Source organism: Nomascus leucogenys, chromosome 3 (assembly GCF_006542625.1).
Source record: "Nomascus leucogenys isolate Asia chromosome 3, Asia_NLE_v1, whole genome shotgun sequence".
Classification (NCBI taxonomy): domain Eukaryota; kingdom Metazoa; phylum Chordata; class Mammalia; order Primates; family Hylobatidae; genus Nomascus; species Nomascus leucogenys.
Genome location: NC_044383.1, coordinates 95,368,899 through 95,641,804, shown reverse-complemented (window position 1 = coordinate 95,641,804; position 272,906 = coordinate 95,368,899). Strand labels below are relative to the sequence as shown.

Below are 272,906 nucleotides of genomic sequence, written 5' to 3'. Positions count from 1 at the left end.
AATTCTCCCATTTCACTTCTTCCCATCTCCACTACCCACTACCCTAGTCCAAGCTATTATATTTCATGAGGACTAGTCTAGGAGCTTCTAAACTGGCCTAGCCTCTTAAATGGTCTATCCATGACTCCTCTGGCCTGGGCTTTCCCTCCTCTCCATTTTACTCACTGCTGGCTGGGGAACTTTTACAAATGCAATTCTGATTGTGTCATTCCCCCTTCCCCCTTTTCTATCCCTAAGAGGCTTCCCATGGGCCACAGAATAAAACAAAACTCCCTAACAGGGCCATACAATCTGGCCCATGCCTATCTCTCTAGTCCAGTGTTTTTCAGCTGAGAGTGATTTTGCCCCCCAGAGGACATTTGGCCATGTCTGGAGATACTTCTGGTTGTCATGACTTAGTGGGAGGTACTGCTGGCATCTGGATAGAGGCCAGAGATGCTGCTAAATATCCTATAATGGACAGGAGAGCCTCTCACAACAAAGAATTATCAGGCCCCCAAAATCAATAGTGCCAAGGCTGAGAAACTCAGAGCTAAGTTCCATTGTGCATCACCTTCCACCTCATGTCTGTGCCCCAACCACTCCTATCTTTTGGTTTCTTATGGGTGCCTTGATCCCTCTGGCTACAGGTCCTTTGCACAGGCTGTCCGCATTCTGTGGAAAGGTCTCCCTCTCCTTTTCACCTAATTAAAGACTTTTCATTTTCCAACCTCAGCTCAATCATCACTTCCTTAGAAACCCTCCTGCCCCAGCCTCCCTATAGTACCAAGGAGCTCTCAGTTTCTCTTTTGAGGAACTTGATGTCCCTGTTTTACATTCATTTGTATAATTTTTGACCAATATTTGTCTCACTCACTGGATTACAAAGTACTGTAAGGGTAAGGAACATGGCTATTTTTGTTCATCATTTTATTCTCATTGCCTAGCACAGGGCCTAACACACAGTAGGTGCTTAGAAAATATCTGCTAAATAAAAGAATGTATGAATGCTTTTTATATTTGTGCATATAGGTTTCTTTGAGTCTATGATTTGTAATCTCTACTTTTAACATATGCCTATGCTTTTAACATATGCCCGTCAAAAATCCTGTGTTTTTCCTTCATAGATTCTGATCTCATGTCACCACAGCCTAATACATACATTCTATATGGGGGGATAATGCTCAGGTGGAAAGTGGTTCTTGGAGGACAAAAAAAATCTTATTCTTTTTATATATAAAGCACAGATACACACATTGCACATAAGCAAATCTATGGTATATCTCTGGTGTTAACATTTCTTTGTAGGGGGAGAGTAGGGGAAAAAAAAATTTGAAAAAGGATATTTGTTGGGGAAGCCATAATGGAAAAGAGGTTAAAAAACACTGGCCTAGATATCTATCATCTCTCTCTCTCTCTCTGTCTACTATCTATAGATCTATCTATCTATTCTTATTATTGTAAAATACACATAACATAAAATTTACCATCTTATTTTTTCATGTACAATTTAGTGACATTAAGTACATTCATATTGTTGTGCAACTATCACCACCCATCTCTAGAATTATTTTCATCTTGCAAAACTGAAAATCTGTACCCACCCAACAAGAATTCCCCATTTTCCCATCCTCTGAGACCCTGGCAACCACCATTCTACTTTCTGTCTCTATGAATTTGACTACTCTAGGTGTCTCATGTAATGTCCTTTTGTGACTGGCCTATTTTGCTTAGCATAATCCCATTGAGATTCATACACGTTATAGCATGTGTCAGAATTTCCTTCTGGTTTCAGGCTGAATTATATCCCATAATAACTATGGAACTATCACATTTTGTTTCATCTGTTGATAGACACTTGAGTTGCTTCCACCTGTTGGCTATTATGGATAATGCTGCTATAAACATAGGTGTACAAATATCTTTTTGAACCCCTGCTTTCAGTTCTTTTGAGCATATACCCAGAAGTAAAATTTCTGGATAATATAGTAATTCTATTTTAAATGTTTGAGGAATCTGCATACTGTTTTTCATAGTAGTTACACCATTTAACATTTCTACCAACAGTGCACAAGGGTTCCAGTTTTTCCACATCCTCACCAACATTTGTTATTTTCTGGGTTTCTTTTTTGAGACGGAGTCTTGCTCTGTCACCAGGCTGGAGTGCAGTGGCGTGATCTCGGCTCACTGCAACCTCTAACTCCCTGGTTCAAGCGATTCTCCTGCCTCAGCCTCGAGAGTAGCTGGGACCACAGGCACATGCCACCATGCCCAGCTAATTTTTGTATTTTTTGTAGAGACAAGGTTTCACCATGTTGGCCAGGCTGGTCTCGAACTCCTGACCTCAGGCGATCTGCCCGCCTCGGCCTTCCAAAGTGCTGGGATTACAGGCGTGAGCCACAGCGTCCATCCTATTTTCTATTTTTAAATATATATATAGTATATTTTTATATTTTAAGAAAAACAATCTGATTTTCTTAGTTGTTACTCATGAGTCATTTAAGCTATGGAACCACTGGCTCCCAATCTTTCTACATCTATTAACTCTTATAAAAACTTTGCTAAGTGTATATACCCAAAGGACTATAAATCATGCTGGTATAAAGACACATGCACACGTATGTTTATTGTGGCACTATTCACAATAGCAAAGAGTTGGAACCAACCCAAATGTCCAACAACGATAGACTGGATTAAGAAAATGTGGCACATATACACCATGGAATACTATGCAGCCATAAAAATGATGAGTTCATATCCTTTGTAGGGACGTGGATGAAACTGGAAAACATCATTCTCAGTAAACTATTGCAAGGACAAAAAACCAAACACCGCATGTTCTCACTCATAGGTGGGAACTGAACAATGAGAACTCATGGACACAGGAAGGGGAACATCACACTCCGGGGACTGTTGTGGGGTGGGGGGATGGGGGAGGGACAGCATTAGGAGATATATTTAATGTTAAATGACGAGTTAATGGGTGCAGCAAAACAACATGGCACATGGATACATATGTAACAAACCTGCACATTGTGCACATGTACCCTAAAACCTAAAGTATAAAAAAAAAAAAACTTTGCTGAGTAATCAGTTGTATAGAATCCATTTATCTATAAATTTTAAGCAATCATATCCTGGCTCTCTGAAGACCTATCAATTGTTTTGTTTATGTGGCATTGCCTACAGTACTACAGGAACACTCCTGGAATCTTAACAAACAGGACAGATTATCATCTGCTTAGATGGTTAATTGCCAATATCAGAAATGTGGATGGGGTCGCTCTTCGGGTCCCTTCACTTCTATGACTGTGTAATTAGTTTTTATGGGCTGTTTCTTAACCATTCAAGCAGAAACATAGAAACCTTCTAATAAGTAAATGTGAGCATTTCTAAATAATAGTTATAGTTCATAATATTTCATCAAAAGGATACTTCATAGTTCATCATTCCTCTAGCAGTGTTTTTCGTTTTGCTTTGCTTTTTGCTATGCTTTAAGCATACTTTTTTTTTTGTTTTTGAGGTGGAGTCTCACTCTGTCACCAGGCTGGAGTGCTGTGGTGCAATATCGGCTCACCACAACCTCTACCTCCCAGGTTCAAGCAATTCTCCTGCCTCGGCCTCCCAAGTAGCTGGGATTACAGGCACGCACCACCACCATGCCCAGCTAATTTTTGTATTTTCAGTAGAGACGGGATTTCACCATGTTGGCCAGGATGGTCTCTATCTCCTGACCTCATGATCCACCCGCCTCAGCCTCCCAAAGTGCTGGGATTACAGGCATGAGCCACCGCACCTGGCACAACTTTTTAATAATTAGTAGCTTCCTTTGACTAGAATTCCAAAAATGAAATTATCTTTTTTTTTTTTTTTAATGGAGTCTCACTCTGTTACCCAGGCTGGAGTGCAGAGGTGCAACCTTGGCTCACTGTAACCTCCACCTCCTGGGTTCAAGCTGTTCTGCCTCAGCCTTCTGAATAACTAGGATTACAGGCATGCACTACCATGCCTGGCTAATTTTTTGTAGTTTTGGTAGAGACGGGGTTTCACCATGTTGGTCAGGCTGGTTTTGAACTCCTGACCTCAAGTGATCCACCTGCCTCAGCCTCCCAAAGTGCTGGGATTACAGGCGTGAGCCACTGCGTCCAACCTGAAATTATGATTTCTTACAAAATGATTGGTACCAGTGGAAAATAGAAAAGATGCTGAGAAAATTACATGTTCCATAAAAAAATTAAACAGCTAAGATACATAAATTACCATGTTGGCTTCTATTAGCATTTAGCTCCTGTCTCTTGCTGTGTAAAATGAGCTTGCCTTTGAGGAAAAAAGAAACAACTTAACATGTTATGCTTTATTCACGTTATTGGAAAAGACCTTTCCCAAAGTTCTTGTACAGAAGAATTTTATAAGACTTTCAGGCAATGGCAATTGGATAAAGTTCTGAAGCTGATGAAAAGCAATAGTATTGTCAAGATGCCAACTCTAATGCCATCATCTATATTAGTGGTCGTTTTTCCAGTCTTCGCATCCACATCCCATTGTCCAAACCCTTTATATAGGCATACATATTCCTTCTCCTTCTGCCATAATTTGCTCTCTTCCTCCCCTAGTCCTATGTCTCTGAAATACATGCTTATCCCACAGGAGATACACTTTAAAGACCAGATGACCAAATTGCCTCATGCAGGGTTATGGCTCAGTTACTTTAATGTTTCTTTATTTCTTGTTTATTTTCATTTTTTCCACAGTCATGTGGAAGACCCTCCCTCTAATGGTTTTGTGGCCTAGAGAGTTGATCCTTCAATATTATGTTTGGAGGAGTGGCAGAAGGAAGAGGGCAATAATTATCTGTTTGGGTAAAAAATAATAAGACCTTTGCAATGATTCATATGTTTAAGTTTGAAAATTAACTGATGCCAAGATAACTATTTGCTGAATATAGTAACTACAGGAAAATTGGTGGCCCATCATTCATTCCTTTCACCCTAGTGGCTTCTGCCATCACTTGTTAATGTGAATTTTAGGCCTTTTGGCAATATAGACAATATTTCTCTGACTAGTTTACCTTTTTCTAAATCATCTTGCATTAATTTTGGATAATAATAGTTCCGCCTAAGAATCCCATCAAAATTTGTTGGGTGAATGACTCAGTCTATTGGCTATAATCTTTTAAAAAGAAAATCAAATATATTTTCTACTCTACCTTTCTTTCTAGTCTGTAGAGTATATTATTATTATTATAGCTAATTGTTGTGCATTTGAACAACATGATAACTTTGCAAAGCACTTTCATGTACATGGTCTTTTTGTAAGTGTGCTACCATTCTGATTATAGGCAGAACTTTTCTTTTATCAAATAAACATTTGATGTCTGCAATGTGAAAGATATATATCCAGCTGTCTACTACCACCTTTTGCCACCTGAACATCTTTTGTTAAGCATCTCAAACTTTCCATGTCCTGTACTGAGATCTGGATCTTCCCAACAAATCTGCTTCAACCAAATCTCAGTTGATGGCAACTCTAAACTTCCAAATGATTAGGCCAAAGTTTTGGAATCAAACTTGACTTCTCTATCTGAAAATACATCCAGATTTGTTCTGGAAGTCTATGGAAGCTTTGGTGCCAAATCATTGAACGTTCTATATATGTTACTTATTTATTTAATGTCTGTATTTCTTCATGAAATAAGTCCCAAGATGGCAGAATTTGTGCCCATTTTGTTCACTCCTGAATCCCCAGTGCCTGGAACAGTGCCTAGTATATTTATTGGTCAGAATATTTGTGGAATGAGTGAATGAATGGATGAGTGACAGGCTCACAACCTGTGGGAACAAACATGCCAACAGTCAAGCACAGCAATGTGCTCAGTGCTACAATGGAAGTAGACAAAGTCATGGCGAGAAGCACTTAGCTCTGCATTGAGATGTCAAGGAAGGCCCAGAGAGGTGATATTTGAGCAGACTCTGGATAAGAGTACACATTTACCAAGGAAAGAGGAGGTGAGGGACAGAGGAGCCCAGAGGTATAGATAGCTCTGCCCATTCAGGGGAAGTCTAGGCCCAGCTCCCTAAGGACTGACATATAGGGACAATGGAGATAAATGAGGTCTGAGAGGTCAGCAGCAGCCAGATTGTGCCCAACATTGTCAGCTTCACCAAGGAGCCTGGACTTTGTCTTGTGACAAACAGGAAACTCACGAAGGACTACAAGCAAGGGAATAAATGTGATTACATATTGGCAAAGATCCTCTGGAAATTTACAAGCCAATGAAAAGAGCCATTCTCCCATTTAAAAGAGTTCTCCGGGCTGGGCGCAGTGGCTCATGCCTGCAATCGCAGCACTTTGGGAGGCCGAGGCGGGCGGATCACTTGAGATCAGGAATTCGAGACCTGGCCAACATGGTAAAACTCCATCTCTACTAAAAGTACAAAAATTAGCTGGGCATGATGGTATAGTCTCGGCTACTTGGCAGACTGAGGCACGAGAATCGCTTGAACCCAGGAAGTGGAGGTTGCAGTGAGCTGAGATCATGCCACTGCACTCCAGCCTGGGTGACAGAGCGAGACTCTGTCTCAAGAAAAAAAAAAATTCTCTGTTCCCCCACCAACCTTGGAATTAGTCCCCCACCCTAAGGAGAGCCTAACCCTTCATGATCGGGCCCACTTTTCTGCTGCCTCATCTCCCACCACTTCCTCACAACAACCTCTGCTACCAGCGCGTCAAGTCCCGGCAGATCCTGAACATGCCACAGGGTATCAGGCCTCCATGCCTGAGAAGACACAATCAAGGTCAACAGCCAGGCAAAGGCTGCTGGCTCTCATTCTGGGGCTCTTTCTACTCTGCCACATGCCTTTAAGTAGGCTCATAGAGTGGCAAAGTGTCCAAGACAGATGGCAGGTGCCTTGTTTTTCTGGCATTGTTGTTGAGTGAACATTCGTTAATACTAGCCCAAGACTTTCAGCATGGGATCAAACTTACTGGGCCCAGGAAAAGGGGTCTCCATTTTAGGAGCTTTCCTGAGGTCTGGTAAGCCCAGTGGTTTGCTCCCAGCAGCCTCAGCCCTGGGCTTGGTGAGTTCAACCCAACAGATTAACATCTGTGCCTCCCATCCCCTCTGTGGGAAAGAATCACACCGTCCAGAGCTGGATATCCTGGTGTAAATACTGACAAGGCCACACCCATGGGGTGTAGCTAAACCAAGTAGTCCTATTAAAGACAGACAGAAGGCCACTTCCTTGAGTGTCTCATACTGAAGTAATAGCAGCTGGGAGCTATTAAGAACAAAAATAGGCACTGTTTTTCTTATCATTTATGAGAGCATAGAAAAGAAATATTGCATTAAGGCCGGGCGCGTCAGCTCACACCTGTAATCCCAGCACTTTGGAAGGCCAAGGCGGGTGGATCACCTGAGGTCAGGAGTTTGAGACCAGCCTGGCCAACATGGGGAAACCCTGTCTCTACTAAAAATACAAAAATTAGCTGGGTGTGGGGGTGGGCACCCATAATCCCAGCTACTAGGGAGGCTGAGGCAGGAGAATTCGCTCGAACACAGGAGACAGAGGTTGCAGTGAGCTGAGATTGCGCCACTGCACTCCAGCCTGGGCAACAAGAGCAAAACTCCATCTCAAAAAATACATATAAATAAAATGCATTACCCCGAGAAGTTCCTCCTACAATGAGTACGGCAGGACAGTATTTGCCTATCCTCTCCTCCTTTATTTCTATCTCCTACCCAAACCCAGAACAGAGAGACTGAGAGAGGGCTCTTTAGTAAGAACATTTTCAAAAATATCCATTAGCATAATAACATACCACGGCTGTGGTTGGATCAATACTAGTAAGAGAAAGATGTGCTTGTTTTGTAGCATGTTTGTATTAAAAGTGTCTTAACTCACCTCTCTAGTTCAACGGAGCGCCAAACTAATTGGGCTTGGTGAGCTGGAACCCAAGGAGGAGGGCATAGGGGTAAAGGAAGATCTGAGAGGAAGTCTGTGTGTCGTGAGGGAGTAGGAGTTGGTGGGTGCTTGTTAGGGTAGGAGACCCAAAAGAGAAGGGTGTCCTGAAGATTGAGTGAAGGTAGGACTCTAAGTGACTGGGTTGGGAAAATTAAAAAAAAAAATCCCAATATCTGAAGCTGAACTGTTCAGTACTTGTGGCCTCTAGCCACATGTGGCTGTTAAGCCCTTGAAATGTGGCTTGTCTGAGTTAAAATGTGCTATCTGTATACAAAATATACACCAGATTTTAAAGACTTAGTACAAAAAATGTATAATCACTCAATGATTTATTAATATTGATTATATGTAGAAATGATAATATAGACATTGGGCTAAACAGATTATATTATTTAAAACTTCATGTTTCTTTGTACTTTTTAAAATGTAGCTACTAGAACATTTTAAATAATGCATGTGGCTTACATTATATTTCTGCTGGCCAGTGCTGCTCTAGACTGTGTGCATATGAACAACAGTTAAGAGTAAGATTTTACACTTACAGACACAACAGGCATAAGTCAGAGGTCACACTAGCTTAGAAAATGACTTGTTTTGTAGCTAAATAGATTTTATTTTTCACCTTTGTCAATCTAGCATTTTTAAGAAGATAAAATTCATATTAAACTCTATCTTCAGGAATAAACTCTCTAGAGATTGAGATTAAAATATTACAAGAGTGTCTACAATAGTCCAATAAAATGTAAGCATTCTCAACTTTATTCCCAAAGAAAGGAAGTTAATATGAATTTTGTCTTATTGGCCTTTTGTTAGGCAGGATTGAAATTTTATAGACTTTGTAGAAAAATATGTTCTAGAAACACCAAAAGCACTAAGGGGCAAGCAGGTGTCTGTAGGGATAAAATATTTCTTTATTGTTCAGCTCTTTCCAATGTTTTTCTACCTCTGTTTTTTTTTTTTTTTTCCTTTGAAGCTTGGAAAACAGAAAAGAGGCAAAAAAAGGTACACATAGCAATGTCAAGGGGAGTCTTCTAAGAGTTTCTCTGTAAGGATGTAAAGTTCTCAGGCCAGGGTAACAGAAGGGCTTCTCATGCTTTATTTCTTCCTTCCCAGTGTGGCCTCCAGGGCTGCTTTAGGGCACTCTCTGCCTGTGACTTGCTCTTAAGCAGATCTTGTGTTTTATTATGATTAAAAGGCCTCTTCCCTAAGAAACCCCCATCTGTTACTTCATCATGTTAACTGATTCCAGGTCTTATCTAGAGGGTGGCTTTGGGAGGCAGGATAATCAAGGAAGAAAAAACCTCAGCGCAACACCTCACCTAGTGCTCAGCAGGCGTTTCATGGACATAGTGGTGAGCGCCCAGGCCCTGCAAGGTGCCCAGACCTCCTTTTGCCATATTTACCCAGGAACTATCTTCCATGGTGGGGACCAGTTTCCCTGAAACCAAAGTAAGGCCCGAAGTATTGATTGTCAGGGTTCGCTCAACAGATCTGAAATAATTCAGAATTCCTAAGCAGATGTGCTGAAATAAAGGAAGAACAGAATCAGGTCCCTGCCCTTCACCTAGTCCACTCTATAGAATACAACTTGATGGCAGGTCAACCCTACTGTGGAGAAAGGAACACACCAGCCTGGAAAGGGGCTGATTCCATGTTAAAAAAAAAAAAAATGGAACAAAGTGCAAAAGCATAAAATGGCATTTGCCATTGGAATAGCAGAAAAGCCTCTTTTCTAGACAACCAGACATTTCTGATGCCTGCCATCCACATACCTGCAGTTCTCTAATTCGAAGGTGGCGCAGATACAGAAAGGACAAGTAGACCCCTCTCATCAGAACAGGATTCCTATCACTGGGCTCAGTGCCGTCATCCAAGCCCAGCACTTGTAGGGTCATTGCATAGTTGTACCTTTAGCAGGCAGGAGAGATTCATAAATCAATTTCACCTCAAACTGATTCCAAAATTTCACATGCACAAAACTAAAGTCATTTTATTTAATTTAAAGGTGTTTCATGATAGCTTCCCTTTATAAATTTACTGAGGGGAAATAATTACTCTATATGTATACACGTAAAGACAAGTTTCTCTTAGCAATTACTCTCATTAAAAGCACAGTCGTAGGGTGAAGCATCAGTTTAGTTGTCTGACCTGTTTTAAAAGTCTTGCTTTCTTTCTGACTTCAAATATTTTTGAGTTAACATGTAAACTACATATTAATCAGTCACTCAGTTTTCCCCACAGTGTTTTAATCCACTGTTTTGAGTCATTAATAATATGATTTAATTTACCCCATCTCTTGTATCTGCTTGAGAGGCCCATCAGCATGTTGGCTGAGACTTATTTGTGATAGATCATTTTCATTTTGTTTCATGGAGAGGTCATCATCCTTCATATTTTTATTCTATGAAAAAATTAGCATTAATCAAATTACATAAAAATTTGCAATATTAATAACAAAATCACAGTCAGGTCATTGCAAAAGTAAACCTCATAATCCAAAGCATATTTAGATAAGTAAGAAAAAGAGGGGTTTGATCTACTTCAAGCTGACATATTCAACCTGACATCTAAATTTCTACAATAAATTAGGGAGGTCATTTTTTTTTTCCTTTTTCTTTTTTTTTTATTATTATACTTTAGGTTTTAGGATACATGTGCACAATGTGCAGGTTTGTTACATATGTATCCATGTGCCGTGTTGGTTTGCGGCACCCATTAACTCGTCATTTAGCATTACGTATATCTCCTAATGCTGTCCCTCCCCACTCCCCCCACCCCACAACAGTCCCCGGAGTGTGATGTTCCCCTTCCTGTGTCCATGAGTTCTCATTGTTCAATTCCCACCTATGAGTGAGAACATGCTGTGTTTGGTTTTTGTCCTTGCGATAGTTTACTGAGAATCATGGTTTCCAGTTTCATCCATGTCCCTACAAAGGACATGAACTCACCATTTTTTATGGCTGCATAGTATTCCATGGTGTATATGTGCCACATTTTCTTAATCCAGTCTATCGTTGTTGGACATTTGGGTTGGTTCCAACTCTTTGCTATTGTGAATAGTGCCGCAATAAACATACGTGTGCATATGTCTTTATACTAGCATGATTTATAGTCCTTTGGGTATATACCCAGTAATGGGATGGCTGGGTCAAATGGTATTTCTAGTTCTAGATCCCCAAGGAACCGCCACATTGACTTCCACAATGGTTGAACTAGTTTACAGTCCCACCAACAGTGTAAAAGTGTTCCTAGTTCTCCACATCCTCTCCAGCACCTGTTGTTTCCTGACTTTTTAATGATGGCCATTCTAACTGGTGTGAGATGGTATCTCACTGTGGTTTTGATTTGCATTTCTCTGATGGCCAGTGATGATGAGCATTTCTTCATGTGTTTTTTGGCTGCATAAATGTCTTCTTTTGAGAAGTGTCTGTTCATGTCCTTTGCCCACTTTTTGATGGGGTTGTTTGTTTTTTTCTTGTAAATTTGTTTGAGTTCATTGTAGATTCTGGATATTAGCCCTTTGTCAGATAAGTAGGTTGCAAAAATTTTCTCCCGTTCTGTAGGTTGTCTGTTCACTCTGATGGTAGTTTCTTTTGCTGTGCAGAAGCTCTTTAGTTTAATTAGATCCTATTTGTCAATTTTGGCTTTTGTTGCCATTGCTTTTGGTGTTTTAGACATGAAGTCCTTGCCCACGCCTATGTCCTGAATGGTATTGCCTAGGTTTTCTTGTAGGATTTTAATGTTTTAGGTCTAACATTAAGTCTTTAATCCATCTTGAATTAATTTTGTATAAGGTGTAAGGAAGGGATCCAGTTTCAGCTTTCTACATATGGCTAGCCAGTTTTCCCAGCACCATTTATTAAATAGGGAATCCTTTCCCCATTGCTTGTTTTTGTCAGGTTTGTCAAAGATCAGATAGTTGTAGATATGCGGCATCATTTCTGAGGGTTCTGTTCTGTTCCATTGATCTATGTCTCTGTTGTGGTACCAGTACCATGCTGTTTTGGTTACTGTAGCCTTGTAGTATAGTTTGAAGTCAGGTAGCGTGATGCCTCCAGCTTTGTTCTTTTGGCTTAGGATTGACTTGGCGATGCGGGCTCTTTTTTGGTTCCATATGAACTTTAAAGTAGTTTTTTCCAATTCTGTGAAGAAAGTCATTGGTAGCTTGATGGGGATGGCATTGAATCTAAAATTACCTTGGGCAGTATGGCCATTTTCATGATATTGATTCTTCCAACCCATGAGCATGGAATGTTCTTCCATTTGTTTGTATCCTCTTTTATTTCATTGAGCAGTGGTTTGTAGTTCTCCTTGAAGAGTCCTTCACATCCCTTGTAAGTGGATTCCTAGGTATTTTATTCTCTTTGAAGCAATTGTGAATGGGATTCACTCATGATTTGGCTCTCTGTTTGTCTGTGATTGGTGTACAAGAATGCTTGTGATTTTTGTACATTGATTTTGTATCCTGAGACTTGCTGAAGTTGCTAATCAGCTTAAGGAGATTTTGGGCTGAGAAATGGGGTTTTCTAGATATACAATCATGTCATCCGCAAACGGGAAATTTGACTTCCTCTTTTCTAATTGAATACCCTTTATTTCCTTCTCCTGCCTGATTGCCTGGCCAGAACTTCCAGCACTATGTTGAATAGGAGCGTGAGAGAGGGCATCCCTGTCTTGTGCCAGTTTTCAAAGGGAATGCTTCCAGTTTTTGCCCATTCAGTATGATATTGGCTGTGGGTTTCTCATAGATAGCTCTTATTATTTCGAGATAGTCCCATCAATACCTAATTTATTGAGAGTTTTTAGCATGAAGGCGTTGTTGAATTTTGTCAAAGGCTTTTTCTGCATCTATTGAGATAATCATGTGGTTTTTGTCTTTGGTTCTGTTTATATGCTGGATTACATTTATTGATTTGCATATGTTGAACCAGCCTTGCATCCCAGGGATGAAGCCCACTTGATCATGGTGTATAAGCTTTTTGATGTGCTGCTGGATTCGGTTTGCCAGTATTTTATTAAGGACTTTTGCATCAATGTTCATCAAGGATATTGGTCTGAAATTCTCTTTTTTGGTTATGTCTCTGCCAGGCTTTGGTATCAGGATGATGCTGGCTTCATAAAATGTGTTAGGGAGGATTCCCTCTTTTTCTATCGATTGGAATAGTTTCAGAAGGAATGGTACCAGTTCCTCCTTGTACCTCTGGTAGAATTCGGCTGTGAATCCATCAGGTCCTGGACTCTTTTTGGTTGGTAAGCTATTGATTATTGCCACAATTTCAGAGCCTGTTATTGGTCTATTCAGAGATTCAACTTCTTCCTGGTTTAGTCTTGGGAGGGTGTATTTGTCAAGGAATTTATCCATTTCTTCTAGATTTTCTAGTTTATTTGCATAGAGGTGTTTGTAGTATTCTCTGATGGTAGATTGTATTTCTGTGGGATCGGTGGTGATATCCCCTTTTTCATTTTTTATTGCATCTATTTGATTCTTCTCTCTTTTCTTCTTTATTAGTCTTGCTAGGGTCTATCAATTTTGTTGATCTTTTCAAAAAACCAGCTCCTGGATTCATTAATTTTTTGAAGGGTTTTTTGTGTCTCTATTTCCTTCAGTTCTGCTCTGATTTTAGTTATTTCTAGCCTTCTGCTAGCTTTTGAATGTGTTTGCTCTTGCTTTTCTAGTTCTTTTAATTGTGATGTTAGGGTGTCAATTTTGGATCTTTCCTGCTTTCTCTTGTGGGCATTTAGTGCTATAAATTTCCCTCTACACACTGCTTTGAATGTGTCCCAGAGATTCTGGTATGTTGTGTCTTTGTTCTCATTGGTTTCAAAGAACATCTTTATTTCTCCTTCTTTCATTATGTACCCATAGTCATTCAGGAGCAGGTTGTTCAGTTTCCATATAGTTGAGCAGTTTTGAGTGAGTTTCTTAATCCTGAGTTCTAGTTTGATTGCACTGTGGTCTGAGAGACAGTTTGTTATAATTTCTGTTCTTTTACATTTGCTGAGGACAGCTTTACTTCCAACTATGTGGTCAATTTTGGAATAGGTGTGGTGTGGTGCTGAAAAAAATGTACATTCTGTTGATTTGGGGTGGAGAGTTCTGTAGATGTCTATTAGGTCCACTTTGTGCAGAGCTGAGTTCAATTCCTGGATATCCTTGTTAACTTTCTGTCTGTTGATCTGTCTAATGTTGACAGTGGGGTGTTAAAATCTCCCATTATTATGTGTGGGAGTTTAAGTCCCTTTGTAGGTCACTCAGGACTTGCTTTATGAATCTGGGTGCTCCTGTGTTGGGTGCATATATAGTTAGGATAGTTAGCTCTTCTTGTTGAATTGATCCCTTTACCATTATGTAATGGCCTTCTTTGTCTCTTTTGATCTTTGTTGGTTTAAAGTCTATTTTATCAGAGACTAGGATGGCAACCCCTGCCTTTTTTTGTTTCCCATTTGCTTGATAGATCTTCCTCCATCCCCTTAGTTTGAGTCTATGTGTGTCTCTGCACGTGAGATGGGTTTCCTGAATACAGCACACTGATGGGTCTTGACTCCTTATTCAGTTTGCCAGTCTGTGTCTTTTAATTGGAGCATTTAGCCCATTTACATTTAAAGTTAATATTGTTATGTGTGAATCTGATCCTGTCATTATGATGTTAGTTGGTTATTTTGCTCGTTAGTTGATGCAGTTTCTTCCTAGCCTCGATGGTCTTTATAATTTAGCATGTTTTTGCAGGGGCTGGTACCGGTTGTTCCTTTCCATGTTTAGTGCTTCCTTCAGGAGCTCTTTTAGGGCAGGCCTGGTGGTGACAAAATCACTCAGCGTTTGCTTGTCTGTGAAGTATTTTATTTCTCCTTCACTTATGAAGCTTAGTTTGGCTGGATATGAAATTCTAGGTGGAAAATTCTTTTCTTTAAGAATGTTGAATATCAGCCCCCACTCTCTTCTGGCTTGTAGAGTTTCTGCCGAGAGATCAGCTGTTAGTCCGATGGGCTTCCCTTTGTGGGTAACCCGACCTTTCTCTCTGGCTGCCCTTAACATTTTTTCCTTCATTTCAATTTTGGTGAATCTGACAATTATGTGTCTTGGAGTTGCTCTTCTCCAGGAGTATCTTTGTGGTGTTCTCTGTATTTCCTGAATCTGAATGTTGGCCTGCCTTGCTAGATTGGGGAAGTTCTCCTGGATAATATCTTGCAGAGTGTTTTCCAACTTGGTTCCATTCTCCCTGTCATTTTCAGGTACACCAATCAGACGTAGCTTTGGTCTTTTCACATAGTCCCAAATTTCTTGGAGGCTTTGTTCATTTCTTTTTATTCTTTTTTCTCTAAACTTCCCTTCTCACTTCATTTCATTCATTTCATCTTCCATCAGCGAAACCCTTTCTTCCAGTTGATCGCATCTGCTACTGAGGCTTCTGCAATCTTCACATAGTTCTCGATACTTGGCTTGGCCTTGCAGTTTGATCTCAGACTGCTGTGCTAGCAATCAGCGAGACTCCGTGGGCATAGGACCCTCCGAGCCAGGTGCGGGACACAATCTCCTAGTGTGCCATTTTCCAGGCCCGTTGGAAAAGCGCAGTATTAGTGTGGGACTGACCCGATATTCCAGGTGTCATCTGTTACCCCTTTCTTTGACTAGAAAAGGGAACTCTCTGACCCCTTGTGCTTCCGGAGTGAGGCAATGCCTCGCCCTGCTTCGGCTTGTGCACAGTGCGCTTCACCGACTGTCCTGCACCCACTGTTTGGCACTCCCTAGTGAGATGAAACCGGTACCTCAAACAGAAATGCAGAAATCACCCGTCTTCTGTGTCACTCAGGCTGGGAGCTGTAGACTGGAGCTGTTCCTATTCGGCCATCTTGGCTCCACCCCATTGTTTTTACTAAAGTAATCTTTGTTTCACGAAAGTAGTCACAGCTTTTAAATAATAGCCATCTACCTCCCTGTCTTTTATGTAATTCAATTTATAAAAAGTTGATACAAGAATATATATGTTTGGGACCTTTGAACCTCTCTAATCTAGTCTTGTTCTGTACTGAGACAGCTCAATGGATAAAGCCTCTTTCTATGTATTAGCTATATGGTTGAATCATTTACAGTCATGAGCCTGTTTCCACATTTGTACAATGGCATGATAATGGAAAATGATAAGGTATTGTGAGAGTTAAATGATAGAATGCATATAAAACCTCCAGCTTAGTGCCTGGCACCTAATCGGTGCTCAAGATGCCAGTTCTCTCCTGTTACGAACTTTAGTAGTCCTGTAGGATCTCTCACAGCATTCAAGGTTTACATATATTTCCACAGTCATCTTCCCTGATGCTGAGAGGGATGGGGTCATGCACCCCAGCCCCAGATAACACTGTGAGGAAGGTAATGCGGGGTCTGAGGTCCTGCCCCTCACCCTCTGGGCAGCCTCATCTTAGCTGCCCTCTTTGCCTGTCTCTGGGCATACACCCCAATCTCATAAGGTGTGCACTTTCACAGTGGCACCAATCCCCACAAAAGTACTGAGTGGCAATGGCTGAGCTTGGAAACCCCCTCTCTGGGTTATATTCTAATAGTTGGTTCTTGGAATTCCAACAGACCCTTATTGCAGAAACTACTAGTTGTTCCCCAATAGCCATTTTCCTCTTTTCCTACAGTTATTGAATATTTATCTTGCCACTTGACCACCCAGATAAACATTTCCAAGCCTCTCTTGCAGTTAGGTGTAGCTACATGACAATGGACTGGGAGTAAAGTGCCATGTTGCAGCTTCCAAGAATTTCTAGTAGAGGCAGCTTCTTCATCCCTTCTCTATCCTGCTACTTAGAGCATGAATGTGACAGCTGGAGCTCTGTCTCAGGCTGGGTGTTGATCTCAAATGTAGAGCCATATTTGTTAGAACTCCAAGATAGACAGGGCTGCGAGCCCTGAGGGCTCCATGGTGCAAAGCTACCACACCAGCTCTGTACATCCTACCCTGAAACGTTCATATGAGGGACAGAGAGCACAATTTCCACCTCCTTTAATCCTCTGTCATATCATTTTACCATCACCAACAGCCAAACCTAATTTTAACTAATACAGTCCCCAAGACTCTAAAGATAGACTAGCAGGCTTTTGACAGGAAGTGAGGAAGGAAAATGTTGACAGGAATATTAGGAAAAGTGGGTGAGAGAGAAAGTTGTCCAATTGAGTAGTGTTAAGTGATTGCCCATTCTGCCTGTAGGTAGACTTGGCTTCCAGCTCAGTGTACACATCAGTGTATTTCCGTGTAAACATCCCACAACCCTAGGACTGGAAAAGACCCTGTGAGGTGACATGGTGCATTCTTGTTCATTAAAACAGAAAGATCATCATTCCAAAGTAAAGAACATCTCTGTTACGTTTTTTAAAATCTACAGGAAAGCATATACTCTGAGAGTAGCTGAATTTTGACAATTCCTATGAATCTGGGGTAACAGGTGTTCAGTGGAGCCTTTTGCCTCCCGGCCTGTAGTGCTCTCGGGTTGCCATTCAGCACTGCTTGATGTGGTCCCAGAAGGAAGGCGCTGAGCCACATCCTTTCTCTGATGGGATTGTGACGCTTTCAGCTGCTTCTAAAATTACCCAGAATTGCATAGGACAGGACAGAAAGTGACATCAAGTTACAGTGGAAGACATTTGAAGGACTGACTGAACAAACCACAAAAGTACGCTGGACCTGCAGGTGGCCTGGGAAAAAGGAAGGGAGCACAGATCAGCTGGAGCAGGAAAAGGAGAGCACCCAGCATCCTCCAGGAAAAAGGACCAACAACATCCCACAAAAGGAAACTGCTTAAGAAATACCAAGTCCAGAAGCGTAGACCCCTAAGCGTACTGGAGACGGTGCAGGTAAGCAGCAGAGCAACCCCATCTGTGTTCATTCTCCCGGCCTGGATGTGGAAATCTGCTGACCTTTACTGCCTGTGGCTCTTTGTCAGCATGACCGAGTTCATGTGTTTAGACAGTTCTGAGATTTCTGCTGATTGCAAATCTCATTTTCTTCCGGGAAGTTGGCAGGGGAAATGGAGTGGGAGGTAGGTAGGAAAAGTAAGACTGTTATGTATTCCCCACACCCAGAACATCTCTGCTGCTTACATGGGTTTATCTACTGAAACAAAGACTGGAAGGATATATACCAAATATTAATAATACTGTTGTTATTCTGGGTGGTACAATAAGGGGTGATTTTAGTTTTCTTTCTTGTATTTTTCTGTATTTCCCAAGTTTTCTGTGTTAAACACATGCCACTATTGTCATCAGAAAATTTTTTAAGTAAATGTTTTATTGAATTTGATGAGAAGAACCAGGAAAAGGGTGTTTTGTGTTTCGCTGAATGTGTTGCACATCGGAGCTACTGTCTACACCACCATTTCTGTGCAAGCACACCTTCTTCTCACTACATCACATTACCTCTGGAAATGCAGGGGAGCACCTTCCCTCCTTGGTGTGGTCAGTGGGAAGAGGCAAAGGAAGGGCTCTACCACTTTCCCCCGACCCTGCAACCTGGATGTGGTGTTTTCTGCTGCTTTACTACTCCATGAGGTTAAAAAAACAGTGACCAATTTAAACCTTATCTTTGAAAATACGATGGTCAATAGTAGTGTGTAATGTCTATACATAGCCATTTTAATAAACATGCTTTTTTTGTGAACATGAGTAAATTGATCTAACAATTACAGGTTCCAGAGGATCTACACAGGCCTGGCTGGGGTGTAATCTGTAGTATACAATAAAATACAACTCAGCCATTGAAAAGAACAGCAGATCTCCAAGACATATTGTTGGGTTGCAGAAAGATATTCATATAGTATGATATATCATTTATATAAAAACCTCAAATGCAAACTTATCCTATATATATTTTATGGGGACATACATATGCATGTAAATGCATTGAAAGGCTCAAAGCAATAACAGTGTTTGCCTCTAAGGAGGTGGAATGGGGAGTAGGATGGGCAGCAGGGAGTAGTTAAAGGGGAATTCAACTTTTTAGTAATGTTCCAACTTTTTACAAGGAGAAGACTTTATTTATTACTTCCATGATTTAAACTTAATTTTTAAAAACTCCTTAAAGAAAAAAATGGTAACTTCAGTGGAGAAACCTGGCAATCACCACTAGCTTAACCAAGTGAGCTAGATTAACATCAGCCCTGATGTCATGTTGATATCATGTTCCCTGAATAGGATGTGGTGAGGACACTTAGCCTCTGTGATATTCTTCTTCCTCTAAACCCATAACCCCAGTGTAACCATGAGAAAATATCAGGCAAACTCAAATTAGGCAAAGGTCTACAGATTGCAGGGCTGGTACTCCTAAAGACTGTCCATGTCATGATAAACAAAGAAAGACTGAGGAACTGTCACAGAGCAGGGGAGGTGGGGGAGGTACGATGATTAAATGTAACATGGTATCCTGGATAGGATCCTGCAGCAGAAAGAGAATATTAATGGAAAAACTGGTGAAATCCAGATGAAGCCTAGTTTAGTTAACAGTAATGTACCAATGTTGGTTCCTTGGGTTGACAAACGTATCACTACAATGTAAGATGCCAATAATGTAAGAAACTGAGTAGGGGTATATGGGAACTCTTTGTACTGTCTTTGCAGCTTTTCTGTAAATCTCAAACTATTTCAAAATAAATTAAAAAAAAAAACTCCCTAAAGGAAAGTGGGGCCAGGCACAGTGGCTCATGCCTGTAACCCCAGCACTTTGGGAGGCTGAGGCAGGTGGATTGCTTCGAGACCAGCCTGGGCAACGTGGTGAAACCCTGTCTCTACAGAAAGAAAAAAAAAATAGTTGGTAGTGATGGTGTGCGCCCACCCACTCGTAGTCCCAGCTGCTCTGGGAATTGAGTCAGGAGGATCACTTGAACCCAGGAGGCAAAGGCTGCAATGAGCTGAAATCCCACCACTGCACTTCAGCCTGGGCAACAGAGTAAGACCCTGTCAAAAACAAAAAAACAAAACAAAACAAAAAAGGAAAGGTTACTGGTGAATGGCATTCAGTGAGAACTGATCAGAAACTGTTCTGAAGATGTGCTACAATTAGTGATTATATTCATTCTCTCAGAGATGCCAAAATGGACAGACAGTTGTCCTATGAAGTTTGTTTTTCTTTATGCAGAAGGCCCTTTAAGAAACTCATCTGTCATGAGGTATTGGTTGCCACTTGCCAAATTCAGAATCAAGATGCTGACCAGCATACAAATGCTAAAATCGACATTTGACTGCTACATGTTTGCAAAACAGTAACATAGCTTTAAGATTCATACTCACATTCCTGTAACTCCTCCTAGCTGCCACATTTTTACTTAATCCTAATCTGATTTGATAAGCATTTAACATCCAGAATGGCTACGTGCTACCAGTAGGGCACTGATACAGTATAAAGTGGCTCTTGACCAAAGCAGAAATACTCCAGGAGGTTACAAAATGCCACCCATGGGAAAATGTGAAGAAAACTAGAAAATATTGGTTGTTGCCTTGGAATTTCTATTCTTAAACCCAGTACTATTTTCTGTTCTTTGCTTTGGAACAGAAAATAGCACTGGTTTTAAGAAAGGGTAAAAAGGAAAGGGAAGGGAGGGGAGGGGAGGGAAAGGAAGGGAGGGGAGGGGAAGGAAAGGAAGGGGAGGGGAGAAGAAGGGGAGGGGAAGGGGAGGGGAGGGGAGGAGAGAGAAGGGAGAGAAGGGGAGAGGAGAGGGAAAGGAAGGGAATTCTTCTCCAGGCTCTTTGCATGGCTGCCTCCTTCTCATTCATTAAATTCAACTCAATCCTTCCACCCCAAGATTTGGCTGACCTCTGTCAGAGGGTGCTCCTCTCCACTTATTGTTCTCTGCCCCCTGTTTTCTTCATGGCACTCACAAGTTAGAGATGTAGGTTTACTTCTTTGTTCACTTGTTTATTGTATGTTGCTCTCAGGGCAGGGACTGGGTCTGTTTCGTCCCCTAACCCAAGTACAGTTCCTGACACAAAGGCAATATCCATGTAATAATCATGGAATGAATGAATGAGAAAATGGAAAACTTCATGATCCTAATTTGTAGAGTGATTTGTGTGTGTGTTGTATGTCTCCCCTCATGCCCCATCTCTGGAATCTGAAGATCTACAGGTATTATTAGTCTCTCTATGGTCTATTTACCATAAGTCAACTTGAAAATGCAGTAATGATATTTTTCTCCCTTTGGGGAATTCCAAGATTCCAAGAACAACATTTATATGTCAGTAAATAGCTCGAGGAAGTGGTTTTCTTTTCTTTTCTTTTCTTTTTAGTATTTGGGCAATTGCATTCAAAACAGACTTTGGTGAAAGCACCGACTGCATCCTATCAGTACCTGAATTTCCATCCCCTCCGCAAGTGGAAGAAAGCAGTGAGAGCAAAAAGTGTTAGTTGTCCCCTCCATTGCATGGCTGGGAGGAGAAGCAGGAGCTTTCCCTGCTTCCATTTCCACCAGTTTCTTACACTGTTGCCCTAGCTTGGTGATTTTTACTACTCAACACTTACCTGAGCCACCATCTCCTGCTCTCACTGTTTACCTTCTGCTTTTCACTGGCACAGTGGTCCTACAGAGGTAACCCCTTTTGTCCCCTAAGTGCCTGTAGGCAGTGCTACAACTCAGCTTCCCAGTGGTCAGGCCACACCCTAGACCTTACTGTTTCTCTACAATTTCAAACATGAAGCTCTTTATCTCTGATTCCCTCCTCCTTTGATTCTGACCTCTCCTCACTCTTTTTTTTTTTTTTTTTTTTTTTTTTTTAAGACGGAGTCTCACTCTGTCACCTAGGCTGGAGTGCAATGGCACGATCTTGGCTCACTGCAGCCTCCGCCTCCCAGGTTCAAGCAATTCTCCTGCCTCAGCTTCCTGAGTAGCTGGGACTACAGGCTCATGCCACCATGCCTGGCTAATTTTTTGTGTTTTTAGTAGAGACAGGGTTTCACCATGTTAGCCAGGATGGTCTCGATCTCCTGACCTTGTGATCCACCCACTTCGGCCTCCCAAAGTGCTGGGATTACAGGCATGAGCCACCGCGCCTGGCCCTCTCCTCATTCTTATTTATCTCCTCTCACCCCTTTATGGACCTCCAGAATTTAATTCCCTTTATTCTCTCACTCAAGGAGGAAAACAGACTTGTGCTGATGGCCCTCAGATGTTAATACCATAACTCCCCAGGTAAAGGATGATTATTACATCTGCATCAAGAGGTAAACTGTCCAAGGCTGGGCATGATGGCTCACGCCTGTAATCCGAGCACTTTGGGAGGCTGAGGTAGGTGGATCACTTGAGGTCAGGAGTTCAAGACCAGCCTGGCCAGCATGGAGAAACCCCATCTCTACTGAAAATATGAAAATTAGCCAGAGGTGGCCGGGCGCGGTGGCTCACGCCTGTAATCCCAGCACTTTGGGAGGCTGAGGTGGGCAGATCACAAGGTCAGGAGATCAAGACCATCCTGGCTAATGCGTTGAAACCCCATCTCTACTAAAAATACAAAAAATTAGCCAGGCGTGGTGGCGGGCGCCTGTAGTCCCAGCTACTCAGGAGGCTGAGGCAGGAAAATGGTATGAACCTGGGAGGTGGAGCTTGCAGTGAGTGAGATCGTGCCACTGCACTCCAGTCTGGGCAACATAGCGAGACTCCGTCTCAAAAAAAAAAAAGAAAATTAGCCAGAGGTTGTGGTGCATGCCTGTGGTCCCATTGAACCTGGGAGGCAGAGGTTGCAGTGAGCTGAGATCGCACCACCACACTCCAGTCTGGGTGACAGAGTGAGACTCTGTCTCAAAAATAAATAAATAAATAAATAAGTATAAAATAAAAGTAAGTAAACTATTCAGGATCTTAGAAGCAAAGACACAGTTCCGAGACACTGGGACAGACTCTGCCTTCTCACTCCTTTCTCCTCTACCCTATATCCTCTATGTTTGGTTCAGGAACAGAAGAGTCAAATGTGTTTTTAATGCCTCCTTGTTCATGTAAGATCTTCCTGAATGGTGATACAAACTTCAGTTGTAAAATGGCAATGGGATAGGAAAAATGTGGCTATTTTTTCAACTCTGGCAGGATGCTAGCCAAGGAGTCTGTCACTGGTAGTTGCATACCCTGTCGAGAAATTCAGGGGCCTGGGAGATCCATGCTATGATATGTTGCCTCTGCTCTTGATCTGTGTGGCCAACTCATTTCTCATTACATCTCTAGATCCTTGCTCAAACAAATTGAACAGTTATAAAAGGAGTGTGCGTGTGTGTGTGCTTCCAACTAATCCATAACTCACTGGATACCTTGAGGTCTCACTTTCCCCCATATCCAGCCTGGGATAATGCACCATGACAGTACTTCTTTCTCCAGCATTTACTCAACTTCCTCTCAACTTTGATTTTATACAATTTTCAGGCACTCTACAATCATGTTTAGGGGTGAAAGGAATAGAATTTATACAAAAGGGGCTCACTACAAATTCATAGCATTGTGTTTTACCAGGGGCCTCTTGACTATGCAGTCATTCGTGTATTTTCCTCTTACTGAGGGTCCTGTGGCCTTTCTCATAGCCATGCACCTCCTCACATGTAGCTCTTGCCATCCACTTCACTAATGCAGATGACCTCTGCCTCCTCCCTCTCTCTGAGACAGCCAGGGCCAGTCAGGAGCACCCACATCTTACCTTTTTGCACCTGAAAATTCTATATATCCCATTCATTCAAGGGAAGTGATGTCATTCTTGATTTCTCAAAATTACTCCTCCATCTGGTTTCTTCATCCCATCCCCTCCTTTTCCCCAGGGTCATCTGTTTCTCACATTTCCCTTTTCATATCTTCTGTCTCCTCTTCTCTACTGCTTCCTCCCCTTAGACTATAAACATATTTAGGTCTTCCCAACTTAAATAGACAAATTAAACGAAACTCTTCTTTTAGAGTGGCAAATAATAGCAGATGAAAGCTTCAAAAATGTTATGGTATCATTGTAAAGACAAGTATACACTAGCTTTGTGAATAAACTTCTTTTCACTTCCAAACCTCATGCCTATCCTGTGCGGCAGCTACCTAACTGGCTTCCTTGTCTCCAAACTCTCCCTCTTTCAGTCCAACTAACATTTTGCTGTCACATTACTTTTCCTTAAATATATGCCTTTGTATGAAATATTTTCCTTATAGGAAAAAGCACAGATTCTTTTGTCTGGAATGCATGAGCATTCATAACCAGCACCTCCCCTGACAAACAAACAAACAAACATCCTTTCTTTTCACTATATTTCCACATGAATCTTCCACTCAACTAAGCTGGCTCTGACTATATCACATCCAGTATCTCCTCAGCATGCTCTTCATGCTGTACCTCCTAGAATGCACTCCCTACTTTCCTCCCCACCACTTCCCTAAGTCCTATGCTTCCTTCAAACCCAGCCCAATTTCCTCTCCTTCAAGAGGCTTTCCCCAATAGAATCTACCCTTTGGGGACCACTTTCTAAATACGATATTTAATAACTGTCCAACTCATTGGTTGCTTAGCCCTTGGATGTACAGCCTTGCACTGGTATTTACTGGTTTAAGTATCTGTCCTTGTAGAAACAACATCTTATGTTATACTTCTTTATATCTTCCTTTTAATGAGCACTTAATCTTTCTTATAATGAAAATAAACCTGGCTAGATGATAGAGATTTTGGTGAGGAGGGCGCCAGAAAAACTACCAAAGTAAATGTCTAAGGGCTACACACAGGTAGCAAGTTGCATAAAAGGGCATATTGGTTATTTCTTCCTGTAGTACCTGACAGAGGTTGATGTTGCTGTAAATATTCTCCCAGACTTGGTCATAGTTGCACTGATGCAAACCTTGGGAAGCCACAAAAGATGGATGATGTGGAGCCAGCATGACTGTCTTTGCAGCGTGATCTTGGAGCACTTACATTACTCGCTCAGGGTTGGAAATCTCAGGGAGAATAGCGAAGAGAAGGAATGGTTATGAGAAGCATATTCCCTTTTTCTCAGCAAGACTTTGGTCACATACACGTGAACAAGGAAGAAAGTTTAGGTAGGACTTTATTCGATTAAAAAATAAAATTAAAGTCCAGCATCATGATTCCCCAAATATGTTTGTCCATTTAGCACTGTAAGTATTCAAATATACATAGTAGCTCATTTAAAAATTCTGTGACAATCCCCTAAAGACAATAGCAGGTGGTACTCCCACAACTGTTGTGGCATCAGTGAAAAGATAAACACCCATCAGCTTTGGGTGCAAACTCTGTCAACTGTTAGGAAGCTTCTGGGCAATGGAGGAGGGTGCAGAAGTGTAGCACAAGAAGAGCACAAGCTTTATAAGGACACGGACCTGGGCTTGTATCTCTGCAGGAATCCTGGCTTTTCCATGCAGAGCAGGGCAAGTCAGCCTAACAAAAATACTAATGATGTCTCTACCCAGAGTGCTGCAATAATGCCTACCATGCAGAAGGAGCTGAATAAATGTCCTTCTTCTCATCTGGAGGTAAAGAATTTAATAATAATACCAGAACTGAAATGCTACTTAAGTGATACATATATACTATATCACTTTAATATCACAAAGAACCTCAAAGATCATTTATTTCAATCTCTATTAAAATTCCAAAGACATTTCTTGTAGATATAGAAAAATCCATCCTACAATTTATATGAAATCTCAAGGGACCCCAAATAGCTAAATAATTTTCCAAAAGAACAAAGCTGAAGAACTTACACTCCCTGAATTCAAAAAATATTAAAAAGATATAGTAATCAAAACAGTACGGTACTGGCATAAAGAGAGACAGGTAGATCAATGGAATAGAGTAGAAAGCCTAGAAATAAACTCTCACATATATGGTTAAGGGTGCCAAGACCACTCAACGGGGAAAGGACAATGTCTTCAATATATGGTGTTGGGAAAACTGAATATCCACATGCAAAATAATAAAGTTTTATCCTTATACCACATACAAAAATTATTCAAAATGAATTAAAGATCTAAATGTAGACCTACAATTATGAAACTCTTAGAAGGAAACATAGGGGAAATCCTTCATGATATTAAATTTGGCAACCATTTCTTGAATATAACACCAAAAGTCCAAGCAACAAAAGCAAAAACAGACAAATAGGATGACACCAAACTTAACAACTTTGGTGCAGCAAAGGATGCAAATCAATTGAAATGAAGAGTCAACCTATATAATGGGAGAAAAGATTTGCAAATTATATATCCAATAAGTGGCTAATAGCCAGAATACATAAAGAACTCCAGGCTGGGTGCAGTGGTTCACGCCTGTAATCCCAGCACTTTGGGAGGCCAAGGCAGGTGGACTGCTTGAGCCCAGGAGTTCAAGACCAGCCTGGGAAACATGGTAAAACCCCATCTCTACAAAAATATACCAAAAAATTAGCCTGGTATAGTGGTGTGCACCTGTAATCCCAGCTACTTGAGAGGCTAACGTGGGAGGATCTCTTGAGCCCGGGAGGAGGAGGTTGCAGTGAGCCAAGGTCACACCACTGCACTTCAGCCTGGGTGACAGAGTGAGACCCTGTCTCAAAAAGAACTACAACTCAACAAGAAAAAATCAAATAAACTGATTTAAAAATAGGCAGTCAATTACAAAAAAAAAAGAAAGACGAAAGAAAAAATAAGCAAAGGATTTGAATAGATATTTATCTAAAGATGATATACAAATGGCTAAGAAGCATATAAAAGATGCTCAACATCACTAATCATCAGAGAAACTCAAATCAAAACCACAGTAAGATTTCACCTCACATCCATTAGAATGGCTGCTATTAAAAATCATAAAATAACCAGTGTTGGTGAAGATGTGGCAAAATTGGAACCTTTGTACACTGTTGGTGGTATTGTAAAACGGTGCAAATGCTGTGGAAAACAGTATGGTGCTTCCTAAAAAAATAAAATAAAATAAAATTACCATGTGATCTAGCAATTGTACTTCTGGATATATATCCAAAAGAATTGAAAGCAAGATCTTGAAGAGGTATTTGCACATCCATATTTATAGCAACATTATTGACAATATCCAAAAGGTGGAAGCAACCCAAATCCTCATATCAGATGAATATTTTTTTTAATGTGGTATATACTTATAAGGGAATGTTATTCAGCCTTAAAAAAAAGGAAGGAAATTCTGACACACACTGCAACATGGATGAACCTTGAGGACATTATGCTAAGTAAAATAAACCACAAAGACAAATATTGCCTGATTCCACTTATATGAGGTAACTAAAGTAGCCAAACATATAGAAAAAGAAAGTAGAATGGTGGTTGCCAGGAGCTGGGAGGAAGGGAAAATGAGAGTTGTTGTTTGATGGGTATAGAGTTTAAGTTTGCAAGATAAAAACATCCTGGAGATACATTGTGAAACATTATGAATGTATTCTGTGCCACAATTATCATGTTCTTTTGGAGGTGTCACGTTTCCTTGCTTTTTTGCTTCTTGTTTTTTTTTTTTTTTTTTTTTTTTTTTTGAGATGGAGTTTCAGTCTTGTTGCCCAGGCTGGAGGGCAATGGTGCTATCTCAGCTCACCACAACCTCTGCTTCCTGGGTTCAAGCGATTCTCCTGCCTTAGTCTCCCGAGTAGGTGGGATTAGAGGCATGCACCACCATGCCCAGCTAATTTTGTATTTTTAGTAGAGACGGGGTTTCTCCATGTTGGTCAGGCTGGCCTCGAACTCCCAACCTCAGGTGATCCACCTATCTTGGCCTCCCAAAGTGTTGGGATTACAGGCATGAGCCACCATGCCGGGACGCTTCTTGTATTCTTACATTGATATCTGTGTATCTGGTGGAATGGGTGCCTCTTCCAATTTTATGGGGTAGCTTTTATAGGGATACATTTTCTGTATCCCTGAATGGTATACAGTAAATATTCATTTAATGTCATCAATAAGTTCTTGGAAACCACAACTTTAAGCAAAACAATGTAGAGCAGGTCCTCAAATAACATCATTTTATTCAATATCGTTTTATTGTAATGTTGATGAGAAAAAATGCTGATTTTTCTTATACGTTGTTTTGTTTAAAGTTGCAGTTTCCAAGAATCTATCATTGGTGTTCAGTGAGGACGTACTGTACTTAAAGATGGTTGATGGTAAATTTTATGTTACTTTTTTTTTTTTAACCAAAATAAAAGTATCATTTAGGTGCAGGCTCCCCAGGGACCAATGACTGGCCCACCTGGTGCCTACAGCTGCCAGCAAACCCATCTCCTCCAGTGGCAGAGCCACCATGTACTACACCAGTATCCCAGGAACCAACATCCAGCCTGACTGGTGCCTGCAACACCAACCCTGCAACCAGCAGAGATGCCATGCCCACTGTGTGCCCTCCAGAACCTAAGAATTGGCCCACTTGGTGGCCCTTACCCCAAGGCCACACCACTGCCTTCGCAAATACCCAGAGCCTAGGCCGGTAAGGTACTTGCAGACATTGAATACAGCCAAAGAAATCACACAGAGACTACACTACTGTACACATCCAGAACCAAAACTAAAGCATCCTTACCTAACCAACACTATAGGACACATCTACAGGGAAAATGTATCCCTATAAAACTACCCCATAAAATTGGAAGAGGCATCCATTCCACCAGATATGCAGATATCAATGTAATAATATAAGAAGCAAAAAAGCAAGGAAACATGACCCCTCCAAAGGAACATGGTAAGTATCTAGCAACAGACCCCAAAGAAAAGGCAATCTATAAAATGCCTGGATAGGAATTCAAAATAATTATTTTAAGAAAACTCAGTGAGATACAAGAGAAAACAGATAGACAACTCAATGAAATCAGAAAAATAATTCATGATCTAAATGAAAAATCTGGCCAGGCATGATGGCTTATACCTGTAATCCCAGCACTTTGGGAGGCCGAGGTGGGAGTATTGCTTTAGTCCAGGTATTCAAGACCAGCCTGGGCAACACAGCGAGATCTTGTCTCTACTAAACATTTTTAAAATTAGCCAGGTGTGGTAGTACATGCCTGTAGTCCCAGATACCTGGGAGGCTGAGGTGGGAGGATCATTTGAGCCCAGAAGTTCAAGGCTGTAGTGAGAGTTCTAATTGTGCCACTAAGCTCCAGCCTAAGTGACAAAGCAAGACTCTGTCTCAAAAACAAACAAAAAATAAATAAATAAGATACTCAATACTGATTGATATAAAAAAGACCCAAACAGAGATCTTAGAGTTAAAGAATTCAGTGAATAACATAAGAAATACAATTGAGAAATTCAACAATAGACTAGATCAAGCAGAAGAAAAAATTTTCTGAACTTGAAGGTCTTTTGAAATAATCCAGCCAGACAAAAAAGAAAAAAATGAAGAAAGCTTAAACGATTTATGTAACACCATTAAGTAAACAAATATTCGTTTTATGGGACTTCCAGAAGGAGAAGAACTGGAACAAGGCATAGAAAACCTACATAATAAAATAATCACTGAAATCTTCCCAAGTCTTAGGAGAGATATAGATATCCATATCTAGTAAGCTCAAAAGTTCCCAAATTCAACCCAGAAAGCCCTCTCTGAGGTACATTATAGTTAAACTGTCAAAAGTCAAAGACAAAGGAGAAAATTCTAAAAACAGCAAGAGAAAAGTGTCAAGTTACATATCATGGAATCTCCGTCAGACTAACAGAGATTTCTCAGCAAAACCTTATGGACCAGAAGAGAATAGGGTGATATATTTAAAGTGCTGAAAGAAAAGAAAAACTGCCAGTCAAGAGTACTATTCCTAGCAAAGTTAACCTTCAGAAATGAAGGCAAAATAAAGTTTTTCCCAGACAAGGAGAAAATGGGGAATTTATCACCACTAGACTGGCTTCACAAGAAATATAGAAGTCCTGCGTCTGGAAGTGAAAGGACAATAACTACCCTCATGAAAACAGACAAAAGTATAAAAGTTACTGATAGAGCAGATACACATAAGAAAGAGAAAGTAATCAAATCTTTTTGCTACAGAAAACCACCAAACTGAAAATATAAACAATAAGAAAGGAGAAAGGAACAAAGACTATATGAAACAACCGGAAAACAACTAACAGAATGACAGGAGTAAGCCTTCACCTATCAACAATAACCTTGAATGTAAATAGTTTAAATTCCCCAATTAAAAGACATAGACTGTCTGAATTGATTTTTATAAATGATCCAACTATATGCTGCCTACAAGAAACTCACTTCATCTGTAAAGACACATAAACTAAAAAAAAAAAAGGGATGGAAAAAAATATTTCATGCAAATGGAAGCCAAATGTGAGCAGGTGTAGCTATACTTATATTAGATAAAATAGATTTTAAGTCAAAAATGGTAAAAAGAGATAAAGGTCATTATATAATGACAAAGGGATCAATTCAGCAAGAGTATATAGTAATTATAAATATACATACACCCAACACCAGAGCACCCAGATATTTAACCAAATATTATTAGATCTAAAGGAAGAGATAGACTCCAATACTATAATAGTTGATGCCTTCAATACCCCACACTCAGCACTGGAGAGATCATCTAGATGGAAATTCAACAAAGAAATATCAATCTTAAATTGCACTATAAACAAATGGACCTAATAGACATTTACAGAACATTTTAACCAACAGTTAAAGAATACACATTCTTCTCATCTGCACCTGGAACATTCTTTAGGATAGACAATATGTTAGGCCACAAAAAAAGACTCAAAAAATTTTTAAAAATCAAAATTATATTAAGTATCTTTTCAGACCTCAGTGGAATAAAACTAGAAATCAATAACAAGGGAAACTTTGGGAATGGCACAAACTCATGGAAATTAAACAACATGCTCCTGAATGACCAACAGATCAATAAAGAAATTAAAAAGCAAATTTTAAAAATTTATTGAAACTAATGAAAATAGAAACACAACATGCTGGCCAGGTGTGGTGGCTCACACCTGTAATCTCAGCATTTTGGGAGGCCAAGGCAGACAGATCACCTGAGGTCAGGGGTTCAAGATCAGCCTGGTCAAAATGCTAAAACCTCATCTCTACTAAAAATACAAATACAGCCAGGCTTGGGGGCAGGAATCTGTAACCCTAGCTACTCAGGAGGCTGAGGCAGGAGAATTGCTTGAACCCAGGAGGTGGAGGTTGCAGTGAGCCAGGATCATGCCACTGCACTCTAGCCTGGGTGACAGAGTGAGACTCTATCTCAAAATAAAAATAAAAAACAGAAAAGAAAGATAACATACCAAAATCTATTGGATACAGCAAAAGCAGTATAAGAAGGAAGTTTATAGCAACAAACACCTACACCAAAAAGTAGTAAATTTTGAAAATAACAACCTACTGATGCACCTCAAGGAACTAAAGAAACAAGAACAAACCAAATGCAATATAAGTAGAAGGGAATACATAATAAAAATCAGGGCAGAAATAAATTAATTAAAAACTAAAAACAATACAAAAGATCAACAAAACAAAAAGCTGACTTTTTAAAAAGATAAACAAAATTGAAAAACCATTAGCTAGACTACATAACAAAAAAAAGATCTGAATAAATCAAATTAAAAATGAAAGAGGAGACATTAAAACTGATACCACAGAAATACAATGATTAGGCCGGGCACGGTGGCTCACATCTGTAATCCCAGCACTTTGGGAGGCTGAGGCAGGTGGATCACCTGAGATCGGGAATTCGAGGCCAGCCTGACTAAAATGGAGAAACTCAGTCTCTACTAAAAATACAAAATTAGCCGGGCACGGTGGCGGGTGCCCGTAATCCCAGCTACTCGGGAGGCTGAGGCAGGAGAACTGCTTGAACCCGGGAGGCAGAGGTTGTGGAGAACCAAGATTGCACCATTGCGCTCCAACCTGGGCAACAAGAGCGAAACTCCATCTCAAAAAAAAAAAAAAAAAAAAATACAAGGACCATTAAAGACTATTATAAACAACTATGGGCCAACAAATTGGAAAACCTAGAGGAAATGGGTAAACTTCTGGACACATGCAACCTATCAAGATTGAACCAGGAAGAAGTAGAAAACCTGAACAGACCAATAACAAGGAGCACAACTGCATCAGTAATAAAAGGTCTCTCAACAAAGAAAAGCCAAGAACTGGATGACTTCATTGCCGAATTCTACCAAACTTTTAAAGAATTAACGTGAATTCTTCTTATACTATTCTAAAAACATGAAAAGGAGGGAATTCTTCCAAATTCATTCTACAAGGCCAATATTACCCTAATACAAAACCCAGACAAGGATAGAACAACAAAAAAAGAAAACTACAGGCTAATATTCCTGATGAACATAGATGCAAAAATCTTCAACAAAACAGTAGTAAACCAAATCCAACAGCACACTAAAAAGATTAATACATCATGATCAAGTGAGATTTATCCCAGGGATCCAAGGATGAGTCAATATACACAACTCAATAAACTTGATACATCACACAAAGAGAACGAAGAACAAAAATACGTGATCATTTCAATAGGCACAGAATAAGCATTTGATAAAATTCCACATCCCTTCATGATAAAAACTCTCAACAAATCAGGCATAGAAGAAATTTACCTCAGCACTATAAAGTCTACATATGACAAAGCTACAACTAACACTATGAGGAAAAATTGAAAGCTTTTCCTCTAATAGTTGGAACAATACAAAGGTGCCTACTTTCCCCACTAAAATTTGACACTGTACTTCTAGGCCTAGCCAGAGCAACTAGGCAAAATTAAAAACAAAGGGCATTCAAATTGGAAAAAAAGAAGTCAAATTGTCTTTTTGAAGACAACGTGATCTTATATGTGGAAAAACCTAAAGACTTTGCCAAAAACTCTTAGAACTGACAGACAAATTCAGTAAAATTTCAGGATACAAAATCAACATACAAAAATTATTGGCATTTCTATACACCAATAACAAACTAGCTGAAAAAAGAACTAAGAAAGCAATTACATTTTCAATAGCTATAAAAAATATTATGTAGGAATAAAATTAACCAAGCAGGTGAAAGATCTCTACAATAAAAACTATGAGGTACCAATGAAAGAAATGGAAGAAAACACAAAAAATGGAAAGAAATACCATATTCATAGATTGAAAAGATTAATATTGTTAAAAATGACCATACCCAAATTGATCCACAGATTCAAAGCAATCCCTATCAAAACACCACTGACATTCTTCACAGAAATAGAAAAAATAATCCTAAAATGTGTACAGAACCACAAAAGACCCAAACAACCAAAGTAATCCTGATCAAAAAGGACAAAGCTGGTGGCATCACATTATCTGACTTCAAAATATACTATAAATACACTGTAACTAAAGCAGCATGGTACTGGCATAAAAACAGGTATATGGATCAATGAAACAGAATAGAGAACCCAGAAATAAATCCTCATATTTATAGTCAAGTGATTTTTAACAAAGGCACCAAAAACATACACTGGGGAAAGGATAGTCTCTTCAGTAAATGGTGCTGGATAAACTGGATATCTGGATATGCAGAAAAATTAAACAAGACCCTTCTCTCTCCATATACAAAAATCAACTCAAAATGGATTAAAGATTTAAATATAAGACTCTGAACTTTAAAAGTATTAGAAGAAACTATAAGGAGAAACACTTCAGGACATTGGTCTGGGAAAAGATTTTATGGGTATAATCTCCAAAGACAACAAAAGCAAAAATAGACAAGTGGGATTATATCAAACTAAACACACACACACACACACACACAAATAATCTGATTTAGAAATGGGAAAATGATCCTGAATGGATATTTCTCAAAAGAAAGTATTCAAATGACCAACAAGTATATGAAAAAATGCCCAACATCACTAATCATCAAATGCAAATCAAAAACCAAAATGTGATATAATCTCATTCCAGTTAGAATGGCTATTAACAAAAAGACAAAAAAAAATCAAATTCCGGCAAAGATGCAGAGAAAAGACAACTCTTATACACTGTTGGACTTATAAATTACCATAGCCATTACTGAAAAAAGTATGGAGGTCCCTCTAAAATCTATAACTAGAACTACCACATGATCCAGCAATCTCACTATGGTGTCTAAATTTTTAAAAAAGGAAATCAGTATATTGAACAGGTATCTGTACTCCCATGTTTATTGTAGCCCTATTCACAATAACCAAGATAAAAGTATCCGTCAACAGATGAATGGATAAAGAAAATGTGTTATATATACCCAATGGAATACTATTTGGCCATAAAAAGAATGAGATCCTGTCATTTGCAACAACACTGATGAGCTTGGAGGACTTTATGTTAAGTGAAATAAGGCAGGCACTGAAAGGTAAATACATGTTCTTACTCATGTTCTCCACATGTTCTTACTCATTTTCACAAGCTAAAAAAGTTGTTCTCATAGAAGTAGAAAGTAGAATAGCAATTATTAAGGCTGAGAGGGTGAAGGTGGGATAGGGAGAGATTGTTTAAAGGATACAAAATTATCAGTAGATAAGGAAAATAAGTTCTTGCATTCCATAGCATTGTAAGGTGACTGTAGTTAACAATCATTTATTGTATATTTTCAAATAATTAGAAAAGGGGATTTTGAATATTCCCAGGGCAAATAAATAATAGATGTTTGAGAAGATGGATATGCTAGTTACCTTGATTTGATAATTATACATTGTATGTATCAGAATATCACTCTGTACCCTATAATTATGTACAATTTTTGTCAAATAAAATATTTAAAAAAATAATTTAGTTGAGTATTTTGTTTCACAGATGAAGCTAAGGCTCAAGGAGGTTACATGACTAGACAAATAGCACAAAGAGTTGGTGTTAAAGCTGGACTAAAATCCAGTTTTTTGGGTTTTGTTTTTGGTTTTTGTTGTTGTTTTGTTGTTGTTGTTGTTGTTTGAGACAGAGTCTCACGTTCTCACCCAGGGTGGAGTGCAGTGATGCAATCATGGCTCACTGCAACCTTCACCTCCTGGGCTCAAGCAATCCTCCCACCTCAGCCTCCCAAGTAGCTGGGACTACAGGTGTGTTTCACCACACCTGGCTAATTTTTAAAGAAAAGAATTTGTAGAGACAGGGTCTCTTTTTGTTGCCTACGCTGGTCTTGAACTCCTGGGCTCAAACAATCCTCCTGCCTTGGCCTCCCAAAGTGCTGGGATTACAAACATGAGTCACTGTGCCTGGCCCTAAACTCCAGCTTTTTAACAATTTTTTATTCTCTACTGAAAGCTAACAGGATTTTAAAAGTGTGGCAATTAGATTAGAAAGTTTAAAATAAGGCCGGGCATGGTGGCTCACGCCTGTAATCCTACCATTTTGGGAGGCTGAGGTGGGCAGATCACTCGAGGTTGAGAGTTCGAGACCAGCCTGGCCAACATGGTGAAACCCTGTATCTACTAAAAATACAAAAATTAGCTGGGCATGGTAGTGCATGCCTATAATCCCAGCTGCTAGGGAGGCTGAGGCAGGAGAATCACTTGAGCCCAGGAGGCAGAGGTTGCAGTGAGCCGAGATCACGCCACTGCACTCCAGCCTGGGTGACAGAGCAAGACTCTTGTCTCAAAAAAAAAAAAAAAAAGTTTCAAATAAAGTCGTCATAGTGAATCCGTGCCAACATTTTTAAAAAGGGAAAGAAAATTGCATATTTTGAGAATGATTTTAGCAAACATCTACAAGGAAACATGGTTATTTTCTCACCTTCAAAAACTTTGCTTGGAGTTGCAATAATGCATCTGTTCTTCTCCGTTCTTTTAATTTAGTCAAAAGCTTCTTTTGCCACGGATCACATTTTGGCTTGATCTAGTGGACAAACATGTTCTCATAAAGTTACAACGTAACAGAATGATTCTCAATGAAAGTTGCAAGCAAAGACCTTCTGAAATGGTATCTGGCTTTGGTGCTAGGTTGGCTAGGACAAGTGAGCTTTTGGAAAGGGTCTTCATGAGTTCACAGATCCATTGAAGGAGGCAGCAGCACCAGTTCCTGTTGGTGCCTGGCCTATAAGATGCAGTAGATCTATCTGGGGTGACACCATACCATCCACAAGCAGCAGGGACCCTAAATCTATCAGAGTTGGTCATTGCACTTTATTTACAGGGCAAAAGAAAGTTCACCCACAGACTCCTTGTGACTCCACATTTAAAACATCTTTCATATTAATAAACTGTATTTCAAAAATAACTTATGTTGCTGTAAATACCATTAACACTCAAATTTATATCTCAGCCCTAAACTCCAGCCTATTATATCCAACTACTCCTTTGATATCTATTCCTGGATATCAAGTGTAACAATCTAAAACAGAAAGTCCGACTTCCCTTACATGGACTACCTTGTTCCTCAAGCACTAGATGGAACTAGGAGCAATCTTTGATTTCTCTCAGTCCATCTTGATTCACTCCTATGGTCTGAATGTGTTCCTCTAAAATTTAAATGTTGAAACCTAACCCCCAAGGTGATGGCATTTGTAATAGAATTTGGGGATGTGATTAGATCATGATGGTAGAGCCCTCATGAACAGTATTCATGCCCTTATAAAAGAGGCCTGAGGGAGCTTGGCTTTTTTCTTCCACCATGTGATGACACAGGGAGAAGTCAGAAGCCTGTAGCCTGGAAGAGGACCTTCCAGAACTTGACCATGCTGGCCCCCTGATCTTGGACTTCCCAGCCTCTAGAACTGTGAGAAATGTATTTCTGTTCTTTATAAGCTACCCAGTTTATGGTATTTTGTTAAAGCAGCCTGAATAGACTAATACAGTCATACAAAATTTATTTGATTTTATTTTAATTTTTAGATGGAGTCTCACTCTGTTGCTAGGCTGGATTGCAGTGGTGCAATCTCAGCTCACTGCAACCTCCACCTTCCAGGTTCAAGCGATTCTCCTGCCTCAGCCTCCCAAGTAGCTGGGACTACAGGCACGCGCCACTACACCCAGCTAATTTTTGTATTTTTTTTTTTAGTAGAGAGGTGGTTTCACCATGTTGGCCAGGATGGTCTCAATGTCTTGACCTCATTATCCACCCACCTTGGCCTCCCAAAGTGCTGGGATTACAGGTGTGAGCCACCACACTTGGCCAAGATTTTTCTTTTCTTCATGATACAATCAATCCTTGTTGTTTGTGGATTCCATGTCTGTGATTTTGCCTACTGTCTAACATTTTTTGTGACTCAAAACTCAATACTAGTAGAGCTTTCACAGTCGCTCATAGGCATGTGCAGGGTGGTAAAAATTTGAATCACTCAATGGGCGTATTCTCAACTCAGTTTGAACAAGGCAACACTCTGCCTTCTTGTTTCTGCTTGCATATTACAAACAAGGATCCTTTTGTGGTCCATTTAGTGCCACATTCTTCACATTTTTGTGCTTTTTGGTGGTCATTTTACTGTTGAAAATGGTCCCCATGGGTAGTGCCAAAGTAATGTCTAATGTTCCTAAGCATTAGAAGGCTGTGTGATGTGCCTTTTGGAAAAAATATATGTGTTAGATAGGCTTCATTCAGGCATGAATTATAGTGCTGTTAGTCATTAGTTCAATGTTAATGAATCAAGAATATATTTTAAATAAGATGTCTTTAAACAGAAACACACGTAAAACAGTTATGTATTGATGAGTGTTCCGACGAGAGGTTCACAGGAACTAACTCTATTTCCCCTAGGGGTGACGATTCAATATTTGCTAACTCAGTGTTCATGGTGACTTTCCAGAACACAACTACCTTGAATAACAAGAATTGACCATAGTTAGCACTACCTAAAATCATCTTATTTAGTCCGCTTATTTGCATATTATTTGTGAACTGTGTATCTCCAGCATGAAGGGCCATACCTGATATACAATATGTACCAAATAAATAGTTTTTAACTCAACAGTTGGATTTACACAAGTCAATCACACCCTTGGATAGTAAGCTTAGCTCTTGCCAAGTATCTGAGATCATTAGTAATAAGCAGGGAGTTTGGGCCCATTAGAGTGGGGTACAGGCATCTGGAGAACCTTCAGAGAAGGCAGATCAGCATAGCAAACTTCCACATAGAGCCAAGGCAGGCAAAGAGCTGGGAGAGTGTGGCACACAAGGCCAGGTTCTCTGAGTTGCCTCCCTTGAGGACAGGGAAGCATCTCCCCTAGTCAAAGAGGACAGTTTGCTGAGGGCACTAAGGAGAGGGGGACAACAGGGATCACATAAACCTGGTGTCGCCAGGTTGCCTAGCCTGCTTAGATGACACTGTGACACTGCTAACATCACTGATAGATGACTATCACCACGAATCTCTTTACCTTTATGAAGGAAATCCAGTTGGCTCTCTTTTTCAGGGTCATTCTGGGTCCTGCCAAACCCAAATTATCTGCTTTAGCTATTCCAGCTTCACAGTCTGGAAACATTTGCAATCTTTGTTGCCCCATGAAGACGCTTTGAAATTTTTGGGAAACCTAAACAGGATGAAGTGAGAAGTGGAACCCAGAAAAAAAGTCTCAGGGAGTGGGCAATTTCAAAACAGCTACTGATTGTCTTTGAAATAGCCTTGGAATCAAACTAATTTATAAAACACAACTCTGTGATAGTGACAAGACCTTAAATGGGCATACCTGTGTGGGGCATGTTCTCAGTCAGCTCATTACCATAATTGTGTGTATTACCTGTTCTGAATGTCTGCTCCAGAGATTGGAAATATATTAATGTATTTATATATATATAAATTTTGAACTGGAACCTAAATATAAGTAAGAAGTAAATTGTCCACCTTTCGAAATGCATTCACTTTTTCCGACCACCCAATCAACTATTATAGACTATCTAAGGATTAAATAAATCCTGCTCTCAGAGGCCTGACAATGCTAGAACCTGTTAAACTCTTTAAGGCATCTCAACCTATTCCCTTCATAGCTTACTTTCAGACTGAGACTACAACTGCTTTCTACGACATCGATTCCTACTGTCAAAATGCTGAACATTCCTTCTTCCCCCTCCAGTGTGGGCCCCTGTGGTGGCACCTTCATCACTGTACTTGCCACGTTGTGTCAGGATTTCCTCACTACATGGTGAGCCCCATTCAGGGCATAGACTATGAATGTCAAGAATTCATCACATGGTGATGGCCACACAACAATGTGAATGTACTTAGTGCCACTGAACTGAACACTTACAATGGCTAAAATGGTAAATTTTGTTATGTTATTTTACCACTCATGTGTGCACATGTATACACACAGTAAGAAACTACCACAGTGCTGACACATACTAGGGCCTCAACAAAGGTTTCTGGAATGAGTGAGCAAATTTGTGAGTCACAGAGCTGAAGATTCTTCTAGTAATAATGCTACTACCTCTGAGGTTGTGCTATGCAATGCTGTTGCCCCTAGCAACATGTGGCTGTTTAACATTATGAATTAATTAGAATTAAATAAAATTTGAAATCTAGTTCTTCAGTTGCGCTAACCACATTCCAAGTGCTCAGATAACTATTAGTGTATGTGACTAGTGGTTAACACGGGACAGTGTAAAAGCAGAACACATCCATTGCTTCCGGAAGTTCAGTGAGACAGTGCTGGTCTATGACTGGGTTGGCAAACTTCTTAAAGGGCCAGATAGTAGGTGTTTTAGCCTTCATTGACCACAAGGTCTCTGTCACAACTACTCAAGTCTGCTGTTGTAGTGTGAAAGCAGCCATAGAAAATACATACATGAATAGGCATGGCTGTTGCTAGGGTCTGAATGTTTGTGTCCCCACAAGATTCATGTGTTGAAATCCTAACCCCAAAGTGATGGTATTAGGAGATGGGAATTTGGGGAGGTGATTGGGTCATGAAGGTGAAGTCTTCACAAATAGGATTAGTGCCCTTACAAAAGAAGCCTGACAGACTCTTGCCCTTCTACCATGTGCAGACACAGCGAGAAGGCACCACCTATGAGCCAGAAAGTGGGCCCTCACCAGAAATCAGACTACCTTGATCTTAAACTTTCCAGCCTCCAGAATTGTAAGAAATAAATTTTTGTTGTTTAGAAGCCACTCCGTTTATGGTATTTTGTTATAGCAGCCTGAATGAACCTAAGACTGCTATATTCCAAAACAACTTTATTTTAAGAAAACAGGTGGGGCTGTAGTTTGCTGACCCTGCTCTCAGGCATTAGAGTATCAGAATAAACAGCACCTAAACATAGGAACTCTTCCTAGGCAAAAAAGTTGATGTAATGTGACTGGTTATCTTGGAACGCAATTAGTATTTCACATAACACTATCATAAGAAAATTAAAAGTGGAAATTATCATCATAAAAAGGAGACAAGCTGTTCTTTGGGAACAACATGGCTTTTTTGGAGTGCTCTGCCAGACTTGTGTTCATTTGTTTATCATTAATAATAGTCTCCTGGGCCGGGCGTGGTGGCTCATGCCTGTAATCCTAGCACTTTGGGAGGCCGAGGTGGGCGGATCACGAGGTCAGGAGATCGAGACCATCCTGGCTAACACGGTGAAACCCCATCTCTACTAAAAATAAAAAAAAATTAGCTGGGCATGGTGGCGGACGCCTGTAGTCCCAGCTACTTGGGAGGCTGAGGCAGGAGAGTGGCGTGAACCCAGGAGGTGGAGCTTGCAGTGAGCCCAGATCGTGCCACTGCACTCCAGCCTGGGCAACAAAGTGAGACTCCGTCTCAAAAAAATAAAAATAATAATAATAATAATAGTCTCCTGGGCTATAATTAACTTATATTTATTTTGGTTCTTCTTAAACACCATCATATTCTGATTCTGTGTTTTGCCTATCATAATCCTTGATGATAATAAGGGGAGGACACTCCCACAGAAACACTCTGCTGGAGACAGTGCTGCTGGTGGCATGAAAAGAAAGGCAAAAGCTAAACATCATCACCTTCAAGGAAACAAGAAGACATGTGATACCACTGGTTCCAGTGAGCTTAAAGAGGCTGTGTTACATACTAACAAAAATCATCCTGGGCCGGGTGCGGTGGCTCACGCCTGTAATCCCAGCTCTTTGGGAGGCCGAGGCGGGTGGATCGCTTGAGGTCAGGAGTTCAAGATCAGCCTGGCCAATGTAGTGAAACCCTGTCTCTACTAAAAATACAAAAATTAGCTGGGCATGGTGGCGCATGCCTGTAATCCCAGCTACTCGGGAGGCTGAGGCAGGAGAATTGCTTGAACCTGGGAGGTGGAGGTTGCAGTGAGTTGAGATTGCGCCACCGTACTCCAGCCTGGGTGATAGACCGAGACTCTGTCTAAAAACAAAACAAAACAAAACAAAACAACCTCCCCCGCCCCTGCCCCACACACACTCACAAAATCCTGGTAAAATCGTGCTAGAACAAATGGAAATGCAAGTGAAATTTCAAACTCAAGCAAATGGTAATAGCACAGACGGTAGTTTACTTCTTACATAAAGAGCATTCAAAACTATTCAGATCTTATTTTTACCTGTTTGGATCCATCAATCTCATATTTACCTAGCAAATATATATGCTTGCAAATAATATACAGCTAGAGCATTATTGTCGAAACTTTTGTTATTATAAATCTGAAGCTTGGCCAGGTGCAGTGGCTCATGCCAGTAATCCCAGCACTTTGGGAGCCCAATGCAGGCAGATCACCTGAGGCCAGGAGTTCAAGACCAGCCTGGCCAATATGGCAACCCCATCTCTACCAAAAATACAAACACTAGCCGTGTGTGGCTGAGGCAGGAGAATCTCTTGGACCCAGGAGGCAGAGATGGAGATTGCATTGAGCTGAGATTGCACCACTGCACTCCAGCCTGGGTGACAGAGCAAGACTCCATCTCAAATATTTTTAAAAATCTGAAGCTATCTACCTATAGTCCTATTTTTCTCTTTCAAACAAGTTGGGTTTTTTTGTTTGTTTGTTTGTTTGTTTGTTTTTGTGAGACAGGTTTTCACTATGCTGCCCATCCTGGGCTCAAGTGATCCCCTGCTTCAGCCTCCCAAAGTGCTGGGATTACAGGCATGAACCACCATGCCCGGCCCCCTTTGAAACAAGTTTTAACATGGCTTTTGATAATATGAGTTGTTTTCATTTCAGGAAGTACAACACTGTGTTATAGCAGAGAAGACTGCATGACTTTAAACATCACTACACAATGTACCCTCTATTAAATATAAAGCATTTTGTCAATAAGGAAAGCTATTGCAATATATTTTGAGAATTGGAGGGCTTTAGATAATTGACAACTCTGCCATGCAAATTTGCCAAATCTTTACATCATCTACTATAGACTGTACACTACTTTTGCTTTAAGTTCTGCAGAAAAACAAGTCCTGAAATCCTTCTGGGTTCACTATTTGAGTCCCATTACTCTTACAGAGGAAGCTTTTCCTAACTGCTAATCAAAATTTCACCTATTACTACTTTATATGATCACTCTTGAAACAATTGTTGGTAGTAAAAGGTGCAACTTTGTGGCAAATACCAGTGCTTTCTTTCATGAACACCTATATTTGTATTAAGAAAGAATGTATCAAATACCAAGGAAAAAAGTTCCATTTCCTTAGCAGAGTCCCATAGCTCTTCTACGTCATATGGGATATTGAAATGGGAGAGCAGGAGCTTCAGCTGAGGTTTCAGTTCTCCTGTTTCTGTTGCATGTTGGGGGAGGACAAAAGCAGCTTCTGTTCTCATTGGCCCTGAGGAAAACCAAAATCAAGAGCATTAAGACCCATGAATACTGTCAGGGAGAGAAAATGGAGAGTCCTTTGAGACAGGTAGAAGTAGGAGCTCCTCTACTGATGGGATGCCCATTCTGCTCCTTTCCCAACATTTTCTGCCACAATTTATAGTCTGCACCCTACTTGGCCAGGTGGATCTGACAAATCCTTGGAGCTGGGCTTTTGTAGGAGGCAGCAAGGACTCCTTGCCATCTCACAGCCTACAGGAGAAACCCAACAGACCTTTTGGGGAATGACTTGGAGCAGAATTGCCTATAGTCCTTTGTGGTAAATGAAGAACATTATTTAAAAATTTATCCAACAAATTAGAAGAAGGTGAGAGCCTTCAGCTGCTTTCACATGGTTAACTCCCCCTCATCTTTAAGGACCCAGTTTGGACTCCCCTCCTTCAAGAAGCCTTCCCAGATGCCCCACAACCCAGGTTGGCTGCCTCTCCCAGGCATTCCCAGGACACTCTGTGCATCCAAGCAACAATGTCACTCAGAGTAGAAATCTTATCAGGTTTCTTAGCCATCTGTAACACAAGGTAAGGGCAGGAAAACTGCATTAATTTTATTCAGATGAAGAAATTATTTTAGATTTGTGTAATATGAAAGCTGGAAGGAGCCTTAGAGATCACTGATTCTGAAAGGTTTATTATGGGGATGACCAAATTGAGGCCCAAGGAGATGAAATGCAGGCCCACAGTGAGGCCAGGACAGGAACAAGCCTAGAGCCCAGTACTGCTTACTTCAAGTCCATTTTTTTCTCTCACTCTTAACTTGCTAATTATAAAAACGGAGATTAAAACATGTCTTTAAAACTGTTTGTTATTTTTTCGCATCTGAAAATATTAAATTAAGACTTGTTTATTAAGAAGATAAAAACTTTTGGTATATAGAACAATTTTTAGCAAGATCATGGGACAACCAGCATAAGTCTAAAATTACAATCTTCTTTGCTCCACATTACCAGAGGGGAAAGAAGACTAATTTCTTACCAGAAATGCTGGTATCCACAGGGTCAGGAGATGCAGAACCCTGAATGTCAGGGTCAATGCCATTGACACAGACATTTCCATTTTTCTGACCAACTTCAGCGACTTGCTTGAAAGCTACATTTAGCACTTTGGAGATGGGCAAATACTGGAGGGCCTATAGAAGGGCAAGACCAAGAGGCCAAACATCAATACAATTCTCACAGAAGCTTCCAGACTCAGGTTCAGGAGCAGCCCTTTGCTTTGGGAGAGAAGAACAGAAGTAGAGGTGGAGCCTTAGTAAACTGCCCAGTGATAAGGGGCTACATTTGGAGCTCGGAGACCTAGTACTGTTACTGACTCTGAGTAGCCTTAACCTCCAAACAGGTCTACTTTGATCAAGGACCCAAAATGGACAAGGCATTGTGTGGGGTGCTAGGGAGACAAAGAGGAATAAGACAGGATACAACCTCAAAGAGCTCACGGTTTACTAAAGACCCAGACTTACAAGCAGATCGTTATAACACTATGTGACTGGTGAGAAACGTATCAGAGGCAGAGCCCATAGTGGCTGGCTGGGTGCAGGGAAAGGACAAAGCCAGTTTCCAATTTGGGCAATTCTGTGTATGATGGTGTCTCTGAGCTAAGGCAGAGAGAAGCAGGAAAAGATGTGGGTAGAAAAACAATAATCTTTCCAAAATGGAAATGTGATCATGTTACTCCTTTCTGATGCCTCTAGCCTGACTTAGAGCCTCTCTGTGACTCTCTTTACCCTATGCTTACACTTATCCTGTTCTTTTTTACCCCATTGTATTTCAGTTGAATATTTACTTACCCATCTTCCTACCAGCCGAGGACCCAGTTACTTTTCAGCAAAGGCCGTATCTTTGCTGCATGCCTAGGACAAGTACCTGGCACATATTAGACCCTCATTAAACATCACCTAATATTTAAAAAGTGGATCTAAATCAGAGAGCATAAATCCTGAACAAGATGATGAAGACAAGAACTTACAGAGTGAATATTAAATAGTACAATAGAGACGTCTTTGAGAAAGCTAAGTTAATTATTTCAGTAGAATAAAGTTTCAAAAGAGAAAGATGTCTAAGCTTTCAAAGAAGAAATCCAGTGACCCATTATGTTTCTGTCATTTGTAGGGCAGATGGAGTCCTGAAACAGTGACAATCTAAAACTAAGTGACAGATGTGAGAAAACAATGTACTGATCATCCCTAGAAGGGTGCCACATCATCACATCACTGTGTTTCAAATACCTGCAGGTACTGGTGAACAGTCCCGAGAGAGTGCAGGTGGCACACTAACCACTTTGTGTAAATAGTCAGATCTTCCTGTGTCACTAAGGTAGGAGGATTGTTTTTTCCCATGAGGAAGTTTTCTCGAGCAACGGACAATCTTTCAGCTCTCTGAAGGGAGTCATTGTACTCCTGCATAATGTAGCCAACTTGTTTCTGTTTAAGAGAGATACAAAGATAGAACTCGGTTATTTGCAAGCCTTATGCTCAGGATCATTTGCTTCCAAGCATAGGGTAATGTTGTTTTGGGTCTAAATAAAGGGGTTCTTTGAATCCCAAAGTTCTACCATATTCTGAATTTGACTTAGAAGGGCAGTGGTCATATTCTTAGGACTTTGAAGGAGACAGACTACAAGCAGAGTCAGTGCATAGGGATACTTATAACTGGAGTCGCTTCTGAACTTTTTACCTAAAGCTGAGGAAGCTAAGTCTGTGAAGAAAAATGCATTTCCTCTCATACAAAACTTCCTTCAAATTTTATTATTAAGAATAGATTACCGGGCGGTGCTACGCTTGTAACCCACTTGGGGGGGGGGGGATAGAGGGGATCGAGAGGTGAACCGTCTAGTAAATACAAAATGCGGGGGGGGGGCGTGTAGGATGGAGGGGAGGGGAGGGGGGGGGGGAGCTTGCAGTGGCTGAGATTGCCCATCATGGCGACAGAGCAGATCATTAAAAAAAAAAAAAAAAAAAAAAAAAAAAAGAATAGATTACCTTTACCATTAACTTCTGCCATAGGTAGAACAGGCGAGAAGGCACATCCATTAGTTTCTTTTCTATCTTTAGCTGTGACTTTTAAAAATATAAAAAAAAAAGCCCAGAGGTTCTGTTCATAGACTTCCTACCTTGTAAAGAGGATAAAGTTGCTACATGATCTTACTGTGTTGGCAAAACCTCTTCCACCTAAGCATGTGTAAATATTTACTCTGGGCCAGCTGGTTAATTCTCTCTGTGTAATACTTTAACAACAAGAAAAATAAGCACTTAGAGAAGGAAGATTTAATAAAGTCTTAAGAACACTAACAAGAGGAAAATCAGTCTCTGGTTGTTTTGGAAAGATGCATTTTTCTTTCTTCCTTTCTTTCTTTCTTTTCTTTTCTTTCTTTCTTTCTTTCTTTCTTTCTTTCTTTCTTTCTTTCTTTCTTTCTTTCTTTCTCTCTTTTTGACGGAGTCTTGCTCTGTCGCCTAGGCTGGAGTGCAGTGGCATGATCTTGGCTCACTGCAACCTCCACCTCCCAGGTTCACCCCATTCTCCTACCTCAGCCTCCCAAGTAGCTGGGACTACAGGCGCCCGCCACCACGCCTGGCTAATTTTTTGTATTTTTAGTAGAAACGGGGTTTCACCCTGTTCACCAGGATGGTCTTGATCTCCTGACCTCATGATCCACCCTCCTCGGCCTCCCAAAGTGCTGGGATTACAGGCGTGAGCCACCGCACCCAGCCGGAAAGATGTATTTTTCTATATGAAGACCATAACATTAAGAAGTCTGGCTCGGCCGGACGCGGTAGCTCACGCCTGTAACCCCAGCACTTTGGGAGGCCAAGGAGGGTGGATCACCTGAGGTCAGGAGTTCAAGACCAGCCTGGCCAACATAGTGAAACCCCATCTCTCTACTAAAAATACAAAAAATTAGCTGGGCATGGTGGCGGGTGCCTATAATCTCAGCTACTTGAGAGGCTGATGCTGGAGAATTGCTTGAACCTGGGAGGCAGAGGTTGCAGTGAGCAGAGGTTGCAGTGAGCCAAGATCGCGCCATTGCACTCCAGCCTGGGCAACAAGAGTGAAACTCTGTCTCAAAAAGAAAAAAAAAAAAGAAGTCTGGCTCAAGATAGTGTTCAAATTGAAATAAAGTGAGTAGACATTTCTAAGTCTTTATGATCTGTTGCCAAGTCAATAGATTTAAGCTAATTTCTCAGTTACCAAACAATTTTAGCAGTGGCATGAAAGTCTGTCAAGTAATCTAAAGCTGAGCCTAAAATTTTTTATTAAAAACTAAACTTGAGTCAAAAATACAGAGTACATTACAGGTAAGATTATAGCTTTTAACCTTAGATCAGAAATTTTATTTATACTTAAAAATAGTTAATTCTTTAAAATATTTTCTTTCTGATAATAAAAATAACACTGGCTATGATGGAATAACCAGAACCAGACTTACCCTTCTATCATAAACAACTAGAAAATCGGACACAATATACAAGGCAACTGTTTTCTGACATTGGACAACGGGGAATGCAGGACTCTGGTCCCTGAGAGAAGGAAACAAATCATGTAGGCCCTGCAATCACCTTGGTTTCATACCAGAAGGCAGTTTCTGAGCCATGGAGCAACAAAGGGAATCCTAAGCAGAGTAGATGATCTCTCTGAGTTAAAGAGAAACTGAAATTTGGAAAATTGAGTCAGCTGAAGTTTGCAGGAGAGAAGGAAACCATGCAAAGAAGGGATTCTAGAAATCTGCCTCAAGATCCCTTTCAGTTTGTTGCTGAATACAAAGCCATGCATGTAAAAGGTAAAACTCCAGGAGGCTGTCCAAAGAATAACTGACTAGGGAATTGTAAACTGAACAGTTCCGAGTTCATATGAGGCTGAGAGATGTTCAAGTCCAACCAGCTAGAGTGAGGGCTTTTCACTAAATATCTGGGACATTTAGTAGAGACATCAAAAGCTTTAGTAAAAGGATAAACTATGCCTAGAGTAATGATTATTCTAAACCTGCTCTAACAATACTTAAGCCTTGAAAGGATTAAGCTGATCTGTAAGTAACTTAACTGCCTACCAGAATAAAGTCCAATAAGCTCTAAATAATACAAAAAATCTGGTACTTAATAATGAAAAATTGACAATTTTCAGCATTCAATAAAAAATTACTAGACATGCAAAGTAAAGAGGAAAGCATGATCCAAAAGCAAAAGAAAAATTAGGGATGAGAAACAGGCCCAGAAATGACAGAGGTGAAGAAAGTTACCAACAAGAACTTTTTTTTTTTTTTTTTGAGACGGAGTCTCACTCTGTCGCCCAGGCTGGAGTGCAGTGGTGCTATCTTGGCTCACTGCAAGATACACCTCCCAGGTTCACGCCATTCTCCTGCCTTAGCCTGCCGAGTAGCTGGGACTACAGTCCCCCACCACCACGCCCGGCTAATTTTTTGTATTTTTAGTAGAGACAGGGTTTCACCGTGTTCGCCAGGATGGTCTCAATCTCCTGACCTCGTGATCTGCCTGCCTCGGCCTCCCAAAGTGCTGGGATTACAGGCATGAGCCACCGTGCCCGGCCCCAACAAGAATTTTTAAAGAACTATTGTAAATATGCTCAGCATGCTCAAGGATTGAAATGAAAATGTGAACAAACGCTGATCAGGGTGGCTCATGCCTGTAATCCCAGCACTTTGGGAGGCTGAGGTGGGTGGATCAGTTGAGGCCAGGAATTTGAGACGAGCCTAGCCAACATAGCGAAACCCTGTCTCTACTAAAAATACAAAAATTAGCTAGGTGTGGTGGTGTGTGCCTGTAATCCCAGCTTGGGAGGCTGAGGCACAAGAATCAGTTGAACCCAAGAGGCAGAGGTTGCAGTGAGCTGAAATCAAGCCACTGCACTCTAGCCTGGGCAACAGAGTGAGATGAGACTCTGTCTCAAAAAAAATTTAAAAAGAATAAGAAAAGAAACGTGAACATAAGGAGGAAAGAAATGGAAAATATCAAAACAAATCAAATGGGAACTTCTAGAAATGAAAAATACAATACCTGAAATAAAATACTGACTGGATGGGATTAAAAGCAGATTAGATAGTGCATAAGAAAAGGCTGATAAATTTGAAGACATAGCAACAGGAACTATGTAAAATGAAGCACTGGGGGGAAAAAGACTGAAGAAAATTAGTAGTCTTAATGATCTATGAAACAATATGAAGTATTTAACAAATGTTTAACTGGATTCCCAGAAGGAGAAGTGCAAGTAGAAAATATATTTGAAAAAACAATGGTTGAAGTTTTTTAAAAACTGATGAAAAAAATAAACCCACAATCCAAGAAGCTCAACCAACCCCAAGCAAGAGAAACACAAAGAAAACTTCAACACGCAATATAATAAAATATCTAAAAACTGGGTGGAGCCAAGATGGCTGAATAGGAACAGCTCCAGTCTACAGCTCCCAGCCTGAGTGACACAGAAGACAGGTGATTTCTGCATTTCCATTTGAGGTACCGGGTTCATCTCACTAGGGAGTGCCAAACAGTGGGTGCAGGAGAGTTGGTGCAGCGCACTGTGTGCGAGCCGAAGCAGGGTGAGGCATTGCCTCACTCAGGAAGCACAAGGGGTCAGGGAGTTCCCTTTCCTAGTCAAAGAAAGGGGTAACAGACGACACCTGGAAAATTGGGTCAGTCCCACCCTAATACTGCGCTTTTCCAACGGGCTTGGAAAACGGCACACCAGGAGATTGTGTCCTGCACCTGGCTCGGAGGGTCCTATGCCCACGGAATCTCGCTGATTGCTAGCACAGCAGTCTGAGATCAAACTGCAAGGCGGCAGCGAGGCTGGGGGAGGGGCGCCCGCCATTGCCCAGGCTTGCTTAGGTAAACAAAGCAGCCAGGAAGCTCGAACTGGGTGGAGCCCACCACAGCTCAAGGAGGCCTGCCTGCCTCTGTAGGCTCCACCTCTGGGGGCAGGGCACAGACAAACAAAAATTCAGCAGGAACCTCTGCAGACTTAAATGTCCCTGTCTGATTGACAGCTTTGAAGAGAGTAGTGGTTCTCCCAGCACGCAGCTGGAGATCTGAGAATGGACAGACTGCCTCCTAAAGTGGGTCCCTCACCCCCGAGCAGCCTAACTGGGAGGCACCCCCCAGTAGGGACAGACTGACACCTCACTCGGCCAGGTACTCCTCTGAGACAAAACTTCCAGAGGAACTATCAGACAGCTGAATTTGTGGTCTCACGAAAATCCACTGTTCTGCAGCCACCGCTGGTGACACTCAGCCAAACAGGGTCTGGAGTGGACCTCTAGCAAAATCCAACAGACCTGCAGCTGAGGGTCCTGTCTGCTAGAAGGAAAACTAACAAACAGAAAGGACATCCACACCAAAAACCCATGTGTACATCACCATCATCAAAGACCAAAAGTAGATAAAACCAAAAAGGTGGGGAAAAAACAGAGCAGAAAAACTGGAAACTCTAAAAAGCAGAGCACCCCTCCTCCTCCAAAGGAACGCAGTTCCTCACCAGCAACGGAACAAAGCTGGATGGAAAATGACTTTGACGAGTTGAGAGAAGAAGGCTTCAGACGATCAAACTACTCTGAGCTATGGGAGGAAATTCAAAACAATAGCAATGAAGTTAAAAACTTTGAAAAAAACTTAGATGAATGGATAACTAGAATAACCAATGGAGAGAAGGGCTTAAACGAGCTGATGGAGCTGAAAGCCAAGTTTTGAGAACTACACAAAGATTGCAGAAGCCTCAGGAGCCAATGCGATCAACTGGAAGAAAGGGTATCGCTGATGGAAGATGCAATGAATGAAATGAAGCGAGAAGGGAAGTTTAGAGAAAAAAAAATAAAAAGAAACGAACAAAGCCTCCAAGAAATTTGGGACTATGTGAAAAGACCAAAGCTACGTCTGATTGGTGTACCTGAAAATGACGGGGAGAATGGAACCAAGTTGGAAAACACTCTGCAAGATATTATCCAGGAGAACTTCCCCAATCTAGCAAGGCAGGCCAACATTCAGATTCAGGAAATACAGAGAATGCCACAAAGATACTCCTTGAGAAGAGCAACTCCAAGACACATAATTGTCAGATTCACCAAAGTTGAAATGAAGGAAAAAATGTTAAGGGCGGCCAGAGAGAAAGATCGGGTTACCCACAAAGGGAAGCCCATCAGACTAACAGCTGATCTCTCGGCAGAAACTCTACAAGCCAGAAGAGAGTGGGGGCCGATATTCAACATTCTTAAAGAAAAGAATTTTCCACCTAGAATTTCATATCCAGCCAAACTAAGCTTCATAAGTGAAGGAGAAATAAAATACTTCACAGACAAGCAAACGCTGAGTGATTTTGTCACCACCAGGCCTGCCCTAAAAGAGCTCCTGAAGGAAGCACTAAACATGGAAAGGAACAACCGGTACCAGCCCCTGCAAAAACATGCCAAATTGTAACGACCATCGAGGCTAGGAAGAAACTGCATCAACTAACGAGCAAAATAACCAACTAACATCATAATGACAGGATCAGATTCACACATAACAATATTAACTTTAAATGTAAATGGGCTAAATGCTCCCATTAAAAGACACAGACTGGCAAACTGAATAAGGAGTCAGGACCCCTCAGTGTGCTGTATTCAGGAAACCCATCTCACATGCAGAACACACATAGACTCAAATAAAGGGATGGAGGAAGATCTATCAAGCAAATGGGAAACAAAAAAAGGCAGGGGTTGCAATCCTAGTCTCTGATAAAATAGACTTTAAACCAACAAAGATCAAAAGAGACAAAGAAGGCTATTACATAATGGTAAAGGGATCAATTCAACAAGAAGAGCTAACTATCCTAAATATATATGCACCCAACACAGGAGCACCCAGATTCATAAAGCAAGTCCTGAGTGACCTACAAAGGGACTTAAACTCCCACACGATAATAATGGGAGATCTTAACACCCCACTGTCAACATTAGACAGATCAACGAGACAGAAAGTTAACAAGGATATCCAGGAATTGAACTCAGCTCTGCACAAAGTGGACCTAATAGACATCTACAGAACTCTCCACCCCAAATCAACAGAATATACATTTTTTTCAGCACCACACCACACCTATTCCAAAATTGACCACATAGTTGGAAGTAAAGCTGTCCTCAGCAAATGTAAAAGAACAGAAATTATAACAAACTGTCTCTCAGACCACAGTGCAATCAAACTAAAACTCAGGATTAAGAAACTCACTCAAAACCACTCAACTACATGGAAACTGAACAACCTGCTCCTGAATGACTACTGGGTACATAATGAAATGAAGGCAGAAATAAAGATGTTCTTTGAAACCAATGAGAACAAAGACATAACATACCAGAATCTCTGGGACACATTCAAAGCAGTGTGTAGAGGGAAATTTATAGCACTAAATGCCCACAAGAGAAAGCAGGAAAGATCCAAAATTGACACCCTAACATCACAATTAAAAGAACTAGAAAAGCAAGAGCAAACACATTCAAAAGCTAGCAGAAGGCTAGAAATAACTAAAATCAGAGCAGAACTGAAGGAAATAGAGACACAAAAAACCCTTCAAAAAATTAATGAATCCAGGAGCTGGTTTTTTGAAAAGATCAACAAAATTGATAGACCGCTAGCAAGACTAATAAAGAAGAAAAGAGAAAAGAATCAAATAGATGCAATAAAAAATGAAAAAGGGGATATCACCACCGATCCCACAGAAATACAATCTACCATCAGAGAATACTACAAACACCTCTATGCAAATAAACTAGAAAATCTAGAAGAAATGGATAAATTCCTTGACAAATACACCCTCCCAAGACTAAACCAGGAAGAAGTTGAATCTCTGAATAGACCAATAACGGCTCTGAAATTGTGGCAATAATCAATAGCTTACCAACCAAAAAGAGTCCAGGACCTGATGGATTCACAGCCGAATTCCACCAGAGGTACAAGGAGGAACTGGTATCATTCCTTCTGAAACTATTCCAATCGATAGAAAAAGAGGGAATCCTCCCTAATGCATTTTATGAAGGCAGCATCGTCCTGATACCAAAGCCTGGCAGAGATATAACCAAAAAAGAGAATTTCAGACCAATATCCTTGATGAACATTGATGCAAAAATCCTCAATAAAATACTGGCAAACCGAATCCAGCAGCACATCAAAAAGCTTATCCACCATGATCAAGTGGGCTTCATCCCTGGGATGCAAGGCTGGTTCAACATATGCAAATCAATAAATGTAATCCAGCATATAAACAGAACCAAAGACAAAAACCACATGATTATCTCAATAGATGCAGAAAAAGCCTTTGACAAAATTCAACAACCCTTCATGCTAAAAACTCTCAATAAATTAGGTATTGATGGGACGTATCTCGAAATAATAAGAGCTATCTATGAGAAACCCACAGCCAATATCATACTGAATGGGCAAAAACTGGAAGCATTCCCTTTGAAAACTGGCACAAGACGGGGATGCCCTCTCTCACCACTCCTATTCGACATAGTGCTGGAAGTTCTGGCCAGGGCAATCAGGCAGGAGAAGGAAATAAAGGGTATTCAATTAGGAAAAGAGGAAGTCAAATTGTCCCTGTTTGCAGATGACATGATTGTATATCTAGAAAACCCCGTCGTCTCAGCCCAAAATCTCCTTAAGCTGATTAGCAACTTCAGCAAAGTCTCAGCATACAAAATCAATGTACAAAAATCACAAGCATTCTTGTACACCAATCACAGACAAACAGAGAGCCAAATCATGAGTGAACTCCCATTCACAATTGCTTCAAAGAGAATAAAATACCTAGGAATCCAACTTACAAGGGATGTGAAGGACCTCTTCAAGGAGAACTACAAACCACTGCTCAATGAAATAAAAGAGGATACAAACAAATGGAAGAAAATTCCATGCTCATGGGTAGGAAGAATCAATATCGTGAAAATGGCCATACTGCCCAAGGTAATTTATAGATTCAATGTCATCCCCATCAAGCTACCAATGACTTTCTTCATGGAATTGGAAAAAACTACTTTAAAGTTCATATGGAACCAAAAAAGAGCTCGCATCGCCAAGTCAATCCTAAGCCAAAAGAACAAAGCTGGAGGCATCACGCTACCTGACTTCAAACTATACTACAAGGCTACAGTAACCAAAACAGCATGGTACTGGTACCACAAAAGAGACATAGATCAATGGAACAGAACAGAGCCCTCAGAAATAATGCCGCATATCTACAACTATCTGATCTTTGACAAACCTGACAAAAACAAGCAATGGGGAAAGGATTCCCTATTTAATAAATGGTGCTGGGAAAACTGGCTAGCCATATGTAGAAAGCTGAAACTGGATCCCTTCCTTACACCTAAAGAGCTTCTGCACAGCAAAAGAAACTACCCATCAGAGTGAACAGGCAACCTACAGAATGGGAGAAAATTTTTGCAACCTACTCATCTGACAAAGGGCTAATATCCAGAATCTACAATGAACTCAAACAAATTTACAAGAAAAAAACAAACAACCCCATCAAAAAGTGGGCAAAGGACATGAACAGACACTTCTTAAAAGAAGACATTTATGCAGCCAAAAAAAAAAACACATGAAAAAATGCTCATCATCACTGGCCATCAGAGAAATGCAAATCAAAACCACAATGAGATACCATCTCACACCAGTTAGAATGGCCATCATTAAAAAGTCAGGAAACAACAGGTGCTGGAGAGGATGTGGAGAAATAGGAACACTTTTACACTGTTGGTGGGACTATCAACTAGTTCAACCATTGTGGAAGTCAGTGTGGCGGTTCCTTGGGGATCTAGAACTAGAAATACCATTTGACCCAGCCATCCCATTACTGGGTATATACCCAAAGGACTATAAATCATGCTGCTATAAAGACACATGCACACGTATGTTTGTCACAGCACTATTCACAATAGCAAAGACTTGGAACCAACCCAAATGTCCAACAACGATAGACTAGATTAAGAAAATATGGCACATATACACCATGGAATACTATGCAGCCATAAAAAATGATGAGTTCATGTCCTTTGTAGGGACATGGATGAAACTGGAAACCATGATTCTCAGTAAACTATCGCAAGGACAAAAAACCAAACACAGCATGTTCTCACTCATAGGTGGGAATTGAACAATGAGAACTCATGGACACAGGAAGGGGAACATCACACTCCGGGGACTGTTGTGGGTTGGGGGGAGGGGGGAGGGACAGCCTTAGGAGATATACCTAATGCTATATGACGAGTTAATGGGTGCAGCAAACCAACACGGCACATGTATACATATGTAACAAACCTGCACATTGTGAACATGTACCCTAAAACCTAAAGTATAATAATAAAATAAAATAAAATAAAAAATATCTAAAAACCATTAAGAAAAAATCTTAAAAGCAGCCAGAGATAAAAAGACACACTATGATCAGAAATGGAAACTATGTACATCCATAAAAAAGAATGAAATCATGTCATTTGCAGCAAAATGGATGCAGCTAGAGGCCATTAGCCTAAGTAAATTAATGCAGAAATAGAAACCCAAATATCGCATGTTCTCACTTATAAGCAGGAGATAAATTTTGGGTACACATGGACATAAAGATGGGAACAATAGAAACTGGGAACTACTAGAGAGGGGAGGGAGTGAAAGGGAGTAGGGGTTGAAAAACTACCTATTGCATACTATGCTCACTACCTGGGTGACGGGATCAATTGTACCTCAATCCTCAGGATTATTCAATATACCCAGGCAACAAACCTGCATATGTACCCCCTGAATCTAAAATAAAAGTTGAAATTATCTAAAAAAGAATAAAATATCAAAAAAAGAAAGTTACTTTGGAATTTGTTGATAATTTAGGTGTGAATGTATCTGTGAAATGCAAAGACTTTTGTTGGTCAATGCCAGTGGCCAAGATGAACCATGGAAACATTACGTATTAGTCAGTTCTCATAATGCTAATAAAGATATACCCAAGACTGGGTAATTTATAAAGAAAAAGAAGTTTAATGGACCCACAGTTCTACATGGCTGGGGAGGCCTCACAATCAAGAGAGAAGGCAAAAGAGGAGAAGGTCACATCTTACATGGTGGCAGGCAAGAGGACATGTGCAGGGGAATGCCCCTTTACAAAACCATCAGATCTCATGAGACTTATTCACTATCATGAGAACAGCATGGGAAAGACACACCCCCATGATTCAATTACCTCCCACTGTGTCCCTCCCATGACACATGGGAATTATGGGAGCTACAACTCAAGATGAGATGTGGCTGAGGATATGAGCCAAACCATATCACTCAGCCCCTGGCGCCTCCTAAATCTCATGTCCTCACAATTCAAAACCAATCATGCCTTCCCAACAGTCCCCCAAAGTCTTAACTCATTTCAGGATTAACTCAAAAGTCCACAGTCCAAAGTCTCATCTGAGACAAGGCAAGTGTCTTCTGCCTATGAGCCTGTAAAATCAAAAGCAAGTTAGTTACTACCCAGATGCAATGGAGGTACAGGCATTGGGTAAATATACCCATTCCAAATGGGAGGAATTGACCAAAACAAAGGAGTTACAGGCCCCACGCAAATCTGAAATCCAGCAGGGCAGTCAAATCTTAAAGCTCCAAAATGATCTCCTTTGACTCCATGACTCACATCCAGGTCACGCTGATGCCAGAAGTGCATTCCCATGGTCTTGAGCAGCTTTGTCCCTGTGGCTTTGCAAGGTACAGTCCCCACTCCTGACTGCTTTCATGGGGTGGCGTTGAGTGTCTGCAGCTTTTCCAGGTGCATGGTGAAAGCTGTCAGTGGATCTACCATTTTGGGGTCTGGAGGATGGTGGCCCTATTCTCACAGCTCCACTAGGCAGTGCCCCAGTGGGGACTCCGTATAGGGGCTCCCACCCCACATTTCCCTTCCACACTGCCCTAGCAGAGTTTCTTCATGAGGGCTCTGCCTTGCAGCAAACTTTTGCCTGGACATCCAGGCATTTCCACACATCATCTGAAATCTAGGTGGAGGTTCTCAAACCTCAATTCTTGACTTCTGTGCACCTGCAGGCTCAACACCATGTGGAAGCTGCTAAGGCTTGGGGCTTGCACCCTCTGAAGCAATGGCCCGAGCTCTACATTGACCCCTTTTAGCCATGGCTGGGACTCAGGACACCAAGTTCTGAGACTGCACAAAGCAGCAAGGCCCTGGGCCCAGCCCAGGAAACCATTTTTTCCTCCTAGGCCTCCAGGCCTGTGATGGGAGGGGCTGCCATGAAGACTTCTGACATGCCCAGAAGACATTTTCCCCATTGCCTTGCTGATTAACATTTGGTTCCTTGTTATTTATACACATTTCTGCAGCTAGCTTGAATTTCTCCTCAGAAAATGGGTTTTTCTTTTCTATCACATCATCAGGCTGCAAATTTTCTGAACTTTTATGCTCTGCTTCCCTTTTAAATGTAAGTTCCAATTCCAAACCATAACTTTGTGAATCCATAAAACTGAATGCTTTTGACAGCACCCGATTCACTTCTTGAATGCTTTGCTGCTTACGAATTTCTTCAGTCAGATGCCCTAAATCATCTCTCTCAAGTTCAAAGTTCCACAAATCTCTAGGGCAAGGGTAAAATGCTGCCAGTCTCTTTGCTAAAACATAGCAAAGGTCACCTTTGCTCCAGTTCCCAATATGTTCCTCATCTCTATCTGAGACCACCTCAGGCTGGGCTTTATTGTCCACATCACTATCAGCATTTTGGTCAAAGCCATTCAACAAGTCTCTGGGAAGTTTCAAACTTTCCCACATCTTCGTTTCTTCTTCTGAGCCCTCCAAAGTGTCCTAACCTCTGCCTGTTACCCAGTTCCAAAGTTGCTTCCACATTTTCAGGTATCTTTACAGCAGTACCCCATTCTAACAGTACAAATTTACTGTATTAGTCCATTCTCATGCTGCTAATAAAGTCATACATGAGACTGGGTAATTTATAAAGGAAAGAGGTTTAATTGACTCACAGTTCCACATGGCTGGGGAGGCCCCACAATCATGGCAGAGGACAAAGGAAGAGCAAAGGGACACCTTATGTGGTGGCAGGCAAGAGGACATGTGCAGGGGAACACTCCTTTATAAAACCATCAGATCTTGTGAGATTTATTATCATGAGAACAGCATGGGAAAGACCCATCGCCATGATTCCATTACCTCAGATCAAGTCCCTCTCATTACACATGGGAATTACGGGAGCTACAATTCAAGATGAGATTTGGGTGAGGACACAGCCAAACCATATCACATTAGTTCAAGTAAGCAAATGGTTGGAGGTTGACAGAAAAAAAATCACTTAAATTAGTGAAGTGCTTTTTCCTGTTATGATATGTATTTGAGTTTCCTTTTAGCTTATGAATAAACATATGTACTTACATATAGTAGTGATAAAAATTCAAACTATTCCACAGTTCTATTTTAAAATGGCATGTTTTATATTTTTTGTATAATTAATCTTAATTGCAAAAATGTGTATACTTAATCTCAATGAAAATAAAGCTGTCACCTAAGAAAAAGAGAGAAAGAAAGAAAGAGAAACTATGTAAGATAAAAGACAAAAGACAATGGAGCAATATCTTTAAAGCAATAAAAAATCACCAACCCAGAATTCTATGTTGAACAAAAATATCTTTCCAAAACGAAGGAGAAATACTTCTTTCAAAACAACAAAGACTATAAGAATTTGTCCCTTGCAGATCTGAACTACTAGAAATGCTAAAGAAAATTCTTCAGAGAGAAGACAAATTATATCCTATGGAAGTTTAGATAATACTAGAGTTTCTCAATCTCAGCAACTATTGACATTGGGGACTACATAATTCTTCATTGTGAGAGGCTGCCTTGTGCATTGCAGAATGTTTAGCAGCATCCTTGGCCTCGACTCACTTAATGCTAGTAGCAACCAATCATACCCCTCACCCAAATTATGACAACAAGAAATATCCCCAGACATTTCCAAATGTCCCTTGGGGCACAAAATATCTTCTATCTCTACCCTTCCTCTCTCTCCATTGAGAAACACTGATATACACAAAAGAATGAAGAATGCCAGAAATGATAGGGAAAAATAATCCTGAATGAAGACAATGACAACAATTTGACTTGCAAATAGTATCTCAACATCTTTTGTTTATTTGTGATTAATTTAATAGTTAATTCCTAACTAGTTGCTAAAGAACTAATTTGTATGCATAGGTAAGATATAACTTGTAACACAGGAAGAGAGAACAAGGAATTTTAAAATCAAAATAATATATACTTACTATAGAAAATTTAGCAAACATATAAAAGTATAAAGGGGAACTTCATTATCCTGCCATCCAAACATAACATTCATTAGCATTTGGTCTAAGTCCTTCAAGTGATTTTTTTCTATACATACTTGACCATTATTATGACACACATACACACGCATTAGTTTTTATTAACTAATATTTCATATATAATAATTCCTTATGCTGATGTTAAAAGAAAAACTTTAGACAAATTAAATTTAACAGAGTTTAATTAAGTAAAGAACAATTCATGAATTGGGCAGCCCTCTTAGCCCTGCAACCAGAGTAAGTTCAGAGAGACTCCAGCACTGCTGCACAGTGAAAGAAGATTTAGGGACAGAAAAAGGAAAGTGAAGTAACAGAAAACAGAAGTGAGGTACAGAAACAGTCAGATTGGTTACAGCTCAGTGTTTGCCTTATTTGAACACACTTTGAACAGTTGGCTGCCTGCAAGTGGCTGAAGTATGGCTTCTGTGATTGGCTGAGACTCAGTTACTTGTTACAAGAGTAAGTTATGGTCTATTTACAGTCCAGTTAGGTTACAGGTCACTATGTAGGGAGAAACCTTACCAAGGTTTCTGAACTTACAATGAGGCAGCTTTAAGCTAAACTTAACGATAAAAAATGTTTAATGGCAGAACAATATTCTACCACGTACCATACTGTTTTTCTTAACTCTTTCTCTTATTGGTGGATATTTAGGCAATTCTAATGTTTTACTTTTATTATAATGCTGCAATAATAATCTTTATGGAAAACTTTTTTCCCATGTCTTGAGTTATTTTCTTAATAGAAATTTCCAGGGCTGGGCGCAGTGGCTCACACCTGTAATCCCAGCACTTTGGGAGGCCAAGGCAGGCAGATCACTGAGGTTAGGGGTTCAAGACCAGCTTGAACAACATGGTGAAATAAAATAAAATAAAATATCTCAGAAATGTCTTCTTTAGCTTAGCCAATAGCTTTTTTTTTTTTTTCTTTTTTTTTTTTTAGACAGAATCTCACTCTGTCACCCAGGCTGGAGTGCAGTGGTTTGATCTGAGCTCACAGCAACCTCTGCCCCCCAGGTTCAAGCAATTCTCCTGCCTCAGCCTCCCGAGTAGCTGGGACTACAGGCATGCGCCACCATGCCCAGCTAATTTTTGTATTTTTAGTAGAGACGGGGTTTCACCATATTGGCCAGGCTGGTCTCGAACTCCTAATCTCAAGTGATCTGCCTGCCTCGACCTCCCAAAGGGCTGGGATCACAGGCATGAGCCACCATGCCTGGCCACAGCCAATAGCTTTTTAAGGGCTGGAACTGTCCTAGTCAATGTGGTATTGCCCTACATTATTGACACAGAAAGTAGCAGAAATTCAGTCAATTGTTCCATGCCTTTAAGCCGAATTTAAAACTATGAAATAGATCTCTAACAAAAAACAGCGTTTATACTAGCCAAGTTCTGCAAACTATACATGTCAAGAAAAACAAAAGCTACCCTAGTGAAAGGATATACCTGAAAGCCAGTTTGCCCATACATTTCTACTGAATTTCAAATGAATTTTTCAAATTGCAGTATCACTCTTACCTGCAATAGAAGCAAAGGTAAATTTTCAGGGGTGTACTCCCTTCCTAGGCAGCTCTCTAGCTCCCTCTGCATGATGTCTGCCTGAATAACAAGGGGCTTCGACTCGGCCACCTAAACCCAAATAACTAGTTTTAACATCCCAAATTAAAGAACTGTAAAATTTCAAATATCACAAAATCAGACATTTTCAAGGGAACAATGGTCTGCTCTGATTCAGTGGTAAGCTGAATAGTGGACTGTTCTCATAAATACTGTTAATAGCATCAGCTGTTTGTCTGCAAAAATAAACTGTTTCTGCTAAAAGTTACCAATCAGCAAAATCAAACTTATTGTTGTATTGAAATAGCCCACTCTCTTACTCACCTGTAAGGTTTTCTTCAGTGCCAGTTCCCTCTCTCTTCTAAAGTAATAAATATCATTTGGCATTTGAACAGAGCTGCAGAAAGATTTATGCAATATAAGTGGTAATTACAGAAGCTGTAATCGACCAGATTATAGATAGGCCATGATTAATCTGTAACTCTTCACAACAGCTCATTTCTGAATAAGTATATCATATTATACTGGATTATTGAGGGCACGCAAAGGCCACATCCTTTTGTTTTAGTTAGAATCTTTTTTTATTCTTCTTTTATTAGCATGTTTGCTAAACCTTTCCCTGGGCCAATTTTTCTCTCTCCTTCCCACACAAACAGAGTATTTCATTCTACCCTTGATTCACCTCACTATTTCCTACTGCAGAGTAAAGGGATGGGCACAATGGTGAGGATTTTTATTTCCCCACCTGAATTCCCTCCAGCAACCTTATCTCTGACAAATATTGTGCCTCTCAGATCCCATTTTCACCCTAGTTGGCACATAAAACCAGTATCGTGTAATTTAAAATAAAATGCTTTTATTTTTGTGTTCTTGATGAATTACCTGCTGGGGGGTGGGAATGACTCTTAAATATCAAACATGAAATACTTCAGGAATCATTTTAACCAAACAATGCTTCAGGAAAATTATTGATTCATAGGAAAAACATTTATAGCAAAAGTTCCTGTTTAAGTAGCCTTGTGGATTCCTGTTCACACCCACTTAAGAGGGAGCTGTTGTTTTTACCATGGACTCTGATACAAGGAGGCACAAGCTGTGGGGTCACCTGGTAAGGGGGTGGGATCCTGGGTCAGGAAGAGCAGAGTGCACCACATTTGGGATAAGATATATCCCAAGGTTTGGCAGCTTTGGAAACATCAGGAAACAGCAACCCTGATGCAGACATCACTTCCTCAAGACAGTATTTTGCAGACATTGGTAAGGGGCCACAGCAGGTAGTCTGGAACACAGGTGAGAGACCACCTAGAGATTATGCAGGAGGTGGAAGCAGTGACATTTTGGTTATTATTGTTCATATGGCCCTATGAGTTCCCAGATAAGTTTTAAGGGAATATAAAAATACACTGTTAGTTTGTACACTTGCCAGCAATTTCCCCCACTACAGGCAGTGGTTCTGTGAAAAGAACCCCAGGCTGACAGTCAAGAAATCCATCAGTCAAGTGAGCCTAAGCAACCCATTAAGACACATTGTGTCAAATTTCCACCCCTGAAGTTGGAGATAATGCCCCTCTTATCTCCTAATATCTTCACTTTAATGGAAAAAAAAGAAAAGAGGTGAGTTCTGAAAGGGATTTGAGAATAAAAACGGTAATAAACCTGAGGTATAATTTCTGTCATTCTGAATCCTGGCTGCAGCCTTGTGGCTGTGGGGAACGAGTAACCAGCCAGAAAAGAGATCAGCTATTACTGAGAGAAACACAAGAAACTTTCCCCTGCCCTCTTGTCTTCTTATCTTTGGCATACTGGGAGATGGGGAGGGTCATGGGCTTAGCTACCCAGCCCTCTCTGACTCAGATCTTGTCTTTCCTCTCAGTTAAGCTCAAAGTGCCTGTGAATGACCCTGAAGAGACTGGTGAACCTAAGTAGTGTGTACATCAACCTGCAAAAAGAGATTTACTCATATGTTCATCAAGCATTGTTCATTCAACATACATTCTTTCATTTACTCATTCAGCAAGAATTTATGAAACACTTAACCACTGCAAAGTCTTGGGTTTGTGGAGTAAAACAAGGGAAAGGATGCAAAAAAAAAAAAAGGAAAAAATGAGTAAGACACACAGTTCTTCTCCAAGCCTCAATAGATTTTTCAGTCTAGTGGAATGAGAATGTTAAAGTGATTATCAGGAGTGGATATTTTCATGTTCCTTGGACTCTAGAACCTAGCACAGCACCTGAAAAACAGAAGGTGCTCAAGAAGTATTTGTTAGACTAATAGATTCTTCCAGGTGCAGTGTTGGGTGATTTCGGGGAGTAGACAAATAAGGCTATCCAGGATTTCCCATCACTCAATTCTAAGAGACATCAGAAAGCCTTTCTTATCCCAGTGTACACTGGGGAGTCACTTGCCTGACATTCTGACATTTAAATCATAATAATATCAACACTCCATCTTTGCATTGTGTTTTCTAGTTTTAAAAATACTTTAACATGCATTATTTTATTATCCTCACAACCTTATGTAGGTAGGCAAGGTACTAACCTCATTTTTCAGATAAAGAAACCAAAGTTGAGAGAAATTATGACTTGCATGGTTCCATGATCTTTCCATCTCATCACACAACCTGATTTGCTTCAGACACTTAATGGTTTTAAATACTAATTTAAAAACATATGAAATGCTGGTTCTTCAGAATTTTCTTTGGAATGAAGTACTAATTCACCTGCTTACTGTATCTTCTGACCTCTCCAAATCTCTCACCATCCACATTGTGTTTTCTCAATGATTCAACCTAACAGGGTTCTTATACTGCTGCTCCTTTTGATCAATTGTGGCAGTATCAGAAACAGGGATATGAAGGTCCTGGGTCCATGAGACTTGCCATTAGGGGCTGATCTGTGTCTCTTGTTTCTCTACAATAACTTGATTGCTGTTGTTGGCAGCATTTACCTATAGAAGAGCTCCTAATGACACAGGCTGGCTGGCTTCCTGTTGTGATCTGCTCTAGAGGAGAACAGAAGCCCCTACTCAAGCTCTAGCTTACCTAACTCTCAGCAAATCAGTAACAAAAGACCCAAGAAGTTATTAACAGCAAGTTCCTACTTTGGGGGAATAGAGACTTCCACGAAGCCCCACAGGTGCAGTTAGAACTAAAATTCAACCTATAGTTACCCCTTCCTCATTTTTGTGCTAAGAATAATGCCTTGGGTGGAGATTTAAAATGCTAATGCTACATCTGATGTATGAAGAAGCATGTTGAGCCACTGTATGAGCACAAGAAACCGCACCCCCCGCATCCCTGCCATATATGCCCTGATGTAACCCGTCTCTATCAAAGGATGCTATAAAACTAACCCACACACTACCCTTGGAGAGCATCTCTTTCCTTTTCCTTTCTTGGTGCTGGCTCCCTTGTGCACAACCTGAATAAACTTACCTTTGCTGCTGCTCTGTTTTGTGATCTCTCGATTTCTATCCTGGGAGATAGCAAGAATCTAGAGTGCTGGTAACACTCACAGAACATTGTTTTGCATAATGTATTACCAAGTGCCTACCATTATTTCAGCTTTTACATTTCTCACCAACATCAAGGTCAAATTCAATTAAAATATTATTGGGTAAAATGAGATCTCCTTTCATTGAGTATGATTTGTATTATAGCTCCTGTAACTTTAAGACAATAGCATTAACTAACATGTAAAAACATTTTTACATTTTCTTTGGTAAGACTTTTGCTTGGATCTGTCTTAACAAATCTAGAATATAGAAAAATCTTAGAGGTAGCCATCAGGTTAGAAATGGGTACCTGAAACTGCTATTATATACTATTTATCTGAACTGGAGTTAATACCAATTGTCTATGTAAAAAGAAGAGAGGGTGGTGATGGAGATTATGGAGTGAGAGTGGGGAGTAAAGCCCCTGAAGATCACACCTTCTCACTGCCACTATTTACCTGTAAACTCAATTAGCTGTTCCCTGAAGAGCTCTCTGCTCTTCTATCTCAGACTTCAGTTCAGTCAGTTGCACAGCCAGTTTTTTCTTCAACAGCTGGACCCTTTCTGTGGAAGTGATCTTATAAATTTCATCCATGACTTGCATTTGCTGTTTTTCTGTGTCCCTGAAAAAGAAGATCACAAAGCTTGATGCCCTCAGTGACCATTATCCAGCATGTGGAACTTTATCTTTGTCCAAGAAATCATGTCAACTTTGTAGAAATGCATGCATTTTGCTATTAGACTGTTGTCATTTGTGATTTAATTAACATCTAGTAAACAGTAGAGAAAAAGTAGGTTAAAATCTCCATTGGCCATGCCTTTGATTAGCCTAGTTCACCTTCAAAAACATCTCTGCTTCAGCTTTGGCTGTTGGGGTTTAATAAGTGAAAATGCACCCCCCCACCACCCCTCACCTCTGCAGTCTTGATAAATGTTTGTGGGGGTTACACACTAACTTCTGTGAATGGCAGTTATTGCTGACTTCTAATAGAAAATTGTACTTATGCATTTGAATGTATTTTCTTAATTTTGACTGCCTGCATTCAGCACATTGGTTTTACCATTAAATAACAGCTGATAACCTCCCACCCCACCTCACCTGGTTCACAGTCTGTCAAATTCAACATAATTGTTTGTTAAGTACTTAGTGTCAACATTCTAATTAACAATGTAGATTAACTGCATGACTCAGAAGTCCTGGGACCCATAAGTTGCAGGAGATTCAACAGATGATGTATTTCCTTGTGTTACTGCTGCCCTCACCTGTCCTGAACAAGTAGGAGTTAAGTCTCTCTTAGGCCACATTAGAGAGATTTAAAATACTTAAACCTTCTTTTTTTCCTTTGATATTTCTAGACTCTCATCTTTCCTTTTGAGATATTTCATTTTCTCAACTTAATATGCTGTCATTTCAACAAATAATTAAGCTGTAGAGATGTTTTGTGTAGAGGCTTCCTTTGGGAGCTCATTTATTCTTTTTCTAAATATATTAAAAATGGAAATGAGCATCCATGTTCAGTCCAGGTTGTGAACCTGCCTAGTAATAAATCTGTCATGTTTGGCATGCCATTGGAGCTCAATAAAATGCACTGTTATTGTTCTTAGCAAAAGTAAAATGTTGTTATAGAAAATATTTGCCATTTGGCAGTGTCCTTTCAAGTTGGACAAACAGTTAAACAGCTGCCTTAACAGCTGCATTCCAATCGGCAGCCAAGAGTGGCAGCAACATAGACTGGCTGATTATTCTCCCAAAGGACAGACATTCTGCCTTCATTTCTTGATCAGTTTCAACACTTCACAGCTCAGAAATGAGAACATTTAATCCTGTACTGTTTAGCTTGCAACACAGTCAAGTACAGTATTCAGAAAATTAACATAAAGGGGTCAGTCTTTGACAACTGTCCATGAAATGAATTCAACCCAGAGAAATACATGCCTGCTGAGCAGTCATGTCTAGGTTTAAAGAGACAACTGTTTATTTGGAGGGGTATGGGAGGTGTGCTTCATTTACTGAGAACCTACCGTGTGTCAGGCAAGCACTGGGAACTCATTTAGTCTTAGAAAAGAGATTGCAAGGAAAGAGAATTTCTTCAATCATGTTTTTAAAAATAAGTACACTTAATTATTTGTAATTCATAATTACGTATAATACATAATTTTTATGCATTTAAAACGTGGTTAAAATTTAAGACAAAAATAATAAGATCAGCTTGAGCAAGGTTTGGGGGTGTTCAATGTGTGGTTACAGCAGGCTTGGATGGGGATAAAGCAGACACCTTTAGAAGAGAAATACTGAGTAACTATTTTAAAAGTTTCAAGGTGATGAGTAAAATAATAGAAATGCATCTAGATGAGTTCATATCCTTTGTAGGGACATGGATGAAGCTAGAAACCATCATTCTGAGCAAACTATCACAAGGACAGAAAACCAAACACTGCATGTTCTCACTCATAGGTGGGAATTGAACAATGAGAACACTTGGACACAGGGTGGGGAACATCTCACACACCGGGGCCTGTCGTGGGGTGGGGGGAGTGGAGAGGGATAGCATTAGGAGATATACCTAATGTAAATGATGAGTTAATGGGTGCAGCACACCAACATGGCACATGTATACATATGTAACAAACCTGCATGTTGTGCACATGTACCCTAGAACTTAAAGTATAATAAAAAAAGGAAAAAATAAAAATAAAATAAAAATATCTGTACCTATTAAAAAAAATGTATCCTAGAGCTTCCCAAAGAAGTGGGAGTAAGGGGTGAGATAGGACTTTTAAATCCAATAAACAGTGGTCCCCAACCTTTTTGGCAAAAGGGATTGGTTTCATGGAAGACAATTTTTCCATGGATGGGAAACAGTGGGTGGCTGGGCGGAGGGATGGTTTCAGGATGAAACTGTTCCACCTCAGATCATCAAGCATTACATTCTCACAAGGAGCATGCAACCTAGATCCCTCACATGAACAGTTCACAGTAGGGTTCATGCTCCTATGAGAATCTAAATGCTGCTACTGATCTGACCGGAGGAAGCTCAGGTGGTAATGCTTGCTTGCCTGTGCTCACCTCCTGCTGTGTGGCCCAGTTCCTAACAGGCCACTGATCAGTACTGGTCCATGGCCTGGGAGTTGGGGACCCCTGCAATAGAAGGTAAGAAAAGTGGTGGTGGGGGGAACAAAAAGAAGTATGGCAGAATTAAGTTCAAATGTAACAGTAATTATAATAAATGTAAATAGTTAAGCTCATCAAAATACATAAATCAGCACAGCTTCAAGTGTTTTAAAGGCTCCCAAAGCTTGATAATGTGATACGTACCAAAATAAAACAATTATTTTTATTCTAGCAAATGCCAGAATTTAAACTGATAAGCATACTGGTCCCATATCACTGTGGGCCAATCCAATTCTCTTTATTGATCTGCACAGATAGACACTCTGTAACCTTCTTGGGTAAACATTTTTGATGTGTAGTCATCTTGATCATCAAATGCTTTCAAACCATCTATGCTTTCAAATGAAATACATTACATGCCAGCTTCTGCATTAGTAGGGGTGTGGCTAAGCCATTGTAACAAAAAGACACCATCACCAGTGGCTAAAAGAACAAACTCATGCCTATAATCCCAGCACTTTGGGAGGCTGAGGTGGGTGGATGACTTGAGGCCAGGAGTTTGAGACCAGTCTGGCCAACATGGTGAAACCCCACCTCTACTAAAAATACAAAAACTAGCCAGGCATGGTGGCATACGCCTGTGATCCCAGCTACTCAGGAGGCTGAGGCAGAATGGCTTGAACCCGGGAGGCTGAGGTTGCAGTGAGCACCACTGTACTCCAGCTTGGGTGACAGAGTGAGGCTCTGTCTCCAATCAATCAATCAATCAATCAATCAATCAATCAAAGAAAAAAGATCTTTTAAGTCTCTCTAACCTAACGGTGCTAATGTAAATGGTCTGGGGTTGTAGAGCAGCCCCGCTACTAAACGGGCACTCAACAGCCCGGGTTCCTTCCAAGTCTGCTTCATCATCCCCTAGACATTGTTCAGATAAACACATTAGTGTTTTCCCTTCATTGTGTCTATAGAACATGGGGGACATGAGATAAATATATTTGATAGTCTGAGTTGAATAAACCTGCTTCTACTTCTAGTTTGCTGAGAGGCTTATTTTACTTTTTCTTGAAAGGGTGAATTATGTCAAATGCTTTTTCTGCATCTATTAATCATGTGATCTCCCTCATATATTTGTTAATGTGGTTAATTTCACAGATTTTCAAAAGTTAATCCAAAATTGTGTTTTTAGAATAAACTCCATTTGGTCATAATTTGTTATCTTTTTTATAGAAAAATGTATTCAATTTTCTACTATGTTTTTTAGAATGTTTGTATTTATGTTCATGAGAGACATTGGCTTGTCATTTTTCTTATAATGTTTTTGTGAAATTTTGGTATCAACATTATGCTGGCCTCATAAGACATGTTGTGAAGAACATTTATAATTGCTATATTTTTCCTTAAATGTTGGAATAAATCACCTCTGAAATATAGTAAACTGAAGTTTTCTATATGGGAGGACTTCAATTACAGATTCAATTTTTTAAACAGATATATAACTATTCAATTTTCTATTTATTTTTGTGTTCATTTTATTAAGACTTTTAAAAGAACATTTTGATATATAAGCACATTTCATCTAAGTAGATGAATTTTGGGGGGATGTGAGGTTTTTCATAGTATCATACTTTTTAACAGCTTTGTTGAGATATAATTAACACACCATCTGATTAACTCACATGAAATGCACAATCAATGCTTTTTATTTAGTATATTCACAGAGTTGTGCAATCACTACCACAATCAATTTTAGAACATTTCATTACCCTAAAAAGAAACCCTATTGCCATTACCAGCCACTCCTCATTTTTCTCTAAGCTACCTCTTCTCCCTAACAATAAGCAACCACTAATTGACTTTCTGTCTCTACAGATTTATATGATCATTTCATATAAACAGAACCATACAATATGTAGTCCATTGTGACTGGCTTCTTTCACTTAGCATGTTTTCAAGGCTCATCCTTAGCATGTATCAGCACTTCATTCATTTTTAATGGCTGAATAATATTCCATTGAACAACTATACTACATTTTATTTGTTCATCAACTGATGGACATCTGGGTTGTTTTAATTTGGGGGCAATTATAAATAACATTGCTATGAACATTCATATACAAGGTTTTGTGTACATCTGTTTTCATTTCCCTTGAGTATATGTGTAGGAGTGGAATTACAGGGTAAATATGTTTGACCTTTGAGAAACTGCCAGACTTTTCCAAAGTGGTTGTACCATTTTACATTCCAATCAGCCATGTATGAGAGTTCCAATTTCTCCACAGCCTTGCTAACACTTGTTACTATCTGTCTTTTTAATTTAAGCCATACTAGTTGGTATGAAGTGGTATCTTATTGTGGTTTTAATTTGCATTTCCCAGTGGCTAATGATGTCAATCATCTTTTCACATGCTTATTGGCCATTTGTATGTCTTCTTTGGAGAAATGTCCATTCAGATCCTTTGCCTATTTTTAATTGGATTATTTGTATTTTATTGATGAGTTGTAAGAGTTCTTATATATCCTAGATACATGTCTCTTATCAGATACACAATTTGCAAATATTTTCTTCCATTCTGTGGGTCATCCTTTCACTCTCTTGATGTTGTCCTTTTAAGCTTCTTATCTTTTTAATATTTATAAAATGTGTAGTGCTGCCTCCTTTTATATTCCTGATATTGGTAATTTCTGTACTTTTTTTTTTTTTTTTTTTAGATGAAGTCTTGCTCTGTTGCCCAGGGTGGAGTGCAGTGGCACAATCTCGGCTCACTGCAACCTCCGCCCCACAGGTTCAAGTGATTCTTTTGCCTCAGTCTCCTGAGTAGCTGGGATTACAGGCAGGTGCCACTTCGCCTGGCTAATTTTTGTATTTTTAGTAGAGACAGGGTTTCACCATGTTGGCCAAGCTGGTCTCGAACTCCTGACCTCAAGTGATCCACCTGCCTTGGCATCCCAAAGTGCTGGGATTACAAGCATGAGCCACCATGCCCAGTTTGTGCTTGTTCTTTTATCTTGATTAGTCTTATTAGAGATTTATCAATTTTATTAATATTTTCAAAGAACCAGTATTATTGAGTTTTCTCTAGGTTATTCATGTCTGCCTTTTCTTTTACTGATTTCTGCTCACCTAACTTAGTAGATCATTGCTTTTACTATCTTGAGTTTAATTTGCTTTTCTTTTTCCAGCTCTTGAGATGGATGTTTAGATAAATAATTTTTAACCTCTCATGTAATGTATTTAATATTATAAGTTTCCCTCTAAGCACTATTCTAGCTACATCGCAGAAGTTTTTAATGTTGTGTTTTCACTATATTTTAAATATTTTCTAATTTCTATTATGATTTCTTCTTTGACATAAGAGTTATTTAAAACTGGTTCTTTCTGTTATGGTTTCTAGTATGATTCCATTGTGGCCTGAGAACATCCTCCGTATGACTTCAATTTTTAAAAATATGTCGAGCTTGCTTTATAACCCAACATACGGTTATTTTGGTAAATGTTTCATATATACTTGAAAAAATGTGTATTGATGTTGGGAATAGTGTTTTATATATGTCAATTAGATCACATTGGCTAGTCATGTTCAAATCTTTTATATCCATTGATGTAATCACTGATTTTTTAAAGGATATATGAGCTAGGTATATTAAAATCTTATTACAGCGAATTTACCTATTTCTCCATTTTGTCCTCAACACTTTAGTTTTATATATATATATACATATATATTTTAAATTTTTTATTTTATTTTTTGAGAGCGAGTTTTGCTCTTGTTGCCCAGGCTGAAGTGCAGTGGCGCGATCTCGGCTCACTGCAACCTTTACCTCCTGGGTTCTAGTGATTCTCCTGCCTCAGCCTCCCGAATAGCTGGGATTACAGGCATGCGCCACCACACCTGGCTAATTTTTCTATTTTTAGTAGAGACGGGGTTTTTCCATGTTGCTCAGGCTGGTCTCAAACTCCTGACCTCAGGTGATCCACCTGCCTCAGCCTCCCAAAGTTCTGGGATTACAGGTGTGAGCCACCATGCCCCGCCCATCGTAAGGTTTCTATTTTTTGGCTAGTGTTTTTTTTTTTTTTTTTTTTTTAACTGAAGATTTAGTTCTACCCTTTTAGAGGTTTTAGTCTAGCTCTTTAACCTCCTGCAGCTTCAAAATCTGGCAAACGTCTAGAGAGGAAAGCTGGCCAAGTGTTTTGTGCTGGCTTCCTCTCTCCTGTGGGGTGTTGTCTCCTAAGCTAATCTCAGATTTTACCTGCCTTTCCAACTTCCTTTCTAGGTGTGCCTTCTGAGCCTTTTGATTGACAGCTTGACATTTATCTTTTTCCTCATCTCTGAAATTCTGTCCTTCAAAGGTTCGAACTTAGTTTCCCACCCCATGAAAGTTCAAATCTGGCAAAAATTTGAGGGAGAGAACTGTCATATATTTGACGCAGTTCCTCTTTCTAGCAGTGTTTATCTTTTAAGCATGGCAAGACTGCAGATTTTACTTTGCCTTTCTAGGCCAGCCCCCCACTCTCCTTCACACCTTGGCATTCAGCAAATCTCCAATGGGTATATTTCAGACATTAGATTCAAATCTGCCATTCCTGCAGCCATGGCCTTCAAAAGTCTCCCTGGTTTCTCTTTGTCGCATTTGGGTTCTTATGCCAAAACTGTCACTGTGACTAGAATTGGTAGATTGGCTAAGGAAGCAAATAGCCAGGGACTGTCAACTCACCTAGGAAGGCTCTTTCATTTCTGGAATTTTGGTTCTTCTAGTCTTTGTTGCTTCTGTAACCATCCAATGTCTTTCAACATATGACAGTAACTTAACTGTTTTAATGATGTGGCCTTTACTAAATCTTACCCAAAGTAGCCAGGCACAGTGGCTCACACCTGTAATCCCAGCACTTTGGCGTAATCTTGGCTCACTGCAACTTCTGCCTCCTGGGTTCAAGCGATTCTTCTGCCTCAGCCTCTTGAGTAGCTAGGATTACAGGCGCACATCACCATGTCCGGCTAATTTTTGTATTTTTAGTAGAGACAGGGTTTCACCATGTTGGTCAGGCTGGTCTCAAACTCCTGACCTCATGTTCCGCCAGCCTCAGCCTCCCAAAGTGCTGGGATTATCGGCATAAGCCACTGCGACCGGCCCCAAAGAAACTTTCTTAAACTTTGGCTCCCACCGCTCCATATTATTATCTCTTCTACCTCAAATAATAATAAACCACCTCATTATCTGTTCATGGAAGCGTTTTTTAAAAAAATTACCAAAGATCAAAAGAAGCATGTGTGAAAGCAAAATGTACACACTGCTCTGCTGTTATCAGAGCATTATCAACATGTACATTGTAGTCAGAAAATATCTTGCACTCTGAGAGAAATAAGCAAACAAAAACAGGGTCACTGTCATTCATTTTCCCAAAATAAAATAATCCTTAAGTTTTGTTTATAATTTACTAATTCCTTTAATAAAAGCAATTTTATTGCCAACTTTTGCAATGAGAATAGATGAAAATCTGTGATGACCTTTGTGGCTATGACAATCATGTGAGAAAATTGCTGTCTTTTCTACCGTGATTAGACAACTACAAACTTGGTAATACTGGTAATTTTGTGGGTTTTTTTTCCTTTTTTTTTTTTTTTTTGTATTTTTTTAATTTGATGAGCCAGTCCTTTTAAAACTTGGAGTTGCTTGCAAACTTTCCTTGAAAGTAAACTCTCCCCCCTAAATCCTTTGTCTATATTTGACAATTGTATAGATTCCTCTAAGATTTTGTGTATCCATCAACCAGGGTAAAGTCCACCACATTGTCCATGAAGAGAAACTCAAGGGCTGTTTGAGGTATACATTTTCCAGTCTTGAGGCAATAAAGTCTTAATCTAGTTGATTCAAGTTCTTTTTCTGGCTCTTCATATGTTTTTTGCTTCCTGGCCAAGTCTGCTTTTGACACTGGTTCTGATTTGTAAACAGCCACTTATTTCTCCTTTGGTGGCAGCAATGTTGAAAATACACATTTTAATGGTCGATCCGTTCTTTGTGAGGCAACAATGACAGGACATCTGATTGTACGTTGTTTTTGTCTTGAGGATTCTGTTATCTTCTGTCATCTAAGATACATCTTTTCTTTGCATCTGGGTCTTAAGACATGAGTTTGGTCAAATTGATAGGTTTCACTAGTAGGTTGGAAAGTTGCTCATATCACTCCCTACATCACTGATTTACTTTCTCTCTCATCTTCTGACCATTGACGAAACTTGTTTTTCATTTTTGTGTGCCACTATGAGTTCAAATCAATTAAGAAAAATATTTTTGTGGCCACAGGAATGTAGAGAAGCCCTTGGAGATCTGGAGCTGCTACCATCAACCAATGACTCATGCTTTTTGTACTTTTATTACATTTGATCTATCTGTGGCTAATGTTATAAACTAAGGCTGGTAGTTCTGTGTATTGCTATTATTTTTTGAGATAGGGTCTTACTCTGTCTCCCAGGTTGGAGTGCAGTGGCATGATCATGGTTCACACAGCCTCCATCTCTGGGGCTCAAGCAATCCTCCCATCTCAGCCTCCCAAGTAGCTGAAACTACAGGTGTGCATCACTATGCCTGGCTAATTTTAAAATTTTTTTTGTAGAGATGAGGTCTCACTATGTTGCCAAAGCTGGTCTCAAACTCCTGAGCTCAAGCCATCCTCCCACCTCAGCCTCCCAAAGGACTTGGATTACAGGCGTGAGCTACCACGCCCAGCCTGTGTATTAATTTTTAAAAAGCATCTTTTTTCTTCTCAAAAAGGAAGGCATAGTTCTTTGTAATAGTCCATTTGTAATTACACAGCTTTCCTTCTCTGAAGTCAACATCCTTTCTCCCTCAGAAATATGTTGGAGATTGAACAGTCAGAAAAAACCATCATTTGAACACACTATTTAGGGCTATCTAATTCCAACAGACAAATCTACCATGAAAAAGAACAAAATATACACAGTGAACAAACTTGGAAATTGTTTTCATGTCACATTAGAGCAAAGGGTAGAAACTTTACAGAAGGTTTTGCTTGGTTTGTGTGACCATTCTACAAATAAGCCTGGATCTGTGATGGGATAGGAATGATTGCTGCCGGCTTGTCTGGAACATTATGACCTCTGCAAGAAATCTGAAAAGTTCTCAGTGCATAATATACTCTCTCCCTTCTCAAAAGAAAAGAGTAAAGTATCCATCTTAGACACTGTAATTTATATCCATTAGGCCCTATCTCCTAACATTGTTTCATTGGAGGTTAAGTTTCCAACGCAAGGTTTTTTTGTTGTTGTTGTTGTTTTGAGACCAAGACTCACTCTATGGCCCAGGCTGGAGTGCAATGGCATGATCTCGGCTCACTGCACCCTGTCTCCTGGGTTCAAGCGATTCTCCTGCCTCAGCCTGACGAGTAGCTGGGACTACAGGTGCGTGCCACCACACCCAGCTAATTTTTTTTTTTTTTTTTTAGTAGAGTTGGGGGTTTCACCATGTTGGAGGCTGGTCTCGAACTCCTGACCTCAAGTGATCCACCTGCCTTTGCCTCCCAAAGTGCTAGAATTATAGGTGTGAGCCACTATGTTCAGCCCCAACACTTGGCTTTTGAGTGACATATTGAAATCATAGCATGTGGCTGATGTTCTATTTCTAATGGACATATAAGAAAAATTCTGCTGGGCACAGTGGCTCATGCCTGTAATCCCAGAGCTTTGGGAGGCTGAGGTGGAAGGATTGCTTGACCCCAGAGTTTGAGACCAGCCTGGGCAGCAAAGTGAGACCCCGTCTCCTCAAAAAAAAAAAATTTTTTTTTTTTTTAATTAGCCAGGTGTGGTGGCGTGCACCTGTAGTCCCAGCTACTTGGGAGGCGGAGGCAGGAGGACTGCTTAAGCCCAAGAGTTTGAGGTTGCAGTAAGCTTTGATTGCATTCACTCCACTCCAGCCTGAGTGACAGAACAAGACCCTGAAAAAAAAAAAAAAAAAAAGAAAGGTAGGGGGTGGGTCAGGGGGGAAGGAAAGGAAAGATTCCTTTCTTCTTTATCTCAAACTCTCAATAGGCTACCCTTGAATAAACTGGAAGGAAATAATATTCTTTAAATGGTCTCATGTTCCAACTGACCTTTTAGGATTCAGGAAAAAGAATAATAAAAATTATTAATACAACTTGTAAGTAATACAGTGTCAGGAAAATGCAAAAATAATACTGTAGAAAATGACATTTAAAAATACACAAACAATGGTATACATGGTTAAATATTACACAAAAGTATCCCTTTACTTTTCATAGACGTGGCTATTTGCATAGGTTCAAAAAAAACATGTTCTCCTTCCTACCAGGCAATAATTAACAAATCACTTTTGTAACCATGACCATGCCACACATCTCATTAAAGTAGATATGGCAAACCCATTATTAAGCAAAGCAGTCCAAGCAACTTGGCTGAGGTAAATTGACTAGTTCTTGGTTCCTGACTTCAGTATAGTATGTGGGCAGTATCTTACACATAAAGTAATGACAACCTCTTGGGCTTGAAAAAGCCTCCAGACAAAGTTAACTCCTATGTTGTAGTAACACATGGCCCTAGTTTTATTAACTAGACTTATAAGAAGGTCTTTGTATATTAAGCATAACCTTTTATCACACTCACATAGTAAAACTAGTCATCAAATTAATGATACTAAATCAGAAAATCACTAAGCAAATTTATGGCCAATTCCATGGTTTAGGAGGAAATTTGGAGGCAAGACTGACACCTTAACCAGAGGCCATGATAGGTAAGCAATACACATCACTTTTGGGTCAGAAAACAAAAAACAATACCGCAGTAAAGGATCAACATAGCAAGTCTTGATTGTGTAAACTTTTCACATTCCAAAGAAATGTTTGTCCTGTGCCCAGATTCAAGATAACCTCTAAGTCCTTGGACTATCCTGCCTGATGTGAATGTTTTAATTTACCTGGGGGCCTTAGGCCATACTAGGTAGTCTAAACTAACAACGTGATTGATGGTGAGGTCCTTAGGCCATGTAGTATCAGCTCCATCTTTGGAGGGGCTGAAAACTGAAGGTCAGCCACATAGGCTATAAGCCATGCTATGCCTACGTGAGCAACCTTCAAGAAAAAATCTGGACACCAAGGCTTGGTAGAGCTTCCCTGGTTAGCAATTCTCCAAGAATGCTGTCACACACATTGTTGCTGAGAGAATTATGGGCTGTCTACATGACTTCACAGGTGAAGGACAACTGGAAGCTTGTGCCTGGTGTCCCCCAGACTTTGCCCTATGTGCCTTTTTTCAGTTGCTGATTTTAATCTATATTATTTTGCTATAATATACCATAACCATAACTTAACAGCTTTTCTGAGTTCTGTGAGTCCCTCCAGTGAATCACTGATCCTGAAGGTGGTCTTGGGGACCACCCGAGATAAAACACTGAGGTAAGGTTAACAAAAAAAAACAGTCACCACCCTGTCTAGTTCTCATTTCCCATGTAAATGAAACCTTGAGCCTTTCCTGTAAGTTACTGTTTAATAACTATATCCCTGGTCTTGGCAATGCTGATATCTAAGGATACATGGTGACCTCTGATATGATGATTATTTGAGGAAACTGTTTTCCACCATGAAAAGAATAACTAAACTTGGTGACTTTGCTAATTTTGTAGGTTTTTTCATTTTTTAATTTGATAAGCCTGTCCTCCTAAAGCTTGTACTCCCTTGCAAGACTTCTTTGCATATAAACTCCTAAATGCTTTAGTCTTTGAGTGGTTTATGTTTTTTATTTCTGTAGATGGTAGTTTAAACTGATAGTATTTTAGTAGAATGGTTTAAGAGAATCAAACTCTAGGCAGGGCGCGGTGGTTCATACCTGTAATCCCAGCACTTTGGGAGGCTGAGGTGGGCAGATCACCTAAGGTCAGGAGTTCGAGACCAGCCTGGCTAACATGGTGAAACCCCGTTTCTATTAAAAATGCAAAAAAAAAAAAAAAAGCCAGGTGTGGTGATGCATGCTTGTAATCCCAGCTTCTTGGGAGGCTGAGGCAGAAGAATCGCTTGAACCTGGGAGGCGGAGGTTGCAGTGAGCTGAGATCACGCCGTTGCACTCCAGCTTGGGCAACAAGAGCGAAACTCCGTCTCAAAAAAAAAAAAAAAAAAAAAAAGAATCAAACTCTACTTTGTGGCATTATTTATGGGAATGCTCTGAGAATGAGAAATCACAGGCAAATATCCTACCCAAACACCAAAGGCACAGCCCTCTTTCGACTTGAGAGCCATTCTGTAAAAGAACAAAGAAAAAAGAACCCTGTTTGAAATTTTGGCTTAAGTGTCCACCATTTAAATCATACCTTGAGAGAATCAAAGAATGTCATACTGATATAAATTTTTCTAAGTTTATCAAAAGAGAAGTTATATACATAAAATAGAATAAGTTTTTTAAAAAATCAATTATTTTTGAGATTAAAGTAAAAGCAGATATCTTTAAAGTAACTTCTTTTTAACTCTGGTACTGACTTTCCCAGCTTTAAATTGGTAGCTTGGTTCATTTCAGGGAAAATGAAGGCAATAATGCTTTTTATGTGTTCAAGCATTTCGACAGTGCTATTCTCTCACATGTATTACATATTTTGGATAAGCTATCTCTGAAAATATTTTGTAAGATATTAAAGATACTTTTGCTAGAAATTGTAAGTTATAAAACCATAAATGTTCCACAGAATTCTCAAGAGCTTTTTAAAATTTAATTTTAAGTGGGTTTCCTGTGCACCAAAATGGTTTCTGTTTTAAATAACACATTTGTAAAGTTAAAAGGATCTACAGTGATGAAGAGTGAAATACTTTCCAATTCAGCAAGATTCTGGACAATGGCCCTGTAAACATCAATCTTGTATTTCAGGCATGAAATGATTCACATTCTGTACTAGGTTCAGTAACAGGTTTTTCCAAGAAATACCAAAGGTCAATGTACATTTAACTTTAAGGCAAACTAACAACAACAACAACAACAACAAAATGCCCCTCAAGGTTTTTTAGAACCTATCCTAAAATTTACTTAATTACATTAAGCCAAGTCAGGTTGAAAAGTACATTATTTTATGTTATTTTAGCTGACTGGAAGGTCTGGCTCACTTTACAATCCTCTGTTCTTAAAGACTAAGATTTCTTTCTTTAATTGTTTAGGTTAACTTTAGTAATTTGTAGTGGTGAAAAAACTTTTACAAGTGGGTAGAATCCCATTATAATGTGATTATATTTGGTGGCCTTATTATTGCTCATTACCCTATAACACTTCTTTCTACCTTCTGACCATAGTCCAGAGCAAAGTGGCTTTGCTGATATGGTTACAAGAAATCTATTAAATAGGATATTAAAAGCCAAAGAAATCCTCTCAGGAGTTAGTTTATTTAATGAAGCTATCTTTCAGGTAAGATATTTATCCACTTACTCATTTTAAAATATTCAATCAGGTTGATTGCTCAGTAAGATGACATGTTTTTAAAGAGTACTACATTGGTGGTATTATCAGGTTTTTAATTTTTATGGTGCCACTGACTGTTGATGCTCAGAAAAATAGGGTTTGTCAAATGACAGATCTTTGCTCTCTTCAGACTGGAGACATGCAGATAGTTTTTCTCCCACAAATCTCACATCCTTATTGGTTGTAAAACTATCTGAAGCACCTACAGAGCAAATTTCTTTCCTAATCATAAGACTCATGCTTGGTTAGATTTTACCCAGAGGTAGCATAATGAGGTCATTTTGTTAAGGGATTCATATTGAATATATTTATTTGCCCACATTAGAAAAGCAATATTTCTCTAATGTAAGTTGGCTAGTGTTTGAAAATTGTATTCTATAGACCAGGAAATGCAATAGTATTGATTAAAATGAGACTTCTTATCTGTAAAACACATGAAACAATATTTCTGGGATAAACAATAGATTGGAACATCCATAACAGGGGACTTGGGAGTATTCCTATTTTAAATTGGCTATTCCACTTTTCTCCACATCCTTCAAATTCATTCTCACCGAATACTTATTAAGAGCCAATTTTTTCTTCCCCAAAAAACACTTAGGGCTACATTAAAAATGACAACCTAGTACTCACAAAGTTTTACAAAACATTAGCTACCTTAATTATGTGTGATGCACTCTGATCTTTTTTTTTTTTTTTTTTTTTTTTGCTGATGGAGCCTCACTCTGTTGCTCAGGCTAGAGTGCAGTGCCACGATCTCAGCTTACTGCAACCTCCGCCTCCCTGATTCAAGCAATCCTCTGGCCTTAGCCTCCCGAGTACCCGGGATTACAGGCACATACCACCATGCCCAGCTAATTTTTGTATTTTTAGTAGAGATGGGAATTCACCATGTTGCCCAGGGTGGTCTTGAACTCCTGAGCTCAGGCAATCCACCTGCCTCAGCCTCCTAAAGTGTTAAGATTTTACAGGCTTGAGCCATTGCGCCTGGCCACATTCTGATATTTTCAATACTATTTTATATCATTTAAAAAATGCTGACCAGGCACGGTGGCTCACGCCTGTAATCTCAGCACTTTGGGAGACTGAGGCGGGCAGATTGTCTGAGTTCAGGAGTTCGTGACCAGCCTGGGCAACACAGTGAAACCCCATCTCTACTAAAATACAAAAAATTAGCAGGGCATGGTGGTGCACACCTGTAATCCCAGCTACTTGGGAGGCTGAGGCAGGAGAATTGCTTGAACCTGGGAGGCGGAGGTTGCAGTGAGACGAGATTGTACCATTGCACTCCAGCCTGGGCGAAGGAGCGAGACTCCAATCTCAAAAAAAAATAATAAAAAATGCTGGTAGTGACCCGCTAAATTGATTTGATAATCCACCGGTATGATATGACTGTATGTACTATGAAAAACACTGACTGGATCCAACCAATGAGGAGGCTGAAGTATGCAGAAATTGAGTGGCTTAAGTTCATAAGGGAAGTATTGACTTACAATTCTGTGCAAGTCAATACTTGGCCTCTAGAATATAACCTTTCTGTATAATTCTTATTGTTCTGTTTTAGTCTAAGTGATCATTGCTTGATTTTCCCCCACTTCTCCATTTACCTCATTGTTTCATACCCACTTTTTCCACTCATGACTTTGAATTTGATTATAGACTGGCTATGGCCGGCATTATGTTTGAAATTACTAAAGGAACTGGTATCTTCAATCAAGAAGCCTAATAAAGAGTGAAAATCCTAGACCAATACTGCTACCAGGCAAAAAATTTAAAAAGGTGAAGGTATATAAATCAAGATAGATAGAAAATGAAGAAATTACAAACAGGCCAACTTCTAAAGCACTTTATCAGTAGATGAGAACAAACATTTAGTAGGCAAATAAATATTTGAGCATCTGCTCTGTGGTGGTCATTATGCCTCTCATGTCACTTACTGTTTTCTTCCTTTTAAATATATATATGTCTTATCTCTCCCTCAAGACTATAGGCAACTTGAAAATGGAATTCCATAGTAGCTAATACAGTACTTTGAGATCAATAATTAGAGATCAATAAATACTCACTGATGAACAAGTCAAACATACCAATATCCAAATAAAGAACTCTTGGCTCTCAAACCTCTTCCTCTTAGGATAGTATCAAAGAAAGCACCATTCTGGTGCCCACTGTTGGTGGAACCACATCCTGCCCCTCCCCAAACAAACAATACTGGGCTATTCCTTTTTTTGTTTTTTTGCTTTGAGGCAGAGTCTTGCTCTGTCGCCCAGGCTGAAGTGCAGTGGCACAATCTCGGCTCACTGCAACCTCCGCCTCCCAGGTTCAAGCAATTATTCTGCCTCAGCCTCCTGAGTAGCTGGACTGCATGCTACCATGCCCGGCTAATTTTTTTGTATTTTTAATAGAGACAGGGTTTCACTACGTTGGCCAGGCTGGTGTTGAACTCCTGATCTCAGGTGATCCGCCTGCCTCGGCCTCTCACAGGGCTGGGATTATAGGCCTAAGACACAGTGCTCGGCCCCAAATGGGAAATGGATCAATCTATATCAATAAGAAGAACACTCCCAATAAACCTACCAGGAAAAAAAAAATCACCTAATTCTTTAAGTAAACAATCTACAGCAAAAGTAACAACAAACTCTGGCCCAGACATTATTTTAAGTGTTAAATTTATATTTTTCTATGTCTCTCCTTACAGGAAAAAAAAAAAAAAAAACGAATTGAAAGACAAAGTTACATGAAAACAAGTAGATGGAATATGAAGAAAAAGGCTGAGGCATTGAGAAGGTCTATTTAATTACCAAGAAGTAAATTTATTTTCAGATGAGTGACAGTCAATATTATTTTTATTTATCCTCATCTCACTTTAATTAAAAGATGCAATGGCACGCATAGAGTTTTTAAAAAATCTCACAGTTGCTATTATGCCTTAGTGAGGGTTGTCTTGTCATATGTCTGAGTGTCAGCTTATACTTATCTAAACATCACCTACAATTAAATGTTCTCAGTAGACAAAGCTTTAGTTACAGCTGAATAGAGTTACAGGAAACCCCATTAGGAGTTTCATTATTTACTCTACACCAATAATGGCAGCTGTTGCATTTCTGTCCACAATGCACACTCCTTCCATTGTGCATAACTAACTGGCCTCTTCCCCTCTTAGATTGATTTCTCACATTACAAGTAAAATTTCTATTTAATTTTTGATCTCTTATCATAGATTAAGAATACACATTTAGGCTGGGTGCGTTGGCTCACGCCTGTAATCCCAGCACTTTGGGAGGCTGAGGAGGGCGGATCACCTGAGATCAGGAGATCAAGACCAGCCTGGCTAACACGGTGAAACCCCGTCTCTATTAAAAATACAAAAATTAGCTGGGTGTAGTGGCAGGTGCCTGTAATTCCAGCTACTCGGGAGGCTGAGGCAGGAGAATAGCTTGAACCTGAGAGGTGGAGGTTGCAGTAAGCTGAGATCGTGCCACTGCACTCTAGCCTGGGTGACACAGTGAGACTCCATCCCCACCAAAAAAAAAAAAAGAATATACACTCATAGTTAAAATTACACTTTTAAAGTAAGAAAGCTCTCATATCTACCTGCAGGTATAGAAAAAAAGGAATAAAGTAAGAAAGCTACCAAAAAAGCTCAAAAATAATTTTCAAGTACATTATCTACATTATCCCAGCCAGTTAGCTTACTATGTACTAAGTATCTCCCACTTTAATCTTAACATTGTTGAAAACTGAACATTTCCCTCTGACCCCCGTCTTTGTCTACAACCTAATAAAAATGGCTGAGTTGCCAATGATCCACCCAAGTACAGTTAATTCAGGATTCCAACTCCCATTTCCAGTATCAGAATATAGTCACAATACCTGCTGCTTCAAACACTGGAACTTTCTGGCTTCAGTTTCATGAAAATTGAGACCTGCCTTGGCTAGAAAATTCCAATTCCATTATTTCAATTTGTAATTACATAAAAACCAAACAACTGTTTTTTACTTAAGTGAACAAAATCCGTGAAATCATACCAAGTTCCTGCTAGACACAGCCCAGCTGTGAGGTTGCTATAGAAACTCTTGTACACTGACCGTAGACTGACTGCTCCATCCAGCAAAGAAATCTTTTGCTCCACCCCGAGGAGTCAAAGGCTCTGGCAAGCAGGCAGTCTGTGAGTTCAGTAGCTGTGATGAAGCAACAAGACACCATTCTTCATTGTCTCTCAATAATAAATGTCACCTCAACAACCACACCATACTCCAAACCTATTTGCTGTGTGTGGTTATATATTTCAGCACAATGACAGGACTGTGTTCTTTACCCCTTCCCATTAGAAACCTGGGCTAGGAAAGATGCCAAAGCCATTTCCCTTCAGGCACACAGAAAGAGACAAAAACCAAAATAAGTGAGAATATTCCCACTTTTACCAATAATATATTTAGGTGTTTGCTTTTAGGCTTCAACCCACGCAAACATGTGTTCTACTTTTTTTTTTTTTGCCACTCAGATTCAAAAAATATTTATTGAGTGTTTATAAAGCGTCAACTCTTCTGTGGGTGCTTTCCCATGTTATTTCATTAACTCCTCACAACAAATTAGTATAGTCCTGTGAGGGAGATATTAGTATAATCCTCACTTTACAGATGAGAAACTGAGGCTCCAGAAAGTTATCTGACTTGTCCAAGCTATTAAATGGTGGAGTCCCAGAATTTGAAACCAAGTTTCCTAGCTCTGAAGTTGTGGTTTTTTCTACTACACTGGACTAATTTTTAAGAAAATTCTCAGTTGAAATATTCCATGTTCCTAAAACGGTTTTAATTTTTTTTTTTTTTTTTTTTTTTGAGACAGAGTCTTGCCCTGTCACCAGGCTGGAGTACAGTGGTGCGATCTCAGCTCACTGCAACCTCCACCTCCCAGGTTCAAGCGATTCCCCTGCCTCAGCCTCCCAAGTAGCTGGGATTACAGGCACACGCCACCACACCCGGCTAATTTTTGTATTTTAGTAGAGACGGGGTTTCACATGTTGGCCAGGATGGTCTCAATCTCCTGACCTCGTGATCTGCCTGCCTTGGCCTCCCAAAGTGCTGGGATTATAGGTATGAGCCACCGTGCCTGGCCGGTTTTTAAAATTTTAATGATAATTTTTAAAGCAATACATTTTCACAAGTAATGACTTTATTATTAACTAAATATATTCAGCCACCTTCCTAAATGTATAGAAAACAAAGGCACAGAACTATAGGTCTGCATTATGGTCCTGGTGGATAGCAGAAAGCTAAAAAGTTTAGCAAAAAGCTAAGCTTAAAATATAAAACTCATATCCTCAAGGAGGCAAGGCAAAGTAGAAAAACAGGTAAGGTGATGCAGCCGAGTTTAGATCAAACACCCTATGGAACATCTCCAGGGCTGAGGAGCTAAGGGTGTGAATGAGTGGGGGTGAAAGCTGGCAAAGGGCACATGCACTATTTACAACAGGAGGAAATTTTGATCTCTGCCATTAACTAATTTCAAGGACAATTTCAAGTATCAATGTGCCCATCTTCAGTCACTTCCCCACTTCCAGGTATGGAAGGTCTTCTAACATGGTATCTCTCCTCACCATTAGAATGAATTACAGTTCTCTTCCTCCCCAAAAGATCCATAATTACCAACTTTTTCCTACACAAGCTAATTGGGAATTTCCTAGGAAAACAGAAAAACTGTCTTTTAAAAATTGCTCTCCTTAGCTTCCCAAGATCCTGACCTAAAAATTCTTTCACATCTATAGCTTGAACATTCCATCAGCTGTGGGTTCAAAGAATTCAGTAAATATGTACCTCCAACTCTGTCCCTTAGGAATCACCATCTCTTAAACTGCTACCCTATATTTAAGCCCCTCCATTCTATTACACCTTTTCTGTCTGTCCTCTATTTCTAATTCAGTTCATGACTCTAGTTCCCCAGTTGTCTCAGAAGATTTGAGTGAGAAACCAAGAGTTCAGAAGAGTTGTACTAGTTCCCATAGGCTTCCAGAAAAATGATCAAGTGCAAATTTATTATAAAGCATGCGTACACAATGACATTTGACATTATTGATTTTAAAATATAAAAAATAAAAATATACCATACTACCCTGAATTTCTGCTGGATGAGGTAATTTAATGCCCAGCTTCCTCTTCTATACTTTCTTGTAAAAAAAAAAAATACCGCTTTTGTGGGTCCTAGAAATTCACAGTCTCAGTTTATACTGATGGACATTACATACAATGCAAAGAATAATAGTCAGCAAAAGTTATAAAAGTTATAAAGTAGTAAGATAAAATTGATCATTGATTTTTTAAAAAAACTAGTTTTGTAAAAGAGAATGGGAATAGCAGAGGAAAGCTTCTGCAACTGAATTACTGTCTCCTAAAAATTAAGTAGCTATAGGTTCCCATTGTCTCATAAAACTTGGATTAAAGGCTTCTTCATAAAACTGTGTAACTGTTAAGTTTTTCCTTTTCCAAAAGAGAAAAACATTTCACAGCTCTAAAACAAAATAGAAAAAAGGCACCAAGAAAGCTAAATGATCTTTCTGAACTCTGTTCATTTAACATTGGTTTTTAAGGTTCCAAACCTACTAAACGAAAAGTGGAATGAATGGTACTTGTAGCTCGGATTTAACTCAATTTTGAATATTGTCAATCTAGTACAATTTCTTAAATTTAGCTTAAGATATCTGCAAAGCAAACAATGTTTCCAAGACAAGATGAAGTTACGGGCTTCAATCAATAAGAAAAATAAAAAAGTAATTAATTTATTATTTGGAACCCAGTAGGTCATTAGGCATTAATTTTTAAATACTGCAACTTCATGTTTTATAGAAGCTAGAAACATGATTCAAAATGTCACAAAGTTATATTAAATTAAAACCACTTTAGACAATTCAAGGTCTCATTGACAAAGTTCATTAAGGTGACAGTTTTACTGTTTTATTACTGTTCCCACATGATATCATCTCTTCTCAATTTCATTTGAAGATTATGAATTCGTATTGGATGAGAGCTGCTGTTTTTCTGAAAAAGGTTAGTGTCAGTCAAACATTTTCTGGGGATATTTTTTATGTTCTTTGATCCTCTAGGGTAGCTGTCTTCTTGCTGAATACCTGAAGCTTCACTCATCTTTGAGTTTTGAACTTTTTGCAGCAGTTTACGGACCTGGAGAGAAAAAAAAAATCTAACATTTTAGTCAAAAATATACTAAAAATATATTCCAAAATAGGTTGAATTGATGGTTTAAAGTTAAAAAGTTAAAATTGAACATTAAAAAGTTCAATTCAGTAAGTTTTTAATTTATTGAACATCTATTACACGCCTAACACTTGTCAGGTAGAAATATAATGAAGAAAAAAGCTCTTACTTTCAAGGAGCTTACTGCTCCTATTAGTGAAAAAAAGCACATATGTGACAACCAGAGAATACTCTGAGCCAGGGTAACTTTGAATAAGACAAAAAGTGTATATGTAAGAAGGCCAAAGTCAGATAAGGTCAACATGGGCTGCAGAGATTGAGGGAAAGGTTGTATATAAGATTTTAAACTGGTAAAAACTAGAGAACAGAGAGGACAGAGAATAACCTTTCAGGTAACATTAACAGCAAAGCAAATAATCAGTTCTAGGAATGAGTATCAAGTTTTGAAAGTTATACACACACATGTGTGCATATGTATGTGTATATGTATATATATATATATGTGTGTGTATAAATATGTGTTTTTTTTTAATTGCCCTTCAGTAGTACTTTAAATTCAGGAATACTTTTGTGTACAAATACTTTTGTGTATTCCTGAATTTAAAGTACTACTGAATGGAAGTTTAAAAAAAAGTTAAGGGAATAACTTTATCACCTTGAGTAGTATATGGTAATAGTGGAGGCAGACAGAATTAAACAAAAATAATACATATCAACTAGCCAAAATCCATTTCTTCAAAGTCCAACCCATTACTTAAGCTATTTCACTTGAGCATAGGTCTAATTTGTAGAGCTGATCCAGACTTTGGGGGAGTACCTAGTTCTCTATTTGGCTAACAGTCAATTTTTATTACAGATATTACATTTATCATAATAAAATGCTTAAAATTTATACTGCTATAGCTATTATGGAATATAAATCATGTTTTTCAAAATATAGTATATATATACTACCTGAGTTTTAAAAATGATAATTCTTCTATTCCTTTCAAGTTTCTCCTATGCAATTTCAAGAAAGTGTACAAGTTGTAGAATTTTCACTCCAAAACAATCATACAGAAATTTTTACTTACTATAGCCTTAAAAGCCAGTAAAATAAAAATATTTGTTTTAAAAATTTCACTTTTTTCTTCCTTTCCTTCTTTCCCACAATAAGAATAAAAGTAATAATATTCTGCATCTTTTATTATTTTCCTATAAAAGGCGGGGAGGCTTATTTGTGACATTCATATATCACTAACTTATATGAATGATGATTTTGTCCATAGGCAGATGGCTACATGATGTGACTTGAGGGTTCCTGGGAAAGGCTCCCTCTGCTTTCTGCTCCAGCAGTGTAATAGTGCTGCAAGTTCAACCTACGGAGTCATTGTCTTGGAATTAAATATTACATTCCATGATTTTTCTGTTAAAATAAGAAAACTGTTAGCTATTCTTAGTTATTACATCTTAACATACAAGTATAGAGTTTTCCTCACCATCCCTGTCCTACTCACTACAGCTAGCTGAGTATAGGACCCCAGGGAATGGAACATAACACAGCTTGTTTTTGGGAAAGGGGAAATCATGCTTTAAGGACTGGGGCACTGCTTGGGAGCCAGGTTTATGTCTGGTAGTGAATGAGAGACCTGCTGACAAAAGGGGTATCACTAAGGCATTAGAAGAGAGAAGGAAAATGAAAAAGAATGCTAAAAGGGTAACTGGAGGGCTGCTAAGGCAAGTTTAGTCTGCCTCACAATTTCCCCACAGCAATTTCTGAATACATAACTGAACTTATTTGCTCACTTAAAAAATTTTAACTTGGAGAGTTATGTAGGAGGTCCATGTTATTCCAATGGGACAGATGGCTCTATTCTGTCATAGGCCTAAGGGACTACCATCCATTTTTGCACTAAATCCCATATACAGACCTCAAATTTGGAAAGTCATACAGAGATACAACACTGAATCCAGATATTTTATCTTTTTATTAAAATCTCTTACTAAAGCCTTCTTACACTGTCTTGATGCTTCTTCAGTTTGGAGATTTGTTCTCCTTTAATTTCCATTTTCTTGAGTAAACACTCTAGTTCACATTCTATGTCGTCACAGACTGAATGGCTTTCAGTTTTCTTCATTTGTTTCAGTAGTTCTTGGTGCTCCCTATGAAAGAATAGCAAATAGTAAGCACTATTATAGTTTATTGCATATATTTCTTTGCCATAATTAAGCAATTTTCTGTTCAATCATAAATTTTAGTCAGTTAAATATTAACCTTTAAAAACAGCCTCTTTCTTTAGGGTTAATTAAATCTATGGTAAATATAACCAGGCTCCTGTGATTTGAAATTAAATACCTTTAGAAATATCTTAAGACTGCTAAGCAACTTTTAAAAACATCCGAATTCCTGATGCTCATAGCTCAATGTAGCAAAATGTGTGATGTCTTTAACAGAGGTATTGAAGGGCTTTCTTCCTCATTATTGATATAGGATCTTTGGAAAAATTCCAGCTGTGGAAGTATCTGCCTGAAAAACTTCCGGATTTGGAGTTAGCCTACTGAAATGCTGTTAATAGAAAGAGTTATATATTCTACAGAGGTCTTAGATCAACTAGCTGGTCAGCCAAATCACGTGTTTCTGGAATTTCTGTTGAATATATATTTAAGCAGGTGGGCATAATATAATGTATCCCATATGGAAATCTTCTTTACTACAGATGGTTCAAAATTTGTAATGCAGACCAGCCAGAGTCTAAAACAAGGAATTACATTCCTACTTGTCTAATGAAATAATTCATTCAGCTAAAAGATTCTAAAACACAAAAGGAGAGCCTTTCTTATAAAAGCTTTTGTGAGTTTTAATCTAAGGTCATCAGATCCTGTATGTTAGAATGATAGTAATATCTATCAGTCCAGATTTTGGGAATACAGAAATACCTTAGAATGAAAAAGTAGTAGCTATAAAGAATTGAAATTTTAAATAGTAATAAATACAATGAAAAATAGTGGCAACAAACTGTCCAAATGGCTAAGTAACGTCTTTAAGAATTTATAAGTGGTATTGTTCTTAAGACTAAGAAGAAAAAGTGATATGGTACTTCTCCTGATAAAGAATAAAAATACTGGCCAGGCACGGTGGTTCATGCTTGTAATCCTAGCACTTTGGGAGGCCGAGGCAGGAAGATTGCCTGAAACCAGGAGTTCAAGACTAGCCTGGGCAACATAGCGAGACACTGTCTCTTAAAAAAAAAAAAAGAATATAAATACTTACATGCTCATTTGGTCCAGCTCATCTTGCATTGCCATCAAAAGTTCAGACAAATTGTCACAAATGGAAATGGACTTTTCTGAGTCAGGAGGAATAGCCTTACACCAGGAAGTTGTTCTAGAAGGCTTGGGGAGACATCTAGTCTCAGTCACGTTAAAAGGTTTCTGAAGGATATGTGGGTCACGATGTTGCCTCATCTGCAAAAAGTTTTGCATACTTGCATTCACAGAACAGCTTGCACTGGTAGACTTATGGGAAAAGAAACAACTGAGAATAATTTTAAATGACTAAAGATATTTAAATAGCACTTACAACAAAACAGGAGTTTTTTTGAACAACTATCTTCATTTTATCCCCTCTCACCTTTTCAGCCACAAAAGGCAGTGCTCCAAACTTTGAACAAATTTGCCAAGGTGGTCCTCTCTTTATACATTTAGTTTTCTAGAGATTGGCAAGAAAAAAACGTAAACAAGAAATTATTTTAAAAGTTAGTTACAATATGAAGAACTCTCAAAACTCAACAGAAAACAATGCAACTGGAAAATGGGCAAAAGACATGGACAGAAATTTCATTGACAAGGACATACGTATGACTAACATACGAAAAGATATTCAACATCATTAATTATGAAAATGCAAGTTAAAATTACAGTGAAATATCACTGCACATCTATCGGAATGGCCAAAATAAAAAACAGTGACAATACCAAATGTTGGCAAGCATGCGGAGAAAATAAAATCACTCACATATTGTTGGTGGGAATACAAAATGGTACAGCCATTTTGGAAGACAGTTTGGCAGTTTCTTATAAAGCTAAAAATGTACTTATCACATGACCCAACAATTGCTCTCTTAGGCATTTATCTTAGAAAAATGAAAACTTATGTTCACATAAAAACCTGTACACAAATGTTCATAGCAGCTTTATTTGTAATAGCTAAAAAACTGGGAACAATTGAAATATCTTTTTTTTTTTTTTTGAGACAGGGTCTCATTCTGTTACCCAGACTGGAGTGCAGTGGTATGATCTTGGCTCACCACAACCTCCGTCTCCCAGGCTCAAGCGATTCTCCTGCCTTAGTCTCCCAAGTAGCTGGGATTACAGGTGTGTGCCACTACTGCCCGGCTAATTTTTGTATTTTTAGTAGAGATGGGGTTTCACCATATTGGCCAGGCTGGTCTCGAACTCCTGACCTCGAATGATCCACTCGCCTTGGCCTCCCAAACTGTTGGGATTACAGGTGTGAGCCACCGCGCCCGGCTCCAGATATCCTTTAACAGATGAATGGTTAAACTGTGGTACATCCGTAATGCGGAATACCACACAGAAATAAAAAGGATGTATTGAGACATATGACAACTTGAATGGACCTCAAGGGAAAAAAGCCAACTGCAAAAAGTTACATACTGTATAATTCCATTTATATAACATTCTTGAAATAATAAAATACACAGATGGTGAACACATTAGAGGTTGCCAGTGTTCAGGGAAGGGGATGTGTAGCTATAGAGGGATTGCATGAAGGAGTTTTTTAGTGGTGGAAGAGTTCTGTATCTTGATTATTGTGATAGTGACATGAATTTACACATATGATTCTCTCATAAAATCTACACATCTGATTTTTATCTTGTAAAACTCTCCTACTGCTGTCAGTTACCATCTAAAATTACAACTCTAATCATGTCCCTACTCTTCTCAGAAACCTTCGATAGTTCCTGTTTATAGAATAAAAGTTCAAACTCTTAACATGGCATTCAAGGTCAGCCATTAGCTCACCCCAAGCTATATTTTCCATTTTAACGTTCATTATGATCCCATCTCACCCCCACTACTGGACTATTACTTATAGGTCCCTGGAAAAACCAACAACTCCCTCAGACTATAATACATTTTTCCTCATCTCAGTCTGTCAATATTTAATTTTTCAAGGCTTCCTTTAATATTGCTCTTGGATTACCTTTCACATACTCCTTTGTCTACACAGCACCACAACACTTTGTTTAAACTTCTATTAATCTTCTATTATACTGTTTTATACTTATATATTTATCTGTTTCTCACAAATTCCTGTCTTATCTTTTTATCACCTAGAGATACCAGCCTATGTAAGAGTTGAATGAACTATGTCCAGAACATGGAGAAACAGTGTGATGGGAAGCAGGTCTCTCATAGAGGCTTCTTGAAATCTGATCCTACTTTCAGCAACTTTAGCACTCCCTCCATCTTTAAAAAGAGACATCATTATTTGCATACCCTGTGAACTTGGGATTTGAACTAAGTACTTCCATAAAATGATTCTGCTGTTAATTACTCTCCTCTTCCAGGAGTTACCTTTTCTTTCTTTCTTTCCTTCATTTCTTTTATCTTCTCCCTGTACCTTCACTATTTTATAATAAATAGGTAAACTGAAAAAAGTTCCATTAACTCATCTGAGAAAGGATGCCATAAAACATACATATTGGGCAATATTGTTCCACTGGCAAATTACTTATAGTGATTTTTCTATTTGGCTTTGTAGCTGTGAATCTCATTGCACAAATAAGACACAAAACAAATATTTAGGAAAGGAAACAGCCAAAATAAGTCATATTGGGGAAATATTGTTATTGTAGTTTGAAAATTCTTTAAAATGAAAAAATTATGAAAAATACAGCCCAAGTATTGAACATTAATTTTTATTTACGTAATAAAACAGTAGCCAAAGTTAAGTATACTGTTCTCTCCATTATTTTATTCACAAGCTAAGTATATGGCAGTGGCCAGAATTCCCAAATAGCATCTCCTGTCCTCCACAGCAAATCACACAGAGAACACTCACTCCATTCATATCTGAATAAATAGTAATAATGGCCATCAAAACCATAATTCCAGAATCATAAGATTAAAAGGGATTAAAAACTTTTTTCATACCATTATATATAATTAAGAAGGGTTACTTGAATAGCATACATTCAAAACATCAATTCATCTAAAGAAAATATTGGTATATAAAGTACTAACTCTCCAATCCTTACTTTTGGGCAAATTCACAAGAAATAAGCATAGAAATTACATACAACAATAAATTCCATATATAAATGACTTTACAGACTTAACAGGTCTATAAAAAACCCGTTATTTTTTATTGTCTATATATTACATAAAACTGCTTTCAGGATCTATTATGTTGTCAGTATCTACTGTGTTGTTTAGTGCCTCTTTTACAAAGTATCACAAAATATGCTTCTCCAGAAGTTTAAAACTAGAAAAATGTTAATCTTTCTAGAAAAACTGGAGTGCTTCCTGTTATTTCACAAAGATAGTTATAGTGTCCATTATATGTTCCTTTTTGCTTTGGTTGTCAAGCAAACTCAGAGCTAAATTTTGTACATGACTGCTGCTACTTTTTTTAACCTGAATCTTATGAAATTTTCTGTCCTTATACCCCAAACCATCATCCATTACTTGGCACGCATTATTGCATGACTTTTATTTTATATCTTCAAATCCTTTTTGGAAAGGGGTAGATATAAGCATTAAGAGGGTATATAAATAAGTATTAGCAGTATTTTAGTTTGGGAAAAAATTTTATATGCACACCTTTGAAGATTTCTTCTTTTCCTTGGAGTGCTTTAGATTTGAAACTGAAGACATTATAATTTTACTGATTTCAAGTCCAGTTTGAAGCTGTAATATTTTAAAAAAAGGTTATAACATTGATTTGTAACATGGAAAAACATTGTAATGAGATATCAGGTCTAAGTTTATAAATATAAAAATGCTTTTTGAAGAAGAAAAGAAAAGAAAAGAAAATCCAAGACACTGTTTTTGTACGTATGAAGGTCACTAAGTCTATTGGTAATTACAATAATTTTCTGTTTATAAAAGAATAAGTTATTTAATATACATATAGAAATCAAACTGAAAACAATCTATCCTAGGAGTTCCTTCAACTGAGAATATATGTATTTGTCAGAATTTCAGAAGATTAAAAGACCTCTTGGTAATACATCAATGTATCATACTGGCTGACTGAGAATTTATTATAATGAAAAGACAATTTAGGAAGCAGAAATTAGAATCTAGAACATAGGCTTCAGTTAATAAAAATAAAAATACAATAAAACATATATGGTTTACTGTGATAGATTACATAGTGCTATATTTACCTCAGAAGCTTTGTCTTGAAATAGCTTACGTTGATGTTCTTCTTCCTTAAGTTTTTCTTCTAAATGTTTAATCTTGTCCTGCAAAAGAGTAAAAACTAAGATTGTTATATAAAACCTAGAGCCAAATATCCTTTGTTTCTTTTCCAAATAGAGTCCTAGAGGGTCTTGATTCTTAAGAGTTTGGCAAATTAAGGCAGAAAATAAGAAAAAGGAATGGCACAAGATGTTAAGATTTTTCTTGGCTTTCTTCCCACTTCTTTCTTTGCTTCTTTACCTTCTATTACATACAAGGAGAACAAAGGGAAAGCAAAGAATATACACACACATAGGCTTTACTAACTTCCAGCAACAAAATCATTATGATGAAACTTTTAAGGGTACTAAAGGTGTAGGTCAAACAATTATAGTCTTGGGTCTCAACGTTTCATTCAAAACATAAAAAAAAAATTTCTACTATTTGCATATATGTGATAAGAGTGTACTTTTGGGAGAACAGTGAAAAGACATAATAGAAATATACAATGTGGTCCTTGTTACTTAAGAGCTTATACAGATTGAGGATCCCTTATCTTAAGTGTTTGGAACCAGAGATATTTTTGATTTTGGAATATTTTTATTACCGTTTCGGTATCCCTAATCCAAAAAATCAAAATCCTATATGCTCCAGTGAACATTTCTTCTGAACATTATTATTAGTGCTCAAAAAGTTTTGGATTTTGGAGTATATCAGATTTTGGATTTTTGGATTAGGGATACCCAACCTATATTGTGTGAAAAGAAAAAAAGAGCAATATTCATAAAACAATAAAACAACAAAGCAAGGAAATAACTTGACAGGCACCATATATACATAGAACCTTATATATGTAAGTATTATATCTTACATCTGTGGTGTGGTTCAGAATAGGAGGACAGTACTATTTCAAAGGGAGAACTTCCTGAGTGTTGGAGAGTTCAAGGAGGACTTCCTAGGGGAAGTATGATAGTGAGAAAACCCTATAAAATGGAAAGGATTTGGAGGGAAAAAGGATGAAGAGGGGAACTGGTATAGGCTTAATTTAACTACAAGCGGTGAAAGACAATTTTTCAATACCCTTTAGGTAAAGTGTCTGACAAATGAAAATATCCTGCCATATTAGAAGTCAAAATTACAATTTCACATCAAAAGACAGCTCATTCATACTGTGACAGAACACATTAACTTTTCACTCTGTAGGTGAGAATTCATATCTGGATTATAAAAAGTTGTAAATGAAGTTTTATAAATCTAAGATTTACTCTACATTCACATAAAATACCAATTATGCTTAACACTAAAGATTTATTCCTGTTGTCATCACTTCAAAGAAAGCTTACCTCAGCAGTTTTCTGAGTTGTCGTAAGTCTAAAACACTCTTTTTCTAAGACATCAAGCTTTTCAAGTTTTGCATACAGCTTCATCTGATCTTGTTCTTTTTCCCTCTGAAGCTGGGCCTAGAAAGGATAAAAATAAACTAACAACCCTGAATTTGGCAAGTAATGCCAATGGAACAAGAATAATACAATTTCTGAGAATTCAAAACACAATATAAATATCTTAAGAAACATGTACATAAACACACACACTTTAGGTGCTTACAAGCAAAAAACAAGAAAATCAAATACTTTATGTTATTTATTTTTTTCAATCTTAAAGTCATAATTTTTTAAATTTAAATTTAAATTTTTTTTTTCTGAAAATCGAACACTTTTAAAGAGCAAATATAACACGCAAAAAAGGCCAGGTGTGGTGGCTCATACCTGTAATTCAAGCACTTTGGGAGGCTGAGGTGGGAGGATTGCTTGAACCCTGGAGTTTGAGGCCAGCCTGGGCAACATAATGGGACCCCTCCTCTACAAAAAACTTAAAAATTAGCTGGACATGGTGGTGCATGCACACCTGTAGTCTCAGCTGCTTGGGAGGCTGAGATGAGAAGATTGCTTGAGCCTGGAAAATCAAGGTTATGGTAAGCAGTGACTGTGCCACCATGCTCCAGTTTGGGCAACAGAGTGAGACCTTGTCTCAAAAAAAAAAAAAAAAAAAAGCGCAGATTAGATGTGTTATATTAGCATCAGTGAAACAAACTCGTTTATGCATCTTTGTATAGAATATAAATTAATTCTATTACGGAAAACTTTTCTTTTCTTTTTGAGACAGAGTCTTGCTGTTGCCCAGGCTGGAGTGCCGCAGCATGATCTTGGCTCACTGCAACCTCTGTCTCCCGGGTTCAAGCGATTCTCCCTCCTCAGCCTCCCAAGTAGCTGGGATTACAAGCGCCTGCCACCATGCCCTACACTAAGTTTTGTATTTTTAGTAGAGACATGGTTTCACTGTGTTGCTCAGGCTAGTCTTGAACTCCCGACCTCAAGTCATCTGCCCACCTTGGTCTCCCAAAGTGCTGGGATTACAGGCGTGAGCTACCAAGTCTGGCCTAAGAAAACCATTATTAACAAAACCTGTATTAAATAGTGTTATTTACAAGGTGACCAAACATACTCATTAACTTATCCTCTCTCTAACATAGAAAAGCAGCTATCAGAGGAATAAAACATAAAAAGAACACGGAGAAAAGGAAAGTTACACACACACACACACACACACACACACACACACGCACACACATCTATATGCTATTTTGTAATGGCATTTATAACCATACCAATGTAAAGTATTAATAATAGGGGCAACCGTGAGGGAGCAAGAACTCTTTCTATATTATCTGCTCAATTTTCTATAAACCTAAAATGGCTGTAAAAGATAAAGTCTAGGCTGGGCACGGTGGCTCACACCTGTAATCCCAGCTCTTTGGGAGGCCGAGGTGGGTGGATCACCTGAGGTCAGGAGTTTGAGACCAGCCTGCCCCAACATGGCGAAACCCTGTCTCTACTAAAAATACAAAAAGTTAGCTGGGTGTGGTGGTGGGTGCCTGTAATCCCAGCTACTTGGGAGGCTGAGGCAGGAGAATCGCTTGAACCAGGGAGGCGGAGGTTGCAGTGAGCCAAGATTGTGCCACTGCACTCCAGCCTGGGTGATAAGAGCGAAACTCTGACTCCAAAACAAAAAAAAAAAAGATAAAGTCTATTAATTAAAACAAAACCAAAAACAATACCAATAAACAGAGTCTTAGTAACCTGTGGTTTAATAACATTTAGTTGAAGTCCCAGAGAAGAAGAGAGAGAGGTGGGACAGAATAATTATTTGAAGGATAATGGTTGAAAATGTTCCAATTTAACGAAAAATACTGACAGATTCAAGAATCTCAAAAGGTTCAAGCATTAAAAAAAACACTTAGCAACATATTGTTGAAAACCAGTGATAAAGGGGAAAATCTTAATAGCAGCCTGAGAAATGACGACACATTCTGCATAGAGGAATAAAGAGAAGAACTCTGATTAGAAACTATGAGATCCAGAAGGCAACAGGAACAAAATCTTCAATGTGCTTAAAGAAAAAAAGATGTCACCTAGAATTCTATATCCAGCCAAAATATCTTTCACAAATGACAGTGAAATAGACTTTTCCAGATAAATAAATGCTAAGACAATACTTAGCATTCTGATATTTTCCTTCACACTGAAGAAAAATGATATCAAATGGAAAACAAAATCTACACAAAAATAAAAAGCACAGAAAATGGTAAAAAATATATATTTTTGTTTCCTAATTTTCCTGAAAGGATAACTGACCATTTGAAGCAAAAATAATAATGTATTGTGGGTTGTATGACAAATGCAGAAATAAAATGTATGAAAACTATAGCACAAAGGGGAATAAGACGAAGCATACTGAAAGAGGATCCTACATTATATGTGAAATATTTTAATACAGATTTATGGCAGACTGTGGTTAGTTAAGAATACATATTTTAGTTCATAGAGCAGCTATTAAAAAGGATCATAATTTGTTTCAATATCAACTAGAGAAAGACTTTCATCTTATTCTTCTTCAGAACACTTTGGCTGTTCTTGGACCTTTGCTTTTCCATATAAATTTTAGAATTAAATTCTCTAGTTCCTTAAAAATCTGTTATGTATTTGACCCATCAAAATCCAGTATTGATTGGTACTTTTACCCTTCTGCCAAGAAAATGCAAGGATATTAGAACACTAAACTACTTTACTTCTTCCTAATATATAAGCCATTGTTCTGATGAATTTTAATTCTTTATATTTAAACCATACAAAGCATTATTATTGTTGCCTTATATAATATTCATTTAGATTTATCCACATATTTACCATCTTCATTGCTCTTCATTCCTTTCTGCATCTCTGACCTTCTACCAAAGGTCACTTTCCTTCTGTCTGATGTCCTTTAGTGTTCTCTTTAGAGTGGACCTACTAGTAACAAATTATCTCAGTCTTTTTAGTCTTTATTTCTGAACGATACTTCCCCCAGGCATAGAATTCTAGACCAGTACTTATTTTCTTTTAACACCTTAACTCTATCAGTCCCTTGTCTTCTGGGTTCAGTACTTTCAGTTGAGAAGTCAGCTATCACTTTAATTGTTGTCTCTTTGAGTGTAATATTTTTTTTTCTGGATGCTTTTAAGATTTTACTTTTCTTTTTTTTTTTTTTTTTTTTTTGAGACAGAGTCTTGCTCTATCATCCAGGCTGGAGTGCAATGGCACAATCTCAGCTCACTGCAACCTCTGCCTCCCGGGTTCAAGCGATTCTCCTGCCTCAGCCTCCTGAGTAGATGAAATTACAGATGCCTGCCACCAAGCCCGGCTAATTTTTGTATTTTTAGTAGAGATGGGGTTTCACCATGTTGGCCAGGCTAGTAATTTTACTTTTTAATACATTTTATAACATTCTTAGCCATTATCTCTTCAAATATTGCTTTTCCCCTATTTTCCCTTTCCTTTCCTTTTGAAACTCCAATTACATGTAAGTTAGACCTCATTCTAACATTATGCCTCCTTTGCCTTTGAATTTTCCCATGAAATTAAAATATTCTTCAAAAACATACAAAATTATATTATCATTCCTTATAGAAAATATGCTCACCTGTTGTTCTAGGATCATGTTCTTTTCTCGCTCTACATTGAGAACCATTCTCTTTGTATATTCTAGTTGCTTCTCTAGAAGAGTACAACGAGACTGGGCTGAGCTTAACTGTATACTTATATCTATGAAAAAGACAAAATAATAACCAGTCAATTACCTGATTATCATATAGATCAGAGATTTGGTTATCACAAGAAATGTACTATGTGAATTCAATCAAGAGCTAAAAGTTCAAGGCCTCCTTTATCTCTGAGTATTGACTCTCCCAGAGTTATGAAAATATATTTGTAAATAGCTCATTAATTACACAGAACTGGTTTAATATTGTTTCCTCCTAAAAATCCAGAGGGCACACTTCTGAAAGAGGAGGATGTCAGTAACTTGTGGGATGATAAATATCCTGGTTGTTGATGGAAATAACATCATCTGGAAAAACAGAGGCTGAAAGTTTCTTACCTATCAATATATTTCTTCTCTTTCAGGAAACTCAGGTATATGCATCTACCACTCTCATTTTCCCCTGTTCTTGACTGCTGGCAGAACAGTTAATTCCACAGCAGAAAGCAACCGATTTCTAATCCTTTAACTCTTTACTTTCCTTAGCCCTTTCTTCTACTTTTGTCCAATTACCTCAGAAATATTTTTCTCCCCATTTCTTCATTCTACTTCTAAGTTGAAACACAAACTAGAGCCTTGTTTATGAGGATGAGTGTAGTGTAAAAAGGAAAAAGAAAGTCTTAAGTTTTGAAGTGAAATTACATAAAATACTTATGTTCTAAATTTCTAAAATTTTTCATAATTTCCACAGAACCCTCCCCCATTTGCCTATGTCTTCTAATTAACCTTGCTTTCCTCTCAAGTTAAATAAAATTCTTTTGTATTCATTTTTATTGGTTTTATATTGTTTAATTGCTAGTGTTGTTCTGTATTTCAAATTCTAAAGTTTAGTGTTAACTGCAAATACAAATAAATAAAATAAAAAATAAATATTCAATTATGGGTTAAATTGGACTTTGTTGGCTATTCTGAAAATATTCTAACTTTTAAACACAACTTGTCTAAAATCTTAATTTTTCCTTTAATTTCTAGAATTTATGAATTATGATAAGTTAGATATGATAGAGGTAAGTTCAAAACTGTATCTTTTTCTCACAAATATCAAAAGGTCTGAGAACAAAGTCCCAAAGTTTGAATATATATAAGAATAAAGATATCTGAGTACATCGGCTTAGACTAGGTTTATTATTTTTGAACTGTAAACTCTGGTAACCCCTGGTTTCTGAGAACTACTGCATTTCTTACCTTTTTTCTGCTTTATCAGCTCCTGGTGTGCCAGATTTCTCTCATTTGTTTCATTCTCTAAGGCCTTCTTATACTGTGCTGCTTCTCTGGAAAGAATGTTCAGGTTATCTTCAGCTTGTGTTCTCTCCAGCTCTAAACGATGAATTTTTTCCTGAAGAGTTTTTAAGGCTAAAATAAGAGCTGTTGAAAAAAAATTTTGTTGATATTTTAAGTGAAAGTTTCTGAACACTTACAATCAAAGTAACATAATAAAAATGAGCAGTATATTTTTCTTACTGAGCCAGAAAAATGTACAAGTAATGCATATTCTTCAAAAAATGAAAAATAATGACCAACACTTTAAAGAGGCACACATTTTCTCTCTATCTTGTAAAAACACTATATCTATTATTGTATTTAGTGATTTCTACGACTGAGAAAGGTAATAACCACAATTTTAATTTAATAAAATAAATATTTTCAAATGAAAGGACTTAAAGAAGACAATGTACAGTCTGGGGAGCATAAGAGTCTAAATATGAATAAGGAACATTAAAATATAATTTCTACCAATTAACATGGCAATTTAGGTTTAAAGTTACAGGTTTTTTTTCTCAGTTCTTGATGTATTCCATTTTAGTCAAATCACACATATTTATTGTTTCTTTGTCCATGATGCAGTATTAAGAACCAGGATAATTATAACCTAATGGTTTACCTGATGTCAGACCTGAAAGATAATAGTATTCTGTACTACTGTGACTTATATTCAACTACATTAATATCTTCATGATTCAGATAAGTTCAGAGTTTTAACTGTCATATAATTTATATCAAATTAAAAAGATGCTTGCTAGAGATTACCATTTGGTTTTTATAAATGAGATAAATAAATTATATTTATTCCTCTTTACATGGTATCTGTAGCTGGCACATTGATTTGCATTATTATTTCTTATAGTTTATTCCACCAAATTAGTTTATTTATTAACAGCAACCAATATTATAGAAGATTTAAAAAGTAAGTGATATCAGCATCTCAGAAAGGAATTTGCACAGCTTAAAATATGCCTGGAGTAATAAAATGTTTTCCTAATTCAATTGTAAGATTCTCCTACATTTCTATTTTAAACGTTAAAATACTAGTATTTTGTAGTTACTCTGATATACTGGCTTCCTAAAATATTTTCAAGAATAATTTTGGATATATGCAATTTCTGAATCTAATTCTTGAATAAGATGCAATTCCATTTAATTCACTAACATTCTAATCATCTAGTTTGGGATTCCAAATCTGACCTTTTGTTCTTCAAAGAGTATTTTCCTGTTTTCAAATGATGTTTTTATGATAACTCTGTGATATGTGTCCAGCTGGTGATATTAATCTTCATTTTATGGCTGAAGAAGCCAAAATAAAAAATGTCAAGTAATTTGTCTAAGTTCATAGAAACTTTTAGCAACAGAATCAAAGTTAGGAGTTTTGTTAAGATTAAATATGCAATCATATTGTATTCCACATAAATATGAAAAGTTTTTTATAGCATGTTTTTACCATTCTTCAAATTTTATATCAGCATTACCTTGGCTATTTGGGCTATGAAGTATCTTAGGAGAGGTAACTTCTAAGTTCGCAGGATGGCAATTCTGAGATGGTTCATTCTGGATCAATGAGGGAACAAATACTCTTTCTGGAGGTTTATGATAGCTTCCTACTATACTATGCATTAATTCAGAATCCATTATCTGTAGAGAATAAAGGAATGATATAGTATCATTCTTTCCTATTTTAAGGGTGAATGCATTATACAAAAATTCAGGTGAAACTTTAACAACATAATCATATACTGTGGAGTTGTATCTTTATGAACTTAATTATAAATTCAACTCTAATAAGCTTGGCAATAAAAGAAAGAAAAGTTACTATTTCTTGTGTAAGTAGTACTGATAATTCTGCCTGATTTTCAATAATCATATACCCTGCAGTAAGCATGACATGAGTGATTTGAATTTACTGGTTTCTCAGTTACTCATAAATCCCATATACCTATCATAGTCTGAGCACCTCTCTATAAGCAGTGTGACTCTAGGATTTAAAGAGAAAGTACATATTCTAAAAGACAACTGAGCTTTTAAACACAAGCCAACAATATACACTGATTCTCTAATACTGATTGTTGAATTCTAATGTATGGCTGCCTAAGGGATTTTCAAGGGTAATTTTGGATATATGAAATATTGGAATCTAACCTTTGAATAAGACACATCTCTGCTTAATGTATTAGCATTTTAATCATCTAGATTAGAAAGTTTCCAAATCTGAAGAATCTAGACTACTTAGTTTTGTTAGTCTGGTTTTTATTTTGTTGTCATTTTTGTTTTGGTAAGAGAGCCCTTTTAACCATTTTAGCAGGTAATTTTTGGTCTAAAATTTCCAAATAATTTTATTTTCCTTTCTGCAATTTAAATATTTCAGAAATGTATTCGTTTTAATAGATTCTAGTCAATGTTAATTAATTCATAATCACATAAGGTGATAACTGCTCACAAAAAAATAATTCACTGGAAGAATTTTAAGCAAGAAAGCTTGCTTCAAAATATAAATCTAAGAATTACACTATAACATTAGCCTATTTTGATTTTTGAGAGTTGTACATTTTCCATGATTTCACTACCTCCTCAATTCACAAGGCAAAGGCAGGCACTTCCCAGGATTATATTTTCTGGAAGGGCAGAAGGCACACTTCACTTCCTAGACTTTTCTACTTTAGCCATTGCCATGATTGGCAATCTCCTAGAACATTCTGATTGGTCTAAATTAGAGGCTATAAAGCCTAAGGTTTGCTAAGATACTTCATGCTTTTTGTTCTTGCAAGGTAACCATATTTTGCTACTGTTACTAGTACCAGCTATCTCAGACACTGTCTGCTCCCCATGGGATACCGCATCTATCTAAGTTGTTGTTCCCTCAAAAAACAAGAGATCAACATTAGTCACAGCTGGCTCACTATAAAGTGGAGGTAAGGCCCTAAAGTACGTAAATCCTGAAGATGGTAGGTAAGTTGTTAAAACTATCCCAAGAACACTGGAGCTACTCAAGATATCTGACTTAGTTTTCAGCTCCGGGTGGGTTTCTCCAATGACAGAAAGAATGAAATTTTGCTATTCGTCACTACACACTGAAGTCCTTGGGAGGTCTCTGCTTCCTCTGACCTAAGCATAATATTATTTCACAAACCAGATTTTGTACCAATTAAAAAACTGGTCCAAATTTGAGGTTTTTAATTTATATGAAATAATGACTAGTTAGAAGATTGCCAGTTAGTTAAAAAGTAGACTACAGTTTATTTAAATTAAATGTGTAGACACATATTAAAGTGGACAGAAGCAGAATAACCCACTGATAGGATAAAAACAAGATGAAGAAAAAGAAAGAAAACAGTAAAGAAACGAGAGGACAAGTTATGTTGTGACACAGAGCTCAGAGATTCTCATTGTAATGGGATCTCAGCTTAACCCTTATAATCTGGTCCTGTGTTGTAAACAAGTGCATAAGCCTACTAGAAGCTTATTTATATAAAGCACTGAAGCATCCTGGGAGAAAAACTCACTCTGAAGGAAGGTGAAATAACTACAAAAGGCTTGATCCAAAATAAAAGCCTTAAATGACTAAGGAGAGGAGGAGTGATTCTGAGTAGACTATGGTGGTGGTCATTCTAATTTATCTCTGACCTAGTGCCATGGACTCATGTGGGTTCTAAAAAGAGAGTGAGTTTAAATAAAAACTGAGAAATGTTTCACCAATATCTCTATAAAATATCAAGGCATTAGCTTCCCTGCTTTGTGTAAGATGTTATATGACAATGGAGGGGGAGCCAGATTGCTAACACAGTTTTGGCCCCTTTCTGGTGCATCAGTTAGTAGTATTCAGTGAGAGAGAGAGAGAGAGCAAGAGAGACAGTGAACAAGAGTGAGAAAGTGAGAGAGCAAGAGAGAAACAGAGAGAGAGCACAGATGGAAGGGACACATTCATGGGCGTATATGAGAAATATTTCTAGGGAAAAATTTCTGAAAATACAGAGAAGTACCTAAACCACAATCTCTAGGATTCTGGTATTTCTGATACCAGACTTAGCTAGCTGTCGGTAACTGAAAAGACCTCAGGAATTCTTATGGAACATTTTATAGGTGTCTTCAAGTAAGGGCAAAAGGCTATAAAATGTGAACCTCGTTTGTATCAAGCCTGGGAAACTCAGGTTGTATCTGGAACCATTCTTTTTTTTTTCTTAAAATTTTTATTTATTTTTTCTTTATTTATTCTAACAACAAATAAACAAAAAATGGAATACCTGTGCAGAACGTGGAGGTTTGTTACATAGGTATACATGTGCCATAGTAGTTTGCTGCACCTATTGACTCATCCTCTAAGTTCCCTCCCCTCACCACCCACAGGCCCTGGTGTATGTTGTTCCCCTCTCTGTGTCCAGGTGTTCTCAATGTTCAACTCCCACTTATGAGTGAGAACATGCACTGTTTGGTTTTCTGTTCCTGTGTTAGGTTGCTGAGGATGATGGCTTCCAGCTCCGTCCATGTCTCTGCAAAGGACATGATCTCATTCCTTTTATGGCTGCATAGTATTCCATGGAATATATGTACCACATTTTCTTTATCTAGTCTATCATTGATGGGCATTTGGGTTGGTTTTCCTGAAACCATTCTTGACAGCTTGTGAATAACCAGGGAAATTACTCACTGTTTTTATGGTTTATAAAATTGAGATACCCCAATTGGCTGCAACTAAGAACCCATTGCATAAAAAAAACTATCCCCCTAAAAAGAATGCTCTAGACACAAACACTTTACTGCAAAGCATTTTTACTTTTTATAGAGGAAAACACTTATTCCATAGGACTGCTAGGGAGACGACATGAGGGGGCAGTCAGAGATACTATAGAAGACTTTTGAAATAAAGGAATCTCTGTTTGCTATAACTGCTAATTCTTCCAAGTTTGGATTTTTCCTTAGAGAAACTGAAGAAGGATCAATAGCTCAGTTTCTCTGATCTGTTTTTTTCTTTATGTATGCATCTATGCTAACTTACCTTTAGAGCAAACACAGTAAAGGCTGGACTAACTCTTTTATTTTTTAATGTATGGTACTTTAGGAAGTACTATAACTTATTATATATTATTATTATCTTATTATAACTGAATAAGATAATTTGTGGCAGTGGAACTTACTTATAGATATCCTATAATAATTATATAATGTATTATTTATAATATAAAATCACCAAAATGTTAAGATGTGACAATAAAAACTGGTCAATAGAAACTAGTAAATACATGAATGTAACATAAATACTTCAATGGGATTCAACTATTCATTTGTTGATCATCCCATAAATGATGTTAGAAAAATTGGGGAAACATTTTGGGAGGTGGAGGTGGGCGGATCATGAGGTCACGAGGTTGAGACCAACCTGGCCAACAGTGAAACCCTGTCGCTACTAAAAATACAAAAAATTAGCCGGGCGTGGTGGTGGATGCCTGCAATCCTAGCTACTTGGGAGGCAGAGGCAGAAGAATCATTTGAGCCTGCGAGGCGGAGGCTGCAGTGAGCCGAGATTGCGCCACTGCACACTAGCACAGGCAACAGTGTGAGACTCTGTCTCAAAAAAAAAAAATTGGGAAAAAATCCATTTAAGGCTTCATCTCGCCCCATACATCAATACAAATTTCAGATAACTACAGAGTCAAATAAAGAAAACGCAGCTGGGCGCGGTGGCTCATGCCTGTAATCCCAGCACTTTGGGAGGCCGAGGCGGGTGGATCACGAGGTCAGGAGATCGAGACCATCTTGGCTAACATGGTGAAACCCCATCTCTACGAAAAACACAAAAAATTAGCCGGGTGTGGTGGCAGGCGCCTGTAGTCCCAGCTACTCAGGAGGCTGAGGCAGGAGAATGGCGTTAATCTGGGAGGCGGAGCTTGCAGTGAGCTGAGATTGCACCACTGCACTCCAGCCTGGGCAACAGAGCGAGAATCCATCTAAAAAAAAAACATAAATAAATAAAAAACTCTAAAAATTATTTTAAGAAATCAGTGAATATTAAATAACCTTAGAATAGGTAAGATATTCTATGTTTACAAGTAACAGAAAAATAAAGGAAAAGATACAAAAGCTCTGTTAAAATTAATACAACATATAAGGCCAGGCGCGGTGGCTCACCTCTGTAATCCTAGCACTTGGAGGGGCTGAGGCAGGCAGATCACGAGGTCAGGAGTTCAAGACCAGCCTGGCCAGCATGGTGAAACCCCATCTCTATTAAAAATACAAAAATTAGCCAGGCATGGTGGCACCCACCTGTAGTCCCAGCTACTCAGGTGGCTGAGGCAGGAGATCACTTGAACTCCGGAGGCAGACGTTGCAGGGAGCCGAGATCGTGCCACTGCACTCCAGCCTGGGTGACAGAGCGAGACTCTGTCTAAAAAAAAAAAAAAAAAAATTAATACAACATATAAAAATTATAAACAAAATTGAATGGCAAAAGACAAACAGAAGTAATTAAATGCAATGAAGAACAAAGGGTTAATGTTAATATGGAAAGGGCTTTTGTAAGTCAAAAGAAAACTACTAACGTCATAATAGAAAAATGACAAGTGGCAAGTGCCTGTAATCCCAGCTACTCAGGAGGCTGAGGGAGGAGAATCGCTTGAACCCGGAAGGCGGAGGTTGCAGTGAGCCAAGATCGAGTCACTGCACTCCAGCCTGAGTGACAGAGTGAGACTCCATCTCGATAAATAAATATATAAATAAATCTTAGTAATAATCAATGAAAAGCAGTTATATCCAGATTCAAAAGTAAAGCCTTTGCAGCTGGACCTCAATTCAAATGCTGGATCTGCCACTTACTACTATCTTTCTGACTTTCAGAAAATATTAAATGGAAAATTCCAGGCTGGGCACGGTGGTTCATGCCTATAATCCCAGCACTGTGGGAGGGTGAGGAAGGTGGATCATTTGAGGTCAAGAGTTTGAGACCAGCCTGGCCAACATTGTGAAACCCCTTCTCTCTTAAATATACAAACGTTAGCCAGGCAGGCCGGGCACGGTGGCTCACATCTGTAATCCCAGCACTTTGGGAGGCCAAGATGGGTGGATCATTTGAGGTCACAAGTTCAAGACCAGCCTGGCCAACATGGTGAAACCCCCTCTCTACTAAAAATACAAAAAAATTGGCTGAGCGTGGTGGCAGGTGCCTGTAGTCCCAGCTACTTGCGAGGCTTGAAAAGCGGAGGCAGGAGAATCACTTGAACCCAGGAGGCAGAGGTTGCAGTGAGCTGAGATCATGATGTCACTGCACTCCAGCCTGGGAGACAGAGTGAGACTCCATCTCAAAAAAAAAAAAAAAAAATTCAGCCAAGCGAGATGGCCGACACTATAATTCCACCTACTCTGGTGGCCGAGGCACAATTGCTTGACCCAGGAGGCGAAGGTTGTGGTGAGCTGAGATTGTACCACTGCATTCTAGCCTGAGTAATAGAGTAAGACTCTGTCTCAAAATTTTTTAAATAAACTGAAAATTCCAGAAATGATTCATAAGTTTTAAATTGTGTTCCGTTCTGAATACCAAGACGATGAAATCTCACACTGTCCAGCTCCGTCCTGCCCAGGATGTGAATCATCTCTTTGTCCGGCATTTCCACACTGTAGATGCTACCTACCTGTTAGTCGTTTGGTGGCCACCTTGGTTATCAGATCAACTGTCATAGTATCACAGTGCTTGTGTTCAAGTAACTCTTATTCTACTTAACATTGGCACCAAAGCACAAGAGTAGTGATGCTGGCAATTTAGATATGCCAGAGAGAAGCCATAAAGTGCTTTCTTTCAGTGAAAAGGTAAAAGTTCATGACTTCATAAGAAAAGAAGAAAAATCACATGCTGAGGGTCCTAAGATCTACAGTAAGAACGAATCTTCTATCCACGAAACTATGACGAAGGAAAAAAAATTGTTCATAGTATATATAGAGTTTGGTACTATCTGTGGTTTCAGGCAACTGAGGGTCTTAAACATACCCCCCATGGACAAGGGGGGACTATTGTATGCAGTTTCTGTAAGCAAAATATGTACTTGATAAAAGGTGGACATACTTATCTTAAAAGAAAACAAGGCAATACAATTTTTAACATTTCAAACAAGGCAAATTCCCTTAAGGAACAATAGTTAATGCTGGCAAGAAAGCACACATACACAGCTGACAGGAATATAAATTGATAACACTTTTCTGGAAAGCAATTGAACAGGATATGTCAAGGACCTCAAGAAGTTCATGTTGTTTGATCAGTAATTATTATAGGAATCTCTACTAAAAAAGAATCAAAGATGTGCACAAAAATTATTATAAATGTCATCACTTTAGCATTATTTATAATTTCAAAAATTTTGTCTTGATACCTCTCTCTCACAACTCATGTTGAATCTATCAGGATACATACTAGCTCTACCTTCAAAATATATCTAATATCTGACCAGTTGGCCTATGCTACCATCCTAGATTATAGTAAGAGATTCTCTCCTAGTTCCTCAGCAATCTATTCTTCACCCAGCAACCAGAATAAGCCTTTTAACATAATGTCACACCATGTCATTAATCTGCTCAAAACTCTCAAAATGGCTTCATGTCTTACTCAGAGAAAAAGCCCAAGTCCCTACAATGATTTACAAAGCCATATATGAATTGGGTACCCCACTCCCCAACTGTGACTCTCCTTCAGTCTCCCTTTTGTTCAGTCCTCTCCAGCCCCACATTGTCCTCCCCACTGTTTCTATAATAGTCAAACATGCTCCTGCCTCAGGACTTTTTACTTCTGGTTCCCATTGCCTGTAACACTTTTCCTTCAGATATCTGCATGGCTTATTCTCTCCCTTCAGGTCTCTGCTCAATTGTCACCTGCTCTGTATCTGCTGACCATTCTTTTTTTTTCTTTTTCTTTTTTTTATTATACTTTAGGTTTTAGGGTACATGTGCACAATGTGCAGGTTTGTTACATATGTATCCATGTGCCATGTTGATTTCTTGCACCCATTAACTCGTCATTTAGCATTAGGTATATCTCCTAATGCTGTCCCTCCACCCCTCCCCCAACCCCACAACAGTCCCCGGAGTGTGATGTTCCCCTTCCTGTGTCCATGAGTTCTCATTGTTGGATTCCCACCTATGAGTGAGAACATGCGGTGTTTGGTTTTTTGTCCTTGCGATAGTTTATTGAGAATGATGTTTTCCAGTTTCATCCATGTCCCTACAAAGGACATGAACTCATCATTTTTATGGCTGCATAGTATTCCATGGTGTATATGTGCCACATTTTCTTAATCTAGTCTATCGTTGTTGGACATTTGGGTTGGTTTCAACTCTTTGCTATTGGGAATAGTGCCGCAATAAACATACGTGTGCATGTGTCTTTATAGCAGCATGATTTATAGTCCTTTGGGTATATACCCAGTAATGGGATGGCTGGGTCAAATGGTATTTCTAGATCTAGATCCCTGAGGAATCGCCACACTGACTTCCACAATGGTTGAACTAGTTTACAGTCCCACCAACAGTGTAAAAGTGTTCCTATTTCTCCACATCCTCTCCAGCACCTGTTGTTTCCTGATTTTTTAATGATGGCCATTCTAACTGGTGTGAGATGGTATCTCACTGTGGTTTTGATTTGCATTTCTCTGATGGCCAGTGATGATGAGCATTTCTTCATGTGTTTTTTGGCTGCATACATGTCTTCTTTTGAGAAGTGTCTGTTCATGTCCTTTGCCCACTTTTTGATGGGGTTGTTTGTTTTTTTCTTGTAAATTTGTTTGAGTTCATTGTAGATTCTGGATATTAGCCCTTTGTCAGATGAGTAGGTTGCAAAAACTTTCTCCCATTCTGTAGGTTGCCTGTTCACTCTGATGGTAGTTTCTTTTGCTGTGCAGAAGCTCTTTAGTTTAATTAGATCCCATTTGTACATTTTGGCTTTTGTTGCCATTGCTTTTGGTGTTTTAGACATGAAGTCCTTGCCCACGCCTATGTCCTGAATGGTATTGCCTAGGTTTTCTTGTAGGATTTTAATGGTTTTAGGTCTAACATTTAAGTTTTTAATCCATCTTGAATTAATTTTTGTATAAGGTGTAAGGAAGGGATCCAGTTTCAGCTTTCTACATATGGCTAGCCAGTTTTCCCAGTACCATTTATTAAATAGAGAATCCTTTCCCCATTTCTTGTTTTTGTCAGGTTTGTCAAAGATCAGATAGTTGTAGATATGCGGCATCATTTCTGAGGGCTCTGTTCTGTTCCATTGATCTATGTCTCTGTTGTGGTACCAGTACCATGCTGTTTTGGTTACTGTAGCCTTGTAGTATAGTTTGAAGTCAGGTAGCGTGATGCCTCCAGCTTTGTTCTTTTGGCTTAGGATTGACTTGGTGATGCGGGCTCATTTTTGGAGATTTTAACACCCCACTGTCAACATTAGACAGATCAACGAGACAGAAAGTTAACAAGGATATCCAGGAATTAAACTCAGCTCTACACAAAGTGGACTTAATAGACATCTACAGAACTCTCCACCCCAAATCAACAGAATATACATTTTTTTCAGCACCACACCACACCTATTCCAAAATTGACCACACAGTTGGAAGTAAAGCTCTCCTCAACAAATGTAAAAGAACAGAAATTATAACAAACTGTCTCTCAGACCACAGTGCAATCAAACTAGAACTCAGGATTAAGAAACTCACTCAAAACCGCTCAACTACATGGAAACTGAACAACCTGCTCCTGAATGACTATTGGGTACATAATGAAATGAAGGCAGAAATAAAGATGTTCTTTGAAACCAGCGAGAACAAAGACACAACATACCAGAATCTCTGGGACACGTTCAAAGCAGTGTGTAGAGGGAAATTTATAGCACTAAATGCCCACGAGAGAAAGCAGGAAAGATCCAAAATTGACACCCTAACATCACAATTAAAAGAACTAGAAAAGCAAGAGCAAACACATTCAACAGCTAGCAGAAGGCTAGAAATAACTAAAATCAGAGCAGAACTGAAGGAAATAGAGACACAAAAAACCCTTCAAAAAATTAATGAATCCAGGAGCTGGTTTTTTGAAAAGATCAACAAAATTGATAGACCGCTAGCAAGACTAATAAAGAAGAAAAGAGAGAAGAATCAAATAGACGCAATAAAAAATGAAAAAGGGGATATCACCACCGATCCCACAGAAATACAATCTACCATCAGAGAATACTACAAACACCTCTATGCAAATAAACTAGAAAATCTAGAAGAAATGGATAAATTCCTCGACAAATACACCCTCCCAAGACTAAATCAGGAAGAAGTTGAATCTCTGAATAGACCAATAACAGGTTCTGAAATTGTGGCAATAATCAATAGCTTACCAACCAAAGAGTCCAGGACCTGATGGATTCACAGCCGAATTCTACCAGAGGTACAAGGAGGTACTGGTACCATTCCTTCTGAAACTATTCCAATCGATAGAAAAAGAGGGAATCCTCCCTAACACATTTTATGAAGCCAGCATCGTCCTGATACCAAAGCCTGGCAGAGACATAACCAAAAAAGAGAACTTCAGACCAATATCCTTGATGAACATTGATGCAAAAATCCTCAATAAAATACTGGCAAACCGAATCCAGCAGCACGTCAAAAAGCTTATCCACCATGATCAAGTGGGCTTCATCCCTGGGATACAAGGCTGGTTCAACATACGCAAATCAATAAATGTAATCCAGCATATAAACAGAACCAAAGACAAAAACCACATGATTATCTCAATAGATGCAGAAAAGGCCTTTGACAAAATTCAACAACCCTTCATGCTAAAAACTCTCAATAAATTAGGTATTGATGGGACGTATCTCAAAATAATAAGAGCTATCTATGACAAACCCACAGCCAATATCATACTGAATGGGCAAAAACTGGAAGCATTCCCTCTGAAAACTGGCACAAGACAGGGATGCCCTCTCTCACTGCTGACCATTCTTTATAAAACACTAATCCCATTTCCCTCCTCAGCACTTTCTATCCCATTTCTCTGCATTTTCTCCATTGAATGCAGAATTGTTTTGTTATTTGTCTTCTCACTGCCCTAACTAGAATGTAAGATCCATGAGGGCATGGGCTTTGAGTGATTTGTTCCCCACTCTATCCATAATGCCTAGAATTGTACCTGGCACAGAGAAGGTATTCAAAAATCCTTGTTGAATAAATAAATATCCCAAACTAGCAATAACTCATTACATGACAATCATATACTGTAAAATTATACAGCCATTAAAAGTATGTTTTGAGGCTGGGAGCGGTGGCTCACACCTGTAATCCCAGCACTTTGGGAGGCCAAAGTGGGCAGATCAGTAGGTCAGGAGTTTGAGACCAGCCTGACCACCATGGTCCAACTCCATCTCTACTAAAAATACAAAAATTAGCTGGGTGTGGTGGCACACACCTGTAGTCCCAGCTACTCAGGAGGCTGAGGCAGGAGAATAGCTTGAACTTGGGAGGCAGAGGTCACAGTGAGCCAAGATGGGGCCATGGACTCCAGCCTGGGTGACAGAGCGAGACTCCATCTGTTATAACTTATTAAATAAAACAAAATCAAAATGGAAAAAATGAAAATATGCATCTTAAATATTACTATTACAAACAAAAAAGGTTTAAACATATTGACTTTATTAAAAACAGAGTTTTTACTATACTTCTAGAATACAACTTACAAAAATAATGAAAGATATTACAATGTTTAAAGATACAAGTTTTAGGCCAGGCGCCATGCCCCACACCTATAATCCCTGCACTTTGGGAGGTGGAGGTGGGTGGATTGCTTGAGACCCCAGGAGTTCAAGACCAGCCTGGCCAACACGGAGAAACCCCATCTCTACTAAAAATACACTGTAGGGCACAGTGGTGCACATCTGTAATCCCAGCTACTCAGGAAGCTGAGGCAGGAGAATCACTTGAACCTGGGAGGTGGAGGCTGCAGTGAGCCGAGATTGTGCCACTGCACTCTAGCCTGGGTGACAGAGTGAAAGACTCTCTCTCAAGAAAATGAATGGAATAGAATGGAATAGAAAGAATAGAACAGAATAGAATAGAATAGAATAGATAAAATAAACTAAAACAAAACAAAATAAAATAAAATAAAATAAAATTAAAATAAAATAAAATAAAATTACAAGTTTCAGAGCAGACTTCTTTGGTTCAAACTGAAGCACTGCGGTGTGACCCTTATCAAATGTTTAACTTCTCTGTGCCTCAAATTCCTCATTTGCAAAATAAAGATAAAAATGGTATCTTTTTTTGTTTTGTTTTGTTTTTTATTTTTATTATACTTTAAGTTTTGGGGTACATGTGCACAACATGCAGGTTTGTTACATATGTATACATGTGCCATGTTGGTGTGCTACACCCATTAACTCGTCATTTACATTAGGTTTATCTCCTAATGCTATCCCTCCCCCATCCCTGCACCCTACAACAGGCCCCAGTGTGTCATGTTCCCCTTCCTGTGTCCAAGTGTTCTCATTTTTCAATTCCCACCTATGAGTGAGAACATGCAGTGTTTGGTTTTTTTGTCCTTGTGATAGTTTGCTGAGAATGATGGTTTCCAGCTTCATCCATGTCCCTACAAAGGACATGAACTCATCATTTTTTATGGCTGCATAGTATTCCATGGTGTATATGTGCCACATTTTCTTAATCCTGTCTATCACTGTTGGACATTTGGGTTGGTCCCAAGTCTTTGCTATTGTGAATAGTGCCGCAATAAACATACGTGTGCATGTGTCTTTATAGCAGAATGATTTATAATCCTTTGGGTATATACCCAGTAACCCAGGAATGGGATGGCTGGGTCAAATGATATTTCTAGCTCTAAAACCCTGAGGAATTGCCACACCGACTTCCACAATGGTTGGACTAGTTTACAGTCCCACCAACAGTGTAAAAGTGTTCCTATTTCTCCACATCCTCTCTAGCACCTGTTGTTTCCTGACTTTTTAATGATCGCCATTCTAACTGGTATGAGATGGTATCTCATTGTGGTTTTGATTTGCATTTCTGTGATGGCCAGTGATGATGAGCATTTTTTCATCTGTCTGTTGGCTGCATAAATGTCTTCTTTTGAGAAGTGTCTGTTCATATCTTTTGCCCACTTGTTGATGGGGTTGTTTGTTTTTTCCTTGTAAATTTGTTTGAGTTCTTTGTAGATTCTGGATATTAGCCCTTTTTCAGATGAGTAGGTTGCAAAAATTTTCTCCCATTCTGTAGATTGCCTGTTCACTCTGATGGTAGTTTCTTTTGCTGGGGAGAAGATCTTTAGTTTAATTAGATCCCATTTGTCAATTTTGGCTTTTGTTGCCATTGCTTTTGGTGTTTTTGACATGAAGTCCTTGCCCATGCCTATGTCCTGAATGGTATTGCCTAGGTTTTCTTCTAGGGTTTTTATGGTTTTAGGTCTAATATGTAAGTCTTTAATCCATCTTGAATTAATTTTTGTACAAGGTGTGAGGAAGGGATCCAGTTTCAGCTTTCTACATATGGCTAGCCAGTTTTCCCAGCACCATTTATTAAATAGGGAATCCTTTCCCCATTGCTTGTTTTTGTCAGGTTTGTCAAAGATCAGATGGTTGCAGATGTGTGGCATTATTTCTGAGGGCTCTGTTCTGTTCCATTGATCTATGTCTCTGTTGTGGTACCAGTACCATGCTGTTTTTGTTACTGTAGCCTTGTAGTACAGTTTGAAGTCAGGTAGCATGATGCCTCCAGCTTTATTCTTTTGGCTTAGGATTGACTTGGCAATGCGGGCTCTTTTTTGGTTCCATATGAACTTTAAAGTAGTTTTTTCCAATTCTGTGAAGAAAGTCATTGGTAGCTTGATGGGGATGGCATTGAATCTATAAATTACCTGGGGCAGTATGTCCATTTTCACGACATTGATTCTTCCTACCCATGAGCATGGAATGTTCTTCCATTTGTTTGTATCCTCTTTTATTTCATTGAGCAGTGGTTTGTAGTTCTCCTTGAAGAAGTCCTTCACATCCCTTGTAAGTTGGATTCCTAGGTATTTTATTCTCTTTGAAGCAATTGTGAATGGGAGTTCACTCATGATTTGGCTGTTTGTCTGTTATTGGTGTATAAGAATGCTTGCGATTTTTGCACCTTGATTTTGTATCCTGAGACTTTGCCGAAGTTGCTTATCAGCTTAAGGAGATTTTGGGCTGAGACGATGGGGTTTTCTAGATATACAATCATGTCATCTGCAAACAGGGACAATTTGACTTCCTCTTTTCCTAATTGAATACCCTTTATTCCTTCTCCTGCCTGATTGCCCTGGCCAGAACTTCCAACACTATGTTGAATAGGAGTGGTGATGGGGGCATCCCTGTCTTGTGCCAGTTTTCAAAGGGAATGCTTCCAGTTTTTGCCCATTCAGTATGATATTGGCTGTGGGTTTGTCATAAATAGCTCTTATTATTTTGAGATATGTCCCATCAATGCCTAATTTATTGAGAGTTTTTAGCATGAAGGGCTGTTGAATTTTGTCAAAGGCCTTTTCTGCATCTATTGAGATAATCACATGGTTTTTGTCTTTGGTTCTGTTTATATGCTGGATTACATTTATTGATTTGCGTATGTTGAACCAGCCTTGCATCCCAGGGATGAAGCCCACTTGATCATGGTGGATAAGCTTTTTGATGTGTTGCTGGATTTGGTTTGCCAGTATTATATTGAGGATTTCTGCATTGATGTTCATCAGGGATATTGGTCTAAAATTCTCTTTTTTTGTTGTGTCTCTGCCAGGCTTTGGTATCAGGATGATGCTGGCCTCATAAAATGAGTTAAGGGGGATTCCCTCTTTTTCTATTGATTGGAATAGTTTCAGAAGGAATGGTACCAGCTCCTCCTTGTATCTCTGGTAGAATTCGGCTGTGAATCCATCTGGTCCTGGACTTCTTTTGGTTGGTAAGCTATTAATTATTGCCTCAATTTCAGAGCCTGTTATTGGTCTATTCAGAGATTCAACTTCTTCCTGGTTTGGTCTTGGGAGGGTGTATGTGTCGAGGAATTTATCCATTTCTTCTAGATTTTCTAGTTTATTTGCATAGAGATGTTTATAGTATTCTCTGATGGTAGTTTGTATTTCTGTGGGATCGGTGGTGATAACCCCTTTTTCATTTTTTATTGCGTCTATTTGATTCTTCTCTCTTTTCTTCATTAGTCTTGCTAGCGGTCTATCAATTTTGTCGACCTTTTCAAAAAACCAGCTCCTGGATTCACTGATTTTTTGAAGGGTTTGTGTGTCTCTATCTCCTTCAGTTCTGCTCTGATCTTAAATAACTAAGATCAGAAAAATGGTATCTTAACACAGGGGTCCCCAACCCCTGGTCTGTGGAATATTATCCGTTCTTGGCCTGTTAGGAACCAGGGTGCCCAGCAGGAGGTGAGTGAAGGCGAGCAAGCATTACTTCCTGAGCTCCGCTTCCTGTCAGATCAGGGCTGCATTAGATTTTCATAGAAGCGCAAACCCTACTGTCAACTGCGCATATCAGGGATCTAGGCTGCACGCTCCTTATGAGAATTGAACTAATGTCTCATGATCTGGAATGATCTGGGGTGACACTGTTTCATCCCCAAACCAGCCCCTTACCCCTGCCGCATCTGTGGAAGAACTGTCTTCCATAAAACCGGTGCCTGCTGCCTTAACATATAAGATTGCTCTAAGGATTAAATGAGACAACATAAGTAGGGCACTCAGAAAGATGTCTGATACATAGTAAAAGTTGATACATGCTAGCAATTATTATATTTAAGGGATAAAGGGGAAGAACAATTCAAAGATAATTCTCAGACGATCTAACTTGGCTACTGGGTAGATATTAATTTAATTAATTTACCAGGGACTAGTACTCAAAATACCTGAAGAACTACAAATCAGAAAGAAAACACAAAACCCAACAGAAAAAATAAGCATAAGGGACACTTCAAAAAGAGGAAACGTAAGTGGCTTATAAATATAGGAAAAGATGCTCAACCTCAGTAGTAATCAGGGAAATGCAACTTAAAACCATAAACTAGCATTTCATATCCAACAGTTAGGCAAAATTTAAAATCGACAATATAAAATTTTAGAAATGATGTAGAACTATGAGAACACTAGTAAGTGTTGGCACATAAACTGGTACCAATTTTAAAACAATTTACTATTATGGAATAAAATTAAATATATATTTCTTTACATACACATATACACACAGATAGATATTACAATCTAGCGAATAAGTCTTAGAGAAACTTTTACATATAATCACCAGGAAATACATTATTAAGAATATTTGTAGCAGCACTATTTGTAACAGCAAAAACTAGAAACAGCCAAAATGGATAAACAGATAAACTGTGGTATATTTACACAATGTCCTAACAAAGACAATGAATAACCTGTGGTAAGGATTTCAATAAGGATGAATTTTAGAAAACTGTTGGGTGAAAAATGCAAGTTACTGAAGAAGAGTATCATACAATTTTTTGTTATTGTTGCTGCTGTTTGTGTTTTTCAGAGATAGGGTCTCATTATGTTGCCCAGGCTGGTCTTATTCATACATTTAGAGTTCTGATTTTAAACACATTTCTTAGATCTTTAACTGTAGGAATTCTTCAAAGTCAATGTTTAAAGCACTTTTCTTCAGAGAAAACTTCTATTTTTTCTGCTAGGATCCTGAGGCACCCCAAACCAAAAGCATCATTAAACTAAAACTTTAGATTAAGATTATTTTTGCAAGGCGAATTTCAACTTCAAACCCACAGGAGCATAGGATTGTGATGAGGATTTCTCAGGAAAGATTCTTTTTGTGTACTCTAATCAAAACCAAGAATGAGCTAGGCAGTGTCATTCTAAAGAGCAGGTTATTTTCCTTGAATTATCCACAGGGGATGATTCACACTTTGGGGATCTCAGCTTTATGTTGCAGTGTCCAAACTTGTAACTCACAATGCCTAGGCTCAGACTTCCTCTGTCCCATGCAAGCAGGACTACCTCTTTAAAGCCCAGGTTCTGGGCCATAAGGTATCAGAAGGCAAATTTAGAGGTAAAGAGGTTCTATGGCTCACTTATCTCCACAGAATTGGGCCTTCTCATTATTTACAGCCTTGTATTTTCACCTTACTTTGCTGTCAACTCAAGCATACTTAAAAAAAATTTTTTTAGTATTTTATCCAGCATTTAAAAATGTGTTCTTTTACCAGAAGTTTCTCTGAACATCTAGTCTGCCATATTGCTTGAAACAAAATACCGTAATAGCTTTAGACCTACTTTAGAGATACTAACTGCTTCAGACAAACCAGTTTTAGTTGCACACACAGAATGATACTTAGGCTTATATCTTTCCATTCCAGCTACAATTCTCAAAAGTATTCCAAACTGTAAAGTTTGTTCTTCTCCAATTACAGCGAAATGAATATTATCTGGTTAGTTATTAACTAGAGAGTTCACTAGCAGGATTCAGATAATAGAACAAACAGTAAACAATCTATAGGCTGAGAATAAGAAAAAGTATCAGAACCTAATTCACGTCTTAGGCACTATATATTCAACATTGAAAATACGCAATGACTTTATAGGAATACTACAGTAACCATCAAATTCCAGAAATTTAGAAGCAGTTTAAGTATTATTACACTTCAATGACATTCATGTATAATGTATTAACAGTAGCAGCAAATCTTACATTTAATATACTGATCTTTTGACATTCGAATTGATCTACTTAATGTAATTTATAATTAACTTAAAAAACATTCCTTCATAGATATGAAAAATCATCATTTTGTAACCATCACAATAAAGGCTGATTTAGGCAAGAAGCATCAATAGCTGCTAAATCCAGGGGATACAGTTTAATGAGGAGCAGGATATTTGCATGGTCCTAAAGTGTGTTTCCCATAGAGTGCTTATAAGATGCAAGGAAAAACTAGTAACTGTATAGTAGAAACACAAGCAACATTCTGATAGGATGATTAAAATTAACATCACCTGTGAGAGGTAGAAGGCCATCACGTGCCTTTGGATATGAAACCTGGAGAAGGACGCAACACCACTTACACAGTATTCTGGCCAGAAAGCATAACCTGAATCTCAACATGAGCAAACACCACATAAACAACAAATGAAAAGTGTTCTATTTTTCTTTAAAAAAAAAAAAAAAAACCAGCAGAGAGGGGATTGTTTTCTTAAAAAATGTCAATTTCATAAAAGACAATCACACTTCTGTATATGTATGCAGAAGAACTGAAAGCAGGGTCTCAAAGAGGTATTTGTATACCTATGTTCATAGCAGCACAATTCACCATAACCAAAAGGCAGAAGCAAACCAAATGCCCATTGATAGGTAAACAAAATGTGATATATACAAGCAATGGAATATTAATCAGCCTTAAAAAGGAAGGAAACTCTGACAGAGGCTTCAATTTTGATGAACTTTGAAGATATGATGCTAAGTGAAATAAACCAATCACAGAAAAGACAAACATACGATGTTTGTCATATATGTGTTTCCACTTATATGAAGTATCTAAAGTAGTCGAACTTACAGAAACAGATTCAGGTAGAATGGTGGTTGCTGGGGAGGAGTGAAATGAGTTACAGAGTTTCAGTTTTGCCAGATGAAAAAGTTTTAGAGATTGGTTGCATAACAATGCGTAGTAGGAGAGACAAATATGATAAAAACAATCTTTGATTCGATGGGCTTGGTTCCATAACAAAAGCATATGCAGAAAGCCATGGGAACCCAAAGGAGAGATTAACACTCTCTGATTGATGGAGAGATAACTAACTTCAGAATATAATCTGAATATAATCAGAAATAATCTGAAATTACGAACAGTTTTGAAAGAGAAGTTTAGGTTAATATGGCAGAGTGAACATATATACTTACTTTTGCTCCCACTTGGAAACTCACTAAAATAATATTAAAACAATTTTTAAAGAAATTTTAAATTTTAAATTAAAAAAAAATTTTAAAGAAAGATATAAACCTGCGAAGAGAAAGATAAGTAGAGGTGACAACAACAAAACTTTGGAAAATGGAAAACAGATGTATGAGTGGTAATAGGCTTAGCTAATGCAAAAAGGCAGACTCCTAACCCAAGTAAGAAATGTGACTTTTAAAATTTTACCCAGCAGGATCCTCGAATGGCTCAGGAATCAGCCACACCTCTGTAAGCAGTAGGTAAGATCGAGCTGGAAACTAGAGAACAGGTTGAAAGTTTAATGTAGAAGTAAATTATATGCCCAAATACCCTCTGCCTTTCCATGCAGCCAGAAGAGTACTCTACCTTTATCTGGGAAGATCAGAATTTTGTTTCTTTCTGAGGAAGAAATTACAGAATATCTCTGGATTGGGGGACACTCAGCACAATTGAGGGAGGGGCACCAGACTGGAAGCTAGATGACTGATCAGTTCCCAGAATGTCGGCAGTCTATATTATTATATCCAAGTGAAGAAGTGAGGATCTGTTTTCTAGGAAATATGAATAGCTTAAGTTAATATAGATACTAAAGGCGATAAAATGAATTGATTGGATAGATATGGAGTTTCCAATTAGTTTTTTTGGTTTTTGTTTTGAGACGGAGTCTCTCTGTCGCCCAGGCTGGAGTGCAGTGGTGCGATCTCAGCTCACTTCAACCTCTGCCTCCCAGGTTCAAGCGATTCTGCTGCCTCAGCCTCCCGAGTAACTGGGATTACAGGTGCCCGTCACCATGCCCAGCTAATTTTTTATATTTTTAGTAGAAACAGAGTTTCACCATGTTGGCCAGGCTGGTCTCGAACTCCTGACCTCAGGTGATCCACCTGCCTTGGCCTCCCAAAGTGCTGGGATTATAGGCATAAGCCACTGTGCCTGGCCTTCAGTTAGTTTTTCAGTGCTCCACTCTTACATATAAGCTATCTAACCAAGGCTTACCAGACATTAGGAAAGACAGAGACCAAAACAAACAAACAATAAGAGGTTTAGCAGGAACACGAAAACTGGAAATATGCCATTAGTGAAGATAGAATGTATAATCATTGAGGGCGATGATAGATCCTAGTGAATTTGTTTGGAGTACGGTGAATAAATGTTGGCAGTAAAAAACAGGCTAAAAATGCATAAGGGCCATGCCACAAAGGATTTTGTAGATCACATCAAGGAGTTTATAATTTATTTGATTAGACCATAGGGAGGTAATTAAGGACATAAAAGGGAATAACATGACCAGGTTTGCATTTTGACAAGTTCATTCAGATGGTCTTAAGGTGAACAGACAAAATGAGGAAGCAATTATAGGCAGATGGACAAATTAAGAGGTTACCAAAGTAATTCAAACAAGAAAAATATAGGTCTAAAACAGGACTGGAGTAGATGAGATAAATATGAAAGATGCTGAGAAGATATAATCAAAAGAACTTAGGAATCTGCTACAAATATGTAATAGGAGAGAGGAAAGACTCCAAAATACTCCTCAAAATTTTTGGTTGGGTAAATGGGTAGATAGTGATGAATTAATGGAAATATGGAATAATATAAAAGGGGCTACAAGTCTTAGGGAAATAATGAATTCTGTTTTAGACATGTCAAATTTGAGGTGCTTACAGACACAGAACTGCCCAGCAAGCAGACTGAAATATGAATCTGGAGGTTAGGTGAGCATTTAGGCTAGATCTAGAGATAGAGATTTGGTTATCAATTAGATCACCCAAGGACAGTATAAAGAACAGCAATTTTTAGTGTGTGCATTTTGTGCACGACAAAAGAGGCAGCTGAGACTCACTGCCTTTGTCCATTAGGGAACCATTGTGGGTCCTCCTCAGATGTGTCGAGACAAAATTTTATAAAAGGTTAAGAATCACAGATTTGGCCGGGCGCAGTGGCTCATGCCTGTAATCCTAGCACTTTGGGAGGCCGAGGCGGGCGGATCACGAGGTCAGCAGATCGAGACTATCCTGGCCAACATGGTGAAACCTCGTCTCTACTAAAAATTAAAAAAAAAAAAAAAAATTAGCCAGGCATGGTGGCAGGTGCCTGTAATCCCAGCTACTCGGGAGGCTGAGGCAGGAGAATCGTTTGAACCCGGGAGGCAGAGGTTGCAGCAAGCCGAGATGGCGCCACTGCACTCCAGCCTGGGTGACAGAGGAGACTCAGTCTCAAAAAAAACAAAACAGAACAAACAAACAAAAAAAGATTAAGAATCACAGATTTGGGAGACAAGTGAAGGAAAAAAAAACTCTCAAAGGAGATTTAAAAAAAAAGGAATGATAAGAGAAGTGGGGAAAAAGCAGGAGAAAGCGGTAACAAAGGAGTAAAAGTGAGAACAAATATTTACTATTTATGTCTAATACACTATGCCTCCCTGAAATATAAAGAACATAGGACATGGCTTCTGCTATCTGACTGAATTTGCAATTACACTGTTGAAAAAAGACTGACACAAGAAAATGAGATGGAGAAAAAAGAAAAGGGAAGGCGGTGAGTCAACACTATATCAAGTAAAATTGGTTCATTTCATAACTACTAATAAACTTTTACTGAGCAGCCTCCAAACTCATTAAATAGTCTGAATATAAAAAATACACTATTACATGAGTAGAATAGCCAGTTTTTGTTTTGTTTTGTTTGAGACGGAGTTTTGCTCTGTCGCCAGGCTGGAGTGCAGAGGCGCAATCTCGGCTCACTGCAACCTCCATCTCCTGGGTTCAAGTGATTCTCTTGCCCCAGCCTCCCAAGTAACTGAGACTACAGGCGTGCGCCACCGTGCCCAGCTAATTTTTGTATTTTTAATAGGGACGGGGTTTCACCATGTTGGCCAGGATGGTCTTGATCTCTTGACTTTGTGATCCGCCTGCCTTGGCCTCCCAAAGTGCTGGGATTACAGGCGTGAGGCACCGTGCCTGACCAACAGCCAGTTTTTTAAGAGTACAAAGTAATGCCAATCTTTTACAAATATTTTATAAATTATAATATGGCATCTAATTTCATGTGCACAGTTAATTCAATTCAATACATGCAATAAGAGCTATCTACTTTTCAAATTCAAGTGCTGAATTTAAAATAACCAGGCTTATGAACATTCTAATAATTAGATTTCTCCTTATTGAACGTGTATCCATTTAGTTTAGAACATATAATGTCTAAGGTCACTTAAATGATTAGACTCCCCATCATCTTTACCAAGATTTAGTTTATCTTGACTATTCAGTTCATGAGAAAATGTTCCTGATTTAATATAAATGAGGAACAATATAAAACTGCATAATTATAGCCTATTTTTTAAAAGGACAAAGATAGATACAAACAAAGATTAAAGTAATTAAATGTTAATAGATGGACAACAGATTTTCATGTTCTTACTTCTACCTTCTAAAACACTCTCCACAATGAAACATTTTACTTTTATAATGAGAAACAGAAATCTAATAAAATATTTTCTCAATTAGATTTCCAAAGAGGTAGAAAGCAGCTGGAGATTTAGAGTATCAATTATTCATAAGAATATCTGTTGGAAGCACTTACATATTTTCATTTGTAAGGGTCTCATGCCTCTTATCTCAACAGAAACTCAGAAAGGGCAATTATGTTTATTTTTTCTGTAAGTCTCCACAATCCAAATTCCTACACTCTGCAAAGGGGCATACATATCTCCAGGGCCTAATCCAAAAAATATTTGTAAAAATAAAGCCTCTGAAACTAATTTGTTAGGTCAACAACTTTTTCCTACCTCCCTATGCTAATGTTTGTTATGGTTGAACCCAGCAAATCAGTAAATACTGTCCTAACTTAAAAAAAAAAAACACACATATTGTGCTTTAATATGTACTTTTACATAGAGGTTTTAATTTAATATCATTTAAGTAAAGCATAATTCTTAGGATTTGAAAATATTACTGGTAATATTTCTTCAAAAAATTCTAAGCTAAAAAAATAAGTGATTTTGAAAGGGTTTCAACATTCTTATAATGTTTATTGTATTTATAAGGATAAAAGTATACTATACTTATTTTTGTTGAACTTTAACCATTTCTATCCACCCGTCTATCAATCAATCAATTAGTCAAGACAGGTTCTCACCATGTTGCCTAGACTAGCTTCAAACTCCTGGGCTTATGCGATCCTCCCACCTCAGCCTCCTCAGTAGCAGCAGGTGTGTGCCACCACACCCTTTTCTCTTTAGAATGGTTGATGGTAAACTTAGTAAAGACAGACAGAGTTCGGAAACTGAGTAAAAAAAATATATATATATAACATTTAAAAATTAATGGCACTCAGATTAGTTGCTACAAATCCACTTTCTAGGCCTTTACATTTTTTTTCCACAGGTTGAGCAGACTTAATAGTCAGAATTAATTGTGGGACTTCACTGATTAGTCAGGCTGCCCAAGGAGGAATGAGCTATTGGACAATGATAAATAACTAAAGCTTGCCTAGTTCAGTACCAAAATTTATGTCTACTAGTTTTAAAAGAAAGATTCCTAAAGTGTTTAAACTGCTTTCCTTCCTTTTAGACAGAGTATATTCAACACAATTTAACCTTTAGGATGACTTAAGGATAGCATCATAGCATTTTAATTATGCACAATGATACTTAGGGACCCAGTGTGATACTTGTATTGTTTACCCCTTCACTGGAAAGTTCCAGACCATCCTAGACTCTGTTGTCTGTCTTTTCATCTCTTGCTACCTCTTCCCTTGCTGTCTACCTACTTGTTTCTAGCAGAACACTCCTTTCTAATTGGTTTCCCAACTTATAGCAAATAAGAAACAACAAAGCAATCAAGTTTCATTCATTAAACATTCAGAGATGAAAAATACAATCCCAGGCAGTCCCTGAAACATCCACAACTTAATTATGCTACATAGGATGCTATGGGAATCCAGAGGAGAAGCATCTGACCCAGAGTCCGGGGATTTCAATGATGACTTCCTGGAGGTGCTAGTTCTTAAACTGAGACATGAAAGATGAATACTTGGTACTGAACTAGTATTCTGAACTAGGCAAGCTTTAGCATTTCACAAGCAAAAGAAAGTAAGAGAATGGGTAGAAGAAAAGATCAAGTTCACAGACAGAAGAAATAGCATGGTAATAATAAAAATAATGATATCTCACATTTATTAAAAACTTCTTCTGTGAATTAACTTACTAAATCCACATACCAATGCTATGAGGCACAATTATTCCTGTTTTACAGATGAGGAAACTGTGGCATAGAAAAAACTGTTTCATCCAAGGTCCACACCTAGTTAAGTGGCAAAGTCAAGATTTGGCAGTCTGACTCTAAAGCTCTCACTCTAAATCACCACACTATATTGCTTATCTATGTAAAATTATGAAAGCAAGAGAGAATCCAGTGTTTTGAGCAATCTACTATGAGTGATTTACTAAAGCTGGAAAGTTGTATAGTGCCTAATATTGCAAAAGACGAGGCAGAAACCAGATCTGAGGAGCCTCGTATGCCAGGTACAGGTGTTTAGATTTTATCCTGTAGGTAGTAAAAGCCATCCAGCAGAGGAGTAGCAAGATCACATTGCATTAACAAAGACTTTTATGAAGTAAGAACGACGGAAACAACCAAACGCTCAAAGTACAGGTAGGAGGCTATTCCAGAGCTCTATGTGAGAGATGATAAAGCAATAGAAGTGGTTCTTTTTTTTTTTGAGACAGAGTCTCGCCTGTCGCCTGGGCTGGGCTGGAGTGCAATGGCGTGATCTTGGTTCACTGCAACCTCCACCTTCTGGGTTCAAGCGATTCTTCTGCCTCAGCCTCCCGAGTAGCGGGGATTACAGGCGCATGCCACCATGCCTGGCTAATTTTTGTATTTTTTTAGTAAAGACGGGGTTTCGCCATGTTGGCCAGGCTAGTCTTGAACTCCAATCTGCCCGCCCTGGCCTCCCAAAGTACTGAGATTATAGGCATGAACCACCGTGCCTGGCCAGAAGTGGTTCTATTTAGGTATTTCCTGCTACTAATCCTATGGAAAGGAAGAGAAAAACTAGAGAAAATTAGGATGTCAAATTCATAGAACTTATGACCAGAACAAGGAAAACTCATGATAGGGAAAAATGAAATAAAGTTGTAACCAAGGTAGAAAACAGATTTTGAAAGCAGTGGAGGTGGTATAAAAGATTTATTTTAGACATAATTGAGGTGCTTGTGAAATAACATTTTTTAAAAATCAGCTAACATTTATATTGAGCTTGCTACATGTGAGGCACTGGTCAAAGAAGTTTACATGCATTGATTGATCCACTGAATCATGAAGGCAACACTATGAGGTATTAACTTCTTTTTACGTAAGGCATCTGAGAAGTTAAGTAACTTGCCCAGGGTCATGCAGCTATTAAGGGGCTGAGCTGGGATTTGAACCCAGGTATCCTGGTTCGGAGTGTATTCTGTCTTTAATAGAGACATGCCAATTTTACAGATGAGTTTGACATTCAAGAATTGTTTAAAGATAAGGATTTGGCCCCAGCTAGCTCAGTCGGTAGATAATAATAATAATAATAAAAACAAAGATAAGGGTTTGGAAGTCATCAATATACACAGATGGAAGCTGAAGCCATGAGTATTGAGTTAGATATAGAGTATGCAGTCTAAGTGTGGTCCTTCAATCACTTAGGTAAGAATACCCTGAGGATTTTTATTTTTAATAAACATGCAGATTCCTGGGCCTCACCAAGGTCCATGGAAACAGAAATTCTAGGGATATGGCCCATAAATATATCATTTTGATAATTATCCAACTGATTCTTATATAAATTAAAGTTTGAAGATCACTAAAGGAATGAGCAAAGAAATGTGTAACAATGACATTGAGTTTATTAGAAGCGTGTCTACAATGAGAGTAAGCAAATTCTGAAGAAGGATGGTAGTAGGGGCCTGGGCAAGTGTCTGATGAGTCTTTTTTTTTTTTTTTTTTTTTTTTTGAGACAAAGTCTCACCCTGTTGCCCAGGCTGGAGTGCCATGGCACAATCTTGGCTCACTGCAACCTACGCCTCCCGGGATGGGTTCAAGTGATTCTCTTGCCTCAGCCTCCAGAGTAGCTGAGGTTACAGGTGCGCACCACCATGCCTGGCTAATTTTTTGTATCTTTAGTAGAGACGGGGTTTCACTATGTTGGCCTGGCTGGTCTCGAACCCCTGACCTCGTGATCCTCCCACCTCGGCCTCCCAAAGTACTGAGATTACAGCCATGAGCCACCACACCTGGCCCTCTGATGAGTCTTTGATCAAATCTAAGCCACAATAAATTATAAAATGTATTATTCTTTCATGTACCACCACCACCAAAACAACAAAATACCCCAAATAAGAGGCCTCCCATGTAAAGCTAGAACAACAAAAGGGGTACAAATGCAATATAAACAAATGAAAAATAAACCCAGCATTCAGAATGAGACAGCAAGGAAACCTGAAAGTCTCCATCTGTACACAAGATAGAAGCAATTTTATCTAAAAGCCAGTACTCACCTAGCTTTGCAGTCTGAATTCATACAACCAGTGGGGTCAAAACCAAAACACAGCAAAATCAACAAAGACAAAACAAAACAAAAAAATCTTTCAGGCAGAGAATTTAACTTAAAGTGGTCTCAGATTGGTAGTAGTGCAAATAACTGGCAGAGCGAAATGCAAATCCTTTCTGAAGTAATCTGACTTCAATTGAGGCCAATAATGATTACAAGACATCTCCTTATTTTAGACATTTTTTAATTTCTAAAATTTCTAAAAATATGTGTCTTAAAACCACTGAAATACAGTAGATAGAATGCATACCAAGCTATATTCTGAATGCTCAGAATCTTTGGTGGTGGGGTTATTTTTGGGTTCTCAAATGTACTTTATAATTTCATATAGGTGTTGATTTGTTTTCAAAATAACTATAAAACAAAGACACTATTAAAAATAATAAAATTGTTTCCCTTTCCATCACATTTAACCATATTTATAATTCCTCTAAATATAAAAAGTCTCATCCATTTTAAAACAAGAACCCCAAAGAGTGAGATCAGACCACTAATACCTGTACCCTAGAGTCTTTGTAAATGCTTCCACACTCTGGGATTTTGATAATGAAATTGGAAAATTCATCACAGGCCCTGGTAACTGTCCAGACATAACAAGACAAACAGCAAACTTTGTTCCTGCCAAGGATGATGATTTACAGTCCTAGTCTGACATGTGGTATTCCCTCTTTTGCTTACAGGCCACAAACACTAACTTAATATTTTCATTACATCCAGAGTATCCTGGCTCTTTTTAAGAAAAATTAATCCCTTCTCAACAATGCCATAGTGAAAAAAAATTCTTTAAGAACTTCTGTAATTTTCCAGAAAAGCAGTCTTTTCTTAATTCAAACACACATTTCCTATCTATTCCAAGAGTAGTACAACACTGCACAAATTACACCATAGTTGCTCTGGGGTCTTTTAAAACTGCAAATTTCATTTTACAGCAAGCACATCATCCAAATGAGTTGCTAGATGACCACAATTGCTTTAGAATTAAAATAAACACCAACTGATCACTGTGGGGAGTTTTATAATCCAAAAGTGTGACTTACAAATAAACCAGTTATACAAACAACCACTACTAACTTCCCCGTTTTTAGTGGGTGAAGGTCCTCAGAGTCCTTCTCACAACATAGTCCTGTCTAGAGCAAATGATATAAAAATTCTAATCTGACTCTCATCCTTGCCATATCCCACTAGAGCACCTCTTTCACTCAGGAAAACTATCCTACCCCCAGAGCAAATGTTTGCCTATGAGTGAGTGACTGAGTAAGTGTGTGTGTGTATGTCTGTGTAAGTATAGGAATTTTCTAAGACTGCAGAAAGTGACAACAGTTTCCACATCCCTATCTATAATTGAAAATTCACTTTCCCATAGAAACAAGAGAATAATGGTTTCATAGTGACACTACGTTTCTAACCATTTTATAACAATATTGTTTCTATGTGGAATTGTGTGAAATCCACTGAATATGAAAGTCAACCTACTTAGTAATTCTTGGGATGATATGTTAGTATAATTTGTGTGCTATAAATACTTAATTTAAAACATTTTAAGAGTAGCCCATAATCCCATTACACAGAACCCTGTTAACATGTTTTTTAATATCCACAGGTAACAAAACTTAAACAGCACAGAAAGTCACAAAATGAAAGTAAAATTTTTCTAATCCTGGACTGCTGATTCCCAACTACACCCACTACTTTCCCCTCCCTGAAGATAATCATCTTCAACAGTTCTTGAGAACAGAAAGAAAACAATTATTTATAGACCTAAGCACTTTTCTTTTGGTGTCTTTCCTATCATATGCATCAATTGGCAGGCAATGCAGAAAAAGGTTCATCAGATTCTAGAATATGGCAATCTTGTCCCTCTAGAAATGTTACCTTCATATGAATTTTTGTTTGTATAATGCATTTTCATGTTTTCATGTACCTGTAACCTAGATTATTTGATAATGAAGTATAGCATAGTGGTTAAGAGGTAGGTTGTACAGCAAAACTCCTTGGGGATAAATCCTGTGTGATCTGCAGTAGGTTTCTTAAACGTTCCTCCTATCTATAAAATGGGAATAATATGACTACCTGTTTAAGACAATTATACGTAATGAATCAACATGAAGTACTAGAATAGAGCTTAGTGCGCAGTAAGCACTCAATACATGTTGCCTATTATTGATATCCAGAAATCTTTATATTTTAGATATTTCATCAAAATTTTTGTCAGTAAAATCACTGATGTGCATGATACTGAGAAACCACAAAATCAAAAAATCTCTTTTGAACTATCAAAAACTACATTATATCCAGTGTTTCTTAACATTATATCATACTATAATCCTAATGTCTCCAATAGGTAATCTATAAACAGTATATCACTTTTCAAGTGAAAATCAGTATATCACTTTTCAAGTAAAATGCGTGATTCCCCACATAACCTACTTATAACTTTATACTGCTTCTGCACAAACCTAATTTTTACACCTAATGCCTTCTCTAGGCCCAGCCCTTCTTAAGAGACAATATCACTTTGGAGTTTGCGCTCATTTATTTGTTCTTTACTTCTGCCTAAGATAGTAATTTTTTATCAAGTACTGACTACCATTTCTCTGCATTTTGAAAGAATTCATGTCTACTTGAATGTCCTAAAGTCACCTCAAACGTATATCCAAAACTGAAAACACCATCTTTGCCTCAAAACAATTTTTCTTCCTATATTTGTAATCTCACTTAATAGGATCATCCTCCTACTCCCCATTCTCAAGTCCTGAGGAGGTCAACACGTAAAACACTTCTTGACTCACCTATCCTCTCCCATCCTTACCACCACTGATTAGGTGTCCCAGCCTAGGCCCTCATCATTTATTGGTCCCATTACGTAGCCTTTTGAAGTGATTTTCCTACTACTAATTATGTTTCACTAAAACTATCTTTTACTGTGCCCCTAGAGTGATTTACCTAAAATTAAGATCCAGCCATGTTACTTCAATGCTTCAAACTCTTCAGTGACTGTAGAATAAAGACCTTCTCAGCGCATATAGGGCTCTCCATGACTCATTATCTAGTTGTTTTCTCCTGCCCCTGCTGAGTGAAAACATTTCTAATGTTCCTATTGTTCTCTCTTCCAGAAATATTCTTGCCCATTATGTAAGACACAGTTTATCAATTAAACTGTCCATGAAGTTTTCCCTTTCCCGGCTTCCTAAGGCTGGGCTAATTAACTTTTCTCTGTGCATACCTATATGTTTAATATATATTGAAATAATAACCTGCTCATGTCTTCCCCACTAAACTGCACGCCTCATTCATCAAAGTCTTATTCATCTTTGCAATCTCAGCACCTAATTTAATACTTAATAAACACTTGCTAAACTGAAATGAATTAAAAGCTATGTGGAACTCCAAGACAAAACCTACTGAAAAGTCAGAGCAATATAAGGTAAAAGGAAGATGTCTACACCATTCAGATTAGAGAGAGTGCTAGCTACTGACTGTAGTGTCTGAGTTATTCTGTGACAAAGCAACACAAACACGGGTTTGTCATAACATTGCTTTCCTTGGTATTGAGAGCTCAAAAGTCATAATTCCAATTCTTACCCCTATTAGCAAGCTTCAGTATGTTAACTACAGTGACTTTTGACCCCACATGCCTGAGGTGAACAACTGCTTTGAAAGGCTGAAGTAATTTACTGATGCATACAGATATTGATAGGCTGCAGAGACACACCATTAAGCCCTTACTTCTTTTTCAAACCAGACTTGTTGGCACAGCTGTTAAGGTATTAACATGAGGAACAGCATATGTTGTCAAATAGCCCAGAAGGCAAAAGGACAAAATCTGATTTTCCTGGCTAGCTGAGGTGGGAGCTTAATTGATAGAAATATATTTTACTGGCTGGGCGCACACCTGTAATCCCAGTTCTTTGGGAGGCCAAGGCAGGTGGACTACCTGAGATCAGGAGTTTGAGATCAGCCTGGCCAATATGGTGAAACCCTGTCTCTACTAAAAATACAAAAAATTAGCTGGAGTTGGTGGTGGGCGCCTGTAATTCCAGCTACTAAGGAGGCTGAGGCAGGAGAATTGCTTGAACTCAGGAGGCAGAGGTTGCAGTGAGCCGAGACCGTGCCACTGCACTCCAGGCTGGGTGACAGAGTGAGACTCCGTCTCAAAAAAAAAAAAAAAAAAAAAAAAAAAAAAAAAAAAAAAAAAAACAACAACAACTATATATATATAATTTTTTTTTTACTTAAAATGCACCTACAAAAATGTGTATTACTTTCCTCTTAAATGTTGCAATTTTTCATCCGTTTCCAATATTCTTACTTAACTTACAGCTCATTATGCCAAATGCTGAAAGTGCTGAGGGCCTTCCAATTACCACCAGCAGCCAAAATAGAGGAGCACAGAGAACAGCCTATGATGTCGAAACATAAGAGATCATTATGGCTCCAACTGAACTTCCCTTGTATCCATATAGACGTTGCCTGTGACTATATCTGCATAATTCACTTCACTTAATATTGCAATGTCCATTTAGTAAAATTAATGTTGAGAATCTGCATAATTTTCTAATTCCTTTCCATTTCAATTCCAATACTGTTTGCTAAGCATCTATCATGTGCCAAACTTTGTGCTTAGAGCTGGAAATGGAAAGAGGAAGAGGTCACAGTCTCAGGGGAAAACAAATGCAATGCCTCACCAACTCAGGACTTTGAACTTGCTCTAAACTAGTACAGATTTGGTGCCCATAAAAAGTGGGATTAACCCTCCAATGTTGCTTTCATCATAGTAGTTGGCCCAGTTTGCCAGTCTAGCCCAGACAAGCCCTGGCTAAGACAGCCCCAGGTTCCTTCAATATGATCACCTTTCATCCTTCAATTAAAAACTTCCTATCAGCTGCACACTACAGACCATCAAAAGATAGAGAAGGTTTGTAGAGCAGCAAAGTCAAAAGGTATAGCCAAAGGCATTCACAATAAGTTCAATCATAAGTAATATTCTCTTGTGTACCTGAATATTGCCTACAACTTCTTATGTTTATGTTATATATAAATCCATGATATTTTACTATAATAGCTGAGACTAGAATGAGAGTGTTTGGAAAGAAGTTTGACACAAACATACTATATATATATTTCTGATAATAAAAGTAATACATGCTCATTCTACAAAATTTTGAAATTATAGAAGAAAATAAAAATCACGGGAATTTTATCAATTTCAGATTATTAAAATATTGTTAACAAACTTTTGGTATATATTAAATCAGTCTTTTATTATTTTAACCAAAGTTAGGACTGTACCATGTTTGTATAAATTATCTTTCTACTTAATATGTGATAAACGTTTTCTTGAATCATTATCTTTTTTTGTGTATCATTCTTTAGAAGTATGTTTTTTCTTAATGGCAGTATATAAATGATTTTGTAAATTAACAATTTTTTCATTAAGAAACAGTCTAGCGTGCTCAGTGACTGAGCTTGAAAAAAAAAAAAGAAACAGTCTAGCAATTGTATTGTTAGGTCAATGACAGTTTTAAATGCTTCTGGTACATATTGTCAAATTTTCTGGGCCTGTTTTGAATTAAGGCATTACTGGAGCTTTTTAAAACTTAGAAAAAACTCCTAAAGTTCACAATTCTCACCATGTATTGAGATTATTTCTCCAGTCAATAATACTATACTTTAGACAAAGTTTCTCTTGGATAACCTCTTATCAAAAGCTTTATGACAATCAGAACCTAGAAAAAGATTGAAACTGTACCTATATAAATACAGTAACATATATATCAATTAGTCTACTCTACTGTTAATAAAAGTATCTCTAAAATGCTTATAGGAGCTGGGCGCCATGGCTCACTCCTTTAATCCAACACTTTGGGAGGCCAAGTCGGGTGGATCACCTGAGGTAGGGAGTTTGAGACTAGCCTGACCAACATGGAGAAACCACCTCTCTACTAAAAATACAAAATTAGGCGGGCGTGGTGGCATATGCCTGTAATCCCAGCTACCTGGGAGGCTGAGGCAGAAGAATCGCTTGAACCTGGGAGGTGGAGGTTGCAGTGAGCCGAGATCATGCCATTGCACTCCAGCCTAGTCAACAACAGCGAAACTCTGTCTCAAAAAAATAAAATAAAATAAAATGCTTAATAGGGAGGAAATAGAATTCCAGGAAATACCTAAAACAAATTTACTTTCCTTTTTTTGACCAAAACTCATAAAAATACAGATAAATCAAAATTGTTGAACTCAATTCTATAAAATGTATGTAGTCTTACTTACATAGTATATTCTTCATATCTGTAATAAAAGGCAAAATCTAAAAATATCAACTTAACATTTGAAAAGTATTACCACTTACAAGCTTTTACACGCTAAATTTAGTCTTAACAATCTTAAAGAATGCTATTACTATTACTACAGTCATTTTTTAACACATTAGGAAACAGATGAAAAGATTAGGTGACTTGGCTAATTGAATATGTATAATAAATGAATGGCAAAGCCAGAATTCAAACCCAGGTCTCCGGACTCTAAATGTGGACCCTTTTCATTTCTGTACTGCTTTCCATAAATCATAAATAATCAAATTTTTCTTTATACTTGGCTTCAGATTTTTTTAAAAAAATAACAGATTTATTTTCTTAATGTTATTTATTTAAGCCAAAATTAAAATAAGTTTTCATTCCCTGAGTGCACACACTGACAGTGGGTGGGCCAACTAATAAAACTACTGATAGCACACAGATGCCAGCTTAAAGTTAACATTTTTCCATTGTATAAATCCACAAACAGAGAAACATGTTTGGCTGAGCATAATCTAATTTGTAAATTTCCCAAAGAAAACAAACATTACAACTACTAGAATTGTTTTCCCTACAAATAGAGTAGTGTGGAGATTACAACTGAGAACAACATGAAATTCCTTTAAAATGACACTCTGAAGGAAGCCCCATTCTCTCCTTAAAAAAAAAAATACATATATACTCATAAATAAATATTTCCTACCATTTCTCCCTTTTATCCACTACTACCCCTAACTTCTAATAATGAAAGAAGAAAAAATTAACAACAGAAGATTTTTGAAGTTGTTAATTTATAACTTTTACAAAATCAACTATCATTAAGCCATATTTTAATGTATTTATTAATCATGGTTTATCTGATTAATTTAGTTGCTTTAACAAATACAGTTTTACATTTTGTATTTTTATTAGTTTTATTTTAATTGGCAAATAATAATTGTATATATTTATGGGGTACAAGGTGATATTTCAATACATGTATACATTGTGGAATGATCATATCAGAGTAATTAGCGTATCCATCAACTCAAATATTTACCATCTCTTTGTCGTGAGATATTTAAAATTATCTCTTTTAGCTATTTTGAAATATAATAACTATAGTCACCTTGCGGTGTAACAGAACACCAGAACTTATTTCTAGTAACTTAACTTTGTACCCCGTTGATCGGCATCTTCCCTTTCCCTGTCCACTCCCTACAACTCTCCCACCTCTCTTCCCAACCCCTGCCCCTTGCCTCTGGTAACAACTATTCTACTCTCTACTTCTATGATTTTGACTTTTCTAGATTCCACATATAAGTGAGAATACACAGTATTTGTTTCTCTGTGCCTGGCTTATTTCCCTTAATATGATGTCCTCTAGGTTCATCCATGTTGTTGAAAATGAAGAAATTTCCTGTTTTTTTTTTTAAAGGCTAAACAGTATTCTGTTATTTCTATATACATGTTGTTTCTATATATATAACACCCAAAATATACAAAAAACTCAAACTATGAAATAACAAGAAAACAACCCTATTAAAAACGGGCAAAGGACTTAAATAGACATTTCTCAAAAGAAGGCATACAAATGGCCAACAGATATATACTTTAAAATGTTCAACATCTCTAATCATCAAAGAAATGAAAATTAAAACCACAATGAGATATCAGCTCATACCTGTCAGATTGGCTATTATCAAAAAGATGAGTGACAACAAATGTTGGCAAGGATGTGGAGAAAAAGAAACCCTTATACACTGTAGGTGGTATTGTAAATTGATACAGTTATTTTGGAAAACAGTATGGAGGTTCCTCAGAAAACGAAAAATAGCATTACCATATAATCCAGCAATCCCACTGCTGGGTATATACCCAAAGCAAAAAAAAAATAAGTACAGAAAGGGGTGTCTGCACTCTCATGTTCACTGCAGCATTATTCACAACAGCCAAGAAATATACACAAACAACCTAAGTGTCCACTACAGATGAATGCATTTTAAAAATATGGCAAACATAGCTTTATTCTAGCAATGTCTGTACCCATTTGCCTTCCTTTATACTTCCTTAAGAGCAGGGACAACATCTTATTCATTATTCTATTACACTGGACTTTTTAACATAGCAGTCATTTAATAAGCATTTGGTAACTAAATTCAATTAATGTAATAGAAATACATAAAACAAAATACACCTAATATTTAATAAACATTTACTACTATATGTTAATACATACATTTTTTCACATTTAACATCTCCAAAATCAGGATTCATATTTAAACTATATTTGGCAGCATTTTTTCTTCGTGATACATAAAATAATACTGTGACTTATAATCTTTGACATCTTAGATTTAATGAAAAAGTCTTTACAAAAATATATATGGAGAGCATTTTTCTGATGCTATTAAATAGGTAAATGCAAAGTCACGATGAGTAAAGATGTGAGGGGGTATCCTGTACAGGTGGCTCCCCTCCCCCATCAAATCAGTGTATTAGATCTTCAAGAGAGAGAACTGTATTTTATTCATCATGTATTTCTCGGGTGTGTTCACAGGGGCTCAATAAAATGAGGTAAATGAGTAAATGAACACACAATTTTGATCTGAGGAGGACATGGGCTTTTCTCCGGAAGAGGGGAAAAGTTAGGTAAAGAGGGGGCAATCCATGTTACAAAGAAAATTATGAAGATAAATTGGCTTAAAGAAATAAAAACACCTAAATATATATGCCCCCAATACAGGAGCACCCAGATTCATAAAGCTAGTTCCTACAGACCTACAAAGAGACTTAGACTCCCACACAATAACAGTGGGAGACTTTAACACCCCACCTTCAATATTAGACAGATCAACGGGATAGACAATTAACAAGGATATTCAGGACTTGAACTCAGTTCTGGACCAAGCGGACCTAATAGACATCTACAGAACTCTCCACCCCAAATCAACAGAATATACATTCTTTTCAGTACTACATCACACTTATTCTAAAATTGACCACATAATTGGAAGTAAAATACTCCTCAGCAAATGCAAAAGAACACAAACCATAACAAACGGTCTCTCAGACCACAGTGCAATCAAATCAGAACTCAGGATTAAGAAACTCACTCAGAACTGCACAACTACATGGAAACTGAATAACCTGCTCCTGAATGACTATTGGGTAAATAAATATTTCTGCCAGAAATAAAGATGTTCTTTGAAACCAATGAGAACAAAGACACAATGTACCAGAACCTCTGCGATATATTTAAAGGCGTGTGTAGGGGGAAACGTATAGCACTAAATGCCCACAAGAGAAAGCAGGAAAGATCGAAATTCGACACCTAACATCACAATTAAAAGAACTAGAGAAGCCAGAGCAAACAAATTCAAAAGCTAGCAGAAGACAAGAAATAACTAAGATCAGAGCAGAACTGAAGGAGACAGAGACACAAAAAACCCTTCAAAAAAAAAATCAATGAATCCAGGAGCTGGTTTTTTGAAAAGATCAACAAAATAGATACACTAATAAAGGAGAAAAGAGAGAAGAATCAAATAGACGCAATAAAAAATGATAAACGGGATATCACCACCGATCCCACAGAAACACAAACTACCATCATAGAATACTATAAACACATCTATGCAAATAAACTAGAAAATCTAGAAGAAATGGATAAATTCCTGGACACATACACCCTCCCAAGACTAAACCAGGAAGAAGTCGAATCCCGGAATAGACCAATAACAGGTTCTGAAACTGAGGCGGCAATTAATAGCCTACCCACCAAAAAAAGCCCAGGACCAGAGAGATTCACAGCCGAATTCTACCAAAGGTACAAAGAGGTGCTGGTATCATTCCTTCTGAAACTATTCCAAACAATAGAAAAAGAGGGACTCCTCCCTAACTCATTTATGAGGCCAGCAACATCCTGATACCAAAACCTGGCAGAGACACAACAAAAAAAGAAAATTTCAGGCCAATATCCCTGATGAACACTGATGTGAAAATCCTCAATAAAATACTGGCAAGCCGAATCCAGCAGCACATCAAAAAGCTTATCGACCACAATCAAGTTGGCTTCATCCCTGGGATGCAAGGCTGGTTCAACATACACAAATCAATAAACGTAATCCATCGCATAAACAGAACCAATGACAAAAAAACACATGATTATCTCAATAGATGCAGAAAAGGCCTTTGACAAAATTCAACAGCCCTTCATGAGAAAAACTCAATAAAGTAGGTATTGATGGAATGCATCTCAAAATAATAAGAGCTATTTATGACAAACCCACAGCCAATATCATACTGAATGGGCAAAAACTGGAAGCATTCCCTTTGAAAACCAGCAGAAGACAAGGATGCCCTCTCTCACCATTCCTATCCAACATAGTATTGGAAGTTCTGGCCAGGGCAATCAGCCAAAAGAAAGACATAAAGGGTATTCAAGTGGGAAAAGAGGAAGTTAAATTGTCTCTGTTTGCAGATGACATGATTGTATATTTAGAAAACCCCACTGTCTTAGCCCAAAATCTCCTTAAGCTGATAAGCAACTTCAGCAAAGTCTCGGGATTCAAAATCAATGTGCAAAAATCACAAGCATTCTTATAAACCAATAACAGACAGAGAGCCAAATTGTGAGTGAACTCCCATTCACAATTCCTACAAAGAGAAAAAATACCTAGGAATACAACTTACAAGGGATGTAAAGGACCTCTTCAAGGAGAACTATAAACCACTGCTCAAGGAAATAAGAGAGGACACAAACAAATGGAAAAACATTCCATGCTCATGGATAGGAAGAATCAATATTGTCAAAATGGCCATACTGCCCGAAGTAATTTATAGATTTAATGCTATCCTGATCAAGCTACCATTGACTTTCTTCATGGAATTGGAAAAAGGTACTTTAAATTTCATATGGAACCAAAAAAGAGCCCGCACAGCCAAGACAATCCTAAGCAAAAAGAACAAAGCTGGAGGCATCATGCTACCTGACTTCAAACTATACTACAAGGCTACAGTAACAAAAACAGCATGGTACTGGTACCGAAACAGATATATAGACCAATGGAACAGAACAGAGCCCTCAGAAATAATGCCACACATCTACAACCATCTGATCTTTGACAAAGCTGACAAAAACAAGCAATGTGGAAAGGATTCCCTATTTAATAAATGGTGTTGGGAAAACTGGCTAGTCATATGCAGAGAGCTGAAACTGGATCCCTCCCTTACACCTTATATAAAAATTAACTCAAGATGGATTAAAGACTTAAATGTAAGACCTAAAATCATAAAAACCCTAGAAGAAAACCTAGGCAATACCATTCAGGACATTGGCATGGGCAAAGACTTCACTAAAACACCAAACTAAACTTCAACTAAAACACCAAAAGCAATGGCAACAAAAGCCAAAATTGATGAATTGGATCTGATTAAACCAAAGAGCTTCTGCATAGCAAAAGAAACTATTGTCAGAGTGAACAGGCAACCTACAGAATGGGAGAAAATTTTTGCAGTCTATCCATCTGACTATCCATCTACAAAGAATTTAAACAGATTTATAAGAAAAAATCAAACAACCGCATCAAAAAGTGGGTGAAGGATATGAACAGACACTTCTCAAAAGAAGACATTTATGCAGCCAACAAACATATGAAAAAAAGCTCATCATCACTAGTCATTAGAGGAATGCAAATCAAAACCACAGCAAGATACCATCTCATGCCAGTTAGAATGGCGATCATTTAAAAAGTCGGAACAACAGATGCTGGAGAGGACGTGGAGAAATAGAAACGCTTCTACTCTGTTGGTGGGAGTATAAATTAGTTCAACCATTGTGGAAGACAGTGTGGCAATTCCTCAAGGATCTAGAACTAGAAATACCATTTGACCCAGCAATCCCATTACTGGGTATATACCCAAAAGATTATAAATCATTCTACTATAAAGACACACGCACACATGCACACGTATGTTTATTGCGGCACTGTTCACAATAGCAAAGACTTGGAACCAACCCAAATGCCCATCAATGATAGACTAGATAAGGAAAATGTGGCACATATACACATGGAATACTATGCAGCCATAAAAAAGAATGAGTTAATGTCCTTTACAGAGACATGGATGATGCTGGAAACCATCATTCTCAGCAAACTAACTCAAGAACAGAAAACCAAACACCACATGTTCTCACTCATAAGTGGGAGCTGAACGATGAGAATGCATGGACACAGGGAGGGGAACATCACTCACCCGGGCCTGTCAGGGGGTTTGGTGCTAGGGGAGGGATAGCATTAGGAGAAATACCTAATGTAGATGACGGGTTGATTGGTGCAGCAAACCAACATGGCATGTGTATACCTATGTAACAAACCTGCACGTTCTGCACATGTATCCCAGAACTTAAAGTATAATGAAAAATACATATATATACTTTTCATTCTAATATTTAAATGTTATAGATCTACAATCCACTAAAGATTCATACTTTTAAACAGTATTTACTAAGACTTGCTCTAAGGAATACTGGTTTCATAGGATGTTAATTGAAGTTACTCCCTAAATTATTTCCTGGCAAATAACTTTCAGGAAATTGGTAAAACAAAATTAACCTTCTTTATCTGCAAGTCTTGTCAGTATCTTTAATATGCTACTATCATTGTAAATTTCCAAAATGAAGACGAAGCATGCATCTTCCAAATTTATGTACAACAGAAACCTTTTTGTTGAATACTCTTAAGAGATTAGCATTCCACAGAACAGACTTCAGGTAATGTCTATAATGTTTATATACATAATCATCAAAGCAGCTCTACACAGGAGACTACTATCGAGATATTATGAGACATGTAATTGATAACAAGAAATAACAACCAATAATAGAAATAACAAAGAGCAAATTGTCCACAACATCCTTGTTAGAAATTTGTATTTCTAGTGTAGGAGAGTAAAGAAAGAGAAAGAGACTCTCCTATTAAAAACGAGTTACAAATTCCAGCGTTTGTGTATTTAAGCTCACTTGATTTAGTAAATAATCAGTCTGGTATATCTGATGGAATGGCACATAAAAATTGCGAAGTTAATATACCTTCAAAAGTACTTAACAGAATCATGATATAGCCAAATTATTCAGTAGATGCTATAATATCTTCTTGTTAATATAATTCATGAAACAATACTGTGGTTTCTCTTCAGAGCATATAAATCTTTCACCTTTTTGAATTCAAGAAATAAGGAGGGCTCATAAATGAGATGGTAAAATTGAGTAACAGAATTCAAACAATTTGCACGAATTTATTTTGGAACAAGAAATAGAATTTGTCTCTCGTATTTTCTAAATTAATAAAGGCCAAAAAAATCACAGCACAAGGTCTCACAGGTATCATCTACCCCTTTTTGAACAGAGGAATGTAGGAAAATGCAATTAAGTCAAACAAAATAAGAAAAATGGGGCTGGCTGTGGTGTCTCACGCCTGTAATCCCCGCACTTTAGGAGGCCGAGACAGGTGGATCACTGGAGTTTAGGAGTTCGAGACCAGCCTGGCCGAAATAGTGAAACCCTGTCTCTGCTAAAAATACCAAATTACCAGGGCGTGGTGGCAGGTGAGGCAGGAGAATCACTTGAACTCTGGAGGCAGAGGTTGCAGTGAGCTGAGATCGTGCCACTGCACTCCAGCCTGGGTGACGAGAGTGAAATTCTGTCTCAAAAAAAAAAAAAAAAAAGAGAAAAATGTAGAACATTAAATATTGTAGTCCTTATAAGCTTTGGTGTCAGAGACTCCTCCAAAGCACTACTGCTTACTGGTGGGGCATTACATTTAGATTCACTGGTGTGGACAACACTAGTTTCTAACTAGTTCTGGGATCTTGTCCTAATTAGTAGCTTAACTTCTCCATAACTTTATATATTTATGAATTAGATAAAATGAATAACTTAATTTTGAAGTTTTCATCCATTTCTAAAATTCTATTAAAAGAGAGTTGTACTTACAAATATGAACTTATTTTTTCTTTTTTTTTTTTTTGATACAGAGTCTCTCTGTGTCACCCAAGCTAGAGTGCAATGGCACGATCTCATCTCACTACAACCTGCGTCTCCCAAGTTCAAGTGATTCTCTTGCCTCAGCCTCCCAGGTAGCTGGGATTACAGGCATGCGCCACCATGCCCAGCCAATTTTTGGATTTTTATTAGAGACGGGGTTTCACCATGTTGGCCAAGCTGGTCTCGAACTCCTGGCCTCAGGTGATCCACCCACCTCGACCTCCCAAAGTGCTGGGATTATAGGCGTGAGCCACCATGCCCAGCCACAAATATGAACTTTTACTGAAGCTTTTGCCAAATTCTTGAGTTCTAAACCTGGGGTAACAATTAAGTTTTGTCTTCTCTGTGAATTCCCTTATGAATACCTTAATGCTCTTATCTAGACAACCATTAAGTCTAGATTTTTAAAAATAAAAATTATCCGTAATTTGCATTATTTAACAGGTATCTAAAACATGTGTTTTTAAGGCTTTAGAAAGACTATTAAGCAACTTATAAAATTATATGTAATAAAAGAAGGAAAATATAAAAAGTTCTGATTAATATGAAAGAGAAAACTCTCCTCTAACCTACACACAAAAATATTAGATGATATATAACTTTAAAAAATATATAGCCAAGCTCAAGAGAAAAAGGGGAAATGCCCAGATGCTAAAAACAGAGAGAAAATTCAAGCCAGAATTGGTGAATCATAGTTGGATTTTTTAAATGTTTAAAATGATTAAGAAAATCAGATTTATTTAAAAATATAAATCTAATTTATTAGGTTCACAAAAGTTGCTTACTTAGGAAGATACTGCTTATTAGAATTGAAGGTCTGTTTTGATAATTGCTTAAGTATCTGATAAAATGATAGACTAAATTGAAAACTGTAGTTTGAAACGTATAAGAAATTTGTTTGTAAATACTATTACATATCTAAGGAGAATTTTATCTTTTATACTTACAAGTTAACCAAACATTAATTTTATTTCGTTAGTTTTTTGAGATAGAGTCTCACTCTGTTGCCTAAGTTGGAGTGAAGTGGCGAAATTTCAGTTCACTGCAACCTTTACCTCCTGAGTTCAAGAAATTTTCCTGCCTCAGCCTCCTGAGTAGCTGGGATTACAGGTGTGCACCATCATGCCATGCTAATTTTCTTTTTCTGTATTTTTAGTAGAGACAGGGGTGGGGGGTGGGGTTTCACCATGTTGGCTAGGCTGGTCTTGAACTCGTGACTTCAAGTGATCCGCCAGCCTCAGCCTCCCAAAGTGCTGGGATTACAGGCATGAGCTATCATGCCTAGTCTTGAACATTAATTTTAAAAAAGCCAAAGTCCTTATTTCCTTGCAAAAACTACTATACTTAAAATAGATGTAGTACAACTTGTAAGTTAAACTCAAAGTCTTAGGGAAAACTGCATATAAAAAATGACAACTTTAATAAATTGAATACTAATTAAAATAAATGAAAAGTATTGAGTTTCAGGAAAAAAGTCCACCTCTGACACTAAAAACACTAACCGACAACAAGGATACCCACTATCAGTAGTATTATTTAATAATGAATTGGAGATCCTGACAAAGGAACAAAACAGAAAAAGAAAATAAGATGTATAAGAGTGTAAAAATTGTTATCTGTAGGGAATATGATTTTCTATATAGAACAACCCATGATAATCTAGATCAGTGGTCCCCAATCTTTTTGGTACCAGGGACCGGTTTCATGAAAGACGATTTTTCCATGGACCTGGGTTAGGGGTGGGGATGGGATGGTCTCAGGATGATTCAAGCCCATTGCATTTATTGTGAACTTTATTTCTATTATTATTACATTGTAATACATAATGAAATAATTATACAACTCACCGTAAAGTAGAATCAGTGGGATCCCTGAGCTTGTTTTTGCAACTAGACAGTCCCATCTGGGGGTGATGAGAGACAGTGACAGGTCATTAGGCTTTAGATTCTCATAAGGAGTGTGCAACCTAGATCTCTCACGTGCACCGTTTGCAAGAGGGTTTGTGATCCCGTGAGAATGCTACTGCTGATCTGACAGGAGGCGGAGCTCTGGGGGTAAAGCAAGCAATGAGGAGCAGCTGTAAATACAGATGAAGCTTCACTTGTTCACCTGTTGCTCACCCCCTGCTGTGTGGTCTGGTTCCTAACAGGCCACGAACTGGTACCAGTCCATGGCCCGAGGTTTTGGGATCCCTGTTCTAGATAATCTATCTAGAAAATGTAATTTCAAAACATACGTTTGCACAATAGCATCAGAAACTGTATGAATCATAGGGAGAATGGCAAATAAAAATTTGTAAGTGCATTGTGAAAAAGAACAAAAAGATGAGACTGTTTTTCTAGTTATTAAGATTGATTATGGTACTTTAGTCATAAAAATAGTGGTTAGGTCTGAGGTGAGACAAAAGGGACTGATACAAAAGAAAAGAGAGTAAATAAACTTTTTCATATGTGGGAATTTGGTATATGAAAAAGAGGGCATTTCCATGGAGAAAGGATTGGCTATTCAATATTCACTATACCGATATTCACTATACAGTGCTATCCACACTGTAAAATATAAACATATATCTCTACTCCATGCCAAACACAAAAATAAATTCCAGCTAGACTGAACATCTATATGTGAACAACAAACCTTTGTTTTAAAAGAAAATATAGAGTATGTTTCAGACTTTGGGTAAGAAGAGATTTCTTAAAACAAGACAATTTACAAATAAAAAAGAAAAAATGATAAAACTATATAAAAATCAAAATTTCTGTACAACAAAAAACATCATTGATGATCTCTTTAAAAAAAGAAACATACATAACATAAAAGATTAGTATCTGAAATACAGAAACAAGTTCTATCATATAAATCATTAAGAAAAACACAAAGCTCAATTAACAAAGGAACAAAAGGTACAATGGAAGTTAAAAGACAAGAAAACATGAATAGCTAAAAGGACAAAAACATTCTACTTCATTGATCAGGAAAATGCAAATTCAAACAATACAGAAATTATTTTACACCCACTAGACTGAAAAAAATTTTAAAAGAAGCCTATCAGGACTCAGTGCAATGGCTCATGTCTGTAATCCTAGCACTTTGGGAGGCTGCGGTGGGAGGACTGCTTGAGCCCAGGAGTTCAAGATCAGCCTGGGCAATATACTGTGAGACCCTGTTTCTACAAAAAAAAATTTTTTTATTAGCTGGGTGTGGTGGCACACACGTGTTCCCAGCTACTTGTAGGGCAGAGGTGGGAGGATCGCTTGAGCCCAGGAGGTTGAGGCTTGCAGTGGACTGTGATCGTGCCACTGCACTCTGGTCTGGGCAACAGAGTGGGATTCTGTCTCACAAAACAAAACAAACAAACAAACAAAAAAACATGCCTATCAATATTAAGTTTTGTCAAGGATGTGGGGAAATGAAAATTCCCATGAACTGCCAATGGGAGTGTAAACTGGTAAAACATAACATTTTAGAGAACAACTTGAAAAATGTGATCCTGTGTATATCCTATAACTCAGCAATTCCACTTCTCCGAATTTGAGTGAACCCTAGAGAAAATGGCACATATCTGGACATATGTATAATGATGTTCACTGCTGCACTGCTTGCAACAGAAAAAAAATTTTTTAAAAACATAAATATACATTAATAGGGATTGGATAAATAAGTTGTATCATATTCATACAATGAAACACTATACACCAGCTAAAATTTAAAAACAAGATCTACATTTAGCAACACAGATAAGCTCTGAAAATATATTGTTGAGTAAAACAGAAAGCAAGTTACAGATAGTAAGATATCTTCTATGTAACATTTTTTAAAAGACAAAGACAATATATGACTGTGCCAAGAGCACTTTCACAACCTATGTGATATTTTATTTCATTGAAAAAAAAAAAAAAAAACTAAAGCAAAGTAGGTAAAATGTTAACATTTGTTCATTCCAAGGGGTAGTTTAAAAGGGTATTTATTTTGTTACTCTTATTTTTTGTTTGAAATATGTAATGCTTTTAAAAATGACATATAATTTTAATATCTTACCCCTATATATGTATATATTCATGTAAAATGTGGATAAGGAAAATAAGTAGAAAAATAAGAATAAAGTCAGTAGTGAGATTGGTTTATAAAATTCAATAGCGTATATTGCTAGAGTTGGCTCACAAATCTTTCAAGAAGAGCAAAATGAATATAGATTCAGCAATTACTGGTTTTTAAAAATCTATCCATTAATATATGTCAGAAATACTAGAGATTTAGTCATTCAAAGCATACTACAGTAAATTTGGAGACACCAAAAACAGAAAAACTGGAGAAAATACTGAAGAGTAAACTTGATTTAAGTGGTTTACTCATTTATTCCTGAAAGATGGAACCAAAATAACATAGAAAAAAGGAGGATGGTATTCTGAGAATAGTATGTATGACAGTGTTTCAGAAAATACGTTTTTGAAGTGCTGAAAAGAATATCATTCAAATCAATCTTGTTAAGGAATTCAAATCGACCTTGTTAAGGAAAACTTAAAAATAAAATATACGGATTCAAATTTAAGAGCCTTTATGATTTATTTGGGCAATACACATACACCCCACACATAAAAGTACACATACAGTACTTGGTTGACAAGACATTTTTCAACAAGCCAAAAGAAAAACTAAGGAAGCATTTAGAGGCAAAACTGCTTATGCTACTATATAGTAAATAATTAGTATAATTTCCTTTAAAAACTTAAGTTGAAGTCAGTTATCATAGAAAGAGATATTTTAAGTTTACATGGCTTCTGTGTTTCATTGTAGAGAAGGGTCAAACTACTGTGGAAAAATCACAGGTTGATTTTTGCAACCTTGTAAGACTAGGCAAAAAAGTAGCAAAAAACAAAAACAAACACAAAAACCCCGGCAATGTAGACAAGTAACAAGGTAATTCAATTGAAGAATAATATTCTTAATTGTAGAAAGCCTTCCTAACAATTTTCACTTACAGCACTCAGCCAACTGCACATGCTGACAACAGATAACTGAAATGGAACTGTTAGTCCGGTTTCCTGATACATTCCAGATAAAGTTCTCCCTGGCCTCATCTTTAGGCTGACTTCAGGTCTCTTTCTCAAGGAACAGTTTTGAAGAATGGCACCAATATAGTTGTACAGATTCAGCATAATGGTCTTAAAAAAAAAGTTTTTCACCTTTTAATACTATTCATCAAAATAATTTCAGATCCACCAGAAACTTTATTAATAAAAATATAAATCTAGGCACAGACCTTATACCTTTTACAAAAAAAAACTAAAAAATGGATCATAAACCTATATGCAAAACACAAAGCTATAAAAGTTCTGGAAGACAGGAGAAAATCTAAATGACCCTGGGTATGGCAATGACTTTTTAGCTACAACACCAAAAGCATGATACATGAAAGCTGGACTTCACTAAAATTAAAAATTTCTGCTTTGCAAAGACACTATTAAGAGAATGAAAAGACAAGCCACAGACTTGGAGAAAATATTTGCAAAATGCAGGTCTGATATAGGACTTGTGTGTTCAAAATATACAAAGCACTCTTAAAACTCAATAGTAAGCTGGGCATGGAGGTGCATGCCTGTAGTTCTAGCTACTTCGGAGGCTGAGGCAGGACTGCTTGAGCCAAGGGGTTTGAGGTTACAGTGATCTATGAAAGCACCACTGCACTCCAACCTGGGTGACCTAGCGAGACCCTGCCTCTAAAAAACAAAAACACTCAACAGTAATAATAATTTAAAAATGGACAAAAGATCTGAAAAGACACCTCACCAAACATGATATACAGGCAGCAAATAGGCATATGAAAAGATGCTCAACATATGTCATTGGGGAATCACCAATTAAAACAATAATGAGATACCATTACATACCTATTAGAACAACTAAAGTCCAAAACACTGATACCACCAAATCCTGGCAAAGGTGGGGCGCAACAGGAACTCTCATTCATTGGTGGGAAACAGAAAATAGTACTGCTGCTTTGAAAAACAGCTGTGTGGCCGGGCGCGGTGGCTCACGCCTGTAATCCCAGCACTTTGGGAGGCCGAGGCGGGCGGATCACGAGGTCAGGAGATCGAGACCATCTTGGCTAACACAGTGAAACCCCGTCTCTACTAAAAATACAAAGAATTAGCTGGGCGCGGTGGTGGGCACCTGTAATCCCAGCTACTCAGGAGGCTGAGGCAGGAGAATGGCGTGAACCCGGGAGCGGAGCTTGCAGTGAGCCGAGATAGCGCCACTGCAGTCCAGCCTGGGCGAAAGAGTGAGACTCTGTCTCAAAAAAAAAAAAAAAGAAAAACAGCTGTGAGTTTCTTACAAAGCTAAACATAGGGTCACCTGAGATCCAGCAATCACATTCCTAGATGAGTTAAAAACTTATACCCAGAAAAAGCCTGCACATAAATTTTTAGGACACTTGATTCATAATTGATAAAAACTGCAAGCAATTAAGATGTCCTTCAAAAGGTGAATAAGCAAACTGTGATATATCCATACAATGGATTATTTTTCAGTGATAAAAACAAATTAGCTCTCAAGCCATACATATAAAGACATAAAATAACTGTAAATGCACATTGCTAAGTAAAGGAGCCAGTCTAAAAGGCAACATACTGCATGATTCCATGGTCCATGGCCAAAGTTAGCAAAATCTCTCAATATCTGTTCCCTAATTAATTACTCTTCTAAAATGTAACTGTGAAAATTTACTGATCTAAAGAAGTTCTTCTAAATTCCATAACATCTATTGATATGTTGCAGCGAAAAGGGCAGACTTTTTTTTTTTTTTTTTTCCTAAGACAGAGTCATACTCTGTCGCCCAGACTGGAGTGCAGTGGTGCGATCTTGGCTCACTGCAACCTCTGCCTCCCAGGCTCAGGCGATTCACCTGCCTCAGCCTCCCGAGTAGTTGGGACTAGAGGCGTGCGCCATCATGCCCGGTTAATTTTTGTACTTTTAGTAGAGATGGAGTTACACCATGTTGGCCAGGATGGTCTCGAACTTCTGACCTCAGGTGATCCACCTGCCTTGGCCTCCCAAAGTGCTAGGATTACAGGTGTGAGCCACCGTGCCCAGACATTATGAATATAAGAACTCTGAATTAAACAATGTGAAACTGTATCACATTAAATAAAATTTTATGTGACCAGTAATTACATTTCCTAAGCTACAGATTCTGTAAACTTTCTTTCTTCTTTTTTTTTTTTTTTTTGAGACAATCTCACTCTGTCACCCAGGCTAGAGTGCAGCGGAACGATCTCAGCTCACTGCAACCTCTGCCTCCTGGGTTCAAGCGATTCTCCTGCCTCAGCCTCCCGAGTAGCTGGAATTACAGGCGCCCACCACCATGCCTGGCTAATTTATGTATTTTCAGTAGAGACGGGGTTTCATCATGTTGGCCGAGCTGGTCTCAAACTCCTGACCTCAAGTGATAGGCCCGCCTCAGCCTCCCAAAGTGCTAGGATTATAGGCATAAGCCACCATGCCCGGCTTTATTTTTATTAGGACGAACTTTCTAAGATGTTTTTATTATAATGTACCCTCGTTCATCCATTAATTACTTTGTGTTTTTGTAACTGATAGATAAATATGCCATACCTTTGAAAGTTCTGTGGCATTATATCATTCTTCCATTCATTCATTCCTTTATTCTTGCATCACACATTTACTAAGTTTGTACTAGGTACCAGGCACTGTACTCAGAGGTAGAGATAAGATGATGAACAAAAACAAGCACAGTAGTTCCTCTTGTGTGCTTAAGCTCTACTGAAATAAACACACTTTAATCAAATCATGGCACAACTGCAAAACTAATTTGTAACATAAGAGCAACTCAAGGTTTACGGTGCAATAGGTCTATTTACAAGAAGAGTATTTAATTAGATCAGGGACACCTCTGAGAAAATGATTATTTGAGCAAAGACCTGCAGGAAGAGGAGTCAAAGACAGGCTAGAACAATCTGGACAAAGAACACAGTAAAAGAGTGCTGCATCCATACTCGCTGTCTCCCATACTCTACTAAATAAAAGTACCCATTGCTGGGCGCGGTGGCTCATGCCTGTAATCCCAGCACTTTGGGAGGCTGAGGCGGGTGGATCACAAGGTCAGGAGATCAAGACCATCCTGCCCAACATGGTGAAACCCTGTCTCTACTAAAAATACAAAAATTAGCCGGGCATGGTGGCGGGTGTCTGTCGTCCCAGCTACTCAGGAGGCTGAGGCAGGAGCTTGCAGTGAGCCGAGATAGCACCACTGCACTCCAGCCTGGGTAACAAGAGCAAAAACTCCTTCTCAAAATAAATAAATAAATAAAAAAAAATAAAAATAAATAAAAGTACCCATCTGGCTTTTGTACACTTTACTCCACCAAAAGTTTCTTATCAAGATCCCAATGACCTCCATGTTGCTAAATGTACTAGTCAATTATGAATCCTCATCTCATTTGACCTACAGCAACATTTAACATAACTTATTTTTCCTTCCTCCTTAATCACTTTCTTCATTTTGCTTCTAGAACACCTACTGAACAGTGGGTTTTCCTCTGCTCACTGGCTGCTCCTTCACAGTCACCTTTGCAGAGAACTCCAAATCCACCCAAACTCCATAGAATATCACTTTTGGTGATATCAACAACTGCTATCAAAACACTACTATAAAGCCCAAAATTATATCTATTGCCAGATCTTTCTCCTCACTTCTGGACTCATTCATTCAACTGCCTCCTCCACCTCCACATCTCAATGTGAATTTCTTAGAGGCATCTCAAACTTAACATGGCCAAGCTAAAATACCAACCTTTCCTCTCTCTCCCATTCACAAATCTGCAAACTTTCCCATAACAGTAAATGGCACTTCCTCCATTCTAGTTACTCAGGTTAGAAACTTTGAAGCCATTTTTGATTCTTATTTTCACACAATCTGTCAGCAAAATCTTTTGGCTATACTATCAAAATGTATCCAGATTCTCTCACCTGGATTATTACTTTAGTTTCCTAACCAGTCTCTCTGCTTCCACCCTTGCTTTCCCATGGTCTATGCTCAACACAATTTAAAAGAAATATTCACTTCAGGCCAGTTGCAGTGGCTTATGCCTCTAATCCCAGCACTTTGGGAGGCTGAGGCAGAAGGATCACTTGAGGCAATCACTTGAGGAGTTCAAGACCAGACTGGGCAACACAGTGAGACCCTGTCTCTACAAAAAGACAAAAATTATCTCCACTTTTATATAATTTCAGTTAAAAAAAAAAAAGGAAAAAATACAAAATTACCTGGGCTTGTTGGCATGTGCCTATAGTCCCAACTACCTGGGAGACTGAGGTGGGAGGATTACTTGAGCCCAGGAGTTCAAGGATGCAGTGAGCTATGACTACACTCCAGCCTGGGTGACATAGTGAGACTCTGTCTCAGGAAAAAAGAAAGAGGCCGGGCACGGTGGCTCACACCTGTAATCCAGCACTTTGCGAGGCTGAGGTGGGTGGATCACTTGAGGTCAGGAATTCAAGACCAGCCTGACCAACATGGTGAAACCCTGTCTCTACTAAATATACAAAATTAGCCAGGTATGGTGGTGCATGCCTGTAATCCCAGCTACTTGGGAGGCCGAGGACGAAGAATCACTTAAACCTGGGAGGTGGAGGTTGCAGTGAGCCAAGATTGTGCTATTGCACTCCAGCCTGGGCAACAAGAGCAAAACTCTGTCAAGACAGAGAGAGAGAGAGAGAGAGAGAGAGAGAGAGAGAGAAGTAGTCATTTTTAAAAAGTCAGATCATGCCCTCATCTGCGCAAAACTCTCCAATGCTTTCCCAACCCAATTAAAAATGTTAGTCCTTTCAGTCACCTGCATGTTCTCTTACCATTACTTCCTTTCTCTGTGACCTCACGTTATTCTCCTCTTTGTACTCATTGTGCTCCAGCCACATTAGCCTTCTTGCTATTTCTCAAATGTGCACTCAGGCTCCTGCCCAAGGCCTTTGCACTAATTCTCTTCATTAGAATGCTATTTGCCCAGGCATCTACATGGTTTATTCCCTCCCCTACTTCATATCTCCTCAATTGTCCCCTTCTGGATTAGGTCTTTTCTAACCACCTTATTTAAAAGTGAACCTTGCCCCTCACATCCTGGCACTCCCCATTCCCCTTCCCAGTTGTTTTATTCTCCACTGCATTTGTCTTCATTTCATTTACTAAGTGTTTTACGTATTTATTTACTATCTCTCCTCAGTAGAATGCAAGCTCTATGACAGTGGGAATTTTTATATATTGTGGTCAATGCTGTATCTTCAATGTCCTGTTATATAAAAGGCACTCAACAGAGATTTGTTGAGTAAATGCGTGGGTGAAATGGAATATGAGAATCAATGACTGAAAAATGGTCTGTATGGCTGATCTGGAGAGCAGTATATGAAGTTAATCTGAAAGAGTACCAGATGATGTCAGGCTTTATATAGGAGTTTTGTCTTTAACAGTAGTAGGACACCATTGAATAGTTTTAACCAAGAGAAAATCTGATCAGATCTGCAGTTTCAAAAAATCATTCTGGCAGCTATAATGGAGAACTAATGGAGGAGGGAGGGGCATTGTGAATAATTGCTACCGTAGTGGTCTTGAGAGATTATCGCAGTTTGAAGACAGGTGGAGAGAAAAATGTATTTGAAGGATATTTTGGGAGATAAGGTTGGCAGAACTTGGTAATAATTTGGCCATAGAAGTATGAAGGGCAAGAAGAAATAAAGAACAATGTTTAGCTTTCAAATTTTCACAAGTAGATGTATAGTAGTGTCCTTTGCTGAAATAAGGAACACTGAAAAAGAATTAGATTCATAAGAGATAACTATGCATTTGGTTTTAGGTATGTTGAGTTTGAGATGCTTTTGAGATATCCAAGAAGAAATATCCAAGAGATATTATGAAAGGTGAGAGGTGATGCTGAATGGAGCTATTCATTTGAGAGTCATAGGTGTTGGTGAAGCCATGGGTATACATGAGATCAAATTTAACTACAGCATAAAAAGGCACCCAGCCTTAAGAAACTACCCGACCCTTTGTGGGCTGGATAGAGGATGAAGATCCCAAAAAGGAGATGAAAATGGAATGGTTTTTGTTTTGCTTTTTCAATCACACTCATAAGTTATTCCCTTTTTAAAATTCAGATTCAAACGAGAAGTGTTAGAATGTAACAAGGCTTTTGAAATTAGACCAATTCAAAAAAAAAAAATTCAAAAAAAAAAAAAGAAATTAGACCAATTCATCAGAACTATGCATCTATTCAAAAATAGCTCACTTACAGAAAAGATGTAAAGAATTCACAATACCTGTCTCTTTGTAGCTTCAAAGTACATCAATACACAAAAAGCACCCTTCCCTTCCCACCCCACACCGCCAAGTATGCATGATGTGGCTTACTGACGTTTCCTGAAAGTACCCTTCACTCTGGGCCTTAGCATATGCTGTTCTTTTGGTCTTCATTTCCCCTGGGATGAAGATTTCCCTGACTTTTCAAGATTGGACTAAGTCATCTCCTTCTAGACATCTCAGTGATATCATATATTATTGTAACTGTATGTCTAACAACTAGTTCCTCTAACTAGTAAGACTTTTTTATTGTTGTATGCTCAGTGACTAGCAAGATGAAATTTTTATAATTTAGTGCAATGCAATTCTGCAATGTAAAGAATTAAAATCTACACCGATTATCAGTCCACTGATGGCGGTTCAAACCTCGACTTTTCTCAAATAATAACTTTTTAAAAGCAAACTGTAATTTTAAGCAAATGACTTAATCTTTTGAAAAAGTCGACTAAGTTTTGGAGACTTTTATGGTTTTGCTTTCTTTTGCATGCGGTATCCTTAAAGCCTGCAAGAATTCCTATCTAGGAATACTGGGGATTCTTTTACGAGATGAATTTGACAACTTGCTTTCAAAGCCCTGCCTAGGATTTCATTTGACTGAGCAAATAAAGCCCAGAACATCCCTAAGCAAAGGCAAACAAAGGTGCAAATGCGCAGAGATCCCAAATTCACCCCGCGTGTGTCCACAGAAAAGGGCGGAAGCAGAGGCGGCAGCGCGAAGCTCCAGTTTCCACAGCATCCTTCCTTCTTGGCCTTACTTAGGCCGCTCCATGCGACCCTTGGGATCAGGATCCCAAATCCTTGCCTCACCCACCACACCCCGCGCTTGGGCAGCTGGACTAGTCCTTCCCACGAAAGTCACTGGAAAAAGTCCTTGGACTAAGGGAGGCCACCCTAGATGGCTTTGTCTCCAAAATCCCAGAGGAAATGGAGGAAGGAAAAACCCTGTCAAGGAAAGGTGACAACCCAGCTTACAGTGCTTACCAAGCAGACGCTCTCCGTCAGCCCCTGCCACCGCTAACCGTTGGTTCGCGGGCACCCACAGGCAACGTCGCAGTGGCCCCTGGGGGTTGTAGTTTCTGTCGCAAACAAAACGCGCCGGCATCAAAACTACATTCCCCACAAGTCAACGCGAAGACGTCCTACCGACTTAAATCTGGGGTTTGGAGTAATAAAGAGGCCGTCACTAATTTTAGGGTGATCTTAAATGTAGACTCAATTTCTTCCAGGAGTCCCTTCGCGCCCTCTTTCTTAGTCCTGCTTGTTTTATGTGTGACGAAGTCTCAGTGTACTTCTACGCCTTACTTTTTCCTTCCCCTCCTCCACGACAGACTCCAAACGTCCGGGAACGGAAACCGCCTCAGGGCGCAACCTTAGCGCCTCAGGAGGCGCTTGGCCCAGTTAGCAGTCACGCATGCGTAGCAGCCGAGAGCGGCTGGCAGCCGCGCGCGGCGCACTTCGGGTCCGGAGGTAGCCTGCCAGAGGGCGGGGCTTTTTCCTATGGCTTTGCCTCGGCGGGTCGCGTCTGCCTAGGCGGGGAAGAAGGCGCTGGGGCCGGGGCGGCTCCCGGTTTGTGCCGGGCGGAGAAAGGGGAGGGGCTGGGGGTGAGGACCCCGTCTCCCCTCCCTGCTCCCGCCCTCTGGGCTGATCCCCACCGATGGGGCTGGGCGAAGGGCGGGCTTTGCGCCTCGGATCCCGCCGCCCCGCCAGCTCCGCGGCCCAGCCTGGCGCTCGAGGATTGTCAGGGCCGCCCTGTGCCCTCTGGCTTGGCGGTGGTGGGCGAGGGCGCAGGGATCGGAGAAGTAGCGTCTTCCCGGGGGTCTCGAATTGGCGGGGCTGGGGACGCTTTTTTTCACCGCCGCCCGCCGAGACTGCGGCTGCCCGAGACTGCCCGCCCTCCGACAGCGCCCAAGCCTCCGGCCGCTGCGGCCGCTGCGGCCAGTGGGCCAGGGTTCGGCGAGCCTTGCCTGCCGGCGTGCGGCCGGCTGCTGAGGCGCTGGGAGGAGCTGCGGAGGGCGGGGACTGGTGTCGGAGGAGGGGCGGGGTGGGAACGCTGGAGAGAAACCGGTGGCTGCACAGACAAAAAAGCCCCGAATGGCTGGAGAGTGTTCAAGTGTTACCAGCCTTTTGGGGCAGAGCACGGATTTGACAGCTCCACAACGTGAGGATATCCACTGACCCTGCGAGACGGAGGAGAACGCTTCCCCGAAATTCTCCGCCCACCAAAGCCAGCGCTGCAAGGTTGCAACTTTCCCACTTTGTTTTTCCAGAAAGAAGACTGCCCTTTCGTGTACAAGGAGAGGGTGAGAGGGTGATCTAGCTTGTAGATCGGCTGAAGGCACCAGTGGTTCCAAATGTCACCCAGATGTGTGTTTTCATGACGATTTGATTTCTCTGATTTTATTTTTACATTTTTCATTTTAAAAATACAAAGTGATTTTTTGGGGCATGCGGAAAGGTAACTGAAGACCGCAAAGGAAAAACTATTGTCATGGCTGAAGGAGAGAATGAAGTGAGATGGGATGGACTCTGCAGTAGAGATTCAACTACTAGGGAGACAGCACTGGAAAACATTAGGCAAACCATTTTGAGGAAAACCGAGTATCTTCGTTCGATGAAAGAAACACCTCATCGTCCATCAGACGGGCTTTCAAATACCGAGTCTTCGGATGGGTTGAATAAGCTACTTGCTCATCTGCTTATGCTTTCTAAGAGGTGTCCCTTCAAAGATGTGAGAGAGAAAAGTGAGTTTATTCTGAAGAGCATCCAGGTAAGGAAGAGCATTTTAAATACAACTATCTCCCTAGTACAGTTAAATTTTACTTGCCATTATTCACGTTGTGTTTGTTTCTATTAGGTTGTTATTAAACTTTGATTATGAGTTTACATCTTTAGAGTGTTCTGTAAGTAAACAAGTAGTGTTTTTCTAGAGAGTTTTAGGCAGAAACTGCTTTGCTCCTGGAAGAATATATGAAAACTACAGTTAATTCCAAGTAAACACTTGGTTTTCCTTATATTTCTTTTTACATGTTGTTGGGAAATGTAGCCAGTGTGTTTTTTCACATTGTCACAGTGTTCTGAGTGGAAAGGCTCACATTTAAAAGCCTCTAAAATGATAAAGGATATTAAATGTTTCCTAGTCAGCCTGTTCAAGATAATTGGTGGAATAATTTTCTCTTATTTTTAAAAACAAAACAAACCAGGATGTGTTCTCTAAATGCAACCTCTCTTTTTTCAAGAAGAGAATTATATAAAATAATAAAAACCTATCTTAAAAGAAGCTAACATCTTCATGTTGAAAAGGTGGACCCAGGTGGGGTATTTGATAGAAACACTTTTATGGCAAATTACTCAACCAGCTTTCTCTGTGTTTGCCTGAATTGTTTCTTTTTCACATGTGTAGCTATTTAAGATATGAGTGCAGCAGGTTAAAAATATTATAGTTTTTCCTCCATTTTGTTCATAATTTATCCTGTTTTATTACAAGGTGTCTTAGAAGACTTTTTTTTTAAAGTTTTTAGATGTTGAGAATATTCAGTAACACCTTATATATGCTTGTCAATCTTTACATTTCTCAATCCACGTGTGTTGTCCAAAGTCCTGTATGAGAGGTTTTTAAAATTTAAAATGTACTTGGGTAACTATGTAAGTTAAAACTGACAGTTTTTATATACTGGCATGAATTTAGTTTAAAGCAACAGAAAAATAATATCCACAAAATGAAGACTCTAAGATCTTGGGATATTTCTTCTCACTAACACTTTGGAAACAATTGTTACAATTCAGAGTTAACAGAGAGGAATTAATATGCTAGGTAACTGAAGTTTACCCTTTGAAACACAAAAAGTTATTTCTCTATCTTCTAGACTGTAGTGACTATAACAACCATTTTTGTCCGTAATGGGGTCATCATTATGCATATCAAATATTGTTGTGCAGCAAAGGGTGGAGGACTGACTATATGATCCATTAGTTTTTATATTTTTGTGTGTAATTTTTATAGTTTTTCGGTTCTTTCCTTTGCCGTCAGGATACTTGACTTTGGTCTCTTCCTGATCTTTCATTTTGCTGCTTAATTTATATTAGAGTGGGAAACCAGATAACCAATCGTGTTAAGAGTTATATTGAAAATAAAAGTAGGCAGGCTCTGGGGAGCATAGTATCAAAGGACTTCAATATAATGATAAATAAATGGGTACTGGAGTCAGAGTTGGGCTCAAATTCCACTCCTTTATTAATGTCCTTGCCTGTAACCTTGGGCAAATTCCTTGACCTTTCTTAGCTTGGATTTCCACATCTGTAAAATGGGAATAACAACACAGAACTCTTGTGGGAATTAAATGAGATGTAAAGTACTCTGGTATATATAGTAGATGCTCCTCTCCCTTTCATAAGTGAAATACATAGACTATGCGATATATATTTCAAGACTCTTTCATCTTGCAAAAGGACTCAAGAATTTCCTGGGAACGTTCCCTATAGACTTATACTCTTTTTTTCCATCTCTGCATCTATTGTACAATTATAACAGGCAATTTACTTATATTGTGTTATAAGCACATGCTTATGTGTCTGTCTCCCATAGGAAGGCTGTGAGTTCTTAAGAGTACTGGCTGGGTCCTGGAAGCTACTAAATAAATATCTATTGGATGAACAAATTTATACTTTCTTTCTTTCTGTTTTTCATCAGTAGTCTGAATAGGTGAAGTTTTCAGTTTAGGGAGTTTCCACCCCAGCATCATTCATTTATGCTTGCAGTTATGCAACAAATGTTTATTGAACTCCTGCTGAATGTCATTCTGAGAACTGAGGACAAGTGTTAACAATTTTGACATCATACCAAAGGGAAACAGACCATAAAGAAGTAAACAAATATAAAATTTAATTTTAGATAGTAAGGGAAAGCTTGAGGCAATGACATTTAAGCAGAGACATGATAAATGAATAAATATTATCCATGTAAAGGTGAGATTTGTGAGGGGACATTCCAGACATAGGGAACGGTATGTATGAAGGCCTCATGACAAGGAGAGCAGATGAGTTCTAGGAGCTGAAAGTAATGCAATATGGCTGGGGCAGACAGTTCGAGGGTGGCGTGAATAGCTTAAGAGGACATACTCTGGAGTTTGGCAGACCTGGCTCCGATACTGTCATGTGTCATTTAATGACGGTGATACGCTCTGAGAAATGCATCGTTAGGTGGTATCATATTTGTGAGAACATCATAGGGTGAAATCACACAAACCTAGATACTACACACCTAGGCTATGTGGTATATAGCCTGTTGTTTCTAGGCTACAAACCCGTACAGCATGTCACTGTACTGAATACGCTTTGGCAATTGTAATGCAATGGTACGTATTTGTGTATCTAAATATAGAAAAGGTAGAGTAATAATACAGAATTACAACTGACCCTTGAACAGCATAGGTTTGAACTGCATGAGTCCACTTATAAGAAGATTGTTTTTTCAATAGAAGTTAGTATAAATAAGTTGGGTGGGGTGGCTCACACCTGTAATCCCAGCACTTTGGAAGGCTGAGGTGGAAAGATCTCTTGAGGTCAGGAGTTGGAGACCAGCCTGGACAACACAGCAAGACCCATCTCTACAGAAAGTTAAGAAAAAGAAATTAGCTGGGTGCAGTGGAGCACACCTGTAGTACCAGCTGCTCAGGAGGCTAAGGCAGGAGGATCGCTTGAGCCCAAGAGTTCAAGGTTGCAGTGAGCTGAGATTGTGTCATTGCCGTCCAGCCCTCTGGCGACAGAGCAAAACCCTGTTTCAAACAAACAAGCAAACAAAAGTTACACGAGTGTGCCTGCCTCTTCTGCCTCTCCTTCCACCTATTCCACCTCTATCACCCCTGAGATAACAAGACCAACCCCTCCTCTTGATCCTTCTCCGCAGTGTACTCAAAGTAAGACCATAAGAATGAAGATCTTTATGATTATCCACATCCACTTAATGAATGGTAAATATATGATCTGTTCATTATGATTTTCTTAATAACATTTTCTTTTCTCTAGCTTATTTTATTGTAAGAATACAGTATATAATATGTATAACATACAAAATATGTGTTAATTGACTGTTTATAGTATCAGTAAGGTTTCCAGTCAACAAGGTTTCCAGTCAACAGTAGGCTATTGTTGGCTAAGTTTGGAGGGAGTCAAAAGTTATACACAGATTTTCAACTGTGTGGAGGGTTGGCCCCCTAACCCCCTTGTTGTTCAAGGGTCAAGTGTGTAATCTTATGAGGCCACTGTTGCATATGGGGGTCCGTCATCAGCTGAAATGTTAACACAGTGTGGGACTGTACTTTATTAGCTCTACAACTTTGAATAAGTTACATAATCTCTCCTTGATTCAGTTTCCTCATCTGCAAAATGAGCATGATGATTATGGTTCCTGCCTCACAGTGTTGCTGTGAGAATAAAATAAATGATGTTTGCAAAGCATAGCACAGTGCCTAGCATATAAATGCTCAGTTAATGTTAGGTATGCCTGCTATTACTAGGCAGAAACCAGATTCCAGAGGGGCTTATAGGCTATTTAAGGGTTGTGGACTTTATCATAGAAATAGTGGAAGCCACTGGGGGATTTTGAGCAAGGTAGAGTAGTGATTGATAGTGTGTCAGAAGGATCACTCTAGAGAATGGATTTCCATGGTCAAAAGTGGATGTGTGACATCAATTAGGAGGTTGTCCTCCTAGCCTATGACAAAAGTGATAGTGGACTAGGATGTGAGGTAGGGCAAGAGGGAGTGGGAAAAATTAAAATGGGTCTGGTAGATATCAAGGAGTTAGAAACCACAGGATATAGTATTTAGTTGGATTTAGAAGACAAGGAAAATAACAAAATTAAGCATGGCTCTGAAGTTTTTGGCTTGAGGTACTTGGTGAATTGTGCAATTGTTTTCTGAGACTAAAGAGTGGCAGGGGGTCAATTTAGGGGAAAAATGACTGCTGTTTTAGATGTGTTAAGTTTAAGTTGCCTATGAGACATCCAAGTAGAAATAGCTCCTAAATGAATTTCTGCCCCCGATACCACTGTTCTAGTTCTGTCATTGCTGTGTCTCCTTCTCCAGATTAAACTCACCCTCCACTTTTGTATCTATCCTCCATATAGCTGTAGAGCCATTTATCTAAAATGAAAATCTATGTAACTTTACTGGCAAAAGCCCTTTAGAATAGAATTGAATTTAAACTTCTTAATGTCACATAGTACCTAGCATTATCTGGCTTTCATTTACGTCTCCAGCTTCACTGCCTACCATTTTAGCGTCAGCCTCACGTGAGAAAGCAAATATTAATTCAAATGTAGCACACCATAATGCTTTCTGTTATTCATTAGTAAAGCAGCAAAAGCTGTGGTGCATATGCAATTTCTGCAGCTGCTCCTGAAAGCCCTTAATTGCTATAGGTCAGCTCAGAGGGCTATAGTTGGCAAGGGAGAAATGATGACAAGGTGGTAGAATGAATTCAATTCCAAGTAGCTAAATCTGTTAAAAAAAAAAAAAAAATGGACACATTAGGAGATAGCATGTTTTGTTTATACCCCAGTTCTCAATTTACTGATTCCACATCAGCATGTTTAAATGTATTCACATTTTTGAGAAATATTCTGGGCCAGGCAGGCACTGTACTTGGGACTTGAAGATCAGTAAGAGTTGTTTCCTGCTTTTGAAGAAGGTTTTCTATTCTCATCCAAGGCTTTATACTGGGTTTTTAAAGAAACTTTAAAAAGAAGAATTATACCTTTTGATACTCTTGATTCTCTAAACAAAGGAATGGGAGTATTAATACTGGCCCACTTTACTAATATGGTCTACTGGTGAACTATAGTCTTGATGATACATGTGATTAGGGAGGAAAATATGAGAGCACATATGTACCAAAGATTTTGAGGCCTATCCAGAATAGCCAAGTACTTTTCCAAGAATGGTCATTTGGTCATTTTCATAAGTTTGCCAGCAATCAATATTGTCTGAAAGTAAATTGGCTTAAGATAGAAAATTTAGAATAAGCAACAAAATATTTATTTTTGGTAAGTGGGGTGGAGGAGGCTTTCATTTAGTAAAGTGATTATTACCCCCCCACCTCCAGGAGAAATGAAATTTTCGTTGCTGGGTAGGATGCACATTTATAGCTGTTAGAGTTACAGTTGGAGTTGCGGTATCTAGTTGCTATCCAATTGAGTAATAAATAGATTGAAAATTTAACAATAAATTTATTATTTCACATAATAAGTCTGGGGGTTGGCAGTTCCAACCTTAATTGATTCATTGGCTCAACTACATTACTTGTCTGCTTTCTTTTTTTGTTCTCCTTCCTCAGCATAGCAAATTGATGTCTCCATTCCTACAGCATGCTATTCCAGGCACCATGTGCAGACATGACTATCTGCAGCTAAGAAGAAAAGAGTTTCTTCCCACATGTCTCTCTCTCAGGGAAGAAAAGCTTTCCCAGAAACCCTCTAGCAGACTTCCTCTCAGTTTCTATTGACTGGGATTGGGTCACATGCCCTTTTCTAAGCCAGTCATTGATGAGGAAATTGGGCATTTCTATTTTTGGTTTGGACTAACCAGCATTCAGCCCCTAAGGACCAGGAGACCGCCCCCCTCCGCCCCACCCCATCACTTGAACAGAAAACTTCTCCATGAGGAGAAGCAGGACAGAAGGCAGTCAGGCCTAATTAGAGGCTTCCATTAAAACTGCATGTGTATCTAACTAGATAATATATCACTTGGTCTATTTATAATTTGGATCTGATTAGATTAGAAGCATACTTAATTCATTTATAGTGGGGCTATAAAATATAACAGATTGGAGACATTCTAGAAGCATATTTGGTCTTTTTAAATGATTGTTTTGTTTTGATTTTTTTTTAACTGCCATTTAGTGAGAGCCAAAAGTCTAAGGTAGTGCATGTCAAACATTCACTGCTGACTCTTAGATATCACAGCAAATATGAGAGTCTTCTTTCAATATTTACACTAAGCTTCTCTCTTTCACACCACTATTTTCTGGCCTTTCTTATTTTATTGATACATTGCGAACTCGGTCCCTTTCCCTCAGTAAGCCTTGTGGCTTACTTCTCATTGCCTCCGCTCATTCCTGTCTTTGACCACTTTCCCTCCTTGCTTTTGAGGCTCAGAGAATATTCTTTATTCTCAGGTTTTCTGTCCTTCTTTGGATAAAGAATGTGAAGAAATTGAAGGCAAATCTTTAACTTTTTTTTTTCTAAATTGTTTGAAGACAGAGCCAATTTTTTTTAACTTTCTGACTTATAGGAGGAATCATATCTGTACTATCTATACTCAGTGTCTTCTTTATAATATATAAATACGTCCTGTCCTATGTTTTGACTCTTCAGAAAGATTAAAATTAACAATACTCTTTATGTTTTCAGATTTCGTCTATTTTATTTTATTTATTTTTATTTATTTATTTATTTATTTTGAGATACTGTCTCGCTCTGTCGCCCAGGTTGTAGTGCAGTGGCGTGATCTTGGCTCACTGCAACCTCTGCCTCCCGGGTTCAAGCGATTCTCCTGCCTCAGCCTCCTGAGTAGCTGGGATTACAGGTGGGCGCCACCACGCCCAGCTAATTTTTCTATTTTTAGAGGAGACAGGGTTTCACCATGTTGGCCAGGCTGGTCTTGAACTCCTGACCTTGTGATCCACCCGCCTTGGCCTCCCAAAGTGCTGGGATTACGGACATGAGCCACTGTGCCCGGCCTGATTTCATCTATTTTATTCCTGTTGCAGTGCCCCCAGTGGCCTCTAACATGAAAAAAACTGATTCATTTAAAAAATATTTTTCTAACATAGTTATTTTGTTTACAAATGGGATATAGCATTTTGTACAAAGATGTTAAACACTTGCATAGTAAATTTTACTTTAAGATCATGGGTTGTTCATGACATCATAAAGGATCCTCTAAAACAATGGCTTAATTAGAATTTTTTCTCATTTTCAACACTTTATGTCCTTAAAGTGCTGTATGTGCAGACCATTCATGAAGTAAAGGAATTAGAAAGTAGGTGTGCTGTTGTCTTTGTTTAGAGTTATATTTATTTTTCTTTTGATAAGCCATTAGAAATTTGCAAAATATCTTTTTACCATTTGAATAGGTAATTAATAATTCAAACTGCTAACTTAAGGATTATTGAAACTTTGGTCTAACAGAAAGTAGCTGTGGAATCTTGGGTATAATAAAGGATTCTTTTTGTTTTTTGACATGGAGTCTCACTCTGTTGCCCAGGCTGGAGTGCAGTGGCATGATCTTGGCTGTCTGCAATCTCCACCTCCCGGTTTCAAGCAGTTCTCCCTGCCTCAGCCTCCCGAGTAGCTGGGATTACAGGTATGCACCACCACACCCAGCTAGTTTTTAGTAGAGATGGGGTTTCACCATGTTGGCCAGGCTGGTCTTGAACTCCTGACCTTAAGTGATCTGCCTGCCTTGGCTTCCCAAAGTGCTGGGATTGCAGGTGTGAGCCACCGCACCCGGCATAATACAGGATTCTTAATCACTTAAAATTTTAATAAAATGGGCACTACTTCGGGTTATGTATTAATCATGAAGAATTTTCTAATTTAAAAATAGGCAGTGTTTATGTTGCAGCAAATTAGCATGGACTGGAACCATAGACATGAGAAAAATCTTAGAATTTGTGGAAGAACAGAGTTGATGCTGGTCAGGGAGGGCAGCATGCTTAAAGTGCTTAGAAGGATGAAAGTGCTGCTGGAAGTGCATCAGCACCAAGCAAGCTTTGCCACCAATTCTAATCTCTACTTTGTCAGAATTTCTCAAATCAGTTTATTTTTTCACACCATGGTAAAATATCTAAATTTTTGAATAGAAGTCAGTGGAAAATAGGGTTTACTTTGACACATTGTTTCTAGCTCACATTTACTACATTAAGTGAGAAAGATTTGAAATGACCTTAGAGAAATTACTTAGTACTTTAATTAGGCTGGCATAATATACTCAGGAAATCAGATTTCAAGGATTCTTCAGAATATTTGGTGAATGTATTTCTTTGTGTGTGTGTGTGTGTGTGTGTGTGTGTGTGTGTGTGTGTGTGTGTGTGATGGAGTCTCACTGTCGCCTAGGCTGGAGTGCAGTGGCGCGATCTCAGCTCACTGCAAGCTCCGCCTCCCGGGTTCACGCCATTCTCCTGCCTCAGCCTCCCAAGTAGCTGGGACTGCAGGCGCCTGCCACCACACCCAGCTAATTTTTTGTGTTTTTAGTAGAGATGGGATTTCACCGTGATAGCCAGGATGGTCTCGATTTCCTCACCTTGTGATCTGCCTGCCTCGGCCTCCCGAAGTGCTGGGATTACAGGCATGAGCCACCGTGCCTGGCCAGTGATTGTATTTCTAGGGGCATTGACACACTAGAAATTTAGGTGTGAAAACCTTAGCTAGATAGTCACACTATGGGAACATTATTTTTATGCTTGTTTTTTTTCCTGTTGGTTGTTACACCAAGTTAAGCCAGTGTCAGTAAAGATACATGTACCATAAAGTAACTATATAAAAGAAAAAAAAAACTTTAAAAGACGCTTGTAATCCCAGCACTTTGGGAGGCCGAGGTGGGCGGATCACGAGGTCAGGAAATCGAGACCACGGTGAAACCCCGTCTCTACTAAAAATACAAAAAAATTAGCCGGGCGTGGTGGCGGGCGCCTGTAGTCCCAGCAACTCAGAGAGGCTGAGGCAGGAGAATGGCGTGAACTCGGGAGGCGGAGCTTGCAGTGAGCCGAGATTGCGCCACTGCACTCCAGCCTGGGCGACAGAGCGAGACTCCGTCTCAAAAAAAAAAAAAGATGCTTGTTTTTTTAAAAGTGCTTTTTTCACTGGAGATACTTTGAGAGTTTCTGTAGGATGACTATTAGGAGCATTTATTAGATTTTCCCAGTTGGTATTTTATTATTAAAATCTATTACGAGTAGACTCACAGTTTGTGGCACAATTTTCAAATAAATAGATTAAAAACAACCTTTAGTTCGTAACAAAAAAATTCATGTTAAATTTGGCAACATGATAATTATCTGTCTTCTTATGTTCTAATGTCTTTTATATGAAGAAATCTGATAGATTGTAATGAAATAGGGAATTACCTTGGAAAAACTAGATACTTTTAGCTTTATATTTTACATAAATATTACCTTATTTTTAATTTTAAAAGTTAGAGGTCTTCTTAGAATTATAAATTCTTTTATTTATTATAAAATCATCTTAGGACAATTCCTAAGCTTTTATTTATTTTTTGTTTGTTTGTTTTATTTTCTTTTGTTTTGTTTTGGTTTTGAGACAGACTTTCGCTCTTGTTGCCCAGGCTGGAGTGCAATGGCGTAATTTCAGCTCACTGCAGCCTCCCCCTCAGGGTTCAAACGATTCTCCTGCCTCAACCTCCCAAGTGGCTGGGAATACAGGCGCCCACCACGACACCCAGCTATATTTGTAGTAGAGGTGGGGTTTCACCATGTTGGCCAGGCTGGTTTCCAACCCCTGACCTCAAGTGAACCGCCTGCCTCGGCCTCGCAAAGTGCTGGGATTACAGGCGTGAGCCACTGTGCCTGGCCTAATTCCTAAGCTTTTAAACAATACTAAAGGGAAAAAAAATTATGACATGAGCTTTGTGGTTTATATTACCCAAATAAACTTTAATATGTATATTTAATCATTTATTGAATATACATATTCATTTAGTGAATAGTATTTAGTATTTTAACTTAAAAGTTGTTTAAATTGGCAAGCTGACAAATATATATGCCTTGAAAAATTAACCATATGGCGAGGATAGTTTATTACTTTTATTGTAATATTCAGTAAAGTCTAATTAGAATCTTAGTTTACCTTTCTAAAAGTGAGCATTTACTGTTTTGATACCTCTGTGTTTGACAAGCACTGCACACTTGTCTTTAAATTTTACATGATTTCATTTTCTAGCTAGTTGGCAGGTGTTAGCTGTCTATAATTATAACTGAGTAATTTTTCAAATGCTATTCATAGCCTAAACACAGCAAGTAATTCTTCCAATCATGTGATAAAAACTGAGCCTTGCAAAATAGTGGTAGAGTGATATGTTCAATGGTACCGAAGGACATATTTAAGAGAAGCCTTTCAAAAGTAAAAAGTAATTTAGATGTTAGGGAGACAGGTTTTCTTACAGTGTAAGATCTCTCAAAGTCATTGATAGTGATTATACCTCATATTAAGATGATCTACTTTCTCATTGAACAGGTTAAGGTATACATTGACTGACTTAAATTATAACATATGACCTTTGTTGATGACAGTCATTCTGAGTATGAAAAACTGAAATTTTATTGAGACAATGTAAATTTTACCATTGAACCTAATGAATCATTTCTTCTCATTTCATTCATTAGATTTGTGTATGTGTGTGTATCTGCTATCTGCCAAACCCTATGCTTATCTATTTTTTGACATGGGAAAGAAAAGGCTATATATTTCACTTAAGTTTAATAAAGGTTATACTTTAAAAAACAAAAGAAGCTTTTTATTTCTGGTTTACTTTATTTCCTAACCATCTATTCTAAGTATCCAGAGTCTCACTTTGACTAGAGATCTTACTTCAGAATGGTGTAAAGATCATGTTGAATTTTCTTACCGGCCATGTGCTCATGAATAAATTAACCTCTACAGTCTCAGTTTCCTCATCTAGTAATTGACATTTTATTATCTCCCTTGTGCTATGGTTCTAAAAATCAAGAGATGACATTGGTAAACCATTTTGTAAACTTTAGTATACTGTACAAATTTAACTATGAATAAACTCTTTGAACCTTTGTTTACTTATCTGTAAAATGAGAATAATAATACTTCATACAGTGGGTTAGAGAATTATTTGAACGTGTAAAGCATGTAGAAGTAAGCCTAACACATAGTAAGTGCACAACAAATATTGATGATGATTGTGATGGTGATGATAATGATGCATTTGATCTAAGTCTTCCATCTAATGAGTCAAACTTGAAACTGCCATTAGTTTATAAATGGATAGGCTTGATTTTTATGTGATTGACTTTCATACATCCCGCACTTTATCCACATGTATTGAAAATCCCTAATTGCCTTTTGTACATTAAATTCCATTTTAATATATCGTGTCTTAGGTTTCCACTGCCCCAGTGTAAGTGTTAGTAGTTGCCCAAAGTGACAGCAGATCTGGAGCAACCAGCCCTTCATCGGAGTCTGGCATCATTCTGGTATGCCCGCATGGCACCAGCAGGGAGAGGTTGCAGAGAGGCAGCTGCATGGATCATCCAGGTGATCAAGTGCACATGGAGAGGCCCACGGCCAAAGTTTGTGCTTCAGTACCTGGACAGTATTGGAGGATAATGGTCAAGACCATGGGCTGTGAAGTTAGACCAGGTTTAAGTCCTGCTCTACCGAACTGTGTGACTGGGCAAGTTACATAACCTCCTTAAGCCTCAGTTCCCTTACAGAGTTATGAGCAATGCTTACTGGGACCCAGTAAGCACTCAGTGAATGTAAGTACTTAGTATTCTATTCTGCCTCCTTCCTCTAGGGGAAGAGATAGGAAGTTGAGCCCTCTAGCACTATATGCCCTTAGAGCCCCCAAGTCTCCAGGCAACTGAGAAAGTTTTAAGCTACTTTGAAGGTTCATTGGTCCTAGGGGAAATAGTGCCTCTAGGAACTATAAGGATTTTATAAATATTGTTTTAGCTCTCTGGGAACTGGATTTCCCTTACACTGTGTTAGTCTCTTATTTCACTTAAAAACATTTAACTTTCAACATGTCTTCAGGGGCACATAATAGAGGAAAGCAAGTGATTGTTTGTATGCCGGTATTGCCAGTAGGCAACCAAATACTCTGCTCCTGGTTGATTCATGTCTAGTACTCCAAGCAAGTTATCTCCTACAGAAGTTTCTTTCCTTGACAGTCTAATGAGGACATTAGAGCTGCCCTATCAGTGTTTCTACTGTGCTTCCCCCAATGGGAGCTTGACATATTAAGCAGAAAGTCTTCAAAACGGTGCTTTCTGTATTAGACAGCCTGATATAATTTAGAAGAAAGGAACTAAGCAAGGTTGAATTTGCTTGGTAGTATGTGGCAGGTGTCTTTGGGGCTCCTGCTGAGCTCCCATGCCTGCTCTTTTGTCTTCTGTGACTTGGGGTGGATAGGAGGGGAGGGGCAGAGGTGGCGCCAGACTTTCCTGTCTGCTTTAAAATGTGCCATGGGATTGGAATCAAGTTGTGTTAAAGAGCCATTAGCAGTCTGTATGCTTTTGAAAATAAGAAGAAAAGGCATTCTGTATGCCACACCTAACCCTTAGCCCTTTTCATGTAATAATTCATTCAACCTTCCCAACATTGTATGGGTAGATATTTTTATTCCCATTTTATCTGTCAAGAAAAAACAAGGCCCAGATGGGTTAAAAACTTGCCCAGGTTATCATAGCTGATGCAAGTTGAATATGTCTTATCCAAAATGCTTAAGACCAGGCTGGGCACCATGGCTCACACCTGTGATCCCAGGGTTTTGTTGGATTGCTTGAGCCCAGAGTTCAACACCTGCTTGGGCAATATAGTGAGACCTCATCTGTACAAAAAATACAAACATTAGCTGGGCATGGTGGTGCATGCCTGTGGTCCCAGCTACTTGGGAGGCTAAAGTAGGAGGATTGCTTGAGCCCAGGAGGTCAAGGCTGCAGTAAGTCAAGATTGCACCACTGCACTCCAGTCTAGGCAACAGAGGGAGGCCCTGTTTCAAAACAAAATGCTTGGGACCAGAAGTGTTTCAGATTTCAGATTTTTTTTTTTTTTTGGATTTTGGAATATTTGCATATGTATAATGAGATATCTTCAGGACATAACCCAAATCTAAACACAAAATAGGTCTGTTTTATATATACCTTATCACATAATCTGAAGGTAATTTTTATGCAATACTTTGAATAATTTTGTGCATGAAATAGTCTGTATTAAGTACTTGTGTGTGGAATTTTTCTACTTGGGGTGTCGTGTCAGTTCTCAAAATGTTTCAGACTTTGGAGCATTTGGGATTTGGGATTTTTGGATTAGGGATGCTCAATCTGTAACAGGAGGAGTCAGGTTTAAAACCCAGGCTGTGAGACTCAAGAGTCTGTGCTTTCCAACATTGTACCTCATTATCTGAATAAAAATTTAACGTTAAGATTCCTAACAGTGAAAATATATTACTTTCTTTCCCAAATTATTTTCCTTCAAGGTAAAACTTAAAAGTTTTCTAGGGGAAACCACATTCTCAGATGTTATTAAGTTGCATATCAAATTCTTATTTAAACCTTGACCCATGTTGAAATTGCATTTGAACCCTACTGAATCTTCACGTTTCACTGTGGTGTATAATTTTCATTGTGTTGTCATTATAAAAGTTGCCTGATCGCAAGGAGTCTGTGGACTGTGATCCTGGAAATATGGTGTATAAAAGGCTTATTTTTATATTAAGAGATTCCTAGTAAGATGATTTCTTTAATGCACTGCCTAAAAGAAAATTTGGTATATTTCCATGAGCAATAGACTCAAGATTAGCTTTGAAAGTTAAAAGAGCATTCTCCTAGCTAGTTCATTGTTGCCATGACAGTGCTGGCAGTGCAAGTGTTGTAGTAACTCCTTGCAATGATCTTATTTTAGACCCTAACGTTTGCAGTGCTGAACGTCCCCTTCCCCGCCCCACAAGTAACTCTAGTGGAAAAGTACTGGTTTTATAACTGGCTTCTGACTTTATAGCTGAAAGACTGCACTATTGTGGGCTTGAAAAAATAGTGTAGGAGTGTTGAGTATTTTTCCTGTGGATTATAAATGTTTGAAATCTCCCAAAATACCGTTTTGCATTACATGTCATACAGCAAGTTGTTTATAGCTAAAAAGAAAAGGGGACTCAATTGTCTTTAGAAATCAAGCCTAGGTTGTATAATTACATTGAGCTCATACAGAAATCATTCTCCCATTTGTATGCCCATGCATACTTCAGATTCAACTTATTCTTTTATTCAGTTATTATGGAAAATTATCATTAGAATCATAAAGGATTGTGTTTAAACAATGTAGAAAAGTACTTTTTTGCATCCCTTTCATAATTCAGCATTTATTTACTTAAATTGTAACATTTTAATCTTGATTTCTTAAAAAGCAAACTCACCTAAGTTATATAATGTTCAGAAATTACTCAATTTGAACTGGCTACCCGAACCAACATAATTGTTGAGGCATTTTTAACTTTGTTGCTTATGTGTTTTAGATTAGATTTTAAAATACCTCATTGAGATTTTCTAATTGTAAATCCTATTATAACAGTGCCATTAAGCACAAAATATTTGCAAATTTATAAGAGTAAATGCCATTTTTATCCTTTTGCATACCATTTGTTAGGTCAGAGTTTTGATATGTGCACTAAAAATCTGTTATAGCATGATGAAACAAAATGATTTTGGCAACTGACCTTGTCAAGGAAGATGGAAAGTCTATTATACCTCATTAGTGACAACTGCTTTTTTCTTAAATACTACATTAAAGCTTAGTTCATCTTCCTTAGGTGTTAAAGATTTAAACATATCTTGCATGATTGGGCCTGTATTGAATATTAGAGTATGAATATCAGACAATCCCTTTTGTTTCTTTTTTTTTTTTTTTTTCAGTTTGACACAGAAAAATAACTTTATAAGCAAAAATTTGACCCCAGGCTAGAATTGCATTTGGCCTTTCCACCAGGCAATGAGAATTTATCAGAAGTGTGTTTATTTTTATTCTCTTAGTGGTAATTATTCAGATAAAGAAGTATCCAATTCCAGTCTACAATGGTCTTTGATGTCTCCCTCTTTGAATTTGGAAGTAGATGTATAGTAATATATGAAGATTCAAACCTTGAGATAAATATTCTTTTATTTCATACAATATACTCATTTTAATTGGTCAGAATGAGACTAAATTATGATTAGTTCTTTTCTCTTGTTAAAATACAGAATTAAAGGGTTGTTATTTTTTTTCCCTGAATCCCACAGCACCTCTATAGCAGAACTCCCTCTCCAACTAAGGCTGAAATAAATATGCTTTTTAAAGATAAGGTTAGAATTCATTTAAAATATTTCTTTATGTGTGACACTGTTTTGGCATTGTGGGGGATGTAAAAACAAAAGAAAACAACTACTGCCCTTATGAATTTTGTAGTGAAAATCGAAGAACAAATTAAGACTGGCTAAAAATGTGAAATTTTATGTTAGTGTGTTGACAACAGTGCAGCTGTTGGTGGGACAGTGTATCATACAGCCAGACTTTCTAGAGGGCAGTTTGAATATTAGTCCAAACCTTAAAAGTGTGTACATGTTAATATATTTATGATATAAATGTATTATCTATATGCTTTTATATACAAGTGGGTAATTAAATATCAAACAGCAGGGATTATAGATAAAAGGATTATTATTTATATTTATATTTTATTTTATTTTGAGACAGTGTCTTACTCCATCACCCAGGCTGGAGCACAGCGGTGTGACTATAGCTCACTGCACCTTCAATCTCTTGGGTTCAAGCGATCCTCCCACCTCAGCCTCTTAAGTAGCTGGGACTACAGATGCACACCACTGCACCCAACCAATTTTTAAGTTTTTTGTAGAGACAGGGTCTCATTATGTTGCCTAGGCTGGTCACGAACTTATTATAATTATTGAAAATTGTTTTAAAATGCATGTATAGGAAAAGAAATAAATATACAAATTTGAATAGAAAAGACAGCTTTAAAATAGTATGTAAAATATTTATTTTTATAGAGAAGAGGGAAAAGTCAGGAAACTCTCGTGCACCAAAGTATTAACCATAGTTCTCTTTTAGAAATAAGAGTTATTGGTGATTTAAATTTTTCTTTGAATAATGGTAATCATTAGTAATTAATTTTTGATATGACTTGCTTAATGAATTTAAAAAAATTAAAATCACTTAAATTTATTGAGTGTTTACCATATGGCATTGTGGTAAGCATTTTACATATAACATTTGCAGTGTTTCCATGGGTTACAGGTTTTGAGGAAGAGATCTTTCCCAAACAAAAGAAGTACACAAATATATATGAACCTACTCACTATAATGTAAGATTAAGTTTCTGATTTATTTAGTCAAGGAAACGGGAGCCTCCTAGGCATTCTCATTGAGAAGAAGTACTTGCAGCCACCTTAGTGCTCTTTCCTTGGACCCCAGGGTTCCCAAAGGTGAGGTGCAGCTGCTGGTGACACTGTCTGATCATGTGGGTCACACCAGATCTGCAAAACTCAGTTCATGCCATACTATTGTCTTTTTATATTTGGGGTTTACATTCATATTCTGGATGAGTTTACACAACTATCTGTGCACTTTCTCTGAAGTCTCATTTCCCTGCAATCTCCAATTTTATACCTACAACAATTCTGGGAGGTGAGTTTTAGATTTTATAGATGAGGAAACAGACCCAGAAAGATGAACTTGAATAGTGAATACTGGAGTCAGGAGAAGGCATGTCTGATTTCTAAGTCTCTGTTCTTAATCACTAGTCTGTTTTCCTATAGTTTTTTGGTTTTTTTGTTTTTGCTTTTTACAGTGAGCATGTATTATTTTTGTATTGGAAAACAAAATCAATGGGGAAAAAGTATGTGAAATGTAGAGTGATACAGTACAGTCATGTGTCACATAATGACATTTCAGTCAACAGACTGCATATACAATAGTGGTCCTATAAGATTATAATATATTTTTACTGTACTTTTTCTATGTTTAGATATGTTTAGATACAAAAATACTTATTGTGTTAGAACTGCCTACAGTATTCAGTCCAGCAACATGCTATAGAAGTTCGCAGCCTAGGAGCAATAGGCTCTACCATAAAGCCTAGGTGTGTAGTAGAGTTTACCCTCTAGGTTTGTGTAAACACACACGGTGATTTTTGCACAAAGATTAGATCACATAACAACACATTTCTCAGAATATATTTGTGTCATTAAACGAAGCATAATGTAATTATGCTTCTTGGGACTGTAATTCAGAGCAAGGAAAGATCAGGATGGGTTGGGATAATAAAGACAGCTTAATAGAGCAAATAAATTTTACTGTAATAATTAACTTTTATTCTCAGTTTGTCGTTCACACAAGTATACACTGCCTCTATCCCCAACATGCCTAAACCAAATCTCGGATGACTGGCTGGAAGTAATTAATGCTCTGTTGTTGTTTCCTGCAGACTAAGTTTTGGCCTCATTTTTGTTTCCTTTTTGTGGCCCCCTTTTATCTTCCTTGCGCCATCTGTCAGTGCCTGTATGAACATGTAACTATAACTTGTATCAAAGCTCCTCACTACATTGATGGGCATTATAAATAAAACAATTCCAATAAAACAAGTTTCCATAAAGTAATACCCTCATAATTTAAAGACTGAGATGGCCAAAAGAAGTTGTAAAAGTTACATTAAAGAATTGAAGTTTCCCTAGAATGTTACTATGCTTGACATTCAAACTCATACACTTATACTATATTGAAAACTTATTGAAAGAAAGTAGATTCTTACCAAGCAAATTAAACTTACAGCATAAACTAGGACTGATATTCAGCCAGTATGCATTGGCACAGCAGTATTTGTTAAAATAGTGAACTATTTTCATACTAGTTGGTAAATAGTAAATAGAAGCTGCAAACCACAGTACAATTAATGATACATAATAAAGATGGATGATTTATCTTAGAAACCACACATGCACTTAGATTCCAAGCTGGTCTGGTCACTGAAGCATGGAACTAGGAAGTTTGCTCAAACATCGTATTATTTATTTCAGATGTTGGGGAAAGTGCAGAAGCCCTTGGATAATAGAGAGAGACTATGCAGTGAACTGGAGAGGACCTAATCTGTAAAAGTGTCAGTCATGTCAAAGGGAGGAGCAGGGTCCAGGCTTAGGTGGTGACTGCAGAGGCTGCCACAAGCCAAGGAAAAAGACCCTCAGAGTCATTCCCTCTGGGGTCAGGGAGGGGGTGTTGAGGAGCTTTTATTTTTTTAACAACTGAATTAGTTTTTTATAGCCTCATTACAAACTTGGTAGTTTAAAACAACACACAACTATTATTTCACAATTTCTGTGAATTAGGAATCTGCTTACACCTTAGCTGGGATCTCTGTTTCAGGGTCTCCTATAAAGCAGCAATTACAGTATCTGCCAGGGCCGTGGTCTCATCTGAAGGCTCAGATTGGGAAGAGTTTTCATCCAAGTTCATTCAGATGCTGTAAGATTCAGTTCCTTGCAGGCTAGTGGATTGAGGGCCTCAAGTTCTTTCTTATGTTAGCTGGAGGCCACCCTCAGTTCTTTGCCGCATGGGCCTTTCCATTTGCTTCTTCAAAGGAAACATGAGGAGCTAGAGAGAGTACTAGCCTGAGAAAGAGTGCCAGCAAGACAGAAATCACAGTCTTTTATAGCCTAATCTTGGAAAAAAACATCCCATCACTTTTACCTTAATCACTTCATTAGAAACCAGCCAACTAGGTTTAGTCCATACTCAAGAGGAACAGATTACAGAAAAGAGTGAATACCAGGAGGATCATTAGGAACAATTTTAAAAGCCATTGGGAACCATTACCCTAACAACCTATCTCCTGAAGCTAGGAGTTAGGAAAAGAGTCCTTCCTGCATACTATGAAGAGAGCTGTGATTTAGGGTATATGCTTAGGAACCTGATTAATGTCAGAATAGAGTGTGCTTCAGCTAGTGATACTATGAGTCCGGTCTCGACTTCTTCCTACCTTTGCAACCATTCTCCAGATAAAGGAGCCTCACACCAGTCTGAACAATAGATGCTCTACCCCAGTGTCTGCCCCCTCACTAGGTGGGGCCCACCAAGCCTCAGTGAGAGAGGCCTGCCTGGCTCTAGCAGCCTCTTCATCTTCCTCGTTCTTCTTCCTTTCCTCTGTGACTCTTGTTGACCATTATTCCTATGCAACTTTAGGAAATGTTTTACTTCCCATTCTTGGTACTAAAAGCAAAACAGCATTTGTCCAAAAGGTAGGAAATGGCAGTCAGCTTTCTTTTCATCATTTGATAATTCTCTAGTGAGCTGTGAGTCAAATCTCTTCTGTGTCTATGATTTGAGGGAAAGAGAATTAAAAGCAAATCCCAAAACTTTAATGAGCATTCTCAAATGAATGAGGAGTGAGATTAAATATTAAGCAAACCTAAATTTTATTCAGATCACCCAAACTCAAGTTGGTGTACTTTACTATCAATTTTGTGTTATCTGTAAGGAACAGATGAAATAATTTTATCTTTTTTTACTTTATAAACCATAATTCTTATGTATTTTGGCTATTGTAGAGCTACCCACAAATGATTACATAATTTATAGCAATTTATTTAAAAAATTTAACCCACTGAATACAATGTTGAGATGAGAGCTTTTCAGTGACAGAGAAAGCTCTTGATTTTAGTAAAGAAATAAATTATCATATTTATAATTTTCTCATTTCATTTTTAGCATCTTGGCCAAATGTTTTATTAAAATTAAACTATTTTTAATGTATATTTTAAATCTAGAAGGGGTATATACATACATGTATGTACACACAAATATACAGTTATGTGTTGCTTAATGACAGATATATTCTGAGAAATGCATTGTTAGGCAATTACATAATTGTGCAAACATCATAGAATGTACTTACACAAATATAGATGGTATAGTCTACTACACATCTAGGCTATTGCTGTTAGGCTACAAACCTCGATAGCACGTTACTGTACTGAATAGGCAATTGTAACAATGGTATGTGTGTTATCTAAACATAGAAAAGGCACAGTAAAAATGTTGCATAATAATTTTATGGGATGACCATAGTATATATGGTCCATTGTTGACCAAAATGTTATTATGTGACACATGACTGTATGTCCCAATACTAATAGCGGTTATCTCTCTTGGCAGTGGTTTATGCTTTTCTTAATTTTTCCAAAATTTCTATAATGGGTTAATCCATTATGGTGAGACCAAACACATGTCATTAAAAAGAAAATAAGTCAAAACACCACTTTCTATTCACAGAAGAGTGGCTTTTAAGGTAAGTAGAACTTCAGTAAACTGTACTCTCTGAAATGTCTCTTCTAATATGGTATATACGAACTTTTAAAGCTGAGATTCTTTTATTTAGAAATAACTTTCTTTCAAACACCTTGGCTGTTAATGAAGAATATTTTTTCCTAATGAGTTTTGCATTTGTGGGTTTTTCCCCTTTGTGTTTACACTGAATAAAAATTTACTCCTAATTATCAGCTTGTAGCTTTTGTGAGCACTAGATGGCACTCTTGCTCAACCAAAATCTAGTTTATCGCCCATATTTTGGTGCTGTGGATCTTAGGAGAAGACGGGTTTGCAATGTCACAATACTTATGTTTTTAAAGGCGGGTTGGGGAAAAGAGAGCAAAGTTTCCAAGTTTAAATAGCCGAGCTTAACTGATTTAGTTTTTCCATCTATTGAGAAAATAACCGTATAACAACGATATCAGTCATTCATTTCACAAATATTTTTTGAGCACCTGCTATCTTTAGTACTGTTCTAGGTACTCACATGCACTAAAGGGAAAAATAGATAAAAATTACTACCCTCGTAGAGCTTACATTCAAATGCTTGGATTTTTTTTTTTTGCAGGTGCCACTTTAAACTCTGTACATGCATTCACCCATTTAATAAGAGGAGGCTGAGACACAAAGAGGTTATCTAATTTGCCCCTGTTCACCTAGCTAGTGCAGATGGCAGAGCAAGGATTCAAACTCAGACATTTGGTCTCCAGAGTTTATTCTGTTAATTTCAATACTATACTGCCTCTTGAAACTAAAAAAAAAAACAAACAAAACACTTTATTTTTTATTCTATTGAATACAAATAATAAAAATTTACCTATTTATAATTTTTTCTAAATCTGCTTAATTCAAATATCTTTGCTATTTTATTAAAAAAATTGACTAGATAAAATGTCTGTATTTTTTGGTGATTCCGTAGTCAACTATTATGTTGCCTTCGCTCTCTTTCAAGTCACAAACACAGCTGGCCTTAAGTATATATTTAAGCATCTTTATATTCCTATTTACTTTAAACTCCTTGAATTAGCCATGCAATAATTTGGATATGTTGTATTAAGAGCTCTACCACATTATGATTCAGTCATTGTATAATTAAACACGAGGCATCAAGAATCAAAAGTTACTGTTTTACTTGCCTGCTCTCTCCATTGTGTCATTTTACATTTTAGTAGTACTATGTTTTATTAAAAAAAGTAAAATCAACAATATACTATGAAGCTGAAAAATGATACAGAAGCCTAAATCATTTCTTAGTCTAGAGATGCATTTCATGATTTTTAGAGGGCAGAAGTAACAAATTTACCTTTCTCTAAAAACATGTGACTTAGGGAAATTATGCTTGTGTTTCTCAAGGATCGGAGTTGTATTCTACAACATACTTGTTGTAAACTACTGACTATAGAAGGGAAATCACCCACTATACAATAAAAATATTTATGGCTAATTCACACATAGATAACCTATCATTGAAACTTGCCTTTCAGGAAGCTGAAATAACTAATTCTTAGCAGCTAGCTAGGTCCTTTTTGTTTTTTGTTGCAGAACTGTGTTAGAGGACAAAGCTGTGTTTTTGAAATGCTAATAATTAAGTTAACTGTGTTTTAATTAAATTAAGTAATTAGTGAAAGAAGATCACTCCCTTCACCAGGGAGAAGAAAGTTTTCAGAGCAGAGATTTATTTCGGAAGATGCTACAATGTAAGCATTCTCAAATTGAGGATTATTGCTATTTTGGGTGTCTGAACCCCTTAAGTTGCATGCAAAACTGTGTACTCACTTGCATTTTTCTTGGGAGAGAGCCCGTGTTTTATCAGATTTTCAGAGATTGTGATCTTAAAAGATTAAGAACCATTGCTAAAACAAGAGTGACCTGCTACATGTTAAACTTATTTTCCTTAAACTTTAGAGAAAAATTGAAGTGATTGAAATTGGGGCGTTTTAAACCAACAAAGGGAAATTTTTGTTGACTAAATGTTAGCTCATGCCTCTGAGTCTGCTGAGTGAGTACAAGACACATTCTTGCAGTGTGTCTGGTGAATATTTGTACTTGAGTTTCTTATGATGCTGGTCTTAAACTGGCAGGCCCACACCTGGCAGTTTACAGGTTAAAAGTTTAAGTCTGGCTTCCAGAATATGAAAACACAGGGAGCTCGGCTGAGCACAGCAGAGTTGCAGCCCTCATGTAACATGAACAGGAAATACATATTAACACAGAAATTGATCCTAGACTGCCAGGGTCCATATCCTGATTCTGCCTGTCTAACCTCAAGGAGGTTACTTACCATCTCTGAGCTTCAGTTTATCATCAGCAAAATGAAGATAAAGGGACCTTCATCTCTTTAAGGTACTTAGCGTTGTGCTTGTCTTAGAACTTAGTATGGTAAAAAAAACAAAAAAAAACAAAAAAAAACCAACTATCTCTGTATATGCCTTACTTATCTAAAATAGCACCTCTTCTTACCCTCTAGATCCTTATCTTGATTCATTTTTCTTCTTTGCCCCAAACACGACCTGAACTTGTTATTTACTTATATATTCATTCTGTCTGCCCTAGTAGGTTATAAGCTCCAGGAAGATCGAGACTTTTTCTTGTTCATTGCTGGACCCTCTAGGCCAGTGCTATCACATACATTGTCCAATAAATGTTTGTTGAATGAATGAATAATGTTAGCTATTATTATTACTTGGTAGTCTCTACCCACCCTCCCTCCCATCTGCATGGACTGGCTGTAGCTTTTTCTCTTTAAATGAGATGGGTAAACCAGGAGGAAAACCTCCTTCCCTACCTGGGTAGCTGAAGTCATAGCTTCAAAAGGAATATTAATTTCTTATATGCTCTTACTACTCGAGGTGTAGCCTGTGGGTCAGCAGCATCTGTATCACTTAGGAAAGATATTGGAAATGCAGAATCTCAAGCCTCACCCCAGTTCTGCTGGATCAGTCTTGAATCCCCAAATGGTTCTAATGAATGTTATAGTTTGAAAAATGCTATGTTGACCACTTTAAGAATTTTGGATTTTATCTTAACAGTAATAGAGAACCACTAAAATCCTTTAGGTTGGAGATTACATTTTCAGGTTTTTGATTTAAAGTGATTAACTTATATTAGAAACAGTAGTTGTCTTTGGAAAAAGTAGCCATTGGCTGGGGACAGGAATGGGTCCAAGGCTTTTCACTGTATACCTTTTCATAAGCCCATTTCAACATGGTGGGCCCTGGCCAGCAGGTGGCCTGTCTATGCTGTTCTCCCACCCCAATCCCACCCAACCCTACGCTATGAAGGATAGACACCCTGCCCTCACATCAGCTGCTGCACACCCCACATATAGCTGCTGCCTGTCCACTTACTGAGCCTAAAGTTGCATACTTGCGCCTTGTGTTCAGCCATAGGGAGGACAACCCATGTATAGGCCCAGAGAGCTGGCTCAGCCCATTTGAGTAGAGATTCCTAGGGTTCCAAGTACCTGAAGCATAATCTGGGTGGGCACATGCCCTAGTCCTGTGGACTTCATCTCTCAGAGGGGTGCAGCTGGAGGAGGTCCACAGCAGGCCCTCTAAAGTGTAAGGGCCCCACTGTCTGGGCCTCAGGGACTTAATGCTCTTTTGCACTTCCTACATTCAAATCATATGAAAGTATTTTGTTCAATGCGAATCTGTTACCTACATTTAAAAAAATAAAATGGAACATTAAAATAAAATGGTGGTTCTTGTGTGGGGCATGGATAGGTACAACAAAGGGAGCATGAAGACCAGTTAAAAGGCTATTGCAGTGTTTCAGCAGTAGGTGATATAATGCTTGGATTAGCATGATAATAAGCTGTGATTTCATCACATTTTTTAAGTAATTCATTGCTATGTTTTTTAAGTTTCATAAGCTCAGTATTATTCATTTTCTTAAGAGTTTGTGGAGGCTGGGTGCAGTGGCTCACAACTATAATCCCAGCACTTTAGAAGGCTGAGGCAGGAGGATTTCTTGAGGCCAGGAGTTCGAGACCAGCCTGGGAAACATAGTGAGACCCCCATCTCAACAAAAATTAAAAAGTAAAAATTGGCTATGTGTCGTGGTACACGGCTGTGGTCCTAGCTACTTGGGATGCTGAGGTGGGAGGATCACTTGAACCCAGGAGTCCCAGGTAACAGTGAGCTATGATTGTATCACTGCACTCCAGTCTGGGTGACAGAGCAAGACCCTGTCTTAAAAAAAAAAAAAAAAAAAAAAATTAAAGTTTGTGGGAATTAAGCTTTCTGGCCCATGAATATTTGAAGATGTTTTTACTTTTACCTCATATTTTGTTACAGTTGATTCGAATATTAGGTTAAAGTCATTTTCTCTCATAACTGTGAAGGCATTATTCCATTATTTTCTAGCATCTGGTGTTTATAATGAGAAGTCTTATGCCAGTCTCATTCTTATTCTTTTAGTATGGAACTTGTTTTTTTGTTTATTTGTTTGTTTTATTTTACCCCTCTCTAGCAGCCTTGTTTTTCTTTTTTCCCCAACTTTTTTTTAAAACTTATCAAATAATTCAAAAAATAGTATGGAAAATACCATATACCCTTCACCTAGAGTCACGTATTGTTAACATTTTGCCACGATGGCCTTCTCTGTTTTTTTCTCTACTTTTGCTCAACCTCTTGAAAGTTACAAACACTTCACCCCAAAATACTTTATCATGTTTTTCCTAAGAAGAAGGACATTCTGGGAACTTAAGATGCTTTTATTTATCTTTAGAGTTTGAAATTTCGGCTGGGCACAGTGGCTCACACCTGTAATCCCAGCACTTTGGGAGGCCAAGGCAAGTGGATCACCTGAGGTCAGGAGTTCCAGACCAGCCTGGCCAACATGATGAAACCCCATCTCTACTAAAAATACAAAAAATTAGCTAGGCATGGTGGCAGGTGCCTGTAATCCCAGCTACTCGGGAGGCAGAGGCAGGACAATTGCTTGAACCCAGGAGATGGAGGTTGCAGTGAGCCAGGATCTCACCACTGCACTTCAGCCTGGGCAACAAGAGCGAAGCTCTGCCTCAAAAAAAAAAAAACCCCAAGAAATTTCACTGGTGTATGTCAGTATATGTTTCTCCCCGCTATGCTTGGGTCCTTTCAATATAGAGATTGAATCTCAAATTACTCTTCTATCATTTCTTTTGTTACTTCTCCTCTATTATCTCTCTTAAGTCTGTCCTTTTTTGACCAATAGTTAAGTGTTAGACCTTCATCTTAACCTTTTTTCATATACTGTTTCTTTTTTTGTCTTTTTACTTTATATCTTGGAGAGTTCCCTGAACTTATCTTCCAAATTACAAATTTGCCCTTCAGCCTGGTTCTATTATTCAGTTCTTCTATCGACATGTTTATTTAGCAGCCATGTTTTTAACTTTCAATAACTCTTTTGTATTCTGAGATTGTTACTTTCTCTGAGCAACCAGTTCTTATGAGTATTTTATTCTCTGAGGATATCAATTAAATTTTTAATTAGTTTCTTTTTCTCCCTGCTGAATCAGCCAGGATCCTAGCAGAAAATGGATGGCACACTCAGATGGGGTGACTAAAGAGAAAAAGGACTGTCTACAAAGGTGTATGCAGTGTTAAGAGAAACCAACAAGGGATGATGGGCATTTTGAACTAGTGACATCTGGAAGTCACTGTCCCCCCCAAACTTCAGGGGCAAGGGTTGAGTGTAGTCACTGGAACTCAATGAGGTCTGCAGCTATAAGAGAAGCCTGCCTGCCTAACAGGAACTGTGGCCTTCATTAGAGGAATATACCTACTTCTGCCTTCAGAATAAATACCCTGACCTTCTTCTCCCTGTCCTCCAATTTGTTAGTGCCTCTCTATCATAAACCAAACAGTAAGGGTACCGTGATGATACAGTCCATAGTGGTGAGCATTTTGAAGCACAAAACAGGGTAGAGTAGGGCAGATACATAATTTGCAGGGGCAAATAGAACATATCCAGCATACCTGTATTGTGTCTGTTTCATGCTGTTTAGGAAGACATCTTGATGAGTGGATTGAGGCTGTGAAAAGAATAGTACTTGGGGCTGATATGGTAGGATAAGGCAGCAGCAAAAATAAATTGCTCTTGTGAATAGTCAAGGTGAGTGCAGTTGAGAGTCCTGAGGAAGTGTGTATAGGATTTGAGGACTCAAAACTAAGAGATGGAAGAGGAAAGACCGGAGAGAGGGAGAGGTAATAACACAAAGCTATAGCCATAAGAATGAGGCTCTGCCGATGAAATGGATCCCTTTGAAGGGCTTACATTCCTTTTTTGTTTTCTTTGAATTTGGAGGACGGTTGTCATATTTAGCATTCAGTTTTAGGGAATTTTCTCTCCTATTTTTACTATCTTTTACCTCCAAAATGCCCATAAAAGACTTCTATCCTTGATGACTGCACATTAATGATGCTCTGTGGAGTGACAGCAGGGCAGGCACTGTGCAGGAGGGTGTCATGGGAGCTCAGGGAAGTTGGTCATGGTGTGGAAGAGCTGCAGTGACAGTGATACAATCCCTTTGTGCCCAGATAGACTGGAGGCCTACAGATGGGGAGGGGAAGTTGTGGTGAGTGAGGAGGCATTGGGGTTCAAGCTGTTTTGTTGAACAGTAAGGGCTGGAGGATGGTGGGACATCCAGACTATAGGCTCTTGGAGTTATATACTCTTTTCCTCTTCAGAAAAGCAACCAGATTAAATTGTGTTAGAATGAAAGGTGAAAAGTATACATCTTGAAAGTAGGCCTGTCTGAGGAAACATAATTGATTTTGCGAATATTGCACCAGAAGAACCGGGGCCAAGGAGATAATAAGATGATGGTGGCTTTTTGCTTTTTTCCTCCAGATCTGAGAGTTTCTTTTGTATTCTGGCATCTGTTACTTCAAATGTGACTTACATTTGCTGTACTGTAAGTCTTCATTGACACTTGACCCAGGCAAATCCATTTTTCTCTACATAGTCTCTCTGAAACTTTTAAGCTTAGCACTGTCTTTCACTATTGCAGCATGTTTCTTTTTGGGATGGTCATTATTTCTTCTCTTTTAAAAATAATATCCATTTGTATCTGTTGGTTATTCAAGTGGTATGGGTGTGTCCACCATTTGAGGGATCTTCATGAGCCTCTTTCTTCTACTTCATATCACACATACCTGAAAACAGAAGACTATAGTTGACTTGTTCAGTTTCATCTTATTTTTATTAAAATTTAAATGCCATCACATGATCTTAGTGCCGTGATACATGTCTGGATCTTGATTATTTGAATTGGTCGATATTTCTTAAGGGAAATAGAGTAGACCCACATATAATTCCCATCTACTTTCTTTTTCATTTTATCCCAGAGGGATCCACATTCCTTACTTACCCTAACTCACTGCAGGGAGACAAAGAGAAATAATAGCCCTCTTCTCCTACTGCTCCAATAAAAATTACAACAAATCATAGTGACTTAAAAAAAAAAAAAAAGAAACAGCAAACCTTCGTGATTTAAAAATAAGCAAGCTTATATTTTGCTTCTTCCCCTGTGAGGAAGCTACAGCAAAGGCTCTAGGGAAAGAGAGTTTGGTAGAAATCACAAGTTTGTGTATTTTTGTTTTAGTTTATAGACATATTATTAAGCCAAAAATCAAGATACAGGATCTAACAAAGGCTTTTTATTACCTGTCAATATATATATTAGTTGGAAATAATTAATTTGAATGTAGAACCAGGAACTATTGTATTAGTTTCATAATTTTACCTTTCACTGAGTATGGATAGTAGTGATTCTTTTATCCCTCTTAAACTTGCCTCTTTCAAGATTTAAGGGGTGATCTTATTCTTACTTTAGGCTCTTATCTTACATTAGACGAAAAGGAGTTCTAACTTTGTAAAATACCTTCAATGTATTGGTTTTAGATTCTAATTATAGATAGTGTCTTCTGTTGTAATAGAGAAAAGGTATAGTAATAATTTCAATATTTTAAAGTAATATTAAAGTAATTTAATATTTTAAAGAATAATTTTTTTATATTTTAATAAGGGGTCAGTATTTTAAGACACCAAGAATATTACAATCACATATGTCAGAAAGACAAATGTGTGATCCAGGGTCTTTTCTATACCTGAACACACATTTATCTTATTTTTTGGCCTGCAACCTTGTCCTTATTACAATGGCCCAATATCTTGCTTTTCTTTGTTTTTCTTTTTTTTGTTTTTGTTTTTTGTTGTTGTTGTTGTTGTTGTTGTTGTTGTTGTTGTTGAGACGGAGTCTTGCTCTGTCGCCCAGGCTGGAGTGCAGTGGCGCGATCTCGGCTCACTGCTAGCTCCGCCTCCCGGGTTCACACCATTCTCCTGCCTCAGCCTCTCTGAGTAGCTGGGACTACAGGCGCCCGCCATCACACCTGGCTAATTTTTTGTATTTTTAGTAGAGACGGGGTTTCACCGTGGTCTCAATCTCCTGACCTCATGATCCGCCTGCCTCGGCCTCCCAAAGTGCTGGGATTACAAGCGTGAGCCACCGCGCCCGTCCTCTGTTTGTTTTTTAATCCTCTAGTCATACTGTTACACATTTGAAGCTATTTAAGAAAGAAAAATGACTCTGCTTCAGAGTTTCCTCCCTATGTCTTCATGATCAAATAGAAAGGAATGTGTGAGAGGGACAATCAGGTGATTTTTAAAACCAAGTGAATTTATATTTTAGTTATTTCAATCACAGTGAATTGTTACTTCTTTTAATATTGGAAAAATAAAAAGAAACAAGTCTCTGAAAATTGAATGAGTAAATGGAAACAGGAAAAGAAGAAACTAAACAACAATAGTTATAAATCTGAGAAGCATCATAATAATAGTATTGGGGAAAATAATATTTTTTTATAAACCTGTAAGAACACTGATAGTGATAATGATTCTCAGATATGCCTATAGTTAAGGAAAATATATGCTTATAAAGGTTATGATAATAGATGTGAAAATGGGAAATAATAGGAATAGAGAACTGAAAAGAGTTAATGGGCTATTAAATTCGGGAACTTAAGGAGAGAGTGATTGAAAATAAGTGCAAAATTTTGCAATTCAAATAGCACAATTTCTTATGTGACAGGTAACCTATGTTACATACTTGATGAGGAAAACAAGAGGACACAGTACTATTCTTGATAACTTTTTTAAATTGTCACAGTATGTAATATGAAGACATTTAGGCAACTAGAGGGTGTAGAAAGTAAAACAGAGGACTGGTTATTGTTGCTGTTGTTGCTGTTTTGCCTCTGTTACATATGTAGAGATTGCTAAATTGTTACTAGTTTATCACCACACAGATTTTGCCAACCTGAAAGTATACTCTTAGCGATATAGACTTGTTTATATTTCATATACTCTATGCTTGCTATCCCTCCCTTGCTCCTCCCTCCCTCCCTCCCTCCCTCCCTCCCTCCCTTCCTTCATCTTTCTGTCTCTCCCTCTCTCTCTCTCTCTCTCCCTCCCACCCACCCTCCGTCTTTCCTTCTCCCTCTCCCCCACTCCACCTCTCTCTTCTCTCCTCTCCTCTCCTCTCTTCTTTCATTTGATATTTTTTATGTCCCATGTTTTGATTTGGTGATTGATGATGAACTGTGGCTTTCAGATCTTCCTTTTGTTCTAAAGTACATACTGTCCTAAATCATTTTCTATTTTGGTGTTAATTAGTACATCATTGGGCAGAGTATTGTCTAGGTAGCTGAATCTATGATGCTTTGGGGCTAAATACACTATTTTCCATTATAGCCTGATATGTGGACTAGGTCACCTTTAGATTTATTGACTCTGAGCTAACTCTGGAGTCATCTATAAACCTTTATTTATCATCTTGGCATATAATCAAGAATATAAGGGTATAGCTGTTTGAAGATTTGAATGATCATAGCCTGTAGGAGAAAAAGGGGGCAGTGGGGGAAATTCTAGAAGTTGACAGATATCAATCAAGCCAGTTTAGTGACAAGGCTAAATACCAGTTCACTAAGATTCTAAGACTATTTCATGATGATTTTACCATTCATTGTTAATTTCCATGTCATGAATTTCAGTTCTTTAGATCCAAAATTATATACATGGCTGAATTTTATTTTTTCTATGTAATTCAGCATTGATATGGGTAAAGTAAAAGGCTACAAGTTGGGGTAAAATAAATGAAAATCTAATTTTTTTTAGTTTTTTTGGCTTTTTTCTTTTTTTTTAAAGAGTAACTATTTTCAGACATTTTTGGGTACCAGACAACTTGTAGAAAGTATTTTTCTTCTTTTGAAATGCGTTAACTTCACAATATATAATGAATAGCTTTGTATATAAATGGTTAAAACTCCCCTGGTGAGGAATTTATAGATTGAGTAGAAAGACAATCAAATTAAAAGATGGTAACACAGACTATCTGAATCAGAGTATCATCAAAAGCTTAAAAGCAAAAGGATCAGCAAGGGTACATAGGAAAATGCAAAGGGGAAACAGCAGTAATCACAGCATTAATCTCAGAGAAGACCTCAGGATTCAAGGATTAGGCAAAACTGGTCTTCATTGGCAAGATAGTGAGTTCTCAGTTGGGATGAGCAGACAGTTCCCCAGCTGTGGTTCCCTAAATTTTGATTGCTCTGTCTCCATGAACATTTCCACATCATCTCTATCCCTTCTGGTCCCACCACTGTAATTGAGTTGCCTACTGGATATGGCTCATGGAAAATTTGGGGCAAGTCATTGGTCTGTGCAGCCTGCTGGCCTTCCCCCCAACCCCCTGCCCAAGGGCAGGCTTCCTCTGTTTTCTCGTGTGCTCCCTCCTACCACCCCACCCTCCTACTTATTTCTCTTTAAACAGTTATACCTGAGCCCATGTTGGCAGTTCCTTCTCCTCTTCTATCTAATATAGAGATGTGTCTCTACCCTGGCTGACAGACATATTCATGCTCCCCTCTTAGGCCAGAAGCTTGCCCCACCTCTACAGGGTGACTCCTGGGACTCAGACAGGGCAGTGACCAAGGGCTGTTTCTCTCTGCAGGAAGGCTTTATCATCCATTCGTTTGGTATACTTTCAGACATCTCGTTCTCTCTCAGACCAACTATGAAGTGTGTTTCAAACTTTGCAGATGCAGTCGTATATCTACCTTCATTACAGCAGTCCCACCTTATCGATGGTTTCACTTTCCTCGCTTTCACTTACCAGCAGTACAGTATAATGAGGTATTTTAAAGAGAGAGACCACATTCACATAAATCTTTATTATAGTATATTCCTATAATTATTCTATTTTATTGTTACTTAGTGTTTTTAATTTCTTACTGGGCCTAATTTCTAAATTAAACTTTATCATAGCTATGTATGTATAAGAGAAAACACAGTACATAGGGGGTTCAGTACTACTTGTGGTTTCACACATTTATGGGGGTCTTGGAATGTGTACTCCACAGATACCAGGGGACTACTGTGTATGAATTCATGTGGCAATACAGCTATTTCTCTGTCTCTCTCTTTCACAGGCACACACCATCTTAAAATTTTTATATATGACTTATCATAGTGTTTTCATTAAAGATAAATGCTTTTACATGGCCTCACGTAATTTATCATCCAAACTGGGACACTGTGAGAGAAGGGATTACACCAAGTCAACAGGAGTAAGCCAAGTTGAATAGTCAGCCTCCCTGCAAGGCCCTCCGTGGTCTGGCTGTTGAACTTGGCAGCCTCATCTTGCAACGTGCTCTTCCTCGCTCTGTGTGCCTCAGACTCACGGGCCCTCTTTGCTTACTGCTTACTTTTGCTCGAAAGCCTTTGACGTGCTTTTTCCTCTACCTGGACAGAGCTTCGCCTCTGCTCTCTTATTCACCTAATAAACTCCCCTTGTTCATTTTTCAGATTTCTCTCAATTCTAACTTCCTCAAGAATGCCTTCCAGGCTGGGCGTGGTGGCTCATGCCTGTAGTCCCAGCTACCCGGGAGGCTGAGGCAGGAGGATCGCTTTAGACTAGGAGTTCAAGGCTGCAGTGAGCCGTGACTGTACCACTGCACTCCAGTCTGGGTGACAGAGTAAGACCCTGTCTCTAAAAAAGAAAGCCTTCTAGGGCTTCCCTAACTTGATCCATTCTCTCTCATTATTCCTCAAAGCACAATCTTTTATCATGTTTAGTTAATTCTTGGATTAATTTCTGTCCTCCACTAAAGTGAGGTTTAATGTGGGTAGAGACCATATCAGGGTTTTCTCACCATTTATTTTTTCACCACTCATTAGGCACATAGTAAAAACTAAATAAATATTTGTTAGATTAATTAATATTTTTTTGAGACAGGATCTCGCTCTGTTGCCCAGGTTGGAGTGTAGTGGTGCGCTCTCAGCTCACTGCAACCTCTGCCTCCTGGGCTCAAGCCATCTTCCCACCTTGGCCTCCCGAGGAGCTAGGACTACAGGTGTATGCCACCATGCCTGGCTAATTTTTGTATTTTTAGTAGAGATGGGGTTTCACCATGTTGCCCAGGCTGGTCGCGAATTCCTGACCTCGAGCAATCCACCCACGTCCATCTCCCAGAGTGCTGGGATTACAGGTATGAGCCACCTCACCCAGCAGGTTAATTAATTTAAAAGAGGAAGGTGAAGATCAAGTTTATTGCAAATCCCAAAATATTTAGGTAGAATTAATTCTGATAAATCCCCTTTAATTTTTGCTTAAAATACATAGTACATTTTAAAATTATAACTGAAAGTGTTCAAAATTTAAAATTTTATTTTACATGTTATACACAAATAGAAAATGTCTACACATTAAATTTGTTGAAAAAAATTTTTTGGTCAAGGCTGTTTTTTTCTTAGGTAGCATGCCTGTTTATTATTTAGGTTTAATACATGGAATCAGATGTGGTTTCACAGATAATCTATATTAGTACATTGTTCTTTTTTCCTAAGGGAAATGTAAAATAAGAAACAACTTTTTGTTGCTTTAATTTTAGATTATGTACATTTTAAAGTCAGATATACAACTGAGTAATGAATAATATGTGTGAGATATTTCAAAAAGTAAAATGCATTTTTAAAGGAATTGTTAACTTTCTGAGTAGCAATTTAATCACAAATTAAATCAGGGTTCATATACATGTATTGATTTAGCCATTTAAATGTATTTGATTTGAAATTGGTCTATCCTGATGCAAGGATTGGGAGGGGAGAATAGAAAGAGCAGTAGATACTTTTCCTGGAGACATTGAAAGTTGCCTGGCATAAATTTAACACAGAGAGAAGGAAGATTATGTCATTATTCCTGATTCCCTTGGTCATTCGTCTTGTGGAGAACAATTGCTACATTCCAGTAACAAGTTTTCTGAGGCTTACTAATAGCTCCATGACACATTAAGTACTGATCTCATTTAATTATAATTTAAGTGAGATTAAATTATTCTATGTAGTTAAAGTAGAATCGAGCATCCTACAGATGCTGCACTAATTATAGTTATTGATGGCCTACTTTTTGTGACCTAAAAAGGTAAATGAGGGAGGGAATTGTCTTTGCCTTTGAGGAATTTTCCCTCTAAAATAGATTAGTTCACTGTCATTGCTGTTTATTTTCACCTAACACTTTTCTAGAATCTTCATAAAACTGCACAGTACTGAACTAATCAATAGAAAAGGCAGATGAATATTCTCCCAAAGGAAAAAACACTTGGCAGGTCAAATCAAGCATGTCAGATCTCTCTTCCCACTTCCAATTAGAGATTGTAAAGTTTTATAAACAAGTGCTTTAAGCAAAAGATGTGATCTGTGGATCAGGAATACATACACAAGACACTAATTTTAAAAGCTATTACATTTCTTAAAATACTTCTCTAAAAATTCTTTTAAATTTTTTAGAATCTATTCTAGAAAAAAAACTAAACAAATTATCCTTTGTTGATGTTTTATTTAGTGGTGTGGCTTTTTCCACAGATTAGATTGTTTACTCCTTAATATAAATGTGTGTGTGTGTGTGTGTGTGTGCATGTGTGTACACGTGTGTTTGTCTTTTTTGTTGTTTGTTATTGTTTGTTAATGTATGATTAACAGAGGCCTAGCTTTGGTGCTTTCAGGCTGAGAACTAAAGGGATGATTTGTAGAAAACCAAAGTAGGTCAAAGAATACCATGGTGTAGCAAAGGGGAAGTCCCTGCGTTTAGTCACATTGTCTTGCCTCTGGTGGAGTTCACTTTCATTGTTACAGTGTAGGCCTGTCTTCCTGTGAGTGGAAGAAATCGTCAAATTGCAGAAAAGTGTTGGGAATATTATCATAAGTAACTTTTTAAAACAATATGTTATTGTAAGTTATTGGGAGGGCCAGTAGGGGCAGCAAAGGAAAAATAAAAAGTAGAACTGAATTTATCCCTAAATTAATTTCACAGATCAAAAGCAAAAATATGCATGAATATGACAGCTTCTCTAAGTATGATGTAAGGAGTACTTTGTGGGTCTCTGTGGGATGGGAACTAGCATTTCAAATTTTGCCCGCCTTGTGCTTGCTTCAGCAGCACATATGCCAAAGTTGGAATGATACAGAGAAAATTAGCATGCCCCTGCACAAGAATGACATGCAAATTTGTAAAGCATTCCATATTTAAAAATAAAAATACAAACAAAATTCTGCCCTCTTATTCTGCTTTTTTATGTATAGCCATTATGGAAGTGACCATGTTTTGAAATCAAGGAGCTGTTCCAGGCTTTAGCAATCCATGTCATGTTAGTTCTGAAAATATGTAACTGAATAAACATTAAAAGAAAACCTACTGATTGTTGCAGTAGCAACTATCACACTTTTATGAAACACCATTTTGTGTCTGCTTGGCTATGATTAAGCAGTACTATTAGAATCCAGGAATGTACTCTGGCTAGCTTCAAAGATCTTAGACTGTTTTTTACATCTCAAAGTTAAAATGAATTTCTCTTAAAATTAAATTTTAAGAAATAGCTTCCTCAGGTTGGTTAAATGTTAAGAAGTTATCTGTAAATTATATATGTGTGTGTGTGTGTATATATATATATGAAGTGATATATATGGAGTTACATAAATTTTGAAAAACTTCATTTTAAATTTGGTGTTTCCTCAAATATAGTATACATGATATTTTGGATTATGTTAGCTCTTACAGCAGAAGGTTTATTCTCTGACTAAATTTCCTTTCTTTAGGAACCCCCCACCCACCCTTTATAAGGGCAAGACACCCGTGAGAACATTCAGCCTTTTAGCTCAGAGTTTTACTGAAGTTATTTTCTATTCTTGTATTTTCCAAGAATTGCTGACAACTTAAAAAGCTATCATACGAGTGAACACCAGTTGCCTAGATTGTTTGATGATTTTGGTCAAGTGTGGATCGGGATTTCCTGTCATTTTTCTTCCTCTTCTGGGCTGCATTGCTTCTTTCTCTGAGCAATTGTACACTTGGAAAGAAAAAACAAAGCAAGGTCACTAGATCTAAATTACTTTTACTTCTGTGCCAAATGAAGCTTTTCTTCTGTTATGTGTTACAATGTTTGGCATCTTTTGGCATCTAGAGAGAGATAAGCAGTTAGGAGGAGAATGTGGGATTGTTTAGGAGAGATTTTTCTGAGCTGAACTCTCACTTTTTCTGTACAGTTACACATCACCTAATGATGGACATACGTTCTGAGAAGTGTCATTCGGCAATTTTGTCATTGGGCAAACATCACAGAGTGTACTTACACAAACCTAGATGGTATAGCCTCCTGCACACCTAGGCTATATGGTATAACCTAGTGTTCCTAGGCTACAAACCTGTATAGCATGTTACCATACTGAATACACACTGGCAGTTGTAACACAGTGGTAATTATTTGTATATCTAAATATATCTAAGCCTGGGCAGCATGGTAAAACCCCATCTCTACAAAAATACAAAAATTAGTCCTGTGTGGTGGTGTGTGCCTATAGATCCAGCTACTTGGGAGGTTGAGGTGGGAGGATCACTTGAACTCAGGAGGTCAAGGCTGCAGTGAGCCGTGATCATGCCACTGCACTCCAGCCTAGGCAACAGAGCGATGCCCTGCCTCAAAAAATTAATTAATTAATATATCTAAATATAGGAAAGGTATAATAAAAAAAATTACTGTACAATATTAGGGGACCCTGTTGTATATGCAGTACATCATTGACTGAAACATCATTATGTGTTACATGATTGAACCTCATCTAGAGACAGCCACTTCCTTCTCTTGGGCTGAAACATGTTCCTGGAATTCATATGATAAAGCAGGTTATCATCAAGAGAAACTCATTTTCCTATGGATTATATGATCCAGCAGCTTGGAATACATTTCTGAATTCTTTGTGTTTTGGGGTGTAGCTGAATGAAGTTTTTAGTATGTCAAAGGGAGACATGTTTTAAGAAGTAGGCGTTCTACTAAAAGTATTGTAATTGCTTGCTGAATGAAGGGGATAATCCTTGCCCACTGCCTTTAAATACTAGGAGTTCCTGCAGGACAGCCTGAATATTTTTTCTGGATCATGAAATGAACAACTGGGTTCCAGAAGATAAGAGAAGTATGAACTTCTGAGCAGAGGCAGATCCTTGAATAAGAGGAACCTTTCTTTAGAAACAGTAATTGAGTTTTGGGAATTGTTGAGTATGTCAGTCCGGAATGTGTTTGGCTGCAAATAACAAAAAACCCTACTATGTCGTATAAACAGATAGGGGTCTGCCTCCACAAGAAGTGTTAATTAGGCAGTCCAGAGCTGGTGTGATGTTCAACTACGTTAATAAAAGCCCTCTGCCATCCTTAGAATGTGATTTGTATCAAGGTTGTAAAAAAGCTGTTGTACCTTCAGGCATCACTATATTTCTGGCATCTATTGTTGTGTAACAAAATTACCCTAAAACATACCAGATCAAAACAATAAATATTAATTATCTCACATAGTTTCTGAGGGTTGAAAATTCAGGAATGGCTTAGCTGGGAGGTTCTGGCTCAGGGTCCCTTATGAGGTTGCAGTCAAGATACCAGCTGGGGCTGCAGTCCTCTGAAGGCTTGTTTGAGCTGGAGATCTGCTTTCTAAACTAACTCACATGACTGTCAGCAGGAGAATTCAGTTCCTTACCACAGGAATCTCTCTACAGGGTTCAAGGCATGGCAGTGGGCTTCTCTCAGAGCAGATGATCTGAGAGAGTGGAGAGGGTCTAGAGTGTGTGTGTCAGGGGAGGGAGAGGACAGATGGAGACAAGAACAAGATGGAAGTTGCAATGTCTTTTATAACCTAATCTTGGAAGTGAGCTATCACTCTTGCCATATTCTTTGGTCACAGAACCCTGATACAGTATGGGAAGGGACTATACAAGGATGTAGTCCCTTCAGGAGGCAGGCATCATTGGGAACCATCTTGTAAGCTGCCTCCTACACATCACAAATATATACGACACCGTGAGAAGGAAAGGAAAGAGACAGTGCTAGCAGACTTCTGTTTGTATCTCATTGGTGATAACTGTGTAACATAGCTTCTCAGGGGAGGCTGGGAAGTCAAATGTTTAACTTTCATAGCCTCTGTAGTAGAGACAGGCAGAAGAAAGTTGGAAATGGAACTTGGGTTAGCCTGCTGTCCATCTTCTGCCACTACCAGGGCATTTGATGACAGTAACTACTTTTAATTTGCCTGTATTGCCTGTTCGTAGAGTTAATGATGCATCTTGTAGGAGATTAGGAGTAGCCCAGAAAATTGCTTTTTATTGTTGTTGTTTTTCCAAGACAAAGTCTTGCTCTGTCACCCAGGCTGGAGTGCAGTGGCACGATCATGGCTCACAGCAGCCTCAACCTCCTAGGCACAGGTTATCCTCCTGTCTCAGCCTCCCAAGTAGCTGGGAAAGGCGTACGCTACCATGCCTCGCTAATTTTTAAATTATTTGTAAAGATGAGGTCTCCCTATGTTGCTCAGGCTGGTCTCAAACTCCTGGGCTCAAGCAATCTTCCTGCCTTGGCCTCCCAAAGTGTTGGGATTACAGGCATGAGCCACTGTACCCAGTGAAAATTACTTTTTTTAAAGTGTGGTGGTTTCTCTAGTTGTTTTAGAAATAAAGTTCTCACTGGCACCTAGCTAACAGAAATAGCTTAAATTGTGAATCATAAGTAGTTTGTTGTGAGGAAATTTTAGGTTACTTTCTCCTTTGTATTCTTCTACATTTGTTTGTATAAAATATTTACGCAGTAAAAATTCTGAAATCTACAACTATACCCAATGCCTATGTTTTCAGATCTAAAAAGAAAAATTCTTCCCAACCACAAACATATTGAGTAACTACCATATATCATGGACAATTAGTATAGATCTTACACAATTTTTGGAAATTTAAAAATAATCTCTGTTAGGCACTATTTTACTTAGTGATAATTTTTTTGTAATGGTTACTAGACTTTTGTGAACCATATTGTTGGTTGAAATAACCATTCTGGTTTTTCTTTTTTTTTTCTTTTTGAGATGGAGTCTCACTCTGTTGCCCAGGCTGGAGTGCAGTGGCACGATCTAGACTCACTGCAACCTCTGCCTCCCAGGTTCAAGCAGTTCCCTGCCTCAGCCTCCTGAGTAGCTGGGATTACAGGCGCCTGCCACCACACCCGGCTAATTTTTTGGTATTTTTAGTAGAGACAGGGTTTCACCATCTTGGCTGGGCTGATGTTGAACTCCTGGCCTCGTGATCCACCCACCTCAGCCCCTCAAAGGGCTGGGATTACAAGTATGAGCCACTGCACCCAGCCACCATTCTGTTTATTATATATTCTTTCATTAGTTAATAGCAAACTACATTTCTGAAAAATACCACACAACTTGAAAACAAGAAAGTAGAGTCCGAAAAACTAGGGACCCAAGAAGGATTGGAGAGGAAAGTGAAGGGAGTTAGATGCAAAAAATAAATTGAAGGGAGATAAGGACCAGGGTTATCCTACCCTCCCTTTCCTCTTTTCACCCAGGGACCAGGTAGAAAGAGGATTCTGTCTTCAGGAAGGAGAAGCACGTAGCTATTAGCAGGTAGAGGTGAGGATTAGAACCTTGTGTGAGCAGATGTCATGCCTTAAAAATATATCCATATGTTTCGGACAAAAGGCTGGTTCCATAAATATACTGGAACAACTGTTCACCTTCTTGGAGAAAAGTATGAAGTTTGGACCTACCTCATACTAACAAATAGAGCTGCTATTTAATTTGACCCTAAGTTAGGGAAGGTCTTTTAAAGCATAACAGCAAGCGAAGAAAGCTTTAATGGAAAAGATAGTTTTGATTGCATAAAAATTAAGTACATCAAAAAGTACCTTAAATTTAAAATATAAACTACAAGTTGGAAAAATGAGTTGTATCATGTATGAAAAGTGTTAATATTATTAATGTACAAAGAAGCTCATAAAATCATAAGAAAAAGCAAAAGACAAAAATAGAAAAATGGATGTTGTAAATAAAAATTTTGAACAAGTGTGCCAAAAAGCTCAACTTCACAATGACAGAAGAAATTTTTTGAGAGACTGTTTTTTTTGTGTGCCTACTATCTTAGTAGATTGTCTTTCAGGAGATAATTCTCGTGTAGGTCAGGATGTTATAAAATGAGCTTTCTTATACACTGCTTATAGACATGTAAATTGGTGTAACATAATTTTATCTTTTTATCAGTAATTCCACTTAGGGCAAAAATAATATTTCTTCACAATAGAGCTCTAAAGGAATTCTTTACTGTATTTTTTAAGGATTATAAAAAATCGGATATAAAAATATCTTTTCACCTTTAGACTGTATCACTCTCTTCTGTTAAACCGAGAAAATTAATGAACTTGTTTTTTCCTTCCTCTTACCTCCTATTTTTGTTAGTCAAGTTATTATTTTAATATTCTTAAGATTTATGACATTTAAGTTCTATTCCATCATAACTTTCAGAGTTAGTCTTAGTGTCTATATTTAAGAAAATTTGTTGTTCATCATTGGTATGAATAATCGGCAGAAAATTAAATTGACAATTACTTAGATCTATGTTCGGGGAATTTTTCCCAGATCTCCCCCCAAAAAATTAAGAAAAAACGAAAAGAAATGTCTTGCCAATAATATTAAAAATATTTAAAAATTGACAAGGGAAAAACTGGGGCAAGAAGTAATTCCAAAATAAAGATGAAAACTACTAAAATTGCACAAAGTAAATGTAATTGCCCAGACCCAGAAAGAAAACCCAAGCCTCTGTTAAATTTGTCTACATTTGGTTTATTTTAAAGGGTATTTAAAAGCTACCACTTTTTAAATTCCTGAAGTATGCATACTTATTAATACAGATATGATAGGTCCTAGAAAATATTTTCGAAACTGAGCGAGTGTTCATCCTTCTAGTTCTTGCTTCATGAGATCCAACCTTTATGAATTTTCTTTCCCTTAAGTGTTTGAATTTCAAATAAAAGCAGTGAAAGCATCTAATGCCTTCTCATTGCATTTAGGAATGCCAGAGTCCTTCATGTGGCCCATGAGGGCTTTCACTGGCCCAGCCTCATCTCCCAGTCTCATCTCCATATTTCCCGTTGCTCTCTGTGTCCTTACTTAGTTCACTGGCTTTGTTGCTGCTGTTGTTCCCACTTTAATTTATAGCAGTCTCTCCTATCTTGGGGCTTTCTCATGTTTCTCAGTCTGCATGGAATGTTCTCTCTTCCTCTCCCCCACACCATGCTTTATTAACACCCCCTTATCCTTTATATATTAGTATAATTGTCAGTTATGCAGGGAAGTGGGATATGTGGCATATGACTTAAGCACTCTGTTGTCTTACTGTCTGGGTTTTCATCCCAGTTCATTATTTACTGGCTGTATAATCTTAAGATATTTGACTTATCTCTGAGCTCCAATTTCTTTATCTGTAAGGTGAGGGAAGATAATTCTTACTCATAAGATGCTGTGATCATTAAATAAGAAAATGAAAGAAGCCATATGTTTCCAACACAAGGCCTCACTAGCATTGAATGAAGTACTTCTTAAATGTTAGACAAAATTATTCCCAATCTACCTCCTACCCCCAATTCCCTGCTGTGCACACACGCGCGCACATATATATATATATACACACACACACACACCCCAGTCTAGAACAGCTCCTTTTATTGAATATTGACGTATATGACCATATACCTCTTATTCCTAACATTTACAACTTTCAGTTAATTTATTGATTGTTTGATTAATGTCTGTCTCCCTTGACTAGATTATAAGCTCTATGGGGTAGCAGCTGTGTGGTTTTGCTCATCCTATTCTCAGTACTTAGTCTGGATTAAGTCAACAATAAATATTTGTCGAGTGTAGGGACAAATGAATGAACTAAAGGAATATTCTGTCTCCTCTCAAAACTGCATACTTAATGGTTGAAATGTTTCCTGTAGTATAGTTTTGCCTTTAAGCCTATAAATCACAAATTCAGTATCAATGACTAGAGAATAATGTACTGCCAGTAACTTATATAAAACCTGCTTGTCAATAGAAATTGTTTTCAAGCCTTTTGGAATGTTTAAATATAACATTTAAAAAGTATATAATGATACTCTCATTTTCAATAACATTGGGAAAGGATTACATTAAAACTTTAAGTGAACATTGAAGTCTAGATAAACTATTTTAAGTAATGTTTGATCTCAGCTGTCTAAAAATATACATAAGAAAGAGAACTGAAAGTAAATATACCAGTATGTTATAATAGCAGTGGCTTTCTTTGAGTGGTAGGACTATGATCAATTTTTATCATTTTGTATTTATGCTTATATATTTATATCAATATAGTTTTTACTTTTACAGTAAAACATTGCTTTATAATAACAAAAATTATCTTTAAATTTTTCTCAAATATTTCTGGAACTTATAGAGGGAAACTTCATTCATTCATTTATCTAACAATTATTTACTGAGCAACTACAAAGTGCCAGGCCCTGTTTTAGGCTAAGAGGATGAGATTATAATAAAATAAGCAACAGTTCCTTTCTTTGTTGAATTTTCATTTTGATGTATTTGCAGCTACCTGTCTGACTTTGGTTTGAAACTTATCTTCTACATCTGTCCTACTAAAAGTAATGGCAAAAACTATAATTACTTTTGCACCAACCTAATAAGCCATTGTGGTCTGCTGTGGTTTGAATGTGTCACTCCAAAATTTGGGTGCTGTCAATGTGATAGTATTAAGAGATGGGGTCTTTAAGAGGTGATTAGGCCAGAGGGCTGCTCCTTCATCAGTGGAATTAAGGTCCTTATTAAAGAGGCTTCACACAGGGTTTGGCTAACTTGCCTTTGTTCGACTGTCTTCTGCCATGTAAGGAGATAGCAAGAAGGCCCTTATCAGACCAAATGCCAGCATCTTGACCCTAGACTTTCCAGCCTCCAGAACTGTGAGAGAAAACAAAACAAAACAAAACATTTTTTAAATAAATTACCCAGTCTCAGGTATTCTGTTACAGTGGCACAAAATGGAGTAAGACAATGTTACATTAATTTATCATTTTTATCTTGTATTCAATTACAGAAAAAAAGAAAACCAGTGACCACAATTTCCAAACTCTTTGTAATTCTACAAGCTTTTAAATGTTTTTCATACTTTAGAATCCCATCTTTGACCTCTAATGGTAAGCAAAAAGTTAATAAGAGGAGCCTATTTAAACATTCCTTAAAGGGTTATATTTTCTCCTTCAAAGAGTCCATTTATATAGTATTACTCACTAATATACAATGTTGCAGTTTGTTCAACTCCTTTTATGTTAAAAATACAGAACTGATGTGTTACATTTTTCACTGAAGTAGCACCATTATTTGACTCAGTTTCAATGTTTGGGAAATAAACAATTTTTAAAAATCTTTATAATATTCTGATCCTCTGTGAAATTTCATCACACCCTGCTGTTTTGTAAAACCAATTTTAAAGCTACTGATCCAAAAGAAGTTTTAAACCATCGTGAAACTGATTTCTGAAATGAGTTTGTTTTTTTTTTAAGAGATTTCCTGTTTGCTTCTGAAGTTAGTTTGCAAGTTAGTTGTTTAGAACTCAGGTTATATTTCTATGTCTAAGCAGCATTAATACTTGGTGATTAGCTTCAGGAATCAGTTCAAAAAATTGAACAAGTTTAACCATAACAAACTTCCACTCACAATATTATTTCTGTGGAGGTGGCTGAGGACCACATTTCCCCTGCCTTAGCAGTAGAAGCTGTGTTTGTTCCTTCTCGCCTTCCCTTGCTAGGCTGGAACCTGGAGACCAGAAAGTAAGAATGGAAAGGAAGGGATGCTAGTGGTGGATGAGTGATTGTTGGCAGCAGTATTTTTTTAATTCCTTATGATTACTAAAAGAAGATAGCTCTCTTGGAAGGTTGTTGTTCCTATGGTCAGACTGGAAATCGGCTTTTGCCTTTAGGCTGAGAGACCTAAGGATTGTGTACGTCTATTGATTTGGGAATGGGAGGGAACTTCTGCTGCCTGCCCATTTGTATAGATAGGTTATTTGAAAGTTAGAGACTGCTTTGATGTTTGCCTGCCTCTCTTAGGAAGCTAATTTCATCAGTCTTTCAGACCAGTCCAACTAATTTTTCCTCCTTCAATCAGTTTTATATATTTAAAGTCTATTTTTAATATTTAAAGACTTGCCATACTGTCTCCTTAGCAAGATGGAAAGTCTATGATTCACTATACATTAAAATGACTTTTTTTTTTTTTTAAACAATTTAAACAATAGTAATCTGTGTGTCTTTTCTAGGCTGGAGATGTGTTCTCTGCTTCTAGCCCCTGAATGTTTTGACTGCTACTTAATGGCGCTGTTGTAGACAGATGCCACCTTCAGCTGGTAGCACAATTGGTCAGTCTTTGAACAGCTCTGAGTTGGGCCAGTTATTGCTGTTTGGATATGTTTAGATTTGAAGTTCCTCCCTTCCATTGTGAGTAGAGCAAGATTGTGTCATCCCATAAAACCTATTGAAAAGTGAAAAAGTAGTCAAATCCACCAGTTTGGCTTTTTCACTAAATTGGCCAGTATTTTTACTTCATATACAGAGTTTTAAAAATCAGTTGTTGTTGTTCCTTTACTTACAGCCTTTCCTTTGTTGTATTTTACAACACTGTTTTATAAATCTTCATTTTAAAATTTCTTTTAAAGCTGTTGCCTATGTTTCAAACCAAAGTCAGACATGGAGATTTATTTACTTCCTCTTCTCTGGGTATTTATTTGTTTTGACATTTAATTCCCATGATGCAACTTTCTTGAGAATTTTTTAAAGAGGGTTTTTTGGTAAGTTAACTTCCTTTCAGTTCTATGTTATTAAAAATACATATAAATATATATGTAATGATTTCAACATAATATATATTATACATCAATATTAGTAGATAATATATTAATATAAATATATGTCCCCTCTCCTTTTTTTTTATTTTTTATTTTTTAACTGACACATAATATTTGTACATAATTATGGGGTACATAGTAGTGTTTCAATTACAATGTGCAGTGATCAGATCAGGATAATTAGCAAATCCATCATCTAAACAGTTATTTCTTTGTGTTGGAAATGTTCAATTTCCTCTCTTCTAGCTATTTGAAAATATATAATATTGTTAACTATAGTTATCCTACATTGCTATGGAACGCTAGAAGTTATTCTGCTTATCTAGCTATAATTTCGTATACTTTAGCAGATCTCTTCATGTTCCCCGCTTTTCCCCTACTCTGCCCAGCCTTTAGTAACCTCTCTTCTACCTTTTACTTCTATGAGATCAACTTTTTTTTTTTAGCTTTCACATATGAGTGAGAACATACGATATTTCACTTTCTGTTGCTGGCTTATTTTACTTACCATAAATTCAGTTCCATCCATGTTGCTGTAAATGACAGGATTCCTTTTTTTATGGCTGAGTAGTATTCCACTGTGTGTATATAACACATTTTAAAAATCCATTCATCCTCTTTTTTTTTGATACCAACTTTTCCTACTCTTATGTGCCAAGATGTTCTCAAAGCCTTGCAGAAATCATAGCTGTCATTTATTCATACATATGTTCTACAGGTGTTTGTTGAAAGCTAGCTCTGTACAAAGAAGCATGCTAAGCAAAAAGGACAAAGATACTAAGTCCTAAAGAGACTTGCTGTTTAGTGGAGGAAACAGAAGGAAACCATTGTTATGTTTTAAGTACTCATCCTGTCACTTTTTATAGCTCACACACTGGAGTATGATTACAGCCTGTGATATATGGCCATATCCCAAGGTATGCAGGAACACATAGAATAAATTGTGATGTATCTTCCTGGAATTTAGAATCGGGAATGGGAGGCAGGGATGAGGAAGAGATAGGTAATTTAACTGGTAAGTAATGAACAGCATTATTTTAGGTTAAAAATAAGCATAGCTATATTAGGGAATAAGATTTTAAAATTTGACATAAAAAATTCTCCTACTTGTGGCCATCTACCCACAGGTTTGTCACCATATTATCCCCTGTGGAAGGAGTTCACTCCTCTCAGAGGTTAGAGGTCCTCTGGGAAAGATTTTGTAGAGGCCCTTCTATCTGTTCTAATAAACCTGGTTGTGTTAAACGGAGAGGCTAGAGAAGGTGGCTGCCTTTTCAGAGCACAGCCTTGGTATTTCCTATGCAGTCACTACATTTTAACAGTAATCCTTTAAAAATACTTTCACTACTTTTGTTAACTAAACCCACGGTGCAATACTGTGGTGCAGATCTCAAGACAAGTAAACAAGGGAGGTGGAGGAATGAATGTCTCAGGAAGGTGGTTCCTCAAATTATTCACCTGTGGTAAACTGCCTGCACCACATACAAGCAGGGTCACTTGGAGATAGCTGAATATTTATTGAGGCCTTTGTGATCTTGGAACACAAAAGATTAAGGGAGGGCATTTGTGAAGGTCATTCTTCTTGTCACTGTTTCAGTGAATGTTGGCAGCAAAAATATTGCGTTAGATTTTTTTAAGCTTGTAAATGTAATATTTTTTAATTATGTTCCAAAGTATATGAATTATTGAAGGTTGAGGCATTGGTTTTTTATTTAGAGCAAAGGACAGAATACGCTTTTTTCAGTCCATACGGGTTCAAAATCAAATTCTTATTTTCAATCAGAGTTCTTCCATATCGTGCCTCACATTTATTTATTTCAGAAACATGTATTATCTACTCTGTGTAACATTCCATGCCAGACACTGGAGAAACAGATAAGGCAAAGGTCTCATTCTCAAGGAGCTCACAGACAGGTGGGCAAGATAAACAGGAAGTTATGGTATATACTGATAAGTGCCATGCAAGAGAATTCTGCAAAGGCTTTGGATGGTTGGGGATGAGGGGATATAGAAAGGGAGTAGTCAGCTTAAGCTCTGTAGAAGAGTAATGCCTTAGCTCGCTCTTGAAGCCTGACTAAGGAGAGGCCAGTCGAAGAAGTGAGAGATAAGGTGCTCTGGTCAGAGAGATTAGCATGTGCAAAAGTACAGAACCATGAGATTTACTGTGTTTGAAGAACTGTTAAGTAAGTTGAACTCAGTATCATTGGAGACATAGGCAGAGATGAAGTCTGAAATGGAATTATATGCCATGTGAAGAATCTGGATTTTATTTTGAAAGTTAGGGGGAACCTATCAAGGATTATGTCATCATCAGATCTGCATTTTGGAAAGACTTCTCCAGTGTAGAGAATAGGCTAGAAGGTGGCAAAGGCATTGAGACAGAAAGGAGGCTATTGTTCTAATCCGGGAGAGACATGGTGAGGGACTGTTTTGATGGGGTTGGGAGTGAGGGTGAGGATAGGGGATAGATTTTACAGTTTCTAGGATGTAGAATATTCAGAACTTGAGAAGAAGTTAGTAAGGGTGTCAGAGGAGCCTAGCTGGGCACAGACTTGCAGGTGTCTGCACTGGACAACTGGAGGTATAATGAGGCCTTCGTGGAGGTAGGGAATATAAGAGGTGGTAGCGTAGTGCAATAGGTTTGGGGAAGGTGACGAGTTCTGCATTTTTTTTTTTTTTTTTTGAGATGGATTCTTGCTCTTGTTGCCTAGGCTGGAGTTCAATGGCGCAATCTCAGCTCACCGCAACCTCCACCTCCCAGGTTCAATGATTCTCCTGCCTCAGCTGCCCGAGTAGCTGAGATTACAGGCATGCGCCACCACGCTCAGCTAATTTTGTATTTTTAGTAGAGACGGGGTTTCTTCTGTTGGTCAGGCTGGTCTCAAACTCCTGACCTCAGGTGATCTGCCCGCCTCGGCCTCCCAAAGTGCTGGAATTACAGGCATGAGCCACTGCGCCCGGCTGAGTTCAGCTTTTTATTTTTTATTTTTTGATTCGAGATGTCTGTGTGACATCAAGATTAAATATATCAGGTAGATAGAGAAACAGGCCTCAGATTCAGTAGAAAGGACTGAGATGTAATTACAGGTTTGGTCAGTGATGAAAGTGTGAGATCATTCAGGGTGATCTAGATCTAGATATTCTCATATGTTTTCTTCTAGATGTTTTTTAGTTTTATATGTTAAATTTAGGTCTGTGATCCATTTTGAGTTACTTTTTGTTAAGGGTATGAGGTTTATGTCTAGAGTCATTTTGTTTTCTTTCTTTTCTTTGCATATGGATGTCCTATTATTTCATCATTACTTGGTGGAAATACTATCCTTTCTCCATTGAATTGCCTGTACACCCTTTTTTCTTTCTTTTTTTTTGATTTTTTAGGCAAGTTCTCACTCTGTCACCCAGGCTGGAGTGTGGTGGTGTGATCACGGCTCACTGTCCCGGTGTCCTTGGCTCAGACAGCCCTCCTGTCTTAGCCTCCCAAGTAGCCGGGATCACCAGCATGTGCCACTATGCCCGGATAATTTTTTTTTATTTGTAGTAATGGAGTCTCCCTGTGTTGCTTGGGCTGGTCTTGAACTCCTGGGCTCAAGCAGTCCTCTTGCCTTGGCCTCCCAAAGTACTGGGATTACAGGTGTGAGCCACCATGCCTGGCCACTTCTTTGTTAACAGTAAGTTGGCCATATTTTTATCAGTCTATTTCTGGGCTCTCTATTCTGTTCCGTTGATATGCGTATCTGTCCTTTCACCAATATCATGCTGTATTAGTTATGATAGCTTTATAGTAAGTCATGAAAACAGTATGACTGTTCTAGGTCTTTTGCCTTTCCATATAAAATTTTGAATCAGTTTGTTGACATTTACAAAATAGCTTGCCAAGATTCTATTTGGAATGTTGAACTTACAGATGGGAAAAATGGACACCTTACTAGTATTGAGTCTTCCAATCTATGAGCATTGAATATTTCTCCACTTATTTGGATCTTTGATTTCTTTGATAAGAGTTTTGTAGTTTTTGGTGTATAGAGTCTATACATATTTTGTTGGATTTATACCTATTTTATTTTTTGTTGTAATTTTTTAAATTTAAATTCCAATTGTTCATTGATGGTCTATAGAAAAGCAATTCACTCTTGTATATTAACTTTGTATCCTGCAACCTACTCAACTCCCTTATTAGTTCTAGGAGTTTGTGGTTTTTTATAAATTCCTTGGGATTTTCTACGTACATAATTGTGTCATCTATAAGTAGGGACAGTTGTTATTTATTCCGTTTTGTTTTTGTTTTTTTTTGTTTGTTTTGTTTTTTAACTGTATGGCTTTTATTTACTTTTCTTGCCTTATTGCCCTGACTAGAACTTCCAGGACTATGTTGAGTAAGAGTGGTGAGAGTAAACATTCTTTCCTTCTTCCCAATCTTAAGAGGAAAGCATTCCATCTTTCACCATTAAGTATAAAAACAGCTGTAGGTTTTTGTAGAAGTTTTTAAGCTGAGGTAACTCCCACTCTATTCTTATTTTTCTGAAAGTTTTTAAAAATCATAAATTAGTGTTGAATTTACTCAAATGTTCTTCTGCATCAATTAATATGAACATATGGTTTTTCTTCCTTAGCCTGTTAAAATGGTAGATGACATTGATTTTCAGATGTTGAACCAGCCATGCATTCCTGGAACAAATCCCCCTAAATCATGACATATAATGCTTTTTATACATTGTGGAATTCTGTTTGCTAATATTTTGTTTAGGATTTTTGCCTCCATTTTCATGAGGGCTGTATTTTTCTTTTTTTGTATTGTGTTTGTCTGGTTTTGGTATTAGGGTAATACTAGCTTCATAAAAATAATTGAAAATTTTTCCCTCCTTTCTTTTTTTCTGGAAAATGTTATGTAAAATTGGAGTTAATTCTTTAAATGTTTGGTGGAGTTATCCAGTGAAATAAACTGGATTTGGAAATTTATTTTGGAGGAGTTTTTAAAAATCACAAATTCAATTTTCTTAATAGTAATAGGGCTATTCAGGTGATCTGTTTCATAGTAGGTGAGTTATGGAGTTATGGTGGGAATTGACCCATTTTGTCTAACTTGTCAAATGTATGAGTATAGAATGTTCACAGTATTCCATTATTATCTTTTGGTCTTTGCAGGTTTGTTTTTTTTTTTTTTGCAATAATCCTCTGTTTCATTCCTAATAGATATTGGTAATTTATGTCTTCTCTTATTTTCCGTGTCAGTCTTGCTAGAGGTTTTTCAATTTTTTTTTTCTTTTCAAAGAACCAGCACTTTGTTTCACTGATTTTCTTTTACTCTTTTGTTTTTCTGTTTTCAAATTCATTGATGTTTGTTCTTTATTATTTTCTTCCATCTGCTCAATTCTCAGTTTATACTGCTCTTCTTTCCCTAGGCTCTTGAAGTAGAATTTTAGATCATTTATTTGAATTTTTTTATTTTTTAATGTATATATGTAGTGTTATAAATTTCCCTCTCAGCACTGCTTCAGCTGTGTCCCACAAATTTTGATATGTTGTATTTCCATTTTCATCCTATTCAATATATTTTTTAAATCTCCCCGATACCTCCTCTTTCACTCATGAATTATTTCTGAGTGTGGTGTTTAGTTTGCAAATGTGTCCAGGCTTCCATTTTCCTATTATCTTTCTATTATTTACTTGTAGTGTGATTTTATTGTGATCAGAGAACACATACTTTGCATGATTTTCATTCTTTTAAATATATTCAAATTTATTTTATGGCCATGATGTATTCTGTTTTGGTATATATTCCCTGAGCATGCTAAAAGGCTATGTATTTTCTTATTAGGTAGAGTATTTTATAAATTTGATTACATCCTGTTGGTTTATAATATTGTTGGGTTCCTCTACATTTTTGCTGATTTTCTGTCTAGTTGTTCTAGCAATTGTTGAGAGAGGAATGTTGAAGTCTCCTGCTATAATTATGGATTTGTTTATTTCTCCTTTCAGTACTATGAGGTTTTCCTTCATATATTTTACAGCTCTGTTTGGTGGATGTACATTTGGGTATTGCTATATATTCTTGGTGGGTTTAACTTTTTATCATGATATACAATGTCCCTCCTTGTCTCTGGTAATTTTCTTTGCTCTGAAGTCTACTTTATTTGGTATTAATATAACAATTCCTGCTTTTTCAAAAAATGTAGTAAAACAACAATTATGGTAAATAACTTCTACCACTTTTTCATTGTCCTCAAAATCCCTCCTTTGGCTTAATAGTTACTTGTTAGTGGCGTAAGTACTTTTACAAGTATGTTTGGTAGATTTACTGAGTTGTTGGAGATAAGAAATAGCAAAAGTGTCATCTGCTATTTTTATGTTGCAATTTTATTTTTTTTTAATTATTATTTATTTAGTTTTTGAGACAGAGTCTCACTCTGCCACCCAGACTGGCACAGTCACAACTCACTGCAGCCTTAACCTTCTGTGTTCAAACAATCCTTCTGCCTAAGCCTCCCAAGTAGCTAGGACTATAGGTGCATGCCACAATGCCTGGCTAGTTTTTTTGTTTTTTTTTTTAATAGAAACAGGGTCCCACTATGTTGCCCAGGCTGATCTCAAACTCCTGGGCTCATGCTAATCTCCTTCCTCAGCTTCCCAAAGTGCTGGGAGTATAGGCATGAGCCACTGTGCCTGGCCTGCAATTTGAAACGATGCACACTCTAAATTGAGGGTATGTTATTTTAAAAATTTATGCTAGTTTGGGCTGGGTGCGGTGGCTCACGCCTGTAATCCCAGCACTTTGGGAGGCTGAGGCAGGCAGATCACGAGGTCAGGAGATCGAGACCATCCTGGCTAACACGGTGAAACCCCGTCTCTACTAAAAATACAAAAAATTAGCTGGGCGTGGTCACGTGCACCTGTAGTTCCAGCTACTCGGGAGGCTGAGGCAGGAGAATCGCTTGAACCCGGGAGGCAGAGCTTGCAATGAGATGAGATTGCGCCACTACACTCTAGCCTGGGCGACAGAGCGAGACTGTCAAAAAAAAAAAAAAAAAGATTATGCTAGTTTGTCACATATATGGTTAACAGTCATTTGTTTTTAAGAAGTTAAAATCAAGGAAGCAACACCAAGAATTCCTGTTTTAATTTAATCATTGTAGTGGAACACCCGATGTAATTTGCTGGCATTACCCTAAGAGTCCTTGGACAAGTATGTATACAAGGAATGAGAATGGCACAACTAAAATGATAAATTCTTAGTAACTTTCCCACATTTAACAACTAAATTGACAGAGAAATCAGAAGTCTAAACAATAAATGAAACCTTTTAATCCTTCCTCAACCCCAGTAATTTATTATTACTCCCCCTAAAAAATCCTCAGTCCTAATACTTTTCTGCCTAATTTATTCAAAAAGGTGTATTTAAATATAATAAAAAGGAATGTCATATAAAGGAGAGGAGACTTGCCAAACTAGATTATTTCTCTTGTGAAAGAAGGGAGAGTTGGGGGTTGCGATGGGGGTACTTGTTGCTTAAATTTTATTAGTGCTATAGTTGAAGACTAGCAATTCAAATAATAATCTCTAATCTCATGACTGAAGTTTTCACGCTAAAGATAATACTGTACTTGGTATCAGTAGGCCATCTCTTTCCAGGTAATTGTTTTCCCAGTCGTGGTTCCTAAGTGAGCTCAGCCATCCACATTCTCTGACAGTCCTTCATTTGACTGTTGGTACATACACATTTGTGAAATCCCAGCCACAGCTGTGATGCAGTCTGTAGCCATGAAATAATCCCCCTTGACTGTGCTTTCTCCTCTCTCCCATCCTGCTTCCTTTTCAGAGTTGAAGCCACAATAATTCACTTGACTAACTTATTTTCTATATGAACAAGACTCTAGTTAAGAAAATAGAAAAATCAACAAGGTTCTTAAAAAACTGAATTGGTAGCTAAAATAACTCTTACTAGAAACTTCATAGTTTATGAAAATACTGGTTCTCATTTCTAGTAACTCATTTCACTATTTGGGTTAGCAAGTTTAGAATCTACAAATGTAAATAATCTTTATATATTTTGGTGACTTAGGGTTTTTAATCCCAGTGATGGGACTATGACCCCCTCCACTTGAGATGTTTTAGCAGTGCTTATCAAGATAAAGATAGCCAGTGCTTGCTGGCAGTACTCAGTAAGAAAAGTCACCAGACAGCTCTGTGATTTGCAGATTTGATGTTCTTGCCTCCAAGTTGTCTTAAATTGGACCTCATCTTGAACTGAAAATCATGAAATACAATGATGATACTTTGACATTAATAGTTACTGTTTGTAAAAGTGAAGGGAAATTACAGAAAATTCTCAATCATGTTTGAGAATGTAAGATGGTATGATTAATAAGCTATTATGACTTAAATGATTTATACAGCATATACAATTTATATTCCATACAAATTTGTGAAGTAGGCAAAATTTATCTTTGGTCATGGTCTTCCCTACCCTCTATAGTATCCCTTCCTTGCCCTCAGGCACAGAGCCTCTTCTTTCTTCTTCTTCTTCTTTCTTCTCCTCATTCCTTCTCCTTCTCCTCCTTCCTTCTCCTTCTGTTCCTTCCTTATCCTTCTCCTCCTTCCTTCTCCTCTTCCTTCCTTCTCCTTCTCCTCCTTCCTTCTCCTTCTCCTCCCTCCTTCTCCTCCTCCTCCCTCCTCCTTCTTATTCTCCTTCACCTCCTTCCTTCTTCTTTCTTTCTCTTTCTTTTCTTTCTTTCTTTCTTTCTTTCTCTTTCTTTCTTTCTTTCTTTTTCTCCTCCTCCTCCTTCTTCTTCTTTTCCTTCTTTGCCTTCTCCCTTCTTTTCTTCTCTTTTCTTCTCTTCTCCTTCTTCCTTTTTTCTCCTTCCTTCTTTCTTCTTCTTTTCCTCTTCATTTCTTCTTCCTCCTCCTCTTGCTCTTCTTCGTTTCTTTCTGCCCCAATTGCCATCAAAATCTGCTCTTAGGGAAGTAGCTCATCCCTACAATGGAGTTACCTCGTTCATATACTTAACTTATGCAAATTTAACTATTCTTGCTTATCAAAAATTTCTTAACGTAGGGCAGAAAATATTTAAAATATAAATTGTATAGGCAATTCTGTTCCACATCCCACTCAGGGCATATGCCCCTAAGTGGGTGTGAAATGAGAAACAGAAATGTGTTGTATTCCCTTTGGTCTTGAATTCCTGCTTGCTTCTCTTAGAGTCAACATCTCATTGTGCTGTGGGTAATTCAGGTGCTAAAGACTTGTGTTGTTTTTTGATTTTTGAGACAAGTCTTGCTTTGTCTCACCCAGGCTGGAGTGCAGTGGCACGATCTCAGCTCAGCTCACTGCAGCCTCCGACAACCAGGTTCAAGCAATTCTCCTGCCTGAGCCTCCTAAGTAGCTGGGACTATAGGCATGTACCACCACACCTGGCTAATTTTGTATTATTAGTAGAGACAAGGTTTCACTATGTTGGCCATGCTGGTCTTGAACTCCTGACCTCAAATGATCTACCTGCCTTGGCCTCTCAAAGTGCTGGGATTATAGGCGTGAGCCACCGTGTCCAGCTTACTTGTGCTTTTTTATACAAAGCCCCTAAATACAAACCAGTGACTCCAACTAGTGCTAGAAAATAAAGTCATCTGTTCTAATGCTGCAGGACAAAATGTCTACTTTGGCCTTACTTAAGAAGTGGGCTGTCAGTCTCTAGCATGGAACCTTCCAGAAGAGATTTTCAAGAGTACTCATATAGACATGATTTTGACCTCAAATGCCTACCTAAGGTTTGAATCCATTATATTGCTTAATGATTTTTCTCTTTTTCAGGGTACTTACATTTTAACAAAAGATAATGGAATTAGTTAGCTTATAGAATTACAGGCATCATTGAACATCAACTAAATATGTAAATGGAAGATGACTAGGTATCATTTTACTATTTTTATCTCTGAGGAAGAATTTGGGTGACAAGTTTCTATGCCTTTTTTTTTTTATAATAGTGCTTCTGAAATTATACCAAGCGAGCAGCCATATACTCCAGTAAATCATAAGGCCAGCCCTGATTTTATTGATGATTGTCCAAGTTTCTAAAAACTATAATATGATAAATATTTCAACATTAAAACCATATATTTTGCCTCTGGTTCTCAATTTCTTCATCTATAGAATGAAAGTATCAATACTCCGATGCTCCAAATCTATTCTAGCTTCACCCAACTTATAATTGTTTTAGCTCTGAAATTCTGTAATTATTACATCACATTGGACTAGATGCTGAATATATTAATAATTGCATTGTTTAATGGAGGGAATTTTAACATCTTGGTGTATTTCAGGATCATCCCCGTGAATTAAGGTTGCTTTAATTATTGCCCTGCAAAGATACTAATTAGTGGAGTGTTATGGTTTCTATGGCCTAATGTTTCCTAGGTGAAATAAAAACATGCTTCTTTTCTGTGCCCTAAATTCCAATTTAAAAGGATAAGAGAAAAAACAAAATTTTTATAACCTTAATGGACATTGTAGCTAAGATTTTGATTTGAAAAGTACATTTTAATAGAAAATAGTAGTGCAATATTGTTGCATCACAGAGTCTTAAAGAGTCTTAAATAACGTGGTTCATAAGTGAGGTAACTTGTTTTTCTGGACTTATGGCCCATTGGGGAGGGAAAGATTGTCTTTACTACTTAGAAAGTTTTCATGCCTTTTTATGCTGTATCAGGAATATAACAGCTATATTTTGGCAGCACATTATGGGCGGGGGCCCTGTAGAAAAAGGCAAGGGACCTTGATCGGTAAGTTTCCTAACTGAGGTGCTGAACCAAAGCCAAAGAAAGTTTTTAAACATCTGTAAACCTTTTGGTTAGTACTGATGGGGCAGTATGCCTATTTGTCTCTCTCAGATTTATGACCGTTTTATTATTTTACTGTAATTATTTTAAGAGCATTTTTATTAGGCTAGAAAGAGCTGTAAGTGAACATATGATACTTTACTAATGGGGAACAGGTGAGAATAATAGCTCAACTGGAAATAAGAAAGCTAAAATTGTGGTAGCACTTCCTCCAGGTATTTAGCTTAGGCTTAAGCAGAGTTGTCTGAAAGTTAACAGGAAAAGAAACTACTTGTGTTAAAAACCACAACCTAAAAAATAATTTTTTTATCATATCATATTATAGTGTATTAAGAACTACTTGTCACAGTTAAGCTGGTTTAGTAGTATTTGATAAATACACTTTCCCTCAAACCTCAGATAAAAACAAAAAGCACTAGATCCCAGCATCAGAAACTGGTTTGTTTCTTTTTCATTCTCCTGGAGCCAAGTGTGTAACAATAGTAGTGCCATGCTATCTTTTATTAGGCAAAGAATGATGGTTAAGCTTTCCATTCCTCACAAAAGGACTACAGTCTAAAGTTAAAATTCATATTAATTATTTGAAACTCTGAACTTACTTTCTCACTCGGACAAATCCTAAAGCCAACCCACAAAAGCTGATTTTAACTGCATAGGTTTGCTGAACTATAAAGCTGGAAGCAGAAATGACATTTAGATTCTACTTTAGCAATGTTTCTATGAAAAAAACTAAATTTTAACTGAGAATTCCAACAACGCTCCCTCCCTCCCCATTCTGATGACTCCTCCTTTCCCTAAGTGTACATTGGTAGGAAAAGGTCCTAATAAGAGGCTGGAAGAGGGTGGAAATGCTGAATGAGGCCTAGAATTGGAAAAGAATGGTGGGGAGTCTTGAGGGTTTCTGAAAGTCTTTGATTTTAATAATGCAAAGGGCAGATACAATAAGGAGGGCAATTACTATGCTCTGGAAGTTACAGAAGTTTAGTAATAAGCTTGCCCCTATTAATCATTAATATGTGATAGAGGGCCAGGTGCAGTGGTTCACGCCTGTAATCCCAGCACTTCAGGAGGCTGAGGCAGGAGGATCACCTGAGGCCAGGAGTTTGAGACCAGCCTAAGTAACAGAGCAAGACTCCATCTCTACAAAAATAAAAATAAATTAGCTGGGTGTGGTGGCATTCACCTGTAGTCCCAGCTACTGGGGAGGCCAAGGTGGGAGGATCACTTGAGCCCAGGAATTTGTGGCAGCAGTGCATTATGATTGAGCCTGGGCAACAGAGTGAGCGAGCACTGGGCAACGGAGTGAGACCCCTTTTCAAAAAAAGTGACAGAGGTTCTAAGGCTATATGAAGCCCAGTAAGAGTCAATGAATGTGTTCTTTTCCTTTTCCTTTTTTTTTTTCCTCTGCCTGGTAGTCACATCTTTGCCTTTGTCCCCGAGAGTCCTCAACACCTTATTTCCTATATTTCCAGTACTAAGGTTCTTCCTACCTACTCCATATGTCAGCTTTCTCCCAACCTTTTATACTCAGTCTTTTACTTCAATCCTGTAAAAAATTTGGAACCACAGAGGTGTAGTGTACAAATTAACAGAGGAAAATTTAATGTACATTTCTTAAAATGCCTGACTTAGCTCTCTGAAGTTAGGGGTCTGTTTTATTCAGCATCTAACACACACTAGATGCTCAGCAGGCATTTGTTGAGTAATGAACAAATGAATGCTGTTTTGGGGTCAGTTCTTTTTTGGAGTTGAACTTCTAGGATGAAGAGCAAAATGGACCCTAGAGTGGTTGGGGGTAAAAGACAGGTTAGGAATATGATGTGAACTATAGCAGTGGTGGGGCAGCTGAATGAATCCTCTTGCCCCTTTTCTCTCCCTTAACACCATCTCTTCTTTCTCACCATAAGTTGAGAAAAAAGCCTGTTAAGAAAATAAGTGAAATTGAAATTCAGATTTCATTTTCTCTGTATTATTTAGGATGAGATTAGGCTGCCAGTGACAGAAACCCTGATATAAAAGTTCTTAAACAGGAAAGTTTATTTTCTTCCTTGTAAATAAAGGCAATGCAGGACTGGTTTAGCAGCTCCATAATCATCAGGAACTCAAATCCCTTCTCTGTTGTTCCAACAGCATCAAGATGTGGCTTCTGTTTCTAAGACAGCTCCAGCTCTGGCCATCACATCCACATTTCAGACAGACGAAGAATTTACTGGGAGAATAAGCATATGCTATCTCACTTTAGTGACATTCACTATGCACACTCCCATTCCCTTTTGTATCTCACTGGCCAGAGCTTAGTAACTTGGTCACACCCAGCTTCAAGGAAAGCTGGATAATATGGTCTTCATTCTGAGTGGCAATGTGCCCAGCTAAAGATTTGAGCTTGTATTAACCACGGAAGAAGGAGAGAATAGATGCTAGGGAAACTACACATTTCTACAATGCTGATCGGTAAATTTTCTTGAAAATATATCAATAATGAAAGATACTCAAAGAATTGATAAATAAGAGATAATATTCAATATTGTATTTAAAATATAGGTTCTATAATATGTAAAATCAGCGAGGGTAGATTGTACTTAACACTAAATTATTTACAGATACTTAGTAAATGTAATTGAGAGAAGTAATTATACCATTACAAATACCGAATTTTTAAAAATACATCAATACCTAATAATTTTTATCTCAAATACATATTATTCAAGTCCAAAACACAAAGAGGAGGAGTAAAGTCATGGGTGTTTAAAAAATGCTGTGCTAAATAATTTATATTCCAAGTAAGACAGGACAGTTGGTTCAATGTACTGTAGCTCTTACTAGGTAGGTCCCACAACTAATATTTACTGACCACTTACTATTAACCACTCACTGTGCATGATTTCATGTAATCCTGTGGCTCTCTAAGACTGCTGTGTTATCATGCCCATTGTGTGGGTGAGGACATCGAGGCTAAGAGAGATTTAATTTATCCTTGTAACCCAGGTTGTTAGACTCTAATGCTGATGCTTTGAGCCTTGCCTCCGCTTCTTTACAAATGCTTAAGTCCATCTGATTCTCATCTTATCACTAACAAACATGGCTGGAATCAATTATGAGAGGCACTGTTAACTAAAAGCTTGTTTTTAATTTATTATAAATATTCCTCCTATCCAGATGGCAACCTGAATCCAGCATTTTGCACTGTCATACAGTAACTTGCCTGTTTCTAGCAGTTTTCATATTATCAAATTTTGCTCTTAGAACTATCCTATGAAGTATGGCCCCTCCCATTTTACAAATGAAAATCTAAGGCATGAGGAGATAAAATAATGTGCTGGGGTTGCAGTCTAGATCTCATTTTTACAAAGTTCAGATTCGTTCTAATTAATTGTGCTACCTTAAGCTCTGAAGATAATTGCAGAGGGACATTATGGAATAAAAACAGCTGGAGGCATCCTGTCCAGAAGTGAACAGGTTATAAATAAAAATAACCTTATCATCCTATTGATAAGCATCTCCATCAAAACCACCTCTGACAATGCCACCTTTGCTTATATTTGTTTGGGTATAAAGTTAGAAAGAAGCAAGAGGCTTCTTGGGAAATAAATTTTTTTATTCTAATTAATAATCAGTTTTTAACAGTCTGCCTTCTTACATTTACTTAAATTTACTTCATTTCATTTCCACCGGCATCACTGGTTTATACCTTTGTTACTTCTTAACCAGACCACTGCACTCTCTTTAGCTTAAAGTATGTCTTTAGCTTCTCCCTACAACTCAGACTATCCTAGAAGTTTCTCTTAATCTTCTAAAATCACACCTCAACACCTCATCTCCCTGCTTGCAACATTTTTAATAATCCCTTGACTTTTTCCCCTCCTCTGAGTCCATAGCATTGTCTGTATCTTTAACATAATTCTACCTCATGGGTTTTCTTAAATTGGATTATAAGGTTCCTTAGGGCTAGAATTATGATTCATCTTTGTATGCAATGAAATACCTGTGTGGGTACTTGCAAGGCACTGTGCTCTCTGTTGTTAAATGACAGTTGTTGAATTCTTCCCTTTTAGCAGAAGAAAAAATTGTTTTTTAAAAAACTACAGCCTATTGTCCTCAAGCAATGGTTATAAAAGGTGCATATCTTCCTATCTTAGCCCTGACCCTGATCCAGCCCTCTCCTTCATTAAGGGGCTTGGGTAGACAAAAGAAGGCTTAGAATATCTCCTTCACTGAGACAAGAGGCCATCTTCCAATTTATATTCTTCCATATTTTAGCATGGTTATATATGTATCTGTCTTCTTACCTTTTCTTCCACGCCCCCCTGCCAGCCTCTGCCCCACAAGATGAAGTCTTGCTCTGTCACCCAGGCTAGAGTGCAATGGCCCAATCTTGGCTCATTGCAACCTCCACCTCCTGGGTTCAAGTGATTCTCCTGCCTCAGCCTCCCCAATAGCTGGGATTACAGGCATGCACCACCACACCTGATTTTTTGTATTTTTAGTAGAGACAGGGTTTCACCATGTTGGCCAGGCTGGTCTTGAATTCCTGACTTTGTGATTTGCCTGCCTCGGCCTCCCAAAGTGCTGGGATTACAAGGTGTAAGGCACTGCGCCCAGCCTTACCTTTTCATATACAGGGTGAGCACGCCTCATCTGAAATGCTCCAAACTCTGAGACTTTTTTGAGGCAGAGTTTCACTCTTGTTGCCCAGGCTGGAGTGCAATGGTGCGATCTCAGCTCACTGCAACCTCCACCTTCCAGGTTCAAGTGATTTTCCTGCCTCAACCTCTCGAGTAGCTGGGATTATAGGCATGCACCACCATGCCTGGCTAATTTTTTTGTATTTTTAGTAGAGATGGGGTTTCTCCATGTTGGTCAGGCTGGTCTCGAACTCCCGACCTCAGGTGATCCGCAGAAAATTCCGCATGTAAGTACTTAACACAAACTTTTATTTATGCACAAAAGTATTTACAATATTAAATTACCTTCAAGATATGTGTATAAGCTGTATATGAAACACAAGTGAATTTCATGTTTAGACTTGGGTTCCATCCCCAAGATATTTCATTATATATATGCAAATATTTCAAAATCTGAAATACTTCTGGTCCCAAGCATTTGGTATAGGGGATACTCAGCCTGTAATCTTAGGGGAAGTTAATCCCTAAATCTGTTTCCTGACTATATACTTCTTTTTACTTCCTCTAAATCACCCATTATGTACCAAGGGATTTTAGTGTTGGAAAAAGGTGGGCCATTTCCTACCCTGGGAGCTTTCAGCCTAATAAGGGAGACTGGCTAGCTCACTGGAAATTATAGTGCTCAGAGATAAGTGCTGCCACAGAGGAAATTTTCAAAGGAGGAGATCTAACTCAGACCAGGAGGGGTCAGGGAAGGGTTCTCCAAGGCAGTGACTTCTAACTTTAGGCCGAAGATGAGGGGTGGGCCATGATTAGAGGGGAAAGACTTGGAACTCAGAGGGAGGAGCACATACACAAGTCTAGGAATGATTCCAGCAGGTGGACTGTGAAGTTTGGTGGTGGTGTGAGGCTGGAGAGGAGGTGGAATGGTAGCACTACCTCTTCCACTGAAGTGCACATATTTAATTTGCCTTGAGCTCCTCATGCACAGTCACTGCTTTCACTCCTTTGTACCACTGCTGAGAATCTTTTAGGGCTCCTTTATTACCCCCTGCAGTATCTAATCACTTTTACTGACTTTATAGACTACCTAAAACTGACCGTTTCCCACTACTAACTCACTCATCTCCTGCCAGAGCCAGGGAAATCTCTTAACTGTCTCTTGAGTTCATCCAGTTTATTCTCTCTTCTATGTCATTCCCCTTTACCCATCTTTTAAGCCTTTACTGACTCCCTACTTCTGGATATTTGCAGTTTGTGGTGTATAATTTAATACAAAATTACACGTTGCCTAGAATTGTTCTCTAATTGTTTCTGAGTATTTTATAATCAACTGGATTGTAAGCCCCCTAAGAGCTGCCTCTGAAGCTGCATTTTAAACTGTTGAGTAGTGGAAAGGAAAGGGCACTGGACCTGAAGTCAGAGCAGACCTGCATTTGACTTGTAGCTCTGCCACTTGTCAGTTGTATGACGTTTCTTCATGGGTAATATAGGAATAATGAGATACATCTTACAAGGTTGTTGTAAGAAGTTGTACAAGTCACTCTATGGGAAATTAATTTGTAGACCATAAAATCCTATACACATTTTACATTTTATTCTATAGTCCCTAGGTAGAACCATAGTCATTTCTTAATGTGAGATTTTTATGGTTCCTTTCCAGACCTTAGAATCTTGAAGATTCCAGACTTACTTTTTTCCTTTGTGACATATTTTTCTCTAAGCCACATCTCAGCTATTTTTATTCTTCCTCTTTTTCACCTATTCCCACCCCATCCTTAAACTTATGGATAAAGTAACTTTAGGCAGCTGAGAATAGAATATTTTGAGACATGAGAAGTTCAGGTGCCTCATCTATTGATACACTGGAGAAATCTACTGTCTTTTCCCCTTGGTATACTCTGCATGCATAGGAAGAAACTTACTACTAGCAATCTACACCTTTACATAAATGCTCTGGACATAGAGCCTTGATCATGCCTTTGTGGGCATTCACAGTCCTAAGAAATTTATTTGATATTCTTGCTTTTCTAGATCCATTCTTTTTATTCTTGATTGTCATATCTCTCCTTAGACCAGATTCTTAGATCGGGGGTCCTAGCAATGGCTTCCTTGTTAGGTACTAAAGTGCTGATTCTGAGGGTTCAGAGCTAGGGATCTTGCTTATGCTAATGCAGGACTAGAGAGTGGAGAATCAGAGGAAACAGACACATGTGTCTAAGACCCAAGTGTCTCAAAAAGCTATGGCCAAGTTAAAAGGCTATTTTATTTTTACCTGCCACTTATATTGGGTGCAGAGATACTTAACATTTTGAGGGTTGGGTACTGTAATATCTCAGACCTTATGTTATCTGTCATGTTAATAATGTCTAAGAGCCTTACTGAGGAGTTCTAAGAGCCTGAAAAACCTCAGCAAAATATAACGTAATTAGATACAAACTTATATAGAAAAATAACTTGAACATTTCCTTCCTCACTAGGAAAAACAACAGCTGGGTGTGATGGCTTATGCCTATAATCCCAGCACTTTGGGAGGCCAAAGTGGGAAGATCATTTGAGGCAAGGAGATAAAGACCAGCTTGAGCGACATGGCAAGACTCTGTCTCTACAAAAATAAAAAAATAGCTGGGTGTGGTGGCATGCACCTGTAAAACCCTACTTGGGAGGCTAAGACAGGAGGATCGCTTGAGCTCCAAGCTCAAGACTGCAGTGAGATAAGATTGTGCCACTGCACTCCACCCTGGGTGACACAGCAAGAACCCATCTTAAAAGAGAAACAGAATAGACAAGTCTACTTGTTAATGGAGGAAAGGAGTGGATTGAGGAGGGAGAGGTAGTAGGAAGTGGCAACATTTAAAATTCAGTATTCACAGCATCTTTAGCAATAATTTACACTCAAGAAAAAGATTTAATAAAGCAAAATAATTCCTGCTTCTCTTAAGAATTGCTCTGAATAGTACAATTGCCATAAATCAAGTGCATTTAGTCTGGAGACCAACTTTTTGGTTCAATTACTGTGTTTTAACCCGTGGTTTCTATTGTTCCTAATAGTGTCCTTAGTCATCAGTGGCTAGGAAGAGTCTTTCTGGGACACAGAGCTCTATTATGCTTAGAAATTGTAGGTCTTTGAAATTCTTTGTAAAATTTAGGACCATTCCTCCTCTTTTAGTCTTCCATTTACTGCTTACATTATTGCAAATCTTCCACAGTAAATAATTTCCTTAAGAAGAGAAAGTAGAAAAGTATCCTAAAACCATCTTTATACAATAAATCTGTTTCAGAGTAGGCATGAAGCTATAAGAATTTTATACTTATGAAGTGAACAATTTAGACTAAATCTCTATGAGACAGTTAATATACATAAAGGTATAAACTTCAAACCCAATTCAGAGATACCCTCTCTCATGTCACCATATGCACCATGTGCAATCCTGTACCATTTTTTCATTTCTTCAGCTGCAGATTTATTGGAAAGTTTGGGGGTTGTTCTTTTCTGATACTAGGAGGCTCTCTGAAATGGTCTCTTTTTCCAGTGCACTGCTTTCGTGACCCAGTCTTTGTTCTGTGCCAGTTCTGAGATTGGGGCAATTATTTTTAAGTAGTAGATTCTCTTTGCTTCTATGGTATGTGTTGCCCAGTCTTCCATGTGGCATCAACTAATACTATTTTTAAGAGATGCTTTTTTATGACCCAAGGGTACTAAAAATAGAACCATCTTGTTTAACCCTATCTTACCCCCCAGTATTGCCTGGAAGAAAGGCACTGGTCTCTGGAAGAAAGACCACTTTACTTTTTTGCTGCATAGAGTTAATGTAGTAGAAACTCATCAGACAGTACTTAATTTAACATATACATGCAAATGTACCAGAAGACTTTAAGGTCAAATTTGGTCCCTGTGATAACAACAACAACAAATTAGCCCCATTAGAGATAAACTTCTCATTCCCATTCTTCCCCTACTCCAAAAAGTTATCTGTACTGTAGAATGTTTAATAATTATTGTGGGAAGATAGTCAGATACAACAGATATATTTAAAAAGTGAATGCCATTCACCCATAATCCCATTCCCTGAAGAGAAACTTGAGCAGTTTTATTTTCAAATATCATAAAATTGATATGATCTATTAAATTAAAACCTACAGCTATAAAACTTTCAGAAGGAAACAGATGGGAAAAAAAGTTTACAACCTGGGGGTAGGCAAAGGTTTCTTATCTAGAATACAAGCATGAGACATTAAAGAAAATATTGACAAATTAGATCATATCAAAATTAAAACATGATTTTCAAAAGACACCATTAGGAAAATGAAAAGGCAAGCCACAGACTGAAATAAAATTTGTAACACATATATCAAAGTACTTGTATTCAAAATAATATAAAGAATGCTTACAGCACAAGAAAATAACCAACCCAATAAAAAATGGACAAAAGGTTTGAACTGATACTTCACAAAAATATATATATGTATATAAATGACCAATAAGCACATTAAAACATGTTCAGTATCAAAAGTTATCAAGGAAATGCAAATTAAAATCACAATGAGATATTGCTACATTAGGCATCTTGGGCCAGATAATGCTTTGTTGTGGGACGGGGAGCTGTCCTGTGCATTGCAGGATATTTAGGAGCCTCCCTGGTCTCTCCCTGCTACATACCAGTAACAACCTGCTCCTCACCAGTTGTGAAAATCGAAAATATACGCAGACATTATCAAATGTCCCATGGGAGAAAAAAATCACTTGTTAAGAGCAACTGCACTACACCCATTAGATTGACTAAAATGTTTTAAATTGACAATGCTGAGCATTGGTGAAGACGTCTCTTTTTTTTTGACACAGACTCTCCCTCTGTCACCCAGGCTAGAGTACAGTGGCGCGAACTCAGCTCACTGCAGCCTCCACCTCCCTGGTTCAAGCAATTCTCCTGCCTCAGCCTCCTGAGTAGCTGGGATTACAGGCGCATGCCACCACACCTGGCTAAATTTTTTATGTTTTTAGTAGAGACGGGGTTTCACCATGTTGGCCAGACTGGTCTCGAACTCCTGACCTCAGGCAATCTGCCCACCTCAGCCACCCAAAGTGCTGGGATTACAGGCGTGAGCCACCACCCCCAGCCAAGATGTATTTTATTGTTTTTTAGACAGTCTTTCTCTGTCACTGAGGCTAGAATGCAGTGGTGCAATCTCAGCCCACTGCAACCTGCACCTCCCAGATTCAAGTGATTCTCGTGCCTCAGCCTCCTGAGTAGTTGGGATTACAGATATGTGCTACCATGCCTAGCTAATTTTACTGTTTTTAGTAGAGACAGGGTTTCACTGTGTTGGCCAGGCTGGTCTTGACCTCCAGGCCTCAAGGGATCCACCCTGGGCTCCTGAAGTGCTGGGATTACAGGTGTGAGCCACCATGCCTGGCAGAAGATGTCTTATACACTGATGGGTGATAATATAAAATGGTACAACTACTTTGGAAAACAGTTTGGCAGTTACTTAAAAAGTTAAACCTGGCCAGGTGCAGTGGCTCATGCCTGTAATCCTAGCACTTTGGGAGGCTGAGGCGGGCAGATCATGAGGTCAAGAGATCAAGACCATCCTGGCCAACATGGTGAAACCCCGTCTCTACTAAAAATACAAAAATTAGTTGGGCGTGGTGGCGCACACCTGTAGTCCTAGCTACTTGGGAGGCTGAGGCAGCAGAATCGCTTGAACCGAACCTGGGAGGCGAAGAAGGTTGCAGTGAGCCGAGAATTCGCCACTGCACTCCAGCCTGGTGACAGAGCGAGACTCCATCTCAAAAAAAAAATGTTAAACCTATACCTATTACATGATTTAGCCATTCCACTCCAAGCCAAGGGAAATTAAAGCATATGTTCACACAAAGCTATTCAGAATTCGTACAGAATGTACTATTCTGGGTAGGTGAGAATTTTACTCATAAAATGAAAATCTTAAATACAAAGAACTTTTTCTTTGTTGACTGTTCTTTGGTCTTTTTCACACTTCCTTCTGAGATCATTTTGCTTCTTCCTGAACTGACACTCCTTCAGTTGAGGATCTGTTGGTGGTATATTCTTAGTTTTTGTCTCTTAAAATGTGTTTCTTTCATTCACTTTATGAAAGATAGTTTCATGTGTTAAATACAATTCAACAATGATCATTTTCTCTCAATATTTTGATCCTCTGGCTTCCATTCTTTAAAATTAGGCTGTCAGCTTAGTTTTCCCTTTGTAGGTAATCTGACTTTTCCCTTTCATGGACTTTAAGATCTCTTTCCTTGAAATTTTTCAGTTTTACTGTAGGTCAAGGTATAATTTTTTTGTTATTCTGCATGAGATTCATTGTGCTTCCTGAAAAAAAAAAAAAAAGAGTATTGGTGTCTTTAATCTGTTCTGGATAATCCTTAACCATCATGTCTTAGAACATTACCTTTGTCCTGTTCTTTCTGTTTTCTCCTTCCAATTAGATATGTATTAGACCTTCTATTTCATCTTCCATGTCTTTTATTTTCTCTCTCATAAATTTCATTTCTTTGCTCTATGTGCTATATTCTGGACTCTTCAGATTTACTTTCTAGTTTACTAATAATTTTCAGCTATATTGAATATGCTGTTTATTGAATTTTAAGTTTTAATTATTATAAAAACTATTTCATTCATTTTCAAATCTGTCTGGTTATTTTTTCATAGTTTCCTGTTTCTCACCCATACTTTCTATTTCCTTTAAAGTTTTAAAAAACATATTGAACTGGTCTTCTGTATCTAGTATCCAAAGTCTTTGCAGATGATTTCTGGCAGTCAGACTGCATCTGACTTTGCAGTCTTAGGTGATTATTGTTTCCTGTAGTCCTCACTAATGGCATCTTTTTGCATAGTACTTTTTATTATTGTAAGCTTATATTCATTGGAATTGTATCTCCTTCAGAGAAAATCTCTATTTCTAACTGGAACCTGGGGGACATAACCAACCCACTTTATACTAAATATTTACCTTGCTTTTAAGAGCAGGTAGGTAATAAGGGAATTCATCCCCCAACTCCTCATATGTGATCCACCTTGTGTTTATGAATATTCAGGGGAGATTTTACCCCTTCCACCAAGAATAAACATTAAAACAGGCAGATCTTCTGTCTTCTTTTGTAATTGGGGTGTTTTTCCTTGTTCATGCTTTCACTGAGCGTTTAGCCCCTTGGGGTTTGGCTTTCTGATGGGGTCTCTGATCCACCTCCCAATTTCCCAAGTCCTAGGATTTGCCTTCTGTTTTCTGTGCTGCTGTTCTAGGTCCCTGGGGATCCACAGCTGCCAGCCTCAGTGCTCACTGTCCCCCTGGACTCCTCCTGTCGGTGGGTTTTGGTTTCTGAGGATTTCTGTTACTTTGCCAGTTCAGCGATTTTAAACAATATTTCTTACAATTTGTGATAGTTCCACTTAACAATTGTTTGACTTTACTAAGGTGTGTAAGCAACACACATTCAGTAGAAAAATGCTATGGAAAGCAGTAAGATACTCACAATGCTGGGCAGTAGCAGCAAGTGACAGTTCTCAGCCACATAATCACAAAAGCAGAGAACCAATACTCTACCACGTTGCCAGATGATTTTGCCCAACTGTAGGCTAATGTCAGCATTCTGAGCACATTTATGGTAGTCTAGACTAGACTATAATGTAGAAGATTCGGTGTATTAAATGCATTTTTTACTTACGATATTTTCAACTTATTGAGTCATAACCCCATTGTAAGTTGAGAAGCATCTGTAGAAATATTTTTAGGTATTTTGTCCAGCATGAGTAAGAAGCACTAATATCGAGGTCAGTTTTTAACCTAATCTGGGAGAGGGCGGTGCTGTCAGGGCTTTTTAAGGCTTATAGGACAATTACCCTTACAGAAAATGGCTTCCTGCGACTGTGCTATCCAAGTTCTTGTTTCTGCTTTATAGAATTTTTCTGATTCTTCCTTTGTGATTAAGTGCTTCACTATTCCTTTTTTCTCTGCTATCAGTTTAATGGTAGTCCCTATACCCTAATAAGTTACTATGGACTTAGAAACTAGATAAAGAAGCTTGTTATAATTTTGTATCAAGTAAAAGTAAATTGTCTCTAAGAGAGGCAGGTGAAGGGTTTTCCACTGAATACAGTACATATGCTGTGGTATGTAAACTTTGTGACATCTATTTTACATCCTTTTTTTTTTTAACTTGTTCTAGATTCATGAGATTGTTTTTTAAAAAGTCAATTGAGATATAATGAAATGTTGCTATATCAATAGTCAACATCTATTTTGGCAAAAATTACTGATTTTCAAATGTGTGGGAAAACATTTTAAGGGTGTGTGTGTATGTGATCATTGAATTTCATTCTACAGAAAAAAAATCACTCATTCTTTGAGTAGGCAGTAACATATTTAGCCACTAAGAACAATCTACAATATTCTCTTATGCTTTAAATATATGAAAGTGACTTTAATAATGATTATTTGACAATGTAAGTCTTCATTTATGTTTTTATATTTTTCCTTTTACATAAAATGTTACATTTTGTCTATGCTAAATGGTAATTTTACTCATTTTATTTTGTTAGATCCAAACCTGTTGCTTTCTCTTTAGTGTTCTACGTGCAAAGTCTGTAACATAATCAAAATGCAGTTTAAGTACCTATTTGTATGTGATGTGCCAGTAGTTATAATTTCAAAGTAAGATAAACATATGTCCCCAAACATACTTCCCCAAATCCTTGCACCTGGGACAGAATGTACTTTTAACATAGACCAAAAGGGACTCATAAATACTCTGGTTGTGCCTTAAAACTGAACACAACATAGGCACATCCACTAACATTATTTATAAAAGTATCAAAAAGACATAGTGGATCATATTTTGGAGGTTAACAGTCACTGTTAGCATGGTAAACTGTGAAGTGGTAGAAGATTTTCCTTATTCAGCATGATAAAATTTACAAACTTTTGTTCAGAAGATGAAATTTTAGAAGACTTTTGAAGGAAGTTATGATAATGTGTCCTTAATGAAACTGTGAGAGAAGAATGTTTTCAAGTGTCAGGGAGAAATGTATAAAGTTTCAAAGGGGAACCATAAGTAGGTAAATGGAATCAAGAAAGTTGGGATAGGATTAACATGTATGAGGAGGGCAGTAATTAGGGAGAAGATATATTGAGAGATGTTATAGAACATTTTTATTTTGTCTCAGTGGGGAACCAGTTCAGATTTGCTGGAGAGGGATAGTGTTCTACTGATTTGGGTGGTCATAGAGGGTGGAGTGAGCAGATTGCATACAGAGCAGATTGCAGGGAACATAGTGCAGGGGAAGATAGGAGAAGATGGTAGGAGTTAGGGTCCCTTGGCCTCTTTCTGATGGGCACACAATCACTGGAATATTAACATTAACAAAACTAAAACATTGTCAGGCAGCATTATGGTATAGTAGAAAGAATATGCTTGAGTTCTAACCTTTACTCAGGCCCCTTGCTGTGTGGCCTTGGGTTAAATACTTAACCTCTCTGAGTTTCCCATTTCTAAAATGAAGATAGGTGTTATGAGAGTTAAATGAGTTAAAATACATAAAATGCTTTAAAATGTCCGGGCATGGTGTTTCATGTCTGTAATCCCAGCACTTTGGGAGGCCGAGGCAGGCAGATCACGAGGTCAGGAGATCGAGACCATTCTGGCTATGGTGAAACCCTGTCTCTACTAAAAAAAAAAAAAAATACAAAAAATTAGCCGGGCGTGGTGGTGGGCACCTGTAGGAGGCTGAAGCAGGAGAATGGCATGAACCCGCGAGGCAGAGCTTGCAGTAAGCCGAGATCGCGCCACTGCACTCCAGCCTGGGGGACAGAATAAGACTACGTCTCAAAAAAAAAAAAAAAAAAACTTTAGCACAATGCCTGATGCATACATATGTTTTAGATATTCTATTAATATCAAATCGAAACTAGTATAGCACTGCCCTGCTTCTGGAATCATATCTTAGATTAAAAATCTGAGTTACTAGTTTAAAAGCTGTCCATCAATTGGCATTCATTTACCTAACTGCTACAATAACAATTAGCTTTTCAGCCTTTGTAGCTTAAGGCATTCCTCATTCCTCAGTCCAGGTGCCCTGTTAGGAGTAAAAAGACTTCAAGTGGGTGCATCACTATAGGAAATTAAAAGAAGAAAGGAGAAAGGAAGAAGATATGGATGTTGTTCTCAAAAAATATACACTGGGAAGGAAAAAAAAAATGCCTGGCACATAGTAGGTGCTTAATTAACACTGGTTGACTGAAAGATGAATAAATAAGACTAGGATATCCACATATATAAATTTTTATAAATTTAACCAATCCTTTAGATATAGTATATGTGTATTAATGAAACTTTCAGTAATATTTGGATGGATACTGTTCTGAATTATTAGGGTTTATAAGTCCCCCCCAAAAAATGAGATTGATACAGAATTGATGTTTCTTCCCCAAATGATATATTAAAACTACCTTTTTTTCTGATTCAACATAGCTTAATTATCTGTGACAACTGAGGATAAAGGAGAAGGATGAGGCCAGGTGTGGTGGCTCATGCCTGTAATCCCAGTAGGAGGCCAAGGCGGGCGGATCACTTGAGGTCAGGAGTTCGAGACCAGCCTGGCCAACATAGTGAAACCCCGTCTCTACTAAAAATACAAAAAAAAATTAGCCAGGCTTGGTGGCAGGCATCTGTAATCCCAGCTAATTGCGAGGCTGAGGCACGAGAATTGCTTGAACCTGGGAGGCAGAGGTTGCAGTGAACTGAGATTGTGCCATTGCACTCCAGTCTGGGTGCCAGAGCAACACTCCATCTCAAAAAAAAAAAAAAAAAAAAAAGAGGGATGAGGCAAGATATGACTGATAAAACCTACAGCTAGTCTCCAAACTTTTCCCCTACTCTAGGTTTGTGTGGAAAACAATGAAATATTGGGGGAAATACATATCTATACACTTTTTTTACAGCATCCTACAATGTTATTAGCAAACCTCCTGTGTTTTAAAGTACATGGTGGGCTCGGCAAGGTGGCTCATACCTGTAATCCCAACACTTTTGGAGGCTGAGGTGGGAGTTCACTTGAGTCCATGTAGCCTGGGCAACATAACAAGACCCCATCTGTACAAAAATGTCAAAATATTAAGACAGTCATGGTGGCATGCCTGTAGTCCTACCTACTCAGGAGGCTGAGGTGGGAGAACCACTTGAGCCCAAGAGTTCAAGGCTGCTGTGAGCCGTGATCACCCCATTACTGCCTGGGTAACAGAGCAAAATCCTCTCTCTAAAAAATAAAATAAAGTGTCTCCTAAAATGGTGGGTGAAGGAGATTATTAATGATAATGACAAAGCAAACTGTTTTACTTTAATTCCTTTTTTAGGGAACTACAACCATCAAATGGTTTAAGTAGTATTTGAAGAGAAAAGAAGTGTTGTTCATGATAATAGTCACAGAAAATATTGGAAACTCTTTTAGAATATAAATTTGGCAAACTGAAGCAAAATGAAGAAAACTGTTAACTATTGTTTCACAGTGTTTTTGTGTCTATATTGCAGGTAATGCTCTGTTAGTTTGAGCAAATCTGAGGTCTGTGCTAAATATAACAGTGATGAAATCTGTAACTCTTGAAAATCCCTTCTAAATCCTCTGAAAACCTTCTTCTCTCCAAGAAGGATATGTATTGAGTGATCGAAATAAAGAGGAAAAAGTTGTATAGAATTGCACTGTGCAATTTGTTCAGTTTGCTTGATCCTGCGTTTGTTTTGAAAGTTGTATTTGTGGTATGGTTGTTTTTACTAGTATTTTATATTTTTGGATTTGGCCTGTAGCATTTCACTGGATATTTCTACCTTTATTTTCTACCCACAGCAAGAAAGAATATTACCCACAAAATTTTTTTTAACTAAAAATACACTATTATTTTAATGGTAACTTGATGTATACAGTATCTGGCATAATAAAGATGAAACAAATAATCACTACAATACTAAAATCTAATCTATTTTGCCAAGAGTTGGTGAGAAGATTTTATCAGTTACTTTTAACCTAGGACAATATATCCTGTTTTATAATTTGTTGTTTTCTCTTGTGACAATATATAAAAAAAAAGAAAAAAAGAAGCAGCTTAGGCCTCACTGGTATCTGGAGCAGTTGAGTCCTTACCTGTTTGTCTGCTTTGTGATTGGCTAAAAGCTGTTGCTAAGCTTGTGTTTTTGTTCTTAGGGAAAGTTAAAAGTTGAATGTGACCTATTTGAACTGCATCCTGCTGCTTTTGACTCTGCTTTGCTCTTTCCCCTGATCCACATACTTTTTTCTGGCATCTTTTGAAGTTTAGATTTTTTAAAACCCACTTATGTATAAATTTAGTGTGCAATATTTGAAGATTGTGACATTTTAATGCGTATTTATGATCTACAAACTAAAGTACTGTAGTTTAATTTTTTAAATCTAATTGAATAGTTGAAAGTTGAATTTATTGACATAAAGCAAGTTCTAATTGTAGAAAGCAAATGCATTATTTTAAAACCTGCCTATTATACTAAAAATTATCTGGATATCAATAATCTTTGTTAATAAGAACAAATCCAAATTACTTAATTTTTTTTCAATTGAAATGTAATATGAAAATAGTTGTTAGGTCAAATTTTTATAATTTAGGATAAAGACTATTCTTGCTCATACTGGCATGTGTGTCACTAAAGGATAAGAGGGATTTTATTTATGTTTTCTTGAAGAGGGCTGAAAGGACTGATAATGCTTTAGGTTATAGATTAGACCCAGGACAGGCTAAATGAAAGTTATATTGTGAAGGTGAGTTTGGTCTATAATTCAGTAGACAAACATGAACTGTTGTAGTTCCAACAGCTTTTTCTCTTTAAGGCTCTATTTGGCATTGATGAGAATAAGACTTTGAACTAGATTCTGCCAGCACTCTGCTGGAACCGGTAGAAATGATTGGAACATTCTCTGAACCTTAAAGCCTGACCCAAGTCTTGGGTGAGTGATGTGGAGAGCCACAGACTAGCTTGGATCCTCCAAACCTAATGTGAGTTCCGGGATACAGATCATGAGGGGTGTGTGTCTCTGTGTGTGTGTGTAAAAAATGTGTTTTCTTTGTCAGCTTAGTCTTTAATAAAACAATATTACCAGAATTCTGATGTATATAGTATCTAAAACTGTAAAAGTGTTTTATCAATAAATTATTTAAGTTCAAATAAGAAAATTCATTATCAAATCAATTAGTGAAAACAGTGGGGCTATTTTATATTTTCAGAAAATTTGAAATTAAGGGGTTATGAATGATGGTTGCAGTATTTCTATATTTTCTTATATGCATAATATCAAGAAAATCTGATTCACACAGGTAAGTGCTTTTGTGGGTTTTTGAAAGTATCTTTATACTTTCATTTTTTAATCGTGCTCTACATGTTCAGAGAAACTTCTCTAGTAATGAACTATAGAAGTCATCCCTGAAATTATAGACTTAGATAAATGGTTTTGAGTGAAAACTTTTTAAATAGTTCACCTTGCATTCCCAAGATACTCTGCAGTTAAACTGATCCAGAAGCCTGAACAAAAAAGTGAAAAGAATGATTGATTTCAAACAACTACTTGCATTCTTTATTATAAATATTAAAAGTTAAAACACTAAGCACCAAAATGTACAATATCCACTAAAAACTAAGGAGTCATGATGGGATGTGCAATCTGTTCCTTCGACATTACAAAATTGACAGTTACACTCTTTCAGGAGCATGTACCAAGCAAATGTGCCTGAGCCTCTCCTGGCATCTTTAAAGCAAAATATCCACTTGCTGTAGCAGTTCCCTCACTATTACAGTTTTACTTGAGCCGACGTAGACAGGCATGAATTTTTTAAAAGACTAGAACACATAAACTATACCCCTCCTAATCACTGACACATTTATACATTTACAAGAATGTTCAAATGCGCTCACACAGATGGTGGGAGAGACATTATTTAATAACTGAATTATTACTGGCAACAAATTGTTGTTTTGGCAGTCTCCATTGAATTTAATGTTGATAAACATAGGTTACTTTGAAAAAGAAAGTTCAAATCTAATATTTTATAATATCTCTAAAGTATGTGTAAGGAAGAGATTTTAAGAAATATAATTTGAAAACCACTGATAATATACAAGGAAGTACAGAGCAGGAAGGGGCCAGGTTCTAGTTAGCTGAAAGCATATAACTCTGGATAAAATCAGTAATTATATTTTTGCTATTTCTTCTTATTATTATTTTTCTATAGAAAGAGACAGGGTTTTCACTATGTTGCCCAGGCTAGTCTCAAACTCCTGGCCTCAAATGATCCTCCCACCTCAGCGTTCCAAAGTGCTAAGATTGCAGGCATTGAGCCACTGTGCCTAGCCAGGAATTATATTAAAAGATTAGAACTTTAGAGCTGAAATAAAGTTTGAGAGATCATTAAGTTCAATTGCCCTTCATTTCAAATTTAAAGCGATTACAACTGGAAGGGTTTTCAGCTTTTTATTTTTTCTTTGCAAAGGTGGTAAACTAGATGACCCTCCATTTAATGCTTCCTAACAGAATCCCAAGCTATCTGCTAATCTGTATGATTTATGTAAGTGGTTAAGTCTAACTTTAAATCCCAATCTCGAATTAAGAGATTTCTGCTTGTTCATATGATTTAAGAAATGCATATATTTGGGCTGGGCACGGTGGCTCACACCTGTAATCCCAGCACTTTGGGAGGCCGAGGCAGGCGGATCACGAGGTCAGGAGATCGAGACCATCCTGGCTAACACGGTGAAACCCCGTCTCTACTAAAAATACAAATAGTTAGCTGGGTGTGGTGGTGGGTGCCTGTAGTCCCAGCTGCTTGGGAGGCTGAGGCAGGAGAATGGTGTGAACCCGGACAGTGGAGCTTGCAGTGAGCCAAGATTGCACCACTGCACTCCAGCCTGGGCGACAGAGCGAGACTCCGTCTAAAATAAATGCATATATTTGACATTTAGTAAATATTTACAAATAATGAATGATTGAATACTAAATGGTTACATAGTATCAAGTTTTCTGTTAATTGGTAAAATAATAGCATTATTTTAAGGCTCAATGCCAAATAGAGCCTTAAAGAGAAAAAGCTGTTGGAACTACAACAGTTCATGTTTGTCTACTGAATTATAGACCAAACTCACCTTCACAATATAACTTTCATTTAGCCTGACCTGGGTCTGGTCTATAACTGAAAGCATATAAAATATAAAATATATAAAATAATAGCATTATTTTACCAATGTAAACTTATACGAACATATATTTTAAAAATTAGACTCATAACAAATTAAGAATGTTACCCTCTCCAATTTGTATCATCTGAATAAAATACTATTTTAGTATTTCTGAGTTATTTGCCAGAAAATAAAAATGCAAAAATTAAGAAAATCATATTCTCTATTACTACAAGCAAAATGATCTTGAATTCCATTCAAATCTGAATTCCTGTAAAAAGCATACATTTTTAAGTGGTATTATATCTTTTATTGTTTGAGAGTATGTTTTGGCAACACCGAAAGCTAGAATGGATAAGCAAATATAAACATTTTTATTTGATGAACTATAGTCCCCTAAATGTATCTATACCCTTTGGGTAAAGAGGAAAATGGCCCCAGAGTGAGAATTTGGGAGGGCAGAAGAACAGACAGGAAAGTTCAGTGAACAGCATTTTATTTTTAAAATACATAATAACCTGCAAGTAGTCTCCAGATGTGACCTGGTACTTGTGCTCAGGTTAAGAATCTACAACTTAATACCCTCTTGGAAAGCAAGAGACCTCTGAAGGAGGCAGAAAAAGGAAGGTGGTTTAAAGGATTATAGGACCTACAACTAAAGATTATCAGGAAGGAACTGAGTAGGAGTTATTTGAACTGTGCAAGAAAAGCACATTTTGCAGAATTCTATTCACCACTTGGTAGTAATAATCATAGGGTGGGGAGGCATGGATAGGGAAGGCAGGATAGCTGTTATAAACAAAAACAACTGGATTTTAAAACTTTAGAATATTGTCTTAGTTTGTTTCTTTGAATAAAAATTACCATTAGTATAAACAAAGTATTTAAAATTCAGTCATGATTAAGCTAAGGACTCATTAATATGCATTTAGCCCAAACATTTTAACCACAGGTAAAAATCCTATGGTTAAATGGGATTAGTTCAGTTCCATCAAGTCTGTGGGTTCAGGATAAGTTAAAGATATTAGGTTTGGTTTTAATCTATTTTGAATGGATAATTTTTAATATTATGCCTGGCTAATTCCTTGTATTTAAAATTATAGGTTACATACTAAACCAGTTCTTGGCCTGTGCACAAATAGAAGCACTATGAGAATTTCATGTGTTCACATTGTTTAGGTACAAATGAAATCTAGGCCCTCAAAAACTGTTAGAAAAATTATACAACACAGAGTATATTCAGTCTGAGAAATATTTTCTACTTGCATATATTTAGTATCTTTTGTTGCCTTGAGTTTGTATATTTCCTTCTCCTTCTTTAAAACCTTCAGTAGCGCCTAGCAACATATGGCTTAAAGTCCTAACCATCCATTTCCCCCTCACATTCACCTTTTTCATAGACCTCATAGTATTCCAAATTAAACCTATTCCTTCTTATTTAAATCAGTGATGATGCTGAAAAGTAGCCTCTAAACATTGTAATATGTCTGAATGAATTCTCCCACTTAATTTTTATATCTCAACAGACACTTTCTTTTCTATCACTTCACCTTGGATAGACCTAAGGATTATTTAAAGCCAAACTTGGTTACAAAATGTTCCTGAATCTTGTCAAACAATGGTATCTTGTCAGACACAGGCAGTGTCTGACTTGTAAGTACATGCCTGACTTAACAAGTGATCCATACATGCCTTTGTCAGACCCTGTATAGCTGGTAGCCTGGTAGTGCAGGAGAGCAGTCACAGAAATATCAAAGAAAAATCAAAGGAGCTTGGATATCTATGAGTTCCAAGGAGAAGTAGAGAGATTCTGAAAGACAGAGTGCTTAGCAGAGCTGAACCCAGTAGAAGCTGATTCCCTCACAGAGCCAATCTGTCTGCCTATAAACAGGCAGGTTTTGTGGCCCCTAAGCCTCAAAAATGTTTACCTGAATAGTGAACTTGAAATTCATTATTAGGCTTTCAATTAAGCTTAAACAATTTTTTAATGGAAACATCTCTTCAGAGTTCATTCATTTGATACATAATTTTTGAGGGTCTCCTGTGTGCAGGGCACTAGGACATTGGAAATATAGCAGTAAACAAAAAAGACAAACATTCTGATTTTATGGAGCTTATATCCTATTGAGACAAACTAAATAAATAAATAGGAGATATCAGTAACTTACAAAATTAGTGTGATTTGTTTGAGAAGACTGCTTTCTTCCTAAAACGTACCACTTTTTGAGAAACAGGGGTCATGTGAGGAACATGTAGGAGATTGGGTAGATTCAGATGAGATATGTAGTGAAGAGGCTTTGGGTAGCACGAGGCCACCAAAGGCCCAGAAAGAGACACTGAGAGGAGTGACAGAGAGAAAATGGAGGAGAGAAGCTCTCAAAGCCCAAAATCACCCATTCCATGATTTCTTAAAAACAAAACAAAACAAACAAAAAAAACTCACCCTGAGTAAAAGCAAGGGAGATAAATTTTTCTGTCTTCCTACCCTCTTTTCTTGCCTCCAGAATCAAGAACTTAGGTGAATACAGTTATCAAAATTTTAAATATATATTCGGTAAAAGCAGCAGCCTCATATAGTGACCGCTGCTTTGGATTCTGACAGACCTGAGTTCTAATTCCAGGCTGAATTTTACAAGTTTTATAACTTTGGTCAAGTTGCCCATACTTTTAGTTTCTATGTCACAAATTTGTAAAATAAAAATAATTACATCTGCTTTATACATGTAAAGTGTTAAGTGTCTGATACACAGGAGTTAACAAAGTACTGGTCTTATTATTATCAGCCTCGAAAACCTGACCCTTATTTAACACACTGATTCTTTAGGGGTAAAAGCAACTTTTGAATTTAAAACCACTGACACTTCTTGGAATACTACTTATTTACAAATATTGGTGATGCCTCGTATTTCTAAACAGCTATGTGCATTTCTAAAAGAGGAAACTCTAAATGAGAGGAAAATACCAAAGACTTGTCAACATTCTTGCTCCTTTAAAGTGATATAATTCTAAAAATTGAAGAACTGAAAAAAAAAAGTATAGCGCAAATAAGAGGATCAGTTTAAAGTTCAGTGCTAAAAGGATCTTAATGTACCCAAAACATGATGTTGAAAAGGGAAAAAGTGCTTAGCAGACAAGCTATGTAGATAAAAACAGGAAGATATGAGCTGGAGGAGAAAAATCTAGACAAAATTAGTAAGCAGAAGTAGACTTATAAACCAGCATTTGTTCTAAATGAAATGTTTTAAATGACACTAGGGGATTTTTCAAGAATGCTTAAACCACATAAATCTAACAAAGCCCACTCCCACTCTTAAAGGAGTTCTTTGGTTTAATGTGTAAAACCATCACTGTATGTTTTCTAACCAATTACTGCATTAAGTATAATTCTGATTCCAATGAGGAGATGTGCAAATCTATAGTACAGGGTTTAACATGTGGTCCATAAAAGTATGATTATGCCTTTTAGCCTAATTACTGCTTTTTCTACTAAAAAATATATATTCTTTGTCATGAATTGATTATACTTTTTAAAGACCTAATGCATCCAGGGAAGCCACTTGGTCAGGAGAGCAGATAATTTGAGATTTATCTCCTAAATTTCAAAAACAAGAGTTTGAGGCATGATTGCCTCCCTCAAGAAACTTACTACCATATTGGAGAGACAAAATCCACTGTCATCTTCTACACTTCTCTCCCTTCCCATTGTTCCGAAGACTGCCCTCGCCTTGCCAAGATTGCCTCAGCAGCCTAACTAACTCATCTCCTTACCCCTAGTTTTGCCCCTTCCAATATATTTTTCCAAACCTTAGCTGACATGCAAATCTGATGTCACTCTACGGTTTAGAACTTTCAGTAACTCCACAGTACTCTTAAGAATGAAATCCGTATTCTTTAATGAAGCTTAACAATCCCTCGTTACTGCTTATCTTTTTTTTTTTTTTCCTGTTGCCAGGCTAGAGTGCAATGGTGCGATCTTGGCTCATCGCAACCTCTGCCTCCCAGGTTCAAGCAATTCTGCCCCAGCCTCCTGAGGAGCTGGGACTACAGGCGTGCACCACCACGCCCAGCTAATTTTTTTGTATTTTTAGTAGAGATGGATTTTCACCATGTTGGCCAGGATGGTTTGGAGCTCCTGACCTTGTGATCCGCCCGCCTCAGCCTCCCAAAGTGCTGGAATTACAGGCGTAAGCTACCATGCCCGGCCTACTGCTTATCTTTTACCTAAACTCCTTCTGTTACTCTCCTTACCCTCTTTCCAGACCCATTGAGCTTCCTGTATTCTGCTTCCCTAATGGATCACTCTTTCCTTTTTCTGGGCCTCTGCATATGCTAGATCTTTTACTTAGAACTCTGTGTCTATTCTTCCAAACTCTCCTCCAAATTTTCTTTCCAAGGCCTCTCTACTAATACTCTAAACTGTAGCTCAGGTGTCTTTTTCCTTCAGGAAGCCTATCTTGAACCACCATTCCAAGTGAAGACTCCCCTAATATTTCATAGTTATCTGTTAAAATCAAGTTATTTGACACCACTCTGCTTTTACATAGATTATCAGCTTGCTCTTCAGAAAGATAAGGCTGAGTGCATTACTGCTAAGGACAGATGTAGAGGCAATGAACCTCACTTTGATACAGTTGAGTAAGTTGACCAAAATCTTTTTAAAAGAAAGGAAATATTTCAGAATTACTATTACTTCTTAGATTAAATGTCAGGATTCTTCCTGAGCCAAGTTCGTGCCACTGCACTCCAGCCTGGGCGCCAGAGCGAGACTCCGTCTCAAAAAAAAAAAAAAAAGAAATATCAAAATTAAATGTTTAAATAGCAGACTTTGTAAGGTATCTCTGGCCTATACTGACAACCTGTGGTAAATATCAAAAACACAGCCCTTTGTAATCACTGTTCTGTATTGAGGACGTTCATCTTTTCAGTAGATGTTTATTGCATGCCTGTATGTGCACAGCCCTAGAGATTGAGAGGAGCAGCACCTTCAGAACATCTGGCCTACCTTCAAAATCCTTGGAAAATACTTTTTATTGAATGGTTTGAAACAAAACATTTCAAAAGTTAAATCTGCACAATGATAGATGCAGGTTAATTAATACATTTGTTGGGCTGGGTGTGGTGGCTCACACCTGTAATCCCAGCACTTTGGGAGACAAAGGTGGGAAAATTGCTTGAGTCCAGGAATTTGAGACCAGCCTGGACAACATAATGAGACCCTATCTCTACAAAAAATTTAAAAAGTAGCCGGGTGTGGTGGCCTCTGCCTGTAGTGCCAGCTACTCAGGAGGCTGAGGTGGGAGGATCACTTGAGCCCTGGAGGTCAAAGCTGCAGTGAACCGTGATAATGCCACTGCACTCATCCTGGCTGACAGAGCGAGACTGTCTCAAAAAAAAAAAAAAAAAAAAAAAAAATTAAAAAAATACATTTGTTGGAACTCTTGGTTACTGTAAATTTATTTGGAGGCAACCTTTTTATGTTGGAGAATAGAGTGACTAATTCACTCTAGTGCTCCATAGCAGAGAACAAGAAATTAGTACTCTTTGAGGAATTTAGGTCAGTCTTTATAGAGACCATAAAGGAATCTTGACATTTAATGGCTTGAAGGTTCTCCATAAACCACTAAATTAGAATATTAAATTAAAATTATTTTTCTTTTCACATAAGGCAGCATTAAATAATAATTTGAAACTATCTGGGGAAAAAAGGAATCCTAACTGGAGCTTCCTATACAATTTCAGTATATCTGAAATATTTCTTCAATAAATATTTATCAAGCACTAAGTATCAGACTACTATATGTATGCAGTTAGCAGTTTTCGCTTGCATTTACTTATTTTAAGCCACTTTTGATTTAACTAGTGCATGCTTTTCCCTTGCCTCTCATTAGAAAATGCAAAGATAAGCATTCCTCATTTTACAAATGTCATAACTAAGGTTATGCCCTACTAGACAACTAAAACTGTGATTCCTTCAGAAATAAAATCATACCTCAACTCTTCTAGAACCAGAGTCATCATTTTTCACATACTTCTACCTAACTAGCTTTTGCAGCTCACAGTCCCATACATCAAGTGCATTTATGTTTCCAATGCATTCATTTACAACCAGTTTATCTTGCAGCGTATGTCATATTGCTGCAAATTGGATGATGTACTGGGTTTGTTTTGTTTTTGTATTTGCTTACGGCTGAGTGGGCATTTGATTATACTGTTTGTTTTTGAGGCTGTGCTCAGTAGATGAGAGCTTGGAAGCCTCTGTAGGCTTTTCTTCTATATCGACATTAACTCAAAATTGCTTCTTTTGACCAGTAAAAAATATTTTGGGTGCGTTAGCTATTTTTTAAAAGCAGTATAGAGAACATATATCATTTATCTTATTAGGAGGAGATAAAAAGTAACCATTTTGACATGCCACTTTAAATATGATAGTTGAAGAGCTAAGAGTAACTTAGTCTTCACTGAGACACGGTAGCCTCACTTCTAAGACTGAAACTTATTTTCATTTATGAGTCCTGTTCTGTGGCCATTAACTACTGCTATAAATTCCACTTGTTTCCTTGTCAGAATGTTCCAGCTTTTTTTGTTTTTTAACCTGAGCACTTAAGCTTTGAAAACAGCATAAACATGCAAAAAGAGATCTAATTTAGGAATTTGTTTCTTTTAAAGAGAGAGAATAGAGTTATGTAAAGAAATAGTACTGACACAGGACTGGAGGGATCAGGGTTCTGGGCCCAGCAATGTCAGTTGTTTTTCTCCTTTGTAACCTGTATTTTCCCAAGTTCCTCATCCGATATCAGAGATTGAAATTCTGTCTTTACAACCCAGGGAGGGCGCTTATGAAGGAATATTAGAAATTGTAAAGCCTTCGAATATACTTGAGAGGAAAAAAGACAATTCAGAGATAGGCTACCAAGGTTTATTATCTGTGTAGGGGAGTGATATTTATAGCTTTTACGTAGCTTACCAAAATGAATTTTGCATTGATTATAGGCCAAAGTCCTGTACATGTCGCTGCATTCTGCTGCCCATTCAGCGTCGTTTGGGCATTATGGGAAAGGAAGAAGGGAAATTTCAGTAGTTCATCGAATTTACAGCGAACTTCATTACTCGGTGTTGTCAAGATCAAGTCTCGAGGTTGGCTGCTGTTTGGTTCTAGGTAAATGGCCGAGCAGGGGTGTAGGGGGCAGATTTCCCTGTCCCTGAAGCCCGAAGACTCGTGCTGCACCTTCCTGACAGTGCATGCTCACCTTGCGGCCCTCCAGAGCCCATTCCGTACCTGAGAATTAGCTGTTCGTGGTGGATCTGGGCCCCCGAGGTGATTTTTCACCTCGCCGCGTCAGACCACCGGTTCCCCGCCTCTGCGCCGGGGGGCGGGGCTTTGCGGAGACGCGGGCTCGCATTGGCTTGCGTGGCCGCCAGGGCGGTGAAGTGACGGGCGCGGGGCGGGGCCGCGCGGCTTGTTTGTCGGCGCCGCCCCGCCCCCCGCCGTCCGTGCTGACTGAGGCGCTGCAGACCGGAGCCGCGGCCGGCTGCCCAGCGCTCGCCGCCTCCGCGTGTCCGCAGCAGTCCCCGCGCCGACATGCGCCTGGCCGCCGCCGCGAACGAGGCGTACACGGCCCCTTTGGCGGTCTCGGGTCTGCTGGGCTGCAAGCAGTGCGGCGGGGGCCGCGACCAGGACAAGGTACCTGGGCGAGGGGCTGAGCGGGCGGCTGGGTACCTGGGCGGGTGGGCACCCGGCCGAGCTGCCCTGTGCAACACGGAGGTCACGTCGCCTCCTCACAGTCGCTCCGGGTCAGCATCCGAAAACGTTCCCCAGGTAGGGCGGGCGGGCGCCCGGGGAGCAGCGTCCCGGCCCTCCTGCGCCCATCGGGGGAAGGGGGTTGCCTGCGGTGGGAGGGAGAACTGCGCACCGTGAGTCGTCCCTGGGCAGAAAATGCTAAGCTGGGAGAGACTGCGGCCCCGGTCATGTAAATGAAAGTCTCCAAGACGTAAATAACATTGTCGTCTGGACAAGTCTCCACAAGTCAGAAATCCAGCAGACCTCAAGTCTTGAGGGTGAAACAGCCTGTGGATATGCCCCCTCGATGTCTTGTCTTGTGAAAACAGATTAGCCACCTTCACCCCCTTTGCCTCCACTTAGAAAGAAAAAACATTTGACTCAGGGAAGAGATGATGTTGCCTGGAATAAGTGTGTCCTGCAAGCTCTATGACGTTATGCACAGCGTTTACTCTTGCGTATTAAGCCATCCCTTTTCTGAATTGGCCTTCAGAAAGAGGTACTTAATTGTAACATTTTGTGTTTTTTTTCTAAGTGGTTGCAAATAGGAAACCATTTGAAAGTTACTAATGTAACCTTAGGTAAAACTCGAACCTTAAATTTGGATTGAAATCAGATGCTGTCAGAGTGTTGCCTTAGTTCAAGAAATCTAAATGTGAATTATTTTCTCTGCAGCTTTACCCACTAAAATGACGTGGTTTCGTAATTTCTTTAATGGAGTCTATTATCAGTATACTATGTATGTTCATAGAAACTTAAATGAAGACACTTTGTCATGAAGGTTGTAAAGCACCAAATTTTTTTTGAGATTTTAACATTTATGGACATATTACATGTTCCTTGTTTACAGATAATAAAACAATCTTTAAAAATCTCTTACAGTATCGCTTTGGAAACTTTACCAAAAAGTGAAAACAGTATGAAAGTGTTGAATTACATTTACAGTTTCTGTTTGCGGGTCATAATAGATCTTTTCTCTTTTTGAGTAGAAGTGAGCCCCAATCATCATGCTTGAATAGATCTGTTATTTCTGCTGATGTTTGTGTGCAGAGTCCTGGTTCTTGCTCAGATCTAGAATTTCCAAAGATAGCTATGTAAACTAAAAGATAAAGAAATAGATTTTGGCTTGCATATTGTTACAGCGCTTATGGGATTGTGTTGAGGAAACCAGGAAGCTTTGTATAGTTGTATTTCATTTTTAATACATCCCAACATGTGGGAAGATAAATTAGGAAGGAATGCTTTATAGGAAAACTATTCACTTTACAAAAAGAATAACACAATTCTTTCAAATAGCTAGCTCCCATAATGCTTTTAAATTAAACACTTTACAGAAACGGAACTCCTGAGCAAAGTATAGGGCACAAATATGGCCTAAGTATTACAAATGCAGTAACTTAAAGTCAGTAAGTTTTTTTCTAAAATATAGTTCATAGAAGGCAAAAAAAAAAAGTACCTGGATTTTTCAGTATTTCTGAATTACCTATTAGTATTAATGACAATATTAACATAATTGTTAGTACATTTTGCTATAGTAGGCATATTTCTTTCTAACACTTCTAGATTTCTCCATTTCTATTTAAAATTTTTGAATGTCAAAAGGCCAGCACCCAGCTATAGGCAATCTCCCAGAGAAGGGAGAGTGGATGGGAACTTTCACTTTTTATGTAACATATCTTTACCTTGTTGAAATGTTTTTCAAAAAACACATGCTGCTTTTGAATTTAAAAAATAAAATTACTGTGAATGTTGTGATAATCACAACAGTGATAGTGTAGCGAGGAAAACAAAATGATTCAAATTATTTGTGTATTTTTACTTCTCAACTAATTTTGCAGGTGGTAGATACTGTAAGCCAACAATGCTTTCATTTTGCACTTGTCATTCATTCATTATTTCAGTTAAGGATATTGATACAGATGCATAAATGTATCTCACAAATCTGAAACATCTGACTGGAACAGTACTTTTCAGTACACAAACATTGATTCATACAGTGATACAATAAATACATAGTCTTTCTGTGGTACTACTGTCAACATTCACTAAGAATTTTCACTCTGAAAATTAGTGTTTTGCATTATACACTGAGGAAACATATCAGAAGTAATATTGTGATGGTGGAAACTGTTGTTGTCTCTTTCAAAGATGGTTATTAGGTTGTTGAGGGGAAAAGACTGTTAGTTCTCATGTTAGTCTTCCAGCCACACCTTCACAGAGAGCCTGTGAGGTTAGTGCTGTGATTAGTATCTACATCTGCTTTTCAACAAGGCCATTTATTGGTGGCAGTTCCATCTCCTAGAATCTGGATTGGCCAAAATTTGTTCAAAGTCTGTAGTTAAGTTTCTTACAGCTACAGATGAAGGAATAATTGAATTAACCTAAATAGGAAGCTATGAAATGTATTTAGTTTGGCTTATGATCACCCCATTGAACACCTGCAGTGCCTTTTTTGATCAGCATCTACTAGAAAAGAGTTGTAACCAATTTAACATGTGACCAAGAAGTGTTTCAAAAGTGAGTTTTCCAGAAAATGGAAACTTTTTATAAACCAAGACTACTACTGTATAATAACAGTGGTATCTATAAGAATCTCCAAGGTATCAAGAAGTCTTAAAGAGGCTCAAAAGAGTAATAATGAAAGATACCAACTCTAGAACCAGCTGTCATGGATTCAGCCCCCGTCTCCACCACTCACTAGTACTGACTGAGCTAGAATACTTGGATTCAAATCTCAGGGCTTTCCTTGGACACAGGGTGGGGAACATCACATACCAGGGCCTGTCGTGGGGTAGAGGGTGGGGGGAGGGATAGCATTAGGAGATATACCTAATGTAAATGACGAGTTAATGGGTGCAGCAAACCAACATGGCACATGCATACATATGTAACAAACCTGCACATGGTGCCCATGTACCCTAGAACTTAAAGTATAATTTTAAAAATTAAAAAAATCTCAGGGCTTTCATCAGTTATGCTAAATGGAGATAATAATAGTACCTGCTTCATAGATTAAGGTAAGGATTAATCTAAGACTCTTGACGTTTTCATGAATATTGTAGAACACCAAATACTCTTTCTAAACTTTAGTATCATAGACTCATGTTCTTTGTTTGCCGGTAGTATAATTTAAAACAGTGCTCAGCTCATAAATACTTTGTGTTAGCTGCTGCTGCTGCTGCTATTGCTATTTATTATCATGAGCCCTAGTTGCTTTTTCAATGTTATTCAAGAAATAAGCAGAAAACTAAAAGGCAATTTGGTTCTCAGATATCATTGACTAGTGTTAGGGTGCCAGCCACAGTCTAGCAACCCCACTTTACCCTGTCTTCCTCTGCTACTTCTGAGAAATTAGACAGCCAAATCTGTTAGACCTTATACCTAAGACTAGAATCTATAACAAAAGACTCAATGTTGGTATAATTTGTAAAATATTCTATAGTTTATAATATAGATTATAATCCCACGTAGTTGGGATTGATGGTATTATTATTTTGTCATCATCCCTATTTTACAAATTAGGACTCTTCAATTTGGAGGCTAAGGAAGAGGGGAGACAGTGTTATCAATATGCCCACTAAATTTGGCAATAGGGATGGACTTACAAAGACAAGAATTACATAGAACCCTTGCCATAAATATAGGAAATACTCTGTTTCTCAAGCATTCATAGCCACCTTCTTGGAATTGTAAACCTATTGTTTTATAATAATTTGGCATATAAACTATATATTTGGTAGAGAAATAAAACCAGAATAATATAATTTGTATACCTCTTTGTTTCTAAACCTATGTGCTGTCAATCTGGCCACATTTTAAAAAAGGTAACTACGTTACACGCTGCTAATGTATTTGTAAGATAAAGGCCTAGAAATTGAATCGGTGAGGTTGTTTTTTTTTCCTGCTTACAGATAATATATACATATTCTGCACTTTGCTTCTTCTCCCCTTCCCCGTTATCATAATATAACTTGAAGAGCTTTTAAAGTCAACTCACGTAGAAGTGCTTCATTCTTTCTAAAGACTGCATGCTACTCTATTATATGGTCATGCTGAACTTTATTCAAACAGCCTTCTATTGATGAACACTGAGATTGTTTTCAACCTTGTACTGTTAGAAACAGTGTTGCAGTGATTATCCTTTTACATATGGCATTTCACAAATGTGAGCACATCTATAGGTTAACACTTAGGATGGAATTGTTGATTCAAAGGCTATGGGACTTTTTAATTTTGATCACTATTACAAATTGCCCTTCCTAGCGGTTGTAGTAATATATACTCTATACTGTTTTTTCTCATACTTCAAAACACTCTCATCAGCAATATATAAACAATTAATGACTGTTTCTCTACCCAATACAGCCTGTGATCAAACTTTTTGATCTTAAGCAATCTTTTTGGAGGAAGATAGTATCTCAGCATAGTTAACTTGCAGTTGTTTTATTTTGAGTGTCAAGCATTTTTCAACCATTTGTATTTTCTTTTCCTTGAACTGTCCATGTTGTTTGCTCATTTTTAAAATACGATTGTTGGTCGGGCGCGGTGGCTCACACCTGTAATCCTAGCACTTTGGGAGGCCGAGGCAGGCGGATCACGAGGTCAGGAGATTGAGACCATCCTGGCTAACATGGTGAAACCCTGTCTCTACTAAAAATACAAAAAAGTAGCCAGGTGTGGTGGCACATGCCTGTGGTCCTAGCTACTCAGGAGACAGGAGAATCGCTTGAACCCAGGAGGCGGAGGCTGCAGTGAGCCAAGATCGTGCCACTGCACTCCAACCTGGGTGACAGAGCGAGACTCCGTCTCAAAAAAAAAAAAAAAGGCGGGGGGGGATTTTCTTATTGATTTATAGTAGTCTTTCTTTAAAATTTAGCCCTTTGTTATTTGAGTGGCAAATATAATTCCTAGCTTTCTGTTTACTTTTGACTTTGTATATATTTATTTTTCCCATGTGAAAGTCTTTATTTTTATGTCATTAAATTTGTCAATCTTATATTTTACGACTTTTGTGGTATTCTTAGGCCTGCTGCACTCCATGAGTGTTTTCTTCTAGTACTATAATGTTTTTTGCTTTTTTTCTAAGTTTTCATTTTTTTCTTACATTTAACTCTGATTTATTGTGGGGTAAAGCATGTTATAGTGTTCCAGCTTCACTTTTTTTCTGAATGGCTGTCCAGTTGTCCCAAGATTATTTGTTGAATAATTCATTTTCCCCCATTTGAAATGACACCTTTTCGTATACTAACGTCCCAAGTCTCTTAGTTATAAAACAGTAATAAACCCTTGAAACAGGCATTTTCCTAAAATGCATTTTGTTTAAATAAGACAGTTTTCAAGATTAAAGAAATCAGAGGGGATGTTAATTTTAGCCTTAGTTTTGTCCAATAGGTTATTGTTTCAAATGTATGTAATTGGATCAGAAATTCAGCAGTTAGAAAAGCTAAGAGTCATCATTGTATATAAATGGCTGCTATTGGTGCCAAAATTATATATTGAATAACAGGAATGTCCTCTGGCATTCATTACAGGATGTTAAAATTGAGACACACGTGGCCAGACCAGTGAATTAAGTGCCTCCTCTAATGAAGGGTATAATGTTAAAGCATTACTATCTTCAGTATAAGGATGCACTAACCAGGGAGAAGTCACTAACCTCCAGTATAAGATTATTTTATTTAAATATTATTTTATGAATTCTGTTGGCAAATATAAACTACTTTGAATCTTGATGTCTCCTAATAAAGATTACCTTCACTTTTGTCCTTCCTGCTTAATTTTTAAAAGCCTGTTCTGCTGTAAAGATTTTCATTTGCTGGGACCAGATTTCTTGGATTGCTGCCACATGTCCTTCTCTCTGTGTACCCACCCCCACCCCATCCCCACTTTTTTTCTTTAAAAGGAAAATATCTGGTTTATATCATGAAGAACTTTTAAAAGTAGTAAGGAGAGAGTAGAATTATATGAGTATTTAATTATATATATAGTATATATGAGTGAAGGGGTTAATCTTTAATTGTATAAATTCTGAAAATTTTTTTAAATGACACTAGATAGGACATGGACCTCAAAACAACAACAAAAAGTTGAAATACATTATTTTGGTTTTGTTTCTGTAAGCACACTATATGGGGAGGGTGAGGGAGGGAAAGGAAACCCTAACAGATTTTCAGTACTTGTTAACCATACTACACCATCACATAAGGTACAGGATTCTAGAGTCACTGTGTCAAATGTCAGAAAGCTATTTCTCCATTATTCGAGCTTCTCTAAAATATAATATGGGCAAGGTTGTTGACATCCTGTAAATAAAAAAAACTTAATTTAAGGCAAACTTACAAACAAAATGAGTTTCTCTAAAATTAACCACAGAGAAAACATGCCCTGTAGTGCTGTCTCTTGTGAATTTAGTTTTTATTTTTCATAAATTTACATTCTAACCATGAGGTGTTGTTTTAGATGTAATAATAATTACACTTTTTCTAGTTTAAGACACCTAGGTGGAAGTACTGCTTTTTCATTTTCTGACGATGCACAGGGATATTTGGGTTGGTTGAGTTTTAGATGTACAAACACACTGGTCTTATTTTGTATCACTGATGATCCACAGGGTTGGCTGCTATGTGCTGAACTTTCTGTTCTAGACTTTCTGCCAAGTACTTTATGCAAAACTCTGGTTTTAGTGAAACAGGTTTTATTGTTTTTAGTCAGAGTTGTATTATAAGCTGTTGTTAGCTATGCAATGCTAACAGAAGAGTTGGTATGTATATACAGCCATGAAAACAAACCATCAAAACAAGCCTGTCTCTGTTCGACTGGTTGTTTTTCCCTCCCATTCCTTTAGCCTCAGTTCATTTTGTTTACTGCCAAAGGCCTGAGATGGTGTAATTTTCTTTTCTAGGAACTTGGCATTAGAATTCCTCGACCACTAGGACAGGGACCAAGCAGATTCATCCCAGAAAAGGAGGTAACGTTGTTTGTGAAAGTACATAGTGAACTGTATGCTTTTAAGGAAGAGCTTTCATGACCCACATCTTGGCATCTGAAGAACTGTTGGTCAACAACATGTTTTAGTCAGAGTTGGTTGCAGTTAATCATGCTTTGGCAGTGAATCTGTGGGAATAAAAAGCTGTTGTACTTGTGTTGATTTCTAGTATTTCATGATGTATTTTTAACACCCATATTTAATCAAGTAAAGCCAAGATTTGTTTTTGACCAGTGATACTCCATCTGCTTATAACCTGAGTTACTTAGTCTTGACCGTCTCCACAGGCTGATATCAGTGCTAGATTGGATCTTTAATTCTATATATGTATAAAAGCATCTATTCTTTATTTTCATAAGGACTGTATGCTATTAGTTAATTTTAGTTCTCCTTAAATTGAGTGAGAGTAGGCGGTTTTGTAAAGAAAGGCTTTAGTGTCTGTTTGCAAGCTCTGCAAACTTGATAATCTAAATCTGCTTCTTTATCTGGATTCTGGCCAACTCTGCAAGCAGCCTATCTAGATGGCCTTTAATGTTCAGCCTTTGTTGTTTATCCCCTACTATATAATATGTAACTGTTTATTCTTCTATATCTTTCAACCAGTTGAGTTTAAATTTGTAACCCCTCTTAAGCCAAATTTAATCTGCTTCTAAATGATATTTAGCGTGTAGCCCATGTATATTTTCTTCCCTTAACACCAATTTACAATTTCAGTAACCATGGTTTTTCTCTCATTTATACAGATCCTCCAAGTGGGGAGTGAAGACGCACAGATGCATGCTTTATTTGCAGATTCTTTTGCTGCTTTGGGCCGTTTGGATAACATTACACTAGTGATGGTTTTCCACCCACAATATTTAGAAAGTTTCTTAAAAACTCAACACTATCTACTGCAAATGGATGGGCCGTTACCCCTACATTATCGTCACTACATTGGAATAATGGTTTGTAAACATTCAGTGAAAAATTCTTTTTGCCTATTTTTATTAATCTCTTTAAGAGACAGTTAATGCTTTAAACACAGGGATAAATACTTAGATCATGATATATAATATGATTCCTGTTGCACAATCTGTTTTTCCTATTTTTAAATAAGTATGCTCTCAAGTATAACAAAAAGAAACAAGTATTTATACATTGCTGAGAACCATTATTCATTAAATAAGTAGAACACAAGTTCTGTTTCATTATTATAAATAGTTCACATTGACATAAGTGGTGCTTCCTGTTCAAGATGTAAATAATATTCCATTATTTTATGATTGGCACCTTAATTGAAGTTTCTTCTTAATCTGAAGTTCTGAAAGTATATAGATAAAATGTCTAAAGTTCAAATACTTTCATCAGATATTTTGTTTGTTCTTGGAATATTTCTAAGGTTCTTACTGTATTTGAATTTTTAAAATGTTTATATAAAAACTGCATTTCTGTAGTTTATGGAAAATTTGAAAACATACTAATAAACTTAATTAGCTCTTTTGCATGTTGTAAAAAGGATATGTAGTTCAAGGTTTTAATATTTATAATTAATCTTTTTTGTTTGAAGGCTGCGGCAAGACATCAGTGCTCCTACTTAGTGAACCTGCATGTAAATGATTTTCTTCATGTTGGTGGGGACCCCAAGTGGCTCAATGGTTTAGAGAATGCTCCTCAAAAACTACAGAATTTAGGAGAACTTAACAAAGTGTTAGCCCATAGACCTTGGCTTATTACCAAAGAACACATTGAGGTAAGCAGTGGGGTAATATATCTTGGGAGTCATTTCAGACATTTTTAGAGCAGTTTTAGGATTAGAGAAAAATTGCACAGAAAGTACAGAGAGTTCCTATTTTCTACCCCCGAATCTCTTCCCACAGATGCACATTTTCTTCTGTTACAGCATTTCTGTGGTACATTTGCTGTAACTGATACATTACTAGTAACTCTGTAGTTCAGATTAGGGTTCAGTCTTTGCATTGTATCATTCTACACGTTTTGACAAATGCCTAATGTCACGCATCCATTAGAGTATCATATGGAATAGTTAGTGCCCTAAAAATGCCCTGGGTTCCACCTGTTCATCCCTTTCCCCTTCCCCTAAACCCCTGCAACCACTCATCTTTTTATTGTTTCTATATAGTTTTGCCTTTTCCAGAATGTCATACAGTTGGAATCATATAAAAGTATGTAGCTTTTCAGACTGGCTTCTTTCATCTAGCAACATCCATTTAAGGCTTCTTCATGCTTTTTCACGACTTGATAGTTCATTTCTTTTTATCACTGAATAATTCTCTATTGTATAGTTATGCCATAGTTTGTTTATCCATTCACCTATTGAAGGACATCTTGGTTACTGCCAGTTTGGGGCAATTACGGATAAAGCTGCTGTAAACATTCATGTATAGGTTTTTGTTTTTTGTTTTTTGTCGACAAAAGCTTTCACCTCATTTGGATAAATAATTAGGTGTGCGATTTGTGGATAATATGGTAAGCCTACGTTTACCTTCGTAAGAAACTGTAAAACTCTTCCAAAGGGCGGTATCAGTTTGCATTCCCATCAGCAATGAAGCAGCATTCCTGTTGCCCCACATCGTGGCCAGCATTGGTGTCAGTGTTTTGGATTTCAGCCATTCTGATAAGTGTGAAGTGGCATCTCATTGTTATGCATCTTTATGTTATGTTTTAAATGCCATGTTAAGCTAGTTCTGGTTCTATTTATTAATAGAGGTAATAGAGTAAAAGTAGATTGATGTTTTCTAAAATTGTCTACCATGCATTATAAATTCTTAGAGATGCATCTTTTGGTCTTGTCTATTTCATAGAATAGATACTATTAGATAATTAAAGATATTATCAAGAAGATATAAGATTTGAATATATTAATACAATGCCTATTATATATTGTCAAGTAAGGAAAAATTATACAAGATTACAAAATAGATAATGAAGCAGAAGTGACACAGAATTGAATAGAAGAATTATAGAATTTATGTATAACTTTTTGATGATTTAGGAATATTTAATCAAGTTGTTCAAGCCACTATCTTAAAAATTCCTTGAGGAGGCCTTATAATAAAGCACAGGCATTTCACACAGCAGCTTCTACTTTTAAACACAAATTTATTACATTTGCTTTGAGATTTTGAACTAACAACACAGTAATTGATTCATAATCCAGCATCTGAAATACAGCAACCACTTTTAAGCAAAATGCATTCTCTTACATTTTAAGTCAGTATTTCAGAAAATCAAAATAATAGTGAATGTCTTAACAGATTATGTTAAGTTCAATTTGTGAATGCATATTCATAAAAATTAGCAAATTCTGGGTTCTACATGTTTCAAATAATTTTATGCTAGGCTGACTCATGTTTTCAATAAATTAAATACTAAATGAACTGTATACTTTTACCACACCCCAGTACAAAAATATATTCTTTTCTTTTTCCCCCTAAGGGACTTTTAAAAGCTGAAGAGCACAGCTGGTCCCTTGCGGAATTGGTACATGCAGTAGTTTTACTCACACACTATCATTCTCTTGCCTCATTCACATTTGGCTGTGGAATCAGTCCAGAAATTCATTGTGATGGTGGCCACACATTCAGACCTCCTTCTGTTAGCAACTACTGCATCTGTGACATTACAAATGGCAATCACAGTGTGGATGAGATGCCGGTCAACTCAGCAGAAAATGTTTCTGTAAGTATTATTTGTCATGAGATTGTCATAAAACTAATCACAATAATTGCTGTTATATTATTTCTTCAGTTGGCTTCTTAGAAAAACCCACCCTGTTAAGACTGTGGAGATATCGGGCCCCTATATCTATTCATTCAGTAGGGTTTTATTGACTGCCTCACATGCTCATCACTAGTCTAGGTGATATACAACATTTTACAAAAGTGATGTACAAAACTGTTAAGACCCTCTAGGAGTTTACACTTACATAATTTTAGGATCAGGAGCCAACAGCATGTGTCCTGTGAGGACCAACTAATATTGATTGGCTACTACAGTGACATGAGGGAAGGCTGAAAATAGTGTGGCCTGGTGGTGGAGACTTTTTGTGCCAATCACATTCTTCTCTTTTGCACAAAATAGTCTGGCTTCTTAATTTTTTATCTTTGAGAAGATTTAATCAACTTTGATCTAGAAATTTCTCTCTTCAAAATTTTTCATGTTTAACTTTGCACCAATATAGAAGGTGATATCAGGTGAATGTAAATGTGTTAAAATGCTTTCACCTCTATTCCTTCTCTTCCTGGCTTTTATATATTCTCAGTTTTGTTACTCCTTTGAAACAGAGCAAGTTCAGTTTTTTATAAGCAAATTTTAATTCCTATATATGATGAATCAAAATCTCCTCCTACATTCTTTTGTTGTAGCAAAAAAGCAAGGTTTATTTTATGCTTCAAAAATAAATTTTAGAAGCAGTACCACAGCCATCTGAATGCTTTACATGCATTTTCTGAGTTATATTATCCCTTTGAAATAGATTTGACAGGTTGAATTGCCTTTAATTTATATATTTGACTTCGGTCAAGTTACTGAATCTCAGTTCTTTCATATCTAAATAAAAGTAAAACACAAAGTTATTGTGAGGTTTAAATGAAATGTCTTGAAAGAAGTAAAAGGCCAAGTACAGCACTTAGCATTTGTCAGGTGCTAAATAAGAGGTAGCATTTACATATGGTGAAATTAGCACAAGAAAGAATAATTTTCCCAAGGTTGATCATAGGACTGCCAAAGACCGTCAGTTTCACCCTCCTTTGAGCTGCCTAGATTCATGTTATAGGCCTGCATATGGCCACTGATTATTTTTCAAAGCTTGGCAGTCAGAAGAGGATCCAAGAGAGAGTATTCAGTTGCTAGAATGCTAGGAGATGGATTCTTGTCCTTGCTACCAATAATTTAGTACAAGGCTAAAGAAAAAAGTATTTGATTGTTTCTAGTTCTCCTTCTATTAAAAGAATGAATAGTGAAAGAAGATAATTTTTATTTCTCTAATAGATAAGCTTCGTATTCCCAGGTAAGTTGGATACTTTTAGAAGGTTTATGGCCCACATTGATGACACTTTGACAGTGAGCTGATATGGCTTATCTGACTCAGCTCTTCAGATACAAATGGTAACAAACAAACAAGAATTTTCCCTCCCTCCCAACCCTGGAAACTACTTACTCATTTGTTTACTGTCTCCATAGTTTTGCCTTTTCCAGAATGTTATATAGTTGGAATCATACAGTACGTAGCCTTTTCAGATTGGCTTCTTTCACTTAGTAATATGCATTTAAATTTCTTCCATGTCTGTTCATGGCTTAATACCTAATTTCTTTTTAGCACTGAATAATTTTTCATTTTCTGGATGTATCAACATTTCTTTATTCCAGTAGCTACTGAAGGACACATTGGTTGCTTCTAAGTATTGGTGTATTATTCTGTTCTCATGCTGCTAATAAAGACATACCCAAGACTGGGTAATTTATAAAGGGGAAAAAAAAGAGTTTTCTTACACAGTTTTAACATTTTAATATTAAAATGAAATGCTGTATTTTTTTTTTAATCCTAACAACTTTGGCAGATCAGTGAAGGAACAAAGAAACCTACTTTGTTTCCTTTCCCTCTTATTTCAATATAATTTATCAAGAATTATCTTTCCTAAGAATACTTAAAATTTGGGCTCTTTAAGAGGAGAACAGGTAAACAGAATAAATTAGTGAGAGATAATGTGAGTTGACAGAGACCTTTTTTAAACTTTGAGTCATCCTATCATGAAACCTAATCCTTTTCAGCTCCTTTTTTATTTGGTTACTGACTGTATGTCAGGAATAACTATGGGGAAAATGCATGCATGCACCAGAAGAATCTTTAGTATCGTCATAGAAACACTTGCCATCATGAAACTCTTAGAGAAAGGGCTTAATACTGGGCATTTCAGTATAACTGTTTGGATCAAAAGAAAATGTAAAGCACAAGTGATATAGATTGTCTCTTAATATAGAATTATCCTGACAATCATTCTCCAGCAAGTATTTCTTGAATATCTACTATGTACCAGGTACTATGCTAGGCTTGGGATATGTACAAGTAAATCAAACATTTCCTACCTTTATGAAGGTTTGGTCTGGGAAGGGAGCCTGCATTAAATCAATATCATGCAAATAACAATTATAAATTGTGATCGATCCTCTGAAGGAAAGAGGAGAGGGTTGTGTTAGAATAATTGGAGCTTGTGGGGTAAATGACGGTGTTCAGAAGGATGTAAGCTACTACCTGAAGGATCAATGGGTGGAAGCCAGGAAGAATGGAAGATAGAGGTCTTAAAAACATTCCTGGCAAAATAAATTTATAAGGGGGGAAACATTAATTTTGTATGTATACATTGAGATTTGAGATTAAGACTTTTTTCTCTCTTTTTGAGACAAAGTCTCTCTCTGTTGTCCAGGCTGGAATATAGTGGCACAATCACAGCTCACTGCAGCCTTGAACTCCTCCTGGGCTCAAGCGATTCTCCTGCCTTGGTCTCCCAAAATGCTGGGATTCCAGGCATGAGCCACTAGCCCAACCCAGACTTCTTAATATATTCATTTTATAAGAAAGATATAAATTGCATAGATTTGATCTAGCTTGTGTAGCAAGAATGCAGCAGGGTATAGAAGTATAACCGGTTTTACTAGTACAAAACCACTTGGCCAGTCCTTTGTCAGACCCATTACTCTATGTGTGACACTGCTGTAGTCATCCCAGCAAGTGACAGCTGCCAGATCCATTTGCAGAGGTCAGGTGGCCAACTCCAGCCATGTAAAGACATCTTTCACGTTTAATTGGTAAATTGTAGAAATAGAGCTAATTATTAAAGATGATAGACACATTAACAATATGTATGCCCAGTGTACACAGTTGATGCAAAATCACTTATACTTTGTGTATCTTATTTATTTAAAGATTAAGCAAGTAGAAGTTATCTTATGCAGTTCTGTTTTAAATTGACAAGTAGTTTAAAACAGTATAAATAGTAATGACATTATTGCTAATTTTATAAGGTAAAAGCATTAGAATGTGTTCTTAAAATCATTTTTTCCTTATATTTTAAAATCTGCATGTCTGTATTCCTAATAGGCCAAAATAGTTTATTCATTCATGTACATTAAAATTATAAGAATATTTTCCCAATATTCTACTAAGATATAAATTCTGGCCAGGTACAGTGGCTTACGCCTGTAATCCCAGCACTTTGGAAGGCCGAGGCAGGCAGATCACAAGGTCAGGAGATCGAGACCATCCTGGCTAACAGGGTGAAACCCCATCTCTACTAAAAAACACAAAAAATTAGCCAGGCATGGTGGCGGGCACCTGTAGTCCCAGCTACTCGGGAGGCTGAGGCAGGAGAATGGCGTGAACCCGGGAGGCGGAGCTTGCAGTGAGCCGAGATTGCGCCACTGCACTCCAGCCTGGGCAACAGAGCAAGACTCTGTCTCAAAAAAAAAAAAAAAAAAAAAGATATAAATTCTTATGAGACAGACTTAAAAGATAATTCATATGTATTCTATGTCTGCCACATGTAACATTAATTGTATTTTTTCTTCAGGTAAGTGATTCTTTCTTTGAGGTTGAAGCCCTCATGGAAAAGATGAGGCAGTTACAGGAATGTCGAGATGAAGAAGAGGCAAGTCAGGAAGAGATGGCTTCACGTTTTGAAATAGAAAAAAGAGAGAGTATGTTTGTCTTCTCTTCAGGTAAGAACAACCATTATATAGTCAATATAATTATTGCAAACTCAACTTTTTATTTAGAGAATTTAAATAACTTTTAAAGCATCAATCTAAATATGTCCTTCCTTTTAGAGAGACTGTTGCATAGGTATTCTTATTTACAAATAATTTTTAAAGCAAACAACTAAGAAAAGCTCATAAGTGAAAACAGCCTAGACTAAGGGGGAGGACATTTAATTTGGATTCTGGCACTAAAATTACTTCTAATAAGCTTTGTGAACTTGGCTAAGTCACTTAACGTATGAGTGCCCTCTTTTTTCTTTTTTTTTTTTTTTTTTTTTAAGAAACAGGGTCTTGCTTTGTTGCCAGGCTGGAGTGCAGTGGCGTGATTGTAGTTCACTGTAACCTCAGACTCCTAGGCTCAAGTGATCATCCTGCCTCAGCTTCCTGAGTAGCTAGGACTACAGACACATGCCACCACACCTAGTTAATTTTTAAATTTTTTTTTAGAGATGGAGTCTTGCTACATTGCCCACGTTTCTCTTCTTTAATATGAGGAAATAGTCCCAAGACTGCTTCCAGCGTTAAAATTTTGTGATTTTTTTGGGCACAGCAGTTTGTACCTGTAGTACCGGCTACTCAAGAAGCTGAGGTGGGAGGATCACCTTGAAGCCAGGCATTCCAGACTGGTTTGGGCAACATAGCAAGACTCCCATCTCTAAAAAAACAACAAAAATTATATGATTTGTGAAAAGGAGATATTTATTAAATTACCAACAACCTAAATCCTCTATGTTTAACCTTTATCTATATGTAGGCTACAGGAGATAATATATAAACCAGGTAATTTAAAGGAGAAAAAGTTGATAAAGTGTCTCCAGATGTATTTTGACAATATAATAGAGTGGGAGAAAGAGCACCGAGTTTCTTAATAGCAAACAATCAAATTTGTTTAAATGGAGGTTGGATGTTCACTTTTTTTCTTCCAGGAAAAATTTTTGTTTCCATGCCTAAAGATGTAGAGTTGTCATCTAATGCTACACTTAAATGAAAGTATAATCTCATCAACTCCTAAACATGATGATAGTCCAGAAAGTCTTAGGCACAGTGCAGGCAGCACTGTAAAAATGTTAACCCATGGGATTTCTTTCTTTGATCATGTTACATATTATGTCATTAATATTCAACAAAAGTAATCTAAGTGCTAAATTTTGGAGCATAGCTGATTTTTAGTTATCTTAAAAATTAGCCAAAAGTATGTTCATACTTTGAATAAGTCGAACCTAATACATATAAATTGGAATGAGAGGAGAGAGAAAGGGTCTATGAAAGAGGCAATAAAAGGCATAGAGAATTCAACTATGAGTTTTCATTTTATAACAGAGAATCTCCTTTTACTACATTCTATTTATTAGCAAGTAAACTACTTTGTATAATTGTAAGACTACTTTGGTTGATATTGGTTACTCAGTATCAGAGAAAGGGTTATGCCATTTTTACTTGCTTTGGGTAAAATCAATTTTAACTAGCATCCTATTTTTAAAAACCTTTCAATGGCCTTTTTTCCCAGATGATGAAGAAGTTACACCAGCAAGAGATGTATCTCGTCATTTTGAGGATACTAGTTATGGCTATAAAGATTTCTCTAGACATGGGATGCATGTTCCAACATTTCGTGTCCAGGTAAAATTGCAACTTGTATGCACATGATTGACTAGAAATTTGAGAACCGTAAGATTTTGTTTCTTTGCTCAAGAAACTTAAGGGGCCTGGCACAATGGCTCCCGCCTGTGATCGCAGCACCTTGGGAGGCTGAGGCAGGTGGATTGCCTAAGCTGAGGCGTTCCCACGACCAGCCTGGCCAACAAGGGGAAACCCTGTCTCCACAAAAAAAATAAATAAAATAAAATTAGCTAGGTGTGGTGGCATGTACCTGTGGTCCCATCTACCTAGGAGGCTGAGGTGGGAAAATCACATGAGCCTGGAAGGTCGAGGCTGCAGTGAGCTGTGATGGAGCCATTGCACTCCAGCCTGGGTGACAGAGTGGGATCCTGTCTCAAAAAATAAAAATAAATAAACTAAGGGGCAAAATTTAGGCACAAGGAAGAGTTATAGAATAATTATATAATATATTAGAAATTGAAGACATCATGTGGGCTGGAAATTTTTTATGGAGGGACATTAGGATTTGAAGAATTTGGATGGTAAAAAGGGTATTGTAAGTAGAGGAGACTAGACAATAATTAAGCTTAGGTTGAGGGATAGAGTGAAGGAAGGAATTATAAAGAGATTGGCTGGCTGCTGAGAGCTTCAAGCTAAAGATTCCTACTTCTGATTAGTGGTGTATGTTTAAAATTGGTTAGGTGTGCCTTAAATGCCAAAGCAGTTTACATTAGATTATGTGGGGTTTATAGGCTTTCACCAGTGTGATGGTATACTATCAAAGAGGTGTTTTTAGGAAAGCAACAAAGAAGTAGGGGCTTATTAAGTTTTGTTTCAGGTGGAAAGAAAGGAGGCAAGGAGATTTAATATAGGAAAACTAATTAGGAGACTCAGTTAATAGGGCTAAAAGGCAGAAGTGCGGGTAGGAGAAGGAATAGGTGATAGATGTGTTGAATTAAAAATTCACAAAATTTGGCCAGATCTGGTGGCTCCCATGTGTAATCCCAGCACTTTGAGAGACCAAGATGGGAAAATCACTGAGGCCAAGCATTCAAGACTAGCATGGGCAGCAAAAGACCCTACCTCTACAATAATTTTTAAAAGTAGCCAAGCAAGGTGGCCTGTGCCTGTAGTTCCAGTTACTCAGGAGGCTGAGGCAAGGAGGATCGCTTGAGCCCAGGAGTTGGAGGCTGCAATGAGCTGTGATCATACCATTGCACTCTAGCCTGGACAACAGAGTAAAACCTTGTCTCTTAAAACACACACACACTCATAATTTGAAGACCATTTGAATGGCTGCAGCAGTGGAAAAGGAGAGGGGACTCCCAAGCTGGTGACATCTGGGGGCTGAGTGGAGAGAGAGTGAAAGAGATAAAGGCCGATGTGTAAGGGGAAGAGACTATTAGTTTTATTTTTTTTTGAGACTATTAGTTTTTAAACTCACTGAGTTATAAAACATAACCTTTTGCATGTTGCAGTATGGGAATTGAAAAAAGATTGGAGTGCAAATGAAGCTGGGAGTTAGGGATGAAAGCCAGTTGGATTGTCAGCCAAATGACAATGATTTTTACCATACTACAGAGCTGTAGATATAGAACTGTACTTGACCACATTTATTCACATTTGTTCTATTCCCTGTATTTAGGACTATTGCTGGGAAGATCATGGTTATTCTTTGGTAAATCGCCTTTATCCAGATGTGGGACAGTTGATTGATGAAAAATTTCACATTGCTTACAATCTTACTTATAATACAATGGCAATGCACAAAGATGTTGATACCTCAATGCTTAGACGGGCAATTTGGAACTATATTCACTGCATGTTTGGAATAAGGTTAGTCTTCTTTCTGTGTTTATAAAGAGATGTTTTCCTCTGGACCAAATTATTCAAGTGCTTGGAGCGCACATGCACATAGACACACACATAATCAAAACCCATCCCCTCCCCAATAACTTATTTTTATACTATTTATGTTTCAAAGAACCACTTTATTGCAGCTTATTTTTTTTCCTCTTTCCTAGCTAGGCAGGAGGGAGAATTAGGGACCTTGACAGGAATTGAATGACAGCTGCCTCCAGGAAAGGGAGGACAAGCAAGCTGGTCCTAGAACAAAGTTTGTCACTGAACTCAACCTTTAGTATCTTTTCTCTTCATATAATCTATCTCCTGATACATTTATGTTTCTACCTCCTTGGAAATCAGTACCCTTATGTTGCCCCTCTGGCTGTTCTTAGGCTCCCTCCGAGGAGTACTTGCTCTCATAATACCTAATCAAAATGCAAAACTTTCATGTCCTTGCTGTTAGGTTTTCAGCCATGTTACTATGTTATATTGAAAATGCAGTCATTGTATACCACCTTCTCACACGTGCACACAAACTCTGAGCTACAGTGCTTACTAGTTAACTATTTTTGCTGTAAAATCAGGCTTTCTATTCATTTTATCAGAGACTCTGGTCAAAACCTACAAACCCTATTTAATCTACTCTAAACGGATCTGGCATTTGAAGTACATCTGACCAACTTTAAACTAATTTCCCACTAATCAGTAGCCAGACTATTGACTTTAGCCTCCTGAATGGTTGTAGAACCAGCTTTGCAAGACCTTTCTCCCCTTTCCACTGAAAACTCAATAGGAGACTTCAGTGCCTATGTGATTGGAAATCCATTACCCAGTGGAGCAACGCAGACAACTGGTGCATGCAGCCATCTTGGCTTAAAGCAGGATAGGCTCTCCTAAGTATAGACCATCCTTCTCCTTGCAGCCCCTGCCTTTTTTCTCATTTGACCCCAGAAACTCCTGGAAACATGAGTAAAGTAATTCTAATTATTTTTATTTATACAAGTAAATTTCTCTATATATAGAGATATCTATACATATAAAGTACTAGTATCAATAACAAATGTAATTAATTTGTTTCTTAATTTTGATAATACTCAAAATCTGTTTTCAGAATTTGTTCAGCCAGGCGCGGTGGCTCACGCCCATAATCCCAGCACTTTGGGAAGCCAAGGCGGGCAGATCACTTGAGGTCAGGAGTTTTAGATGAGCCTGGCCAATATGGTGATACCCTGTCTCTACTAAAAATACAAAAATTGGCTGGGTAAAAATACAAAAATTGGTGGCACACACCTGTAATCCTAGCTTCTCGGGAGGCTGAGGCGAGAGAATCGCTTGAACCCAGGAAGCAGAGGTTGCAGTAAGCCAAGACAGCACCACTGCACTCCAACCTGGGTGACAGGGCAAGACTCCGTCTCAATAATAGTTTGTTCTGCAGTGTGGTTGCATGTTCATGATTGCAGATATACACTATTGCTTGGTACCCAGTGCTATGTTAATATTGTCAGCTTTCAGGAATGATATACTTGGATAGTAGAAAAAATGTTATGTTACTCTCCCTAAGTACTCTGTTTCTTATCCCTTTATACTCACTCATCTACCTGCAGTTGTAAAGCTCTATCATTTTTGCGGACAGCTGCCTACACAAAGAGAAAAAATACAGCATTAACTATTGATGTGTATCCTTTTGTAAGATGAAAACAGGTTATACACTGAAAATATCATAATTCTCATGTCTTTCAACAGATATGATGATTATGACTATGGTGAAATTAACCAGCTATTGGATCGTAGCTTTAAAGTTTATATCAAAACTGTTGTTTGCACTCCTGAAAAGGTTACCAAAAGAATGTATGATAGCTTCTGGAGGCAGTTCAAGCACTCTGAGAAGGTATGTGCCTATTGTGGCTTGTTTACTCTGTAACTTAGCAATGATTCGTAGTCTCCTTCACCTAACCTAATGGTGCTGAAACCCTTTCCATCACCCCTACCAACCCAAAGAAAAACATTCCAGGACACCCTCTCAGGTACCCCTTCAGAAGGGAACCTCATTATGATGATAGAGTAAAAGAATAAAGACAGGGAGCACAGGTGGGCTGGCCTGTCTTCAGAAGTGCTGGCATGGCTGTCAGCACATAGAAGAAACTGTTTTATAAAAGCTGTGTATATGTAGAAGTGTCTGTTCTCTTTGAAACATCTTTATAGAAATTACTGAATAATGATTTGGCAGGGGAAGTTGGTATTCTGATAAAACAGTGTCTAGATTTTCTGACATGTAACAGACCTCCAAGAAATATGATAAAATACAAATGAAAGCTCAATCTATCCAAAAAGAATATTAGGCTGGGTACGGTTGCTCACACCTGTAATCCCAGCACTTTGGGAGGCCAAGGCAGGCGGATCACTTCAGGTCAGGAGTTCAAGACCAGCCTGTCCAACATGGTGATACTAAAAATACCAAAAAATTTGTTGGGCATGATGGCATGTGCCTGTAGTCCCAGCTACATGGGAGGCTGAGGCATGAGAATCACTTGAACCCAGGAGGTGGAGGTTGCAGTGAGCCGAGATCATGCCACTGCACTTGAGCCTGGGAAAGAGTGAAACTGTGTATCAAAAAAAAAAAAAAAAAAAAGATAGCTGTTGTTTTGAGAAATTGATAGTCTGTTCAACAAACCCAAGGCCAAGTTATTCTGTACTACATAGGAAGTGTAGGAAGTGTACTTATTTTATGTGTTCATTAGATTCACTGAAAAACTGATTGTGAATGCTTGTAACCCTTCCTTATATGATGCTGTATTTTATATTCAGGTTCATGTTAATCTGCTTCTTATAGAAGCTAGGATGCAAGCAGAACTCCTTTATGCTCTGAGAGCCATTACCCGCTATATGACCTGATGCCTTTCCTTCATTAAAGATGATTCTGGAATGATCAGCAGATATAGTCTACAAGGGGGAAGGTACTAAGCCCCAGGACCAATGGTAGACAAAATAATTCAGAAATCCATTGTGCCATGATTCCTTTAGTTTCTGCTATTTTTCTGTGGAAAACCACTGCTGGCACAAGCAGTGACTGTTTGGCAGCTTCAAGTTTAGAGCTGTGAAGACAGGCTGCCATTCACAGTATTTTGCTTTTTGACAGTACAAGATGCTGTGTAACTCTTTTAATACAGCAAATAGTAACTCTCCAAATCCTGTTGCTTTTATGTTAAATAAGATAACAAGAATTGGAGCATGCAAAGAATGGGACTTGGATAATGACTTAAGCTTTATATGTAAAGAATTTTAGAAGATCTTGGTGCTGCTATTCCTGCTGGAGGAATGAATAGATGGCTGTTTCAGTTAAGCTATTAGTAATAAAAGTGAACATTGCTACTATCTGAGCCTACATACAGAACTTGTGTGATTTCAAATTAAACTTGCATTATGTGTTAATTTTCTTGCATCTAAAAAAGCATAGAATTCCTACTCACACAGCTCAGCAACAACCATTTTGATGGTAACAGTTAATTTCTTTCATTAGTTTTTTAAATTCAGGGTTCTGGATATTAAATTACAATGGCATTCTTAAAGATTTTCTTCAAAAACAATCCTAAATGAAAGTGTGTAAATTATAAGAAGCTGGCGATCTTTTGATATGCTGTTTCACAGGATCCTGACACTGGAGGGCAGCTGTGTTGTGCAGTAGTTGTGTTTCCAGCACCAAAGTTGTGGGACATGTTGCTGTAGACTGCTGCGCAGTCCTGGGTGCATTCTGTCTCTCTGCCTCTGCCTGCCTCCTGATCCCCACTTTAAAGGTTGTGCAGCTCCTTAAATAATAAAGCTGGAAAATATTTTTAGTCGGGTTATCAAATTTGATTTACAAAAACGCTAACTTTGTTTGAAATGCAAACAGGTTTGAAAATATGTATTAAGTACTTTGTATTCTGGAAGCGTGAATTGCTTTTGAAGTCTGTCAGTATTACTGGTATTTTTCAATAAAGAAGAATTTTTCTCCAATTTTATTTGCTGTCTCAATCTCTTAAAAAGTCATGACTTCACTATTAGTAATAATTTTGAGTTTCTATCTACTTTCATAAGCCAAGTACATTCACACTTAAATGGCAAAACACTTGAAGCCATTTTGAAACATACAAAGAGGAGTGGACTTTCTTTAGAATCTTATCTAAGACCATTTTTATCTTGGAAATGACTGGTATGGCCCTATGCCTGCTCTCTTTTGAACTGTTTTAGAGTTCCAATAGAATTTTAAGAATTACTAGAAAGAAGGATTCATTAGGGAGAGACTACAGAACAAAAAATGACACTCATCAGACAAGTAGAAATAGCTCTAAGTTTAACTGAAGCTGTTGTGATAACTGTTACTCCTCCAAACATTTATTGAGCTCAATCTAGTGCCTGCCTACAAATGTATGCGGTAGTGTGGAAGTGGGGGTTGGGAAGGATCAATTTTGAACAGAGGTGGAACCTGTCCTCAAGGATATTTACTCTCATGAGAAGACAAGACTATAACCTTAGCTAGAAATAGAGTATTATTATCTTCAATATGTTTTATATTTAAAGAAACTTATAAGTGCATTACTCACTGAATATGCATCATGCCTTTGTCCTCTTCTGCCTGCTGCTGAGTTCTCTCACCAGAGCAATACAATTGAACCCAAGAAGATAGTTAAAATTTTACTTATCCCATTTCTGCTCTTTGTTCCTCCTCTTGAAACTACAAAATTTCTAGTAGAGATTCTAATCAGCAGTAGAGTGATCACAAAACAAGATCAACTAGAATGCATTTAGTCCACTGGAACTTATAATCACTTAGAAATTGAAATCAAAATTTTAATGAGTTAAAAAATATGTTTATACCTAAAGTAATAAAAGTGCATGTGATACAAAGTTAATGTTTCAATGCCTCCCATTTAGCAGGTGCTTCCTGTTGGAGTGTTTTCTCAAAACTAAACACACAGGATTTCTAATGTTACTATATAATCTTTGAAACCAGTAGTTTCCAAAATAATTAGGGAAGGTACATTACACTGGGGATATCAAAACCTTCCCCAACCAGAGGAAAATTTTTTTCTAAAATAATCATGAGAAGATTTCTGGTTGAGGTTCCCAGGATTCAAGAGTTAAAATTTGAGTTTTTTGGCCATATTTGGGAAAATTTTTTATTAGTCCAAACTTAATGATCTCTAAGAATGAGACTGATTTTGATACCACTAGGAGATAAGTAGATAAGTAAAACTTGTTGGATAAGCATTTTTTAATCAATATACTCTGAAATTTTATTAGCATATTCATATATGTGAATATCATATATGAATCAGAAATTTTATTAGCATATTTGTATATGTGAATATCATATACGAATCAGAAATTTTATTAGCATATTTGTATATGTGAATATCATATATGAATCATCATACTAGTTTTTTGCTAACACTGGTAGATAGGAGTAATGTCAGCAAGATGATGGACTTGGGAACTCCACGTCCTCATTCTTCCAGAGGTGCTGAGTTAACAATATATGGGTCAGAATACCTTTGTGAGAACTCTAGAAACCAACTGGGAAACTGCAGCACTTAAGCAAATGCAAAGCCAGGAAAAGGCTGCACCAAAAGGCTAGGAAAGTTTGTGGATTTTGCTCACCCTAGCTCTTCCCCAGCTGAGGATGGTGTGATCAAGAGGAAGCATAAAATCAGCAAAGTTGCACAATACAAAGTCAGCACACAAAGATCAGTTGTATTTCTATACACTACAATGAATGATCCAGAAAAATAATTCCATTTACAATAGGATCAAAAAGAATAAAATACTTAGGAATAAACCTAACCAAGGAGATACGTGATGGCTGAATGTTTGTGTCTCCCCCCACATTTGTATGTTGATGTATGTTGAAATGTAATCTTCAATGTGGTGGTATTAAAAAGTAAGCCTTTGGGAGGTGATAAGGTCAAGAGGGCTCTGCTCTCACGAATGGGATTAGTGTCCTTTAATAGAGGTCTGGGGAGCTCCCCTTCTACCATGTAAGGACACAGCTAGAGTGTGCCATCTGTGAGGAAGAAAACACTAGGCACCAAATCCTTGATATTGGACTTCCCAGCCTCCAAAACTGTGAGCAATAAATTTCTGTTATCTATAAATTACCCAGTCTATGGTATTTTGTTACAGCAGCCTGAACAGACTAAGACAAAAGACTTATACATTGAAAACTGTAAAGCAGCAGTCCCCAACCTTTTTGGCACTAGGGACTGGTTTCATGGAAGACAGTTTTTCCACGGACTCAGGGTGGACGGTGCAGTGGGGGATGGTTTCAGGATAAAACTGTTCCACCTCAGATCATCAGGTATTAGATTCTTATAAGGAGTGCACAAGTTCCACCTGAGATCATCAGGTATTAGATGCTTATAAGGAGTGCACAACCCACATCCCTCACATGCACAGTTCACAATAGGGTCAAGCTCCTATGAAAATCCAATGCTGCAGCTGATCAGACAGGAGGTAGAGCTCAGGCAGTAATGCTTGCTTGCCCACAACTCACCTCCTGCTGTGCAGCCAGTTCCTAACAGGCCACAGACCAGTACTGGCCCATGGCCCATGGCCCATGGCCCATGGGTTGGGGACCCCTGCTGTAAAGCATTACTAAGAAATTAAAGACACAAATAAATAGAAAGACATCTCATGGTCACACAGAGTGACTTGCAGATTCAATGCAATCTCTATCAAAATCCCAATGGCATTTTTCACAGAAGTAGAGAATTCCATGCCAAAATTCATCTAGACTCTTCGATGGACCCTGAATAGCCAAAACAATCTTGAAAAAGAACAAAGTTGGAGGTCTCACACTCCCTGATTTCAAAACATACTGCAAAGCAACAGTAATCAAAATAATGTGGAACTGGCACAAAGTCAAACATACAGGCCAATGGAATAGGGTCCAGAAATAAATTCTCACATATATAGCCAAATGATCTTTAGCAAAGGTACCAAGACCACTCAATAGGGACAGGACAGTCTCTCTAACAAATGGTGCTAAGAAGACTAGATATGCACATGCAAAAGAATGAAGTTGGACCCTTATATATTAAAAAACTCAAAGACCTAAATGTAAGACTGACAACTGTAAAACTAGATGAAAACGGGGAAAGTTTCACAACATTGGATTTGGCAATGATTTCTTAGATATGACACAGAAAGTATGGGCAACAAAAGAAAAAAAGACCATTGGAATTACATCAGACTTAAAAATGTCTGTGCATCAAAGGACATAATCAACAGAGTGAAAAGGCAACCTATGGGATAGGAGAAAATATTTACAAATCATATATGTTTGATAAGAGGTTAATATCCAGAATATATGAAGAATTCCTACAACTCAAAAAACCAAATAACTAAAAAATGGGGCCGGGAGTGGTGGCTCATGCCTGTAATTCCAGCAGTTTGGGAGGCCAAGGCAGGCAGATCATGAGGTCAGGAGATCGAGACCATCCTGGCCAACATAGTAAAACCCCCATCTCTATATAAAAATTAGCTGGGCGTGGTGGTGTGCACCTGTAACCCACTGGGATTACTCTGGAGGCTGAGGCAGGAGAATGGCTTGAACCTGGGAAGCGGAGATTGCAGTGAGCTGAGATCGTGCCACTGCACTCCATGCACTCCAGCCTGGTGACAGAGCAAGACTTCATCTCCAAAAGAAAAAAAGTCCAAAGACTTGAATAGACATTTCTCCAGATATACAAATGACCAACAAACAAAAATTATGAAAAGGTGCTCAGCATGACTAATTATAAGAAATGTAAATCAATATTACAAAGACACATTACCTCACACTCATCAGGGTGGCTACTATTTTTAAAACTCCCAAAATAACAAGTGTTGGTCAGGATGTGGGGAAATTGGAACACTTATGTGGTATTGGTAAGAATGTAAAATGATAATCACCACTTAAACACGATGGAGGTTCCTCAAAAAGTTAAAAATAGAATTCCCATATGATACAGCAATTCCACTTGCTGTGGACTGAATATTTGCATTCCCCCAAAATTCACATGTTGAAGCCCTATGGTCTTTGGGAAGTAATTAGGTCATGAGGGTGGAGCCCTCATGAGTGGCAGTAAACCCTTATAAGGAGAGACAGGTGAGAGATGATCTCTCCACCATGTGAGCATAAAGCAAAAAGGCAGCCCTCTGCAAACCAGGAAGAGGGCCTTGACCACAAACTGAACTGGCCAGCACCTTGACTTTGGACTTCCTAGTCTTAAGAACTGTGAGGAATGAACTTTTGTTAGGTCACCCAAACTATATTTTTTGTTATCTCAGCTTGAACTAAGACATCACTTCTGAGTATACACACAAAAGAACTGAAAACAAGATCTCAAAGAGAGATTTGCATACCTATATTCATGGCAACATTATTCACAATATCCATGATATGGAGGCAATCCAAATGTTCATTGACAGATGAATGGATAAAGAAAATGTGGTATATTCATAGAATGGAATATTATTCAGTCTTAAAAAGGAAAGAAATCAGCAGGGCACAGGTGGCTCACACCTGTAATCCCAGCACTTTGGGAGGCTGAGGCAGGTGGATCACTTGAGGCCTGGAGTTCAAGACCAGCCTGGCCAACATGGTGAAACCCCATCTCTACTAAAAACACAAAAATTAGCCAGGCATGGTGGTGCATGCCTGTAATCCCAGCTACTTGGAAGGCTGAGCAGGAGAATCACTTGAACCCAGGAAGCGGAGGTTGCAGTGAGCCGAGATCATGCCATTGTACTCCAGCCTGGGCAACAGAGACTGTTCTGAGACTCTGTCTCAGGGAAGAAAAAAAAAAAAAGAGTAAGGAAATCCTATCACAGGAAACAACATGGATGAACCTTGATAATATTATGCTAAGTGAAATAAACCAGTAACACACACACAACTATTGTATGGCTCCATTTATATGAGATATCAAGTAGTCAAAGTCATAGAAACAGAAAGTATTAATGGAATAATGGTTGCCAAGAGCTGGTGGGGGTGAAAATGGGGAGTTGTTTAGTGTGTATAGCTTCAGTTTACAAGCTGAAAGAGTTCTAGAGATCTGTTGCAGAACAATGTGAATATACTTAAACTATCGGACTGTACACTTAAAATGGTTAAAATGGTAGATTTTACGTGTTTTTTTAACCACAGGTTTTGTTTAAGTAGATGGTTCCAAATGGTCCAGCTTGTGTGTGGGTCTGAGGGGAGCAGTTAAGTATGGAAGAGAATAGGTATAATGGGATCCCACCATGAGTTACTATATTAGTCATAAATATGAAGGGGGCTGTTTGGCGAGGGGAGGGTTTGATTTTTTTTCCCACTACTAAAAGTAGAATAAATAGCTTGCTATGGATGAAATACATTATATTTGTGAATGTTTTAGATAAATTAGCCCCTGTGACTTAAACTGATTTCATCTATTGGAGTGAATCTACCAGCATATACTTACATTATGGACTACAATAAGGCGAGTGTCCCTAGAGGATTTTGCTGAGCCACATCAGGTATAAGCCCCAGACTAGAACCATTCTTAGAAAGTGTATTTGTTCCTGGAAATGTAGGGGGTTTTTTTGTTTTTGTTTTTGTTTTTTGAGACAGAGTCTTGCGCTGCTGCCCAGGCTATAGTGCAGTGGCACAATCTCGGCTCACTGCAACCTCCACCTCTGAGGTTCAAGAGATTTTCATGAAACAAAGCCACTGGGAAGTTTGAACTGGGTGGAGCCCACTGCAGCTCAGCAAGGCTGCTGTGGCCAGACTGCCTCTCTAGATTCTTCCTCTCTGGGCAGGGCATCTCTGAAAAAAAGGGTGCAGTCCCAGTCAGGGACTAATAGATAAAACCCCCATCTCCCTGGGACAGAGCACCTGGGGGAAGGGGTGGCTGTGGGTGCAGCATCAGCAAACTTAAACGTCCCTGCCTGCTGGCTCTGAAGAGAGCAGCGGATCTCCCAGCACAACGTTCCAGCTCTGATAAAGGACGGACTGCCTCCTCAAGTGGTTCCCTGACCACCCATGTATCCTGACTGGGAGACACCTCCCAGTAGGAACCGACAGATACTTCATACAGGAGAGCTCTGGCTGGCATCTGGCAGGTATGCCTCTGGGACAAAGCTTCCAGAGGAAGGAATAGGCTGCAATCTTTGCTGTTCTGCAGCCTCCACTGGTGATACCCAGGCAAACAGGATCTATAGTGGACCTCCAGCAAACTCCAGCAGAAGTGCAGCAGAGGAGCCTGTTAGAAGGAAAACTAACAAACAGAAAGGAATAGTATCAACATCAACCAAAAGGACGTCCACTCAGAGAACTCACCTGAAGGACACCAACATCAAAGACCAAAGGTAGATAAATCCACAAAGATGGGGGAGAAACCAGCACAAAAAGCCTTAAAATTCCAAAAATAAGAATGCCTCTTCTCCTCCAAAAGATCATGACTCCTTGCCAGCAAGGGAACAAAACTGGATGGAGAATGAGTTTGACGAATTGACAGAAAAAGGCTTCAGAAGGTGGGTAATAACATACTCCTCCGAACTAAAGGAGCATGTTCTAATCCAATGCAAGGAAGCTAAGAACCTTGAAAAAAGGTTAGACGAATTGCTAACTAGAATAACAATTTATAGAAGAACATACACAACCTGATGGAGCTGAAAAACACAGCACAAGAACTTCGTGAAGCATACACAAGTATCGATAGCCATATCTATCAAGCAGAAGAAAGGATATCAGAGATTGAAGATCAACTCAATGAAATAAAACAAGAAAACAAGATTAGAGAAAAATTATGAAAAGAAACGAACAAAGCCTGCAAGTAGAGGACTATTTGAAAAGACCAAATCTACGTCTGATTGGTGTACCTGAAAGTGACAGGGAGAATGGAACCAAGTTGGAAAATACTCTTCAGGATATTAACCAGGAGAACTTCCCCAATCTAGCAAGGCAGGCCAACATTCAAATTCAGGAAATACAGAGAACACCACAAAGATACTCCTCGAGAAGAGCAACCCCAAGACACAAAATCGTCAGATTCACCAAGGTTGAAATGAAGGAAAAAATGTTAAGTGCAGCCAGAGAGAAAGGTCGGGTTACCCACAAAGGGAAGCCCATCAGACTAACAGTGGATCTCTCAGCAGAAACGCTACAAGCCAGAAGAGAGTGGGGGCCAATATTCAACATTCTTAAAGAAAAGAATTTTCAACCCAGAATTTCATATCCAGCCACACTGAGCTTCATAGGTGAAGGAGAAATAAAATCCTTTACAGAGAAGCAAATGCTGAGAGATTTTGTCACCACCAGGCCTGCCCTACAAGAGCTCCCAAAGGAAGCACTAAACGTGGAAAGGAACAACCGGTACCAGCCACTGCAAAAACATACCAAACTGTAAAGACCATTGATGCTATGAAGAAACTGCAACAACAGGCAAAATAACTAGCTATCATCATAATGACAGGATCAAATTCACACATAACAACATTAACCTTAAATGTAAACAGGTTAAATGTCCCAATTAAAAGATACAGACTGGCAAATTGGATAAAGAGTCAAGACCCATTGTTGTGCTGTATTCAGGATACCCATCTGATGTGGAAAGACACACAGGCTCAAAATAAAGGGATGGAGGAATATTTACCAAGCAAATGGGAAGCAAAAAAAAAAAAAAAAAAAAAAAAAGCAGGGGTTGCAATCCTACCCTCTGATAAACAGACTTTAAACCAATACAGATCAAAAGAGACAAAGAAGGGCATTACATAATGGTAACAGGATCAATGCAACAAGAAGAGCTAACTGTCCTAAATATGTATGCATCAATACAGGAGCACCCAGATTCATAAAGCAAGTTCTTAGAGACCTACAAAGAGACTTAGACTCCCATACAATAATAGTCAGAGACTTTAACACCCCACTTTCAATGAGACAGAAATTTAACAAGAAAGATCAATGAGACAGAAATTTAACAAGGATATCTAGGACTTGAACTTAGCTCTGGACCAAGCAGACCTAATAGACATCTACAGAACTCTCCACCCCAAATCAACAGAATATACATTCTTCTCAGCACCACACTGCACTTATGCTAAAATTGACCACATAATTGGAAGTAAAACACTCCTCAGCAGATGGAAAAGAACAGAAATCATAACAAACAGTCTCTGAGACCACAGTGCAATCAAATTAGAACTCAGGACTAAGAAACTCACTCAAAACCGCTCAACTACATGGAAACTGAACAACCTGCTCCTGAATGACTACTGGGTAAATAACGAAATGAAGGCAGAAATAAAGACATTCTTTGAAACCAATGAGAACAAAGACACAATGTACCAGAATCTCTGGGACATATTTAAAGCAGTGTATAGAGGAAAATTTATAGCACTAAATGCCCACAAGAGAAAGCAAGAAAGATCTAAATTTGACACCCTAACATCACAATTAAAAGAACTAGAGAAGCAAGAGCAAACATATTCAAAAGCTAGCAGAAGACAAGAAATAACTAAGAGCAGAGCAGAACTGAAAATGATAGAGACATAAAAAATCCTTCAAAAGATCAATGAATCCAGGAGCTGGTTTTTTGAGAAGATCAACAAAATAAATAGACCACTAGCCAGACTAATAAAGAAGAAAAATGAGAAGAATCAAATAGACACAATAAAAAATGATAAAGGGGATATCACCACCGATCCTACAGAAGTACAAACTACCATCAGAGAATACTATAAACACCTATATGCAAATAAACTAGAAAATCTAGAAGAAATGGATAAATTCCTGGACACATACACCTTCCCAAGAGTAAACCAGGAAGAAGCTGAATCCCGGAATAGACCAATAACAGGTTCTGAAATTGAGGCAGCAATTAATAGCATACCAACCAAAAAAAGCCCAGGACCAGACAGATTCACAGTCTAATTCTACCAGAGGTACAAAAAGGAGCTGGTACCATTCCTTCTGAAACTATTCCAAACAACAGAAAAAGAGGGAATCCCCTCTAACTCATTTTATGAGGCCAGCATCATCCTGATACCAAAACCTGGCAGAGACACAACAAAAAAAGAAAATTTCAGGCCAATATCCCTGATGAACATCGATGCAAAAATCCTCAATAAAATACTGACAAGCTGAATCCAGCAGCACATCAAAAAGCTTATCCACCATGATCAAATTGGCTTCACCTCTGGGATGCAAGGCTGGTTCAACATACACAAATCAATAAATGTAATCCATCACATAAACAGAACCAATGACAAAAAACACATGATTACCTCAACAGATGCAGAAAAGGCCTTTGACAAAATTCAACAGCCCTTCATGCTAAAAACTCTCAATAAAGTAGGTATTGATGGAAGGTATCTCAAAACAATAAGAGCTATTTATGACAAACCCGCAGGCAATATCATACTGAATGGGCAAAAGCTGGAAGCATTCTCTTTGAAAATCAGCACAAGACAAGGATGTCCTCTCTCACCACTCCTATTCAACATAGTACTGGAAGTTCTGGCCAGGGCAATCAGGCAAGAGAAAGAAATAAAGGGTATTCAATTAGGAAAAGAGGAAGTCAAATTGTCTCTGTTTGCAGATGATATGACTGTATATTTAGAAAACCCCATTGTCTCAGCCCAAAATCTTCTTAAGCTGATGAGGAATTTTAGCAAAGTCTCAAGATACAAAATCAATGTGCAAAAATCACAAGCATTCTTATAAACCAATAACAGACAGAGAGCCAAGTTGTGAGTGAACTCCCATTTGCAATTGCTACAAAGAGAATAAAACACCTAGGAATACAACTTACAAGGGATGTGAAGGACCTCTTCAAGGAGAACTACAAACCACTGCTCAAGGAAGTAAGAGAGGACACAAATGAAAAAACATTCCATGCTCATGGATAGGAAGAATCAATATCGTCAAAATGGCCATACTGCCCAAAGTATTTTATAGATTCAGTGCTACCCCCATCAAGCTACCGCTGACTTTCTTCACAGAATTGGAGAAAACTACTTTAAATTTCCTATGGAACCAAAAAAGAGCCCACATAGCCAAGACAATCCTAAGCAAAAAGAACAAAGCTGGAGGCATCATGCTACCTGACTTCAAACTATACTACGAGGCTACAGTAACAAAAACAGCATGGTACTGGTACCAAAACAGAGATATAGACCAATGGAACAGAACAGAGGCCTCAGAAATAACACCACACATCTATAACCATCTGATCTTTGACAAACCTGACAAAAACAAGCAATGCGGAAAGGATTCCCTATTTAATAAATGGTGTTGGGAAAACTGGCTAGCCATATGCAGAAAGCTGAAACTGGGTCCCTTCCTTACACTTTATACAAAAATTAACTGAAGATGGATAAAAGACTTAAATGTAAGACCTAAAACCATAAAAACCCTAGAAGAAAACCTAGGCAATAAGACCATTCAGGACATTGGCATGGGCAAAGACTTCATGACTAAGACATCAAAAGCAATGGCAACAAAAGCCAAAATTGACAAGTGGGATCTAGTTAAACTAAAGAGCTTCTGCACAGCAAAAGAAACTATCATCAGAGTGAACAGGCAGTTCACTACAGAATACGAGAAAATTTTTGCAGTCTATCCATCTGACAAAGGGCTAATATCCAGAATCAACAAAGAACTTAAACAAATTTATAAGAAAAAAAAAACAACCCCATCAAAAAGTGGGCAAAAGATATGAACAGACACTTCTCAAAAGAAGACATTTATACAGCCAACAAATATGAAAAAAAGTTCATCATCACTGGTCATTAGAGAAATGCAAATCAAAACCACAATGAGATACCATCTCACACCAGTTAGAATGGCAATCATTAAAAGTCAGGAAACAACAGATGCTGGAGAGGATGTGGAGAAATAGGAACGCTTTTACACTGTTGGTGGGAGTGTAAATTAGGTCAACCATTGGGAAGACAGTGTGGCGATTCCTCAAGGATCTAGAACTAGAAATACCATTTGACCCAGCCATCCCATTACTGGGTATATACCCAAAGGATTATAAATCATGCTACTATAAAGACACATGCACATCTATGTTTATTGCAACACTGTTCACAATAGCAAAGACTTGGAATCAACCCAAATGCCCATCAATGATAGACTGGATGAAGAAAATGTGGCACATATACACCATGGAATACTATGCAGCCATAAATCAGGATGAGTTCATGTCCTTTGCAGGGACATGGATGCATCTGGAAACCATCATTCTCAACAAACTAACACAGGAACAGAAAACCAAACACCACATGTTCTCACTCATAAGTGGGAGCTGAACAGTAAGAACACATGGACACAGGGAGGGGAACATCACACACTGGGGCCCGTCAGGGGGTTGGGGGCTAGGGGAGGGATAGCATTAGGACAAATACCTAATGCAGATGATGGGTTATGGGTACAACAAACCACCACAGCACATGTATACCCATGTAACAAACCTGCACATTCTGCATATGTACCCCAGAACTTAAAGTATAATAATTAAAAAAAAAGAGAGATTCTCGTGCCTCAGACTCCCGAGTAGCTGAGATTACAGGCATGTGCAACCATGCCAGACTAATTTTTGTATTTTTAGTAGAGATGGGGTTTCACCATGTTGGCCAAACTGGTCTCGAACTCACGACCTTAGGTGATATGCCCGCCTCAGCCTCCCAGAGTGTTGGGATTACAGGTGTGAGCCACCATGCCCAGCTGGTTTATTCTAATAGGCTTCAAGAACCCATTCAGTCTGGGACGCCTGCTCTCATCCCATGAGTCTTGGTGTTTTGTAGGGTGAGAAATGAGCTGTTAATAAAAGCTTTTCTCCAAGCAGAGTAGTAAATTTACTTTTTGTTGTTGAGATGAGGTCTTACTTTGTTGCCCAGGCTGGTCTTGAAATCCTAGCCTCATGGGATCCTCCCCACTCAGCCTTCTAAAGTGCTGAATTACAGGTGTGAGCCAGCAAATTTATTTTTATTTCCAACTCATCTTCATTTGGCTAGTATAGGGTAATAATAGTAATCTCAATCTTTTGTTTTTTGATCATTTATTCAAAGGCCAAACTCATCCTACAAAGGACGGCAAGCTAAGAAAGTGCTTGCCATCATAATG

At 38.1% G+C, this 272,906-nt stretch overlaps 2 protein-coding genes and 1 non-coding gene across 7 annotated transcripts; 2 read left to right on the top strand and 1 right to left on the bottom strand.

Annotated features, from left to right (window-relative positions):
* Positions 1–81,351: 81,351 nt before the first annotated feature.
* CEP57L1 (centrosomal protein 57 like 1) lies at positions 81,352–154,706 on the bottom strand. Of its 4 annotated transcripts, none has more exons than XM_012506097.2 (11): positions 153,760–154,706; positions 101,058–101,220; positions 99,499–99,678; positions 98,197–98,318; positions 94,524–94,640; positions 93,168–93,245; positions 92,599–92,685; positions 89,381–89,458; positions 89,021–89,214; positions 87,754–87,912; positions 81,352–85,737 (listed from the first exon to the last, which is right to left on the bottom strand). In XM_012506097.2, coding segments are annotated over exons 2-11 (1,176 nt in total). In that variant the 5' UTR covers positions 101,218–101,220; positions 153,760–154,706; the 3' UTR covers positions 81,352–85,736. The 4 variants fall into 4 exon arrangements, with proteins under 4 accessions (XP_012361551.2, XP_003255595.2, XP_030665399.1 ...); XM_003255547.4 differs by having other exon boundaries at positions 87,768–87,912; XM_030809539.1 differs by lacking the exon at positions 153,760–154,706 and adding an exon at positions 105,841–105,883 and having other exon boundaries at positions 84,569–85,737; positions 87,768–87,912.
* Positions 154,707–155,030: 324 nt separating this feature from the next.
* SESN1 (sestrin 1) lies at positions 155,031–260,793 on the top strand. Of its 2 annotated transcripts, none has more exons than XM_003255543.3 (10): positions 155,031–155,545; positions 245,516–245,581; positions 246,343–246,543; positions 247,146–247,328; positions 249,035–249,277; positions 253,165–253,312; positions 254,859–254,971; positions 256,596–256,786; positions 258,539–258,683; positions 259,601–260,793. In XM_003255543.3, the coding sequence occupies exons 1-10, from the start codon at positions 155,267–155,269 to the stop codon at positions 259,685–259,687; spliced, it is 1,656 nt and encodes a 551-aa protein (XP_003255591.1). In that variant the 5' UTR covers positions 155,031–155,266; the 3' UTR covers positions 259,688–260,793. The 2 variants fall into 2 exon arrangements, with proteins under 2 accessions (XP_003255591.1, XP_003255590.1); XM_003255542.2 differs by lacking the exon at positions 155,031–155,545 and adding an exon at positions 238,322–238,518.
* On the top strand, positions 190,355–190,460 carry LOC115834500. The gene has a single exon (XR_004029449.1). It is a non-coding gene; the product is annotated as a U6 spliceosomal RNA (small nuclear RNA).
* Positions 260,794–272,906: the final 12,113 nt, after the last annotated feature.

Coding starts and splice junctions, on each gene's coding strand:
- CEP57L1 (XM_003255547.4), bottom strand. CDS start 101,217: ATGGATTCTGAATTAATGCATAGTATAGTAGGAAGCTATCATAAACCT. Junction 99,679..101,057: donor TCATAGCCCAAATAGCCAAG/GTAATGCTGATA, acceptor TTTTTTCAACAG/CTCTTATTTTAGCCTTAAAA. Junction 94,641..98,196: donor ACATGATCCTAGAACAACAG/GTGAGCATATTT, acceptor TATCCTTTCTAG/GCCCAGCTTCAGAGGGAAAA.
- SESN1 (XM_003255543.3), top strand. CDS start 155,267: ATGGCTGAAGGAGAGAATGAAGTGAGATGGGATGGACTCTGCAGTAGA. Junction 245,582..246,342: donor GATTCATCCCAGAAAAGGAG/GTAACGTTGTTT, acceptor TCATTTATACAG/ATCCTCCAAGTGGGGAGTGA. Junction 253,313..254,858: donor TATGTTTGTCTTCTCTTCAG/GTAAGAACAACC, acceptor CTTTTTTCCCAG/ATGATGAAGAAGTTACACCA.